The sequence below is a fragment of the Vipera berus genome (assembly GCF_964194415.1).
Source record: "Vipera berus genome assembly, chromosome: 1".
NCBI classification, from domain to species: Eukaryota; Metazoa; Chordata; class Lepidosauria; order Squamata; family Viperidae; genus Vipera; species Vipera berus.
Window position 1 is genome coordinate 193941878 of NC_138202.1, and position 288358 is coordinate 194230235.

The window sequence follows — 288358 nt, forward strand, 5'->3', positions numbered from 1 at the left end:
CAATCTTCTGATCAACAAGCTCAGCGTCCTAACCCACTGAGCCACTGCGTCCCTTAAAAGTAAATAGATAAAAGAATACAATTATTACTAACTCTGCAAGTGGTTAGTTCGAAGGGCTAAGCAAATCGCTCTTCCTTCAGGAATCAGAGTCAGAAACAGGGAAGGGCAGATGAAACAGGATAGATAAACAACCAGGCTAACATATTTCATTGCACCAAATGAAACAGTACAATGGCACCTTTCTACATAGACTCCAGAGCCTAAATCTGAAGTATGATCTTTCTTGGGAGAGAAATATACAATATTAAAAAGCCTAACAATTTCAGGTCACCCCCAAAGCAAGAGCTGCCTGGTAATTAGAAAGAGATAAAGGGAGTAGCCTTGCCTCTTTGGGGCTATAGTTTTGACCCACTTATGGTCAGCATATGACCGAAAGCCTTTCCTAGGAGGCCTATCAGTCCTTGGCTCCTGATTCTGTCTGGCTTTTACTTGTAGGAAGTTCTGTAAAAGAAGAAGAAAGGCAAATTCTCCTGCAGACTCTAATGGACACCTTGAGTCGCCATGTTTGAATAGGCAGCAATATACATTTTCTAAATAAATAAATAAATAGCTTTAGATCTTCACCAAGATTAATCAATGTTTTACTTTTTGGACTCCCAAAACTATGGAATCTATTTTTTCCCCACTTAACATCAGAATGAATCTATGGGGCTAAGTAGTCCAAGATCATTTCAAGGTTATGTCCTTACCACTGCAACATATAGTGTTGAAACAAACTCAGAGAGGGCTATTCCAAGCATTGAGAACAAATATATCACACAAGGACAAATCACATCTCTGTCTAAACATTTGCAGCGGGGTAGGAAATCAAAGTGGTAAAGCAGAGGAGTAATAACTGCAGTTCAGTGAATTATTCCATCAACTTTATTAATCTATAGGATATTGTTTTTCAACCACGCTGGCTGGGGAATTCTGGAAGCTGACATCCATAGTATCTCAAGTTGCCAAGACAAGGCTGACAAACACTGCTATAGGATTTAGGTTGAACTCATTCTGGTTATTAGTAGAGCAGGGAACAATGTAAATGAAAAGAGAAAATTTTGCAAAAAAGTTTTAAAAAGTGAGTAATATAAGATAGCAAGACCAATGGAAAACAACCTTAACTCCTACTTTTTCTTATTAAAAATAAACACACAAAAACAAATTAGAGGGGACAGATTGAAGAAGTTACTAACACCAAAGTTAAATTCTCATCTATAAATAGGGGGTGATTATATAATGAATAAGCCTGATCTGGTGACAGTAACCCAATCATCTCTAGACTATAAAGTGACACATCTGTCCATTCCTGGCATGTAATATACAATGGGAGACTGATAGATGCAGCTGTTTCTTACTCCTTCTAAATGGGTGATCGTTTAAGTACTAAGCAATTGTGACCAAACATTTCCTATATTCTTTTATTGTTCGTCAGTTGGAAAACTTTCTGGTTGTTTGATAAATACTTATATCTACTAAGTATTAATTATTCACTTACTGTAATTTTATCTTGCCTTTCAAACAATCATTGTCAATCAAATGACTTACACCAATTAAAAGAGGCCCTGCTCTAGTGTAACCATAGGGGCAGGTAAAAATAAAAATAAAAATGGTGGCTGTGACACACATAAAAAGGGAGAAAGGCCTTGATATCATAGCAGTAGTCATCACCTTTTAACCCCCTCCCCATGATACCTGCTTGGCTCTTAAGATCATAATAAAAAAATTGCAAGGTATACAACATATGAAAAAAGGAGTTTAAAAGAGTCAATTGTTTTTAAAGTGACTGCACAAGTGAAACTTCTGGATCCATTGGATGGAAATGTGGCTTATTTGATCTGTGCTCATTAAGACCCTACATTGATCTCTAAATTCTCTTTAAAGCCAGATATATAGAGCTTGCCCCAGATGCTCTTTAAGAAATGTAGAATGTTAAACCGCAATCCAACAATTCAAAAGATTTACCCTCATACCACCACTTTTGACTGCTGAAGGTCAATGTAGATGTGGGATTTGCCTTTAACACCTCTCTATAAATATGACATTTTTTACTGTACGTGCTAGATTTCTAACCACCTGGAGAAGCATTTAATTGGACAGTGATATAACACGGTATAATTCTGAAACTTTAGGTAGTCTTTCAAGGTGATGTATGGCTGCTAGATAATCTGCAATATTATTCCTGGCTCCTAACATCTCCAGTTTGTACCCAGTTTGGTTTTCCTGAAACTCTATAGATTACTTGTTGCAGATAATGGTAAGTGATGCCAATATAGTCTCTGAGATCCATATACAAGGTATGCATTTTATTTGTTTGTTTGATTGGTAGCATAGCTCTTCTTGAAAATCTGCTAAGAAATATTTTTTTCAAGCAATCCTGTCTTCTGCCATTTTGGGCACCTGGCTTAACAACAGCTGATTTTTAGTATTTAATACATTTAGTATACTGCTACTCAGTATATGAAAACAGCAAGGGAGGGATTCCTGGTGTTAGTCTGAGTGGCCTTTCTGCCCTGCGAGAATTATGGTAGAGTGTACATTGCTTGGATCTTCCTGGCATGCTGGCAGTGAAAAGCTGTTCTGGTTCTATTTCTGTTCCACTGTTCTTAAATGCCAAAGTACAGCAAAGTACAGCAAAGATAGCTAGGAAACCGAAGAACCTTCCAGCTGTTCCTCAAATAAATACCTTCTGATATAAATTCATGCTCCATACAATTTGGTAGCACTGATAAAGGGTTATGTTGCGTCTCAGCTCCCAAGAACTGTTGAAAAACACCAATGTAATGACAGATTGCAATATGCAGCTCCAATAGAAAAAAACCTTAAGCCAAATATGGGGTGAACCAATAGCCAAATAAATAGAAGCCATTTTCAGTGTCAGGTAAAAAGTAATTTATAGTTCTGGTCTGGCACTAGGAATAAAACTGCAATGTTTAGATGGGTTTAGATTAATCAGTTATAAGCCTTTTAATTAACTCAAAATTGGTCTTGATTAATAAAATATCCCTTCAATTACTTTCTATATAAATTATAAATTACATTAAAATATTTTATGTTTCCTTTAAAATGTTTATTGGAACATAGTATGGGCATAAAATATATCCTGAATGTAATTTTAAAAGTAAAGGTTGCTTTTGGTTTTCAAAAACTGTGATATTCCTACATAAATTTATGCAGGCTTGATCAACCAACTAGTGGTCATATAATTCCCAAACTAAAATTAATGTAATAGGATGAGGTGTAATAAGCTCTAAACTATAAGTAGTCCTGCACTGTACCTCCTAGCTGTGTTATTTAGGAGTCTGACCAACATTCTATTTCTGAAATGCAAGATAGCTTAGATCAGGCGTGTCAAACTGCCGGCCTGTGGGCCGGATGCATCATAGTGAAACTGCGCCTACCCCATTGCTGGCAATGGCAAAAAAGTCACAATATATCGCAACACGTCATGTGACATTGTGAGTTTGACACCCCTGGCTTAGATGAAATAAAATCATGCCTATATTTTAAGACATAAACAAAAGATGTTCCTTTTCTGAATATTGGGGACAAAATGAAATGCACCATTTAATATACACTCATTTAGAAGTTAGCCCTATAATAATGAACTTAGCCAGATTTAACTTCTGAATAAATATGCAAAGCATGATTGCTAGTATTTTTAGTATTTTCCAAGCATCTTTGCTTAGTGAAGCCATATCACCCCTCAACTAATGGAAGTGCTGTTAGGGAATGTATGGGAGTGCAATCTCACAAACTACACAATAATATATACCAATAATGGTAGCCTCCATTTGCTGTCTTAACAATGTGACATCTGCCCCTGGTTTTTCATTTTCTACTTAGGTAAGAGCTAGTCTTTCCTAATAGTCCCATATTAATACATTATGTACAAGAATAAGACATAATGAAGGCATTATATGTAAAATCAATAAATAACAATTAGAGCTTAAATGACACCATTCTTGACAATACCTCATAAATCAACTGGAGTCTTCCTCTTGTTTCTTGTAATGCTGATGGACCCATAATTCCACCATCCATGTTTACAGAAGGGTATGCCAAGGGAATTTTTATGCAGACAATCAGACCAAAAGAGATATCTACCTTACAGGCTTATGACTGATTTTGTTTAGGGTTTTTAACAATATGAAAAACTACTACTACTACTTCTATTTTCTTCTTCTTCTTCTTCTTCTTCTTCTTCTTCTTCTTCTTCTTCTTCTTCTTCTTCTTCTTCTTCTTCTTCTTCTTCTTCTTCTTCTTCTTCTTCTTCTTCTTCTTCTTCTCCCCCTCCCTCCCTCCCTTCCCTAAAAAAATCTGTATTTGCGTAAATAATCATTTTCTATTGCTTTGAATAAAAGATAACTATTTCTCTTTCTTTATCCATATAGAAATTTGCTCCTGGCAACAGTTTTTCAAGTCCTTTTTTACCCCATTGTAAAGCTGCTTAATGTAAGTTTCAGCTTTTCCACACTCTTATTTATTCCAAAAAGGAATGCCTTGGAAAGGCCTGCATGATCTTTTTTGTACTAGATGCACTTCCCCGCCTCTTAGCTTGGCCTCCCACCTGTCTACGTCCTTTATGGATCATAGCCACATCCACACCTCCTGTCCACCTCAATCATTAGCAGTGACAGCAGCACAGAGAGCTGTTGAATTACACCTCTTCAGCTGTCCAATCTTTTTATTTGGTTTCACATAAGATATTATTTGGATATGCAGACATAAGATGCTCTCAGAAAGAAGAATTTTCCTTGCTATATAATTCAGTAGGATTTTTTTTTATTTTGATCACTTCTAGCAAAAATTCACTGAAAAAGGGAATGAACTTGCGTAAGGAAAATCAGGCAAGAAAGTAAGTGACAATTTAGACATGGCCAAAAGCAGAATTTGAACTTGATGAAGTCTACAAAATGAGAACTTGAAACCTCTCCCCTCCCCACAAATGTATCTGCTTATAAATTGAATTAATGCAAGGAGCTTTAGTAAACTCATTCAACTGCTTCTTCTGATCTGAGAATTTCCTTGAATGCTTATTGGGCAAATTCAGTACATTTAAAATTGGGAGTGGGGAGGCAAATATTTGTGGCTAGAGAAAACTTAGGTTATCAAGAATACACACACACACCCACCCAAAAACTTAAGCTTGTTCCCTAATCTTTTTTTTTTACCTTTTTTACCTTAGAATTTCATTTTAGGATTCAATAATACATCTGACAAGAATATATCATAATTGAAAAGTACTTTTCAAACATTTGTATAAATAGGCATTTCATTTATCAGGCATTTTTGTTATATTCTTTTAAGGTTTATTTTATTAACATTATCTGTATTTTGCTTCTTTGCTTCATTTCTAAATTTTGTTATATACCTTGAATACTTTTCACACCACAAATGAGGGTATAAATAAAAACAGGTAATAGTGAGTAAGAGTAATGATAGTAACAACAACAACAATATATTGGTTGATGAAAAGAAAAACCTTATTTTTACACAAATGAAACAAAGAATTGGAGTTTCTGGAAATGTACATAGTCAAATATGATATTATGTGAGGATGCATATTGGCCAAATCTTGGGGTAAAATCAGCATTAAATTCTTACTTAATAGACTCAATACTATTTCTTCTACTACTACATTTTCCAGTTTCACAAACAAATAAATATTAAAGAAAATTAAAGAAATTTAAGAAATTTTCCAGAAAATGTATAAAACTTTTTCCAATTACTTTGGCATATGAATATGTACACACACATGCATATTTCAATTTCTTAGATATATGTTTTAGGAGAGAACTGCTTTCAAAAGTTTCTAGTAGAATATTTCTACTAAAAAGAAATGTCTCTAAAGTGAGATTTGACTTTCTCTGTTGTAGGAAATATTGATGATCCATTCTGCTTCATATAGCTCAGTTGTCTTGCCATATAAATTTTCCTCTTCCAAGAGGAGGAAAGCTTCACTGCCTGAAGCTATCTTTCTCTGAAGAATGAGCAATCCAAAAATCAGTGCTGAACTACTTCATAAAAGCCACAGTCATCATTCTTCATAGCAAACAGGTGGGCTTCCAGTATGTCATGGGTCAGCACCAGAATGGCAGAAGAAAAGGGTTTACAAGTAGACAGAAGAGGAAAGGGAGGTTGAACCTGTGAATCTACAAACAGGTTAAAATGTGATGTTTCTCAGAAAGGAAACATGCCTGCATAGAAAATGTATTTACAAATCCCATGTAGTTTCACTCATTATACTGAGTCATTCCTTGTTTAAACATGATTTGCTTATTAAACCCAAACTGGTGCAGTTTACACAGTGTGCTAAGCCAAAAACAAACAAGCCAATACATTATGATTTATGTAGTACATGTGATCCCAATCTGTGTGCAACCAATATTTATCCTACCTAATTATTCATTCCTTTTACACAAGGAAGAAACAACTTGACTTTTTTTGTATAGGATACCCATGTTATATAGACTGCTCAAAAAATAAAGGGAACACAAGATAAGACATCCTACTATTAAATACATTGTACATTGTGTTGTTTAAGTGTTCCCTTTATTGTTTTGAGCAGTATATTTTATGTCCAGCCTTAGTGAAAAACTGGAAAGAAATCAGAGCTGTTTAAGCTTCAGATTCCATCTGATCCTCAAAATAAAACAAAACCAACCCCCCCCTGCTACCAAGATGAATCCAGGTTGAAAGAATTACCTGGTGATATCACTTTGCCCAGAGGATGCTGCGGGGGGGGGGCTCTTTTCATGTCCCTGTTATTTTCCCACCAAAGTGGTACCAATTTATCTACTTTCGCATGCTTTCGAACTGCTAGGTTGGCAGGAACTGGGGCAGGTAAGGGGAGCTCATTCCGTCATGTGGCTCATGCTCACAGATTTTGAACTGCTGAACTGTCAACCTCTGAAAGATCTTCTGACTCAGTATCTGAACTACATAGCCATTGTGGTCCCTCAAAAAATAAAACCTGCCTTGGCAATATCCTCAAAAACATTAAATTTTTGTGCCACTTTCTATTGCCCAATCAAAGGCAAATTATTTTCCAGCAAAATTTCAAATTTTATGTAGATATGAGGAAGACCATCTACAAATAACAACAGATTGCCAATTTCTAATGCACATGAGAGAGACCCGCGCTGTGCCTGGGAAGACGGTAACGGAGAACCATTGTTAACTTAGTAACAAGAGCCTTGGTGGAGCACTGGGCTGATGCCTCCTTAAGTAACACCAGCTGCCTGCAATTAGTGCAGGTTCGCATCCCACCAGGCTCAAGGTTGACTCAGCCTTCCATCCTTCCGAGGTAGGTAAAATGAGGACCCAGATTGTTGGGGGCAATTAAGCTGACTTTGTAATAATGCCACTTGGGGTGTGTGTGAAAGTCCTAATAAGCAGGCATATACATAGAATGAAGGCTACTGCTAAGCTTGTAAGCCGCCCTGAGTCTTCGGAGAAGGGCGGGATATAAATGGAATTAAAATAAATAAAAATAAAATAAAAAAATAAACATGATTATAAAGTGAATCTGGCTTCCCCATTGATTTTGTGTTCAGAAGTTTGCAAAAAGTGATCACATGACTCTGGGACACTGCAACCATCATAAATACATGCCAGTTGCCAAGCATCCAAATTTTGATCACCTGACCATGGAAATGGTGCAATAGTTATAAGAATGAAAAATGTTCATAAGTCACTTTTTTCAGTGCTGATGTAACTTTGAATGGTCAGTAAATGGTATACAGTAGGAAATGTCTTTTCTTTTGTATTGGTTCCCCTAAACACGGCCTTAATTATTGTTAATTATCTCTCTAATCAGTTTTCATGAAGTGATAGGGGGATTGAAATTTCTATTACACTGGTAATATATTTGTACTTTCTATAGTTAAGAAGCATTACTTAATTTCAAGTTCACAGGCAGGATCAGATTCAGACATTTGATACCTTATTATACATGACTCTTTATAAAATGCAGAAAAAAGTAAGTTAAAAACAAGGAATAATTCCCACAAAATACGGCTTTAATGCAGAATTCATCTTCTTGAAAATCTGCTTTCATTTTAATAAAAAACAAGTTAACAAATTTTGGATATACAACAAGAGCTCTAAAACTATGTGAATCCAGAAACCAGTAAAAGAAGATCTGAAGGGGAAGAGGGTCATTTTCCAGTTAGTCATAGAAGGGTTTTCTCTGTGTTCCAGACTACAGTATACTTTGGAATATTCATAGAACATAGAATAATATAGCTGGAAGGGGCCTTGGAGGTCTTCTTGTCCAACTTCCTGCTCGAGCAGGAAACCCTATACCATTTCAGACAAATGGCTGTCCAGTCTCTTTTTGAAAGCCTCCAGTGAGGAGCACCTATGACAGGGGTGTCAAACTCAATTTCATTGAGGGCCGCATCAGCATTGCGGTTGCCCTCAGGGGGCCGAGTGGGTGTGGCCAGGGTGGGCGTGGCCTACTGGGTGGGCGTGGCTAGAGTGCGTATGGCCTACTGGGTGGGCGTGGTCAGCTCTACATCGTTCGCATCAAGGGTGCCTATGGGGGCCCGGGCAGGAGTGGGACAGATCTGAGGGTCTCTGGCAGAAGGAGGGTCTCTGGGCCAGGGCCAAGGCAGTGGGGGCCGTTCCCTCACTGTTTCCAGGATCCGGCCCCCGGGCCATGTGTTTGACATGTCTGACCTATGACTTCTGAAGGCAAGCTATTCCATTGATTGATTGCTATCATGTCTCTCCTAGTCCTTCTTATCATTAGACTAGACATACCCTATTCCTGTAACTGTTCTTTATATGTTTTAGCCTCCAGACCCCTAATCATCCTTGCTGCTCTTCTTTGCACTCTTTCCAGAGTTTCAGCATCTTTCTTATATTGTGTTGATGGGAACTGGATGCAGCATTCCAAGTGTGGTCTTACTAAGGCTTTGTAAAGCGGTACTAGAACTTCACGTTATCTTGATTCTATCCTTCTATTAACGCAGTGTAGGATTGTATTGGCTTTTTTGGCTGCTGTTGCACACTCTTGCCTCATATTTAAGTGACTGTCTACCAGGGCTCCAAGATTCCTCTCACAATTACTGGCATTGAGCCAAGTTTCACCTAGTCTGTACCTATAGAGTTGGTTTTTCTTGCCTAAGTATAAAGCAGACATGTCAAACACAAGGCCCAGGGGCTGGATCCGACCCACGAAGTGGTTTCATGTGGCCCACGAAGCCATCCTGGAAAAAGTGAGGGAACGGCCCCTGCTGCCTTGGCCCTGGCCTAGAGACCCTCCTTCTGCCAGAGACCCTCAGATCTGTCCCACTCCTGCCCAGGCCCCCATAGGCAACCTTGATGCCAATGATGTAGAGCTGGCCATGCTCTCCCAGCAGGCCATACACACTCCAGCCATGCCCACCCAGTAGGCCGTGCCCACCCTGGCCATACCCACCCAGCCCCCCGAGGGCAGCCACAATGCTGATGTGGCCCTCAATGAAATTGAATTTGACACCCCTGGTATAAAGCCTTACTTTTATCTATATTGAATTTCATTTTGTTAGACAAGGCCCAGTGTTCAAGTCTGTCAAGATTTTTTTGGATCTTGAGCTTGTCTTTTGGGTTGTTGGCTATTCCTTCCAGCTTGGTGTCATCTGCAAATTTGATGAGTTCCCCTTCTATCATTTATGAAGATATTAAAGAGTACTGAGCCTAAAACAGGACCTTGGGAAACCCACTGCTTACTTCCTTCCATGTGGATGTAGTTCCATTGAGGACTTCACATTGAGAACAATTCTTCAGCCAATTACAAATCTATCTGGTGATGGTGATGCCTATCCTCCTAAAACATTTAATATGCCCACTGTTGTATCTTTCAAATCTTGCTGAAAACATATATCCTAACCAGATTTTCCTATATGAATATTGGAAAAATGATTTCACTTTATTGTGGCTTTCCTCCATGTATTTTATTTTATGTTATTGAAAATCTCCTTGAGATGCAATCATATGGAAGCAGCTGAGAAATGCATTACATATATTAACAGCTAGCAATGGGAAAGTGATACCTCAATATCATGAGCCTTCATAGTTTAATTGCAGATAAGCTTAAAATGCATAAATGTGCTTGATTTGTTTAATCTGTAAAGATTGGAAAATGCAGCTTTCCCAAGGCAATTTCTGGATTCTTTTAGCCCAGAACCTGTTTTTTAACCTAAACAGGTTCAAGGGCAGGAGTGTATTAGAGCAATTGTGGTCTTCTACACCTGCTTGCACAGTTGTGAGGGTGGGGAAGCAGTTGCTGGTTAAGACAAATTCTGAGAGTTCTTTGGCCATGGGAGGCCCAGTGCAGCTGCTCTCTTTCTTGAACATTTTTGGACTGAATTTTGTATATATGATTTGGAACTTTGAAAATGTTCTAGTAAGAACGCAAATATTTTACACATCTTTTATTAATGTAATATTCATCACTCTAATTTCATTGCTTACGCTCTGCAGTGAAGACAACCTCAAGTGAGGGAGTGATACCAGCTACAATGTAAAGACTGTGACTGAAGAAAGTAATGTGATCAAGGATTAAAAAGAAGCAGGTTGACTTATTTTATTTACATTTTATTTAAATAACCAGACTGGCTGGAAAGAAATGGAAGATATGAAGACATAATTCAGTGTCATACCTAGTTAATATTCAATTGCAATTTATTCTAGAATTGCATATTAATCTGTTAACTAATTGGATATTAATGACTATCTTTATACTTTTGTTTTTTTCTTTAAATACTTAAATAATGTGAGTGAAGAATAATGCAAACAACTAAAAAAGTAATAATAGAATAGAATAGAATATTTATTGGCCAAGTGTGATTAGGCATACAAGGAATTTGTCTCTGGTGCAAAAGCTCTCAATGTACATGCGAAACAACGAGGTAATAATAATCATAATATCAAAGTAATAATGATCATAATAATGGTACCAATAAGAGAAGGTGGTGGAACAGATGAGAAGGATAAAAGTTATACAGCCATACTACATTTATTTAGACATAAATAAAATAGTTTGTAACTAATTTTTGAGAGAAAGCTTCCAGGTATTTAAAAATACAAGCATTTTAAGAAGCAGACCAACAGATGTGAAAGGTCTGCACTTTTTTTTCTGTGTGCCTGAAGACATTGGCAAGAGTGAGCAGCACCTGTTTTCTTGAAGTTTATACAGCTGCTCTTCAGACTGTAAGCAGAATGGGCAAATGTACAAAATTTCAGAAATCTTGTACCATTAGGGAAAAAAGGTCAGAGGTGGAAAATATTTTCACTGACAGACAGGTGTAAATGAAAAGGACAATAATACTTGTAGTGTTTTACGATCTATCTGGATGATAGTGTAGGCACTATTGCCTGGAAACAATTAAAAATAGTATCATAAGCAAGTCACAAGGTTTTGTTTTTCATTATGGTATTATTTAAAACATCCTAATATGGAGTTATGTCATCAAAATCTAAAAATACCTGTAGGGTGCTTGGGGGAGGGGTTAATAAGCTCACCTTTAATATTATATTCCCTTTGACATAACAGATTTATTAAAAAAAACCTTGCTAGCTGCCCTTCTTCAAATTATATTATATTGGGACAGACAAAACGTTTTCCTTTCTGTCGCACTAGTAGCTGCAAACGTCTGGAGAGCAGGAATACTTGAGTAGCAGATGAATTTTAAATTGTGCAGTTGAGAAGTATCTCTTCTTCCAAATTTCCGTTTCCCCTTTTCTTGACAGAGTTCACTTTTCTTCTCCTGGTTCCTATTATTAAATGCCAGTTAGTCTTCATGTGGTATCCCATGGCTCGTGGTGCTTAGATCCCATTACTGTGATATATTTCTATGCGTCATATTTTGAAAGTCACTCCTAGAATCCTTCAAAACAGTTCTGACTCGCCTGCGTCTCAAATGTGCAGCTTGGGAGAAGCGTGGACTGAGAGTGAGAACAGCATATAGAAACATTCTTTCCAAGTCATTATCTTGCCATCAACTTGCACACCTGTTCAGCGGAGAAGAGGGTTGCTTTACATGGAAAGGAAACAGGCACAGACAAGGGTGCATGTGCGGATTTAAAAGTCTTTATGCATTGCAAAATTCTAACTAGGGAGAAAGCACAGCACATGCTGGCCAACACCTCACTTCTTGCACACACACACACACACACACACTTGTAGATTGTGAGCAAGAAGCAAGATCTTAAAAAGAGGTCCCTTTTCATGTTTCCTTGAATATGAATAACACTTCTCCACCCCTCAGCTCCCATCAAAGACTGAGCCAAAAAGGAAGGCTCAGGACCACAAGGAGAATTCTGCTTGCTTTCAACTCCTCTCAGCTTCTCTTGCTTAATTCACAAAGACTGAAACTGACAGGCTGGGGGGGAGGTGAGGAGGGACAGTGTCACATAGACTGTTCTATTTGTGTTCTGATTCCCAGATCTCTAGTTATTTCAGGGAATGTATGACAAGCATGTGTGCGTGTGTTTGTGTAAGCATGTATGACTTTTGTACAGGCATGTGAATGGGAGAAACAATATCTGATATTATGTATGGATGAGAGGGATATGAACTGTTCAGTTAAAAAAAGGGAGATTAATGATTTGGACATATCATTTACAACCAGTGCTTGCAATTATGGCTGTTGCAGCATCCCCACTGGCATGCAATTGTGATCTGAGCTCTGGGCAACTTGTTTGCATGAATGACGGGTTGCTAAGCCCTCTGAAATCAAGGGATCACCATTTGCAACCTTCCCTATTGGCTTGCACAGAAAGTCAACAGGGAAGCCAGCAGGAAAGGTTGAAAGCCACTTTCTTTTCCCTGCCCTGGACTATACAGACTTACAACCATTTGTTTAGTGATCACAGTTACAAAGGCACTGAAACAGGTGACTTATGATCATTTTTCATACTTGCAGCCATTTCAACATCCCTGAGGATGTAGGATCAAAATTCGGATGCTTGGCACACACAGCTCCGGCTCCTGTCAAAAGCCCTTTACGGGGGGATGGGGGGGTGGGGAGGGGTGGAACCGCTTTAGGGAGCTTCCGAGGTGCAGATCATGTGAGCAGTGTCAGCTGACGGATGCCATTCCTGCGGGTTTTGAGAGGGCACTTGTTCGGAGCTGGCATGTCTTCTGCCATCTTGTCCTCCTCCACCTCAGATGACACAAAGGCTTCCTCCAGAGCCAGAGTGACCAAGGTGGTGGTGGTGCTGCTGCTTTGGGTGCACGCCCAGTCCCTTGAAGATATTCGCTCCAGGAGTCAGTCCTGGTCCCTAGTGGCCAACATGGGGGTGAGGACAGGCAGCGGCAGCAGGGCAAGCCCCATGAACCAAGGCAGAGAAGAGGGTCTGCTTTCAGGGCCATGGAAGTGTTTCCGGGTCGACCTTCGATGCCCCCGATTTCCCCGGGCAGCTTCCTTTCACCTAGCCAGAGCTTTACTCACGCTGGCAGCTTAGAAGAAGCCGGTTCTTCCCTCCCAAAAAAGGTGCCGGAACGCCATTCCCAGTGGTGGGATTCAAATATGTGAACAACCAGTTCTCTGTCTGGATGCCACTTCCGGAAGTCCATTCTGGGTCTGGGCAACAGAAAATTAGCTACTGGTTCTGCGGAACTGGTGGGAACTAGCTGAATCCCACCACTGGCCATTCTGTGCATTCTATGACAAAAAAGCACTGCAAATAACATCACAGGGGGCTCTCAGTAAAAAAACTGAAATGGCTAAAAATTTCCCTAGGTTTTTTTTAAGAACAGTATAAGAATGTTTCCCAGACTCACACAAAAAAGTAATCAAGTAGGCAACAAGTTTAAGGGTTAGACAATTCACTGTGATAAAGAACTTTTTCTTTGAGCTATATGAATTTGATAATTTGTGGTCTTAATTTTAATCATAAATGGTATTTCCAGCTATTATTTAACAAATATTTATGAAGGCTAATAAATGTATCCTAATTCAGTACTACTTCCTCATTTATATAATGCAGTTGTTCTATATATTTAATTTTATAATAAAGGAAGGAGATTCCAAGTCTGTACTTTGCCCTGGTGCTAAAATTAGTTGCTTACAAAAATCTAATTTTCTAAGTTGGTTGTACAGAAGCGTTCTTTGTGCAGAATATACACTGGTTCCATTTCTCAATTGTGGCTCAGCACCGCCACCCAGTGCCCAGAAAGCTCTAAATCCTCCCTAGTTAAGCTTGAAATCTTGTTTGGAGCAGGAATTGAACATTTTGGTGTTTTTTTCTAAAACAGCATATCTCTGCATGCACACACATTTTATGAGTTCTCTGGAAACTGTTTATATGCTTTTATTTGGATTAGAGCTGTAAGGGCTTTTAATGAAATACAGTGATAAAAGGTAAAGGTAAAGGTTCCCCCGCACATGCGTGCTAGTCGTTTCCAACTCTAGGGGCCGGTGCTCATCTCTGTTTCAAAGCCAAAGAGCCAGCGCTTGTCCGAGGACGTCTCCGTGGTCATGTGGCCAGCATGGCATGGAACACTGTTACCTTCCCACCGTAGTGGTCCCTATTTTTCTACTTGCATTTTTACGTGCTTTCAAACTGCTAGGTTGGCAGAAGCTGGGATGAGTAACAGGCGCTCGACCTGCCAAACTGCTGACCTTCTGATCGACAAGCTCAGCATCCTAACCCACTGAGCCACAGTGATATCATCCTATAATTGGGACTCATGGAGCAACATTTTAGTGCCAGGGGCTTCACAGTCATTCCCTGAAGCCTTCTGGAAAATCTGGGTTTTTACCAGCTTCTGGGAGCCCATGAGAATGGGGCCATTTTTGCCTTTGGGGGGGGAAGCCTATTCCATAGAGAAAAGCTACCAAAGGAAATGCCCCTACTGCCACATCTCCTGGGAGATGGGAATCATTAGTAGGCACTTTTTAGTTGTCCAGGTCAGATAAGCAAAAGGGTGAATTCTTGGGTACCAGGTTTCAAGGCTTAAAGGTTGCCACCAAAATCTTGAATTGCAGTTGGAAGCACACTGATTGCCAATGCAGCTCTCACCACACTGGTGTAGTATAGCAGTACCACGATTGATCAATAAGCATTTGCGCAGCTGCATTATGAACCAGCTAAAGTCTCTGAATGGTCATAAAGGACAGCCCCATGTAGACAAAATTTCAGAGCCTAGATGAGAGATAACAAGCATCTTAGCCCATCCTGTTTTAAGATTGTAACGAGTGTATCCAATAGAGCTGGCCAAAGAATCTCTTGGCCATGGTGTCGGACATGCCCCAATTAGGTCTCTAGGGAAAGAAAGACTCTCAACTCCCTTTGGTTGAAGTGATAGGTTCTTTTACTAGAGGTTACTGGCTGCAGTAAAAGCAGGCTAGAACTAAGGTTCCTGCACAAAACGTTACAAACTCCATCCTGGCCCTCCCCCCTTGACCAGTTCGTCTTTAGCCAATAGAGAGCCACACAAAGGTGTTTTGAGAATCACAGTCCACATTCCATTCTCAGGCTTCGTGATCTCAAAGGCTGGCACAGGCTGATTCTGTGCATCTCTGGTCTCCATCAAGATGTCAGTCACCTCCTGATTCCCCATCTCTGCCCCATACATGTTTTTTGCCCATTTGTTCCCTGCCCCCACCCCCCACCTCCTAGCTTTTGATGGCAGTATACCTGCAAGGCACCAAGCAGAGATGGCAGAACTGACATATGGCTTTCATCTGCTCATCTAGCAGGATCTGTGAGTCCAAGAGGACATTCCCCCCCAAGATTGAAAATATGCTGGTCCTGGGAGAGGACAATTCTGCTGGGAATCATAGTTGGTACAGTCATAGAGTCAGTGGGCTTTGGAACTGACAACAATTCTGTCTTGGGTTAAGTTACTGGCCATCAGTATGCACTCACAGTACTGGAATTGATAGAAATATGTAATATCCTCCAATTTTTCAGTACATCTAATCTAACAACACAAGCATACAGTAGCGCTTTTAGATTTCATGCATTTAAAAGTGGCTTCATTCTAGTTAACATTTCTGAATAATGAAAAAAAACCTATACCTTTTTTTTTTAAAAAAGTATGAGGTCACCATGCCTGAGTGAAGCGTGTCCCATTAAGAGGTTTTTCTATCAATCTGTTTAATATATAAAGTCTGTTAATGTTCATGTATGGGAAACAAAAAAAGTATTAAAATGTAATAGTTTTTTTAAAAAACCTAAATCATCAAATAAGATGCTCATTGCTTTACCAGAAATATTTTAAGCTACTTATCACTCTGATGATTAAAAAAATACTTGGAGCAAGTTTGTTTAATAGAATACCTAGCTTCTGTTAATAATTAAACTTGGCCTGAGGGAAAATGGGTGTTCTCCCCCTTTTATTTTTCCTATCACAAGCATTCAGAATGGTAACAGAAAAACTTTTCAAAAGAAAGTAATATTTGGGTGGCTTCCCCCCACCCACTTTCATTCAGTACCAGAAAGGAGAATGGAACAAAATGAAATTTTAAGAATTTAAAGGATCTGTACTGAACAACTAATTCTGAATTTTCATTTACCACAATCAGAATGTTGGATGAGAAAAGAGGAAAAAAACAATGCTATAATGGTAGGTTTCAAAATTTATTAATTTTGAAATAAGTATTTTGATAATGTTTGTTTTACTGTAGATTAATGATTTTTTTGGGGGGGGGAGAAACTCCAGGATATATTTGACCAAAATTGCATGTCTAGATGTGCTTTCTCATTCTTAATGCTGTTCACCTACTGACCTAGAGATTTTCTAACCAGGATACCAGCTGTATACACCACTGTTTGTTGCTTAGCACAAAGGTTTTGAGTTATTCTTTTCTGAAGTTGGGAAATCTCGTAATATTGTAAATTGATCTAAAGAAATAAATTGTTATATATGAAACATTTCATATAGTTAGGGAATGAACTGAAAGTAATGGAACTCTCCCTCTCACTTCAAATTTGTGTATTGCCATACAGAATGGTTTTTAGTCCTGTTTTCAATGATAGTGAAATTAAACAAATCCATTAAATCTACAAATGCTTTGTTAAAATCAACCAAGCAGCTGGTACTAGAAGGATAGTAATAAATAAGCCACTTTATTAATTCTTTGGGAGGGAATTTCATTATGGGATACATAACACCTAGTTTTTGAAGGTAGAAGATTAATAGATGGAGGTTAATACAATCTTAAGAATTTAGTTAGTAGGGGTCCAAGCTGTTAATGCCTTTATAAATAAGCACCACTAGTTCAAATAGAAACAGAAAATCTGCCTGAGATTATTTTCTTATGGAAGAGAGATGCTTTAAATCGTATTCACAACTTCTCTGCATTCAGAGACACTGTGTATACCTCCTAAGATAAAAACAACTATATGTTGACTAATGACATAGAATAGTGGGATGTTGCCTTAGAGAAAAGTTTTGTGTTTGTGGCATATTGGCCAAAATATTACACAAGTGACCACTATTATCCTTAATATCACTGTGGAATGCTGCACATGCCATAGGTGTGTTTGGTAACCCAGTTAGATCTTAATTTTAAAAAATGCTCTGTGAAAACCTCAGTTGACCAAATGAGACATAGAACAAAATGAGTGGATTATTTGGTGATGCCAAAATGAAGACTTTTTTGGTAAGTGTTCATTTTAAAAAAGCTTTCTTGATTTTAAATATGCGGTTTAAACTTTCTTCAAATGTACTCATGACAAAGGAATAAGAATAAATCTAAGAACCTGATTCATTTGATTTTTTTTTATGGGGAAAGTTTGAGAAAAGTAGGGAGGGATACAAGTGTAATGAGAAATGTTGAGCATTGGACGGACAGTTCTTTGGCATTGTCAAAACTGGAATTTAGGAAAAATGTATATGGAAGGAAAAGGAAGAAATGAAACAAACAATAATGAATTTGCAGTACAGGAGAAGAAGGCATGAGATGTGTAGGAAACAGCATTTGAGAAAGATATTAGAAAATGTCCAAATAAAATTAATAGAAAATGGGGAAAAAAGAAACTTAAGGAAACGGTTTGTTGTTTATTCTATTCATGAATGAATTTGTGGATCTTAGTAAAGGTTGAAATGCGATTGTGCATTTGATTTTGTATAGAAGGCTGTATGGATCACTGTGAATCCAAATGATTTTCAGTAAGTCTTAGATTTTATGATACCTTCAGTTGAAAAGTGACGTACTGAAGACCAAGATAGTTGTGTTGACAGAAGAAATGGAATGAAAGATTGCAAGTTATATATCAGTATCAAAAGGGAAAAAAAGACATTTTTTGCATTTTGTTGGATTTTTTTTCCTACTAAAGACAGAAAAATGAATGGAAACTTATTAGATATGGAAATTTTGGTAGAAAAGGAAATAGTAATATGTTGTAAAGAATGATTTCTTTTAATCAAAAAAGCAAAAAAAAGATGCTATATGTGTATACTTTGTCTACTTTATTATATGAGTATGCCAGGAGAATATAAAAATATGCTGTATGCAGTGCAAGTAGACATTCGGTCAAGAATGAATTTATTTTATTTTTTTTATTTATTTTAATTCCATTTATATCCCGCCCTTCTCCGAAGACTCAGGGCGGCTTACAAGCTTAGCAGTAGAGTGAGTAGAATGAGTGCTGAATGATAGTGGACATTCAGTGACCACTAAGAAAGAAAGTAGTATGGTTGTATTTATGGAATAAATGAGCTGTATTTGGATAGAACGTATAAGGAGCAGGTGAAAAATATTAAAGAACAAAAGGCAACAAATGAAGGTGTCTATAATATGGTAGAAGTAAAGGTAATTTGCAAGGATAGAACAATAGGGAGATGCCTAGTGAAACTGTTGGCGCAAGCCCGATTTAGCTATGCTTCCTTTTTTTTCTTATCTCACCCTATAATTTAGTTGGCTTATATTTTTTATTCCTTTTCTGTGCTTTGTATAAAGTTGCTTATCCCAAAAGGGAATAGCATGATGGGAAGCAGAATGTTTCTGTATCTTCTCAGATCTATCTTTTACGCCTTTGATTCAAAGACATGAGAAGAAATTTCTCTTTGACAGTTTTTTTCCTCTCCTGGTTTTATATAACTATTCTGATCTGGTGTTAAATGTCTACTGGGCATCTATCTCTGTGCTGCAAAGGGATCTAATGTGAATAAAGGAATGTAGAGTATGTTTCTCTTGCAGGGAAAAAATGGGAAAACTGCTAAGCTTTGATCATTTATGATGTCGCAATCTCAACAGGAAGTCTCAAATTGAAAGCATAGGAGGAGGATAAAGATGGATTTTTTAATGTCATTCTTTTTCAAGACTTTGCTTCTTTTTGTTGCAGGTAAGTTCTATGAAACCACTTTATGGAGCAACATCATTATATAACATATTCATTATACAGAAGTATGTCTGCCTATTTGATCCTGTCAAGAAAGGGAAAATCTCATATGATTCCTTTCGTTTGAATATTAATATCAAACAAGGCACATACAAGAGAAATGAATGGTAATTGCAGCCATCTCTGGCTCCACCATGCTCTTACCACACTATTGTGGGTCCCAGTGCACCTCCCTCCTGCTGTTGGCAGCCATCCAAGGTCCTGTTGCTGTTGTGTTACCTCACAGCAGCCACTTACCTACCCTCCCCAATCAAAGCGAGAAAATCTTTGCTTGAGGACCTACAAACCTCACTTAACCAAAGCAATGGGGACGGCTCAGATTGCCATCACATGGCATTACATGTTCTAACTGTACCACTTCGTGGCAAAAATTCTAGTTCCAATTACTGACATTAAGCAAGGACTACCTATTTATCAGAAAAGTGGCTGTCTCTGCCGTTATATAACAGATGATGTTTTCTTTCTTCTTAGTTACCTTGGCAAAGTTAATCATGGAACCTAAAACTGGCAGCCTTGGTGGTGGAACCTGGATCACAATAAACTTTAATGGTACTTTGAATACCTATTCCAACTGCTGGGTATTTTTTTGATTTAAGATAAGCAGTTCCTTTACATGGTTTAGGATGACATTATTTTAGAATTGTCCTAGGGACCGTGTGGGACTTCAGATATTGCTGAGTTACAGTTTGTCTGTTCCACAGTCTGATTCTTCTGAGCAAAAGGGAATAGCAAAATACCTCTTTTAGGATGATCTTTGCCAAACACACTTTGGAATTCTTTGATTTCAAATTCCAGGGGTAGCATATGACTAGGAAAGCTGGAGTCTGAGCATGAGTGAGAAAAAGAAGGTAGACTCTTTCAAATTATGGATATGATTTTACTAAAACATCATGGGTTGCAAAAAACCCAAAATAGAAAAAAAACAATGTTTCCTTAAGGCAGGGGTAGGCAACCTTGGCTCTTTTATGACTCATGGACTTCAACTCCTAGAATTCTTGTGCCAGCATGGCTGGCTCAGGAATTCTGTGAGTTGAAGTCCACGAGTCATAAAAGAGCCAAGGTTGCCTACCCCTGCCTTAAGGTAATGATTAGCAAGGAAAAGTTGGGTATATTATATGAGCAGAGGATAGACTTAGAAAGCAATGACTATACTTAGCAAGGTTGAGGATAGTAAACACAGAAGAAGAAAACCACAAGAGGTAGATGGGTGGAACCAAGGGCAAGCCTTAGAAACACTACAGTTTTTTTTTACTAGAAACAGATTGCCATATCAAGCAATGATCCTGCCATCAATAGAAGTTGAGCTCAGATTGATGGAATTTCAAATCTCCTGAATCTCAGGCAGCATTCCTTAAAAGCTAAATGCTGAAATCAGACAATGTTGAAAATATTAAAGAAATTTGTGGCTGAGCATAAAAACAAAACTACAGACCTTTTGTTCTCAGGCTGCATAACCTTTCTGTTTTCAGAAAGCTATTCCTAGGGTGTAAATAGAAATATTGGTCCTGAGAAACAGCAAGCCACATGCTCTATAATTATGCAAACAAAAGAAAACAAGGGACCACTTGGCAATCAGCTAATAAATTGCCATAAAGTTACACAATGAGGAAAGAGCTAAAAGAAAAGGTAATCTATTTCATATGTTAATATAATTTTCTTTATTATAGGTTTGAAAACATCTGTGATATACTAGTAATATCTGAATCTGGTACATTTTATGAAAAGGAATATCAATACTTATTATTTTTATGCCACCCATGTCCCTTATAAAGTGTACTTTTTATCCTATACAATCTTCTTTACTTCAAAAATATTTCAGGTTCGAAATAAGATGTGAACGTGCCCTACGATAAATAGTAATAATACTGTTTGAGGTTTTGTTTATTTGTTTGTTGCTTACCATTAGGCCTCTCTCATTTGGTTAACTGGTCACAGCCTGAAGTGGCATTATTGAATCCAGAGCTGCGTCCAGTGCTGTGTGACGTTATGCCTGTCAGTTTCTTCATGTCCACAGTAAAATGCCAAACAAGGTAAAAATTATTTTCTGTATGATAATTACTAGATGTAGAGTAAAATATTACTGACCTGTGACCATATGGTTGATATGTCTTATAGACTACTCAAAACTTTGAGTTTCCTTTAAACTTAGTGGGCATCCAAACACATTTAAAAATGTACCAGAAACATATTGGAAATTACTTATTGTAGAACTGTGTCTTAGTCAGCAGAGAGCTGATGTTGAACATCAAGACAGATAAACTTCAATCAGACTGGTTTATGAGATATACGTTCAATGTATTATGCAAATGCACCAATTTAACTGGAAGGAATAGTATTGTGATGCAGTGAAAGGTATTGCTTTTATTAATTTGGTTTGTCACACACTCAGCCAGATGTTGGCATTTTTATCCACCAATCAAATCCTCTCTAAGGACCTGGGATAGGCAGATGTTGATGTTTTGTGGAGTTAGAGATACCATCACAGCATATAAGCTGTTCTGAGAAAATCTGCCTTTTGCCATTGACTAGTGATGATGATTTTGTCAGTGCCAATGGTGTTCAAGTGGTGCTCCAGTTGTTTCAGAATTGCACCCAAGGCATCTATTACTATTGGCACTACCTTTGCTTTCTTTTGCCACCATTGTTCTATTTCTGTTGTTATATTTTGTTATCTTCTCCAGTTCTTTCTCTTCTCTTCTGCTCTCTCTGAATACTGCCATGTCCACTATGCAGAATTTTTTGTCTTTCTTATCGACAATTGTTAAGTCTGTGGTGTTATGTGGCGGGTTCGTGTCTGTTTGAATTCTAAAGGCCCAGAGCATTTTAGCTTCTTCATTTTTTATTACTTTGTCTATTTTGTGGTCCCACCAGTTCTTGTTTGCAGGCAAGTGGTATTTCTTGCAGATCTTCCAATGTATCACTGTTGCTGCTTTGTCACACTGTTGTTTGTAATCAATCTCAATGATCATCTTGCAGCAGTGTTATTATTGTTGTAGTTGGTTGCATAGTCAGCTAGATGTTTAGATTAATTGTTATTTTTATTTTGTCATGCCAGCAGCAAAATGAGTTGTGTTATACATTTAGCAGTTTTCAATTTTTTTTTCCAATTCACTAGTCATACTAAATAAGTAGGTCCTATTGTAATGAGAATTAACTGATAAATTTGTTTTTAAAGCTTAATGTAAGTCTCGTAAGTCATCATTATTTTAAAGTAAAGGTAAAACAATTGTCCTGTTTTGTATAATATTTCAAGGTGAGGCAATCCAGTGGCTTTGTTATTTGGATGTTAGGGAAGCTGTAGTACAAGACTTTTGGAGACGGGTGTACAAAGTCAACACTGGTTGTAGAATAAAAAGTCATATTGTTGAGTAGTTTCTATAGATCCTCAGGCCTGGTGATTTATTTCTGTTAAGAAATTGATGAATAACAATAAAATAGTTTTAGTCTGTATTCTGACCTAAGAGCCAAGGAGGAAGTTAGCATTTAAAAAAACTTCAAATAATGATTAACAAGTCTAACACATACCTAAATAGTGACAGAAAAATATTTAACCCTAAAGATTAGGTTTTGGGATAATTATTACTAACTTAAACTATTGGCCTAGTGCACTTTGCTGGTGATTTGTAACTGTATTCCATATAAAGTTTGGTTTTTTTCCACTCCGTCCTTACTGTAACAATAAACCAAAACCAACCAACCAACCAAAATAAATAAATAAATAAAATCACATCACCCAGTTTTGTTTGGTTTTGTTTTGTGCAGCTTTTTCTCCTGAAATGCAGCAAGTGTGGTTTGTTGTTGTTGTTTTTTTCTGAGGAAAAGCTTATCCTGCTTAAAACTGTACGGTGCAACTCTTCTAAGCACAAGCTGTCTTCAACTGTCGCAGTGATGAAGTTGTTTAAGCTTACGTAAGCCTTGGTTCTCAGCTGGCATGCAGTAAAAATAATACAATTGTTCCTTTTTTTTTACAGTCAGTTTTAGGGCTGTTCAATTAGATTAACAGATAAGACTCTACCTGGCTAAGTTATTAAGAAGAAGCTGCCATATCTTCTTGATTCTTCTTCCTCACATCCAGTTCTACTCTTAGTGTCCTTTCCCACCTGCTATTCTGTATCCTGAAGTTTCTTCTCTGTCATTTCCTCCTCTACTACAGAATGTTGAGGGTGAAAACATTTTGTAGGCAAAATCAGCCAGAGGAAACTACAGCCTCCTCATGTCTAGCTTTAGTAGTAATGCAAAATGAGAAGCTCATTGTCTCTCTTATTAACATTGAGTTTTCCTCTGTTTCCACTATTTTGCTCAAAGATCTTCTCCACGGGAAGGACTTTACCATCTCTTGCTGAGTTTGAATGGACAGAGTATCAGCAACCTAGATGAATTATATGAAGAGAACTGTACATTCCAGGTACATCATAAAGTAGCTTAAGTAGTGAGACTCCAGTGAATAGACCCAGTGACAGAAGAGCTGCTAATGCAATGTTGGATGCTACTATTATTTTTATTCCAAGAAGAATTGAAATAGGCAAGATTAATTTTGCTATATGATCTCATGGAATATCATTTTGCTAAGTTAAGTTGTACCTCTTTTCCTATGCTTGGGGCAGAGTTCTGAAAGAGAAACCATCTTGGGTTTTCTATCACTGTAACTGGATAATGGAACTGTATCAACATATGTGTGGTTTAAATGATAAACAAAAGCAAAATGCAAATGCAAAACATTCTATAAATTAGAACTTTTAGCATCCTCTAAAAATACAACCTAATTTTGATTGTGCATGACAAAGCCAACTTTTAATAGTTTGCATATTAAAGGTAAGATCCTGTTCTCCAGTTCAGCTGGCTTACAAAAATTGTGACAACTCTTGGAGAAATGCAGATAAACATAAACCAAGTAAATAAAACATAAATTGCTGCTTTTTGTTTTGGGAACCTGGGACCTATGGACATGAAAAAAAATATTCTTTCTCTAATAGTTGTGGTGATGCAGACAGCATCTGGCTATGATCAATTTCTATAAAGTGTTCAATTTGGTTGATTTTTTTTCCTGATAGTATCAAACATGTCCAAAAAGTGTTTTGCGAGACTGATATCCATTTTCTGATAATCAGTACGATGAGAGGAGTATTCTTACCTCCTTCTTATCCAGACATACATGTTCTGTAAAGGATGATGGCCCTCATGGAAGTTCACCAAAATTTATATAGGCTCCCCAGAAATCAAGCTTAAGAAAATTTGAGTCTGAAAAGTCTCCAAATGGGGATTTTATTTATTTTATTTTTTATTTTAATTCCATTTATATCCCGCCCTTCTCCGAAGACTCAGGGCGGCTTACAAGCTTAGCAGTAGCCTTCATTCTATGTATATGCCTGCTTATTAGGGCTTTCACACACCCCCCCCAAGCGGCATTATTACAAAGTCAGCTTAATTGCCCCCAACAATCTGGGTCCTCATTTTACCTACCTCGGAAGGATGGAAGGCTGAGTCAACCTTGAGCCTGGTGGGATTGTGTTGGTATATTCTTTAATATACTATATTCATTGCCCAATCTTGAAAACTATGTTATGTAGCTAAGAGTGGGTGGACCCATATAATTTCTCCAAAGTTAAGTGCATTACATTTGATTTACTATTATTTGATTTACTATTATTATTATTTATTTTCATCTTGCTGCTTTTTAAAATCAGGACTATTTTTTTGCATATTTTGGCATTTTTCTCTAACATAAAGATATTATTTATGAGCAAAAATACATAACCATTCAGAAAAGTGGACAGTATCATGCTAGATGGCACTGCAAGTTTGCCTGTAAGTTTGCAAGTGCTTAGTGACAGAACAAATAAGCTTGTAAGCTTGTAAGCCGCCCTGAGTCTTCGGAGAAGGGCGGGATATAAATGGAATTAAAATAAATAAAATAAATAAATAAATAAATAATGAACAGAAAGTATCAATATTCCCAATATTTTGCTGCAGAGAGCTAAGAGCCCATTGCTTTGTTACCGTAAATTAATTTTATTGAAATGAAGGTGCTCAATTTAGTGGCCAGGAGCCCATTGAAACTGAATGAAGCATTCGAATGATCAGATGTATAATATATTCTTGTCTTAATAGTTCTCTATTGCAGAGACACCTGTGGTGTTTCAAGTGAACCCCCCATATGGAGTCCCAGGTAAAGAAATGACTTTAAAACTGAAATACTAATATAAACACCATCCTAATAAGCTATTGGCAAGCAACGACCCTTGACTTCAGGTCTTCAGCCTGTGAAGAAAGGTGAGGGGAACTCACCAGGAGTTATGCAGGAGTTGCTAAATTGTCAAAAGCTCCGAGTGTTGCTTTTAGGCCAGGCTCTAAAAGACAAAATAAGCATCTAATATTGCTGGAAAAGTAGGAGTGAAGATCAGGAGGTGGAAGACCTTGCTGGAACCTGTGTATCCATAGTTTTCCTGAAAGATGCAGGTACATTTTACACTCTACAATGATTTAATTATATTCCTTCATAATGATATCTCACAAAATGTTTTGTGAGAGAATACAGTGGAGGTTTTAAAGCAAGCAAAAGAAATGGCCGGCTATCCAAAGACATTTTAATTCATTTTAATGAATTCAAAAGTAACTAATTTACATTCTGATTTAAATTCAAGAGGAGAAATTTACAAATCTTTCAAACTGGCAGTATCTAGGAAAACTGATCTTGGAAAAAACCCATCTCAGTTGGCATTTGGATGAGAATTCCCCCCACAAAGAGGAAAGTTCACAAAGCATCCCAGAAGGTAGCAGTGACAACTCACACCTTTACTATTGACATGAAATCTACATGGATATGTCCATGAAGCCACAAAGAGAACAGCATGTATAAGCAACTTGTGTGCAATAATTATATGATTGTGTAAGTTAGAATATAATAAGAATAGGATAACAGAGTTGGAAGGGACCTTGGAGGTCTTCTAGTCCAACCGCCTGCTCAAGCAGGAAACCCTATACCAAGTTACTAACATACAGGTGGTCCTTGACTTACAAGCAACCATTTAGCAACTATTCAGAGGCACTGAAAAAACATGACTTATGATTGGTCTTTGCACTTATGACCATCACAGGATCCCCATGGTCATATAATCAAAATATGGCTGCTTGGCAACTTGCATGTTGGTTGCAACATCCCAGGGTCATGTGATCATCTTTTGTGATCTTCCCAAGCAAAATCAATGGGAGAAGCCAGATTCACTTCATGACCACATGATTCCCTTAACAATTGCAATGCTTTCCTTAGCCATGGCAAAAATGATTGTGAAATTGGGTGTGATTCAGTTCACAACCACCTTGCTTAGCAATGGAAATTCTGGTCCCAACTGTGGTTGTAAGTTAAGTAAGTAAGTAAGCCTGTACATCACCAACGTCTGATACAAGAAATATAAATTGTGGCATTTGCATGAGGACATCAACACATGTGTGCCATTGTTTGCCTTTCTTATCTTGGCTCTGTGGACACTTGAGCACCAGGACTCAGGAACCTCTGGAAGAATTCTGCACATAGTATGAATATACCACAATAAATGTAGTCTTAAAACAACTGGAGGTAAATATACAAACTTCAAAACAGCACCCACCCATCAAACTATCTTGAACAACACAATTTTTATCAGCTCTTAAAAGATACTTTACTTAGGGGCAAATCTAATCTCCAGTGGAAGGCTTTCCAGAATTAACTTGCAGATGTAGGGAAAGACCAACAGGTTTCCCCAGAAAGTGTGTGTCATGTGTGCCACTTTCAGCTGAAGAAAGCAGTGCTGTATCTGATAGCATGTATGTAAGATTTAAAGGTGAAAGAAGCATATCATAACCCAATAAAGGGGGAATGTCAAATAGGAGGAATGGGATACTTCAAAGTTCATTTATGTCAACTGTATATATGAATGAGACTTTTTTAAAAAAACACAATGAAAACATGTTTTATTCTGAGTTGTATTTCTTACAAAGGACATTTTTATTGGTTTGAATTTGTGCCACACAAATCAATGCATTACTCCCCTTTCTCATTTTTCATATAGATATAATAATAATAATAATAATAATAATAATAATAATAATAATAATAATAATAATAATAATAATGATGATGATGATGATGATGATGATGATGATGATGATGATGATGATGATGATGATGATGTTGGAAGGGACCTTGGAGGTCTTCTAGTCCAACCCCCTGTTTTGAAGCAACACATTCTAATTTCTACTTTTTATTTTCCCAATAGGAAATGTAATACAAATTTATGGTCGGATTCTGGCCCAAGATTATGAAACTTATAATTTCAGCGTGGACTTTATTGATGGGTAAACCTGTGTTAAATGTTTCTCTGAGTTACAATGTACAGTAGTATTTTCCTATATTTTGGAAATGCAATTAATAAGGATATTGAAGTGATATAAATGGATATATATTGTTCCGCCATCTGTGTTCCTATATATTTGAAGCTGAATAGAGCAGATGTGGCCTCTTGACGGCGACATGTGGCTGTGCAAAAAGGATTCAGGAAGAATATTTTGCTAATCTGTTTAGATCACACAATTGCCTGAATGGGATTCAAACAAATGGCTGATAAGCAAGTGATTTCACTGTTTGCTGACTGACATAATGTTTTGGACATAATATTCAATTTGTTCCTAGAGTGCTGGTGGAAGATAGTAAATGAAGGGCATTTCACTTTCTTGTAAGCTTCTTGTTATATTTTGTGAAGCAATAAGGGGAGAGAGATGTGCCCGAATTTAAGACAAAAGGAAAGACGTAATTAACTTCTAATAGAAAAAAAACATCTATAGCTCAGGATTTAACTGTGGAGCCCTTGGTGCTCTCTGGGCTTGGCTGTATGGTTGCAGTCATTTCATTTCCCAACTAGTAGCATCATCAGTCTTGGTGAGTATGGGGTTAGCTCCCTGTTTACATCATGTGGCTTGCCATGCCAGTGTTGGTGGAGGTGTGGTTTTCCCATTGATAGTACCTTCATTAGGGTATTTTTAGAGGGGAGAGGAGAAGAAGGAAAATATATGAGAATATGTTATTTCCCAACCCCCCCTGGCTTGACTAACTATGCCTCTTCACCATTAGGCCTGTAATCCTTGAGGCAGAAAATGATGGGTGGATAACTATTTGTTCTCTTGCCAGTGAGCAGACACGTAGCACGTAAGTTATAAATCATCATTTCTTTTACACTATATTCTTTAAAGTTTAGAAGTTTACCAGGCAGGTCTTATATTGGTGCAGGCTGTTTGGATCAATATAAATGAGTTTTAGAAGTGCCTTAAAGGCTTCAGGTTGCATTCATTCACTTGAAAATAAGTCCCCTGGCATTTACTGAGGCCATCTTCTGTACTGACCTGGATTGCTAAGTATTAATGAAAGTTAATTTCTAGATTTAAGATGGTGATGGAAACAATCTCAAGTTGTGAAATCGCTTCTGACAATTACAGTATTGGTCAGCGAGATGTCATCGTGTGGGGATTCAGAGACAATGAGACCTATGGTTGAGTCTGTTTTCAAACCTCTCCTGCTGTTAATTCATGAAAAGACCTTTGTTTGGAACCAGGAAATCAATGAAGCTATCTATCTATCTATCTATCTATCTATCTATCTATCTATCTATCTATCTATCTATCTATCTATCTATCTATCTATCTATCTATCTATCTATCTATCTATCTATCTATCTATCTATCTATCTAACATTTATATGGCTGCCCACTGACTGTCAGTGACTGTTTACTAAAAATAGAAAACTAAATATATAACTATAAAAACAATAGCCCTCCCCTGCCCTCCCTGGTGACAGCAATTACTCAGACAAGCCACTTCATGGCCTCCATCCTACTCTGAGTTCCCCCAGGTCCATTGGCAAAACCAGGGATTCAGGGCCTTGCAAAAGAGTGTGTGTGTGTATGGGGAGAAGCAGTCTAATCTCTGCAGGGATGATGTTCCAGAGGGAGGGAGCCACCATAGAGAAGGCCTTCTGGGTCCCCCAGATGAACCTCCTTAGAAGAAGGGACTCACAACATTCACTGCCTCCCTGATTTGAATATAATTGGGGAGAGATTATCCTTCAGATAACCTGGTCCCAAGCTATATAAGGCTTTAAAGGTGACAACCAGCTCCTTAAATTTTACCCAGAAACAAATTGGTAGCCAATGCAGGTCCTGCAGGAGGGGTAACACATATGCACACCTGGGCCTGCACAAAACCCTGCAAGCTGCTGCATTTTGAATCAATTGGAGCTTCTGGATATTTTCCAAGAGCCTCATTGCAATAGTCAAGACAGAAGGTGTAAACATCAGGCTTGCAAGGCAATCTGAAATTACTAGTAATTTTCAGCAGTCACATAACATACCGAACTGCATAGCGAGGCCTCCAGGATCTCCATGGATTGTCTTCGGGCTGGGGAGGAGACGATGTAAGCGAAAGAGAAAGGAGCGAAAGCAAAAATGTGGCTGCAGGGCTGGAATTCTGACTCGACTTCGAAGGCAGCCTTTTAGACCAACATTGCCGAGTCTTTTTCTGAGCAATGCCAGATCCCTCGTCCATAAAATTGACAAATTACAGCTGCAGTTAGCTGGCTTCTCCATGAATGTTGTGTGATAGTTGTCACGGAGACCTGGCTACATTCAGAGATACCGAATGAAGCTGTGGAGTTGATAAGCCGAGTTTTCACCGCTCTGACAGAGATAAACGCTCCGGGAAGGGTAAAGGAGGAGGACTGTGTGTGTATATACACTGTGAATGGTGTGTTAACAGCAGATTGGTATAGACGTAATGCTCCCCAGATGTGGAACTGATGACTGTTATATGTAGGCCTTTCTATCTGCCTAGAGAAATTACTGTGGTAATTATTATAGCTGTTTATGTTCCACCTGATGCCAATGTCAACATGGCACTTTCTAAGCTGTATGACGTCATCACCAGGCAGCAGCAAACTCACCCAGAGGGTGCTTTTGTCGTGGCTGGGGACTTCAATCAAGCTTGTCTGAAGACAGTTCTCCCTAAGTTTGTACAGTATGTGCAAGTTTCCACCAGAGGGAAGAACACTTTGGACTATGTGTATTCCAATCTGAAACAGGCATACAGAGCTTTCCCTCTTCCCCACCTGGGTACATCTGACCATCTTTCACTCCTGTTGTGCCCAAAGTATGTTCCTCTCAGGAAAAGGACTCAGGCAGTCACAAAAAGGGTCAGAACCTGGCCAGTGGGTGCTCTCAGTCAGTTGCAGGACTGCTTTGAAACCACTGACTGGAGTGTATTTGAAGAACAAGATCTAAATTCATATACAATGCCATACTCTCTTATATTAGAACATGCACTGATAGTGTAACAACGGATAAGTGCATTAGAGTTTACGGGAACTGTAAACCCTGGATGACTGCAGAGATACGAACACTCCTGAGAGCCCGGGATTCTGCCTTTAAGGCAGGGGACAGGGATGCATACAGAGAGGCCAGGGCAAATCTCAGAAGAGGCATTAGGATGGCAAAACAACAATACAAACAAAAGGTGGAGAACCACTTAGCGAATAACGATCTGAGGCAAGTATGGCAGGGACTGCAGCACTTAACCAACTATAAGGGCAGCACAAGGAGCATGGCGAACACCAATGCCTCGTTGGCTGAGGAGCTGAATATCTTCTTCACCCACTACGAGGTGAAAAGACCAGACCCCGTAGTCTTTGCTGGCCGGCCTTCTGACTCTCAGCCACTCACCCTGTGTGAACACCAAGTGAGAGCTGTATTGAAGGCTATGAATCCCAGCAAAGCCGCAGGCCCAGATGGGGTGCTGGGGATAGTGGTCAGGAACTGTGCCGATCAATTAGCAGGGGTCCTGACAAGGATTTTTAACATCTCCTTGCAAATGGCATGTGTACCATCGTGCTTGAAAGCAGCTACCATTGTCCCAGTCCCCAAGAAAACTGCAGTTGAGTGCCTGAATGACTACAGACCTATTGCATTAACGTCTGTAGTCATGAAATGCTTTGAAAGATTGGTTCTCCAACATCTTAGGACATGCCTCCCACTGGACTTTGATAAACACCAATTTGCCTACAGGGGAAATAGGTCAACAGACGATGCCATAGCTACTGCTTTACACTCTGTAGCAAGTCATCTCGAGAGACCTGGAAGTTATGTCAGGATGCTTTTTGTTGACTACAGCTCGGCTTTCAACACAATTTTGCCGAGCATTCTCATCGAGAAGCTGACTGACTTGAAATTCCCCCCCGCCATCTGCAATTGGATTCAAGACTTTCTTAGGGATCGGTTACAAACAGTGAAGGTCGGGTCTGCTTTATCCACTCCCCTGAAGCTTTGCACCGGCACGCCACAGGGCTGTGTGCTTAGCCCCTACCTGTACTCTTTATACACTTATGATTGTGTATCATCTGACCCATCCACTGCGATAATCAAGTTCGCAGATGATACAATTGTGGTGGGTCTTATTACAGGTGGGGATGAGACAGCATATAGGGTGGAGGTACAAAAACTATCCATATGGTGTAGTAACAACAACTTGCACCTAAACATTGGCAAGACGAAAGAGATGGTGTTAGACTTCCGGAGAAAAAAGGAGGAACCTGCCCCACTTTACATCGGGGAGGACTGTGTAGAGATAGTTTCCTCCTTTAAATTTCTGGGAGTCTACCTCTGTGAAGATCTGACCTGGAAAGTTAACACAAACCATGTGGCTAGAAAGGCCCAACAGAGGCTTCACTTTCTTAGGGTCTTGCGGAAGAACAGGGTAGAACAACGGCTAATGACACCCTTTTACTGGTCTACTATAGAGAGCGTCCTCTCTTATGGTATTGTGGTTTGGTATGCTGGTCTGACAGCCGCGGACAGGAAAGTATTACAGAGGGTAGTGAGCACAGCACAAGACATTGTGGGCTGTCCCCTGACACCACTGGATGACATCGCCAGGGCTCGTTGCCTTGGAAGAGTGAGGAAAATTCTCAGGGATGACTCGCACCCTGGACGGTATCTCTTTACTCTCCTACCATCCTATATAGGAATATAGCCAGCCGTACCAACAGGCTGAAAAATAGCTTTTATCCGTGGGCTGTTAGGCTTTTAAATGGGACATAATCTCTGTGAATTTATGCAGAATTGACTTGGGAGGCCGGTGTGTGGTGTAGTTGGTTCACATGGTGTGGTAGGATGGAGGGTTTGTTATCACTGTGTGTTGGGGGGAGAGAGCACGGGGGGAGGCTCAGCTAATCTCAATGTACACATGTTGTACTTTGACAATAAAGGTTTATTATTATTATTAAATCCAATCATTTTTCATTTCAGTTGTTAAAATGTTTTTTTGAAAACAAGTCACAATTTATACATCCAGAAAGCACAATGTGGACAAGCTCTTTACAGTCTCAGCTGGGCTCTAACAAGCTTTTGAAGGTCCCACCTACTGCCCTTTGTATCTTTTCCTAATAAAATTTTCAACTCCCAGGGATCTCAAGTGATTCAGATTTCCACTTAGACATCTAAATTATTTCAGATGAGATCTCTGAGTGGGAGAAGTGAAGGCAGGCAAAGCCCATCCCAAAAATTTGTTGAGCTGGGCTTTCCCTCATTTCCCAGAATCATTACCATTGAATGCTCTGTGGGAAGATTTGAGAAATGTTGTTATTTTTTTAAAATACCTATTATTATTATAATATGATTGATTGCATAGTTAGCCATGTTTAGAATGGATTTGTCATTTTTATCCACCTAGTGATGCCTTTCCAAGGATCTCGGATAGGCAGATGTTGTTGGATAGTGTTATAAGTACTGTCACAAGATGAAAGCTATTCCAAATAAAATTGCCTTTTGCAATTGACTGATGGTGATTTTGTCAATGTCAACAGTTGTTCAAGTGGTGCTCCAGTTGTTTTGGGATTGCACCCAAGGCATTTTTGACTATTGGTACTACCTTTGCTTTCTTTTGCCACAGCCATTCTTCTATTTTCAGGTCTTTGTATTTGGTGATTTTCTCCAGTTCTTTCTCTTTTATTCTGCTGTCTCTAGGTCAGACATGTCAAACACAAGGCCTGGGGGCCGGATGTGGCCCGTGAAGTGGTTTCATGTGGCCCACAAAGCCATCCTGGAAACAGTGAGGGAACGGCCCCCACTGCCTTGGCCCTGGCCCAGAGACCCTCCTTCTGCCAGAGACCCTCAGATCTGTCCCACTCCTGCCCAGGCCCCCAATAGGCACCCTTGATGCGAACGATGTAGAGCTGGCCACGCCCACCCAGTAGGTCATACGCACTCTAGCCACAACCACCAAGTAGGCCACGCCCACCCTGGCCATACCCACCCGGCCCCTTGAGGGCAACCGCAATGCTGATGCGGCCCTCAATGAAATTGAGTTTGACACCCCTGCTCTAGGTAATGCCATGTCCGCTATCCAGACTTCTTTTGTCTTATTATTAATAATTAGGTGTGAGGTGTTAGGTACCTGTCTGTTTGAATTCTAAAGTCCCAGGGCATTTTAATTTGTTCCTTTTCTCTTACTTTGTCTAAGCTTGGTGTATTATGTGGAAAGGTTTTTGTTTAAATTCATTATCCAGAACTTTTTGATTTTGTTATCAACAGCTGTTCACTTAACTTTGCTTACCGGTAACTTTTCTGGGCAAGTGAAAAACAACAAATGAAAGAAGATAACGTCAAATCATGAACTTGGAAGTGGTTACTAAGAAAAATTACTCTGCAAGAAAAAGAAACAGTCTGGGCCAAATATAGACTAGCTACTCCCTCCAGGCAATGATGAGAAAGCAACAATTCTTGGGCTCTGCCTGATATTGGGAAGTAGATGGGAACAGATAGCATGGATGAATGGAATCAGAAAAAAAATGTCCTTGGAATGGGAAACCTAGAGATAGGTTAAGATGGCAAACAGTTGTCCCTGTAGTCACCAGAAGGTGATCCTTACTAACATAATTAATTAACTAATTATCCCCCTTGCCTTTTTCACATATGCAATATCAGAATGGTTTGATACAAATCTATGGTACAATCACATGCTGAGTATTGCGATCAGTTCTAGTCTATGCTGTATCTCATGAATTACATTATAGATTCTGAACTGGCAAGAAAAATGTTCAAGGAGCTGAAGCTATTTTCTTATAAAGAATGGATACCTTATGTTCATCTAAGCATGGATATACAGTCCTGAATGCATCCATTCTCTCTTTTAGCAAAGAAAAAATATCATTACATTTATGGTTTGTGTAATGTATTGGCCATTTTTCTGTGTAAAATCACTTGTTAATGTCTGACCTACTTTTGTCTGTGTTATGTAACGGTTGCTGTACTGAGCCAAACTTGCTGTCTCCAGGCTGATAATGAGCTTTGGGGTGGGAAACTGCTACTTTAAACCTATTGGTCACCGCCTAGAGGCCAACAGTATAAATAGCTGTGCAGCAGCTATTAGCTTGCTTCTGTTCTGGGTTAATAAACTTGTTTGCTGTTTCAACACCTTGTCTTGCTTAATGCCTAAAGAACCAAAAATATAACACTAGCGATGAAGGTGGGATGTGCTGCTTTATTGTAAGAGTCTGAAGTCACTAGGGGGTGAGGCCAGCACAGAGCCTGGCAGGAACTACGATCCCCCCATCAGTCTGCCAAGCAAGTCATGGTGGAGACCACCCCGCCCTAAGGATCTGTCCTAGGGCTTACAGAGAAGCCAGCAGCACAAGGCAACACAAGCAACAAGAAATGCAAGCAACTGACCGTGGCAAAAGTGGGGAAACTTGAAGAGTTCGATGTCACACACTCAGAGAGATGGGCATCCTACATTTCCCGCATCGAGAATTACCTCCACGCCAACCAGGTCAGCGAAGATGGGCTGAAGGCCATGACCCTTCTCTGCATGTGCAGCCCAGCCACCTTCAACATTGCAGAGAACCTGGTCACACCAACACTGCTTGAGTCCGTAACCTACGCAGACTTGAAGAAGAAGCTTCGAGACCACTTTGATCCTAAATTAGCCGTCATAACATGGAGGCACGCTTTTGAGCAGCGGGAGCAACAGCCCAGCGAGATGGCCACCAAATTTATCATCGCTCTTTGTCAAGCATCCTGACTCTGCAATTTTGTGGATATGAGGAGAGACTAAGAGACTGCTTAGTCTGTGGACTCTGGAACCGAGAACTCCAACAAAAACTGTTCACCAAGGACACTCTCTCACTACAAGAAGCCTTGAAGAAGGTCATGACGGATGAAGCTGCCGGAGGGGCCGTTAAAGCACTGCGGCCCTCCAAAAGCACTTCAAGCACCAAAGCCGTCCACCATGAGGACGCCAAATGGATGAAAGACACCAATTCTGACCACGAGGTCAACAAGCTACAGAGGCACGAGGAGAAGGGACTGCAGCCAGCTGACAAGGCAGTTCCATTCCTTAGATGTATGGGCTGCAGAGGCCACCATCAATGCACAGAATGCCATTTCCGAACAGCAATGTGCCAGGCGTGTGGCAAACCAGGCCACATTGCCGCCATCTGCCAAGGTCACCAGAAGGACCATCAGCAGGAAGACACATTCAGGAGAGGTACCGGGACCCCGGGCAACACTGATTAGGGTTCTGCTCCTGCTGAAGGAGCATGCTCTGCACTGGTGCCCACTGCCGACTTAAACAGAAGCTTCGACTTCAGGTCAAGCTTCAGGGAGTTCCATGCAAAATAGAACTGGACACAGGCTCAGCCATGTCTATCATCTCCATAAGAACCTTCCAGCACATATGCAACCAAAGCAACAGATGGGTCAAACTTCGACCATCTAACATTTTGCTCACAGACTTCCAAAAGTCCCGCATGCTGGTCAATGGCGAAGCCACACTTTTGGTGAATTTCAAGGGGTTTGCAGGCCCACTAGATGTTGTAGTGGTGGAAGGCCAATGCACGAGCCTTATAGGGCTCAATTGGTTTGATGCATTGGGCATCCAAGTAACTGGCATTCACCGAACACAGATGGCAAACTGGTCTTCAGTCTGCCAAGAGTTCGTGGATGTTTTCAATTCAAGCCTAGGAGAGTACAAGGGTCCTCCAATAGCCTTCAAGCTTGATCCCCTGGTAACGCCAATACGGGTCAAGCCTCGTCAAGTGCCTTTTGCTTTAAAACCCAAAATTGACACAAAGCTGGACAAGCTGGTCAGTCAGGGGTTTTTGCAGCCTGTAGACAATGGGGAGTGGGAGACCCCCATAATAATGCCACTTAAGGCCATCGGAGAAGTACGCATATGTGGTGACTATAAGTGCACCATTAACCGGGCACTTCAACAGCACGCGTACCCAGTGCCAGTTGTCAGCCATATTTTGCATCATTGCAAGGTGGCCTCATGTTCACCAAATTAGATTTGGCACAGGCCTACCAACAGCTCCTGATGGATGAAGCCATGGCAGCCTCCCAAACCATTGTTACCCATCAAGGTCAAGCGCCTACAGTTTGGGGTGAGTGTAGCCCTATGGATTTTCCAGGGAGTCATGGAGCACACGCTCAAGGGCATTCCGGGGGTCTGCTCCTATTTCGATGATGTACTCATTGCCGGGGAGTCTACAGAAGTTCTGGCTGAATGGCTTAGCGCTGTCCTTCAGTGGTTCTGTACAGTGGGACTTAAATTAAAAAAAGAAAAGTGCAAGATTGGGGTACAGTCAACTGAGTTCCTTGGGTTCTGCATTGATGCTGACGGCATTCATCCTGCAGATTCAAAGCTGAAAGCGATTCAGCAGGCACCAAGCCCTAGGTCCAAAGGGGAGCTTCAAGCCTTCTTGGGCCTTCTTAATTTTTACAATGCAATCCTCCCACATAAGGCCGCAGTGGCAGAGCTGTTACACCGGCTCTTAGACAAAAACGCTCAGAGGCAGTGGACCAATGTCCACAAAAGAAGTTTCCAGGCAGTCAAATCACTGTTATCCTCGAACTCGGTGCTCACTCATTTTAATGAAAAACTGCCAGTTTGCATCATGTGTGATGCATCCCCATATGGGGTTGGGGCTGTGTTGAGCCATTTGTTGACTGATGAGAAACAGTCTCCCATCACTTATTATTTGAGGACCCTGTCATCTGCAGAGCGCAATTACGCACAGATTGACACATTGGCCATTGTGGTCGGGGTTAAAAAGTCCCATGACTATTTGTATGGCCACCATTTCATGGTCTTTACAGATCACAAGCCACTCCTAGGGTTGTTCACTACAAACAGGCAGACACCTCAGATTCTGTCTCCTAGAATGCTGAGGTGGTCTATATTCCTTTCGGCCTACAGCTACAGGCTGTTTCACAAACTGGGCAAAGAAATGGGCCATGCAGACAGCCTTAGCAGATTGCCCCTGCCACACGTGGAGCCAGATCTGGCTCCGGCTGCATGTATCCTAGCCATACAGGATTTGCCAGAGTCATGACTCCATGCTGGAGACATACTGTAGCTGCTGAGACAGCAGCAGACAGAACACTGAGCTGCATGCTTACTTGGGTTCACACTGGATGGGTAGACAAATGTCCAGGGCCAGAATTTCAAAGTTTCTTCATGAGGAAAGATGAGCTTTCAGCTCATAAAGGGTGCATTCTGTGGGGAAGTAAAGTCATAGTTCCCAGCTCATTAAGGCCCAGAGTTCTTGAGTCTCTGCATGAAGGCCATCCGGGAATAGTTTGGATGAAGGCACTGGTGAGGAGCTACCTCTGGTGGCCAGGGATAGATAAAGCTATTAAGGCCCAAGTACATGGTTGCTTCACATGGCAATAATCCAGGCCGGAGATGCCACAGGCCCCTATCCACCAATGGGAGGACACTTACACACTGTGGTCAAGAATCCACATCGACTTTGCCAGGCCCTTTCAGGAACAGCTGTTTTTAATAGTGGTCAACAGCCACTCTAAATGGTTAGAGGTTGTTCCAACTTCCACTATGACTACTGCTAGGACCATCTAGGTGCTGTGCAAAATATTTGCAACACATGGACTCCCTGATGTCTTAGTCTCAGACAATGGGGCTCAGTTCAACGCTTCAGAATTCCAGGCCTTTCTCAGGGCAAATCTCATAAGGCACGCCACGAATGGGCAAACGGAACTCATGGTCCACACAACCAAGGAATCCCTGAAAAGAATTGTCACATGGGATTGGCACCACAAACTAGCCGATTTTCTACTCTGCCAGCACACAACACCCTGCACTGCCATGGGCAAGAGCCCTGCCTAGCTTTGTTGGGGCAGGCGTTTGATCACCAAACTGGACAGGCTGCACCCCAACAGAGTTGCTTCAGACAATGCATGGCCAAAGATGCCAAAAAGTTTTCAAGTGGATGACCGGGTTTGGACCCAGAATTATGGGCAAGGGGTGGCAGCAAAGGTTGTTAAGGTGTCAGGACCACTTTCCTACAAGGTGGTCCTGGAAGATGGGCAAGTCATTCGCCGGCACATTGATCAGCTGTGTCAGTGGCTAGCAGATCAGTCACTGGCTCAGGACTTCCAAGAGGGCAGCACACGGAATCTGTATGTCAGCAGTCCAATAGAGAAGTTTCTACACATTGAGAGAACTCTTGCACATAGTGATGGGGAAATGGCTGTAGAAGAATCCCCTCCTGACTCACAGACTGTATCCCCTGATCTGGACAGACAAATGGCACTGAGTAGCAGCCCTGCTGACTTCGCTGCACAATTGGACTTTGGTTTGGCCCAACCGGGACTGGCCAGCCAAAGGGACTCAAGTCACTCCAACTCCACTGAACCTCAGAGCCCTGTTCTACCCAGCCTGGCAGGCAAGCAGGTAGACCGACAGATCCTTGGAACCCCTAGATGTTTTGAACGGTCAAGAAAGCCACCTAATTATCTGAAAGATTACGTCAGACAATTCAAAGTTTGTGCTATCTAGGGGGAAGGGGTGTAATGTATTGGCCATTTTTCTGTGTAAAATCACTTGTTAATGTCTGACCTACTTTTGTCTGTGTTATGTAACGGTTGCTGTACTGAGCCAGACTTGCTGTCTCCAGGCTGATAATGAGGTTTGGGTTGGGAAACTGCTACTTTAAACCTATTGGTCACCACCTAGAGTCCAACTGTATAAATAGCTGCACAGCAGCTATTAGCTTGCTTCTGTTCTGAGTTAATAAACTTGTTTGCTGTTTCAACACCTCGTCTCGCTTAATGCCTAAAGAACCGAAAATATAACAGTTTGCAAATTACAATAGTTCATGTAGTATGTCCTAATCTAGTATCAAAAACTTTTAAAGCATTTAACATTATTTCAATTATTTTGTGTTCAATGAACTCCTGTATGCGATATCCTGCAATTGATGTATCATTACCTTTTTAGAAGTCTTTGTAAGGAAGAAACTTGATCTCTCTTAGTTTGAACAAGACATTTTAATGTTTTCAGTAATATTTTTTTTTGCTTTGTTTACAGTTATCCTATTCATTTAGATAATGGCCTGGGAACTGTAGCATGTCGAGTGGAAGGCAACTATATTGGTTAGTAAAAATGAGAAAATAATATACTACTTTGTTTTTATTCAGTATTATAAAAATGTATGTGTTGGTCTTCTTCTGCAAGGAATCAACTAGTTTTCCTTTCTGACCCTTCCTGTTATCTTTATTTCCAGTGGACATTCCTAGCCAGTGTGATAAACCATAAGTAGCTAGTATAAAACAGTAAATGAAAGCCTTGTGAAAGGCGACCAGAAATATCATTTTCCTAGGGAAAAAAAGGTCAAAGTGAAAGTTGTGCTCAGAATTCTGAAAATAGTTTATTATACTGATGAAAAACGAACCCCCCCTCTACAATACAGCATTCATAAATTTACATTCAGCATCTTACGCTGAAAATGTGCTTTCTTTTCTTGCAGGGTCACACAATGTTAGCTTTTCAGTGTATAACAAGGGAAAGTAAGTAAAAAAAAGTTCCTTCATTTGCTTAATGTTATAATTTTAACAATTTCTTCCATTGTTTGACAAATTGGAGATAGTAAAGAGGCTCTCTGGAGGTGTGGGGTTAGGTCACTGTTGCTGATTAGATGTTTGGCAACAGGCAACATGGGGTATCAATGACAGAGAGACGAATGTCAAAAAATTATCTGCTCCAAGTATCACATATGTTAGGCATGCCCTGCATTCATGAAACCTTCTTATCTCCATCTGGTTTCAAGCAAGAGACAGTAATGTTTACACATCAGTGAAATGAACAGTGTAGAAATAACTTCATTTAAAAATAAGTAATAACTTAAGAGCAAGCGCAATCTCTCTTGTAGACCTGCAGTTGTTAAATTTTTGAAGTCCAGCAGAAGAGATCATTTTTATAACTTTCAAGATAAGCTACCAACTTGAAATACATGGACATAAGATAACACTTCAGCCAGATTTTTTTTGCAAGTATTTAAGTAGATTTAGCACATACATTGGCAAAAGGTAATAAATTTATTTATGTATTTAGTATCCCGCAGTCTTCTGCCTTTTTTTATTTTGGAGAAGAGAAGAGAAGATTTAAATGCTCATCTGCTCAGTAATATTTTTCCCAGGCTCTGAGCTTTTCTGATGAGTAGCAACCTTACCTTTTCTTCTTTAATTTTTAAATCAGTGCTTGCTACCACAGGTAGTCCTCAACTAACAACCATTCATTTAGTGGCCACTCAAAGTTACAATGGCACTGAAAAAAGTGACTTATGACTGTTTTTCACACTTATGACCGTTGCAGCATCCCCATGGACATGTGATCAAAATTTGGACTCTTGGATACTCTTGGTTTCTCTTCAGATCGTATAAAATTTGGACTCTTGGCAACTGGCATATATTTATGACAGTTGCATTGTGATCCCCTTCTGACAAACAAAATCAATGAGGAAGCCAGATTCACTTAATAACCATGTTGCTAAATTAACTGCAATGATTCTTTTAACAACTGTGGCAAGGAAGGTTGCAAAATGAGGCAAAACTCATAACTGTCTTGCTTAGCAATGGACATTTTGGGCTCAAATATGGTGATAAGGCATGAATTGCTTGTATATGGGTATAGTAGCTTAATTTTTGAATTCTTTATTTCCAGAGTCGGAGGGACAGAGATGAGGGGGGGCAGGGTGTGGTGAGCAGAAGCCAAACCAAATAGGTGGTTGAATTGGAATTACTTTTTTTATTTTTGCTAATGTTAACACAGTTGGGCTAGGTATTTTATTTTTTTAAATCAAATTTTAGTATTATATTTAATTTTCTTTAGTTCAGATCCATATTCAAAAATTAAATGTTTTCTCTTTACATATCTACTACTTACCAAGCTTCCAAGAGTGCAAGATGTTGGGAAATTGTTACTGAGAAAAAAAAATATCTACTTGGAAGCCTGAGTACTTAAAATAAAGTATGCAAATAAACTCAGATTTTTTTTCTTTTTTAAAAAATGAGACAAATACGGAACGTGCTGGAAAAATTACAATTGATGATTATTATGTTGTAAGAAACACTTATTCTACAATGACAGCTTTTTTTGAGGCTCAGGAGTTGGATTGCACCAATTTATATTACTCAAATGAATCATGTGAGGTAGTGATTATGTTAATAGCAACTTCAGAACTGACATGGAATTTGAGCACTATTACAGTGAAGAATAGTTCAGTTCTTTGACAGTAAAGAGAATTGATGTCATTGTTCTGCTGAAATTTATTTATTTCTTTACTTATTTATTTATTTAATATTCTCCCTTTGTTATTGTTCTAAACAACTCAAGGTAGCGAGCATATCTACATAGTATTATTTTCTCCTCCTATTTTCCCCACAACAAAAGTGATTGACCCAAAGAATGACTGACCCAAAGTCACTCAGCCATTTTTCATGTCTAAGGCAGGACTCAAACTCATGGATCCCTGGTTTCTAGTCTGGTGCCTTAACCACTAGACCAAAAAGGCTATCTTTTAACTTTGATGGTTCCACTAAGAACACTCCTGAAAGAGCACTTCATAATTGTTATCCTGAAATTTCACAAACTATCAACATATAATTGGTGCTGGTGATTTTTAACTTCAACAAAGATTCTCTGTTAGATATACTCCAAAAACACCCTCCTTTTACTTTACAAAGTGGACATAGTGGACTTTAAGATATTCAGCATTTTTAAAATCTACAGTTTTAAAGTATATCTAGAATATGCTTTTTTATCAAGTACACCAAAGCTGTTTTAGACCTCATTACTTTTTGATTTCTTCTGCTTTGCTGTGGACTCCTCAGTAGCCCAGTTGCAATCTCAGACTATCTTCAACAATGAAATGTGATATCAGAAATTCAGGCCAATAATTGTCAGTTATAAACTGAGACAGAATCTATCAATTTCCAGTTCTATGATTTCTGTGCTCAGTTTTATAAATCAGAGGCATCAGTAATTAAACAGAAATTATTAATTTCTTGGCAAACAATTGAAATGGAAGAGATGTGTTGTGTAGCTGGTTCTTTGCAGGCAATATGCGACACGGAAGGTTCCAAACAGTAACATGCTTTATTGAAGTCAAGTAGAACAGAACTGAAACAGTGGTTGCTGCGCAGCTATTTATATGGTTGGCTGCTAGGCAGTGGCCAATAGATTTGAAGGAAGCCATTCCCGCCCCAAATCTACCAATGATAGTCCTGGAGACAACAAGTCTGGCTTAGTCGGTAGCCATTACACATACACACCATTGAGCAACCGTTAATGCAGCATTTAAACAGACACGTGAATCAGTACAAGCAAAAACCCCAATACATTACAAGATGTATCAGAAAAATAAAAAAAAAATAACCTGCCAGCTACACTGATCTTACAAGAAATTGTATAGACAATACATACCACAAAACTGGGGAAAGGTCCTTGACCTGACAGACTTCCAGTTGAATGGTATGGGAATGTTTTGTTTTCTGAATTCTTGTTTTAGTTAAACATCTGTAAAAGGAAAAGAAAAGAAGCACAAGAGGAAAAAATGAACAGCTAAGAGATTTACAAGAACCATACTACTGAATAGGTTGGGTAATTTTGATTTCAGTCTCTTAGTCTCTAACTAAACATCCAATATGTCTAAATAGGCTAGATATATTTTTAATGTTTGCTAAAAAGTTCAATTAATCCTTTATTTAAACCTTGATTTTCTCAGTGTTTCATCATAATGTTACAGTTTCTCCCTCATTTTATAATCTACAGATGTCAATTTAATTTCTCCTCACTTAAGTATTTCTGAATATATTGTTTTTCTTTGATGTTGCAGGTCAATAGTACACAAAGATGCTTGGCTTATAAGTGCTAAACAGGAACTTTTCTTGTACCAGACATTCTCAGGTGCTGTGCTCTATCTTTGTGTAACATTTGCAGTGCTTCATTTTGAAAGATCGTGGAAGGAATGTGAAAGCAAGTTTAAGCCATAACTGTTATATATTTCAGTGCTTGTATTCATTACTAATTACTAGAAACATTGCATAATCAAAATTGTTCTTGTTGGAATGTCAGCCATAACTAGCCATTGTATGTTTTATTTATTTATTTATTTATTTATTTATTTATTTATTTATTTATTTATTTATTTATTCATTCATTCATTCATTCATTCATTTATCAAAGTTATTGGCTGCCCATCTTACTATGGGGTAACTCTGGGTGGCTTACAGTTACATATACAGTTAAAACATAAAAAATAAAATAAAATAAGACATTAAAACCAAGGATACATGGGAGGGCAGGGGTGGAGTGGGATCTGTTATTACTTAATCAACCACCTCCATTACACTGTTCCCCTACTGGGGCCCCAACTGATTGGTAGAGCCAATTAGTCTTTAGGCCCTTACAAAAGGGGTTGAGGGTTATATGTTCAACCCTTTACTGGTATTTGAAATCCCAGGCCTTGCACCAGTGGTAGGATTCAAATATGTGAACAACCGCTTCTCTGTGTGGATGCCACTTCTGGAAGTCCATTCTGGGCCTGGGCAATGGAAAATTAGCTACCGGTTCTGCTGAAGTGGTGCGAAAAAGCTGAATGACACCACTGCCTTGCACACTGATGACTATTATATGGTATCTTTAGCAGCTTGAAGAAAGAGAAGTCTGTAGATCCAATGAATGATGCACGTTCCTTTCATGTGTTTGCTCTCTCAGATTAGAGAGTTCACGACCGGATAAATTAAAACCCCTATCTGCAAGATAGTTTTAACCATACTGCATTACAGTCATCAAAGCACAAGTGTGGGAGTTCAGTCCCAGTAAAGAGTTGGACATACATTGAATAATATCTAATATATAGGGATTGCCTATACCTGACAAGTTCCAGCAAGAATGAAACCGGTCCTATAGGACCTTCTAGTGATAGGTAGTGAATATAACCAATGTAATGGAAGATTATATACCACCACCACCCACCTTAGAGGGAAAGTTTGGGCCTTCTAATTTGAGGTGCAGACAAATTAAGATCTATTCTTTTTTAGCCTGAGAGTGTAAAGAAGAAAGAAATATATACCACCTGTAGTATTATTTTGTTATTTTTCAATATAATCCCAGATATATGAGATGTAGTTGTGATTACCTAGGACCCAGTATGTTTCCTAGTAGCATTTTTGGGTTTTTTGGAACTATTAAATTGATTTCTAGCTTACTGAACTTTCTTTGAGTGAATTTATGTGAGAGGGCAAGCTGCCTAGAAAATGATCAGCACCTGTGTAACTGTCGTCCTGTCTCTTTAAGGCCTCTCCCCAGCCAGCACAGCAATGTTGGCTATAAAAACTGTGCTGAGTGACCATTGGGGGTTCGGTGTGTATGTGTGTGTGTGAGAGAAAAAGATGTATGTTCATGTGTGGAGGTAAAGCAGCCTAAACCAGCAAGAAAGAGATACTTTTGCCAGTAACAGAACTCACCAGGAATAGTGTTGGAGTTGAAGGAACAGTAGTAGGAAGTGTGGGAGCAGTGGAGAAGAGTGGAGTAGTGGGGAAGAGTGGAGTAGTGGTGAGCAGTAAATACTAGCCTGTGAATTTGCATGTGCATCTGTGTTGCCTAGGAACTTGAGTTGTGTTGGCTGTCTTATGTTTTAGAACCCACTGAGTTGGGTATACTTAAAAGAACCTATGACAAACTGGTGGCAAAAGTGGGATATCCAAAAGATAGGATATCCAGGAAAAAAAGGAGAGATATCCAACACAGGGTGGTAATCACACAAGTGAAGGTGGCTTAAACTCAAGGAGGTCATTAAATATGCCATGAAAAAAGCGGCTGCAAAAGAGGCTGCAAAAGGGAGGGAGTTTGGTTCTTATACAGTTCAGACCTTGCCAAAATTGGCCAATATCCTGGCTGCAGAAACCGGACTTTTTACCAGAGCCTAGAACAATCAAGCAATCATGGAAAAGGCAGAAATGATAGATTCTTCCTTAGAAGAGGCCACTACTTTGGTAGAGACAGGTATCCACCCTAAACCTGTGGTTAAACCAAAGAAGAAGGTAGACAAGTCAGAAATGCGGTTAGCCCCAGATACTCTGGCCAAGATTGTTACAGATATGTTAAAACAACAGCAAGAGGAGAAGCTTCAATTATTATTTTTTTAAAAAAGAGATTGAAGAGTGGCTTTGGAGGTGGACAGAAAAGAAAGAATGGAAAAGGCATGAAAGAGGGATGATAAGGGTTTGGGGGGGGGGTGATAGACCTAATTAAAGGGATAGTCACCAGAAGGGGCACATTCAGCTTTTAGGTTTTTAGAATGTGTAGAGAGTGGAGATAGTCCCAAAGGTATAAAAATTCTCAAGCTGTCCAAATAAGAAAGCATAGAACCCATTTTGTCGTGAAAGTATCTCTATTGTTTCACCTCTCATTCATATTCAGTGAAGAAGAATCACTATTCCATTATTTTTAAATGGATTTTTTTTAAAAAAATGTTACCAGTTGGACATAGATACAGACATGCATGACCCTCCAAAAGTCCTTGAGCCAACAGGAAACTAATCTGTCCCAATATTGGTTGGCCCCCAATAATGTCCACCAATCACTTTCCTTAATGTGAGCTGGTCTGAGGAGGAACAGGAGGGAGAGTTGCAACCAAGACAGTGGTTGGTTGTCTTGAGTCCAAGGCAGGAATATAATTTGAGAAAGCATCTTGGACCTGACTCTTCTTAGTTCTTATGAAGATAAAGGGAGGGGAGGGGGACTTACGCAGACTACGATTACATTTTTATTTTTTTTCCTCAGACATTTCTTCAGTGTCTCCTGCTGCAGGCAGCCTAGGTGGTGGAACTGATCTCACCATCACAGGGGACTTCTTTGATACACCTATGAAAGTCACAGCTGCAGGTAAAAATGATAAAATCAAATTTCATGGTATAAGCCTCAGAAAATGGAAACATGATAAAAACCGCACACAATGATTTGGAATGTGTAATGAGTTTGATGGAAGAATGTGAATGCTCTGAGATTTTTCATTTTTGTGATCTTCTTTCTTCTCCACAGGTACTCCCTGCCAAATTAAACACATTTCTCCACAAAAGATAAGCTGTACAACTGGAGCATTAGACAATAATAGAACATTCAGTGAAATTAAACCAGGTATCTTCAACTTATGGCCCATCCAAGTGATCAAATGAGAAATGAGGTGGGGCTCAGATCTTAGATTCAGGTTGTTATGGACTGATTTATAGATCACTGGTTAATTTGCACATTTATAAACTTACTAATGGTTCTGTTCATTTATTGATGACTGCAACTTTGTTTTCCAACTTATCAGGAAACAGAGGCCTTATTTTTGAAGTTTGGTATAGTTCAGACAGTAATCTCACTGAAGTGATTCCAGGATACAACTGGCAGATTGTTCCTAATGCCAGTTCCCCATGCAATTTTCTGCCTGAGAAACAGAAACTGTTCAGGTAATAAGTGCTCTTTATTAAGTTGTCTTCATACTAACAGTTGCAATAATATAATGCTGACTATCCTGCAATTTATAAATTTATTTCTGCTTTATACAACTGCCACGAAAGATTATAGGAATGGTAATGAGAGAGTTTAGAATACTCAAAGATTTTCCCCATCAGTTCTAAGCAACAACTCAGATTTTCTTTCTTTTTTAAATATATTTTATTGATTTTTTAAAATATAAGCATCTTGATATTTGGTAAACAGCATGTTGTCTGGGTTTATATTGACAAAGTAATCACTATCGGTTAATTTCTATATTCCAAAATCCACATTATAACTTTGCTTGATTTTCTCTTCTTCCAATAATATTCTCTTTGCAACCTAAATTAATACAATTCTTATTAATTTGATAGGTAACAATTAAATATAAAGATTTTTCTAAAATTTCTACCAATAATAATCTCATCAATATCATGCTTCTTTTCTATCTGGTCATCTTGGTTGCCTCCTCACAAATCTTGTTTACAATTCTTATTTAAATTTATTTTCCCTACAATGTTCAAAACATTTCTACTGGTTGAAATTTTTCCAGAATTAATTACCTTAAAGTATTTAAATCTATTTTCATATCTTAAAAAAGAAGTATGAAAAAGACACAAAAGAAAGACATAGAAAAAGAAAAGATGTGAGAGAGAAAAAGAAAAAGAGAAAAAGAAGAGAAAAAAGAGAAAAGAGGGGAAAAAAGAAAATAATATACCACTTAAAATACGTATCCCTCTTGAATTAGTATACACTTATTTCCAAATTCTTTCTGTTCTTTTTACCTATAATTAAACCTATGTTTAATCTTTAAATGTTCCATTTAATAAATTCATCGTCTAAACTTTTAACTCTATTCAAAACATTTTTTCCATTTTTAGTTATCCATTGGACTTTTCTTAAAATCAATTACATTTAAATATCTAAAACATTTCCTTTATGTTAATCATCCCACACATTTTTTCATATTGAAAAAGAAAAGAAAAAAAGAAAAAAAGATACTGTCTTACTTAGAGAGTTCATCCCCCTTAAACTAAAATCTTTCAATTTCTTCAGCCATATTCAAACAAGTGTTTAATTTTTAAACATTCCCTTTGATATGCCCCATCTAATTCCTCAATTCTCACTTTGTTGTTGTTAGTTGCGAAGTCGTGTCCGACCCATTGTGACCCTATGGACAACGTTCCTCCAGGCCTTCCTGTCCTCTACCATCTTCTGGAGTCCATTTAGGCTCACACCTACTACTTCAGTGACTCCATCCAGCCACCTCATTCTCTGTCGTCCCTTTCTTCTCTTGCCCTCAACTTTTCCCAGCATTAGGCTCTTCTCCAGTGAGTCCTTCCTTCTTATAAGGTGGCCAAAGTATTTGAGCTTCAACTTCAGGATCTGGCCTTCTAAAGAGCAGTCAGGGTTGATCTCCTCTAGGACTGACCGGTTTGATCACTTTGCAGTCTAAGGGACTCGCAGGAGTCTTTTCCAGCACCATAGTTCAAAGGCCTCAATTCTTTGGCCTTTCTTATGGTCCAACTTTCACAGCCATACATTGCAACTGGGAAGACCATAGCCTTGACTTTAGCCCTCTTCTTTTGCCAAGCACCTCTCCTAATCAATATATTCCATTGCATCAAAGAGTCTTTCCATAATCTTGTAAATGTTGTGGGTATAGTAGACAAATCAAACATCATGTCTTTGTAAAAAGATTTTGCCCCTTCATATTCATTGAAGATTTCTCTCATCATCCCTTGTCTCCCTATTTCTTGTGATAGTCCCAACAGCTCAGTAATCCATTTTGTCAAATCTTTTTTCCTTATCCTCAAATTTACTTTGTGATCTTAGAGTTATCTTAGAGTTCAATGATTCTTGTAAGTCCTTCTCCACTTGAGTCTCCACTAGCTTATGTTCAGTTGTCTACTTTACATGATCTCTCTAATTTTTTGTTTTCTGATCATTTGATTATTGTGACATTAAATTGAGAATGAATTCATTTAAATTTTCAAATTCATTTTTAATTTCCTCATGGTTTGAAGTTAATATCATTTGCATTTGTTGTAACAGAACAAACATTTCCTCCTGGTAAGTATTTATTTATTCTTGGTATGTTCTTTCTGCAGATCTCTGATGTTCCATAATGACCAAAAGTCCTTTCTCTGCCAATCACTTTGAAGTCACAATTTAAAAAATATTTATAATCCAGGAAGGTCATTTTTTTTCTAAATTTTGTAGTTCTCACTTTATTTATTTAATTAGTTTTCTATACCGCCCTATTCCCGAAGGACTCAGGGCGGTTTACAGGGCAGCATATAAAAGACAATATAAAAAGATAATATAAAATTAAAATGAATTAAATTAATTAAAGCCCAACAATTAAAACAATATTAAAAAGCTAAAATCCCTTCAGTCCAGGCCTGATAGATCGAAAAGCCAGGTTTTCAGGTCCTGGCGAAATGAACGCAGATCGGGGGCGGTCCGGAGTTCCACAGGTAAATCATTCCAAAGGGCAGGCGCACCCGCAGAAAATGCCCTCCCTCTGGGGATCACCCGCCGGCACTCCCTAACCGGCGGCACCCTAAGGAGGCCCTCTCTATGGGAGCACACAGGACGATGGGAAGTTGATGCTGGCAGCAGGTGCTCCCTAAGATAATTCGGACCCATGCCATGTAGGGCTTTATAGGTCATCACCAGCACCTTGAATCTCACCCGGAGGGCAACTGGAAGCCAATGCAGCTCGCAGAGAAGAGGTGTTACACGGGAGTATCGGGAGACTCCCATCACAACTTGCGTGGCTGCATTCTGCACCAGCTGAAGCCTCCGAGTGGTCCTCTAGGGCAGCCCCATGTAGATATTGTTACAGTAGTCTAACCGGGAGATGACTGTGCGTAGGGCATCTCGGTCCAGATAGGGCCACAACTGGCGCACCAGGCGAACCTGGGCAAAAGCCACCCTGGTCACGGCTCCTATGTGGTCTTCTAAACTGAGTTGTGAATCCAGGAGGACACCCAAGTTGCAGGCCCTATCAACGGGGGGTAACACCTCACCCCCCCATAGTTAACGATGGACAAAACTGGTTCTCCTGAGATGCCGGTATGCACAGCCACTCAGTCTTGGCAGGATTGAGTCAAAGCCTGTTCCTCCCCATCCAAACCCGGACCGCCTCCAGGCAACGGGACATCACGTCGAGGGCATCACCGGGTTTGTTCAGGGTGGAAAGAAAAAGCTGGGTATCATCAGCATACTGATGATACCCCACCCCAAAACCACGAATGATCTCACCCAATGGCTTCATATAGATGTTGAACAAGAGGGGAGAGAGAACCGACCCCTGAGGAACTCCACAAACGAGAGGCCTCGGGGAGGATCTCTGCCCTCCCGTCAACACCGACTGCAAACGGCCCAGAAGGTAGGAGGAGAACCACTGTAAAACAGTGCCCCCCACTCCCAACCCTCTGAGATGCCGCAGTAGGATACCATGGTCGATGGTATCAAAAGCCGCTGAGAGATCTAATAGGACTAGGACAGAGGAACAACCCCTGTCCCGAACCCGCCAGAGATCATTCACCAGTGCGACCAATGCCATCTCCGTGCTGTACCCGGGCCTAAAGCCCGATTGGTATGGGTCTAGATAATCAATTTCCTCCAGGAACAAAGGGAGCTGATGCGCCATCACGCTCTCAACAACCTTCGCTAAAAAGCGAAGGTTGGAGACCGGACGATAGTTATTCAAAATAGCCGGGTCCAGAGCAGGCTTCTTGAGAAGGGGCCTCACCACCGCCTCTTTCAAGGCAGTAGGGAAGGTACCCTCTCTAAAAGAAGCAGTTATTACTGCCTGGAACCAGCCTTGTGTCTCCTCCCGAGCTGCATACACCAGCCAGGAGGGGCACGGGTCCAATAAACACGTGGTGGAACTCAGTCTCCTCATGGTCCTGTCCACCTTATCTGGGGTAACAGGATTGAACTCACTCCAAATGACATTCTCAAGACTGCTCGATTCCTCCCCATTAGTCTCTGCCCAGTCAGAGTCCAGACCGGCCCGAATCTGAGCGATTTTGTCTGCAAGATGGTGACTAAACTCCTCGGCCTGCCCCTGCAAGGGCTCCTCCCTCACCTCCCGATTAAGGAGGGAGCGAGTCACCCTAAACAGGGTGGCCGGGCAATTATCGGTGGACGTGATGAGGGCAGCAAAGTAGTTAGACTTTGCCGTCTTCATCACTGTGAGGTAAGTCCTCGTAGCAGCTCTCAGCCGCAATCGGTCAGATTCAGAACAGCTGGATCTCCAACAGCTCTCCAAACCCTGTCTCCGATGCTTCATCTCCCGGAGCTCCACAGAAAACCATGGAGCCCAACGGGATCTGCGCCGGATCAGGGGTCGCAAGGGTACAACACGGTCGAGCGCCTCGGTGGCCGCCCTTTCCCAGGCCTCCACCAAGGCATCGACCAGGCTGTGAGTGAGGGAGATAGGTATAGACCCAAGTGCCGTCTGGAACCGTTCCGGATCCATTAGGCGCCTGGGGCAGAACCACCTGGTCGGTTCCGCAGCCCAGCAACGAGGGGTGGCAAAACGGAAGACCAGCCGCAGGAGGTGATGATCGGACCATGACAGGGGGACAATAGTTGGCGAGCCCCCTCCCAGATCATCAAACCACTGTCCAGATAGAAAAACTAGGTCGAGAGTGTGGCCCCCCTCATGAGTCGGACCCTGAATTATTTGGGTCAGGTCCATGGCTATCATGGAAGCCATGAACTCCCGAGCTAATTCTGACGATCCCCCCAGGGAAGGAAGGTTAAAATCCCCCAAAACTATAAGTTTGGGAAACTCAACCACCAACCCTAAAAGGGTGTCGAGAAGCTCGGGCAGGGCCATTGCTACAGTGCTGGGCACCAGGTATGTCAGCAACAAGCCCAACTGAGCCCCAGGGCCGCACCTCGGGAGGAGCAACTCACTCCCGCCCATCTGTACAACAGTAGTTTCCCACGGACATAAGGTCTCTCGTATAACCACCACCACACCACCGCCCCTACCCTAAGCCCGCAGCCGGTGAAGCACACAGAAACCCAGAGGGCAAAGCTCAGTCAGAGGGACACCTCCCTCTGAGCCCAACCAGGTTTCGGTAATGCATGCCAGATCCGCATGTTCCTCCTCGATCAAGTCACAGATGAGGGGAGCTTTGTTCACAATGGATTTGGCATTAAAATTTACCAACCTGAGCTCAGGGGCCTGATCCCCCTCACCCCCGGATAAATGGGTACGAGCCGGAGGGTCAGAGCACACCACCGCTTGAAGATAGCGGGGGCGTGATCCCAGATGTTGATATGGCCCTCCGTGTAACTGCCTGCTGCCATTCCCAATCATTGTGGGGATTGAAAACCCCACCCCACTGCTGGGAAAACTGGAGGTCTCCAACCCCAACCCCATCTCGCCGGGAACCGTCTCAGGCCTGGACTGACAACCGGTTGATAAAATACACCCCATATCCCTCCCAACCCTACCATTCCCCTCCATCCCTAACCCCTTAAAACAACCGGCTAAAAAACATACCAGGGGCCTCTTGATACGTTTCCACCAATGGCCCCTGTCAATGCCCAACCACCTCTCAGGGTCCCAACAATTGGGCCCGTCCTTAAGGGAAGCAAGGGATAGAGCAGCAGGTCGTACCCAGGAGGGAGGAGCCCTCCTGAGGGCATACAAGTCCGCGCTAGAATAATACAACAGAACCATATACTAACAATGTCCGCTAGGGCAGTTATGAACAGGCAGATGGTCAGTTAGTGTTATAATGATGTTAAGAATATTAAGTCCGGAGAGTGTCTCAGATCCACCAATCCGGCCCCGCTCTCACCCGAGCCGGTGAGAGCGGTCCAGCTGCTCTTTGTTTAATCATCACCTTGAAGGTCACGACAACAGGCTTCTCTTTCTAGGCTGTATAATTAGGGCAGTATTTTCATCCACCACTAGATGTCAGCACCACTCCATCTTTCAATTCCCCCCCCCCAATAAACTTAATTCACTGCTTCCGTTTAGAGGAGGGTGGAACAAAGGATTTTTACTTCTGGGTTTTGTTTTTTTCTCAGGAAATCAGTCAGGTAGAAGAGAGAAAATCAATATTCTTACCCAGTTCAGCCATGCTGTTTACAATCAAACTTAGTTTAGTGCTTTTTGGCTTCGGCTGCATGTAGCTTGGGCTAGATTCTTGAATGACGCTAGCCTTTCTTCTGTCGGTTTTTGGAGAGCTTTCCCCAGACATCTGAATTGACCACTGTCTCCCCAGGGCTTCCCTCCTTCCTTGCCACCTCTTTGAGCTTTGGGTCTATTTAGGGTCCTCAAACAGAGAGAAATCAACCATAAGGATCAGATTGTCTCGATCCCTTGGTTGGTGCGCTAGCTGCGCAGAACCGGAAGCCGCAACAACTCAGATTTTCTAGGTGATCATGAGAATGATGAATTATTATTAAGCCAATTTAAGTCAACCTTTCCTGGAATATTCCAAAAAGATACTTGTTACTTGTCACAATGTAGGAGGAAGGAAGGTAACCAAAGAACACTTATGTGCACTTTCCATATGATGTTAGAACAATGACCTTTTAGGAGTCTTTGTTGCACTGAGAGCTTTCAAAGGTACAATTCTGGGAGAAGGTAGAGAAGCTTTAACAAGTAACAGACATTCATTTATCTCTGATTCTGAAAAGCTACACAACCCTAGTATGTACAACATTTCAAGCTAATCTCCATTTTAACCACTGCTTTATTTATTTAATAATTTTTAAATTGCATTTTAATTGGTCTGGAAAGCTGTCTGCCTAAAACAAAAAAAGTTTTAGATTTATTGATTGGTTATATGCTATCAAGTCATTTCTGACTCCTAGAAATCACATAGATAGATGTTTTTAAAGGAGAAAAATGCAAACGTAGACTACTATATATATTTATGTATAAAACCATTCATGGATAAGGTGAAAATATAGCAAAATAGCATGAAAAAAATTGCCACCTGCAGATAAGCCAATCCACATTTTTCATGGTACTTTGATTAAAAATTCAAGGATTGCCTTGTCCATGAATAAATAAGGCAAATAAAGTATTACTGGATATATTCTTTAATAAGCTCATCTGCAGATAAGCCAAACCCAATTTTGGGGTATATTTTGGCACATATAATTCTCAGTTTATTCAGGAGTATACGCATTAAATAAAAATCAGTTGAAGGATTAGTATAATAGTTGAAATTAAGAAGCAGTAATTTTGGGATTAAATATTCAATGCATAGATATAAATGATAAAATCAGCATATATTAATTAACAAAACTAACATAATTAAGACTATTTTCCAGAGTAAAAATTACAGAGTCAACCTTCCATCCTTCCCTTAAAATGTGATCTATTTTTCCCTATTACCTGATTATGATCAAGATCAGGAAATGCACCACTATTTTGTTTTGAAAATACTGCACACTAGTGTTCCTATACACTGAACGTTTGAACAGAATACAAAAGCTAAATGTCGCAGCTTCTTTCCATAAGTATTCATTGTTTTTGGTATGGATTAACTGTACATTTCCTCAGGTACACAGATATGTTCAACCAAGAGATTAATACTAATAATGCAACAGCAATAGCACTTAGACTAATATACAACTTCACAGTACTTTACAGCCCTCTCTAAGTAGTTTACAGAGCCAGCATATTGCCCCAAGCAATCTGGGTCCCCATTTTACTGAACTCGGAAGGATGGAAGGCTGAGTCAACCTTGAGCCGGTGAGACTCCAACAGTCAACAGTCAACAGAATTAACCTGCAATACTGCATTCTAACTACTGTGCCACAATGGCTCATAAATAAAGAAGATTTATTTGGCACCATGGGACATTTCCTGACATTTCTAATATTCTGGGTTGAAATAGTGAACACACCTTTATGAGCCTTTTAAAAAGCAAGGTCTTTTAATTTAAAATAAGGATTTTTATATGGTAACTAATTCAAATCATGTCTCTTAGATTCAACAGAAGAATTTTGTTTGTGATGAGGTAGCTTAATATCTTTGTTTTGCTATCCAGTGCACGACTACGAGGGTTTTTTATGGCACCAGAGACAAATAATTATACATTTTGGATTCAAGCAGATGGCAAAGCTTCTTTGTACCTAAGCCTCTCAGACGATCCAACAAAAAAGGTATGACATATGACAAGTTACTGTTATTAAAAAACAACATGCTAAAAGTGTGCCCTTGATTAACTGTCCATAAAATTTCACTTTTGGGAATCTGAACTTTGGCCTTACCAAAAGCCAAAAATTTGCTTGAAATGAAAGGAATATATATTCTCTTTTAATTAACCGTGGACCTTTCCACACATAACTACATAAAATGAATTGGATAACTTCAGGAGATATGGAAAACAAATCTGGAATAAAAACTGAGCAGTTTACCTGAGTTCTCAGACAGATCTATAATTTATGTGTAAGATGGGTAAAGTAGGGGGAAAAAGCAATTTTTTGATAGATCTGAATCTAAGGAGAACAGCAACCAAGCTATATTTATTTATTTTTATAGTATATTGCCATTTCTTAAGATGAGGTTTCCCTTTTATGGAATGGAACTTTTGGCAGGCTTGGGTTCTCTCTGTTAAATATAAATCAGTTGGAATTATGTTACCAATACTATATTATACTGGATGCAGATCACAACTGTTTGCACAACTGTTTGCAGCGATTTTCATTCACACATCAAATAATCATCTACAATTGACTATTGTCACTCCATTCCCATTCCAGTCCTGGGCCAGTGAATCAAGTGATTCAAAGGTATCCAGATGAAAGGTTAATATATAGTTAGTCCATGTATGATAAGCCATACGCTAAATAAATAAATCGAGTTTTCAGCCTATCTCAACTCACATGGTGTTTTAGTGCCTGGGGACTGAGACTGAATCTAATTAACATTAGAACTAATTAACCTTAATAGGCAGATATTTATCAGTGGCTGGTTGCTGATTTGTAAATAGCAATAGCACTGAGACTTATATACTGCTTCACAGTGCTTTACATCCCTTTCTAAGTGGTTTCCAGAGTCAGTATATTGCCCCCAACAATATGGGTTCTCATTTTACCAACCTCAAAAGGATGGAAGGCTGAGTCAACCTTGAACCCATCAGGATCGAACTCCTGGCAGTCAGCAGAATTAGCCTGCAATACTACATTCTATAAGGGACGCGGTGGCTCAGTGGGTTAGGACGCTGAGCTTGTCGATCAGAAGGTCGGCAGTTTGGCGGGTCGAATCCCGAGTGCCGCGTAACAGAGTGAGTGCCTGTTACTCGTCCCAGCTTCTGCCAACCTAGCAGTTCGAAAGCACGTCAAAATGCAAGTAGAAAAATAGGGACCACTCCGGTGGGAAGGTAACAGCGTTCCGTGCACCTTTGGCGTCTAGTCATGCCGGCCACATGACCACGGAGATGTCCTCGGACAAGCGCTGGCTCTTCGGCTTTGAAACAGAGATGAGCACCGGCCCCTAGAGTCGGAAACGACTAGCACGCGTGTGCAGGGGAACCTTTACCTTTACCTTACTACATTCTAAGCACTGCACCACCATACAGCACGGTAGGAGAAGGAATAATCACTTCTCCATTGTATTTTTTCCCATTTTGTCCCAAGCGTGATTGATGGAATTCCACAACACATATTTCAAAAGATCCAGCTTTATTACTCTTTTAGGATGTTCCTTGGAGAGGAAAACACACCTTCAGTATGTCAATCCTTTCTTTACCAAATTATGGCAAGTCTTTAGTTTTGTGCTTTTTCATTAAATCAACTTCCTTGTTGTTAAGGAAATAAATGTTCTCAAGTGGCGTAGGTTTACTTTACTTTTGTTTCCAGTGGATCGTCTTGCAATTGTCCAAATGCCTTTTTCAGTCATCAATCAAGCTAATTTGTTGATAAAGCAAATTCATTTTTATTCCAGATTGGTAGGAGTGAAGGTGGTCTCATCAAAGCTCAGTTATAAGGTCTCTTGGATCTTTTAAGGCAGGCTGGCATGTTATTTTCCTCTTACTTCTCCCTTGCCTTTCCAGAGGCCTGCAGGGTGTTATTCAGAGAAGAGTGAGGGATGTTCCTCTAGATTAACGGCTTTTGCAAACAGGGGCGGCTGAATGCCTGCCCCGTTTTTTGGGTATTATTGTTTGCTGGCTTGATTGATTATCAAGGGAGGGGTCCTCTTGGGGCTCGGTCTTTGTGTTACCAGGAGTTGTGAAGCGGACAGTGTGTTTCTTTGTTGGTCTTTCTTCTGATGATGGTTTTGGCATGGAAGGGTTGACCATACTATAGAAAACCTCCTCATCAGAATAACGTGTTCTTCTCTTGGGTTTTTTCTCAAGAGCAGAACGCTTGGCACGTTTTTTGTTAGCTCTTTGCTTCTTCAGTCTAGCTTTCAGAAAAGCTGAACGGGTACGGTTATAATGCTTCTTCTTTCTTGGTCTACCTACCTTCAAGGGCTTCCTATGATAGATATTGCCCCTGTAGGAAGTCATTGAATGCTTGGCCTTTTGGGCTGAGAGCACATTGTCCCTGATTCTTCGGTCCAGGTATCGGGACACAGGCATACGCCTCTTTCGATAGCCGCTCCTTGTATATCTCATTATGTGTCTGGTTCGTGCTTTCCTACCTCGCCTAGAGTTATGTTTCCTTCGTCTGCTCAGGAACCTTCGGTATCTCTTTTGGCGCATCCTCCTCTTCCTCCGTAAGTAGGCCTTCCTGCCTCTTTGGAAAGCAGCCATGACTTTGCTGGTTGTTACCCCTCCCGTTCAGCTTGCTTGCCCCTTTACAAATGATAGTGATCTCATTGTAACTGTGCCCTTATATAATGGCAGCCATTCAAATGAGGGATTGTCTCTAAGTGCTCTGATTGGTTGGGTGGAACAATAGATCAGGAAGATGCCTAATAATGCTTGACTGTGAGATACGCATATGAAATCATGAGAGGGGGTCTCACTGCCTGGTTCAATGTTGTAAGGGGAAATATTCCAAATGATACATACAGTATCTTCAGAACTCAGATGTGCTGCAAAGTATCAGAACCATTTTTTGACCCAAAACAGAATATGTTGCCAGTTTGGCTAACATCCTATCAACTTTTCATGCTATTTTTTTTAGTTCCAAAATGTGTAATTGAGACTGTACAGTATTCTTTCCCTGCTTTAAGAAAGTATATACAGCAACCAGTTGTACTTTGCAGGATCTTTTAGGGCATATATAAATGTGTAGTGGTAGCATATCATGGGATCTTAAAGGAATTTTCAGTCCTATTCTTCTAGCATTTTTTCACAATATCAACTACATGCTTGAAATCTTTCCATTTCCCCAGCTGCTCTGCTTCTGGGGATGATCACCAGCACTGCAAAAAATATTAGACGTAGCAAATCATTACTTTCTATGTCTTATTTAGTTTTCCTAAATGTAATCCCAAATTTCCTTCCTTCCTTCCTTCCTTCCTTCCTCTTTCTTTCTTTCCTTCCTCCTTTCTTTCCTTCCTTCTTTCTTTCTTTCTTTCTTTCTTTCTTTCTTTCTTTCTTTCTTTCTTTCTTTCTTTCTTTCTTTCTTTCTTTCTTTCTTTCTTTCTCACTTCAGCTGTCTTATTTCCCATGTCTTTTAGCTCCATAATTCCGTTTAAAAGGAACTTTTGTTGTATTTCACTTATACTTATAACTTGCTTTTGTATATAAACATTGCTACACTAGCAACTTTATTTTACATCACTTTCCTTATTTTTCTTAATGTTTCCTGGAATCTGTTTGCTTGTTAATGCATTTATGTTTCATACTGATAAATTTCTCCAGCCTTGAGGGACTGAGGGTGGCATATAACATCATCATCAATAACAATCATCTTCCCAAATTACAATAAACAATAATGTGAAAACCAGCACACAATCACAAAAAGAAAAGATACATTTCAAATAAAGCCAAGATTGATGTCACAGTTACCTGGAACCCAAAGGACATTGAAATAAAACTGTTTTATTCTGTTACCAGAATAGCAGTAAGACTGGAGAAATAAGGTTGGAATATAGAGAAGGCTAGTTTGCTAACTCATACCCTGCAGCCCTCAAAAATGTCCTTTTTCACAATGTGCAATGTTTTCATTTAGTCATCCACAAGAATGATTATTTACTTTGTTATTTATCACTAATGTAGACCATGTTAGCAAAACTGTATACACTGTATTTGCATAGTTAGGCTTTCAACTTCAATATCTATCACTGCAGACTTGCTTATATTGAAATGAATTTGTTATTTTAATATTCACCCCCAATTTGGAAAAAAAAGAATTCCCCCCCCCTCTTTTTAATCACGTAGGAATATCTACAAGGGAGTCAAAAAGAGTCAAGCTGTGTCTGTATAATTGAAACAACTTTTCTGCCATCATCCTGTTTGATGTTATCAGCAAATGTGGCTGGTGAACACCCCAACTCTATGTCACTGACAAATAGATTAACAATTTTTACCCCAATATATATCCTTGACGGCCCATTTATTTTTCTTGTCAGTTTTTTTAACCAGTTGGGGAAAATTTCTTATTCCATGATTGCTGAGTCTTTTCTGAAGATTTAGTTTTTGAAAATCCAAGAAAGTTGGATTTTAAAGCATATCACCTCTAGCTCACAAGTGGTAAATATATAACTTAGTATGGCAGAATCCATACTGATCCTTCTTCAAAAATTTATCGAGATATAAACTTAACTGGTTTGTAATTTCCCCATTCTTTTTTTTTTAAATTGTGAATTCCTTTCCTACAGAGGCTAATTTTATCGACTGACTTACAATTAAAAACAAACCATTGATTTACACAGCTAAACTTAATCGGGAGGCTTGAATTTGGCTGGTATCTGTCAAATACTGAGCAATTAAAGATTTGTACAGAAAAGATCTATCTGTAATTGGGAAAAGTCATTTTATTTTCCTTTGCTTTTTGAATCAACTTTTCTTAGCCTGGAATCTTATGCCAGTGCATTTTATTAGACTGGTGTTATTGTTTATTCATGATAAATAGGCTCATGCCTGTTTTGTGTTCTGTAAGTTGTTACAGAAAAGTTGAATGATGATGTTATGAGAAATAAATCTGGCATGCAAGTAACATTGCAATTTTAATTAGTATATTTTCTAAACTGCTTCAATCAATCAATCTTTATTATGGTCATGGACCAGCAGCACAAATAAAAGCATTAACCAGTAATAATAGTCAAAAATAACAATAAAAGAAAATAATATATTATGATTTGTGGTGGATTAACAGTGGACAGTTAAAAATTGTCTAATTTTACATACAGCATAGCATAATTTGCCAATATTCAGAGAAAATACTTCATACTGATCCATTAACAGTAGTTGCACATAAAAAAGATCAGTATTTCCCAGATATCCCGGATATTTTATTAGGTACTAAACCGTTTGTTATATAAGAAATACAAGATGAAAAATGTCCCTTTTAATATTTGTGTCCCAATCTGAATACATTTTCTTGTCTTTTGAGGAATGAAATTGTTTTTGTATACACTATTTCCTGGCAGCTCATTGTTCAGTATGAAAAAATGTGTGAAATAGATATTACAATAATTTTAGGATTATGGCCCTATTCGATTACAGCTTAAACCCATATGGTCCCTGTATACATCTTTGTTGAATATACAAACAACAGATTTATTTGGATAATGCAAAAGCATTCATTTGAAATCATAACAAAGCTAGTAGTTAACATTAAATGCTTAAAGCAGAAAGTTAAAAAATATATTAATCTTTTATATCCCATGCATTTCCAGAACAATGTAGATCCCTTGTTTTTTTTCTAAATGCAGACTTTGTTTTCATTACATTGTAACAGGCAAAGATACTGGGAAAGGGAAGAGAAATCCAGTGATATTGGTTTTAAGACTTTTAACAAATTAAACATGATCTCTTATAGCAATAGCACTTAGACTTATATACTGCTTCACAGTGCTTTTACAGAGCAGTTTACAGAGTCAGCATATTGCCCCCAACTATTTGGGTCCTCATTTTACCAACCTCAGTGAGATAGAAAGCCCCTTCAGGATTGAACTGTAGACTGTAGGTACAGTTAGCCTGCAGTACTGTGTTCTAATCACTGCACCACCTTATCACTTATTCTGACAGGAGAGTCTCCATTAATTAACTATTTTTTTTAAAAAAAGATTCTAAATTGCACAGTTCCAATTCTTCAATGGATGATGAAATAGAGACTTTTTCTACAGAATGGATAACTTTCACAGATACTAAAGATTCAGATTAGCAAGTGCCTCTTTCTCATAAAACAATTGTGGCTATACTTAAATCATCAAGAAGTTTGGATTTTCCTTAGGTTTATTTTTAGGGTTCAGGAGAGATCTATTATCTTGCTGTTTTTTTAAGACTCAAAATCATTACATCTTTTGTACTAATTCAATGAAACAATATTCTCTCTTATTCTCATACTAATTAGTTTTCTTTCATGTAATTATTCTCCAGCAATAATTTCTGCAGTTTAATTTCTGAGTGAACTGAATTATTTTATGTTCAGAGCTAAACCTTTTGATGCTTACTATTTATTCACCGCAACTTAACTTCCTGTTTCCTTAGACAGAATAGTGACTTCATGCATTTGAATTATTCAATTTAAGAATGCTTCTTCAGAAGCCTGTTGGTTTCTAAATGTGCCAAAGCCTTGCCACCAGATCTTTTTGGTGCCTCTTAAGAAAGGTGGTATGAAAAGCAATCAAGGTAGAGTTTCCAAAACCAAAATCTGTGATAGTCAATCGGGAAAAGTAGAAATTGCTACTTCAGATATGAAGCAAATAGTAGCTACTGGCCAGCTTCAAGTCTATTGTAATCCATTTGACACAGTGTCTAATAATAAATTATCTTTGTAAATGTGGAATAATCTCTGAGCTTGGTTGCTTGCTTGTAAGCTTTTCATTACCCAACTAGGTGAATGTTCCTGTTATTTGTGTTTGACACTAGGATCTATCATTTGGAAAAATCATTTTATTTTCCCTTGCTTTTTGAATCAAATATTCTAGATTATGCCCACCCCTAACTTAATGTGTTTGGTTTCATTCAGACTGAATCTAAATCCAGAGAACTTTGACAATAGCTATGTGCATTTTTTTCTTTTAAAAAGTTTCTGTGATCAGTTTAGAAGATTTGTATTTGACTTTCTTTGTAATCAGTAATCTTTTTTTGCATTTTTTCTTTGTCATCATCTCTCAGTCTTTTCCATTTGCACCCATTTTCACTACCATCTAAAGCAGAGGTGGGGAACTATGGCCCTTTTATGATTTCTGGACTTCAACTCCCAGAATTCCTGAGCCAACTATGGGAATTGAAGTCCACAAGTCATAAAGGCGCCATAGTTCCCCACCTCTGCTTCAGATGGTAGTGAAAATGGTTGGTTCAGGAATTCTGAGAGTTGAAGTCCAAAAGTCATAAAAGGGCATAGTTCCCCATCCCTGATCTAAAGGAATGGTACCTCATTCTGAATCAGCCTACTGTATGACCTCTTCAGTTTGGAATGCTCTGATGAAGAACTGGTACTATAAAAGGTAGACAAATGCACACCTCCTCTAACCGTTTTACTACTTTCATTATTTTGGTCAACAGGTAGAAGTTGTATCAATTTCTACTGGCATTGCTGATTGGTCAGCATTTTGGAAGGAAGATTGGTTTCATCCTAGGAAGCCCAAATCAGAGAAATATGAACTAATTGCTGGTACGATGTACTATTTGGAAGCTGTGCATAATGGGATATCCCCAAACAATGGAATGAGCGTGGGGGTTCAGTTGCACCATACCTGGCTGAACCCAGATGTGGTTAATACTTATTGTAGAGAGAGATACAGAATACAAGCCAACGCTATCCAGCTTCCAGAGATACAGGTAAATTCCAGAATATAATCTGAATTTGAAATTTTTTACTTTTTCTGCACAGCTTTCCCTATAACATTTGTCAATTGAATTGATTAAAAAAACCCCAAACTAATGTTACTTGAATTTTATTTACTAGTTGTGCTTCTTGATTTCCAAGTTGTTTCTTATGCGTCAGGTGAAATGTGCAGCCTTACTGACACAATGAATTGAATTCCCACTGTTTCAATGAGTTGCATACAGTTGTAGCTTTTGTGGATGATTGCTATAAAATGTGATGTATATGTATGTATTTGTCATTTTCTTTTTTTATTGAAACTTTTTTTTTAAAAGTCAGATCCTTTATTGTAATTATAACGTTAAATCAGGTTTAGATATCAGGTTTTCATAAATGGCAGTAAAAAGACTTATATTATCTCAGTGTATTTATAAACTCTAGGCCATTACAGGTTCTACCATAACATAGGTGCCACCAGATTTCATTTTTTTTCCTGCTTGTATTCTGCACATATATTCTACATGAGACTGTTGGTCAGTCTGAGTCATGTTCATTTTTTTATCCAATTTACCAGCTGGATGTTGGATCATTTTTAGCAAACGAGAAATAGGCTTTTCCCTTTTTATCCTTGTGAAGGGATGCAAGGCAGCCCAATTTATGGTTAGCTGACCACACAGAGTAAAGGTTTTGTTTTGTTTGTTTGTTTATTTATCAAACCTATATGCCACCCATCTGGTCTAGAGGCAATTCTTGGCAGCTTATAATAATTCTTGAATAGAATAGAGCTGGAAGGGACCTTGGAGGTCTTCTAGTCCAGCCCCCTAGGATTATTAGAAAATAGTAAACAACATTTTGCAGAATGACTTCATGAATTTCTTAATTGCCTCCTTCCTAAATGAAACTATTTGCAGAAATTTCACTGCTTTGAAACTATAGATTAACCTGGGACTCAGGGTTGAATTTGAATTATCAAATTCCAAACTCTTCTAAGCTACTTATTACATTCATTCATTCATTCATTATTTATTTATAATGAGACTTGTATGCCGCCCTATTTCCCGAAGGACTCAGGGCGGCTAACAACAATAAAATACAAATGAATACAAATATTAAAAAAGAATTAAATTATGTCAAAGTCCCACTAAAACCAATAAAAACATTTAAAATCATAATTAAAAACCACATTATCATCAGTCCAGTCCATTATTTATTTTATTTATTTTAATTCCATTTATATCCCGCCCTTCTCCGAAGACTCAGGGCGGCTTACAAGCTTAGCAGTAGCCTTATGTGGTTAAGGAGAGAAGAAAGACTCTCAAGTTGTTAAAAAGTACTATTTTTATTTTTATTCAGAAGAAATAAATATACTTTGTAACCTACTCTTAATCTTTCTGCTTTGATAGATGCTGATATTGTCTGGCAGAGGATGGTTCAGTCTTGCTTGGGACAATGTGACCAGCAATCCCATGTCAACAAATGTTACTGCTGATCAAGTACATTCTCAATGATTCTCCTGGATATAAAATAATTATTAATAATTACAATATGTAGAATTGGGATGGTGATTGGTATAACAGTAGCTTCAACATCTATTGAACTTTATAAGCAGAGGTTATAAGGAAAAATTAGGAAAATATCCCAACATAAAAGTTGATCATAGTGACAAATGGGTGTGAAATCTAAAATGACATTTTATGGTTAGTTAAGGTATCCCAGAAGCATGACATTTAAGGAGTAAGGAACCACAGTTTCTTACCTTGAAAAGTGGATTTGAAATGTCATTTACTCAAAGACTAAATTCTGACATGGAATGATAATTCAAGTTAAATTAGTAAATCCTCTTGATCATTGTAAATGATTTCAAAATTTTTAATGTTATTTAAAACTGTGTGCATATCTTTGTACATATATATAAAATCTGCTTCAGGTACAAGAATAATTTCTCTCTTTTTGTTATAATGCAACTAGACTTATAGTAGGGAAAAGCATTTGTTGTTTGGCTTTAGACATGTCTTAAATTTGGGTCCTGGATGGTTTTGGAACTCTGCACTTTTTTTTTTTTTAGAAAACTCAAAATAATTTTATTTTTCAGATGCAGCATGAACTGGAGGAACTTCTTTCAGTAAAATGTGAAATAGAGCCATCATCTGCTAATATTTTTTTGCAAACAGGATTTGAACGAAGTAAGCTTATCATTTTCAATTTGAAAGACTTTATTTCAGCAAAAAAAAGAATAGCTACTGTAAAAGAAAGATAAGGAACATCTGCAAACTTTCTCCAAAAACTAAATATATGAGCACATGCATGTGTGTGAACACACACACACACACACACACACACAGACACAAATATTGGTCAGAAGTGAAATCAAGAAAGAGTACATTATATTATTGAATGAAAAGGTATTTTATTTGTTTATTTCATTTATTTAAAAATGAATAAAATGTGCTATCTGTTTAAGGGTAGTTTACAAAAAAAGATCTATATTAGAGTAGATTAAATGCAATGTGGCTACTTAGGTTTCCTTACTACTTGCACAATGTCTCTTCTCTCCTTGTTTTTCTTGTGGTCTTGAATGTTGCAAAACTAGCACGTGGCTTCCTATTTATCATCTAGATATGCATCCTACACTTGGGTTGCATAATGTGTACTATGCTTTATGGGTAATATTCTAATTGATATGCCTAACTTGAACCTTCTTTTACTAAATTTGTTATGTGAGAGTCTTTCCATGATACAACTGAATTTCTACATTAATGCTCTTTTTTAGATCTGAGACTGCCACTCATAGCACTGTGCTATTAAAATTAGTCTTGCACTCAGGTTTGTCTAGGACTTATTTTGCATAGAATTTTTCCTTACTTTTCCCACATCTGCAATAGATACTGAGAATCTAGTCAATGGTGGAGTCCTTGTCAGTTGGACAGAACCCTTTTGTGGAAGATTCAGCATTTTCAGGCCAAAAAGTCTTATCAAAACATCTCAATTAATTCCTCCTTATGATGTCACTACATACACACATGTGAGTAATATTTTCTTAAGTGGTTTAAAGCAATGAAAGGACTAAATAATGAACAACAGGATGACTTTGATGATGGGCACAATCAATACCAGGAACAGGAAATGTCATTTTGTCTCAAGGCTAATTGAATCTCTGCAAGCATGGTGAGGGACATAAGATGGGCAAGTGTAATACACTTGTGTATGCGGGATGCGGTGGCTCAGTGGGTTAGGACACTGAGCTTGTTGATCAGAAGGTCGGCAGTTTGGCGGGTTGAATCCTGAGTGCTGCGTAACAGTGTGAACGCCTGTTACTCGTCCCAGCTTCTGCCAACCTAGCAATTTGAAAGCACGTAAAAATGCAAGTAGAAAAATAGGGACCACTACGGTGGGAAGGTAACAGCGCTCCGTGCACCTTTGGCGTCTAGTCATGCTGGCCACATGACCACGGAGACGTCCTTGGACAAAGCTCTTCGGCTTTGAAACGGAGATGAGCACTGGCCCCTAGAGTCGGAAACGACTAGCACGCATGTGCGGGGGAAACTTTACCTTTACCTTTTATGCGGGACAGATGTTGTAGGATACTATGTTGTTCAAAAGAAACCTGAGTATAGAAATGTGTTGTTTTGTATTATTGACAGCCATGTTGGAAACAAGTCATTTAAGGGGGAATTTTGTTCTTTCCCTTCTTCACAGTTGTGCTTTGCATACAAAGGCTACATGAGCAATACCCTCTACATTGCAATGTCTTATTCCAATACCTTTCTAGATATGGTGAAGAAACATGTGACCTGCCAATGGAATCTGAAATCCAGTCCAGAAAGGTCTATCTATAAACATTCATTTTATACATTTTCCACAGTCCTTTTCTTTTAACATAATTAGCTGCAAAATGTATGCTTCTGACATATAGGCAATGGGACAATTACTTAACCAATGGGAATCAAACCACTTCTTTTGATGCTTTTGTTTTCCAGATATTTCTGGGATACAGCTCTAAGTATCCTTCCCCATTTGATCATGCTGACTCAGGCAGCTTAAAATTACGTTTCAGCAATATCTAGAAAACTGCTAACCATGACCCTCTGGTTTCATTCCACTGAGTATATGACTTTGATTTGGCAGAGTCATGCTTTAGGGCAGGGGGTTTCAAACTTTTTCAGGTCATGGAACCTGTTCAAAAAAGAAACAAAAGCAATTCCAGAATTCTGATCAAGAGGCAGAGCTCTGATGAAAGAGAATTGGCTTGCCTTTGAGTGAACTTGTGTTTGTTTGGCTTTAGTTTCTCATGGATGCCATCAAGTTCTCATGGAAACGTATGATTCCACAGAACACGGTTTGAAAGCTGATTTAGGAAATCCACAGGAATATTGCTAGGAAACTTTTCTGTCATTAAAAATTGTAAATTTCCTTTTAAGTAGACATCTAACATAAATTCAGGTGATGAATACAAAAATATATTTCTCTTTCAGCTGGAAATTCATATGCATCAACCTTTGGAGAGACTGTCTGTATAGTTCTGAATTCCTTAATGATCTTCCCAAAAATTCTTCAGTGTTTTTGCACCAGGTTGATGTAGAAGCTCCTGCTGCTGCAACAGAGATACTTGGATGGTTTTTCATTGACGAGATCATTGTTTCAGATCAAGATGTATTTGGTAATCTGATATTTTGCTTTTTTCCTTTCCTTTCCTTTGTTTTTGATAAATTATAGAGTAAAATATGAGTGGATTTGGAGGGGCAAGAGAAATATTTTTAAGAAATAAATGTTTGATAGAATTACAGTTATTGATAATTATTGGACATTTGGGAAACATTTCTGCTGTAGATTCTGGATCCATTTAGTGGGAAGGACAACCTGGAAAGATGGGAAGGGAGAAAAGAGCTGGAACAAGCAAAGTTGGTACATAAATCTTATACAGATATCATCATTATCCCAATCTGAGACAACCATTACTTAGGAAACCTAGGTTTTAAACTCAGGGCTACACGCACACATATGAGTAAATTCTTAGATACTGCAGGATCTGTTCTTTGTTGTTTCTAGGACTAGTCCGTGGTGGGATTCAGCCAGTTTGCACCAGTTTGGCAGAACCAGTAGTTAATTTTTTGTTGCCCAGGCCCAGAATGCACTTCCAGAAGCGGCATCCACACAGAGAACTAGTTGTTCACATATTTGAATCCCACCACTGGGACTAGTTCATATGGGCAGTAAAGGCTTCTTATTTATCTGAGCATTTTCCTTAACTTCACAAGTAGAACAAGTTAGAATTCCTAGATGACATTTATTTCAGTGGTAGAGAGAAGTTTTAATATAAATTACAATGCAATTACTTTTATTTTAAGAATCTATGCTGTATGCCTATTGAGTTTGTCAAGTGATAAGTCTTGTCTTTTATAGAAATATTATGCCAAAACTGTTTTCTTTCCAGTTTTTCAGAAGGAACCCAGGTCAACTCGCCCACATGGGAACCTCATAGAATCTGTCTTGGTTGATGGCACCCCACCTATATTTAATATATCTTTTTTTGTAGCAAATTATCACAAGAACCTCCCTCTTCTCTCACTCAGGTAGGAATAAAGGTTCATACATACTAATGCTCCTTCCTTCCTTCCTTCCTTCCTTCCTTCCTTCCTTCCTTCCTTCCTTCCTTCCTTCCTTCCTTCCTTCCTTCCTTCCTTCCTCTGAAGAATCAGAGAAAGCCAGCTAGGACTATCAAAATAGTAGAGGTGTGTAAGGTAGGCCAACTATTTGGTAAATATCTTTATCTCAGGGACTTTCAGAGCAAGTCAACAAACCCAGTTAGGACTCCTTGAGTCCTATTCAGAAAGGTGTTCCAGTGTTATTTTTGCTATTCCCTTTGTTGATCCTTATCCGGCCACAGGAAGGATGATGCCAAATGATTGGATTTTTATTTTCTATCTTGAGGACAAGTTAAAGAAAGGGATTGGTGAAGTACTCTGGATTTGTTCCTCTTCCCTCCTATTACATTATATTAGCTGATGGAAAGACATTAACCAATTTACTCTTGTTCATTGGGCTGGGACTGGGAAGAGGAGGCAAGTGTTGATAGATGGTTACATTGGCACCTCAATATAAGGTGTGTTGGAATAACAGGGAAAACCCTAACACTGGAATAGCTAAGGATGACTTAAGGCTGCCTTGGGGATAATCTGGGATCAGATTAAGGCGATATTATAAAAACAGCAGAAAATGAAGATTGCTGGGGCATATTTGTACTGTGATTAGATAGATATAAAGAATGGCACTTAAGTGAATTGCACACCTAGGAAAGGCTTTAAATAGCATTCCATATGGATTGAAAAAAATCTAGACATTCCCCAGATTGCAGCCAAGAGACAGTTGAAACTCATCCAGATTGATGCAGCCCAGGCAAGAAACGTCTAACAGAAATAAGGATACAGCAAAGATTATTTATTTATTTTATTTATTTATTTAATAATATTTCTATACCGCCCTTCTCCCGCAGGACTCAGGGCGGTGAACAGGGCAAGAATAAAAATACAAATTACAAAAGTTAAAACTAAATTAAATAAATGCCCACTATCATTAGCTATTGGCTGGATGGAATTAAATTGGGCAGTTGGTGGGGGAGAGATAATTGGGTATACAAGATTAAGAAGAAATGTTGAATCTTGCATAAGTGTGTGGGAGAGAGAAAAAGAGAGAGCAAACTTCTTGAAACTATTTTTTTCAAGCAGAAATCTTGCATGAAATTTAAATACTAGACTAAAACAATCTTAGAAAGACATTTGAAACAAATATATACTTATATAGTAATCAACACCACAGTATTAGCCTAACTTTACACTATTTGTTAATAAAATATATGGATTATTTTTTTTCCAAAAGGACACTTTAGATTTGAAAAATACTGAGATTGATGTGTTAATTTTAATTCGACCCTTGGGATTAGTTTTGAAAATGAATGTAGGTTTAGATAAGAGAAACAAGGCTAGTAATCTGCACAAGAGTTTTGCAGAATCACTGGATGATATTTACTCTGTAGGTGGCAGACTTGTGGTGCTTTTGTTTACACTTTATACCTGCACATAAACTAATTGAGCATGCTGGGTGAAATATTCCCTTGGGCTTAGTTTATAAGTGTATCCAGAATACTAAGGAAATTGACCTTATTCACTATGGTTGATTGACTATGATTGCAAAGGTGCAATCAAACACAGCCCACAAATTAGATTTTTGTATTCCTAGAAGTCTTCCTAGAAGTCTTCCTAGAAGTTTAACTATCCACATTATATTTTAATCAGCACTTGTCATACACTCCTCAATTGTCTCTCCAAATCTAAACTTTGAAGCATACTTCTGTAAAAGCTTTGAATTTCGATGTCTTATGTCTTTTCCTACTGCCATCTAGTGGTTGCTGAGATTTTCACAGCTCATCCATGGGTCCCTTAATTCCTGTGAGGAATTAAGCATTGTTAATATATAATTTGCTTATTGGCTTTAATACTTTTTTCAGCTTTTGTATTTAATCACTGGTATTTTCTTGAGATAGTAGGAATATAAATATTTTTTAAAAAATTTATTCTTCTTATGATGTATTTCTAATTGCATAGGAATTGTATTAATGAGACTTTATGTTAGATTTGTAATCTTTTTTGGAATGAGGTTTGAAAATTATTTTTGCATACTAGATATGGAAAGCAATTTGAATTGTCAATAATAAAATTTGAGTTATGTGTAATTAAATAATAATAAAAGTTTCTTTCAACATATTAATAACAAGAAAAAAGTGAAGGAAACTGTAGGTCCACTAAAGAGAGAAAATGGCAAGGAAATGATAAGCAATAGGGAGAAAGCAGAGCTGCTTAACTCATTCTTTGCATCAGTCTTCACACAAAAAGAAATTATAGCACAACATACAAAAAAAAACCTGCAAAAGACAAACTAGAAACAAAAATTAAAATAAGCAAGCATGTGGTAAGAGAACACCTATCCGACCTTAACAAATATAAATCACTGGGGCTTGACAGATTACATCCCAGAGTTGTGAAGAAGCTGGCAGATGTTATCTCAGAACCACTGCACCACATCTTTAAAAAATCCTGGAGCACAGGGAAAGTACCTGAGGATTGGAAAAAGGTTGATGTGGTCCTCATCTTCAAGAAAGGAGAAAAAAAACGGACCCAGGAAACTACAGACCAATCAGTCTAACATCAATACCTGGGAAGATCCTGGAAAAGATAATAAAAAATCAGATCTGTGAACAACGAGAAGCAAACAAAGTTATAACTGGTAGCCAACATGGGTTTCTTAAAAACAGATCATGCCAAACTTATTTCATTCTTTGATAAAGTGACCAAATTAGTAGACCAGTGAAATGCTGTGGATATAATATACTTAGATTTCAGTAAGGTATTAGACAAAGTAGACCACAATGTACTGCTTGGTAAGCTAGAAAAAGGTGGAATAGACAACATCATCACCAGATGGACCTGTAGCTGAGTGACAACCCATACTCAGTGAGTAGTCCTCAGTGGTACTATATCCACATGAAGAGAAGTAAGCAGTGGGGTACCACAAGGCTCCATCTTAGGCCCAGTACTCTTCAATATCTTCATAAAAGACTTAGATGAGGGAATAGAAGGGGAACTCATCAAATTTGCAGATGACACTAAACTGGCAGGAATAGCCAACACCCCAGAAGACAAGCTCAGGATTCAAAAAGATCTTGACAAACTGGAACAATGGACCCTATCTAACAAAAATGAGTTTTAATGTGGAGAAAGGCAAAGTTTTACATTTAGGTAGGAAAAATCAGAGATATAACTACAGATTAGGTAACTCACAGTAACTGTGAGAGGGACCTTGGAGTCCTAGTGGACAATCACTTGACTATGAGCCAGCAATGTGCAGCAGCAGTCAAAATAGCTAATAGAATCCTGGGTTGCATAAACAGAGGCATAGAATCAAGATCATGCGAAGTATTAGTACCGCTTTATAAAACCCTAATAAGACCACACCTGGAATACCATGACCAATTTTGGTCACCATACTACAAAAAAGATGTTGAGACCTTGGAAAAAGTTCAGAGAAGAGCAACTAAGATGATCAAAGGCCTGGAGACTAAAACATATGAAGAACGGCTGCAGGACTTGGGTTTGGCTACTCTAAAGAAAAAAAGAAATAGGGGTGACATGATAGCAGTATTCCAGTATTTGAGAGGCTGCCACAAAGAAGAGGGGGTCAAATTATTCTCCAGAGCACCAGAGGGCAGGATAGGAAACAATGGTTGGAAACTGATCAAAGAGAGAAGCAACCTGGAATTAAGGAGAAACTTCCTGACAGTGAGGACAATCAACCAGTGGAACAGCTTGCCTTCAGAAATTGTGGGCACTCCATCACTGGAGATTTTTAAGAAGAGGCTAGACAGTTACTTGTCTGAGATGGTATAGTTTCTCCTGCTTGAGCAGGGGGCTGGACTTGAAGACCTCCAAGGTCCCTTCCAGCTCTATTCTATTCTATTCTATTCTATTCTATTCTATTCTATTCTATTCTATTCTATTCTATTCTATTCTATTCTATTCTATTCTATTCTATTCTATTCTATTCTATTCTATTCTATTCTATTCTATTCTATTCTATTCTATTCTATTCTATTCTATTCTATTCTATTCTAAAACCTATTATTTATATAAGAATCTTTATTCAGTTTTTCCTCAGTTTTCTTTATTTTATTCAAAATTCTTAATAAAAGATGTCTGATAGTTTTGTAATAAATACCTTTGCCATTCCAGAAGATTTCCTTGATGCATAGTCAAGGATTAGGCACCATGTCTCCAAATGTCACTTGCTGGGAAACACGAGAAAGAAGCAACTATATAGCAAAGGTCCCCAACATTTTGGGCACCAGGGACTGGTTCCATGGAGAAAGGTTTTTTTGTGGACTGGAGATTGCGTGGTTTTGTGTGCTGCCTGCATCCCACGGATGGGGCTTTGCTTGTTTGTGTGGACTGGTTGCTGGCATTTCGTGCCCTGGTAGCGGTCCATATATATTCTACAGTTCCATTTGAAGTAGCCCTGTTCTGAGACAGGAATGATATTGCAAAACTTGATTTCAATTTTTTTTCATATAGAGGAGGTATGCCTTTGAAGGGACCCGAAGGGACTGATCAATTGTTGATGTCTGTGAATGAGACAGGAATAAATTTGACAGTCCAAAGGATACAAGGTGCAAGCCTACCTCTTGGAGGAACTTTTCAAATCCATCTGCCTAATGTAGTGATTCCAGGTAAACTTGAGCTTTGGCATCTTCTCCCACAAACTAAAGGATTAGCCAAGATATACCATATCACCCACCCTGAAAATTAGGGTTTGATTTTTAATTAAACAAAATAATGGTAATTTAATAAAAGGCAAAATAATGCTAATATAAGAAAAGACAAAAATAATGCAACTGTCAGATCTGATGCCATGTAAATATTAATAAAAATACGGTGTGAAGTAATAATCATGGTGGACAAATTAAAGAATATAAAAAGGAAAAAATATCTGGAAATGTAAATTAAAGTTGAAAAGTCCATTTCATGAAAGCCTGTATTTGCACCACTATGTCAAGAGTACTTAAAAATAAACTGTATGTGCTACAAATTAGATGTAGATTTATCTCTTAAATGGTGTATAATAGTTTTTGGGCTATTTTTCATGGACAAAAAGCCCAGAATTCTTGGTTCCTTGATAAATTTCAGATACTAAAGCTATGATCAAAAATAAAAAAAAAATAGCCAAGGGAAAAAAACATTATAGATAAACAGTGATTGTTCTAAAGCAGGTGTGCCTAAACTGTGGCTCACGGGATTGCATGAAGCCCTGGACAGCTAATAATACAGACTCACAAGATCGTAAACTTTTGACATTATTATGTGGTTTTATATTATAACCCCATATATTTTATATGTGGCCCAAGACAATTCCTCTTCACTTAGTGCAGCCCAGGAAAGCCAAAAGGTTGAATACCCATGTTCTAAGTATTGTTGATTAAAATGTGTAATCATAGAACAAATATAGCACTAACAGAACATTAATAATAATATGGTTGATAGCCTATAGTCCTAATGGGGCAATCTGCTAGTGTGTATATGATTTAAGGTAGGATTGGCCAACTGAAAAATCACTAAACTCATTTTTTCTTATCCTGTGAAATCTTATTATCAATATTTGACAGTGAATCACAACCTTGCTAACGGATTTACTGATGATTTTCAAAGCAAACCTTAGAGTCTGCAGTGTCAGACTTTTAATTATTTTAAGCACGTTAAGCCAGACAAAACCAAAACTTTGAATCTAGCCTTACCATCAACATTTTTCCAATGCTTGTGGTAAGGGGCCATGATTACTTCTTGAAATTTACAATTAGTCATGATAATTAGAATTGGTCATGAAACCCATGATGACATCACATATTACATATATCATTTCTTGGTGAAAATGACCCCAAATACTATAGGTCATTCATGTTATTTCCATCATATTAGATATCACTGTTCAGCCTGGAGATTAAGACCAGACTTTAATCTGCATCTTTACTTATTTTATTATTTTTCCATTTTCTTCCAGGTATCCCAGTGTCCATCTCTGCCAATCACCTCCGCAGCCTTCTGCAAAATTACAGTGATAATTTTACAGCTCAGTACATAAACACCAGTGACTTTTTTGTATCTAAGATTTCACAAAGCTCTTATCAAAGTATATGGACACTGACATGGACTTCAATGATCGGTGATTTGCCCAATTTCATCAGGGTAAGACCAGTTGTTTAACCTATTTTATTCAGAATGTTGTATGTTAACATTTGTTAATTCACAATTTCTTCTCACAGATACGGTCTATCCCTGAGTCTTTCTTGCTTTCCTTGGCGGTTTATTTATCATTGTTCTCAATCCTTTCAATTTGGCTATTTTCTTTGTCTGGAACTGCCCAATGAGCTCTAACATATTTAGAGTTCTGATCCTTCACTCAGAGCCATTCAATTATTTGGTGCAGTTCTTTCTGACCTCTCTGCTTGACAGGAACATCAGTATGGTAGGCACATGAGGAAAAGAAATGACCACCTTTCTGCATCCAACAGACTTCCAGTTTTTAGGAAAAATGTGATGATATTGAAACATGGATATACTGTACAGTATCTGTACTACATGTAGCTATGTCCTCCAATTTTTTTTGAAGATCATCTTTCCCATCTGATTGTTACTTGATATTTATTCTTTAGATGTATTTCCAACATTTTCTTCAGGAGTTCATGGTGATACTTACAACTCTTCCATCTTATCTTCACATCAATCAATCTATAACACAGATTGAGATATGACAGACTTAGAAATATTCATGGATGAGTTGGCGTCAAACCATTTACTCTAATGAAAGCAGTGATACACTGTCATGTCATTGTTTGCTTCTTTTGTACCTGCACTGTGACAACACATCAATGTTCAAAAGGAGGATAGCATATTGTGTGATGTACAGCACTGCCATTTTTTAAAAAAAATAATATCAGACAGAGCTAAGGATATACATGGACTGACTACAAATCATCCAATGAGCTTCCATGACTGAAAGTGGAATTGAATTGTATTCCCTTACCTAGTCTTAATCTTAAACCTTAACCATTATACTAAATTACTGCCTACTTTACATCAAGATACTATGTGTTGGCTTCCAGTTGGCACGTGCGGTGCTTTCAGATGTGCAGGGGAGAGCTCCCTCCCTGCCGTCCGATCCTTCTTCATTGGAGGACCCTGAAAAGGGTTGAAAGTCGCCCTGGAGGGGTGACCACCACAAGGAGACCCTCCTGTGATTGTAGAAGGGTGGCAGCTCTCCGCTTGAATCTGGAGCAGCTCCTTTTGGCCCAAAGAAGAAGAGACCGGCCATCAACATGGCCGATTACTAATATGCTCCCTGCTGAAAGCCAAAAGCACCATCTAGCATAACGAAGCAATCTGGAGGACCTGGGTGAGACCTTTCCTTTTCTATCCCCCCTAACTGCCTGCCTGTGGGCCTTTTCTGAAAATTTTCTTGCCCCTCTTTTTGAGAAAACAGCTTTTGTATACCTGGGGGATCAACATTTTAAGCCTTAAAGCATTAAAGGAAAAAAACCCCTAGCTGATTAAACAAAGAAACTAAATAATCTCATTCCTACTTATTAAAAAGCTCCCATTTTTGTGGGGATCTACTACCCTATTTTCTGTTTAAGATGTGAACTAAGGAAAAAAGAATGGACTAATTATACAAAAGCTTTATATTAATTTGGAAAAAAAAGAACTTTACAACTTATTCTATATGCTACTGATGACATCCTGTGGCTAAACCTGGAATTGCAAGTAAACCTTTTGCTTATTTTGGGACCTGAGAGCTGTCCTTGATATTATCTTTAAAGACAAGTGTGGGAACACCTGGCACTAAAAACAACTTTTAGAAACATTGAAGGTGGAAAATTACTGACTCTTATTAAAATAGCTTCCATGGAAGACTTAGCTGTAAACACTAACGAAATGGATTATTATATCCCACCACTTAACTACAAATTGATATTGGACACAATCTTGGCTGTAACTGAACAAATTAAAGCCAAACTGCATGATAAACCTGACAACTCAAAGCCACCAAACCAAACTTTGACCTAAATGATGAACTGACAACCCAAAAACAAATAGAAGTGGAAATCAATACTAAAATAGGAGACTTCAAAGAGCAACAAACACAGCCTACAGAGAACTTCAAAGTCCAAACTCCAACTTTAACTACAAAACTTACAATTCAAAAAGCAACAATACCCCAAGAAAGCAACATTAAGAGTGAAGATATCAAAGGCCTCCAAATACAGTATGTTGAGGATTCAGCTAACCAAATGATAACAACATTAGCTACTACTTACTACCTAACCCAGATGGAAATGGAACAAGAAAAAGATCAGACTGAATTAATGACAATCATATCACATCAAACATCAAAAACTGAGCTATTAAAGCAATACTTCAAGGATTATAAAGGGGACACTAACTTGGCAAAACTGTCATTTGGATAGTCTCTGTGGATTCAAATAAGAGGTGGAGGAAGAAAGGGAGACACATTGGAGAACTTAAAGGCATTAAGATGGAAGCCTGATTGCCACAAAAAGAAGGCAAGAGTTAGATTTAAAGACTTAGATTTCTCTCTTTTTTTGGGATTTGTAAAGACTGAACTTAAAAAAATTATTTTGATGGACTAAGGGGAATCTTAAAAAATAATAATAAACTGATTTCATATTTAGGTTCTAGATTTTTAAAGGAAAACAAAATTAAGCTTTTAGAATAAAACTTTGAATTGTACAATAGAATTTAGAATATTATAATAGAAGATAGTATTTTATTAAGTGTTGAATGCTTAAGACAAATTTTTTTAATAATTTGTGATGTTTTAAGATGAAAATTAGATTTTACTGTTAAATCATAAGAATGATTTGTAATGAACAATGTAAGTTTTGTAGACAAGAGAATTACTCTTTATTGAAATAGGGAATTGTAGGTTACACAAAACGTAAGCTCTTTTTTGTATATTATAGGCTACCTTAAAGTATTTTTATTGCAATTAGGTAAAACTTAAAAACAGGATTTTGATATGCATTACTCTAACTATATTGAAAACTTTGTTAATTGACTAGCTCATAACTAGAAATGTATTAACTTAATTACTTTGACTATGTGAAAATTAAGGGAATCAGAGAGGAAATTTTTATTGATGCAACCTGAACTACCTACAAACAACTTGTTATTTGTTACTTTTGACTACCCAACCACCATATTGCTTCACAAATATATGTATATACCCCAACCCCTACCCTTAACTTTTCAGCTACCCTATTCCAAATCCCCATTTCCTTACCTTCCTTTTTAACCTTATAAAACTAATATTTTTTTTTCAAAAAAGGTACTATGTGTCCAAGCTCACAGCAATTAAAATATAAAATACAAAGTAAAAATCAAGTTATATTCAGTTATGTAATTCAGTCAGGTTTTGTGGCTTATTATTAATAGATATTTAGACAATACACATGTCCACATCTTTTCCTTCCTTCCTTCCTTCCTTCCTTCCTTCCTTCCTTCCTTCCTTCCTTCCTTCCTTCCTTCCTTCCTTCCTTCCTTCCTTCCTTCCTTCCTAGAACAGCAATCAGGATATTTTTAGCAATATAATGTGTCAAGCATGATCAAGCAGATTCACATGTAAAACATGTATAGCAATAGCTATATTATTGCTCAAGTCTGTGTAAAGGAATCTTTTCAGGTTGGCAGTTTTGCACATGAGTAAGATAGTTAAGGTTCAGCAGAACATTCAGGGATGGGGATGAGGGTTGCACTTTGCCTTATGCCCATGTAGGAATTCCAGACTTAGTCCCCATTTGATTCCACCTCCTGGCTTGGCCAATCTCTCTCCTGTAACAAGTAACTTTTCATGAATGTACTACAAAACTCCAGGAATTGTTTTTGCCATGGGGAAATTCACATTGTAAGATATATTAATCTTCAGTGAGGTTGTTCTTCTGTCTTGCTGTATTTAACCATAAGGAAAAGTACCAAGTAGGTGGGAAATAAGCATATGGATGAATAATTATGATATTTTCATCTGAAATATAATCTGTTTGGGAATATGTTGCAAATAATTATTTTCCATATACAGTGCAATGTACTATAATGCATTAGGTAATTAAGTGTTTTATAATTAATACTAGTAATATTTTACTAGCAATATATTTTGGAATGATGTATAGTGATGCCTCTCAATCCCTACATAGTGGTTGCCAAACCTGGGAATTCTGGCAGTTGCAGTACCAGCATAAATAGAGGGCACTTGGTTGGAGTAGATTGGTATGGCATAAGATGTTAAATGAAATATTTATATACAGCAAATTCTACAATATTGTCTTAGCAGGTGGCAGCACCTGGGCTCAGAAACTAAGTAGGGTCAAGTCTGGGTAGTACTTGGATAGGAGACCTCCACAGCATTCTAGATATATAAACTAGGCTGGGATATCAAAATCTCAGTGGCAAACCATAGTCATACTACTGCATGTTTGTGTCCATGAAATCACTAAGAACTGAGCTTCATATGAGGTTACCTTTGCTTTTCTCTGGCAAAGTATTGTTTGTAAATTAAGTATGGAAGATAGTAGCAGCTGTAAAATAGCTGTAAAATTACTATTATATCCAAAGAATATAATAAGGAGAAGACAACAACAATGTAGCTAGATTTGGAGATAGTTGTGTGGAATCACAAAGTAGGTAGGCTTGGAAAATCTAAGTGAAGACTGCCTCTAGTTCACTTTGAAACCTGGCATCTTCATGAATATGACTATATTATCCCAGCAACAATGAGGGACATGGTTTCTCCTGTGATAGGAGAGGAAATTTAAAAAGAGAAAATATTTACTGTGCACTACTCTTCTTTCCTGGTATTTTTATTATATACTTCCCTGATATTTGGACTTTTTGGGAGGAGGAGTGATTGAATTTATTGTGAAAGATTAAAAAAACATCGTAGATACACTATCCAATGAAAAAGTAAGGAATTAACACATAGGTGCCATATGCTTATACTAATAAATTTATTGTAAGTCATTTAGTCTGCAATAGCAAATAGACAGACTCAGATACCAGGTGATTCCTGTATGAAAAGAAATTATAAATATTAAAAATAAACATTCTAAGAAATTATAAACATTATTGTGTTACTGAAATAAGAAAATGTGAAGCAATTTTATTTAATACTTTCTTCCAAGGTCTCTGATGAAAACCTCACTGGTCTTATTCCAGCAATAATAAGTTACGTAGTAATTGATGGTGGCGTTTTCATTGATCCCATATTTGGAGATATGCTTGCTACCCCCAATAACTTTACACAGGTATGAAACTGACATATCTTCTTGAAAGCAATTTATGTGTACATGTATGCAGGAAGGATTAAGAAAAACATTTTCCTACCTGTTTCATTATAAGAATATAATGTAATGAAGAAAAGGAGACAGCAAATAAGCCTTGGTGGAGCAGTGGGCTAATGCCTCCTTAAGTAACACCAGCTGCCTGCAATCAGTGCAGGTTCGCGTCCCACCAGGCTCAAGGTTGACTCAGCCTTCCATCCTTCCGAGGTAGGTAAAATGAGGACCCAGATTGTTGGGGGCAATTAAGCCCGCTTGGGGGTTGTGTGAAAGCCCTAATAAGCAGGCATATACATAGAATGAAGGCTACTGCTAAGTTTGTAAGCCGCCCTGAGTCTTCGGAGAAGGGCAGGATATAAATGGAATTAAAAAAAATAACAGATTCCCACATTCAGGCAGTTGCAAATTCCCACAAATCCCAAATGCTTGAGGAAGAAGAAAAAGAAGTAGTTTATATTTTTATCTTACTGTTCTTCCTGAAATAATCCATGTGAAGTACAAACAGGAACGAAATAGATACTAAACAATGACAGTACATCAATTTAAATAAAAGTTTGATTATTATGCTATTCTCCAGTGGTCATTTGTCTGTAGAACGCTATCTCAACTGGGTGCTCTCCAGATGATGTAGAGGTCAAGTGCCAGAAATCTGAGCAATTGCCATCTGCTGGAAGGAGCTCCAATGAGATGAAAGATTGATTTCGATCTTTAGATGAGACCTGTTTATTGGCGCAACTTAATGGATTGAACATTTTCATTTTCTTTTTGCTGTCACTGTGATAATTTGTGATCTATTTTAAAAACAGTTATTATAGCAATGCTGTGGTTAATTTACCTCAGTGTTTGAATTTTATGTTTCCTCCACCTGGATTCTTCTCTTTTTGATCCAACTAATTTTGCGAGAAAGTCAACAAAATCTCACCTAAACTTGGAGAAACTAGTTTGGTCAAAAAAGGGCTACATAAGTCCTTAAATTGGTAGTGGTAACCAACAGAAATCATTTGGCCCTCTATTGGAAAGGAAATTACCTGATTATTTATATGGTTTATTTGAAAAATGGTGGTAGTGGGTGGTAATGAAATCTTAAAAGAATGTATGTACTAAGAGGTTAGCCAAAATTAGTTTCTTTCTATGCCAGTTCAAGTTAGATTTTTTTTCTATCCATCTCTATCAAACTCTTTAGAGGTAAGATAAAGTTTGCAAGTCCAGGACCCCACTCCACGAAAAAGGAAAAAAAAAGATCTTTAGCCCAAATGTTATAGATTTGACCCCAATTGCCTCTGTCTTCCTTTTATTCAAAGGTCTATCAGGCCTTCAGGGAAACCTCTCTGAATTATACCCTTCTCCCCTTTATGCTCTAGTTCCAATCTAGGTCAGGTTGTATATAATAAAGCTTGCAACAGAAACAGCTACAATCCTAGAACCTGTTTAATGCAAGCCCTGGTTCGAAATGTTCACAAGATAAAACAAGCCTGTGAGGGCTGCTACATTAAAAGAAGGCCCATGGGCTTGTGACATATTTGGAAGACTCAGAAGGCCCTTGAAAACATTTGACTGGTTCATTTCAGACAGGCCACCCCTTAGTCTTGTCAAAATCTTGCTTTCCTACATCACTTTGGGATTCTCTACTAGATTTTGCTCATGGTTGTGTTCTATATGGAATACTTTTCTTTTTTTACTAAAATATTTTTTTTAGTTCAGAGTCAAAACTTTTTACTTGCATTACAAATTTTAAAATCATTGTTTGGGTTTTAATTATTCTTAATATTCTGAGCTGTTCAGTGGGTCTCAGTTGTTTTAGTCATTATTTTATTAATACTATTTTCTGTCAATTCAGGTTGTAGTTACAGTGAATGACATTCCAGCAAATTGTTCTGGCTCATGCACTTTTCAGTATCTCATGGAAATGACCCCTTTAGTCAATAGCATTGACTATTCAACAGGTAATGGTTCTTCATATGGATATACTAATATTATCATAAAGGTTTATAAGAATTTTCCTGGTTTCAGGGGGAAAGTAAAGAAGTAGCACAACAGATTTCTAACTTTTCCATGCAACTAATGACTAAATGATAAAGTCTGAACCTTGCTGGTCTTTAGGAAATTAATACATCCAGTCACTTGCCAAGCCACTAGTTGAGAAACATGACCAAAGATGACCTCAATGAATGGGAACAAAAAGCTTTTTCATGGGGCTCAACAAACTCTCACAAATCTTGGGGTTTTTTTGGGGAGCTTGCCTGTCCACTATGATTCTAAGCAGATGATGGCTCATTGAAATATAAAAATATAAAATTATATAATATAATATGTAGCAATGTAAAACAAGGTAAAATATAAAACAACATAGCAGTAGACTATTTCGGGGTCAATACAAATATTTAAGTTAGCAAAGTTTGATAAGAACCACAGCAGATTCATCAACTAAAGGCCATCTTAAAAATGAAGGTCTTTACCAAACTGGATTTGCTGGAAGCAAGGAAGTGAAAAGGCTTTCCTGAAAAGGTGGTTATAGTGACTTGGGCTCAGCCATGAAGTGACCCTGCCACTAGTTCTGGTTGTACAGACATCAGTAGATGTTAAGAACGAAGGAAGAGTCAAGAGGGCAGTTAAACTATGCCAGCCCGATTCTAGGCATTTGCAGAGAATACCTTAATCAGTTACAAATAAAACACTAGAATCTTGTCACATCTCACATATTAAAACATTTATTACTATGATAGCTTTTGTGGATTACAGTCCATTTAATCAGCTATGAAACTTTATGGCTACTAGTCCTATGCCAGAGACCAGAACTGAGTTAGGTCATTAATAACCTAACAAACTTCCCTTGGATCTGCAATCAATCAATCAATCAATCAATCAATCAATCAATCAATCAATCAATAAATAAATACAGATACTATTTCGGATCAGGGAAATGACCTGCAAAACGACCTTTCTCCCAAGATGTTTTTGGGGAATAAGGTTATGACCAACCAAGGAAGACATTAAAACACTAAAACTAATACAAATATAATATCTATATGTATTATATATTATATTGAAGGAATATGCAATAAATTAATATGTTGTTTTCTTTGAATTTTCAGATGATACTGAACACATAATAGTTCACATTATAGGATCTGGCCTCACTGCAGACCATCAATCATTGCTCATAGAAGCAAACAACCTAACTTGCAAAATCCTAAGTTCAAACCATACTAATGTCCTTTGTCAGATGAATGTATTACCAGTTGGATTGTATAAAGTGACATTATTGGTAAGACCCTTTGGATTTGCAGTCAATGCCAGTGGAGAAAATAGTATCTTCCTAAATATTACACCTAGATTGACTTCTGTTGAACCTTCAACAGCTTCAGAGATAGGTATGTCTGAATCATGCTTAGTATTTGTGTGTGTGTATATATGTATATGTATATGTGTATACATACTATATTTTTAAAAAAATATTTCATTCCTTTCTTCCTTGTACATTTTTAGGAGGACTTACAGTGATTCTATCAGGTTCAGGCTTAGATGGGATAAACACAGTACTCTTTGGTTCTCAATCTTGTCCTATCAATTTCAATGCCAGCAACGCAGTGAAAATGGAATGCAGGCTTCCTCCTTGGGTAAATAACACCCTCAATTATATTGCAAGGCAATAACAATTCAGACTCATTTGTGGTGATTTGATGACTATAAAATCATGTGGGTGTGTGAGAGAGAAAATGTGTGTTTTATTTACCTTTTTGAAATTATTATTTTTCCTTATGAGAATATAAAATTAGTTACATGTAGGTTTATGTGTTCCTGTTCATTGTTGCACATGGTACTGTAATTAGAGATAAAAATAAAGGGTTTAATGGCACAGCTAATACCTGCCTCATTATAAATAAAATTGCCTGATATAACTCATTGATCACTAACCTGAAAAAAATTAGGGTATGTTTAATTAACTGTAATTGGAACAGACAAAGCTGCATAGAGTTCCCTTCATATTATATTGAATATTATTCTACAAGGGTGTAGTATAGAATACAAACTGCTAATGTCGGGATACAAACATTGTGAGAATTGAATATGTGAAATTGTTCAGCATGTTGTCACATATTTCCTTCAGCATTTCCTTCAGTACTATTTTAATTAGTCCATGGCTGTAATGAAATTTCAACTCTTATTTGGAAGCTCCAAATTCTCTCTTATGCAGCTATGGACAAGCATACAGACTAACTGAACTTCCACTGAGGGCTTTATAATGTTCCAAAACCTGTTCTGAACCTCTGTGATCTCATGCTATGAGTGTTGAGCAGCAGTGTTGAGCTGATTTATTTTTAATTTAGCTGCCATTTATTTATTCAATCAATTTATATATCTCCCCATCTCAAAAATGACTCTGGGTGGCAGAACACAATAAAAAAACCCACAAATATTTATACAAAAATTAGATTATACAGCAGCTGAGAAAACAAATCATCACCCACATAGCCAAAAAGACAGATCCTTCATGCATCTGGAGCTTGGCCCAACCACAGGAGCAGGTCTTTAGGCCTTATAAAAGGCCAACAAGGCTGTGTCAATCTGATCTTTGGAGGAAGCATAAGGGTGGGCACTGTGACAGAAAAGGCTTATATTCTGGGCCTTGCTGCACTGAATACCTTAGCCAATAGCATAACTTTCCCATCTTGCCAGACCAGAATGGTTAAATAGAAACAACTGGGAAGAAATAGTCCCATGAGTAATGAGGCTCCAAGGCATGCAAGGCTTTAAAAGTGCCAACTAGAACCTTGAATTGAACCTGAAAGCACACTGGCAACCAACACAGTTCATAAAGTAGTGACTTCGTATGCACCAAATAATCAACTACCCCATGCTACTGCATTCTACAACAGCTGAAAATTTCCAAATGTCCTTCAAGGGAAGTTCCATGTTGAATGCATTGTAGTATTCCAGATGACAGTTCAGAAGGGCGTGAGTGACTATGAGCAGAGGCCCTACTCCAAGGTCAATTTGATCAGATGGGCAACCCTACAAGTTTAATAAATCAATGAACAAACAAATGGATTTGTTTACTCAGAAGAATGCAAAGGCCCTCTGAGCCATGGTTGCTACCTGCTCTTCACGCTGGATTTACAAGTCCAGGAGGACCTCCAGGTTGAGTACTAGGTGTGTCTGAATGGATGGGAGGAGCCAATGAGAGGGTGCTATTCTTCGAACACTCCCAGGGCATAAGCAGATCCCTTTGAACCCCTGAGGAACTATTGGTGAAAGAACAGGCACCAAGCCTTCCCCAGACTGCAGCAACTGAAAGGAGATGGAAGAAAGAGAAGAGATGACTCCCCGAGCTACTTCTTCCCCATCACTGCAGCAGACTTAAGCCTTAGGACAAGGGTCTTCAAACTTGGCCCTTTTGTGACTTGTGGACTTCAACTCCCAGAATTCCTCAGCCAGGCACGCTGGCTGAGGAATTCTGGGAGTTGAAGTCCATGAGTCATAAAAAGGTCAAGTTTGAAGACCCCTGCCTTAGGAGAACAGAGCAGGCGAAGCCATCAGGGCTCTTTTTATGTGGTCTGGTCCTCCTTCTCTTGCTTTCCAAATAATGAAAAGCAGAAATGGAAGAAGGCGGGGTGAGATCTACTCCTGCTGAGGCAAAAGGTTAGTTGGGGGTAGCAGTGGAGAACAAGATGGTACAGCAGAACTAGTGGCTTCTCACTCCCTCTCTGGCCCAGCCCCTATTCCTTGAAGGCACAGAGCAAGGAATAGGAAAAAGGGAGCCCAACATCCCCTCTGCCAGTGTCCTCCCAGCTAGCACCTGGGCTGCCGTTAGTGCAGAGGTGTTAACCTTGGCAACTTTAAGACCGGTGGGCATGTATCTTCAAGAATTCCCTAACCAGCCAAACGTAAAGTCTTAAAGGTTGCCAAGGTTGGACACTCCTGCTCTAGTGTTTGCTTGTGCCTACTCTTTCCTATTGGGCAGGTGGTAGTAAGACCTGACTCGCTATTCTTGTTTCTTATGACCTGAAAGAAGGAGAGCTAAGGTTGGCCACAAACTGTTTTTGAGAGTAGAATGTTGGCAGTGCCAGAATGCCTTGGATAGCAGTTCTAAGAAGCAGAAACCGGTGGAAGATTGATTTCAAAACCTTAGAGTAAGATCTAGAAGATTTTTTAAAAAAAATTCTGGGCTTTCACCACATAATCTTGGTGCTCAGTTTACTTCATGGACAACAGACATGTTATCAATCTATTGTCATTCATTTTTTTCCCCTAGAGAGGAGGAGAGGCCACTGTTCATCTAACCCTAATCAGTGAACGGGAATCCACTGTCTTTGCCAATGCTTTTACATATGACTCTTATCTAAATCCATGCATTGTGTCAATGAACAGAAATAAAAGTGGCATAACAGGTAAAAGGGAAAGAAAGAAAAGTTTTGTGCTCTTTCCTTCTATTCTTATTTGATTTTTCCCCCAATATTTATATCTTTCAGTGTATCGTTTGAAAGTGTTTTGCATATTTAGGCAATAAAGTAGTTAAAATGTAGTGGTTCGGAATAAAAAAAAGATCACAACTATTCTATTCACTAGGCATCATGTTGGGTGGGCAAGATAATTTTGATAGAAAAAAGTGCTACCCTAAGGATTCTCTTATTAATATCTCAAAAGCACCCTTTCCAGGGTTTTCCTTTCAACCAGACCTAGGAAAAAAAAGAGTGCTTGTCTAGTACATTCCCAGCTGTTAGTCATGCTTCCAATTGGCAGATTTGCTTAGGCCAGGGATAGGCAACCTTGGCTCTTTTATGACTCGTGGACTTCAACTCCCAGAATTCCTGAGCCAGCATAGCTGGCTCAGAAATCCTAGGAGTTGAAGTCCACGAGTCATAAAAGAGCCAAGGTTGCCTACCCCTGGCTTAGGCACATCCCTGAATGAAAAAGTTTGAGACGTCCAGGAGGCTATCTAATATCCAATTATACCTGTCAAGACTGCAAGTGCAAACAGGAGTGATGGCTATCAATGTAAAGAAAATCTCGTATTATCCTTGAATACTATCTGAGTGCAGTGTATAACTTGCATATGGGTAGAATGAAAGAACTGAGACATAACAGCCACTGAGATTTGTTGCAGGATTTTTATCAAGAGCACGATGCATTTGACTGCCAGGTGTTGAGGCTAAATTGTCAGGTAGTTTTTGCCTCAATGTCCTTCTTTGCCTCAATGTCATTCCCCTTGTCTTACAGAACTGCATTTTGGGAGATAAAAAGCAGAACCAAATGGGTTTCCCTGAAGACAGTTTTAGGTCAGGCAAAGTTTTAAAATGTGAACAAATTGTCAACCTTTCAATGTGGAAATAAAACAAGATATGGACATCTGGGTTTGTGGAAGAAGGTTGTTATGAGATAGCGGGTCACTAGCTATAACAAAAAAATATTGACTACTTTTTTTTTCTTCATTGCAGGAGGTCAGCTGCTTGTGATAGGTATTTCTTCATTTTCCAATTATACTCCGTTTGATGTGAAGGTCAAAATTGGGGACACTGCAGTTCAAATTCAAACAGTAGCAGATCATGGAATCAGTTTATTGCTGCCTTCTCTTGCAGAAGGATTGCACAGACTTTCAATATTCCTTCATCATCTCCCACTCAACACGAGTGGGTAAGAGGCTTTGATTTTTCATGGATAAAATTTGCACCATAATAACATTTTAAGAGAAATAATGAGATAAGTAAGAATGGAACCAGATGCCTATCTGTCAGCATGTGTTGACAAGATGGATCTGTGATTATCTTATGCAACACCAAAAGCTCTATAAATAATGTTCTCTTGATTAGATTATTATGAAATGTTCAATATTGTATTTGCAGTTTCATTTATCTGCCCTTCTGAAAACTGCACAGTAGGATATTGCTCTCCTTTAAAAAAAAATGGAGAAGTAAATGTATCCCTATGCCATCCGTATGGTAAACTTGCAAGATTCGTTTTTTTCACCATGCACATGTATACATCCGAACTAGACTGTGTTGTTTCTCTGTGTCATATATGTGGGTATATGCATAATTCTGTATTTATTTTTGTCATATTGATGTAGTGTATATTGGAGGTGTATCAGAGCGGTATGCCAAAAAAATCATTTTAATGTATGCTGATTAGTGTACATTCAAAATGACAATAAAGTTATTATTCTATCCTATCCTATCCTATCCTATCCTATCCTATCCTATCCTATCCTATCCTATCCTATCCTATCCTATCCTATCCCATCCCATCCCATCCCATCCCATCCCATCCCATCCCATCCCATCCCATCCCATCCCATCCCATCCCATCCCATCCCATCCCATCCCATTCCATTCCATTCTATTCTATTCTATTCTATTCTATTCTATTCTATTCTATTCTATTCTATTCTATTCTATTCTATTCTTCTTTGAAAACAGTGCACCTAAGATCTTCTGATAGGCTAACTTGAGAAGCTGGAAGGAAAATAGATTTCTTCCAGTCAGCTGGGGATCACATGCAATTGAGCTGAGGGGTAGGTAGGACTTTTGGTGTACGTTCAAGAACATATGCATTCTGTACCTACAGCATCATGACCAAACCCAAACTGAATTCTTGCAAATTACATCTGCTATTTCCATTGAGGCAAATGACATTTGAGTTAATTAAGGATGGAATTAAAACTTTTTGCAGTTGGTGGAAAAAAAACAAAAAACAAAATCATGTTCACCTGACAGTAAGAAGTTTATTTATTTTTCCAGATTGGAGCCATTAATCCAGTATGTTACAGAGATCTTCAGAATAGAACCATGTTGTGGCTCCTTCCTAGGTAAATAATATCATTGCTTTTACGTATTTAAGAAAAGACTTGGAATGACTGAGAAGAGACTCTGTAAAATATGAATACATGTTGAGCAGATCACATTTAATGGATGATGCCTTCGGTCTATTTTATGAGAGAGATCAGATGGTCCAATACCTACATTTGTATCCAGTCTCTTTTTCCCCAAACCCTGAATGTAATATATCACCTTTGCACTGAAAAATCTTAAGCCAAACCATTTGGTTTCTATTTTATAATTATTTTTTTAGAATATGGTTTTCTATCCTCAACTCCCATTTTCCAGTTTTGCTTCCAATTCTTCCTCTTTCCCCCCCTTTCTGATATTACCATTAGTGAGTTCATGGGGACTAATTATTTTAGCAAAACTAATAGGGATGGAGAATGGAGTTAAATCTTATGTCCAGAAAACAAAATAGTTTTTCTGGATTTCCCTAAAGAGTAAATCGGCTTCCATCTCTCTTAGGTGCAAGGAAAGCAAAGAGATGCATCCTACGCCTAATGTCAGGATAGAGGAAAGAAATACTTTCCAAGGCTGTGTAATTTCTACCCTTAACCTTTTCCACTCAGAGCAGTAATGCATAGGCTGGGCCTAGTAGCTTATTTGGTATAAGTGCTGATTCCATCCCCCCCAGCCCCCCTCAGTTGGTTGTGGGCAGGTTGCCTATGGGTTACTAGAGAGAATTTGGGTTACCCAGCAAATAAATAAGGCACCAAAGGGTGAAGGACCTGAGACCCAATCTACTTCACATTACCATATAGTTAGTGAAAATGGTTGAACATGATTTTATTCTTTATAGCAATAGCCCTTAGACTTATATACCACTTCACAGTGCTTTACAGCCCTCTCTAAGCAGTTTACGGAGTCAGCATATTGCCCCCAACAATCTGGGTTTTCATTTTACTGACCTCAGAAGGATGGAAGCCTGAGTCAAACTTGAGCCATTCAGGATTGAACTCCTGGCAGTGGGCAGACTCAGACTACAATAATGCATTCTAACCACTGCACCACCACGGCTCTTTATATTAAGGTTTTGTTTATAACATACTTATATATCAGTGTATTGACAAAGTCTCAGAACAATAAACCATAAATATAGAATTTAAAATACAGAAACACCAATAAAACATAAATAAAGAATTTAAAATACTGGAAAAAACAAAACCCTGAAACAATTAACATCCCAAGCTTCTGTGTTGCCTTATTGGACATCTTATTCTGTATTAAACATTAATATAATAGAAATATAATTTTTCAAATTATATTAATTTTGAAAAAAAGTTAATATTCACTGACATTTTTATCTGTTTCCTAGGTGGAACATTGCTCACCATTTCTGGAATAGGTTTTGGCTACAGCCCAGCCTTGGTCTTAGTCCTGATTGATTTTCAACCCTGTACTATAATCAGTCTAACTGAAGATAAAATTCTATGTCGGACTCCACCACCCACTCACCCATCTAATGCCATTCTCAAAACTCTTTTGGCAGATATAGAGGTGTACATAGGCAACCGGTCATCGGTAGACCCATTTCAAATGAAAATCTTCAAGAATTACACTTTTCTTTACAACATGTCTTTAACTCCAAAGATCCTAAACATTGAAATAGAATTATTGAACAATAGTCTGCGCTTAGGCATAGAAGGAATCAATGTAACAAATTCAGTGGCTATCCTGGCCCAGGTGGAATGTCAACTTGAAGTAAAGAAGTTCAACCACTCTATCACTTGGTCTCAGTGTTCTTTACCTCTCAGTGTTCTAGAACCGGGGCACTATGTTATGAGTGTTCTCCAGAAGCAAATGGGCTTTGCCAACATACCAGCTGAGATGCAACATTTTACAGTATACCCACAGATAAAGACTATCTTTCCATCTCGTGGCTCAGTCTGTGGTGGGCAGCTGCTCACAATATCTGGCCATTTTCTCAAATCTTGGACAAATTCTACTTGGGTAAATCTGACGGGCAACTTGTCTTGTGAGGTCCAAAGCTCAAGTGAAGACAGTATAATCTGTGCACTTTTTTCAAGCAATCCCCTTTTGGATGATCAGCAGTTTCCTGATGTACACCAAGCTCTTAATATCACAGTGAAAGTCAATGGAATGTATGGCCGTTGCCTAGGCGACTGCTCGTTCCATCTTCTTGCAAACAACACTCTTATTATTGATGCTGTCACTGTGAGGTTTGCTGGGATCTTAATTTACTTGTTAATCAGAATTCAGAAATTAGTTTGGGCAGTGGATGAAATCCTTATAGAGGTAGATGGACATCTCCCTTGCAATATAACTTCTTTGAACAAAACCAGTATTGAATGTCAGATGCACAGCCTTGATGCAAAAGAACATAGCATTTCAGTATTGAGTAGAGGCTGGGGTGCAGCCTGCTTGAGACAGAAAGACTCAAATATTTTCAGAGTTACTCCTGAGGTGCTCCATCTTTATCCTCAGAATTTCAGTGTCAATGGCAGAGGCCTCCTCACCTTAGAAGGTGCAGCACTTCAAGGCAGGAGCAGCACTTCAGTTCTCATAGGAAATCAGAAGTGTCTCCTCACCAAAGTCACATATTGGGCCCTTAAGTGCCTTGTGCCTTCAGGCAAAGGGACTGCAATCGTGCGACTCGACATAGACAATATGTCATATCCTGCTGGGGAAATAAGCTACAGTAAAGAATTCACCCCAGTTTTCCTCTCCCTTCTGCCTTCCACAGGCCAGTTTCTGACAATAATGGTTTCAAAAGTTAGGCAAATGGAAGACGTGTATGTTTTCATTGGAGGCTCTTCCTGTACCAATGTTACTAGCAATGGTACCAGTTTGCAATGTGTGCTTCCTCAGCTTCCCACTGGAGAACATAATGTGACTGGTGGAATTGTGCAGAGAGGTTGGGCTTCCTCAAGTTTGGTATTTACTTCAGTCCTGACAGTTATCACAGTGGAAAAAAGCCATGGTAAGTATGTGGATGGTTCTGGGGAGCAGAAGTCTGTAATCTCATTGAGTTGATCTGAGAAGCAAACCTGGGGAGTTAGAGCAGCAAACTTAAAATTTCAGAATTATATTTGACTGGAGTCTTGTTTTTGTGAAATAACTTGCTATTTCTTCTGCATTAGAATTTTTCCTCAAAGTGATAAACATATGGTTTTTCTTGCAAGTCATAGATTGTTTTCTTTTAACACATACAGCATGCTTATATTTTCTTATGATGATCTGTTATCCTGCCACAAAACACAACAAACATTTTTGTTTGATGTTCAGAAAACACTTGTGATGTCACATTTTTAATAGCAGAAATGCTTCACCATCTTAGTTCCAAAATCCCATTAGTAGCTTTGAGACAAAGGCCAAGTATCATAGCTGACCTTCACCACCTTATGTTGACTTTCTTTAGTTATTCTACATTTGGAGGCATGCTTCATAAAAGTAGATGGCCAGCAAAACCATGTGTTAATTGTCAAGTGAAGGGTATTACAAAGTGTTAACAGATCACATTAAAAGATAGCAGTGGGATTCTAACAGTTTATTAATAATTGCCTTGTATACTAGAGTTTAAATTTGTTGCTATCCATCTTAGAGTTTATGTATTGTGTTGTCTGGAGTGATAAAACAGGGATGGGTAATCAGAGATTCTCAGGACACTATAAGCTCCTCTCCTTTTTTTGCTCCCAAAATCTCTCAAAATCCTACTTCTATAGAATGATTTTTGGTAGCCTACTTAATTTGTATACAAATTAAAATTGAAAGTAGACATGCTAAGCCTCTCTTTTGGGTGAGTTTTGGAAAGGCTCAAATACATTTCCAAAAGCAACCCCTACCAAGAAAATAGATTTTCTCCTGCTCCACTCCAAGACCACAATAAAAGAAAATAAATAGAAAAGAACAAATGAATATTGCTTATACTTTGTGTAAGGTTTTACTCTTCATACTTCTATGCTGTCTTGTTTGTATACTTATATTACATTCCTTAAAGATTCATGAAAGGAACAAGGAGACTCATTGTCTTTATATATTATTGACTGTCTTCCAGAACATAGTATTGCATTTCTAAAATGTTATGGGAAGGTGAGGATGACAAATTTCAGCAATTTGTGAAATGCTTTGCACATTATTTCTTTTTCAAGGCAATCTTGATGGAGGAGAAATATATATACATGGAAATGGATTTTCTCCAGGAAATACCTCAGTTTCCATTTGTGGTTCTCCTTGTGAAATGCTGAATGTGACCACCACAACTGATCTGAGCTGCTTAACGGGGCCCTTGAACGGTCAGTGGAATGACTGAGATGTGTTAATTGGTAGAGAAAGAAAATATGTTGACTGCGCTGCCAACTGCTTTTCACTGCTATGGGTACAAAAGATTAATGTGAATCTCTTGCTGCCATTTTAAATATAATAAAAGAAACAAGTAAGAAATTAGGGATTGTCCTTCAATATGAACCTGAAAAAATGTGGCATATATCCATGAAAATCTTATAGGGGATAATTTAGAATAAACTGACCTTGATTTCTATTACATCACATGTTCATATATTGACTCTTAAGCCTGTTTCATCCTCTTTCTGTGCAATTTGTTTCTTGGAAAGAAAACTCTAACATGCAAATGTTTTTAATGATTTTTAAAAGAGTTCACAGGTTTTTTTTAAAGTGCACGAGGAAGTCAGAACTTCTCTTCTCTTCTCTTCTCTTCTCTTCTCTTCTCTTCTCTTCTCTTCTCTTCTCTTCTCTTCTCTTCTCTTCTCTTCTCTTCTCTTCTCTTCTCTTCTCTTCACTGTAAAATCTAGAAAATGTGACACCGAACACACTGGATGAAAAATGCCCTAGAACTAGCCATGAGTTGTTACTCTTTTCTGTTCTGCCAATATTATGATAAGGCAACTACTTGTTTTTCTAAAGCAACCATAATCTGTCTTTACAAATATCTTCTTCCTGAGATGTTAAAATCAGCAGCCAAAGCTGTAAAATTGTAGGTTTGTTGTACATTGTTATGTTTCTTTACCATTATATGTAAAGTTGCTTTGTTATTTTTCTGTTGACAAGTCAGAGTAATAAACGTACTCTGATGAGAGAAGCAAACTAGAGTAACTGATTCTCATACAATGCTAAAGAAACCAGGGAGACCTCCATTGGCTAGAGAGAGAGTCATTAGGCATAATCAATTAGCTGACTATATTTGTTCCTAAAAAAAGAAACAGAAGGGGAGAGAATATTTCAAGCGCTAGTAGGAAATAATTTATTGTACAGAAGCCTGCTGTCTTTTAGAAACTTCTTTTGTAAAGGGTGCTACAAAACCAGTTTGACCTTGTAAAAACATCCACATCTAAAATGAGATAAGGTAAGGTCAACATTCAGCACAATTTGGTTTTATAATAAACAATAAATTAATATTTTATAAGTTTATTTTATCTCTAAAAATACTGAAATAATAAATATGTCAAATAATCTGGAGTCAATAATAAGAACAATCTTTTGCACAAATGGAAAATATCCACTTTCAGAGAAGAAAAGGTATGTTAGTGTAAATTTAAGTTTTCAAAACATTTCCTTTGCCTGTCTTTGCTTACCAATTTTCCTTTATTGGTTTACATTCTCTTATAAAACAAGTGAACTCACAATTTTTTAATACATTTCAGAATTAGTGTGGCAACATTCCCACAATGTTTTGATATTTTACATATCTTTTTGTGGTAAATAATTTAGGAAACATCCACTTTAAACTATATAAAATACATTTTCTAAGCATCAGAGTAAAATTAGTTCAGCTAAGTTATGAAATATACAAAAACTATTGCATTGAATTTCCCAATATTCATTCATAAGAAATGTAGTTAATTGTTAGTTCTTGCAATATTTTAAACTGCCATTAGATGTCAGTAAATGAACATTGATTACTATTACTGATATTATACAGAGAGTTTTCATTATTTTTATTATATGTGTTGTGCAGTTGCTTCAAACCACATACTGATTACTTTTGCTAGTAGAAGAAGACAGAACTTGAGAAATACGGTAGCCTGCAAATAAAAGTTTGAGTAACAGAAGAAATATCTAAGGTTTTTAGTTTACAATAAACCAGCTGAGCTAAATCAAAGGCAGGCTGAGAGAATAGTCAACATTGGTTATGTTACGAACCCAAGGAAGAATGTCAAGAATAGGCAAAATCCTTACATCACTTTTTCCCCCACAGTAAAGGCTAGAGTGAGAAAATCAAAATATTGTTAATGAACAGAAAATATTCTGAGGCCTAGGAGTAGGTCTGAGTTCTGCATTTCTCTGAGAAGATACATGATGATGATGGCTCCATGCACTGAAAAAAGATACTTGTTCATACAATAAACAATACTGCATGTTGTAAGAAACGGCTCATCCTGTCTCTGATTTGTGTCAGTTTGGCATCTGTTTATTGCACTGTAATACCGGAATATTTAATAGGCAAAGACAATTGCTGACATAATCTCATCTTCCTCTTGCTGCTTTTCTCAAATAGCAAAAAAGCATTTTGTCTAGGCTTCAGACTAGCAAATAGTCTGAAGAGACAGGAAGAGCTCATCTGCTATTCTACGGCTAGTTTTATTCCTCAGAATATGAAGCCTTGCTGATCTTCTCCCTTGCTGCCTTCTTCCTGAAGTGCATCAGAGATGATAACAGGATGGTTATTAACGTCATTAAAGTAGGATATGGAAGCCTTGTTTAAATAGGGGAAAAAAAGTTAAAACACAAAGTTTGTGAAGTTTGTGAAGAATGAAGAATTTTAAGGACATAATAAGAGATAAAAAAGAGGTTTCTGAAATCTATTGTTAGAAAGATTAAAATGGAAGAAATTTTAGGAGATCAAGAGATCAAGAGAAAGAGAAAGAAAGAAACACTTAGCAAGGATAGGAGGTGATAGAAAAGCTTGAATGGGTACTTTGCATCACCTTCATTGCAGAAAAAATGGGTAAATCTGAGTTGATAGTTTCAAAAGGGGAAGCTGAGAAGCTGAGAAAAGGACTGATGATAAAAAATGGAAGTCATCATTCCAATAGATATTGCTAAAAATCCTAGAAAAATCAGGAAAGAATTTTTAATAAAGACAACGTCCACCTTGCAGTTCAGATATTCAGAATAAATTTCTGGAATCAAGATTCCTTCAGTTCTATATATCCCTTTTATGGTTGGTTCCAGATTTTTTTTTTTCTGTAGAAGTCTGAAAGATTCAAAAACAAAGGTGCTGAAATCTCCATTGTCTTTTCATTTTTCCACTGTGTGACACAGAAAAGAACAGAAGTAAAATCTTTAGTTCCAGATTGACCTTTTCAATTGGCAGATTTAGTAACTGATTTAAGATGCTGCTACTGTCCTTTAAGAATTTTACAGAGGTTGTGAGGTTTTTTTTTCTCTTTTCCACAGTCAACATTTGTTAGGGTATGATATAAAATGACATTCAGTTAGTTCCTCCTTTTAACTTACAGTGCAACTATGGGTGTATGTATGCACACACAAATACATGTAACTTGCACTGAGTTGAGTGGAATTTATTTGTAAGTTTCCTTCATTTATAAGGCAATATTCTTGGGAGCTTTATAGTTATCTTATTTCCATAATATTTTTATTTATATTTAAATACACACTTCCACAGCCATGCAGAGTAGTGGGGAAAGAAAGATCTAAACCAGGGGTCCCCAACCCCTGGTCCATGGACCACCACCGGGCCACGGCATGCCAGAAACTGGGCTGTGCAAACAAGTGAAGCCCCATCCGTGGGATGCAGGCAGTACATGGAACCACACCCCCTCCGGTTCATGGAAAAACCTTTCTTCACGGAACCGGAAACAATTTTTCCTGCATTACATATAGGCAAATCTTTGGATTAACTCTGAAAATGTTTATATTAATTGTAGATTGTTGGATTTTTTTTTTAAAAAAAGCACCTTACAAACTTTAGTCTGAACTTCACTTTTTATTTTATTTTATTTTTATCACTTTATACAAGTTCCCATGGACACAGCTACATTCTTAAGGTGATGGAGAGGGGGGAAAGCTATTTTTATAAAAGTGATATTTGGGGGGTAGGAAAGAAACACACATAAAAACATATACATGCAGTATTTACATACAGTATATATAATATATTTCCATGGTGGTTTATAATGACAGAGTATAATGAAACATTAACTTTGACTGATATAGTGGTATTCACAGTGCTTTTTTGTAAAAGAAAAAGGTGCCAGAACTCACACATGTCATACAACCTGCCTTGCCTGCCCTACAAGGTTCCATCCAAAAAAGGTGCCGGAACTCTGTTCTGAGCATTCTATGACAAAAAAAGCCCTGGGTATTCATAACAAAATCATAGGTTTTAATATTAATATCATAAGTTAACTGACAGCAGTGTTTACTTAGATCACCTCTATATTGATATTAGCATAACTCCGAACATCTCCATATTCCAGTGATCCCAAAGTGTCATCCCTGTTGGGCCCTGAGCCATGTATTTTCAGCTCAGCTGCAGGACAATAAAAAATGCTGCATGCCTTGTTTTTATAGCTAAAACCTTTGTGGGTGGACCATTTTCTACATTAATGGAGCTCCTCTCTCTGAACTTGTTCCCACTCACCTATGAAGATAATACCAAGACTATAATTCATTCTTCTGTGGACAAAATATGATGCTGTAATGACTTCCCTTTTTAAAGTGATTTTTAAACCAAACAAAAAAATAAACAAACAAAAGAAGCAAATACAGAATATAGTATGGTACAAGTAGCTTGCTTATGTGGAGAAATCACCCTTTCGAACCCTGTAGAATTGTCTATTACCTATGAAAGTAGTGTTGAGAATTAGAGGAGTAAAATTAGTGTCAGAGCCAGATTAAGGCCAATGGATACCCCAAGCGCAGTCCAATAATAGTGCTCCTCAACCTTTCCATTGCTAAACTGAAAAGATATCAAGATTCAATAATTGCTGGAGTCCTCCAGAAAATGGTGTGCCAAGTGGCAGGATTAACTTTTTTCCTGCTGACAAACAGCTGACTTTGCTGCCGAAGCCAGCTCTTTGAGTATATTAAAATGAAAGCAACTGTATATTAAGGATTAACATTATACATTATATACTTTTTACAATGCCCACAAAAAGAGATGCAAAGGAAAGGTGAGAGCCTCATCAACTTAATGTCAAAGTCTTCTTGGAAGCCTTTGGGAAAAAATGCTTTTCAACTGACAAGCTCTGAATGAAGATTTAAATAAAAGATTTGATGATTTAACAACAGTCATAAATCAACCTAAGGATGATACCCAGGTACAGGTAAATCAGACTTGCAATTGGGTGGATTGGAAGTAAATTTGTTGCTGAGAGAATTAAAAGCGAAGGAGCTTTGCTTGAGAATTGCAGGCTCTTTGGAGAAGGCTGAAAGGGGCATGAACTTAAAAGGCTTAGAGAGAGGCAGCATGGATCAGTGATGAATTGAACTCTCTTAAGAAAACTGATGGAGATTGTGAAATATAGATTTATTATATTCAATCAAAACACAACTGTTAAGAGATGTTGTGGTTCAACTTGCACAAAAAACTTCTGAACAACAAATGCTGCAGAGATATTCACAACAAAGAACCATGATTTTGGAGAATCAAATGCAATTATTGGGAAAGATCCCAATTATAATTTTAAGGAAAAACTTTATTATTAAGAATCAATCAAAGACATTTGATTCTGGACAGATGAGAGAAAATGACTTCAGTGGTTTATGGTAGATTAGAAGTCATTGGGGACTTTCTGTGTGTGAAATACAATAATGGATTGTTAACAAAGGCATTTAAATTTAGTTTTGTTGTTGGATTTACCTGTTAACTGTTTTTTTTTTAAAAACCTGTAAATAGATGGTAGGTCAAATTACCTGGGCAAATAGAGCTGTAGAAGTTTATAAATTGTAAACCTTTTTCTTTTTTTTCCAACGGTATTTTTTTTAAAAAAATATACTGTATATATCAGTATTCAACTGGGGGGGGACAGTATATCTGTATATTTTAATGCATATTTTGTCTTTGTTGTTATTTCCCTTTTTTATGTTGAACTTCCAAAGTGTATTAACTTTGGAAATACAATAAACATTTTATCAAGTCTCAATAACTGCTGAAAACTAAGGGTGGTAGTGAAAGAGTTAAGGGCATGATAACCCAGGGGCAAAAAAATGTGGTGGCCTTCTTGTGCCTTTCAGGAACATCATAGCATGAAATTCATGCCACTGCTGTTGCAAATAATCAACAAGGGAATTGGGGAAAGGAGACTTCCTTCTATATTTCTCTAATTCTTGATGTCCTCTCATTCCCCAACCCCCATTTTTCAGCTTCTCTAGCGGTTCTCTGTGCTCTGACCTATTCTGCAGAAGAGAATGGCGAAGACTGCAAAGCAGCTGGTGCAGCAGTGATCCAGTGTGACATCCAAATCAAAGCAAATGCTGATGTTGTTACAGCGGCCACCCCATTCCTATTCTTTTGTGACGATTTGGCTTATTCCTCTTTAAGATCTAACAAGACCTCTATCAACTCATCCCATGTCCATTATTTTGGCCTCCTTCTCAGGTTAGAAATAGCTTTTTTTTTAACTCTAGCTGGAATCTTACACATTTCTTTCAAAATATATAGTGCCCAGTCCAAAGCAGAATCTATGGAATGCTGCAGCAGGAAAAAGATTAGGGATTATGACATACAGATATATAAATCAATTATGTTGATTTACTACATAAAAATGCAATATCAGTAATTCTATGAAGCATTGATCTAGCTAATGCTGGCAAACAGATTCATTACAGATTTTAAGGCAGTTAGACAACCAGTGGCCCTTCAAATGTTGGACTTCAACTCTCAAGATACTCCATCACTGCTAGGGCTCATGGCAACAAATCACTGTGCCATCTGAATAACTAGGGGTCAGTTCCTTAATTGTATATACGGTACATTGGCCTGACGTTTAAGGAAGTGGCTACATTACTGAAGGTTATCACCATTCAGCTTGCAATTGTGTAACACTCCTCTATTTTGAATGGCAATCTGATATACAATAATTAAGGTGTACCTGACATCTCCTGTGTAGTAAGTTCTAATCTGTGCTGTCTGCCATGCTGAAATCTTGTTACTGATACTTTTTGTTTTGCAATTTTTCTACAATTTCCAAAATTGTCCACACACACTCCACCCCTTGCCCCCAATGAATTTGTTTATAAGCATATCTAACTTGATTGGGATTAACTTGTTAGTGAAAAAAGAAAAAAGGATGGGTTGCATTAGGTAGCAAAGGATGTCTTGTCTTAATATCTGTAATAATTTGGGTAGTCAGGATACAGGCCAGATTTTTAGTACATTTCCTGCTAATTCCTGGGGTGTTAAGATTTTAAAAAGAGTAGCCAAGAAGTGAGAATGTAACAGTCCTGTGGCCAGCTTGCAGAGTGATTTAATAAACAGTTTTATTAGCTCCTCTGATGACTGAGACAATAATTATTGCTGAAGGCAATCATGCAACTATTCTCTCTCTCTCTCCTTTTTTTTTTTGATACAAACATGGCTTGTGGGGATGGGGATTCATCTTTTCATAGTGACATCTTAAGTCACAGGAGTAAAAAGAAGTTGGCAAGTCTAATGAGGAAATGTGCTGCTGGGTTTCAGTGATGATAGGAAAGGCCAAACTTTCAGCACCGAAATTCTAACTGCCTTTCACACAGTCTTAAGGATTAGTAAACTTGAAATTTGTTAAGGCATTTGGAACGCATGCTAATCATTGTTCAGTATATGGACGTAGATATTAGAATCTTAAACGCTCACCACCCTAGCAGGCAGCTGTCAACAAGCAGAGCTAATTAAGAATGACCCTTTATTTGTTTTCCCCCTGATAATTTTGAGTATCTCTCACTCCATCTACCACTTCCTAATGTGAACAGAGACTGTACAGAAAGGGGCCCCACTAAACTAACTGGCACATATATCGAATCTGCTTAGCCTGGGCTGTTAAGTAAGTTTAATTAATTTACTAAGTTAATGTTCCAGTGCTAGCATGAAAGCATCATTGCTATCAGCTGGGTAGCAGGAATTAGAACCCTAAATGAGCTCATTTTTTCACAGTTGGAATTAGGGACCAGTTAGCCAGTTATATGGTTTTCCAATTTCTGCACTTGCCCTAAGGGAGTTGCAAGTTATTCATTCCCCAGGATTAAGTGTGAGTAAGAAAAAAGAGCTACTTGGGATTTACTTCCATCTTTGACTCAAGCAGTGTCTATTCTCTTTCGTTTTCTGCCCTAGAAGTGAATGTGTATGTGTGTCATTTTGAGAGGATGGCAGAATAGTATCTCTAAGAAATGTTTCCTATGTGTATTTTTTTGTTGGAAAGGTTTGCAGATAAAGGTGTATGTGTGTGTGTGGGGGGGAAGCAAAACAAATAAACAATAAAAGAATGGAAACAAAATTACAGAAATTTGCAAAGTTTGACAAATGGTGGTCTGGAGTTGCCACAAGCTAATGGCTTGCGATGATTAATAAGAGTAAAAATAATTGCATTTCATTAAGATTGATGACACCCCATTTAACCTCCCTTCTCGTTTCAGCCCTAAAGTGGAAAGAGATGAAGTTCTCATCTATAATAGCTCCTGTAACATTACCATGGAAACTGAGGCAGAGATGGAGTGTGAGGGACCTAATCAGCCAATTACCGCCAAGATTACTGAGATATGGAAAAACTGGGGCCAGAACACTCAGGTATAATCAAATCTTTTTTATAGACTGATTCAAACAGCTTAAAATTAAATTTGTGATATTGTGTACATTTAAGTGAAAAAAAAAAACCTTAGGCCAGGCAGAGGCAATATATAATTTTAAATGCTTTCCAACTGAATAGCAGATCTAATGCACAGCAAAGGAACTAATTCTTAACTATGGTTAACCATGCTTTAATAAATATGAATGAGACCTGCTGTATTTAATTGCTTTCTGTTGTCTCTTTATTTTTGCAATCTCCTTTCTTATAAATGATGCTACTTCCTGCCTCTGTAGCTGAAATCAGAGATCTCAATCACAGTTTTTTTTCCCCTGAGTTATTATGGTATCTACTCATGCTCTTGAGGCAATGGGCTATTAGCTAGTTGAAACAGGAAGATGATAAGCTTTATTGGAATATGGACTAGCACTTGGATAATACTTGCATATTGCCAGGATGTTGTTTTTTTAAAAACAAATCATGTTGCCTCTTTGGTCCTTATGGAAGAATTAAAATAATTAAAATAACTATTTCTGATTTGTGTGTCATTATTTTGAATAACATGGAGTTCATCAATTGATGTGTCATTCCTACATACCATTAATATCTGTAAGAAATATAAATATTGCTCATACTTCTCTGTCTTTCCTCCCTTTGGTCCATATTTGGACTGCTGTAGGAAGTCTATGTGTACACATATACGTATTGTGTAACATACAAGTATTTTTTTTAAAAAAAGATCCACTTTTGTCCAAAAAAAACCTGTGGTAGTTTCAGTGCCATTCTGACAAGTTCAGTGCAAAAGACAAGAATTCATGCAGATGGTATATTTATGTCTATTGGATGTATTTAAATTATAGACGCGGTGGCTCAGTGGGTTAGGACGCTGAGCTTGTCAATCTGAAGGTCGGCAGTTTGGCAGGTCGAATCCCGAGTGCTGCGTAACAGAGTGAGCACCTGTTACTCGTCCCAGCTTCTGCCAACCTAGCAGTTCGAAAGCACGTAAAAATGCAAGTAGAAAAATAGGGACCACTACAGTGGGAAAGTAACAGCGTTCCGTGCGCCTTTGGCGTCATGCCAGCTACATGACCATGGAGATGTCCTCGGACAAGCGCTGGCTCTTTGGCTTTGAAATGGAGATGAGCACTGGCCCCTAGAGTCGGAAACAACTAGCACGCATGTGCGGGGGAACCTTTACCTTTTACCTTTAAGTATAATTAATGCCCAATGAAGTCCTTCTTTTTTCTCAATTCAGCCTGTGTATACGCTACTTATGCTTTCCTCAATTGGGAGACATGTAATCTTCCAAGAGTCATTGCATTGCAGTGCGTAACAAATTGAATAAGTAAATAAAGGTAAACAGAAACATTTTTAGTGTAAATGTGGGTAGATGGGGAAAATGACAAGAAAATCTGCTTGCATAGTTTTCCGTTTGAGTACTTTTTTTCCCCCTCATGAAGGCAGCTCATGAACTTAGTCTTTTCATTACAGAATCCACTGCAGTTTAGCAGTAATTCCTTTTACCTTTTATCTTCTGGAAACGAAAGCTAGAAAATGGTTTCAGGGTTTGGAGATGAGAAAATATTCTGAGGATGATCCTTTAAAATTCAAACATTATTTAAATAAATGAATTTGGGGAAATGATAGGGAGAATAAAACTTTAACTTGGCATAGGGACTGTAAGTCGGTCCTTTTTACATAGAGCCTGTGGGAGACATTTAATCAGCATCAGTCATACCAAGAATGAATGAATGAATATAGAATTTGATTTCTGTACGTTTTCCTGGCTATAGGTAGGTCTTGATCTGGCCATGTGCTACTTATTGTCATTCCTCTCTCTAATTAATATCGTGAGAAGGGAAACCTGGGACAGCCAAGCATCAATTTTTTGATAGTTTTGATCTCTCATCTTAGCATTACTATAAATTTTCCCGATGTTCTGGAAACGAATTTAGAATGAGAGACAAGGCAGATGGGATGGACTTTTTAGTGGCGCAGGGGATGTCAACTTTTCTTCACAAACTTACTTAATGAAGTAAGAAGGGTCCATTTAGTACATAGACCATCAAGTCCAAACTCTGCCAGATGTCCTTCCATTGCTTGATCACACTCAATGAATGGGAGCTCACTGCCTTTCTGAGGGATTAGCTCCAGTGTTCTACTTTGAGTGGCTTTACTCTTAAAAGTCCCCCCACCCAGTGGTATCCAACTGGTTTCCACTATCCCATCTTTTGGATTAAGGTCTGAAATGAGGGAGGTTCTGAGATAACCACCTAGCAGCTTTTGTCCAAGTAAACAATCAAGATGTCTATTTGCTATTGTATCTGAGAAGCCACACCACGCTTGAGGGCAAGAGTGCAATCAAGAGCTCCATTTCTATTTACCACAAAAGAGTCTGGGCAGCATTAAATAGATGGGACTGTTCTTACCAGTACTTATTTGTGTTGAGCTGTTGATGTGAATGATCTAGGAAAGAAATATTTCTGAAGAAGATAATTAAACTGTAAGGTTGTGTAGCTGTCTTCACAACTATATATTACAGGAATGCTTGTTTTCTTAGTGATGCAAATGGTTGCCAAGTCTGTCACCTTACATAGCTGTGGGCCTGGAAATGCTGACCATTTCACAGTGAGAAATGCAGTCAGGGACTATTCATGTGAATCATGTGAATATAAAGATAGGTTTATATTTCTAACAGAATGGTTTGGGAATGAGGCAATAAAATGGAGTATATCACTTCAGACTACAGTTTAGTTGTTAAAATCATGAGTTACAGTGTATATCATTAAGAGAAATGTTATCTGTGTAATTGGAAATAATGATTTGGGTTCTCTGTAAATTTTGATAATCTAACAGGAGTAGGAATACATAGCTTTGTATCCTAGGAAGAAGCATGTAGATGATAATTGCATAGACAATTTACTATAATCATTGCAATATTTTCATTCTCAGGTTGCAATGAGTTCCACATACAATGCATATATATGAAGAAAGTATAGCTTGAAGTTGTAAATCTGGGATTTAAATTTCCTGCCAATTACCTTTAAAGGATGAGCACCATCAATTTCATTCTGAGGAAGAATCTATTCTGTCTCTGCCATCAGTGATTATCTTTATTCTACTTCCCTTATAGATTTTCATTATCTGTGGACATTTTGTATTTTGTATATTTGCTGTTGATCATGTTGATCAAATTACACAGCAAATATATGTGCGTGAATAGTATGTGTTTTAGTTCATCTTCTTTTGGAGAAGAAAACTCTGTATTCAGTTCATTTTGCCATTTTCTTGTTACACCACATGGACCCATTCTGTTCTAAAAGAAATTATGAATTGCAGAATCTTGAGTGTACCAATTGAAGCCTAAGTAGCATGTATGTGTTGAGGGAGGAGCAGATAGGTCAGATAAGTGGTTTCAATTTTACTTGACAGCCTCTTGCTAAGATTTATGACACTGTACAGTATATACATTCTTCTACATAAAGGCTTTAATCATGTCGTGCAAACTGGCCTTCCCTTCCCAGTGGAAATAATGGTGCCAGTCAGGAAAATGCATTGATGGCCTCTTGTACATTGGGTTACAGTAATGGTGCTATTAGCAAGAGGTACAAAATGTCAGGGAAGTAATGGAACCTCACCTTTTCCCTTATGCATGGACCTCTGTAAGAAATTTAGACAGTTCTGCATGCATTGATTCTAAAAATGTGTTATCAGTTGGCATCTAACTTTGATGGCATTAGCAAAATAAATTTATTTTGACACATACTTGAGAGTTCTGGGAAACTCTGATATTGAGAAAATGACATGTCAATGTTTCACTATACTTCCTTTACAAAAAAGCAACTGATCTTTTATTTCACCCAAGTAGCAATTCATTAAACTGCATTCAAAAGATCTTTCTTTCCTTCTTCTGCTTCAAATTATGTGTTATAACTGTTTATATAATTCTTGAGAATTGTAAGCCCACTTAATTTTACTTTTTTTTGATAAAAGTATATGAAGTGGAATTTTATATGCTTACTAATGAATATGTATATAATATATAGCATTAAGCATGCAAAGCTACAAACCTACAGTATTATAATCAATATACCTTTTTCAGAATTGGGAACAGACTTACGGCAAGTTCTCAAAATTGTCCTTATATTCCTGGACATTATTTTGCTTTAGTGACATTTTCCAGATTCTGCTACCTGATTTATTTTGATCAAGCAAAATCCAACTTTGCAAGGTAGATGCTGCTTGCAGAACAAATGGACAGGTAGCTACGTAGCAGTGTCCAACTTTGCTCTGAAGTGTTAACTTCCATATGGATGAGTCTTAGAAGGAATGGATAGATTGGCAGCACACCAAGTAGCCATTTGATTTCTTTGATTTGCACTGTGGATTAGATGAGTGAAACAGTTCGATGAAATAATACTAGCAAATGCTGGCCTGTGGATTTGGAGAAAGATGAAAGGGAACCTTGCTGGAAACTCAGTAATGAATTAGATTGGATGGAGCAGAGTTGGCTATAGTAAGACTGTTTCTATTTGCAAAGGCTTCTGATAGACCCAGTTGCAGAAATTATATTGTAATGTCAGAAATTGATTAAGAAAGCAATGTAGGGGTGGGGGGTTGGATTCTGTTGGCTATACCATCACATGATGACCAAAGGATGAGGGCAGCAATGCATTATCACTCATATGTTGAATATTTTGCATGCCTTTCATACATATTTCCAAACCAGAAAAATCTAACTAGTGGGAAAATTTGGCCATAATAATATATACATAAGAAATGATAACAAAATTTAAGAGAAGAACTTACAGTATTTCCTGAGCATTTGTTCCAAAGGCCTTTCCTGTTACTGCCATACAAATTCTTTTGACTCATCCTTGATGAGAACTGGTTTATTAGAATCCATTTAATATTGATTTTGACTTTGGGACTTGGCTTTCTCAGATCTAACCGATTTCCAGAATCCAATCCTTAATGTGTCAACCTTTTCCTCCACTTCTCTCCAAGTGTTCCCAGCAATGTTTTCTTCTTTGTTATTTGGCAAATGACCTTTTGCTAGGATGGCAGGAGCAGGAGGAAGCACCAGTGAGCAAGTTGCACTTCTAGGCATGAACTAGTAAGGACTGAAGTGGGAATCTGATTGCTTTCTCTGCAGTAGCTGCCATACATCTTACTCTGGGGAAGATAAAATCTAAAAGCACAAGCATTTATTTTCTCTCTTCCTGTATAAGACTTAAAGCTATTCTTCCTGCTGTTTCTTAATTTTTTTCCTCACAAGTTCACTTTTTATAAGATGAACTTATTGAGCATTAAATAAGTTTGAATTGTGTTATTGCCTCTTTGCCTACTTTTTCCAAAATATATCAGCATTTTTGAGTTGTAAGATTTAAGCATCAAAAAAGTGAAGTCACCTCTTTGTTTAAAGGTTTAGTCTCATGTATCTAATATCGTACTCACCTACCCATCCCCACTCACTCATCTCCAAACCAATATTAATTTCTTAATATTTCTTCATTTCTTATAGTCTTACTCTAAATATGGTTGCTTATGCTTTAAACTCTGTATCTCTTTCTCCCGCCATTACATACTGAGGGACTTTTTGCTGGCCATTTTGTAGTCATGGACATTTAAGGGCCGTAGCCAGTGTTTTGATGAGTTTTATTATTTTATTTATTTATTAGTTCAATGTAATTACAATGTAATTCAGTGTAATGGCTACCTATCTCAAATGAACAGCTAACTGTTTTGCTTTAAACTCTGTATCTTTTTCTCCTGCCATTACATACTGAGGGACTTTTTGCTGGCCATTTTGTAGTCATGGACATTTAAGGGCCGTAGCCAGTGTTTTGATGAGTTTTATCATTTTATTTATTTATTAGTTCAATGTAATTACAGTGTAATTCAGTGTAATGGCTACCTATCTCAAATGAACAGCTAACAGTGTTCAAAAATATAAATAACAGAAAGGCAAAAATAAAACAAATAAAAAAAAACATCAAAGAGCAGTCATGGTAAAAATAGATTTGTCAAAAACAATTAACATAACCAATTTATGGGCTCAACCCAACCTTTTGCCCCTCAGACCCAGTGGCAGAACCAAGTGTTTAAGGACTTACAGAAGCCTGACAGGTCAGGACCAATCTGATTTCCAGGGGCATTATGTTCTAAAGCTTGGGGTACACAACAGAAAAAGCTCTCTTCCTGGAATTCTTCCTTGTTATAGTGTTTCCCTGGGCATTTCTTTTGCTTTCTTGCATGTTTGTGAGAAACGTCTTTCCTCACATTATCTCCTTTAACACAAGTCCTGCCTCCTTCCCCTTCCCCTTCCATACCACTGTGGTTTTGGTGCTAAAGTAAAGTAAAGCAACAGAAGCAGGTTGCTCTTCCATTCCTACTGTCCTCAGCAGACAAACTTTGTAAGAAGGAAGAAGTGGAAGGAAACAGTCTTCCTATATTATAATTTAAAGGTATTTTTAAGGGAAAACAAGGTTTGCAGCACCGAGAGCCAGGAGTTGAAAATCAAAGGGAGCACACTTTACTTAGGCTAGGCAGACACTGAAACTGTGTTCACTGAAACACTTCATGGTTTGAATGGGGAATGAACAATTTTGGGTGAGATACTTCTTTAACCATTGTTGGAATGACCACAAGGTTTTGTATCTATAAGCCCAGCAGCAAATTTATTTTATTTTTTTTATTTTTATTTTTATTATATTTATATACCGCCCTTTCCCGAAGGACTCAGGGCGGTTTACAGGGTGATTAAAACAAAAAATACAAAAGTTAAAAACAGATTAAAAAAAAATTATATCCGTCCCTGAACAAATAAAACCCCAGTTAAAATTAAAATTAAAATTCTCAGCCTGGGCCAGAGAGCTCGAAGAGCCAGGTCTTCAGGTCCTGGCGGAATGAACGGAGGTCGGGGGCAGTCCTCAGCTCCACTGGCAGCTGGTTCCAAAGGGCAGGCGCACCCACTGAGAAGGCCCTATCCCTGGGTGTTGTCCGCCGGCAGTCTCTTACCGGCGGTACCCTGAGAAGACCCTCCCTGTGGGAGCGCACTGGACGAAGGGAGCTTGATGCTGGCAGCAGGTGTTCCCTCAGATAACCCGGACCCAAGCCATTTAGGGCTTTATAGGTCATCACCAGCACCTTGAATCTCACACAGAGGGCAACCGGGAGCCAATGCAGCTCGCGGAGTAGAGGTGTTACATGGGAGTATCGGGAAACCCCCATCACAACTCGCGCGGCCACATTCTGCACCAGCTGAAGCCTCCGAGTGGTCCTCAAGGGCAGCCCCATGTAGAGAGCGTTGCAGTAGTCTAAACGGGAGGTCACAAGCACATGGGTGACTGTGCGTAGGGCATCTTGGTCCAGATAGGGTCGCAACTGGTGCACCAGGCGAACCTGGGCAAAAGCCCAGAGCCACGACCAGCTCCTGGAGGGGAGGAGGTGCCAGGCACTGCAGACAATCAGAACTGGGATGGCCTTCAGATTGGAACAAAGCGTTGCAGACTCTTCACTCTGAAGAGCGTAGGAGGCTCTGGATGAAAAACAAGGATGCAGGATGAGTTTTCAATGGGCAGTGAGTGGGAGCAGAAGGATATTGTCCTTTCCTGTGTTCTGAGAATGATCTTGATCTTTGCTGGTGATGGGCCAATTAGAAAATGCAGATCTGCCCATTATCAATGTTCTAGAGTCCAAAGCATTTGGTTGTTTTCTGTCAAAAAGTGATTTATTGTGTGGTTAGCATTTAGTCCAATTCAAATTCCTATAAGCAAAAATATATTTTTTTACCAATTTCTGGTAGTTTTCTCCCAGTAAAATTAGGCGAGCATCCCTTTGAAAAATACAGTTAAAACCCTAGGAAGGAAATAAAGCACCTAGGCCACACTCCATCCAACAACCAGATAAGCAGGAAACAGCATCAGATAAACAGCCAAAAAAAAGTACCCTAATCAAGAACCACTTCCCCCCCCCCCCCACCATCTCCAAAAAACAAAAAAAACAAAACCCCTGACAGGCAAGCTGCTATATATAAACAGTTCTCCCCTGCAGTTATAATGTTACTTAGTCTGGTAATGAAACATCTACAAGAGGACCACCACACTTCTTTGGAATATTCTGTAAGGTCTCAGTCCCTTACTTGAACTTGAGATACCATATCAATCTAACCAGATAACCCAAGCGGAGACTTCTTGATCAAGCAGCACTTTATTTGATCAAATTAAGCAGTTGGGTGGCCAACGATCTGGAACGCTGGCAGAGTTACGTCCAGAAGTGCCACGCCTTAGAAAGTTGGTAGCATTGCTTTATAAACTTTGTTAGCCAATGAAAATCAGACAACAGAGCCATTACATCATAAGGAAGACATCAATCATTGCTGTACACTCCCTTATTCCCTCCTTCAGTTTATCCCATCCATGTACATGTTTCCCACACTTGCATAAAGTTTCTCTGGTGCAAAAGCTGATTACAAAAAGCAAGAAAGCAACAGTTAGACTAAACAATTTCCCTTTGTTCCAGAAGCCTTCAATTCTATTCTCACTACACCTTATATTTCAGTTTTTACATTCATAACAGGGACCTAGCATTCTGTAGCCACTGAGTTTGCTTAATTGTCACTAACCTCGGTTCTTTTCTTCTGTAAAGTTCCTCCTCCACACCAATTCTTTAAATCTTAGAGTTCCCCTGAGAATGCCAATATATGCTTGTTTTTTCAGGAGACCAATTTTAGCTACTTATTTCATCATTGTAATTCAGCACCTGAGTTTGTCATTAATGTAGGATCATGATTAATGTATGCATAATTAAATTGTGTGTAAAAGCACAAGCCACTGAGGATTCCTTTTTAAATCCCTTACATGTTCATTGTACCATGTAATTAACATGAGGAACCTATGTTTCTGTACATAATGCAGTTTAAACTACAAAAATACTGATTACCTGTCCCATAAGTCCTAATTAGCTTGTGACTAGATGCTACCGTAAGTACTATCATTACACAGCAAATTAATTGAAAAGTTATATTGCTCAGTTTGTATCTTCCATATCTAGTAACATATCAACTACCAAGTTACCATAATGTATTGTATAAAATATGTTGACCATATATGAGAGTTATATTCTCTTCTACCCTTAAGGGATGTTTAGGTCAGACTTAAATAACTGCGGACTATTATAGTTAATTATTATTCCAGCTGGAATAATAATATAAAATGATTTAATAGAAATACTGGACTTCTATTTTAATCTGGGTTCACTGAGTCAAGGAATTTTTCTGGGCAGATTCAAGGTACATGCAATGTAGATACAGGGCATGCTACTGTATACAAGCAAGGAACAAAGCTACATTCACCAGCAATGGTGATGTTGCCTCGTTGGGTAATGAAACACTTGCAAGTAAACAAACAAGCTCAGAGAGCACCAAGGGCCCATTTTAACCCTGACCTACGTAAATTCTCTTCTTTTGGAGCAATGTGCATGAAGCCAGTGGAGGTTTTCTCTTTCTCTTTTTTAAATGATCAAGCTATAGACAGCTGTAATGTAGTGTTGAAAATCTTCTGACATTATTTTAGTTTAAAAGTAGCCTAGTTTATTTTCAGTGGACTCAACTGCTTTGAATGAAAATAAAGGTGGCAAAACCTAGTTACAGAAACTTCGGAGTAAAGAATGGCCCATGTCCTCTTTATCCAGGTATCTATTATTATTAATGGCATTAGTCAGCACTATCTGGGATTAAAATAGAATTATCTATACATAAATAAATTATCAGTATTTGCATAAATTAAGAAAAAAATAAAGAATCACTGAAGGCAAAAAAAAACAGTAAGAGGAATTGCTGAGTTACTGTTGGGCATGTGAGGCTGGGGAGAGAAATGGAAAAGCAGAACAGACAGGAAATAGCTTGGCTATCTTAGAAAAGAGCATTGACTGATCAGTTGGAACTCACAATTTCATCACTTTAAGTGCCAATAATGCTAATAATCACAATATCATCAACAACCATAGGATATTTTATTCTACTTTTCATGCTGAAGATGCAATGCAAACTTTGTTAATTGAGTTAGCAGTCCATATGTTTTCCATTAATTCTAGGGATATAAGAAAGTAACCCATAGGAGAACATACTTCCCTTAATACCTGTTTTACAAACCACTGTGATGCTCCAAGTCTTTTATTCCATACCATTGCCACTGATTGCATGCAGGCAGGTGAGTATTGTGTGACGAATGTGTCGGAATTCAAGATATCAAAGCCATCCACTTTCAGGAAACATGTTAATACACTTATTTAGTGTTTGTTTAGCTTAGCTCAGGGGTCTTCAAACTCAGCCCTTTTATGACTTGTGGACTTCAATTCCCAGAATTCCTCAGCCAGCGTGCCTTGCTGAGGAATTCTGGGAGTTGAGGTCCACAAATCATGAAAGGGCCAAATTTGAAGACCCCTGGCTTAGCTGTAGTTTAGCTGGTTGCTGCTAATTACTTTATGCTGAGACAGATTTCTGCCTTATTTCTATGTGTGTTACACCTGGCAGGTTGTTATTTACTTCCATCACCTCAATATTTCTGTAGCAGAGAGAATGTAACTATACAGATCCATCATACCTTCCCCCTGCGCCCCCCCTCCCCCGTGATTATCTTGTAGATTTTTCTTAAATCTTGCTGTCCAATTTCTCTATCTTCTCGGTAACTTGATTTAAAAATTAAATACAAATGACACTTGAGTGCCCCCCTCCCTAAGAACGTTAAGGTCCATGCAACTTGTCTGCAGCAAGAACAAAAGTCCGAGGTTAAGGGCAAATATTGTTAGCATTTCCAAGAGATGTGGCTTCTGCAAGGTTGTTAAACTGTGGAAGGAAAGCTAACATGGCTGCCTCAGTATCCACAGGCAATGTGAAGAGATAAATGGTTGACCCTGGCCTGTGTCAGGTTAGGATTGATGCCACTATCAGCTCCAGTGCCTTTCCAATGATTTTTTTTAAAAAACCCTCTCTGATAGAGTGTGTTATCTAGTTACTGCCATGAGGGCAATAGCCTGCGGTGAGTTTGGGTAGGGAAAGGAAAGGGAAGAGAAGTGAAGATGGGGGAAGAAGGTTAGTTTAAGAGAACAATCTTTGTCAGATTAAATGGGAAAAGAGCCTTGCTTTAAAAAAGGAACTTAGGAAATAAATTACGAAAAAAATGAAAGTAGTTCCTAGGTGTAAGGACAGAGTACCCAAACATGCTACTCCTCTCTTCCCTCATACAGTAGAAGATGCACAGGGTTAGGCCTTGGGCAAAACTGAGAAATCCAGCACTGTTAACAAGTTGTAAAACATTGCATGAGAGAGAAAGATAATGCCGTCTTTGTTTAAAGTCTGTGACATTTAAATTATCTCAATATTTCTCACAAAATTCTAAAACATGCTCAGATTCAGAATGTATATATTCTTTGTTTTATAAAAACATAGGAGCTTGACTGATCTTGAGCTTATCTCATTTCTTGGGGCCTTAAACTTCATTCCTTACCAGATGAAAAGTCCAAACTTTCTACCAACCTTTCCATTCCTTAATTCATGCCTCCCTTTATTCCTGAATAACTGCTTCCGCATAGTCCATAATCATCCATAGTTTGCTGAAGTGTTATATAGCATGTGAGTGAGTAAAATGAAACTTTCCCACCAACATATGCCATAGTCTCTACTGATACTTTATGAAATTTTTTGTGTGTATTTAAAAGTGAATTATATACTTTATGTTTGGACTGGTGCATATTTTAAATGATTGCTGCTTTGTCCCTTTTGAATCTGTAATGTGTAAAGAGGGTGCCACTCCTGAAAAAAGAAGTCAAATATAAAATTGCAGCAAGAAGCAAAATTGATTTACGTTACTGGTCTCCTTAATCTATTGAAAGTACATGTAGTCTTGACTTACAACCACAGTTGGGAGTGGAATTTCAGCTGTAAGTTGTAAATCGAGGTACTCACGTGATCAGACTGTTTTATGGCCATTTTTTACAGTGTTGTTAAGCAAATCATATGGTCATAAGTGCAAATCGTGGAGAAATTAAAAAATATTGCAGATTGTGGTCATATGTCCACAGGGCGCTGTAACTAGTCACAAATGTAAACCGGCTCTCAAACTGCTGAAATGCAGTCATGTAACCACATGGGAGGATAGCACAACATTTTGCAATGGCCAGAAGTGGTTTCTAGGCTGTAAAGCACCCTTTCTGAGATCATTGTAACTCTAAAATTAAACTACCTATAAACATTGCTACCCTTATAGCAAGTACTTTTCAATGGTGGGGCTTTTTTCAATTTCTATTCAGAACACTAATATGTACTTTCTGTTGCTTGCAGTTTAAATGTGTCAGACATAGAGAAGCTCTATTTCTAGAGGAACAATTAGGAAATTTTGGGGGGAAGCAGCAGGGTAGCCTCAATATTAGCTATCATATCCAAGATTGTTTCCCTGGGGACTCAGTTCTTTATTGTTGTTAGAGAGTTACCCTCTTTATAACAAAAAGTCCTTTTATGCACATTAATCCCTCGTTTTTCTCTCTCTTTCCACTCTCAAAACTTGACCTTCTAAATAGCTTATGTAAGTTGTACTTGTTTTGATGGACTCGTTTTAATTTTCTGTATTGATGCTTCCAGACTGAACTGCATTAGGCACTTTATGCCTGCTTTTAAACCTGTGTACCTTTTAAGAAAAGATGTTGTAGCTAGGCCACCATGTTCTATAGTAACAATACTATGCATATAGATAGACTAAAGAAAACATACTGTTTTTGTGTTAGGAGTGAACAGATATGGTGCTAGAAATGGAATGATCAATGCTGACAGATCAGGCACTCATTTTTTTGTGTGTATGCATGTGTGTCTGTTTTGCATTGGTGGAAAATGAGAAATGATAGAGTGCAATATTATTTTACTTGATATTGTCAACCTATTCCACTTGTTTATGGTTCCATGGTATAACATTGTTATCTGATTAAATAGCTTTTAATAGATCGGCAGAATTCTTTATTAGTGAAGAGCTTACACATGTATATCTAATCGTTGACTGTTCATATTATATTTAAGCCTACCTGCCCAGTATAACAAAGAAAAAACCCAAAACCCTATTTTAAAGATTAGAATATTAACATTTTTGTTTAAAAAGCTTATGTAAACATTCATAGACTCTCTGTTAACCTCGGTTACATTAAAGCTAATTAAAGGAGAGGATAGACTTTTGACCACCACTTTTTGATTATTCGCCTTTCATGAGCTGTAATATTTATTGATGAGCATATAAAATATTAGAAAAACCATCGTATGACAAAGTATGAAGAATGATTGTGTATAGTAATTGCAAATAGAGTCTTGTATACTCTTTCTTATAAGGTTTGAGTTTATATAGGTCTCTGGCTTACCACAGTCTTCCTAAAGAAGCATTCCTCTTCTATGTATATAGATTATTGCAACATGTATAGGACTCCCTTTGAAGGTCTCTTTGAAGCTGTACTTGGTGCAAAATGCAGCAGCCTGCCTGTTGACTTATGGGAGCTGCTATACATTAAAAGAGTCTTCCATGGACTCTGCATTTGTTACTAGTAGGTTCTGAGTACAGTTCAAAGTGTTGGTTTTGATCTATATGGCTTAGAACTAGGTATGCATCTAGCCATTCAGTAGACCCATCCTTGGGAGAATGTTGAAGATTGTCCCTCAGCTGGAAGAGAAAACAGTGCTTTTTATTTGTGTTACTGACCCTCTAGAACTTTCTTTATGGTGACTGAGAGAGAGCCCTCCCTCCTGACTTTCAATCCTACAAACTGAACTGGCTTTTAAGGGTTAACATCTGTGTCATTTGGGGTGTCTAGTACTTATGATTATGAGTTTTACCTTTTCACTAAGAAATTGTATGTATTGTTAGAAGATTGCTGTGATTTTTAAAGTTTAAACCACTATCATTGGTTTGGGGGCATGAAGTAGTATAAATATAGAACGAATAAATAGTGCTCGTTCTATATTTATGCATGTCCTTGTACTTGCTTGCCAACAGGACAGTCTGATTATGTTGTTGGAATTGACCTACCTTGGAATCAATCCAGTCTAAAAAAACCTCCAAAAATGTGCACTTCTTCCTTTGGTTCTTTTTAATGTCAGTTTCTGCCCAAATCACACTCTCTCACATATATTGTCTTTCTTTTACTTTTAAAAAGTATAAGCAAACCATCCAACCTAGGACTTAGGAGAAAGTTCCTATCAGCATGAACAATTAATCAGTGGAAAAGGCTTGCCTTCAGAAGTTGTGGCTGCTCTATCACTGGAGGTTTTTAAGAAGAAATTGCTTGAGCAGGAGGCTGGAATAGAAGACCTCCAAGGTCCCTTCCAACTCAGTTATTCTGTTAATTTCATGGCCATGTAACACTAGGTAAAAAATTAATAAGACTTGGTGATTAATATCTGGTCATTAGCATATCTCGATACTCCCATGTTACACCTCTCCTGCGTGAGCTGCATTGGCTTCCGGTTGCCCTCCGGGTCCAATTTAAGGTGCTGGTAATTACCTTTAAAGCCCTACATGGCTTAGGCTCGGGGTACTTGCGAGACCACCTGCTGCCAATGTCAACCTCCCATCGCCTAGTTCGCTCCCACAGAGTTGGCCTCCTCAGGATTCCATTGGCCAGGCAATGCCGGCTGGCGACCCCCAGGGGGAGAGCCTTCTCTGTGGGCATGCCGACCCTCTGGAATGAACTGCCTCCGGAGCTGCAGACGGCCCCTGACCTTCGATCCTTCCAACGTGACCTGAAGACATGGTTGTTCCAACAAGCGGGCCTGGACTGACCATGGTTTTTAATTTGGTTTTTATTGTGTAAATTGTCCCGTATTTCTTATATTCATTGTTTAATTCTTTTTTAATTTTTGTATTTTATGTCTCTTAATTTTTATTGTTGTGAGCCGCCCTGAGTCCTTAGGGAGAAGGGCGGCATATAAATTTAATAATAAATAAATAAATAAATAAATATTATAGCAGCTCTGCAGGTGCAATTTTCTCTGTTCCAATATGCCTATTTTAAAGAATCCTAAGTCTTTTACAGCAAAGCAAAATCATAAAAAAGAAACTTGATTGTGGCTATGAGTCTGCCATTACCTTCATGCAATGAAGAACCTCAAGTTCTAATGTTGCTTTCTAATTTCTAAGCAAATCCCATAAATCAGAGCTAGTAATATTTTGGAATAAATGTGAACAGGGATGTGTTGTATAGTTGTTCAGCAACAGCATTCACAGAGGGATATGTCCTGAACAGACTTAGCCTAGGCTGGGTTGCTTTCAATGGTAAAAGCTTGAGGAGATTGACAAGGCATATTTTTAATTTCTTCAGGTACCCTGGGAAAAATGAATATATTGTTATTTTTCAGGAGAACTTGATAATTGCTGAGTTGGTCTTATTCATCATACCTTCAAAATGATTTGGAAAAAGTGCAATGTGATCCTGAGAAAAGTAGGAGTGTTTTAATGAACTGAATAATTTAATTGCATACTGTATTTGATGTGATTCTTAAAGCAGAGGCATCTCTTTTCAAGTTCCCTTGGAAGCCAAAAATATAGCAAAAACATGATGTGATCTGTATAAGGTACAAAACAGTGTGTGTTAGTCAACCATTGATTCTATCTTCAATGGTAGCATCTCAAAAAGATTAATAGTCTTTCTCATGGTTCTAATAGGTGAGACCAATTAAGGCAGAACTCCGAGGTTTTCCTCAAAGAACATGTTTATTGGTTACAGCACGGTAAAAAGTGAAACCAAGTCTGAAATTCCCTCCAAAGAATTACATTATTACAATGTTAAATGTCCTACCCCTGATAGAATAGCGTGGCGGGCTTTCTGACAGAATATTCAAACCCCCCCAATCTAACTGGTAGAAATGACCTTGGTTCCCACGGGACAGAGAATTGTTTAGACTAACAGAAAATCTCCACTTCCCCCTCTCATTCTTGTGGCAACCTAGAATGAGCAAGATGGCTTCAGCCAGGTTCATTTTAGAGTTGACAGCCTTCACATTTTTCTAAGAATATTGCAGAAATTTTGGAACTTTCCCAGTGAGATTATTGATAATTAAGGACAGTTTTCCCTAATTTAAAGCTTACACACTACAATATTATCTGTTTGAAATTTGCATATTGGGATACTGATATTCATACATTTGCAAGACATGACCTTGAGTTGTAGGAGTTCTGTATGTATTTTAGAACCTTCTTATACAATGAGTTGAGATTTGGTTGCCCGTAGGGTTGATAATAATATCTATAATTTCAGTGAATTGCTCGGGTGAGCCAAGGAGTAGGAAATCTTGGAGAAGGGTAAAAGAAGGAATGTCTACCTATAGTTGGCCGCGTGAAAAAACCAGGAAGCTCATATAACATAATTGTATTATAATACATATTATTAGATTCAAAGAGAACAATAGGAAATTTGGGAGAAATATTTCCTAAGATCTGAACCAATAAACTTTGTGTTCCTGGCAAGAATAACATGCATGGCAGAGAAGGAAACTGAGAAATGTAAAATAGTGAGACAGAAAACTATAGATGCTGCAAACAATAATGATTTGAACTAACCAGCAATGTCCGGTTTTTTTATGGATCCCTAGTTCAATACTTAAATAATAAATGTGACTATAAATATAAGTAAATAAAACATAATAAATAAAATGATTCAATCATAATACAATTCAATAGCTTACTGTGCATTTTATTGGAGAAGTGATTTTAGGCTGGGTCTTTGTGACTGGGGATGGCTGTCTGTTCCAAGGGAAAATGGTGATAAAACCACCCCTCCCAGCCTGTATATGGTACATACACAAACACACAGCATCACCCTTGTCTTCTCTGTTGCTCTCATGTGAAAGTGCCACTCGATCAACCCAATATTCCATTTCATTCTGTTTCCTTAATTAATTACCAGTAGGGTGATGTGCCTTACCTTCTGGGTCTGGAAATTGCAGTGATTACTCCCATGCTGAGAGACAATCCTCCCCCCCTTTCCCATCCAGGATTTATGCTTTCCTTTTGCTTCTGTCCATGTGCAAATTAGCCTTTTCAGCCCATGAACTGGCTTACGTTATGGGTGGTGACCTGAAATTGCCCACTTTCCTCCCCTCCTCTCAACTCATCAGCAAGCGAAACTCTTTCCAGTTGGCTTTTGAATCTTCTGGCTGTATTTGTGGCTGCCCCTGTCTGAGTAATTAATGATAGTGCTGTTGTTTATGAGCTTGAGTTGCTAACACTCTTGGCTGGAAATGCGTTTCTACCTTTGGGGCTCTGCTAGTTTCCTGTTTCCAGTCCCACTTCACTGGTCCAGGTCAATATTTTCTGTGTAAATAGATTTATCCAATAATGGCTAGTGGGAGAGTGTGTCATTCATCAGTCCAGTAGCAAACATACCAGGCCAACTTCTAGAAGAGCCCAGGAGGCTGCACTAGCACTGCTTGGAAAAGAATTTCTCTTTTACCCTTATTAAATGTACAATACTGTATATGCCGAACATCTTTAAACTGTAACACAGCACTGGTGAAGTATTGAAGGCACTGATATCTAAGTCCTAAACAAAAGTTTGCTTAACTTCAGAGAAGCACTAGGGAACTACCAGAGGACTGGAAAAGAGCTGATGTAGTTCCCATCTTCAAAAAAGGGGAAAAAATGGATCCAGGAAACTACAGACCTATTAGCCTGACTTCAATGCCTGGGAAGATTCTGGAAAGGATAATCAAGCAATGAATCAGCGAACACCTAGAGGAAAAAAAAAGTCATTACCAAAAGCCAAAATGAGTTTGTCAAAAACAGATCGTGCCAGACAAATCTTATTGCATTCTTTGACCAAGTGACAAAATTAGTGGACCAGAGGAATGCTGTGGATATAATTTACTTGGTCTTCAGTAAGGCATTTGATAAAGTAGATCACAACCTACTATCTGCCCAATCAGATAGGAGCAAAATCATGATATTACCATGTCCCTGGCTCTCAGTCCTTTAGAAAAATGTGGGTTAGACAGCATCACCACCAGATAGATTTGTAGCTGGCTGACCGGCCATACTCAGCGTGTGGTCCTCAATGGAACCGCATCTACATGGAGGGAAGTGTGTAGTGGGGTGACCCAGGGCTCTGTTCTGGGCCCAGTGCTCTTCAACATCTTCAACGATTTGGACGAGGGGATAGATGGGGAACTCATCAAATTTGCAGATGACACCAAGCTGGCAGGAATAGCCAAGACTCCAGAAGACAGGCTTAAGATACAGAAGCATCTGGACAGACTTGAAGATTGGTCGTTATCTAACAAAATTAAATTCAGTTTAGGCAAGAAAAATCAAATGCACAGGTATAGTATAGGTCAGACATGTCAAACACAAGGCCCGGGGGCCAGATCCGGCCCGCGAAGTGCTTTCATGTGGCCCGCGAAGCCATCCTGGAAAGAGTGAGGGAACGGCCCCCACTGCCTTGGCCCTGGCCCAGAGACCCTCCTTCTGCCGGAGACCCTCAGATCTGTCCCACTCCTGCCCAGGCCCCCATAGGCACCCTTGATGCGAACGATGTAGAGCTGGCCATGCCCACCCAGTAGGCCATATGCACTCTAGCCATGGCCACCCAGTAGGTCGCGCCTACCCAGGCAACACCCACCCGGCCCCCTGAGGGCAACCGCAATGGTGATGCGGCCCTCAATGAAATTGAGTTTGACACCCCTGGTGGTACCTCAATAATAGTAACTGTGAGAGGGATCTCGGAGTCCTAGTGGACAATCACTTAAATATGAGCCAGCAGTGTGCTGCAGCTGACAAAAAAGCCAACACAGTGCTAGGCTGCATTAACAGAGGGATAGAATCAAAATCACGTGAAGTGTTAATACCACTTTACAATGCCTTGGTAAGGCCACACTTGGAATACTGCATCCAGTTTTGGTCACCATGATGTAAAAAAAAGATGTTGGGACTCTAGAAAGAGTGCAGAGAAGAGCAACAAAGATGATCAGGGGACTGGAGGCTAAAACATATAAGGAACGGTTGCTGGAATTGGGTATGTCTAGTTTAATGAAGAGAAGGACTAGGGGTGACATGATAGCAGTGTTCCAATATCTCAGGGGCTACCACAAAGAAGAGGGAGTCAAGCTATTCTCCAAAGCACCTGAAAGCAGGACAAGAAGCAACGGATGGAAACTAGTCAAGGAGAGAAGCAACCTAGAACTAAGGAGAAACTTCCTGACAGTTAGAACAATTAACCAGTGGAACAACCTGCCTCCAGAGGTGGTGAATGCTCCAACACTGGAGGTTTTTAAGAAGAGACTGGACAGCCATTTGCCTGAAATGGTATAAGGTTTCCTGCCTGAGCAGGGGGTTGGACTAGATGACCTCCAAGGTCCCTTCCAACATTATTATTATTATTATTATTATTATTATTATTATTATTATTATTATTATTATTATTATTATTATTATGTCCTGTTTTTAAGATTTTACCCATTTTTATTTATTTATTTATTTATTTATTTATTTAATTAAATTTTTATACCGCCCTTCTCCCGAAGGACTCAGGGCGGTGAACAGGGCATATCTTAAAACTACAAAAGTACAAAAGTTAAAAAAGAATTAAATTATTGCCCACAATAAAAACAATAATATATATATATAAATATTAAAACCCTAAGTGATTCCCCATCAGGCCAGGCCAGCTTGTTCAAATAAATGGGTCTTTAACCCGCGCCGGAAGGAGCGGAGATCCGGTGCCATCCGGAGCTCAACCGGCAGCTGGTTCCACAAAGCCGGAGCGCCCACAGAGAAGGCCCTCCCCCTGGGGGCCACCAGCCGACATTCTCTGACTGGAGGCACCCTGAGGAGGCCCTCTCTGTGGGAACGCACGGGGCGGAGGGGAGTTGACGCCGGCAGCAGGTGGTCCCCGAGGTATTCCGGACCCATGCCATGTAAGGACTTAAACACCATCACTAAGACCTTGAACCTCACCCGGAAGACAACTGGTAACCAATGCAGCTCGCGGAGCAAAGGTGTAACATGGGAGTACCTATCTCTCAGGGGCTGCCATAAAGAGGAGGGAGTCAAGCTATTCTCCAAAGCACCCGAAGGCAGGACAAGAAGCAATGGATGGAAACCAATCAAGGAGAGAAGCAACCCAGAACTAAGGAGAAATTTCCTGACAGTTAGAACAATTAATCAGTGGAACAACCTGCCTCCAGAAGGTGTGAATGCTCCAACAGTGGAAGTTTTTAAGAAGAAACTGGACAGCCATTTGTCTGAAATGGTATAGGGTTTCCTGCCTGAGCAGGGGGTTGGACTAGATGACCTCCCAGGTCCCTTCCAACTTTATTATTATTATTGTTATTATCATCATCATCATCATCATCATCATCATCATCATCATTTTGTTATACACTTGAGTGCCTGAACTGGGACTTAAATATGAGTTGATCGAAATATACAAATTCCCATGATTTGTAAGTTAAGTCTTCTTTAATCTGGATCTTTCTAGATATTTTGACCTGTAATAGTAATCTATTCTAGCCATTATATCTGTCAGTCATGGATGGTAAGATTTGTAGGCCAAAGTCTTTGGGATCACTCAGGAGGGGTAGACTGGATTAACCCATTAACAGCAACACAACCATTACTACTTATTCTTCCCCAGATAGTTGGGAGAAATGTAGGCTGCTAGATGTGTTCTGTGTTCAAGTGGCAAGTTCTCCAGCAGTAGGTTAGCGCAGATAAGGATGGCGGGAGATGAATTAAGATATTTGACATTATAGTAAAGGTGCCATACAGTACCATCTGCATGTCATCATAAAAATGATATTCAGAGAACACTGTAAATCATTATTATGCAATGTTCTGAGAGCAGCTATGCCTTAGTGATCAGCAATGAAATTCTACCCTGCTGATAAAGCTAATATTCTTTTCCTCACCATTCTACTAAAGAGCTCAAATTGGAATACTATTTATCACTATTTTTGAGAATGCCTTTCCATATGATATCTTCATACCAACATGAATAAATATAATTTTAAACAATACCTACAATAGAAAATGGTGTCACTAGAAAGCTCCAAGGCCCTTAAATACAGACTGAATCTTGGTTCAGTGTTTGTAAACTAAAGATGAATACCTAAGAACACCTTGAGATCATCACACTGTTGAAATTTGCCAGCAAAATGTTTAATTTTCAACTGCATTTTCACATCCTGAGTTTTACTGAAGATTAAACATTTGCGCCTCATTTGCACCTCTACAAGTTGTTGCAAACCAACTCCTATCAAACAATGCCATTGTTGGGATGTGTGTGCTACAATCTTCAGAGGACAAAATGTTGTTTTAAAGTGCCCTTTAGACCAAAACACTTGTCTTGATCTAGTGTATGGTATTTGAAGGTGCATTCCTTCCATATACAGTAATTATGCTAAGCTTAATAATCCATAGTACTGTATCAGTAGTATGTTTTACAGTTTTCTAGATGTGTAAAGCTAGCATTGATCTCTGCAATATGCATAGCACTGGGATGAGTGAAAGAGGCTTTAACTTGTGATTTGGTGAGACTTCCTATGCCAGAGTTCCCCCAACCTTTCTGGCTTTGTAGACTGGCGGTGGGGAGGGGGGGATGGTTCCATGACAGTGGCTGGCAAGTGTGTGTGCCTGAAGCTCCGTTTGTGCGAGTGGCGGGCATGTGTACCTGCCGCTCAGACAAATGGAGCGCCTGTGCTCGCCAGCTGCTTGTGTAAGTGGGGATGCATGTGTGCTCCACCTGCTTCTTCAAGTGGCTCAGTTCTGAACAGCTCATGGCCCGGTAGTGGTCCAGAGCAGCGGTTGGGAACCCCTGTCCTATGCCACTAGAGATTCATGCTAGTTTCTTTTTTTTTTGAAAAGTTTTACAATACATTTTTAAATACAACCCCCCTCCCCCTCCCCTCTCCCCAACCCTCCCCTCCCCACCCCCCTCCCCGACTTCCCAGAGCAAAATACAGGGTATAAAAATACAAACAAACATAATCTAAAATATGCAAACAACTATAAAATATTAAGTTCTATCGCACTTTAACTCTTAATAAAATGACTACAAGCTAGTTATACATTATATCCACTACTTATTCAAATGCTAAATGAAACTTTTTAGTCCCATATTTATTCTGGATATAATCAATCCATCTTCTCCACTCCACAATGTATCTCTGTTGCGATTATGTCTATACTTTTTCCAGACTCGCAACAAAGCATACCTTAAAATATGTATCTTAAACACATTATCCACCTTCTTATCATACAATAAATATGCATGCCATCCAAATAACAAGTCATGACACTCAAGATTTAATAATCTCGCTTGTGTTAAATTAAACCAGTCACTTATCGCTGACAAAGCAGCAGCCTCATAATATAATTTGAAATTAGGCATTTTAAGACCACCTCTTTCATGCGTATCTTGCATTATCTAAAATTTAACTCGTGGCTTTTTCCCTGCATGTGTGCTCCACCTGATTCTTCAAGTGGCTCAGTTCTGAACAGCTCATGGCCCGGTAGTGGTCCAGAGCAGCGGTTGGGGACCCCTGTCCTATGCCACTAGAGATTCATGCTAGTTTCCTCTTGGTGTTGCTTGTTGTGGATGGCACAAAAGAGAAAGACAGGGCAAAACCAAATGCAGACAGTCCTCAACTTACAACAGTTCATTTAGTGACTGTTCAAAGTTACAACATCATTGAAAAAAGTGACTTATCACTATTTTTCACATAACTGTTGAGCATCCCCATGGTCACGGGATCAAAATTTAAGACAGTTGGCAATGGACTCACATTTATGATGATTGCAGTGTCCTGGGATCCTGTGATTGCCTTTTGTGACCTTCTGACAAGCAAAGTCGATGGGGAAGCCGGATTCACTTAGCAGTCATTAACTAATAAATGCCATGATTCATTTAACAACTGTGTCTAGAAAGGTCACAAAATGGGGCGAAACTCACTTAACAAATGTCTCACTTATTAGCATAAATTTTGGGCTCGATTGTGGTCATAAGTCGAGGACTGCCTGTATAGCATAAATTGTTCCTGCCAATGTTAAATCAAAGCTTGAGACAATTATGCAAAGTGGCTACTTGGCCATTTCTGATGCATTTTGGGACAATTATCCATCAGCCTTGTTATTTATTTTTTTTTATTTTTATTTTAATTCCATTTATATCCCGCCCTTCTCCGAAGATTCAGGGCGGCTTACAAGCTTAGTAGTAGCCTTCATTCTATGTATATGCCTGCTTATTAGGGCTTTCACACACACCCCAAGCGGCATTATTACAAAGTCAGCTTATTGCCCCCAACAATCTGGGTCCTCATTTTACCTACCTCGGAAGGATGGAAGGCTGAGTCAACCTTGAGCCTGGTGGGACTCGAACCTGCACTAATTGCAGGCAGCTGGTGTTACTTAAGGAGGCATTAGCCCACTGCTCCACCAAGGCTCTGTTATGCAACCTTTTTGAACCAGAGCACTGAGTGATGCAAACATATTTTTGTCTGTAGTGCCTACCCTATACCCATAGGTATACACATTGAAGAAGATGTAAATATTACATTGTCTTTTAAAATTATTCCTCTGTTCACTTTGCTAATTGCTTTTTAATTAGGGACTGGATTTTCAGAAAACATTTCCCTAAGAGCTAAAAATAATCAGCATTTGTTTGTGTAAATAATGTTGTGTCCTCAAGGAGATAATGATTTCTATTTTTGCAAGAATACGGTGGCTACTGCTACACAGATAATCAGAGCAGATGGTTGTTAATACATTCCTTGAAAAAAAGGCAACTTGTGAACAAAAATGTACTTCCTCCCTTCCATCATTTCTGAATGTCTGGTTCTGCTTCCCTTCAGGTGGCTAAGGAGAAGGCTAAGGGAAAGCAAACCTTTCTGGTGTATTAATCTGAGAAGCTGTCAAGAGTTCACAGCCTGAAAAGTACGCACAACGTCTTCCATCATTGAAATTAAGTGTTCTGAAAGGTGGTGCTGGAGTTCTAGCTCTGTGGCATGGGGAAATATACACACTGTATTCCATCACTTAAAATGTTAACCTTGTCCCTCATTGGTGACTGTGAACAGGAACACTTTCTCCATGCTTGCTAGTTAAATGGCAATCTGTCAGTGTGGGTGTATTGTGGGGGGGGGAGTATGAAGGCGAGGGCAAGACTCTATTGTGTTATGTCAGCCTCTTTGATTTGATTTTAATGTTCCAAAGTCTCACATCTTTGCTCTTGTAGGACTAGGTGGGGAGTGTTAATACATTACTTACAGATTTCCTATTGCCTTGACCACTCTGACCCTCCTTCTATACACCATAACTAATAATAGGAAGTCTCTTCCTGGCACAGCAAATACATAAATAAAATTAAGAGAGTTTTGTTTTTGCCCCCCTCCCTTAGCAGACTCTTTGTCCGGTGGCTGGTGAAATACAGTCCAGCTACTGTGGTATGGATTTGAGCTGAACCAGTTTTTGTATTATTTGGTTGACTCTAGGTATATCGTTCTACAAAATTTCTAGATTATATTGATTTCAGGTATTGGCTGTGAATTAGATTGCCGCTTGTATATATGCTTGTATAGCTTTTAAACACTCCTAGATAACTTAGTGCACTTTTAATCTTAAATCTAAGGAACAAGAGAGACATTTAATGTGTATGTATTTATTCTGATGTAGATGAATATCTTGGAAGAGAAACGTTGTATGGCTAATATATCTAAGGAGAAAGAGATTCAAGCCCTAATTAACTTTCTTTCTAACCAGGCCTCTATGACTGTAATTTTATGAATAGTGAGGCATTACTACTACTATACATTGACTCTGTAAATCACTTGAGAGGGCGGTAAAGACTATTCCATCTTTAACGGTGGGGGGTGAGGTGTTACCCCCCGTTGATAGGGCTCACAACTTGGGCATCCTCCTGGATTCACAGCTCAATTTTGAAGATCATATAGGAGCCGTGACCAGGGGGGCTTTTGCCCAGGTTCGCCTGGTGCACCAGTTGCGACCCTACCTGGACCGAGATGCTCTACGCACAGTCACTCATGCACTCGTGACCTCCCGTTTAGACTACTGCAACGCTCTCTACATGGGGCTGCCCTTGAGGACCACTCGGAGGCTTCAGCTGGTGCAGAATGCGGCCGCGCGAGTTGTGATGGGGGTTGCCCGACACTCCCATGTAACACCTCTACTCCGCGAGCTGCATTGGCTTCTGGTTGCCCTCCGGGTGAGATTCAAGGTGCTGGTGATGACCTATAAAGCCCTTAATGTCTTGGGTCCGGGATATCTGAGGGAATACCTGCTGCTGGCATCAAGTTCCCTTCGTCCAGTGCGCTCCCACAGGGAGGGCCTTCTCAGGGTGCCGGCGGTTAAAGATTGCCGGCGGGTAACACCCAGGGGGAGGGCCTTCTCTGTGGGTGCGCCTGCCCTCTGGAGCCAGCTGCCCATGGAGCTCAGGACCGCCCCCGACCTTCGTTCATTTCTCCGGGACCTGAAGACCTGGCTCTTCGAGCTCTCCGGCCCAGGCTGAGAGTTTTTAATTGGGGTTTTATATTTTTTCAGGGATTAAATTTAATTCTTTTTAATTTTTGTATCAATGTTTTAATTACCTTGTAAACCACCCTGAGTCCTTCGGGAAAGGGCGGTATATAAATCCAATAAAATAAATAAATAATAAATAAATAAAGTACTATGAAGCGGTACATAAGTCTAAGTGCTATTGTTATTACTATTCAAATTTCTAACTACCCATTGGCCTAAAAAGATAGGAAATGTTCACAATACAAAAAGATGCCTTGTCTGCCAAGGGCTTTATATGAGAAACTACTATGTAGTGCAGGGGTGTTAAACTGCTGGCCTGCAGGCTGGATGCATCATAGCAAAACCATGCCCACCCCATTGCCACCAATGGCAAAAAAGTCATGATACGTCGCAACACTTTTTGTGACATTGCGAGTTTGACACCCCTGATGTAGTGGAAACTCTACTATTACATGTTGGAAGATAAATAGTTACTAGTGAAGTGAAAGGGTTGTGTTACAACTGATAACAATGAAAGAAATAAGGGAATAGGAAAAGGTGCTGCTGGAAAAGCATGGCTACTTTTGAAGATTACAGTAGTTACTGCTTGGGAGGGACTGTTTGTCTTTAAATACCATAGTTTGCCACTCCTCAGGAAGATAATGTCTGATGCCAACAGACATCTGTCCTATCTCTAACCTCCCTTTTTTGAGGAGTGGTTATTGAGAAAATGGTGGAGCTGCACTTGAAGGAGATTCTAGAGGACTGGGATTGCCTGGACCTGTTTGACAGTCTGGGCATGAGATGGACCTCAATGAATCAATCAGAATAGAGCTGGAAGGGACCTTGGAGATCTTCTAGTCCAGGGGTCGGCAACCGGAAAAAGGAAAAGAGCCACTCAGAACCGGTTCCATCACACAAACAAAAAAGTGGGAGCCGCAAAAAGTGCGCGCGCATGCATCCACTCACGCACATGCGCAAAAAACATTTTGCGCATGCGCAAAATGGGAGGCACCTGCGCGGCGACGGGTCTCCCCTTTGGAGAGGTGCGCGCTGTCCCGTCCGGAGAACTGCCGCGTTCGTCAAACATTGACGAATGCGGCAGCTGTGCAAACGGGATGGTGGCGGTTTGGAGAGTGCGCGCGCACCTCTCCCAAGCCGCCGCTGTCCGGAGACCTGCCGCGCTTGTCAAACATGGACGAATGCGGCAGCTGTGCAAACGGGATGGCGGCGGTTTGGAGAGTGCGCGTGCACCTCTCCCAAGCCGCCGCCGTCCGGAGACCTGCCGCGTTCGTCAAACATGGATGAACGCGGCAGCTGTGCAAACGGGATGGTGGCGGTTTGGCGAGTGCGCGCGCACCTCTCCCAAGCCGCTGCCATCCGTCGGCAGGTCTCCGGATGGCGGCGGCTTGGGAGACGTGCACGCACACTCGCCAAACCGCCGCCATCCCGTTTGAACAGATGCCGTGTTCGTCAATGTTTGACAAACGCGGCAGGTCTCCGGATGGGATGGCGGCAGTTTGGCGAGTGCGCACGCACTCTCCAAACCGCCGCCATCCCGTTTGCACAGCTGCCGTGTTCATCAATGTTTGACGAACGCGGCAGGTCTCCGGACGGGACGGCGGCGGCTTGGAGAGGTGCGCACGCACCTCCGCCCTTCAGAAAGGTGCGCGCGCACCTCTCGGAACGGGCGGTGCCACTCTCCATTTGGAGAGGTGCACGCGCACCGGGCGGCTGGGAGCCGCAGGTTGCCGACCCGTGTTCTAGTCCAACCCTTTGCTTAATCAGGAGACTCTATACCATTTCAGACAAGTGACTGTCCAGTCTTTTCTTAAAAACCTCCAGTGAGGAAGCACCCACAACATCTGAATGCAAGTTGTTCCACTGGTTAATTGAACTCACTGTTAGGAAGTTTCTTCTTAATTCCAGGTTGCTTCTCTCCTTGATTAGTTTCAGTCATTGTTTCTTGTCCTGCCCTCTGGTGCTTTAGAAAATATGTTGGCCCTCTCCTCTTTGATACTGGAATATTGCTATCATGTCCCCTCTAGTTCTTCTTTTCTCTAGACTAACCAAACCCAAATCCTGCAACTGTTCTTCACATGTTTTAGTCTCTAGGCCAGGGGTGTCAAACTCAATTTCATTGAGGGCCGCATCAGCATTTCGGTTGCCCTCAAGGGGCCAGGTGGGTATGGCCAGGGTGGGCGTGCCTAGAGTGCGTATGGCCTACGCATCAAGGGTGCCTATGGGGGCCTGGGTAGGAGTGGGACATATTTGAGGGTCTCTGGCAGAAGGAGGGTCTCTGGGCCATGGCCAAGGCAGTGGGGGCCGTTCCCTCACTGTTTCCAGGATGCCTTCGTGGGCCACATGAAACCACTTCGTGGGCCGGATCCGGCCCCCGGGCCTTGTGTTTGACATGTCTTCTCTAGGCTTTTAATCATCTTAGTTGGTCGTTTTTACACTTTTCCCAAAATTTCAATATCCTTTTTGTAATGTGCTGACCAAAACGGGAAGCAATATTCCACGTGTGGCCTTTCTAAGATATTATAAAGTGGTACTAATACTTCATTTGATATGCCCCCGCTTATACAATGAATGGTTGTATTAGCTTTTTGGGCTGTTGCCGCACACTGATGGTTCATATTTAAGTTATCATCCACTAGGACTCCAAGATCCCTCTCACAGTTACTGTTTTTGAGCCAGGTTTTGCCTAATCTGTACTTGTACCTTTGGTTTTTCCTACCTGTGAAAAACTTTGCTTTTTTCCACATTAAATTTCACTTTGTTGGATAGAGCCTGTTGTTCAAGTCTGTCAAGATCTTTTTGGATCCTGAACTTATCTTCTGGGATGTTGACTATTCCTGCCAGCTTAGTATCATCTGCAAACTTGATGAGTTCTCCTTCTCGTCCCTCATCTAAATCATTTATGAAGATATTGAAGAGTCATGGGCCTAAGATGAAACCTTGTGGTACCCCACTGCTTACTTCCCTCTATGTAAATGTAGTACCATTAAGGATGACTCATTGAGTATGGTCTGTCAGACAGTACAAATCCATCTGGTGGTGATGCTGTCTATCCCACATTTTTCTAAAGGACTGAGAGCCAGGGACATGGTAATATCATGATTTTGCTCCTATCTGATTGGGCAGGTCCTAATGGGGGTGAGTTGAGTTGTGGTGGAGAGACACTCATTATGGAATGCATCAGAGTTCAACCCTTTTCCCCATCTAGTTTAACATTTACACAGAATCACAGAAATAAATCATATGTTGATTTGGAATGAGGTATCATCAATATGCAGGTGATACTAAGTTATCCAACTCTATCTTAAGCCCATTGGGAGATGCATGGAAGTCATCATCTGATGTGTAGAGTCTTTCAGACCTGGATGGGATAAAACCCAAGCAAGACCAATTGGCTGTTGATTCAGGGACTGGCTGATTTTTGATGGGGTCATCTAAAAAGAGCAGATTCACAGATTCTGCTCAACTCACAGCTGCTACTCAAAGAGCAACTGGTGAACTCTGGCAAGTAATGTTTTGCACAGCTTCCTTTTGGGTAAGGCCTTACCCAGAGCAGGATGCATTTAGAATGATCACTGATGACAGTAGTCCTTGTCATCTCTAGATTAGATTACTGTAACTCATTCAATATGGGACTGCCCTTGAAGACTACCTGGAAACTTCAGCTGATCTAGAATGTAGGAATATTCATGCTCATTGGTCAGTCGTGATATTGCTGGATTACACTTCTGCTGCAGGAGCTAAACTGGTTATCAATAGGTGTCCAAGTATTGGGGAATGCGTGCTAAGAGGCAAAGCAGAAGGGGGCCTCTGTTTCTGCTTTCCCCCTTAAAAAAAAACAATCACTTTCTCTGTAAGGCAATGACTTCCATCTTCACGGCCTTCTAGAAGTAGGTAAAAACATAGCTCTTTCATAAGGCCTTTGGTGGTTAATTTCAACCACCACAGCCATAATCTATAAATGTTTATTTATTTGTTTATTTATTAATCAAAATTGTATGGCTGCCCATCTCACAAAAAAACAACTCTGGGTGGTGTACCACAATCAGAAAAAATAACACATATACAGTGCAACAATCATTGTAAAAATGTAAGAATCAATATTAAAAGCTAAACATTGTTATTATTAAAAGCAAAAATATGTTGTTGTTAGTTCCAAAGTCATGTCCAACCCATTGTGACCCCATGGACAACTTCCATCTCCCTTGATTCAAATATTACGTGTAGGAATGAAGGGAGATACAGTTGAGGATTTAAAGGCGCTGCTATGGAAGCCTGTTTGGCACAAAAAGAAAGCCAGAGTTAGACTTTAAAAAATGATTTTGTTTTTGTCTTTCTTTTATCTATAATGGAAGAGCCTAAAATTTTACTTAATGGGTCAAGGGGAGACTTTAAAATATATTATTTGATTTAATATTTAGGATTTAGACTTATAAGAGAAATTAAAATTATCTAGTAGAATATAGTTCTGAATTATAATATGGAAGTTGGATTGAGATAATAAAGGATATTTTATTAGTAAGTGATGAGGTACTAGGATGATAAACAGATTATATTTGTGAAATATATTTGTGAAATAAAATAAGAATGTATTTAATTATGCAATATGTGCGTCTTAGATATGATAATTATTATGTAATGAAACAGGGGAAATTTGGGCTACCCGAAACTTAAATACTATGGATCTTAAAGGCTAAATTGGAGCACTGTAATTGAAAATGGGTAAAATCTTAAAAACAGGACAACAACATCATCATCATCATCATCATCATCATCATCATCATCATCATCATCATCATCAAGTTGGAAGGGACCTTGGAGGTCATCTAGTCCAACCCCCTGCTCAGGCAGGAAACCCTATACCATTTCAGGCAAATGGCTGTCCAGTCTCTTCTTAAAAACCTCCAGTGTTGGAGCATTCACCACTTCTGGAGGCAGGTTGTTCCACTGGTTAATTGTTCTAACTGTCAGGAAGTTTCTCCTTAGTTCTAGGTTGCTTCTCTCCTTGACTAGTTTCCATCCGTTGCTTCTTGTCCTGCTTTCAGGTGCTTTGGAGAATAGCTTGACTCTCTCTTCTTTGTGGCAGCCCCTGAGATATTGGAACACTGCTATCATGTCACCCCTCACCCTCCTCTTCATTAAACTACACATACCCAATTCCAGCAACCGTTCCCTATATGTTTTAGCCTCCAGCCCCCTAATCATCTTTGTTGCTCTTCTCTGTACTCTGTACTCTGTACATGATAACTATAACTAAAAATAGACTGATAAATACTTTAACTGATATTGTTATAACTAGTAATGTATTAACTTGATTGTGATATAGTAACTATGGGAAACAGAGAGGGAATTTTTAGATGATTTAACCTGAGATAGGCACAAATGATTTTGTTACTGGACTATTGTTTACCCAATCACTACGTTGCTTTCTAAACACTTTGATATTTTGATGTAAAATTGGAAAATTAATAAAACTTGTTTTAAAAAAAGAAAGAAAAAATAACACATATACAGTGCAACAATCATTGTAAAAATGTAAGAATCAATATTAAAAGTTAAACATTGTTATTATTAAAAGCAAAAATATGTTGTTGTTGTTAGTTACAAAGTCATGTCCAACCCATCGCGACCCCATCGACAACGTTCCTCCAGGCCTTCCTGTCCTCTACCATCTTCTGGAGTCCATTTAGGCTCACGCCTACTGCTTCAGTGACTCCATCCAGCCACCTCATTCTCTGTCGTCCCCTTCTTCTCTTGCCCTCAACCTTCTCCAGTGATTCCTTCCTTCTCATTAGGTGGCCAAAGTAAAAATATGTAAACCCCAGCAAAGAGAGAAGGAGTATATCTATCTCAGTAGTGGAACCATCTAGAACTATCACTGGTTCCTTGGGACTTTAAGAACATCAAGAGGGTGGAATTAATCTAATTTTGGGTGAAAGAATGTTCCATAAGAGTGCACCATGGTAGAAAAAATCTGCTACCTGGGTCCCACCAAATGTACATCTCTAGATGGTGGTACCTGTGGCATATCAGATCTAATGGGGCAAGCTGAGGTAACTGAGGAGGTGTGATCCTTCAGATAACCTTGTTTCATGCCATGAAGGACTTTAAAGATTAAAAACCAGGACCTTGAACTGGATCCAGAGGCAAACTGACAACCAGTGCAGCTCGCAGAGATGTGACATGAGCAACTCTTTCTGTTTTTGGGACTTTGGTACTCAGTTCATTCCCTTCATTTTAATAAACTCCAGAAGCCCTGTTCTAGTAATAAATACTCTTAAGTGATTAACTATTGGAAAAACAATCTTCTCACAAAAAGCTACTAAAACTAATGTTGGCTTTAAGTGCTTTTGGACATCAAAAATACATTTGTGTGTTTTTTCATATGCTCTGCACATTCTCTCTCTCTCTCTCATAGATGCATGACTTCCTTTATGATATCATCTGAATGTCTCACATATATCTTTTTCTATTCAATTGTACATTTTGCCCAGTTGTGCTGAGAGCAGGTAGGGACTTCATAGCAGCTCATGCACCCAAAGCCAACTGCTGGCTTACTGGAGATTAATATTAATGCCTGCATTATCTAATTCTGCAATTCTGCTTCTTGTTTGATGAAACAGGGGAAGCAGCAGGGAAAAAAATGATTTTCTTTAAAGCAGGAACAAGAGTCCTGAAATAGTCCTGTACTGACATCATTTCTCCCTCATATCAATGTTATGATTATGTTTCCGTGTAGCAAAGTTAACTACTAAAACTCTTTTCCATTGAACTGTTTTCATAATGTATATGATTTGGTTCAAATCTTACCTATTTGGTCCTGAATGTTTTGCACTGATATGCATTGATTGAACTCATGTGCTTGCCAATTAATTAAAATTAATTAAAAAAAATAAAAAAATACTTTCTTTAGGTAATTGTTTTATTTTGTACATGCTAGTTTGATTTCAATCTAAGAAATAAAATCTGCAGCAAAATGTCTGTGGCTCGGTTAGCATTAAAAATTATCCTAATTAAATGAAACCTTGAAGGAAGAATGAAATGCAAGAGAGAATATTTGACTTCACAGAATAATATATGAATGGAAAAATCTATTTTATAGTGTGGGCAGATATTTATGTTATATATATCAGTATAACAAAATTATTAGGACATTTCCTTACTAACTAAAGAAAGACAACCTCAAACTTTCTTCCGTCTTTCCTTCTTTCTGTCCACAAAACATTTTTTGTTCTATTATCTATAAACAGCAGAATTATTTCTTATAAGTGAGCACTCGTGGTCAAGGTCTCAAACGCACACAGATAAAAAGTAGAAAAAATATATTTATTCATTGAATTCACTAATCCATTATACTATATTTCATGAACTTGCTTTTTAATATTTGCTTATTTATTGTCTTTTTAGCCAAGAACGATGTTCAGTCTGGCTAATGAGATCAAAAGCAAACAGGGAGACAACTAGAAATCCAAGACACATAAAATATATTAATAAAATAGAGTAGCTCTTTACTTCTTATATTTCATAGACCTACCTAAGGAACGCTCAGTATTAATTTGGCTTTCTGCTTTTTAAAGGAGGGCAGTGTATGGAACACAGTTACTGCATATTTTTAAAGAAGTAGTTGTTCATTATGTCACATAAATGATTTGATTTGGATTAAAAATAAGATGTTTTAAATCAAGATTCTTGAAAAGCTGGTAGCTGGGTGATTCCAGAAATTTTCAGGACACACATATTATCTTAAGACTATATCAGTCTGACTTCAGATTTGAGATTTGTTGGAATAGATAATCTTTGGGCTCTTTTATGTGGCTACATCAGTGTGCATTCCTGACCTCTGAACTCTGTTCTACCTCAACAGTGAGGATGGTGATTGCTGTTTTTCTTTATAGCTTTAATGTGAGACAACTGACATGGATTCACCTGGCTCAGTTAGTTAGCATTGCAAATCCAGGGGTACTGACAATAGCTCACGACTTACTGGCCACAAGGGGTCAGTATGCAAAAGGGCATCTTTGCAGAAAAATAAGAAGCATGTGTCTGGAGGAGTTGGAAGGATCTAAATTTGCATACAAATCATATATATTACAAATAGATTTTAGTAGATAAACCAGCTCTAATTTTAAAATTAAGTTAAATTAAGTTACTAAGCTATGGCATATGAAGGAAAAAACTTAAAAAAGCAAGCAGATAGTAATTTTGTGATAAATTGCGTACAAGATATAATCTGCATAACTCTGAAAAGTAACAGGCAAGAAACTATTTGTAAGGTCAGGAGGAGGAAAAAATGAAAGTGCTTCATTTGCAACGGCTCAATTCAACTGCAAACCATTTGTCCTAGGAAAATGGTTCAAGAATGCAAGACTGCATTCTAAAGACAATGGCTCATCAGTCAGAGCTGTATAGGAAATGGCCAAGGAGCAGTCAATAGCAGAGCAGCACAGTCACCAAGTCATGTGTGTTTCTTTTGTTTTTTGCAACTTCTTTCTTTTTAATGTTCTCATAAAGGCTTTGCTGGAATCCTATACTGTCCTTATGTCGATGTCTTTATTAAGATTATTTTTTTTAAAAAAAATAATTTCTTGTTACAGTCCTCCATGATTGATTCCTTTTGTAACAAAGTTTCATTTAGCCTCCATCTATAAGTGCTAACTCTTCTCTTATATGTTAAAGTCACTGGGTTATGATCTGAAAAAGTCTTTGGCAATATCTCCATTTTAGTATTGCACCTAACCTGCATTTTAGAAATCCAAAAGATTTCTATTTGAGAAAGCTCTGTGTCTTTCAGGAAAAAAGTGCATTTGTTACAGTCACCATCATCTCCTGCTGAAATAGATTCTTATTCCAAGTTATTATAACTCAGTGTTTGATCCTTTTTTTCTTCTACATGTTTACTGTAAGCAAATTTTATCTTTTCAAATAATGAAATACCTTATTTCTTTTTTGAGCAGCACTCTCCCCATAGCAGTTTTCCAGTATCTGAGGGGCTGCCACAAGGCAGAGGGGGGCAAGTTGTTCACCAAAGCAGCAGAGGGAAGGATGAGAAACAATGGTTGGAAACTGATCAAAGAGAGAAGCAACCTGGAATTAAGGAGAAACTTCCTGACAGTGAGGACAATCAACCAGTGGAACAGCTTACCTTCAGAAATCATGGGCGCTCCATCACTGGAGATTTTTAAGAAGAGACTAGACAGTCACTTGTCTGAGATGGTATAGTTCCTCCTGCTTGAGCAGGGGGCTGGACGAGAAGACCACCAAGGTCCCTTCCAGTTCTATTCTATTCTATTCTATTCTATTCTATTCTATTCTATTCTATTCTATTCTATTCTATTCTATTCTATTCTATTCTATTCTATTCTATTCTATTCTATTCTATTCTATTCTATTCTATTCTATTCTATTCTATTCTATTCTAATGTTCCACATTAGATCTTTAAAATCCATATTTACGTTGCAAACTTAGAAAAGTCTATACCTGCAGCACCCAATGTGGTAATTTCTTCCACAGTCTCTTCCTCTGTTTCCTGTGTAGCTCCTTTCTTTTGATCCCCTTCCATCTCTCCCAATTCTTCCTTAAGTCTTTCAAGGAAATCTCTCACATTTTGGACTAAGTTAAATTGAAATCTCTGCTAGGTAAAGGTAAAGGTAAAGGTTCCCCCGCACGCACGTGCTAGTCGTTTCCGACTCTAGGGGCCGGTGCTCATCTCCGTTTCAAAGCCGAAGAGCCAGCGCTTGTCCGAGGACGTCTCCGTGGTCATGTGGCCAGCATGACTAGACGCCAAAGGCGCACGGAACGCTGTTATCTTCCCACCGTAGTGGTCCCTATTTTTCTACTAGCATTTTTACGTGCTTTCGAACTGCTAGGTTGGCAGAAGCTGGGACGAGTAACAGGCGCTTACTCTGTTACGCGGCACTCGGGATTCGACCCGCCAAACTGCCGACCTTCTGATCGACAAGCTCAGCGTCCTAACCCACTGAGCCACCGCGTCCCTGAAATCTCTGCTAGTTAAGTTAAAACCAGTCATTCCAATTTATCCCAATGAAATGGTATCTTTTTCTGTTTTGAGTTGACAGTCAAGAAGGTGAATTCCTTTCTCTTATGGAATATTCTGATAAGCATTTCTTAAAGTAAAATTACATCTGAATTATTAATACTTAACTTAATATTAAAATGTTGTTCTAGAACTTGGTCTCTTATCTTCTTCCTGACAAAGTGCATAAAATTCTTACTATGCTTCTTACCTTTGTATATCTTACACTAATTATGTATACTTTGTCTGCAGCTGTATCTCATTTCCAAAAATTGGTAAGGATTCAACAACACACTCCCTAATATTTTTACCAGATTTCTTCAAACTTGGGCAGATTTTTTCCTGTCTTAATTCCAGCAGAGCCATGTTATCTAAATCTTTTCCAAATTTATTTATTATTTGCCTTATTTTCCAAATTTCCTAGTTTCTTCCCCTTTAATTTATTTAATCTTTCCACTTTTTAAATTATATAATTTTCAAACTTTTATACATCTTTTCTTCCATATTGCAAATCTTTCCTCTGTTTCTTCAAGTGTCACCAAATCTCTCTTGACAGACTTCGTCATTGATGCTATAATATTCTTTTGCAATTCCTAATTCTTATTTTTAATTTATAATGAAAAAGGGGGAAGTAAAAAGTAAATTATGACATTTTTCCCCTTCTTTCTTTGTACCCTTATCTCTTTGGTCCCATTTAGCATTCCTGTTGTGATTCAGGGTCAGCCTGTGGGTTCGGCAGTTGGGTTGGACGACTCAGAGGAGGAGGGGGGTGTTGAAGACCTTGCTGAGGGGGTTGACGATCTTGCTGATGATAGCCCTCAGGCAGGCCCCTCCCACTTGGTCACCATGGAGACCCAGCTGTGTGAGCCTGACAGTGTGGATGAAGATGACCCACAGCTGGCCCTGTTCAGGGACGCCCGACGCAGGAGGCAGTCAAGTAGGAGTAAACAGAGGAAGGCAGTGGGGCTTCTCGGAAGGAGGCAAAGAGAAGCCACGCCCTGAACTCTTTATAAAGGGAATGTGTGGGGAGGGCTGGTTTGCTGAAAGCAACCGCTCAGATAGTGTTTCAAAGCTCCTGTATCTTGGTTCGTGTCTTGTTTGTTTTTGTAGTAAATAATTTGGCAGACGTCATTCCAGCCTCTTGCCATTTGTAAAGGGGTTGCCTTTTCTGCGGGGCTGGTAGCAGGCTGGTACAGAACAATTCCATAGTTCTACAGTCACACAATCCTGCATAACTTATTCATATCTCTGTTTAATAAAATCAGCCAATCATCTCTTTTAGAAAATTTAAACAGTAGTTCATTCCCACGGAGGTATGTCTTATTTATTTAATTAATTCAAAAATAGTTTATAATAAACAATATTCCCAATTCAACTGCTCACTTAATCTCTTTTAAACTTTTATACTTCAAATCTGTTGTAAGTTTTTTTTCCCCTATTAGTTGCTTTTAAGTCCTTACAGTTATTTCTTTAGTTTTTATTTTAATCTTGCTCTGGGCAAAAGAAAAACTCATAGGTCATTTAGTTGCTTTATTGCTTCAAAGATCTTTATAACATTTAGAGTATTTGTAATCCAAAGTGGACTAGTAAGTGGAGCTTTGGGCAAACCAAGTGCCCTTAATGCATGCTCTACATGAGGCTCTAAGCTTGAGAGACTTTGAGAGACTTTGCTGGCCAGAACCTTGTAGCTGCTCATCTCCACCATAATGCTATCTCTCCTTTTTATTTGCTACAAATCCTCACTGGAAATACCCAAATGAACATTTTCAGGCAAAAATAATAGACTTAGATCAACATCTAAAATGAAATTCTCAGGTGTTACGTTGACTCCTTTTAACTTGCTCAGTAATGTAGTTTTGCTTAAAGTAGCATCTCGTGTCACACATTCTTGTGATAAGCATCCTTTACAAAGTTATATTTCATTAACAGGATAAAGCTTATAAAATGTTTGTGTCCACTGTATAGCAGTCATTTTTTTTAGTGAAAAAATCTCTTTCAAGTTATTTCAAAATTTCATGAAATCACATCTGACGAAAGCTTTGAAAAGGGATAAGCCATCTGTCTGAACATATAAGTCAACAACAAAGAGATATTTGGGAGTTTTCCAGTATCTCTTGGCACTTAAGAGGTCTGCAATCATGTCCTCCTTTTCACATAAGAGTCAACTGTCAAACTCTGCAAGGCTGGCAAGCGCAAAATACAAAAACCAGTTGGATTTCTGGAAAGACCTTTATTGCTGGTAGGGTAATAGAATTTTGTAACAAATTATCCTGGACAATGTATACCTAGACTAATTTAGGCAGAGTTATTCTGAGTCTCTTTCTCATAGTCTCCCCCTCCTACCAAATCTTCTTAACAGCTCTGCTTGTCCTTTTACAGCAGACATGTCAAACAAGATCCAGCCCGCGAAGTGGTTTCATGTGGCCCGCGAAGCCATCCTGGAAACAGTGAGGGAACGGCCCCCACTGCCTTGGCCCTGGCCCAGAGACCCTCCTTCTGCCAGAGACCCTCAGATCTGTCCCACTCCTGCCCAGGCCCCCATAGGCACCCTTGATGCGAACGATGTACAGCTGGCCACACCCACCCAGTAGGCCATACGCACTCTAGCCATGCCCACCCAGTAGGCCACGCCCACCCAGGCCATACCCACCCAGCCCTCTGAGGGCAACCACAATGGTGATGCGGCCCTCAATGAAATTGAGTTTGACACCCCTGTTTTACAGTAAAGTCTTGCTACCTCTTTGTGTTCAAAAGTCTGTTAAGTCAGTCATGGTCAGAGTTCTCTTCTTTTTCTCTGCATTTACACAAGCCCTTAGTCAACACAGCCACTTTCTTCGGGTACTCTTGACTGACACACAGATATTCTCAGAGTAGTATTATAACCATGAAACTTTCTGTCTTCAGGAAGAAAATCTTTCCATTCTCCACCCAAGTTGTTTCATTTCTCTGTTTCAGTTTCTTGTGGCCAACCAAAACTAGGAAAAGACAAGGTAGATTAGCCCTCAAAGTAGTAATGTTTGGGGGGATATTTCTTAAAAAAGATGTTACAGAGCACATGGAGGCACAAACAACTGCACTTGTCTGCTTCCAAGCAACCAGATCTTTCCCTGGGATTGCATGGCTTTGAATCCAAAGCACTGCAGAGTTTCCCTCAGGCTATGGATGAAATATATAACAGACCGATGAAGTTTTAGACTTCCTCCCTATCTACCTTCTGTAATATGCAAGCATGCTGCATGCACATGTGCATCTTTCTTTCCTCTGCTTAGTTTTCTTTTCATTCTTAGTTTCATCTTTCCCACCAAATAAAATTGTGTTGGCATTTGTGATGCTACCTGTGTGAAGCTCGATTTTTCTTCAGTTGTGCTTTCTGGCTTTTCCCATTTTAATAGGATTTTAAATGGTGTGATGTTAAGAAGGTCGATGCCTCTATAATGGAAATCTGCAGATACTACATTAATAATAGAAATGATGGACATGTGCCTGTCCTCATAATTTTGTCTGTGCTTGGAGATCTCCACTGGAGGTCCTGTTCCAATGCCATGACTGGATGGGTGGCTATTTGATAGCAGTTTATTTTAGCTGTATTTATGCAACTATGGAGCGCCTTCCTTAGAAAAGTCTTCCTAGTTCCTATTTGGTTGATTTTTATTTATTATTCAGTTTGGTTAGCCACCCATCCCAAGCTAGTCATTTTTAAAATTTTCTCACACCCAGTAAATTGTTATATATTTGGTTGACCAGACGTTTTTTAAGATTGTTTATTGGAAATTATTTCATCTCCATTTAAACCATTTACATCCTTGTTTGTGTTTAGACTTCATTCTTGTAAATTGCCTTTGAGGTTGCTCCTGATTTGTTTGTTCAATTGGAGGTTATTGAATTTGACGAACATAAGGTCATATTTTGCCACAAGTTGATTCATAAGCTAAAAAAACCAAAATGAGGTACTCAAATCCAAGCAGACGTGTAATTTAAGGATTACATGATCTGTCCATGTGTTATTTTTTTCACCACAAAATTTGTGTTGCTAATGGATTTGATTTCTGTTTCATTTTAGAACACCCTTCAAATTCAATTTTGTGGACGATGGTCAAAAAACGTGACCTGGTTAAATGGACATCCACCACAAGATGGCGATAATGTCATAGTAGAAAGAGGACATATTTTACTATTGGATACTAACACAAGCATTCTTAATATGCTTCATGTCAAAGGTTTGACTTTTTTTTATCAATCTTTTTTTCAGGTGAAGAAATTTCATTGTTAAGAGAAACCTGAAGGAGAACACTAATACATACTAAATATATAAAGCACTGGGAAAATGCTTTCTTGCTAAACTTTACTAAATTATATTTATTTGCCATTCCTACCTGTCTGTATACACTCAGATCCAGCCACAGGCAAAGTAACAAATTCAGCAGTACCAAAAGTAGGAAAAAAGTATCCTGCCTCCTTGGAATTATTCAATACTTTCTTATTAACATCTTTGCACACTTACATACAAAGATGTATTATTACTGCTATAGTAATAACAATAACATTATTGTACAACAACAACAACAACAACAACAACAACAACAACAACAATAATAATAATAATAATAATAATAATAATAATAATAATAATAATAATAATAATAATAATAATAATAAGTTGGAAGGGACCTTGGAGGTCATCTAGTCCAACCCCCTGCTCAGGCAGGAAACCCTATACCATTTCAGGCAAATGGCTGTCCAGTCTCTTCTTAAAAACTTCCAGTGTTGGAGCATTCACACCTTCTGGAGGCAGGTTGTTCCACTGGTTAATTGTTCTAACTGTCAGGAAGTTTCTCCTTAGTTCTAAGCTGCTTCTCTCCTTGACTAGTTTCCATCCATTGCTTCTTGTCCTGCTTTCAGGTGCTTTGGAGAATAGCTTGACTCCCTCTTCTTTGTGGCAGACCCTGAGATATTGGAACACTGCTATCATGTCACCCCTCACCCTTCTCTTCGTTAAACTACACATACCCAATTCCAGCAACCGTTCCCTATATGTTTTAGCCTCCAGTGCCCCAATCATCTTTGTTGCTCTTCTCTGTACTCTTTCTAGAGTCTCGACATCTTTTTTACATCGTGGTGACCAAAACTGGATGCAGTATTCCAGGTGTGGCCTTACCAAGGCATTGTAAAGTGGCATTAACACTTCATGTGATCTTGATTCTATCCCTCTGTTAGTACAGCCTAGCACTATGTTGGCTTTTTTGGCAGCTGCAGCACATTGCTGGCTCATATTGAAGTGATTGTCTACTAGGACTCTGAGATCCCTCTCACAGTTACTACTATTGAGCAAGGTACCACCTATGCTATACCTGTGCATTTGATTTTTCCTGCTTAAATGTAGAACCTTACTTTTTTCACCATTGAATTTCATTTTGTTAGATAGCGTCCAGTGTTTGAGTCTGTCCAGATCCTCCTGTATTTTAAGCCTATCTTCTGGAGTATTGGCTATTCCTGCCAGCTTGGTGTCATCTGCAAATTTGATGAGTTCCCCATCTATCCCCTCATCCAAATCGTTGATGAAGATGTTGAAGAGCACTGGGCCCAGAACAGAGCCCTGGGGCATCCCACTACACACTTCCTTCCATGTAGATGCGGTTCCATTGAGGACCACATGCAGAGTATGGCCTTTCAGCCAGCTACAAATCCATCTGGTGGAGATGCTATCTAACCCACATTTTTCTATCTTATCAAGTAGTAGGTTGTGATCTACTTTATCAAATGCCTTACTGAAGTCCAAGTAAATTATATCTACAGCATTCCTCTGGTCCACTAATTTTGTCACTTGGTCAAAGAATGCAATAAGATTTGTCTGGCATGATCTGTTTTTGACAAGCCCATGTTGACTTTTAGTGATGACTTTGTTTGCATCAGGGTGTTCGCTGATTTGTTGTTTGGTTATCTTTTCTAAAATTTTCCCAGGTATTGAGGTCAGGCTGATAGGTCTGTAGTTTCTTGGATCTATTTTTTCCCCCTTTTTTGAAGATGGGAACTACATCAGCTCTCTTCCAGTCCTCTGGTAGTTCCCCAGTGCTCCAGGATCTTTGAAAAATATAGTTCAGTGGTTCTGAGTTCACGTCTGCCAGTTCCTTGAGAACTTTGGGGTGTAATCCATCTGGTCCTGGTGATTTGAACTCGTCTAGGCTGGACAGGTGCTCACTTACCATGGAACTGATTAGTGACAATGTTGCTGATGCATTGTGATGACTGCTCTGACTTTTATCATATCAAATTACCAGGTTTTTGGATCCTAAGATAAATAGAAGGGAAGTAAAAGAGAAATTCTGATATTTCTCCTTCCTCAGATCTCCAAAAGCCACACTAGAGTCTTGCTGTCCCCTCCTGGTGTAGGAGGAAAGATGGAATGAGCTGGAAGAAGGAAGGACAACACTTTCTAGTTTGTGAACTTGTAAACTTAAACTAATTTATGTTCCAGTTTAAGCCAATGTGCTGAATACAGTAGAATCCATAAAATTGGAGAGGACCTTGCAGATCATGAAGAGTGTTTTTCTGCTTTGTGTAGGAAATCCAGTGTAAGATCATTCCACATTGTAGGCTATGTATTACTGCCAACACCCATTATCTGACTGCTTTGTTTTTACAAATAACCTTTTAATATTCAACCCTGCTCTGTTGTTTTATTAAACTCATTTAACAGCAGCAAATCCCCTTTTCTGTATTTCTGTATTTGAAAATTGTTCCTGCATTTCAAGAGGACTAGCTAGTGTCTGCTGATATCATCTTAGGCACATTAGTAACATTATCTGGATAATAATTGCTATATCAGTAAAACATTAAAATACATTAATACATTGTTTGCAGTGGGGCATGTGCCTCCTTTCGTTAAGAATTTCCAAGTGTGTCTTGATAAGATTTTTGTATAATGGAGGAAATCTCTAAGTGCTTTGCACTGTTAACTTTAGGAATGCATAACGGCTCATGAGAGAGATAATATTTTTTTATTGGCTTTCTGAAAAATATGTAAAACACATTTTTCAGACGGTATTATTTGGATGATATAGCCATGTGAACTCAGGAAAGCTTGCCTTATCAACTCATTAAAAATAGCCTTTTGAACACAAAAAGGCCTTAGGAATACAGGAATAGTAACATTCCTGAAACAGTCTTAGTTTCAGGCTGAATAAATTAAAGAATCTACTTCATATGCTCTTTTTAATTCCATAATGGAGACACCCGTATTGTATTCTGAAGCAACTATATTAGCAAACTTACAATGGAGCTTCCTTTAAGAAGCAAAGGTATTCAAGATTGCTTTAAATTACGATGTTGGACTTTTCATCTAACCTGCTTCTACTTAAAATATGGCTGTAGTACCTCCCACTTGGCAATAGTTATTATCTAAACAAATAACAAAGGGAGCTGGGAGTAGTGATGGTGGAGATGCAGGGAAGGGGAGAGGAGACAAAGGAAGATGTACTAGCAACTGGGCCAGAGATATTCAAATGAGCCACAATCTGAGCTAGCTCACAAATTGTCCTATAAAACATTATCATAATGCAGTTCAAAATGAGCCTCGCCACTGGCAGTGTGTCAAGTAGCAGGCTGTGCACCAAATGGGGCATTGCTGAAGTCACAACATCCACCCTTGCCCCATACTGAGAGATTTAACTTTTATAAACAAAAGTGGGGTGTCAATCCATGAGAATGGAAGCTGTGCTACAGGCAGGCTGACTCTAACCTAGCAGAAAGGCTACACAGTGTCTTGCTAGTTCATTTACTTTTATGGAAAAGCAGTGCTGTTCATTGCCTCAGAAGGGTTTCACTTGAGCTTGAAAGAATAATAAAACCTTTTAGCCTACCTTTTTTTTTAAAAAAAAGTGGCAGATAATAACACCACAGCAGATCAAAACATTGTATAATACATAGAGAAATGCATGTAGAAAAAACTGCTATCTTATTACCACTGATGCCTTAGCTCATCATGGAGAAACTGTGATAGGCCAGAATTTGGCAGGACTTTGTGCATGTAAGTTGCTTCCCTCTCTTTTATTTTAGATAGGGATATTTTAATAAATGAAACTGGAAAATTATCATTGAAATGAGCTCTTTTGTCTTCATCTGCTGCTGCTTGGAAATAAACTGCTGTTCTGGACAGAACTCTTCCTTCCTCTCTTTAGTTGACAAACTATATCAATATTATTATATATAGCTGTATTATATTTATATTTTTCAGGATACCCGGCATGAAAAAAAGTCCTATAAACTATAAAAATGCTCATGTAAACTTTGATCTGAAAAGCTGAACGCTTTCAAGATTGGATTTTGTTGAGATATTACTATCACTTTTTAAATGGCCATGGCATGCTTCCAAATGCAGAATGTGTGATGGTCATAAAATGGACCTAGCGCTTGTGACTGTGGCTTCCATTTGCTCCATTGTCTTTTTGTCACTTTAAGTCCCCACGCTTCCACTTCAAAATGCGAGTAGATCTAGTAGCTCCATTAATCAAGGAAGTGATCAACCGCCATGGTGTTTGGTCTTATTCGACTTTCTGTCTCACTGAAGCCTGTAAAAAAAAGTCCACACGGGTAAAAATAGGTTTCCACAGCAGCTGTTACCATTGCTGCTGATCCTGCCATCCATAAATGCCTGTATGCAATGGTCATGACCTCTCTTGCACTCTGGCATTTGCTCTCTTTGGCAAGCCTAGCCGCAACTGAGGAAGTGCAGTAAAGACAATGCGGCTTCCGTTTGGTTCACGTGGAGCCATTTTACTCCAAATAAAGATGCCGTATTCAAGCTTCTGATTAAATCACCATTGCTTGGCACTGGCCCTCTCAGGGAAAGGTCCAAGCAGCTTGCAGGAGAGCACATGCCATCAGAACAGATGGGCATACATGCAGATGGCCAAGCAGCATCGGCATCAGTTTGGGGAGTTTATTTCTGACTGAGAATGCTGAAGCAGCTGCCTCTATGCAACTCTGAGTGGGAAGAAGGCTTTGATCCAGAAAAGTGCTTTCATACGCTGCTTGACTTTAAGCACACATTGAGTTTCATTAATCCTAATGAGAGAACACTTGCATGTTAAAAATGCAGCACCCATTTAAATGCCTTGATGAATTGGGAACTGGAATTGATACTGTTATTGCATTATGAATGTGTGATTGATTTTTTTTGACTGATTGTAATGCAAGACTTTCTAGGGACTGCCTTCAACAAGTGTATGATGTTAGACTGGCTGGTGGTATGTTGGTATTACTAGTGAGAAATGTGTGATGCTTTCATAGTCAGCTTGGCAGACAAATGTTCATCGTGTTCTTTTTACTTGGGGCTCTGTCTGCTGCTTTCTTGTAGATGTTTCACTGCCAAACTAAGTAACATCATCAGTGAGAGAAGGGAATGGGGGGGGGGTTTGCTCTCATTTCATATTCCAGTGGTTTGCCCTGTCAGTGTTTCTGGGAGTCGTCTTGGTGGATCCTTGATTGTTTTTACTTTCTCTGAAATTCCCCATAACTAGATTTATAAAATCCTATAAATAAGAATGGATAGGAATGACATGCTGAATATTTCACAGGAAGTTCAGTTGTCTAAACTATATTGTTAGGCTTCTCTTTCAATTCCTACCTCTTTTCAATTATTCCAAACTGTTTGTATTCGGGTACTATTTCTATGGATATCTGATGGAAGTCCTTACTCTTAAGATCCATAGATCTTCTATAAGCATTTAATGCAGAAGAACCTTTTCTTGGACTACATTCGGGCTTAGACAGACACTGCCTCATTTCTTCATCTTGCACTATACAATGGATTTTTAAAAGCAAATTTCTAAAAGTGGTTTTCCCCCCCTTCTTGTTAAAGAAAGACTAATTTGGCTAAACTTTCAGTAGAACCAAAAGGGCATTGTGGTTGCCTGTTAATATATTTTGTGTATATTTTGTGGCTATTATGAGCAGCATTAATATGGGCTTTGTCGGTGATGCCAAAATGACATGAAACAAAGATTAAATGGAAGGAGGGAGAATTAAATGCCCTGTCCCATTACCTCTGCCTTTCCAGGGATAATAATACATTTCCTGGTAGTGCTTCATTGATGCTGCATGGATTCTAGGCAGCAGAAACTTCATCTTGGTCTATTCCCCTACCATCAAATGATCAAATGCTGTTACAATCCAAGGTAAATCTTCTCTGTTACTAGAGATGACACCTATGTTTGATATCTTCTGGGAAGTTCTAGAGAATGTTTCTTTTAATCTCCTTCCTTGAAAGAAGAAAAATGATGGAAAATATGTCTCTTCTTACTGTACCAAAGTGGCATACTTGAAGTTTAAATTATATATTTAGTTTGGTTGGAAGACCATCATAATTACTGTAAGTAGAGTTCATTTTTATTTTTCAAGATTACCCGACGGCTATGTAGGATATTCCTTGCTTTCTTGGGTAGCCATAACAAACAGTAAGAAAGGTTGGAGCCAAATACTTTGATTAATCAGCATTTATTATTTTCTGCTCATGGGAAACAGATCAAGCGCTATGAAAACAAGAAAGCAGGTGGCATGTATGTATGTTTATCCTTGTAGAGTAAAAGCTGCATATTTATTATAAATTAATAAAGTGCAGAAAGGGATGAGTTCAGAAGGCTGGCAGTTGAGACACATTGTATGTCATTTACCTGTTTAGATGGAAATGCCTGTAAACTCTGAAAAATGTTACAATTAGCTTAACAGACTGGAATGTAATCTTTACCTATCATAGCAATTCTTTCTGTCTTACTTTACGGATATCTTTATCACTCAGGCTTTAGCTTCCTCTTCAGTAATGTCTGGATTTTTCAAAAATGACAGTGAGAAAAAAAAGTGCCCACTGGGGAAAGAAGAAATTAGATTTTTAATATCACTTGAAAAGAATATTTATGATTGTACTTTATCACATGCATTGACATTGCCTGTGTCAGCTGTTGTCAGAGGTCTTCCATCCCTAAGTACGTGTTAAAAAAAATGTGTGTTCACAAGTATGGCTAGGAAGAAATTTGAAGATCTTTCCACTGGAGTGTGACACTGACACAGAGAAGTGCTACTTTGAGACACCAATTTAGGGAAAGTTTGCTTAATTCTCATTGTGGATCAATTTACTCAGCATGGATCTTATGTTCTTAAGCAAATAAAAATATTTTTGTGTGCTTGCAAATGATAGGAAAACAATCATTAACTTTCTGAAAGGGGAAATACCTTATTTAACATGTTGGTTTCCCCGAATATAGATTGCCACTGCGATTCAGAACCCAACAAAATAGAAAACAGAGTTGGAGCAGAAACTGGAACAGAGAAAGTCATCTGTATTTGTCAGACTATCATGTCATGTCAGGGAAAACAACTACGAGGCCAAAGAATAGAAAAAGAGTAAAAATGAATTACTTTTTCAGAGAAGTAAATCACAAAAAGGATCAAATCAGGGATGCTCAGGGAAACCTGAAAGACTTGGTGTATATGGATTATCTATAGGAGTTCAAATTTAAAACGTAGGTGCTGTGAAATTTCTGAAGCTTGGGTAAATACAATACAGGAGACAATGCCTTAAAGTTTAAAGTAATGAATAAAATTATTTTTAACTCCAAATTATCAATTCTTTGATCATATGATCTTATATTAGAAGGAGAAAGTAAGCTAAAGTCAAAGAGAGAGAAAAACGAGAATCAGAACATTTTGCTATTTTCTTACTAACATTTTTTCTTCTTCTAATGTTACATTGAGAACATGTTCTCCAGTTTTAGGAAACCAGCTCTACTTTCTTCACTGTGAATGATGTTGCATCTTATAACTGTTTACAGTTACTGTTATTGTCACTCACTTTAGGTGGCAAGCTGGCATTTATTGGCCCTGGACCCCTAGAACTTCACGCTCATTCTATCCTTGTGTCCGACGGAGGAGAACTTCAGATTGGGTCTCCCAGGAAGCCATTTTGTGACATGGCCCGTATCCATCTCCATGGAAGCACCTACTCCGAAGGGTTTTTCCCATATGGAGTGAAATTTCTGGCTGTGAGAAATGGAACCCTTTCCATGCATGGTGAGTTATATAGAAAAGATTTTGCTATCAAACCAATATGCCTTTTGATAATCTTCATAGTTGTGGTGAATATGGGTCAGGTTTAATGGAAAAATAATGAGATATTTAGAAGTGCTTAACTTTCACAATTCATACTGCTAAGTTTTAGATAGATAGATAGATAGATAGATAGATAGATAGATAGATAGATAGATAGATAGATAACCTTTATTGTCATATTTTTGTACTGTGGGCACAACAGCACACATTAAAAATGAAATTTAGTTGCTTGCTCTCAAAGTGTATGCATACATAACACGCATTTAAACATACTATATACAACATATGTATAGACCTACACCCTTACATATAAGTAACATATAACTATTAATCACTGTCCATCTTGAATACATAACAGAAGGAGGAAGCTTTAGGGTTAGGGTTAGGGTCTCTGCACCACCTTCCTGTTTGAAGCAGTGATGGTGCCAAACCAGACTGTGATGCTATATGACAGGATGCTCTTGATCATCCCCTTGTAGAAAGTGATAAGGATAGAGCAGGGGTGTCAAACTCAATTTCATTGAAGGCCGCATCAGCATTGCGGTTGCCTTCAGGGGGCCGGGTGGGTATGGTCAGGGTGGGCGTGGCCTACTGGGTGGGCGTGGCTAGAGTGCTTATGGCCTACTGGTTGGGTGTGGCCAGCTCTACATCGTTTGCATCAAGGGTGCCTATGGGGGCCTGGGCAGGAGTGGGAGAGATCTGAGGGTCTCTGGCAGAAGGAGGGTCTCTGGGCCAGGGACAAGGCAGTGGGGACCATTCCCTCACTGTTTCCAGGATGGCTTCGAGGGCCACATGAAACCACTTCACGGGCCGGATCCGGCCCCCAGGCCTTGTGTTTGACATGTCTGGGATAGAGGAAGGAAGTTGAGCTTTTCTCATGCGACACAAAAAACACAGGTGCTGCTGTGCCCGCTTCACCAGTGTCTCGCTGTTGAGCGACCAAGCCAGCCTACTTGTTAACTGCACACCCAGGAATTTGATGCTGGTAACCATCTCCACAGGTGAATCATTAATGCACAGAGGAGTGTGGCTGTGCCTGCCTTTTCTGAAATCGACAATGATCTCTTTGGTTTTTCCAGTATTTAAAAGTAGGCTGTTTTCCTTACACCAGTTCACCAAACCCTCAACCTTCTTATGGTAAGCACCCTCATTGTCATCATGAATAAGGCCCACTAGTGTTGTATCATCTGCGAACTTCACAATATATTTTGTGGCAAACCTAGCACAACAGTCATGGGTCAACAGGGTGAACAGCAGCGGACTTAGGACGCAGCCCTGAGGAGAACCTGTGCTCAAGAAAATGGTGTTAGAAATATCTGTTCTAGCTTGCACATACTGGGGCCTGTTAGTAAGAAAATCAAGAATCCAGTTGCACAAAGGAGTGTTTAAGCCTAAAAGGCCCAGAGCAGAGCAAGAAACAAGTGGCCCTCCAGATATTGCTGAAATTCAAGGCCCATCAAGTTAAACTGTCATGATTAAGGGAAAAGGAGACTGCTGAAAGATGCTGCAGTAGAAACAAAATCCCAGAAATTTTGTTGCAAAGTTTCAATGTATAGTTGACATGAAACTGTGGCGCAATTTCAGAAATGGGTCCGTCAACCTCCATTTAGGTTTACAATATCAGTTGTATCTACCACATCTCCACTTGGCCATTCTGGCCATCAGCCTATGCTCCATCTGAGCTGTACTATAACCTGTTGTCAGAAACATATGCAGAATCTTGCTCTTTTCCTTATTTAGAGCAGCAACCTTACAGTATGGGTACAGATTTCCTTTTGTAACTCCCTGCTGCTGTTCTGTCTAACCAACAATGAAGTATATTGGAAACATACTTTGTAGTGGATTTGAATCCAGTGTATTAATAAAAGTGCTAACATTCCAAGTTAATAATGAAAGTTTGACTGGATGGAACCATCCATAGCAATAGTAGCTTTGAGTATAGGACAAGAGAGAAAACAGGGATCTGTCAAGGAATCTAGTCATTTTATTTTGCTGCCACTGTTTGCTTTTACTTTTTTTTTAAAGTGTTGCCAGTTCTAGACAACCTATGGATAAATAATAATAAAAAAATCCACTGGGTGTGTCTTTGCAAGATCACTGTTATGTGTGTTAGGGAATCTCCATGAATGAATGTGTGTTTTTGTGGATTTATTCTGGATGTCCAAAAGTGCCACTTCCTTACCAGAAATTCCTTTATTTAAATATAGGAGGTAGGAGATGTGCCTCTTAGCATGGAGTGAACATTTTTTTAAAAAATATATATGTTTATTTAGGATTTATTTAATCTTGGAGGGAATGTTTGTGTTCAAATGGCAGACGATTTGGATTGCTTACTCTCCCAAGTAACATCAGACAAAAACACCCTGAATCCAGCATACCTGAACTTATGGTTAATTTTGGGGTAAAATCAGTTTATTCAACTAATGCTACATTAGCTGTTACTTACATATTTCTGTGGTTGTGATGCCTTCTTCTGTTAGTGAATTCACAAGGTAAATTCCAAATAAGGACAGATATGGGGCAAAAATGGAGCCATAGAAAAGCAGTGTTTAAGAAAAAGCAAAAATAATAAGTGGGTGTGAGAGAAGGCCTAACAGATCTTAGGTATATAAGAGAGGAGGGCAGTTGTGGGAAGAAATGGAGCCTTTAAAAGACATTTTTGAGTCCAGGGGAGGGGTGAAGAGCTAGAAAGTGACTCAGAGTAAGCCTACCTTAATTATATTATATACAAGTTGTTTGGGATTATTTTGCTAAGTTTTCAAGACTCTGCTACATTAAAGGTAAAGGTTCCCCCGCACATATGTGCTAGTCATTTCCAACTCTAGGGGCCGGTACTCATCTCCGTTTCAAAGCCGAAGAGCCAGCGCTTGTCCGAGGACGTCTCCGTGGTCATGTGGCCGGCATGACTAGATGCCAAAGGCGCACGGAACGCTGTTACCTTCCCACCGTAGTGGTCCCTATTTTTCTACTTGCATTTTTACGTGCTTCGAACTGCTAGGTTGGCAGAAGCTGGGACGAGTAACAGGCGCTTACTCTGTTATGCGGCACTCGGGATTCGACCTGCCAAACTGCCGACCTTCTGATTGACAGGCTCAGCATCCTAACCCACTGAGCCACCGCGTCCCTTTTCTGCTACATTAATGTACCCATAATAAAATCTTACCAGAAATCCAAGAGATTCTTGTTTCTTAAATCTGCTATCCCTCAAGGGCTTGAGAGTAGACTATGTTTCACCCAGACTTTCTCACCTGAACAACAGCAGCAGCAACACCAACCACAAAGCCTATTCAGGCATAGACAGTTGAGGGCTATTTGGAAAAGCAAAGACACACATGGAGTGACATTATGGCTGTGGGCTAGGTATTCAGAGCCACCACAATAAATTAGTTGAGTTCTCTACTGTAGTTTGCTGAGAGAGAGAGAGAGAGAGAGAGAGAGAGAGAGAGAGAGAGAGAGAGAGAGAGAGAGAGAGAGAGAGAGAGAGAGAGAGACCTATTATACAGTGAGTGAGAATATATGAGGAACCACTTTATCCCGATGGGACTAACCTGCCCCACTCATTTCAGTGGAAAGGGCCTACTTCAGATCCTGTTAGCCAAAGAATTTCAGCTGGCAGGGTCCAGGAGAAGAGCTGCTGTGGCCCCTGCCCTCTGAAATATTTTTCCATCAGAGGATGAGATCCATACCCACACTCTTGGCCTTCCGGAAGAGCTAAAAACTTGGCTCTGCTGCTTGGCCTGGGCTCCCAATAGGGCCCTGCTACAGTGGGTGTGGCTAACAGGATAGAGAAGATTCTCACACACAGACGCACACACCCACACACTCCGACTGCCCATCATCTTGGTTCTTAACTTTTAATCTTTTTATTCTAGTTTTAATTGTGTTTAGCACTTTTAAACTTCTTATTATACTGTAAGCTGCCCAGAGTTGCTGTATTAGTGAGATGAGTGGCATAGAAATTTAATATCTAAATAAATAAGAGAGATAGGAGGATGGCAAAAAGAAAAGTGGTTGTTTGACTCTTACCCTGTAAACCGTGCAGGTTCTTGAGAGAACAAAGCTGCCTATGTCTGTCCTGGATATTCTTGTTCGCTAGCAAGAATTGTGAATTTTAAATTCCAGCATACACGGAATGTTTTGATGTTAGGTGAAGGTTGCATGCTAATTGGAATAAAAAGGAACTGGCTTCTTCAAACACTATATGGTTTATAATAAGCACTCTTGGTTGGACTTTAGTACTGGGGATTGTATAATGTGAAACTGACATTTTTCTTCTTGCACTATATGCCTGGTATTTCAAAAGGAGAGAATGAACAACTTCTTACTTTCCTATTTTTCCCTTCTACTATGTCTCTATGAAATGCTCAGGTTCAAATCTCTAATCCAGTCCCAACAATGAGTTGTCTAGCCCTAATACCAAGCAGCAAGGGAGGGGCATAGGAATGGGACAGAAATAAGGTGGGTTTTCTTACTTCTTCCTGACAGCCCTTCCTCAGCCATGAATTTATAGCTTTGGCTGGTCTGGAACAGTCAAAGAGAACATTTCTTTTATGGGGTAGATTGCAGTATTTGACCCTTGTTCCACCTGGGTCTGTTTTTGTTCATTCCCCCTCCCCCCTTTTATAGACAGTGCTTTCTTAGACAGAAATCCTTGGTAGAGAGAGACAAGCATTTGTCTAGAATTGAGTTGTTTGCATAATGAACATATTTTCCTGTGCTGTCTTACTTTAAAAAAGCAGATATACTTTGTTTTCCGAATAGTTCTATCCATTGGTTGCAATGTCTGCAGCTGAGGCTAGAAAAAGGGAAATCAAAACAGCTCAGTTAGGAAGCTGAAGAACAGAGAGTAGTGTGGCCCTGAGACATTAATGGAAATGTTTCTTGGCTTCAATACTTTGGCAATGATGCCGCAAAGCTTGGGCTTGCTGTAGAGTTATATCCAGTCTGAGCTCAATTCCACTGCATGAGTACAATTACATTTCAGTCAAAGGATATAAGCTGCCATTTAGTGTGAACATAGTGGACCCTCCTCCCCACCACACACATACTCTTGAAATAGAGAACGCTTATTTTGTGCCTTCATGCTTCTTACATCAAACCCAAACACATTTGGGTGCCAATTTAGGATCAACTTGGCTTATAGAATAAAACAAACTGAAGTGTTTGACATTTTTTTTGTATTTCTTAGTTGTAGCTAAGCACACACTGAAATCATTAAACAAACAAGCTTTTGAATCATTTTTAGCTGTCTCTGAGTAGACAGAATGGAGTATAATTCCCACTTATTTCCCTTTCAAATAGTAAATTTTGCAGGAACAGTTCCATAGTGATGGCTGAATCTGATTGTTTAATAACAACGTGTCAGCTTCTCTATTTGATATGTTAATATGACTCTGGATTTTCCCAGAATTCTCTCTGGAGTGGCAGTTTGGCACTCGGGTGGTCAGAGTAGATTGAGAATTTTCACAGTTGCCTTTGGCTTCGCCCAGCTCCCCTGCCAGTCAGAGCACAACACCCATAAACTGCATGCCAATCAACGTCACTGTTAAAGGGGCTCTCAGTCAGCTAGGGTAACTTGAATTTTTGACAATGTAATTATGGCCCTTGCGTCCACAATAGAAGCCTGAACAGGATGGAAGGTTTTTTATTGATTGTTTAGAAGGGAAATTTATCAATGTCTCTGGCACTGTTCATATGTATTCCCTAAAAAAACACCTCTCCTGGCAAGTTTCCAAAGAGAAAACTAGTTCAGTGGCCTTGTCCATAGTTTTGTCCTTTCTGTCAAAATTGATCCTGACTGCTTGGGTCTCTGAAAGAACTTGCACAGTTTTGACCCATGTGGGTTTTAGTGAATAGCATCAGCATAAATGATGTTGCATTATTGCACATACAGTAAATCTATCCTGTTTTGTTACTGGGAAGTCAGTAACGGATGACAAGCCAGAGAGTTGAATTTTCAAAATGGCATGGGGACTTAAAGGTAAAGTTTACTCATGAAGCTTGATACCTTGATATTACTCTGTCTACTGATCACAGTTTATTCATATTCAATCTGTTCTATGCCCTCTATTCCTTTCTTTCTAGTCATTAATCAGTTCATCATCCTTGAGAACTCAAATCATGGAGAGTAAGTAAATGCTGCTACATTGCACTTTTGAGTTGAATCTTCTGTGCTTCTTCATGTATCTCCTGATTTTAATGGTTCATTGTTTTGTGTACTTGTACAATTTAACTATTTGTGGCAATATACAGTAGATCTGTATCATGCCCAATACTTTTTAGCAGATCAATGTGTGCTAGAGGCCTATACTTTTCCAGCTTCCACACTGATTAAAAACATTATTAAAAACATTTGTAGAATGCTCTATATCTTCATTTAATAATAAACAAAACTTGTCACAGAATTTGAATCATATATTCTAAGCACAACAGGGTGTCTTGAAGATGATTTGAAATTTCAAATAGGTGAATCTTAATCAGGAGGTGAGAGAGGAGCCCTTGCAGGGGCGGGCCGAGGAGTTTAGTCATCATCTGATGGACAAAATTGCTCAGATCCGGGCCGGTTTGGACTCTAACTGGGCAGAGTCTGATATGGAGGAATCGGACTGTCTTGAGCATATTATCTGGACTGAGTTCGATCCTGTTTCCCCTGATGATGTGGACAGGATTATGGGGAGGCTGAGTTCCACCACCTGTTTATTGGACCCGTGTCCCTCTTGGCTAATTTATGCGGCTCGGGAGGAGACACGAAGCTGGTTCCAGGCAGTAATATCTTCCTCTTTGAGTGAGGGTGTCTTCCCCACCGCTTTGAAGGAGGCAGTGGTGAGGCCCCTTCTCAAGAAGCCTGCCCTGGACCCAGCAATTTTAAACAACTATCGTCCTGTCTCCAACCTTCGCTTTCTGGCGAAGGTTGTTGAGAGTGTGGTGGCGCACCAGCTTCCTCTGTTCCTGGAGGAAACTGATTATCTGGACCCGTCCCAATTGGGTTTCAGGCCCGGGTACAGCACGGAGACGGCATTGGTCACGCTGGTGAATGATCTCTGGCGGGCTCGGGACAGGGGTTGTTCCTCTGTCCTAGTTCTATTAGATCTCTCAGCGGCTTTTGATACCATCGACCATGGTATCCTATTGCGGCGTCTCAGGGGGTTGGGAGTGGGAGGCACTGTCTTGCAGTGGTTCTCCTCCTATCTCCTGGGCCGCTCGCAATCAGTGTTGATGGGAGGGCAGAGGTCTGCCCCGAGGCCTCTCGTTTGTGGAGTTCCTCAGGGGTCAGTTCTCTCTCCCCTCCTGTTCAACATCTATATGAAGCCGCTGGGTGAGATCATTCGTGGTTTCAGGGTGGGGTATCATCAGTACGCTGATGATACCCAACTTTTATTCTCCACCCCGAACCAACCCAGTGATGCCCTCATCGTGATGTCTCGTTGCCTGGAGGTGGTCCAGGTCTGGATGGGGAGAAACAGGCTTCATCTCAATCTGGCCAACACTGAGTGGCTGTGCATACCGGCATCTCGGACTAACCAGTCCATTCCATCTTTAATGATGGGGGGTGAGGTGTTACCCCCCGTTGATAGGGCTCGCAACTTGGGCATCCTCCTGGATTCGCGGCTCAGTTTTGAAGACCATATAGGAGCCATGACCAGGGGGGCCTTTGCCCTGGTTCACCTGGTGCGCTAGTTGCGGCCCTACCTGGACCGAGATTTATTTATTTATTTATTGATTTATTGATGGGATTTATATCCTGCCCTATCTCCCGAAGGACTCAGGGCGGCTAACAACAAAACATAATAAGTACATAAATCAAGATAAAATGAAATTGAGAACATCAGTGCAATAAAAAATTAGAGAATTTAAAAAATGAATTAAAAATACTAAATATAAATTAATTAAAATGCCTGTCAGTCTAGGTCAGCCTGGTGGAGATGCCCTGCACACAGTCACTCATGCGCTCGTGACCTCCCGATTGGACTACTGCAACGGTCTCTACATGGGGCTGCCCTTGAGGACCACTCAGAGGCTTCAGCTGGTGCAGAATGCAGCCGCGCGGGTTGTGATGGGGGTTTCCCGATACTCCCATGTAACACCTCTACTCCGCGAGCTGCATTGGCTTCCGGTTGCCCTCCGGGTGAGATTCAAGGTGCTGGTGATGACCTATAAAGCCCTAAATGGCTTGGGTCCGGGATATTTGAGGGAACACCTGCTGCCGGCATCAAGCTCCCTTCGTCCTGTGCGCTCCCACAGGGAGGGTCTTCTCAGGGTACTGCCGGTAAAAGATTGCCGGCGGACAATACCCAGGGGGAGGGCCTTCTCTGTGGGTGCACCGGCCCTTTGGAACCAGCTACCTGTAGAGCTTAGGACTTCCCCTGACCTTCGCTCATTCCGCCGGGACCTGAAGACCTGGCTCTTCGAGCTTTCGGGCCTGGACTGAGAATATTAACTGGGGTTTTAATTGTATTTTAATTGTTATTGGGGTTTTTAGTTTCAAGGTTAGTTTAATCATTTTAATTGTTTTAATTTATGTAATTTTTTGGACTGTTTTAAAAAACCTTGTGAACCGCCCTGAGTCCTACGGGAGAAGGGCGGTATATAAGTTTAATAAAATAAAATAAATAAATAAATAAATAAATAAATAAATAAATAAATAAATAAATAAATAAATAAATCTTCTTGAAACTCTTGGTGGGTTAAAAATCCTTTTAGATGAGCAACTCATCAAAAATTGATCTTGAAGATAAATGGGGGCTACATATGAAATTGAGCTAGTTTATACTATTTGATGCTGTGTTTGTTATTACAAACATTGGAAAATTAAAATGCATCTTTTACTGGATTGCATTGATTCTTAAAACTGTAGAAACTGTCTCTGTCTTACAAAACTGAAAGGATACCAAAGGTTTGAAAAAATCTATAGTGAAAGATAAATTTACTTGAATCTGATCACAATTTATTAAGTACAATAAGTATGCCAGAAATACTAAATGTAAAGTTATGTTCATTTTTTCCCCTTTGGGTACCACACTCTACCATTTTTTCCTTTTTCTTTCTTACTTCAATTTCTCTCTATTTCTTTTATAGTTTTTGATTGCTCATTCATGCTAAGAAACAGAAAAAAAATCAGATTATCAAGGTTATTACTGAAAAGAGTTGCTGATGTGATATAAGCTTACCACTATTACTATTATGCATTCACTACACTACTACAGTTGTAATGTGTGTTATAGTATTCATTGTATAACCGCAGAAACTTGTTTTTGTCAATTTTTAGGCCTCATGTTAATATTTCACATTCTGGGTATTGTTGATATAAACAGTTTTTTGCTATAGAGAAGTTGTTCTCCCAATCATTGGGCAGTCGATAATTTAGAAAATGAATTAAATAATTGTGGAATTATACTGAACAACCATTTTTTTAATATTTGGGAATATTTCTGGCTGTAGACCTTTTGGTAAAAACATAATTATAAATTTAATTTATAATTAACCTTTCTTTTGTTAGAAATTATATATATATATAGGTAAGGTAAAGGTAAAGGTTGTTTATGCTGTGGGGGTGTTTTTCTATCTCAATGGCTTCTCTGATTATTCTGTTGTTAAAATGTTCAATTTTGGCGATAGTTTTGGTTTTTTTAAAATCAATTTCATGTCCCGTGGCTTCAAAGTGTTGGACCAGGGATGAAGTTTGTTCTCCCTTTCTGAGTGAGTTTTTGTGCTCTTCAATGCGTGCACTTATTCTTCTGTTGGTCTGTCCGATGTATGTGGTGGTGCAGGTGGTGCATGGGATTTCGTATACTCCTTGGTTTTCTAAGCCAATTATGTCCTTGGGGTTTCTTAGGATGGTGGATATTTTTCTGTCTGTGTAGAATGCTGTTTTGATGTTGTGTTTTTGGAGGACCTTGCTGATTCTGTCTGTGGTCCCTTTTAAGTATGGGAGGAGGGCTTTGCCATTTTTTTGTTCTCTGTCTTGGGTTTTTGTGGGTGTCTCTCTTCGGATTAAGTTGGTAATCGTGTTTCTTTGGAATCCATTGGCTGTTAGTACATTAGTGAGAGTGTGTAGTTCGGTTTTTAGGTGTTGTTCGTCAGCTAGGTGTTTTGTTCTGGAGATGAGTGTCTTGGCTACGGAGTTGATCTGTGCTGGGTGGTGGTGTGAGAGTGCGTTCAGATAGCGGTTTGTGTGTGTTTTTTTATGGTAGATAGTGTGTCCTAGGGAGCCGTTGGATTTCTTGTAGACTAAGACATCAAGGAAGGGAAGTTGATTGTTAGCTTCTGTTTCCATGGTGAATTGTATTTTGGGGTGTAATCTATCAACTATATATATATATATATATATATATATATATATATATATATATATATATATATATATATATATATATATATATATATATATATATATATATATATATATATATATATATATATATATATATATATATTTGATAGATTATTTTTTCCGCACCCTATAGTGCTACCATATTTGTTAATTACTCATGAATAAACTGTAGTAATTATTTTGCTTCCAAGATATTTTAGATCATGGTGGGACCATAGTCTTGAAAACTGTCAGAACAAACATCTCTCCCTCAAGTCCTTTTAACCCCTCAGTTCTTTACAGATGCTCATCTTCATTTCCAATGCCAAATTTTGCTGGAATGAGCACCAATTTGTAGTTTTGGCAGAAATCCAGTTTATTTTAAAGAGGTGGAATTACATGGAGGCTTCTTCAGAGCAATTTGAGAATAAAATGGTAGGGAAGGTTTCTGCAAATACATTATCTTTGGTTAATCCACCAAAGTGAATTAATCTGTGACAATTCAGAAAGTTGATAGCATGTCATTTTCACTCTGGACTATTTTTACAATGAATAAATATTAAGTGTCAGTATTCTAGTATGTGGTATAGATACATTCTTTAATGCTTGTATTTTGAGGAATAGTACTTCTGCACAATATCCCAGGTCTGGAGCAACTCTTTACTCCATCAGTGTATGGTACAAGCTGAATATTATTGTTGGCTCTTCACAAACGCCCCCCAATAAAAAGTCTTTTTTCTTGTTAGCCTAAGAAAATGAGATCCTTTTTCTTTTACCTTGCCTTCAGTGATGGAGAATTTAAGTGAGTGTATCCAATTTCTTTGGATGAGTTTTCTCTAATTGGAGGGATACTTTGTTGTTTCCTTGCATTTAGCCGAGTTTTGATCAATTGTGGAGAAGCCCAGAAATCTTTACAGGTTTATTTCTTTGACGTACACAAAAGTTACTTTGCAGAGTGCAGAGAAGCACACCTCCCTTCCACTACTCACAGAGCTCACCTTGCACCATTTGAACATTTCTGTGTATTTGTTTATTTTTAGAAAATACTCTCTTTCTCTGAAAAGTTGCAAAAAATGCCAATTAAGATAATGGAAAAAAATTCAAAGAAATGCTGAAAAATGAATGGATTATACTGTATTTGGAGGGAGATATTGGAAATGTATTGCCTTTTTTTATAATGAAGGTAGGAGAGAATCTAATTAAGGAATGATCAAAGCACTTGGAGAAGGAGCAGTAAGATTAGTGAATGGCAAATTTGAGGTAGAGAAAGTGATCACTTATTGGCTTATGTTCTCTGCCATCTCCAATTGACTAGCATAAGCTAAGCAAAATTTGGCTCAAAATTCTCTCTGTGAGCCCAGAGTCTCAAACCTACAAACAACATAGTGCAACAAGAGTTTTGCAGCTGTAATAGTTAAGAACAATCTGGTGAAAGTTGATATAAGTTAATGTTGGTTGCAAATACTTTGCTGAACCAAAGTATCTTGGTATGGCAGAGTTCTTATGCTATAAGGTCTAGACTCCTAATAGTTTTTTTTAATATAATGCTAATTTTATGAAGAAATTGTGTTTGAATAGTGCTGATTTATTGCATTTTTCCAATTGAAATTTTAGATTGCAATCTTTATTTCCTTTTAAACTCTATAAAATAGAAGGAACAGTTATGATTGCTGAGTTGCCTGAGTGATGAGTGGTGGCTGTGTTGGAGGCAGGGGAAGGGACACTGGATCAATGTGCTTCTCTTATGTTAAATCAAAATATTTAGATGAAATCAGTAGCCTCGCAAATATATCCAACATTTACAGAATATGTGAAATAAGGGTAAGAATATTTATTCTGAAGAAATTCAGGGCCAGGCCAAGACATTTTACTGCCTGAGGTAAAATAACAAATTGTGACCTTCTTCTCAAGTCACAGTATATAATATCTTTAACTGAATAATTAATTTTGGCACTTATGAGAAACTCCCACAAGTATCTTTCTTTAGCAGAAATATATATATACATATTATAGTAAATGATAAACAATGTGCTTCCTTTTCATGACATCTAGAATCATTTGTCCAACTCAGCTATCTCTATGTGCCTAATAGAAGGGTTGGTTGGCCCTGCAGCAATTTAAAACAGGATCAACAGAATTAGTATAACAAGATTGTTATAAGGATAACATGATGAGTGTAAAATGCCTTTTATTCCAGAGCAGTGCTAAAGTAAGGATTGTTATTATAAAGGGTCCTTCCACTCATTATATTCTATTTAGCTGATACATGTTTAGCTTTTTGGACATCATATATGCTTATTTTAGCTCACTTCTTCGGCCTTAGTTCACTTAACTTGTCAGGCAGCCTTATTTTATAATGGAATATCATCTTACTCTGCTGCTGGAGAGAAATTATAAGATTTGTCCCTTCTTGGAGGAATCTTTCGTTTCAGGCATTCCTAGAAACTGTAATAATGTTGGCATGGGAAGGGGCTGTGCTAAAAATCCCTCCAAGGTACCTTAAGCTTGTGAAATTAGTCTCAAGAGACATATCTTTAGCTGATCTTGAAATAGCAATTTATTTCACTTGGAAAATAATAGCAAGAGCTCTCTAAGTAGTTTACAGAATCAGCATATTGCCCCCAACAATCTGGGCCCTCATTTTACCAACCTCAGAAGGATGGAAGGCTAAGTCAATCTTGAGCCCTGTCAGGATCAAATTCTAGGCTGTGGGCAGACTTAGCTTGCAATACTTGTGGCACCAGGTATAAACGTCATTGTTATTCTAATAACTTAGCTGAAATGCTCTTTTCAGTATTAGTTGATTTGCTTTAGATATGTTAATGGTTACCATCAATGCTTTTTTTCTAAAAAAATAAGGTGTTGGAACTCAGAGGTGTTGTCACTGGGAGCGATGCCGGTGTCTTGCTACGGCGTCGTGCCCGTCCTTTGCACACCTGCCCCTGCAGTTCGGAGCCACATGCCATGGGGATTCCCCTCCCCACAGCTGCCGTGGGGATTCCTCTCCCACATTGCCACGCCGCGGCCCATACTGAGCCCCCACCCAGAGCTTTCTCCAAACCCCGACCCAGAACTGTGTTCTTCATGGCAGTGGTCTCCGGCGCCAAACAGCTGATGGCCTCTGGCACTGGCACTCATTCACTTACTGCCCCGTCGCTTCCAAATGCAGTAAGTGAGGGAGCAAGCAAGTGGCATTTGGAAGTGTTTGGAAGCGATGGGGCAGTAAGTGAGTGAGTGAACGAGAAAATGGTGTTTGGAAGCAACGGGGCAGTAAGTGAGCAAGCGAGCAAGAGGCCTTTGAAAGAGACGAAGTAAGTGGGGGAGAGACTAAACGAGGTGCCTTTAAAAGAGATGGAGGAGTGAGTGAGAGCGACTGGAGGCTTTTGTGAGCAAAGTGTGAGTGAGGGGGGGGTTGCGAGCAAAGGGTGAGAGAAAAAGGGAAAAGTGAGGGGGAGAAGGGAAAAAGAAAAGGCACTGACTTCTGACTTCCTCTGTTACAGGAGTAGAAGGAAACATTAACATTGAACCTCAACTTTTTGCTTTTCTATAATATTATAAACTAGCTATTTCTATCACAATAAATGAATCTAACCAATGAAACCCAAAATACCACCCCCTTTTTTAGTCATCAAGTTTTTGACACCTTGTTAAGCACTGGTGGTGCTTGAATATTGTCATGTTCTAAAAGTGGTACAATTTCTGAAAAGGTTGAAAAGCCCTGATGTAAATGCAGCCTAAATTGTTTATTGCCATCCTATTTTCAAATAATATCTTACTTACCTAGTTGAGATGGTGTAGTTAGGCAGCAGGGAGGGGTGCAAAGTTCCTGCCTTCGCTGCAGACAACTTGCCTGTACAACATTTGCCGACTGGGTCTTTTGGTGTGCTCAGCAGCAATTCCTATTGGCTTTCGAAAGCCAATAGGCCAGGCATAGGCAACCTTGGCTCTTTTATGACTCGGGGACTTCAACTTCCAGAAGATGTTACATAACATAACATCAACTGGAAGATTTTAAACTGTCCTTCTGTTTCTTTCCTTCCCAAAAATTGTGTTAATGGGTCCTCTCTAAGCTCTGCTGATCAGCTTGTCCTGGATTGTTTTGCCGCAGAATGGAACGGTTTGCAAGTTGCATTTGAGACAGCCCATCTCATTTTAGATATATCACATATAATTATTATTATTAATTTTAATTATTATTATTATTAATTTTATTTGTATACCGCCCTTCTCCCGAAGGACTCAGGGCGGTGAACAGGGCAATACATGTTAAAAAGACAGAATACAAAAAATTGAAGATTGTAATTAGTTGCGTGTGCACGTTCAGCAAGTGTGATGTATTTGTGCTGGCATTTCTAGGCCTCTTTCCAACCACATCCAAAAAAATTTGTAACAAACATTGGAATTCTCAAGGCCATGTTTGGTATTTCCCAGCAATCTGTTACTAGAAGGAAAAAACAATCCCTGCTGTGTTACTGATCTCAGCGAAGCATTTGCATGTATGCAGGTATCCTTACAGTGCCATAGTTATGGATGAGAAATATTGGTTGCAAACTTGGCATTTCTGGGTGTAATACAGATATTTTGGACTTATTTCTGTTTCTTTGCTTGTTTGATATTTTTAAAAAGGCATATGCTACTGACTATGCTTATACACATATGTATAAGTCTATACATAAGAGAGCCTTGGTGGAGCAGTGGGCTAATGCCACTGCTAACGCCATCTCGGGATTGGCGGTCGAATTTCCAAAACTTATGGTACTGGGAGACTTTAATCTACCTTCCCTGGGCAGTGCATCAGAAGTGGCCCGAGAGTTCATGGCCTCCATGACGGCCATGGACCTGACACAAATTACTCAGGACCCAACTCACGAGGGAGGAAACATGCCTGATCTTATTTTTGTCTCTGGGCAGTGGCTAAATGGACTGGGTGGGGTTACCCCAACATCACAACCCCTTTCATGGACAGACCATTACCTCCTGCGGTTGGGCCTCCGTCACGTCACCCCCCGCCATCAGGAGGCGGAACCGACCAGGTGGTTCCGCCCCAGGCGCCTGATGGACCCAGATAAATTCCAGATGGCGCTTGGACCGATTCCCACCTCCCTCTCCCACAACCCGGTCGAGTCCTTAGTTAATGCCTGGCAGCAGGCTGCTTCGGAGGCACTCGACCGCGTTGTCCCTTTGCGGCCACTGACCCGGCGCAAGTCCCGACTCGCTCCTTGGTTCTCCAAGGACCTGCGGGAGATGAAGCGCCAGAGAAGAGGCCTAGAGAGCATTTGGAGAACCAGCCGGTCTGAGTCTGACCGATCACAGTTAAGATCCTTTTCTAGATCTTATCTCGTGGCAATGAGGGTGGCAAAGCGTGCCTACTTCACCACCCTCATTGCGTCCGCAGATAATCGCCCGGCCGCCCTATTTAGAGTGGTCCGCTCCCTTATAAGTCAAGAGACGGGAGAGGACCCCCTACATGGACGGGCTGAGGAATTTAGTAAATATCTGGTGGACAAAATTGCTCAGATTCGGGCTGGTCTGGACTCTGACTGGGCAGTATCTAACGAGAGGAAAGCGATGAAGTTGGCCGAATACATTTGGGAAGAGTTCGATCCTGTGACTCCGGATGAAGTGGACAAGATCATGGGGAAACTAAGTGCCGCCACATGTTTGTTGGACCCGTGTCCCTCCTGGCTAGTCTATGCAGCTCGGGAGGCTACACGAGGCTGGCTCCTAGCAGTTATCAATGCCTCATTGAGTGAAGGGTACTTCCCTGCTGCCTTGAAAGAGGCGGTGGTAAGGCCCCTCCTCAAGAAGCCGGCACTGGACCCAGCTGTTTTAAACAACTTCCGTCCTGTCTCCAACCTTCGCTTCCTTGCGAAGGTCATTGAGAGCGTGGTGGCACGACAGCTCCCTTTGAACCTGGAGGAAGCTGAATATCTAGATCCGTACCAATCGGGTTTCAGACCCGGGCACAGCACGGAGACGGCATTGGTCGCGCTGGTGAATGATCTCTGGCGGGCCCGAGATAGAGGTTATTCCTCTGTCCTGGTCCTATTAGATCTATCAGCAGCTTTTGATACCATCGACCATGGTATCTTACTGCGTCGTCTTGAGGGGCTGGGAGTGGGAGGCACCGTTTTGCGGTGGTTCTCCTCCTACCTCTCGGACCGTTCGCAGACGGTGTTGGCAGGAGGGCAGAGGTCAAGCCCTAGGCCTCTTAAGTGTGGAGTGCCTCAGGGTTCGGTGCTCTCGCCCCTCCTGTTCAACATCTATATGAAGCCGCTGGGAGAGATCATCCGTAGCTTCGGGGTGAAATATCATCAATATGCTGATGATACCCAGCTATTCATCTCCACCCCGAATCAACCCAGTGATGCCCTCGATGTGATGTCCCGTTGCCTGGAAGCGGTACAGATTTGGATGGGAGAAAACAGGCTTCGACTTAACCCGGCCAAGACTGAGTGGCTGTACATACCATCATCTCGTTTAGTCCAAAATGTTCCATCTCTGACTATTGGAGGAGAGATGTTACCTCCCATTGATAGAGCACGCAATCTGGGCGTCCTCCTAGATTCACGACTCAGTTTTGAAGATCATATTGGAGCCGTGGCTAGGGGGGCATTTGCACAGATTCGTCTTATATACCAGTTGCGCCCCTTTTTGGACCGAGATGCCCTACGTACAGTCACCCACGCACTCGTTACCTCCCGTATTGATTACTGTAATGCTCTCTACATGGGGCTGCCCTTGAAGACCACCCGGAGGCTTCAGCTGGTGCAGAATGCAGCTGCACGGGTTGTGATGGGAGCTCCCCGATACTCCCATATTACACCACTCCTGCATGAGCTGCATTGGCTACCAGTTGCCCTCCGGGTGAGATTTAAGGTGCTGGTACTTACCTTTAAAGCCCTACATGGCTTAGGTCCGGGATACTTGCAGGACCATCTGCTGCCGGGAACAAATCCCCATCGTCCAGTACGCTCGCACAGAGAAGGCCTCCTCAGGGTACCGTCAGCTAGGCAATGTCGACTGGCGACCCCCAGGGGGAGGGCCTTCTCTGTGGGAGCGCCAGCCCTATGGAATCAGCTCCCCCCTGAGCTTCGGATGGCCCAAAACCTCCAATCCTTTCGCCGCGGCCTCAAAACACTCTTGTTCCACCAGGCCGACCTAGACTGACAGGCATTTTATTTAATTTATATTTAGTATTTTTAATTTATCTCTTAAATTCTCTAATTTAATTTATTGCACAGATGTTCTCAATTTTATTTCTATCTTGATCTCTGTACTTATTATATGTTTTGCTGTTAGCCGCCCTGAGTCCTTCGGGAGATAGGGCGGGATATAAATCCCATCAATAAATAAATAAATAAATAATAATGCCTCCTTAAGTAACACCAGCTGCCTGCAATTAGTGAAGGTTCGCATCCCACCAGGCTCAAGGTTGACTCAGCCTTCCATCTTTCCGAGGTAGGTAAAATGAGGACCCAGTTTGTTGGGGGCAATAAGCTGACTTTGTAATAATGCCGCTGGGGGGGGGCGAAAGCCCTAATAAGCAGGCATATACATAGAATGAAGGCTATTCCTAAGCACATTGATTGTGCTTAGATTGTAAGCCACCCTGAGTCTTCGGAGAAGGGCGGGATATAAATGGGATTAAAAATTTAAAAAATAAAAATAAAAATAAACATCTTTTGCTAGGATACATGACCACTACTTGTCCAGAATGTGAAAAGTGAAAGATTGTGACTAAACAAAATTTTAATGTACAGATAATACCACCAGAAATTATTTTAGCCTTTTTAATAAATGTTGTTATTGATGTTAAGCTCACCATGGAAAACATCATATATTGTTATGTATATACTAGGTTAATTATTTAAAGACTGAAGTGCAACATAGATTCTAAATAATCTATTTTTCAAAACACACAACAGTCCAAACAGTAAAAGTAAAGTCCAAATTAAGAATATTTTATTCTTAAGAATTGTTTAATTTAAAGTGGTTTAGTTGTAATAGATGGTTATAGATTCAAAATAGTTTTCAAGAGTATTTACAAAAGATACTATTTTTTTTCTAGCATCAGCTAAATTAGACATATTACATTGAGAAAAATGTTTCTCATTTCTTTCCTGTTACCTTTATTGATTTCATTGCAGAGATGTTAACATAGGAAATAGATTATTTTGTTATCCAATTTTACCTTCCAAAAGACAGAAGCAGATGAAAAATGTGAGGTTCTTTTTGGCTTTTTTGAATTAGCTGTTTTAGATTCTAAAAGTTTAGTTCCTAAAGAAGTAACTTTGCAAATAATTTTAATCTCCTCCTCTAGTGCAGGGTAGGCAACCTTGGCTCTTTTATGACTCAAGGACTTCAAGTCCCAGAATTCCTGAGCCAGCATTGCTCAGCTTGGAAACCTCTCTCTTTCCCCTCAGTGTGGCTGGCTCAGGATTTCTGGGAGTTGAAGTCCACGAGTCATAAAAAAGAGCCAACATTGGCTATCCCTGCAATAGGCTTTTGAAAGCCAATAGAGGGAGCTTTTTTTTTGTAAAGAAAAAAAAGGTGATGGAACATCGTTCTGAGCATTCTATGAGGAAAAAAGCCCTGGTTACCATTATCTTGCCATCCTCACACTTGAATGTCCATCCCAATTCAATATATATGTTGCCCTGTCACCTAAGTCTTTGACTTAAGCAATGAATCTATATGCTCACTCTGTTGCTTTTGTAAGCTGCTCAGATTCACTTCAATTGAAGTGGAATAGACCTCATTTAGTGACTTCCTCATTTTGTGTCTCATCACAGTTATGATGGTGTACATTTACAACCAATCCTTACACTTATGAGTTTTGCAGTTCTGAAAAAAGATCATAAGCAAAACTGCAGTTTCATTCAAAGGCCATTTGACTTAATAACTGAATTGTCAGTCTCAGTTGTGGACACTAAACAAGGATTACCTGTATTGCTTTTGTAAGCTGCTCAGATTCACTTCAATTGAAGTGGAATAGAGGAACTTTGCTCTACTTTTTCTCACTGAAGTGGTTTCCCTGAAGAAAGTGACTTGAATTCATACTTCTAGGGCATTGTATATTAAAACCTGAATTTCAAGAAGTTGTGAAAATACTATATATAATCATCTCCTTAAAGAAAGCTTCATTTTAATGGGAAGTATTGGGCTTTTTTCTGATTAAGAATGATTAAATTTATGATTAACCATTTCTATCTATATTAATGGAATACATCCCCCTCCCTAAATTAATTGCTTTGTTACTGAGTACAAATAATATATTGTAGAATACTAATAATGGTTAAGTACTGTGGTTTCTGGTTCAATAGAAACTGGAAGCTATTAATAGTGTGATTATTTTTTTTTGGAAATACGATTTTCAAAGAAAAGTGTATATCTTTGAGTTTAATACTTAAGTCTCCACTATAGTATTATTTATTCTTATTTATGAGTACTAAAAGGAAAAGAAAAGAGAACCCCTTGGAAAAGGTAAATACAGCATTTAATTTCTAACTTCTTTTTCTGTACACTAATTGGTGGTGTTTACAAACATTTAAGCCACCTTAAAAACATAGTATAAATATTTGTATTTGCCTTTCTGCATGTTGTACATATGGGAATAATTCCTGCTGAAATTTAGTTACGCTTCTGTTGTGCATATATGCTATTCATTTTGCCACTGGAAGTATTGTCAAGAACAATCTTTATATTCCCTGCGTGCTGCTGAGAATAGCACATCGCTAGGGCCAACATCACAGGAGACATTATTTTCTTCTCTGAGCTGAAAAAAAGAAAAGAAAAATATTTTTAATTGTATATTCTATGTTTTGGAGACAACACAGAAAAATAATTGGTTGGCCAAACTTTTTTAGTGATGAATTCAAACCTGATACCATTGTGATGGTCCTTGTATTAGGATTGACTTAACATTTTTTTCAGAGAATTATATTGGGTTGGAGATGTTTTATAGGGCTTACTTTGTGTTCCTTAGTTTGTGTCCTTCCTTTGATTTGCTGACTATAGTTGTTTTTTTTCTTTGATAAAAAAGTATTGTCAGAGTTGTAACATCTGTTCTTCCCTGGGACCGTATAGAACAGGGGTGTCAAACTCAATTTCATTGAGGGCCGCATCAGCATTGCGGTTGCCCTCAGGGGGCCAGGTGGGTATGGCCAGGGTGGGCGTGGCCTACTGGGTGGGCATGGCTAGAGTGCGTATGGCCAACTGGGTGGGCGTGGCCAGGTCTACATCAAGGGTGCCTATGGGGGCCTGGGCAGGAGTGGGACAGATCTGAGGGTCTCTGGCAGAAGGAGAGTCTCTGGGCCAGGGCCAAGGCAGTGGGGCCGTTCCCTCACTGTTTCCAGGATGGCTTCATGGGCCTCATGAAACCACTTCGCAGGCCGGATCTGGCCCCCCAGCCCTTGTGTTTGACATGTCTGGTATAGAACATCAATTTTTCAACTCATTTACATAATAAAAATGTTTAGTATTTTTAGTATTTTATAGGTAATTTTAGTATTACCTATAAATACTAGCAAAATGACAGTATTATATTAAAAACATAAAAATAAGAAAAAGGTGCATTCTTAATCCATACATTGCTCTCATTATGTTCTTAAACACTACAGATTTGGTTGGGGCTGGGCTTATATTCATTAAAAATGGCATCCTTTTTTTCCTCATATGTGAATCCTATTTAATATTTCAGGCTGTGTACCAAAAATACCAGTGACATATTTGAAATCAGCAGCATACCCCAATGAAACAAAGTTGGATTTAATAGATTTTGTGGATTGGAAACCTGGAGATGAAGTGGTTGTATGTGGAGGAAGTTTTGAAGATGCTCAAAAGAAAAAGGAAATTCTTACCATTAAGGAAATAAAGGGTACAGAACTCTACATTACGTCTCCACTAAGGTAATCATGCCTGAGTTGGCAGTGTTGCACTGACAAGGCTCATGTGATGTTAATTTGAAGTTTATACAACTGTGGATCTGCACTGGTACAATTGCATTTCACATATATAGGCGACTGCATATGTGTGCGGATTAAGTACTCATTGCCGAAAGAGGAATCTGGTGCCAGAAGATGTATTAAGGCTAGGTTCTGCCTTCAACTCAGCTTATTTCTGGCCTTTAAAAATTGATGGAATCGTTGACACAATTTGGTAAAACTAACAGGATTTACTCTTATGTATCCTATAGGTATTCTTATGCTGTTACTGAAAAGCAAGTTCTCAAAGAACATCTTACTTTTAGAGCTGTTGTGGCATTGCTCAGTAGGAATCTAGTCATCCAAGGAAATGTCACAAGTGAAAAAAATTCCCATCTGCAACTCTGTAAAGCAACAGCTGTTTCAGGAGGTGAGTGAGGAAGAAGTGCACACCTATGCACAACAGAAGTAAATAAGTGAGTGGAGCATTGTAGTTTTTAAATATCCCGGGTGTTTTATCATTATTTCAGAGGCCTTCCCACTTTACTTCATGTACAGGCTCCAAAAACTTTCTTCTTTTCAGTATATGATGATAAAATATTAAGCAGACTGAACTGAGGCATTTTCTGTTTGCTTCAAATGGGAAGTGTTGGAGCAATTAAGTGTAGTAGGCACTTTCAGAATATAATTTTGTACTTTAGATTAATGCATTAATTGGATTCACACACACACACACACACACCCTTCTTCCCCAGTTTTAGAGGGAAAGTATTTTGAAAAAGCATTGTGAGATATTGTAAGAAATAAGCATCAATATGCAGAAAAATGGATAATTATTTAAATAAGAGTGCATTTCAAAGACAGGGAAAGAGAATCTTAATATATATGAACACTGGATTTGCTGTGTTTATAATGTACTCTTTAATCAAGAAGACAATTGTAGGAATAATTTATGTTTATGTAAATTTTTGAGACACATGCTGAGTTCATTAAACAGTTTATTGGATTCTTGTCACCAAAATACTTTTTGTAGTAGAAGAGATATGATTTTCTTCCCATATTTAACATTTTATGAGTGAGTAACAGTAAAACCGACACAAGAAATTGTCTAAAAACAGTGCCTTAAGGCACAGTCCCCAACCGTTTTGGCACCAGGGACTAGTTTTGTGGAAGACAATTTTGACATGGACCGCGGTCGTGGTAGTTTCAGTTTTGCCTGCTAGCCTGCCACTCACCTCCAAATGTGTGGCCTAGGGGTTGGAGACCACTGCCTTAAAGGTTTTCATAAAATGACTGCCATTTCTGTTAAGTATTACTTCAAGTCTGATGACTTCATATTTCCTCTGTGATTTGCTGAAATTCTCATCTCAACTGATTTGCTGAATTCTTCATCTCAACTAAGAATATTCTCAGTTCTAGCTCTCAGTAATGTCTATCTCCCTTCCTGCTTTTCAGATAACCCCAACTGCCTCTATAAGAGAACTGAGAGAAAACCTGGGTCTCAGGACATGGGGGGTATTGTCATTGTGGAATCCTATTATGATAAAGAAAGTCTGCTACATTTGGCAGGTGTACAATTCCATCATGTAGGACAAGCATTCCAGAGGCATTTTGGTGCACTGACCCTGGTTGGAAATGCTCAAATGACTAGTAAGACATTTTAATTTTTAGAGGTGATGGTGGTTGTTACATTAAATGTTTTCTTAACAGTTTTTAAAATTTATTTTGCATGTGGGTGCAATCAAAACACCACTGATGAAAGCAAACAAGGATGCTACTTCTAGAAACGCTCCTGATACATGTATATTACTTGCCCATTCAGATGTTTATTTCAATTCTATACAATTCTAACGGAGGTGACATTGCTTTTTCCCCTCAAATTCTAGCAGCTAATAATTATTTTCCTCTGTTTTTAGCACCAGAATGCTGATGACATCAAATTCTCAATATCTTTTTAAAGTTCAGTTTTAGGTGAGGTGAGACCAATTAATCAACTGTATCTAGGCTTAGTAGTAAGCTGGATATAAACAGCCTATTAAAATTTCATCCAGGTACAAATAAGTTAATGATTTAGCTAAAAAAGGAACCCAAGATTTAGCAAGAATTGGATTAGATTGTATTGCCTATAGTCCACTAGGACACTTTCCAATCTAGTGCACCAGATGATTTCCCAAGTTATGTCAAAATATAAATACCACAACCAACTCAGTCAATATGCCACTTGTAGTACATCTAGGGAAAATATATTTTTGACTGCAATTATACACAGTGCAGTGATATCTATATCAGATTACTGCAGTGCTGTTAAATGGGAGTCCTATAAAGTCAGTTTAAAAATTCAGTTTATTCAGAACAAATAAATATTTTTTACCCTGATACTGTCCTTTCATCTAAGGAGCCTGAGACAGTACATATGGATGTAATGTCTCAGTTTATATTTGCAAGAACTTAGTGAGGGAGGTTAATTGAGATACTTTATCACAAAGTCACTTGGTGAGTTTCAGGGTTATATACAGTAAGAGTTATCAAATTATCCTATTTAAACTATCTAACTATCATACCATTAAAAGAGTTTCCTTGGCTATCAGTTTGTTTACAGCCGCTGCTCACACGCTTAGACATTGGGCTACTTGCTCTGGATTCTACCCATCTGTTAAGGCCTTCTGAAAGCTTCCTCCACTTCTGATAGGACTTTCTTAATGATGGCAATTTGTCTGTTAAACTCCATGTGCAAACTCACTCAGTGCTTCTACTAGTCTTTGGAAATTAAACCTTTCAGCTTTTCATCCATTTGATGCAATCCATTGAAATGATTCTGCTGCTATTTGAAACAACTATTGGTACATTCTAATTTTGATATTGCATCACTTTTCAGTTTTGCTGGTCTGTATTCAAGTCTTTTTCTTTTTCGCTTTTTTAGAATCTTACATGCGACATTGTGTTGTATTGGATTCTTTTGCTCAGGGAGTTCACCTATCAGGGATATCAGATTTCAAGATTGAAAATAACACTTTTTACAACATTATGGGCCATGGAATTAAAATAGGTAAGTGAACTAAAAAGGTTACAGCGTTTGCAGAAATTTTCAGTCCACAAAGATTATTTTAGAAACTCTTTGCTCAGGATTCCCCAACACCTTTGCTTTACAATCCTGTTTCCGGAGATTTTATTTTCAAATGAAAAATAATCATTCAGATGAAAACAGAAAATGACATTTCAATCAATTAAAAAAGAGAGAGAGAGAACTGAAGAGTAGAAGTCATTAGTAAAGCAGGTTTCCAAGCTTTTGTGAGGCTTCAGTGGATGTCTGGGTGTTTTCACGCAAACAGGTGTTTAAAGCACTTTTGTGAAGCACTCAGTAATGTTGAAATATGGAAGCATCACACGTCAGCAGCCTGCTAATCAAAAAGGAGTACTGTGGTATCACAGATATGTTTTGGCACAATATATCACAGAGCAGAAGTCCCTCCATCAAATGAATAACTAAATGAAAAGGCACATTTGACACAGCCTGAAAACTGAGCCCAACGCTGAATGGGACAACTCTTGGTGCTCCTCTCTTTTTCTTTTTTCTTTTTTCTAGTTCAGTTGAGGTGAGATGAAGCTATATTTGTGCTGTCTCCATGTCTTATACACATAGAGACACAGAGAGGGATTCTAAGAATGGTAATGTTTGGGTGCTTCACCCTGTACCATCTCAGGGAGGGGAGCAGTAATATTAAGGTACCTTTACATTGCAGCTTCTTCCATTTATCCTCCAGCCCCTTTGAAGTTGGTTTTAATTATGTTCACTCCTGCCAACCTCAAAATGCTGAGAAAATGCAGAGATCACCACAAAGTAATCAGTGCTCCACCTCTGTGATGGGAGAGCGCAAAATGGCATTCAGTCAGCATCTATATGCTACCATAGCTTCTATAGCAACTCCTACCACCCACTCCATATAAAAAGAAAGACATTGCTCTTCCCACCCACTTTTTTCTGTTTGGATCAGATATAGGTGTATTCTTAAGTTTTTCAGGCAGTTCTGATTTAGGATGGCAGCCTATCAAGACAGGAAGCATGGCTAGATGGACTAATTCTAATTTATTGTAGGGTTAGTTAATAGAATCTTGCAACTCTGATAGTATATTTCTCCCTTTACAGCCCAAGAAAACATTTCTTTTGTGGGCTAAGCTGCCTCTTATCCAACCATTCCCCTAGCTATGTCTCTTCCCCCTAGTTCATGCCCACGTTCATTCTCGCATACCATTACATAGGATGAGCTACAAAGCCATCAAGTTACCTTTCCTCCCCCTGTATTCAATAGCTCTGGAAAGGTGTGATAATGAAAAGATAGCAAGTATTATTGATTTGCAACAAGTACTTCCTCAGTACTGTAATTGCAAATTGTTGTGGTAGAGAAAGGGGGAGATAAAAGCTAAACAATCCCTACAGAAATAGACTGAAGTAGTAACAGGACATTGAAGCTGCAAGAGAAGCTATGAATCAAGAAGCTAAAGTTCTAATGGATGGAAAAACTATACACATTGACAAGAATACCAGCTTGGCTCTGGAAGCAAAAGTTCTTAGAACTAGCTAGTGATTTGTGACTATATAGATCTGGACCTGGTTCTGAAACAACATGAAGTCTTCATGGTGCAAATCCCCAGGATTCAGAGATTGGTAGAATTGTCTTCGAATCAAAGTCATGCTCTCACTTAGTTATTATGACTGTAGTTTGTGAGAGCTATCCAGAACTTTACCTCCTCAATAATGCTTTAGCTTTTTTGTGGATTTCACCCCCTTTTTGTACAAGACAAAAGAAATATCTTATGGAAACTTTAATAACTCATATTGATAAGGAATATAACTCATTCTTAACCTTTTTTATGAAATTTGGCAGGCTTCATCTTATGATGGTGTAGCATATCTGCCAACTTCGTCTCACTGTGGTAAAAAACCAAAAGGTTTACACATGCTGTTTAGCATTATATTTTCCCGTGATAGATGTTGGGATTTTTTTTTTCTAGTTACTCTAATCCCAGCAAAAGCAAGTCCTGGCCACAACATTCTCCTTTGTTACTGCCACGCAGTTGCTTTTATCTTGTACTCAGTTCATGAAAAAAATAAATTTAAGTTGTCCTTGGCCATCTTTACCCAAAAGTAATGTTTGCTGGCTTATTCTGACATTGTTCAATGACAACTTCAAAGACATGTTAGGCATTGTCACATTAAGTGGACCCTGCCATAGCATGGGAATAATGCTAGTAGAAAAAAAAGAAAAAGAAGGCATTGCCACATTACCTTGGAGGTACGATAAGATGATCACAGTGACTGGAAAGAGAGGCAGTATAGGAAGGATTGGGTTCAGCAATCCTTCCTATCTTTATTTTGTATTTTAACTTTGGGGGTGGGGGTGGGAAAGTGCAACTTATTCCAAAGAAGTTATGTGCAAGACTTACTTCAACGTCTTTAACAGGATGAGTTCATAGGACTAAGGATTAAGCTCCAACCCTTAGCTTTTTGCTGGTCTTGTCCCTCACATGTAAATAGCAGAAGCTATCAGTTTATATTTGAAAAGGATCTTAACATTTTTATTAGATTTTGATTCTGCCTTTATTACTTTATAAGTAAATGAAGGCAACAAACATAGTTAATATTCCTTCCTCCTCCTGGTTCACCCATAGTACTAACCCTGTGGGGGTGAGAAGGGGCTGAGAGTCAGGGACTGCTCTAAAGTCACCCAGCATATCTAAGGTGGGACTAGAACTATAGATTCCTGGTTTTTATGCCAGCATCTTAACCACTACATTAAATCAGTATTGTTCTGTACCAGCCTGCTACCGGCCCTGCAGAAAAGGCAGGGACAACCCCTTTTACAAGAAGGCAAGAGGCTGGAATTACGCCTGCCAAATTTATTGCTACAAAAACAAATAGAACAAGACACGAACCAAGAAACAGGAGCTTTTCAAGCGGTTGCCTTCAGCAAACCAGCCCTCCCACGCATTCCCCCTTAAATACAGTTCAGGGCGTGGCTTCTCTCTGCCTCCTTCTGAGGAGCCCCATTGCCTTCCTCTGTTTACCCCTGATTGACTGCCTCCTGCGTCGGGCATCCTTGAACAGGGCCAGCTGTGGGTCATCTTCATCCACGCTGTCAGGCTCACACAGCTGGGTCTGCGTCGTGACCAAATGAGAGGGGCCTGGCTGAGGGCTCTCATCAAGCTGTCCAATCCCCTCAGCAAGCTCTTCAACACCCCCCTCCTCCTCCTCTGAGTCATCCGACCCAACTGCCGAACCCACAGGCTGACCCTGAATCACAACAAGTATATCATACATTCAGTAAATTCAATTTGTATGACATATCATACATAGCAATATACATTCTATATTTTTTACAATATTGATATAATTTTTAATATAGTATGATCAATTTTGTTTACCTTCCTTCCTCTCACTCTAAACTGTTCACAAAAACAGAGCAACATAAAAGAGCAACGTATAACAAATTAACCAAAACAACTGCAAAATAATCACAAGATGGCAATCCAGTAGTAAAGCAAACATAAACATATGGCAGCCATCAGCTTTTTGGACAAAGGGCTGATCCAGATGGCTGCATTAAATTTTTATCCACTAGTCTTTGAGCTAGAAGAAAAATATGTTGGTGTAATCCACGGTGCCCATGGCTAATCCCTAATTCTGCAACAAGAACTGGACTGATAAAAGGTGCTGTTCTTGTTAACCTATTGAGAGAACATTAAAGAAAAAAGATTAATAGAGATTCTGATTTCATTTACTCTCCCATTTTTCCTGCTGGTGGGAAATCAGCCATCAATCATTTTTCCATGCATCTATTTATTTATTTGGGTTTTTCTTACCTCACAATTCTAAAGGTCTGGTGGTGCATTTTTGAAAAATAAACATAACACTAAAAGCACAAATTCCAAATTAGTGTCCTCATTGAAATCGACTAATGCTAAGGACTCCCTGAAACAATATAGATTTAATTTATTCATGAAATGCTGACAAATTGGAGGCTGCACCTCTTTCAGTGGAAGAGAGCACCACAAAGTAAGGGCAACCTTAGAGAAGATCCTATATGAGAAAAGCAGCTTTGGAGAAGTATAGGCAAGAAAGGCAGGTTTAGCCAGCTGCCTAGCTGTCCATCAAATAGTTTGCAAAAGTGGGGCAATGCATGGGATGGAGAACCTCTGATGTGTTGTAATGAATACAAGCTAATCGCCTGTCCAAAAGTAAACTGAGGTGAAATCAGCACCCAACCTCCTAACTTTCTCTAAGGGCCTGAGGACTTGGCTTAGCCAGTTGGCCTGGCCCCCCAATGTGGGTACATGACACTGGAGGTGGCTGACAGTTTAAGACATGCCTTCACCTCCTCCATGCACATCCTGCTCCCTTCCTTCCCATCTTTTTAATTGTAAATTATTATTATGCATTTTTATTATTCAGTGTTTTATAACTATGTAATGTTTGTAAGCCTCTAGGCAAGATAAAAAGCAAATAAGTCTAATAAACCAACCAACCAACCAACCAACCAGCAAACAAACCCATCTCACAGGTCACAGGAGGTGATGACAATGAGTGAATTCCATCCTCAGCTGTGCTTCAAGAGAAGAGCAGTGTAGTGAGTGACCAAGGAATCCAATTCTGACCTAACAGTGGCTGTCCTACCAGAGGTAGCCAGTGGAGAGCTATGGAAAACACACTATTGTGATTGGCTGATGTGAAGTAACAACATCATAACCATCGTATCCTCACCAAATACTGCCCAAACCATAATGAAGTAGCCAAAGGCACTGTTCCTGCACTGACGTTAAAAAACTAATAAAATGTATAGCTTGAAAAACTTGAAATGCTTCAATGATGACAGAACTAGCAATGCAGAGCTGATTTTCCTAGTTTTAACCAACACTTTGTGCAGCAGAGGACTTGTAGTACAAAAAGAACACTACACCTGCTTAAAATACAACAACAAACAGGTCTGTGTTTATCATGAAGACAGGTAGAATCTGATGAGCATTTTCAAATGCATTGGTTAGGCATTATGCAAAGTGATGCTTCTGCAGAAGCCAGTTGCCTGGTCTCTCCTGGAGCTCAAGTCACAAATACCATGAAGAACAGTTCCCAGCAACCAGAGGAGAAGGAATGTCCCTGCAGGTCCCTAGATGGGCTATAAAGACATGGGATAATAAACCACAACTAAACCAGCAATTACATTCCATTTAGTGAATATAATTTTCAATCACCAACACATCCAGTTTACTGGCTCTAGATTTTATCCCTAATAAAAACTATATCCAGGCAACTGGGAAATTCCTGCTTTAAAACTGGAACAGCCAAAGATAACTGTAAGCTGTTTCAAGTATGAACTGGGGATAAGATGAAAGATATGGCAAAAAAAAATGTTACCAGGGCATATTCATGCTTTGGTTAGGGGGACAAGAGGAAAACCCCCAAGTGTAAGTGAAGTTGTGTAATCAAGCTTCTTGAGTAGGAACACTTTAGCCTGGAGAATAGAGAAGCCAGCTAAGCCAGCAGTATCCAGTTAAAGAAAGACAGATTTGAGTTTAATTTACTATGTTCCCATTCCTATGGGATCTGTTGTTCTTCTGCTTTCAACAGTTATCAAAGATAAGCACTGCTGCTGGCTGCTTATAACGACACTTTCATAAATATATAGAATATGATGATTTTGATACAACAGTAATGCCCCAGTAGATCAAAATCATCTAAAAAAGAATTTTGATCAGGACAAAAATGTTTGTACACTATAACCAGAACTAGGCCAGCAGCAATTAAGTGAAGAGCAGCACACACCAAGCAACAGAACAAAGGCTTATTAAAGGATGCCAAACAGGGTATTGATGTTTGTAAATGCACCACAAAGCTCATCATCAACAAAGCATGCACAATGTACTTTAACATAAACTAAATCAATTAACCAGATCAACACCATGTTAGTAGTCGTTGCATTTATACAGTCTCAGCAGGTTTAGGAACACATGTGTGTAAAGCACAATAGTACATGCATAGACATATACACCCCTCTTTGCTTTAACAGAATGCAGAATAAAGTGCTCCGTATATTGGTCCAAGTCATCAGTTATGATCTCTAACTACAACTCACTCACCCACATTTACTTCCACTTCCCTGCAGCAAAGTTGTTTTTTTTTAAAGCAGCAATTATTTATCAAGCACATTGGCAGCTATGCAGCTGCTATTGGGACTTGAGTTTATCTGCTGCTGTCCTCAGAACAGTCCATTCCTCCATCACTTCATTAAGCCTAAATCAGTAGCATCTGGGGCCATGAATAATAGGGTGGGTGCAAAAAAGGTAGATAGATAGATAGATAGATAGATAGATAGATAGATAGATAGATAGATAGATAGATAGATAGGCAGGCAGGCAGGCAGGCAGGCAGACAAGTGGTCGGCTGTGCAATAATTTATTAATTTGCAATTGTATTTTTAGGAGCATGGTATGGCAATAATAAAATAAGACATAATACAATTATTGGACTAGTGGGCACTGATGGCCTTTCCAATACTGAAGTTCTGTCCCCAGCTGGAATATATATCCAGTCTCCTGATAATTTGATAGAGGTAAGATATAAAGACAACACTATTGTACATATGGGAAAGCAAAAAAACAAATGACATTGTGATACATTTTCTTGAAGTTTCCTTACCCCAACAGTTAGATTTGTAGATTAAATTAATGCTCATTCTTCTATTTCTTGCATTTCTTTCTATTTCTATTCTTCAGTTCAGAAGTGAACTGAAGAAGCTTCTTGGATGAGAAGTGAAAGATTTTCAAGAAAAAGAAACCAGTTGCCTTTGGAAAAGCACCTTTTGGTTTCTCCACAAACTTGATTAAATAGTGTGCAAGTGGGGCTGCATATCTTTCAGTTTTCAAGAAATCACCCATTGGAAAAGAAAGCAGGAAACAAATAGAAACAAAGCAAGTAGAAAAAACCCCGAATGCTTAGTTTTCAACATTGCATTAAACAAATATGTATAGTGCAGGGGTAGGCAACCTTGGCTCTTTTATGACTCGTGGACTTCAACTCCCAGAATTCCTGAGCCAGCATGGCTCAGCTTGGAAACCTTTCCCTTTGCCTTCAGCATGGCTGGCTCAGGAATTCTGGGAGTTGAAGTCCACGAGTCATAAAAGAGCCAAGGTTGCCTACCCCTGCACTATAGTGCCAACATTATGAATAAAATGTAACTTGGTTGTATTCCAATTTTATCAGAAATTCACGTGGAAAGGCATTTCTGGAAAAATTTAGCTACGACAAAATCCATAAAATAAAGTTCCTAAGGAATGTATTTCCACATAAAATTTCCTACTTGCCTAAAAGCACTGCTGTCAAGCTACTCCTCCTCTACATAAATATACAGGCTTCCCTCCCCTCCCCGGGTTAAAAATAATTTCTGGACTGAGTCACTGGTATTCTAGGTAAATATCCAGTGACATAATATGAGTTGACAATGGAAGCTCTACATTAACTGTGCTATGGGCAGTGTGATATACAAAGCTATATTTCTGTAACAAGGTGCCTCGACTTGTGCTTTAGGCATTACTCTTATCTCTTTGTTTTGCCACCCAAAGAAAAATGTCATGCACCACGACAGTGAGAAAACTGGATAGGTTGCAAACCTGGAAATAGGTTCTGGGGCCTTTCTTTCTTAGGCTACTGATTCTACTGATTCTCTTTGATCTAGGTCACAATTAGTATTCTCAAAGCCATTCATCCAGTAACCTCTGGCAAGTAAGTTAGTGGTTGCGCTTGCAATCCCTTTGGGAAAATAACCACTTGGCAAGTATTTAAAATGACATCAATGAACACCTTTTGGGCACAGCACATCTGGACCAGATTTCCATTGCTTTTTTTTTAGTGCTGATTGTCTAGCTAGGCAATATTCCCATTTAATTGCCTTCTCTCTTAGAGCCCCCTAATTTTGAATCTTGGTTTGGTAATGAAAAAGTTTTATTTCAGATAGATACACTAGGGAAAAAGGAATGCTGCTGTTATTTAGATATTGTAGGCTGATAGATGCTTACCCAATTATGGAATTTTTTAATGTATTTTAATTAATTAATTAATATAGTATTTTGATTTTTCTTATTGCTTTTCTTGTGGTATATATTCAGATAAGTCTAGGGCAGAATCCATTTGGTTTGTATTTTAAGATGAACTGACTTTAATTCTCATTCCTGATCTATAATGTGAATCAGAACTCAATTGTTCTTCCCACTCCAAAACAAAACAAAACAAAACAAAGCAAAACCATACAAAAGTGTGTATAGAAAGAAAAATAGCAGTACTGATTAAGAGATTAGGGAAATTCTATGTTCAAGTTCCCATCTGACCATAATGCTGAGTTGGGGTCAGCCTTATATATCCCAGGGTAGTTCTGTTGCTAAAAAGTGAGGGAAGAAAGCTACTTTGAACACCTGAAGAAAATAGAAGAAACTTCAGCAGAGGAAAAACTATTCAAAGTGTTGCAGCAACAGAATGGAACAAAAGTTTTTTTGAAAGTGATCTAAGTTGTGATTAAAAAAAGACTGAATCTGAAATCCAGGATTTGATATCAGTGTTTGCAATAGTTGGAGAAAAGGCACGTTTGTATGTGCCCTGTCAACTTTTAGAGACATCTATTATCCTTACCTCAATGGATTTCAAAAATAATTTGATAGAGATATCAAAGTGCTGCTAGTGATGATAAATTCTCCTGACTTATAGGCACAGATCCTTTTGGTATTTTTGGTGTTTTACGATCTTTATTGAGTTGGTTCAGATGTCCTAATAACTCCTATTTCCCTCTGCAGAGTAACATGGTGTGTGGCACTGGACATGGTTACTTTTTTCACCTTCCTCCTTCAAGATCGGGAGAACCAGTGGTGTCTTTCAGTAATAATGTAGCACATTCCTGCTCTAGGTATTTTTTTCCCTTTCTGTCTATTTTATTTTGTCATCTCACACATGCCATCAGATATACAACATGCACATACATATACAGCAAACCTGCAGTAATTAATTGGGGCAAATGTGTTTAATGCTTTCTCTGATGTTAAATAGGGTTTCCCTCCAGCAGGATGAAAACATATTGATATGCTATGGTTCATTTCTTATAGACTATGTAAACAATTCATTTCATTTTTAGTTACATATACGGTGGCTCAGTGGGTTAGGACGCTGAGCTTGTCGATCAGAAGGTCGGCAGTTTGGCGGGTCGAATCCCGAGTGCCGCATAGCAGAGTGAGCACCTGTTACTCGTCCCAGCTTCTGCCAACCTAGCAGTTTGAAAGCACGTAAAAATGCAAGTAGAAAAATAGGGACCACTCCGGTGGGAAGGTAACAGCATTCCGTGTGCCTTTGGTGTCTGGTCATGCCGGCCACATGACCACGGAACACATCCTCGGACAAGCACTGGCTCTTCGGCTTTGAAACGGAGATGAGCACCGGCCCCTAGAGTCGGAAACGACTAGCACACATGTGCGGGGGAACCTTTACCTTTACCTTTATATGTGTGTGTGTGTGTGTGTGTGTGTGTGTGTGTGTGTGTGTGTGTGTGTTTTAAATGCTTGTTAACTATTTAGATTACCTTGCTAGGCCCCAAACATGGGACAAATCTTTATTTCCTGTTTCAGCCTAACCAAAGGCCATCGACAGGCAGTAGTCACAACAGTGACAGCTCATATTTGTGTAATTTTTTTTTTACATTGCTAACAAAGAATTAAAGGGAGACTGATATGCATTTCAAACTTATTTGTTTTCATCAGTCAGCCATACCATATATATAATGTTGCTGCATTCTGATCCTTTTTTTGACAAAATATTACATTTGCAATGTAATTATTGGTAAAGAGTAAAGAGTTCCTTCCATCTTTCCATCCTTCATGAAGTTGTCTCAGTTCATTAACCAATGTCATGCATAATTGCCATGAATTATTATTTATTTTTCTCCTAGTCTATATTAATTTGATTATCCACATATCAGTTTGGTGTTATGGTTAAGATCTCAGGCTAGAAACCAGGAAACTTTGAGCCCTGGTCCCACCTTAGACTTGAAGCCAGCCAGGTGACCTCGAGCCAGTCACTTTCTCTCAGTGGCAATGGTAAACCACTTATGAAAATCCTTGCCAAGAAGACTTCAGGGATTCATCCAGGCAGTTGTTAGGAGTCCAAAACTCACTTCAAGGTACACACTCACTCACTCACTCACTCACTCACTCACTCAGACACACACACACACTTAGCATATTTTTGCAGAAATTCTCACCATGAACAAGTTGAAAACAGAAGCTATAATAATCTCAAGAACTATATGACGGAATCATTTTAATTTTGGCACGGACTGAGTAGAGCAGGATTTTAAGTCTTCATGAGATTGAATGTGTTTAGTGGTTGGAAGTGGATTGCAAGTATTGCATTTCTTGTGTTAATTAAGTAGATACTTTCAATAACTTTCTAAAATACACATCACAAATGTATTTATTTATGTTATGTCCCACTTTTCTTCCAGAACTCAAGGTGGTATACACAGTGCTATTTTCCTTCACTTTCAATGGTCTTAATCCAACACCTTAAGCAATAGTTGAAATTTTCATTTTAAAATCAAGCTTCCTATTCAGTTTCTTGCTTGTCTCTTTTCTTGAAGTACGTTGATCAAGTTGCTTACTCTAGAAATGTTGAATCATTTTTTTTCTGCCCTAATAGATTGGATACTACATATCAGGTGAATCATATCTGGAAACTGAGGGATTCCAAATTACAAGTAAAACACCAGCCCGGCAGACCTTTGACAGTTGACAGCTGTCAAATGGCTGCCAGAAGCATCTGCGCATGCGCGCCGCCCCGCCGGCCGCCATTCCCGATGACAGCTGTCAAAAGGGCTGCCAGGACCAAACACGCACGCGCCGGATTTGACAGTTCCCGGAACTGTCAAATCCGCAGTCCACAATCTGGTCCTCCGAACTGAGCTAAGCGCTCAGCTGAGAGGAATTCCCCGACAGCCGCCGAGCTGTCAGAATGCCGCTCGTCGATTGGCTGTTCTCCGAGCAGCGGGAAAAATACTGTTACCTGATTGGTTATGATGTTTGACAGTTCTCTATATAAGCCTGGATTGTTTGACAATCAGCTGCCAGGAGCTGAACCGAATAAATTTTTGAACCCCTGCCTATGGTCTCGCTCTTGTCTTTGTAAAGACAATTCATCAGGCATGTCAAACTTGCAACGTCATGTGATGTTGTAATATATACATATTGTGACTTTTTCCCCATTGCCAGCAATGGGGTGGGCGCGGTTTCAGTGTGATGCATCCGGCCCACGGGCTGGCAGTTTGACATGCCTGCTACATATGATCAGATGCTGCTGTTTAACTATCTACCCTGAAAGTACTTTCAATAAAGAAAGTCAGAGCCACCTGATTGTGCCTTTTCTGTTTATTGCTTATTCAATTCCATCAACTGCCACCTGTGAATACATACCATGGACTTCGTTTGTTATGCTAGAATTGCTAAATTACTCAATGAGTGCTAATGGTGGTTTAGTGTTTAAGATATCGATCTGGGAGCAGCTAGATTCTAGTCCACCATGGAAGCTCTCTCAACCCACCTTAACTTACAGGGTTGTTGTAGTGAAAAATTGGAAGAGCAAGCAGTATGCCTAATATCTTGAGTTCTGCTACAAATGATGGGCTAGAAATCAAATAAACCAGATAAATTATGCATATAATTAAAACAAGTACATCATCTGATAGAAATAGCCTAGATTATTTTTGCTGTTTATGATATCATCACTTACTTTGTTATAAATAGGTATGGACTCCTAATACATCCAGCATATCACCCTCAAAAGAGAAACAATACAGAACCTGTTATATTCCAAAACTTTAGTGCCTGGCAGTGCAAAGGTGGAGTCCAGGTACCATGCATTCTTTCTTCCTTGCCCTTCCCATGCATAATTCTTAAATGATCTCATTTTTAAAATTAAAGTATAATTAATTCTGTTGGCTACAATAATAATTAATAATATTTTGTTAGATAATGCCCCTATTTGAAAGGAAATTCCCCTGGAGTCACTTACATCAGGGGCCCCCAACTCCTGGTCTGTGGACCAGTACTGGGCCGTGACATGCCAGCAACCGGGCTGTGCAAGCAAGCAAAGCCCCATCCACGATCCGTGGATAAACCTCTCTCCATGGAACCAGTCCCTGGTGCCCAAAAGTTTGGGGACCTCTGATTTACATGACTGTTACTGTTATCTTAGACTAGAGTGAAGTAATTGAAAATTCAATCTTCCTATTTAGAAGAAGAAATTTTAAATAGGCAGCTTAGAAACAACAGAAAAAGATAAAAGGAAAGCTAGAAAGAAGGGGAAAGTGGTAAAATTGTATATTAGCGACATCATATAGCTGTATTTGAAATAATGCTGGAAGTTATTTTTATGATATTAAATGTGTGCAAATAATTCCTTTTTGTTTTCATTTTCTATATCCCAGAGTGTATTATGCTTAGAAGTAAAAACATGATACTGAAGCATAGAAAACATAATACTGATAGTGAATGTCTTTGCAGCAAAACTTGTGGAAATCAGTCTTTATTTTTTGTCATCTGCTAACATGCAAAACTAAGTCAATAAAATTGGCATTAGTTTAGATGATTTCTTAAAAAGTCAATTTATCTTATGAAGTAGGAGCACAGATTTGTCTTTTTTGATTTACTATTTTCTTTTAAACTGATGAGAGACTTTGTAGCTAGCATTATACCATATTAAAACAATGCTAATACATTTCTTAAAATATTATTCTATCAGATTATTAGCACCAGCAACCTTCAACTTTGGAACTTCCACATCTCTTCTTGCAAAGATTTTGGTATCAACATTGTGGAAAGTCTTGGGAACACTTCTGTTGTTAACAGTGTGTTAATTGGCCACTTCCATGAAAAGGTATGAGGTTACAATTTTTTCGAAGAATCAGAGTTAAAGAGCCAAGAACACAGAATTAAAACCACAGCTTTTCTGGATACTAATTCAGGAACTGAATTTCCTTTCATAAACCAACCTCACAGAGTTATGATTTGAGAAAGTCTTAGTAGCTAAATTCTTTGAAATCCAAATCATGTCTATTCTTGAGAAGGATCTGTGTGTATCAGAAAAATAAGTATACTCTCTTGGTGAGGGTGAAGTTTTGTTCTCCAAGCTTGTGTGTTGGTTTCTGAACATTTCATTACCAGGCTAGGTCAGCGGTGTTTAGTGGATGTTAATGTCAATGTTCTTCTGTTTTTTAAGGGCTTCAGATATGGCTGTGTCAAGTGAGGGTCTGTGATGGGTCAGGTGTGAAAATAAGTGCTTTGTTTTGCAATCTCTCTTTTATCTGGAGAGATTTCAGTGTCCAGCATTGGCCCTCTGAGCTCTATCTTTGAGTGGCTGTTTCCACTCCTTCAAGGACATCTAGTTCATCATAGCCTCACTAGAAGCTCTACTTTAAAGGAAATTTTAAAAAAAAAAACAAGTGGTATTTCCTCAAAATGATGAAAAAGCAGTACAATTTTTTTTGCACTTTTGCCTCCTCCATTTGTCACCCCCTCTTCCATTTTCATTGACCTATGCTGCCTTGGCAATGATATGGCAAAAAGCCCAGGATATGGAAATCTAGAGGCAAGCATATTTCTCTTGGAATTATAAGATTCCACATGTCAAGATTTCTTCAAACTAATTTTGTATATACTCCAGGAATTTCACCATGCCAAAGTATCTTACTTTAGGCAAGGGAGATAAGATTATTTGTGCATAGGTGAAGGTTGGAACTTAAAATGAGTTTAATGGATTCAAAAATTGAATCTTGAAATACTTGTTAGTGTTAGGAATAAGAGAGACTAAATATTGATTGCTGTAAGTGTGAGGAACAAAGAGAGAATCAGATATAAGATAAGATAACCTTTATTGTCATATTTTTTACTGTGGGCACACTGGCACACATTAAAAAATAAATTCTGTTGCTTGCTTTCAAAAGTGTACACATACATAACACACATATAAACATGCTATATACAACATATGTATATACCAACACCCTTACATATAAATACTAATCACTGTCCATCTTGAAAGAGGAATAGAAGATAGGTAGAAGATTAGAATGCAGATAACTTTTATAGCACTGAAAAAATATTTTCTTTGGTTTTGCTGTCTTGGGATACTGAGCTCTTGAGTGCTCCCATATTACTTGTTAAAAGATTTTGAGGCGCTCAGCTGTGCCTTGTTTCTTACAGCACCCCAGGGGGCTGATTATCTTTGATTATCTCATGATAAAGAATCTTCTTGTCATAATTTACATATTAATTTATGTAATTCTAGCCTTTAATAATGATGTCTCTTTAACATCAATTAAAACTTTATGACATTAATTTAACAAGAAAGCTAAACCTTCCATTCAGCCAACACTTTTATGTTTAAATTATGCTTTTAGCCAGTTATTATTTATTTCTTTTAAAGTCCTACTTTCTGCATTGGTTCAGTACCCATTGCAAATTAAAAGGAAAAATAGGTGGAATTTAAATGTGAGTCATGTGTGTACTTCTGCTAAATAGCTTTTAGTAATTTAAAAGTAATTGTAATTTCTAAAGATCTATTTTTTAAAAAATATATATAACTTTTGATTTTTGCACATCTTTTATATTTTGACCATCACAAAAATAAGCTGTGGCTAAACATGGAGAGTTTTAAAAACACAAAACATATATCATGGATAAACAGAGCCAGGCTCTTGATCGGGAGGTGCTTTACACAGTTGCTAACACTCTGATCACCACAGCTTGACTACTGCAATGTGATGTACATGGGGCCGTCCTTGAAGAACACCTAGAAGCTTCAACTGGTCAAGAATAAAGCAGAATGAGCAGTGATGGGCATGCTTTGGAATGTCCATAGATCACTTTTGCTCTGAGAGCTGTGCTGGTTGTCAGTTTGCTTCTGGCTGTGATTCAAGTATTGGCTGTTACCTATAAAACCCTTCATGTTATAGGGTCTGGTTACTTAGGCAACTGCTTATTTCTCACAATATCTATTCATTTTGTCTGACAGGATTCTCACACTCTGGTTTCCTTCAATTAAACAGTGCCATCTATCAGAACCCTAGAATCCTACTTTCTTTGTAGCAATGTCTGCCCTCTGGAGTGAGATTTTCCCTGAAATCAGGATGTCCCTCACTTTGTTATTATTTAGAAGAGCTATAAAGTCTTGACTCTTCTCCCAGGCCTTTACCAAAGGTGAATGAAAGCTGCATCATTTTTTTTCTAATCTTATCCATTTTTTGTCATTTTGCTTTTACTTCTTGTTTTTGTTTCTGATTGTAACTCTATTGGTGAGCCACACAGAATTATTGGGAGTTGATTGGGTATAGATTTAATGATAAATAAATAACCCAAACAAACAAATAAAAAAGGCTTAGCAGGAAAGAGTGAATAGGGCCACGTGATATGAGTTTGTGGTGAAACAAAAGAAATGATGGTGAGTTTGAGGGAAGTAAGAGAATGGGAATGTAACAGACACAGGGGATGGAGAAGAATAACTGAGATTATGAACAGCATATAAATTTGATAAATGAATATAAATTTGATAAATGAACGAATGAATGAATAACTAATGAGATTATTAGAACATCCTTAGAGGATCTCCAAGTTATTATTAAATTTAGATTACAATGACAAGTATTTATTTATGCAGTCTCCAGAGCAAATTTGGGCTTGGTGCTACTGGATCAATGAAATCTTCACCCTTCTACCCATGTCTCAATTTCTGTATTAAAAGGCAGGATCTAAAAGTATCTATACTCAGCCTGATGAATCAAGATAGTTGTCTTAAACTAGTTTAAGCATAAACAGTATTATCATACAAATTCATACTAATGCACATCTTAATTTTATACAACTGTTCTTTTCAAACATAATGCCAATTTCTACATTCTTGTACCAGGATGAAAGCTGTATGTTGACAGGGCTGAAAACTCCTCAAAAGCACGAACTGTTGATTTCACGAACAACCTTTATGAACTTTGACAGTCACAACTGCATTGCAATTACTACCTGTTCTGGCTGTTACCAAGGTCAGGGTAAGTTAGATTTTCAGTACTGAATATGATTGCGATGAGAAGAACTGAGTGTGAAGAGCACTAAAGAGAGTTTTCTACAAATATTTAAGCTCAAATCAGTTCACAGAAAATAAGCAATTAATTTACATATATACACATCCCATGCACCTTTTTCAAACAGGACAGTTACATCTACTAGAATATGGTGATAGAAGCCACCATGGAGTTGGTGTCATGTGAGGACAAAGCACGCAGACTCCGTTTCCTCCTGTTACCTTTCATATGTGGAAGGTGAAGGTCTACAATGAAGAGCCTCCTTTATCAATGAGTGCTCTTCACATGAATGAAGTCTGGAGTTCTATCATATGGAGAGCCATAATGGATAGAGGAAGCCCACACTGCATAAATTGACCTTCTATACTCAGAGAGCAACAAGATGAAGTTGAGCTAATAGATTGGCTAAATAAAAATAGAAATTCTAGGTGTAATACTTTGGATAAGAGCTTTTAAACCCCAAAAGGCTTATTGTACAATAAACCTATGTAGATTTTGCTTTGCTTTAAAACCAAGCACGCACATCTCTACCAACCTGATTCATTTTAATAAAGAAAAGGATACAGGCTTATTTTGTATTTCCCAAAGAATAGCAATAGCAATAGCATAGCAATAACATTTAGGTTTATATACCACCCCATAGCACTTTACACCACTCTTTGGGTGGTTTACAATGTTGAAGCATTATTTCCATATTGCCCCCAACAATCTGGGTCTTCATTTCACTGACTTTGGACGGATGGGAGGCTGGGTTAACCCTGAAACCCATCAGGATTGAACTCTAGACTGTAGGAAGAATTTGCCTTAATACTACATTTTTAACCACTGCACCACCAGAATCTCAAATGACAAACCCAACAATAATAACAACAAGAGAAAAGTTCTTTATTGTTCAGCCATAAAAACTATTGGTATAAGGTTTCCTGCCTGAGAAGAGGGGTTGGACTAGAAGGCCTCCAAGGACCCTTCCAACTCTGTTATTCTGGTATTCTGTTAAAAAGAAACAGAAAATCAGCTCATATATTCTTATCATCTTTACAATTTATTCCAATCATATCTACACACACACTTCTCATTTCCACTATTTTAGGCTAAAAGGACTCCATTTTATTTTCAATACCTGTGCTCTGACTGCATATAAAATATATTGTTCTAAGACGTCAGTCCCAGAGTCATTTGTCATATATGTATAAACACACACATACATATACTGTACATACATATATACATGCATACATTTTCAAACAAACATACATAAAATAAAAATGAACAATCACCAAAGAGAAAGAAAAAAAATTACACATTGAATAACACATAAAGAAAGAAAATAACAACAAATTTATAATTTCAACTTGATCAATCTGATTTTGTAGGTCTTTAAAGAGGAAAACTAAATTCACCCAGATTGTCAAAGAACTTTTTCAAAAGGCAGAGATAGTATTACATTTTCTGATTAACAGAATATACTATTTTCTCAAAAAATTGCTAAATTGCATATTTCTGAAATCCAATCCATTATATCTGGAATTATAATATTTTGCAGTCTCCTGTTGAGTCCCACCTTTGTGTTCGAAGAAAACTGAATGTAACTGCAGCATGGTTTAGGAACCCATCATGTCCCATTAAAAGGCTCTCTTCTTAGTTGGCTTCCATTCTGGCTAAACAAAGCTTAGGAGAGATGCTTTGCTTCAACAAGGTTCTGAGAGAAGCACCTCTTTGAAGAGTTTTTTTTTTATTGAAAAGTTTTACAGTACATTTTATCTTTAACAATCCCCCCCTCCCCCCACCCCTACCTAACCCTCCCTGTCCCTCCCCCCCATTTCCCCCTCCCCCCCCCCCCGACTTCCCAGAGCTAAGTACAAGGTATAAAAACAAAGAACCATCATAAACATCCATATGCTAACAACAATAAACTATTAAATCTATCGCTCTCTTGCTCATATAAGATAACTACAAGCAATATTAATATTACATATAAAAAGAAAAAGAAAAGAAAAAAGAAAGGAAGACCTATTCAAATGCTAAATGAAACTTTTTAGTCCCATATTTGTTCTGGATATAATCAATCCATTTTTTCCACTCCATAATATAACATTCTTGCAAATGATCTTTCAAGTAAGCCGAGATCTTTGCCATTTCCGCCAGGTCAGAAACCTTTAGAGTCCATTCTTCTATAGTCGGCAGTTCCTCCTTCTTCCAATATTGACCTATTAAAAGTCTTGCTGCTGTAATTAAGTTCAGCATCAACTTAGTGTCCACAACGGTAGCATCTGTAATTATACCCAACAAAAACAATTGCAGACAAAACTTTATCCTTTGCTTAAAGATCTTCTGCATATTCCACCAAATTTTTATCCAAAAAGCCTTAACCTTTTTGCAGGTCCACCATATATGAAAATACGTTGCATCTTCGCCACCACACCTCCAACATTTTGGCTGATAGTTCGGATACATACTTGCAAGCTTTTTAGGATCCAAATGCCATCTATAAAACATTTTATAAAAGTTCTCTCTTAGGTTTTGAGCTTGCGTAAACTTTACGTTCCTCACCCAGATCTTTTCCCACGTGTCCATTGTAATAACTTCTTGAATATTCTGGGCCCATTTTATCATACAATCTTTAACAAGTTCTGTTTCTGAGTCAATTTCTATCAATGCAAGATATATCCGTTTGATATGTGCTGGACCCTGATTCCTAATTTGCTTTATCAAATTTTCATCAGTCATTGCAAAACCAATTTTCTGATCTTCTTTCCACCTGGCCCGTAACTGAGTATATTGAAACCAAGTTTGAACAATCTTCTCATCTCGCAAAAGGTTGTACGGCTTCCTCTTTGAAGAGTTTTTGTGAAGCAATGTGATCCTTCACTTCTAAAGAAGAAAAACGCGGCTTTCAGGTTGATTTTGAGACATGCTCAGAAGAGTCTTCTGGCCAGGAGAAGGACCAGAAGCACAAAGGGCCTGGGTGGGGTGTGGGGGGTGAATGGTGCTAGGAACACAAAACTCTTTGTCAAGGTACTGTTCAGTTGCCTCATATAAGCCTAGTTTTCACTGTTCATGCTCATGGCAATTCTTACTCTTTCCAAGAGAATTTTATTTAAATAATAATAAAATTAACTTAGAACTGGGATGGGAAAAAAGACTTCTTCTTGGAAACAAATATCAAAGCTAAGGTAGTAATATTAATAATAGCAACCATGCACTAGGAGAACATATACTGTTTTTAAAAGCTATATGGAGCAGGAATAACCCAGGCATGAAATTAGTGACACTAGATTCAAATAAAATACCTGCTTATAAGGCCTGCCATTGGGACCTGAAGGAACATTACTGTATCTTCTCAAATCCTAGCAGTTTTCCTCTTGCTTTAACAACGTCTTGGCTAAAATATGCATTCTAAAAGCTGCCTGTTCACATATTTTAGCTAATGCAAATGTGTGAAAGCAGTCAATAGTTAGAAACATTGTGCAAAAGACTGTGGAAATGCATCACTAATGTTAGATTTGTTTGATGGTTCTATAGGATTCTGTTTGGTTTGTTTACTTTAAAGAAGTACAATTCCTTATTCACATTTGAATTTTAGCTTTTTGCATTTCATATCCATTAAAATCAAACAGCATAATCATAAGCAATATCTACAATGGTGTGTCTCTTCTTTACCCCTGGGCACAGAAGCTGACTGGGTGATTTGAGGCCAGTCACACTCTCTGAGACATAGCAAGAAGAGAACGTTGCCAATAAAACTGCTGTTGACTTGATCAACAACAACATCCTATTCTAAATTTTTGAATTCTCAGTTTTCATTGGATGGGAGTTTATATCTTCCCTTAATTGTTCTATAATATAATATGTTGCTCTTCTTTTTCTTTTCCAGGAGGCTTTCCTGTCAGAGCAGATCAAGTGCTCTTCCTCAATGCCCCAAACTGGCTATCATTTCCATTCCCTCACTGCACCATCCTCAAAGATCTAGACGGGTCTCTGACAGGACAACCAGGAAGTCAGATCCTTCCTTCTCTGGATATACTTCCAGATTCCTGTAGGAGAATTGCCAATGCCAGTCAAGCTGTCAGCGCCAGTTGTTGTTTTGCAAATGTTACTTTTCATCGTATGTCTCTTGGCCTGTAAGTTTTTGCTTTCTTTTCTCACTTGTAATTGTACAAGATTTAGGAAGTCACACTTTAGGAAGATAATAGATTGCAAAAATAAGTTTCTGGGGTGATGTTGACTTAGGCAGTTCTGACAAAACAATGTGTTAAAAACTTCCAATACTATAAAAGTCATTTATTGTGATGAATAAAATAAATGAATGAATGGGACAGGCACATTTACCAATTGCATACCATATAATTGCAGGAAAAATGTATTATTTTAAATAAAAATACATTGCGTTAAGAATATAGATCTACTGATGTTAGCTGCTTTAAAGCAGAGGTGAAGATTCTAAGCCAGGTCCTAAAATCAGAAATTTCTAGTAAATAGACCCTCAAAAGTGAAGCCCACACCTTTTACATAAATTTTAAAAATTGGCTAAATACATAGACATCCTTGAACAAACTATTGGATTGAATTTTTATTTTTTCTGGGATAACATGCAGTCATGCTTTCAGTATTTGCACAAAACCTCAGAACAAGTATGCCCTGACCACATCTATTTTCTGCCTTGCCTCCATCACCTTATGTTCAACTCATCCCAAGTGTGTAAATGAGATAAGCTTACGTTCTTCTTAATGGACAAATGTTAAACTACACCTTCTCCTCTTATTCTATAATAGTCCATGCATAGCCTCAATGTGTGAAAATCTGAGGGGAATTCAGGTGACTGTAGTGTTTGGGAACAGAGATAAAAGAGACAGAGCAGAGATTGGCAATGGGACTATTGTTTCATGACGGTATTGTTTCATGACAGTATCATCTCAAGGATGAGAGAAGTACTTCAAATCATCAGTGGGGAAAGGCCTTAAGCAAAATGCAACTTGGACACTCGTGGGTGTCTACTATACTATTACATTTCTATTTCTGAAAGAATACATTACAATATTGATGCATGTACCATCGGCCTCATTCTAAGCCAATTTTATTGTTGCTTTATTTTCTTGAGTTATATCATTGTAGCAGATTATTTCACGAAGGTAACAAACAGAAAGCATTTAGAGCTAAATGCAGTGTTTGCCATAATACAAAGGGTGGAAGGGAGGGTGGAACCCCCTTAGGATAAGTAAGCTAATGGTAAACATAAACAGGAGACTTAATATTTATTCTACTCATAGTTGTTGATTGGTTTAGCAAACCCTCTGTGAGCCATTTATGTTCAACAGTTCTGCACACTACACTTGAGCTAAATTACATAACAGCTTAAAGAACCATGATGGTAAATTGTAACGCAGACTGTAAAGTTCTATCTACTAGTTATGCCAGATTTCTGCAGCAAATTGCTTCTTAATTGAAACTTCTCTGGATATAAAAATGCAGCACTGCCAATCAGTCATCCAGGTTTTTCTCTTCTTTTTAACCCTCTTGAAAGGCTCCTGGCAGTTTGAGCCAAGGGTTAATTTCACATTACCACTGTGGTTACCTCCTCCTGGTTTCTTCTTCAGAAAGACAAGAACAGATCTTAGAGAGCTGCCTCCTCCTTTGGTAATGAAACACTTTCCTATTAATGATCCATGCAGGCTCCCTCAGCTCCTCCGAATTAAAAATGCTCATGCCCTCCTCTGCTCCATTAACATTAAAGAGAGGTAGATTGGTGGCTATTTAGGGCACAGTGAAAATCACTGGCTATTTAGAGCAAATTAAAATGGTGCTAATTATGGTGGTAGGAATGCTCAATTATGTTAGCAATATAGTAGTTCTATTTGGGGGCTAGCTTGACAGTATAAAGTGAAAACATTGTTTGGAAAGACAATATAATAGTCAGCTCATGATTAACCTGGACATTTTGGGGAACCAAAACTATTTGTTGCCTTTCAAGTGTCTTATTCTGCCTATCCATGTTATCCTCTTCTTTAGGAATAACAGGGATGGAAGTGAAATTATTTTATTCTGATTTCAATGCATTTATCCACTTTGGACCTCTCAGAATTAAATATGTTGTTTATAAAAAATTGGCAAGCTATTTGAAAATATAGGGGCATGTTATTATTATGTTATTATGTGCTGCAAATGCATTCAGCAAGAGGAGTCGTATAAATATATATATTAGAAATAACATCCATACAAAAATATATTCTGTGGTTTCTTTTTATGCAGAAAGACGCAAAACATTGGAGGGAAATTGAGAAAAAGAGTAAAACTGGGAATGATGGATTTATCTTTATTTCCAACAGCAAGGAGCTTGTAGTTCCCCAAATAAAAAAAGTTGAATACCAAGGAGTTTGCCTGGTTTCCTTGATTAAGGATTCACTTAAGGAAATCCGAGTTGTCTACTTGAAAATTTTTTATGGGATTTAGATTTGGGGAAGTGGGATATGTTGCCATTCTATGCCATCTGAGATTGCTGATCTATGCCTAAATATTGTGTTTGGAAGAGCAACAGTGATCTAACAAGCTGCATCAACATAGTATCAAAGTGAATATTATTTAGAAAACTTTTGATTTTTTTTCCAGAAAGTTCCCAATCTTGTCATCTAATTTAACAGTAACTAATAGTCACAATAAGGTGATCACTGTCAATTATGTGTCTGACACTTTATCAAATGCCAATGGCTGGATGAGTCTTCTTTTGGATCAAGAAATTTATACTTTGTCATTCAGCAGTCCTCTGCTTCAAAGAAATTTGCAGGTAATGAAGGTTTGTTTAATCCATGAAATGTTATAGTCTCATATAGTTATAGGAAATAGAGAAAAGAATTCTGAAGCTAAAATAACATACAATTTCATTTTAATCTAATGGAAGGATTAGGTACAGAGGATAGGATACATAGTGTCTGTATGTGATATGGGTCATTCACAGGTCAGAATGAATATTTTATAATTGGAAAGATAGCATAGAACACACTGGGCAACTCTGCATTATACGTGGCTTTTATTGGCAAGGCCATGCTTTTGAAATGATTACTCATTTCTCAGTAGCAAATAGATAGCCAAATCCAAAGATAAATTCACAAATTGGGGGAGGGGCAGAGGTGAAACTTTGGCATTTATGAGTCTGCTGAAAAATTGCTGTCTCTTCTTCCTTCTCTCTCACACAATCATTAATCTTCTTTGTTGCAGTCCAGATATAATTCAGAAAGGGAATATAAATGTTTGCATGTTTCTTGTGTTCTACTCCATAGTATATAGCTACATTTGATAATTTTGCTGTTGGCAATTACCTATTACTGGAGCATGAAGGGTTGGCAGTCCACAGTCAAGTTACAGTGCTTTGTGGAAGAAGGCAAGGGTTGCTACTCCAGGCTAATCCTTCCCATAGACATCACAAAGGTTGCGACTGGTTTTTCAACAAGAAAACTAAAAAGTTAACTTATTTAGGTAAGATCTTGATGTTTAAGGTTGTAGTTGATAATAATGCTCATTGAGAAGGACACAGATGCTGGAATTGGTGATGGACATCACACATTAAGCACAGTGATTGAGTTGTTTACGCCTTTGTAAAGCAACTTGGAATTCCAACACTTCCTCTGAAAATTGCTTTCGGGATGTTAAGCGTGCCACCTGCTATAGGAAGGTGAAATTTTCTCCAGAATTAAAATTTCTTTGTGCTATTCCAGAAAGCCTAAGTTCTTGGAGAAACAGGGAACACATAACAATAAGCAGTTTTATACATGGGAACTTGTTTGCGTGACTGAATCCTGGAGTTATTTGTGCCAATTTTAACCAGGGTAGTAAATATTAGTTGAAAAAGGCCATGACATGACTAAAATTGGACTAGTGATATGAAGCTCCTTCAAATGAACAGCATCACATAATAAAAGCGCCTTGTTCTAACTCAAGTGAAGCCTGAAGTGGGCTTTAATCTCTTCCCTTGTGCACAAAAAAGAAAAATATTTTGTTGCATAGTTCTTTACTTTAAAGAACTCTGGAGTCTTAACTGCAAAAATAATAGAAGTTATTGCAAATAAGCAGAGACTCTACAACTATTTCACCTAAGCTACATTTTTGGTCTCTTTCCATTTATCAATAACAGTGTATTATTGTTTGAACCATGAAGTGCTTTCTCTGCTGAAAGAAAAATTGGACTGTGTGAGCTCAGCTCTGTTTAATGGCCTAAGATCTTTCCAAGAAAAGACCATCTGTATTTTGATCTTTTGACTATCCTTTCAAATAAAACCAGAAAATTTCTTTATTTTTAAATTGCAGTGATAGTCTGAAAAAAATTAGTCAGCTAATTAATCCCATTTACAAGCTTTGTAGGATTCTTCAGCTGTCAGTCACTTCCAGGCCTAAGGCTTCTAGTTTAGTGCTTATTCTCCTGTTCATGTGACTCAGTCTCCATGGCTACAGGTTGCATCTGCTGACACCCATGCACTATTTACTGCTTAATTAAGAATTTCATGCTCAGCCCTTATCTGCGGCAGAGAACAAGAACACGTTGTTAAGAAATTCCAAATATAGGCCACTGCATAAGGGAAGCCTTTATTGTAGGTCTGACTCTGTGGAGCCTCTTTAACTACCCTCTTGGCAACTGAGCTGCCACCTTTCAATCAAAAATCATTAAATGGGGGCAAAGATAATGAGCATGTCTCATATCAAAAGAAGGATGTTTGCTTGGGCTGAAGAGGAAAAGCTGTAAAAGCCTACCAGCCCTCGCCACTTCAAAGGAGGAGAGGTTGCTCCGTCAGCAGGACCCAGAAAGCATCATTTGTTTCTGTTTGACTTATGTAAAAGGTCTGGCATGTTAGAGTCCCGTCTTGCAGCCGTGGGTCTCTCCCCACCCTCCCACCCCTTGATGCTCGTGTGTCAGCAGTTAGGCAGCTGGGCCCTAACCATATCCGCCAGAGTATCTAATCACTTGACTCTGTCTCAACAATGGGCACTTGTAGGGGGTGGTCAGGAGGAGGTCTGTGCAACAATAGGAACACAATTATTGCAGCTGCTAGGGAGGGTGATAATTCTTCTTAGGGAAACCAAAGGGACCTTGTTGAGGTGGCAGAGAGGGGAAACCTGAGTCTATTCTTAATAACCAGACTTTTGGAAGTACTTTGCTTTGCCAGTGGGGCTCCGGCAGCTGCTCTTGTCCTAACCTTCTCTAATAATTGTACATTCTGTCCGAGGTCAATTTACTTATGACCTCCTTCTTTTGTGCCAGTTAAAAGCCTTTTAGGGTGAATTGTTGAAAAGTGGCAGGAGTGCATTAAACCCTAAATTTAATGTCAATAAATACAGATCAGATGCCAGATAATTCACAGGCAGGCTCCGAAATTCACACAGCGTTTGCTTCAAATCTCGCAGTTAAAAAAAAGTCCTTGTTATTCTGAAAGCTGAGCATCTGAAGGAAGGCATTGTGGAGACACAGCAGGAACTGTTCATCGTTAACTTAGAGGCTTTATAGTTTTCTGTCCTTAGTTGCTCTAGGAAGTATTACACATATTTTCAGGTCTGAAGAGCAAGTTTGCAGGATAAAAAGAAATGCCAAAAATTGATATACAGAATAATGTGGCCAATCTCTTTCATTGTGTACTGAAATGACTTTGTGAATTTCCCTTGGTCATTCAGAAAATGTTCTACCGAGTTACAGATAACTCAGGAAAAATATAATAAACTCTTATCCCGTAACAGTTAACTTAAGCATATTTATTGACATACGTAATTTCAAAGGGATTCTACAAAGCTGTCCATAGGATTGATTGCTTACATCCCATAGACTGGCAGAAGATATATGTGCCGGGGTCAAAAGAGTTGATGTGTCAAATTCTGAAACAAAGACAATGAAGAAGAATGAAAATCATCAGAAAACTTGAAATTAAGCTTTATAAGGAGAGCTTGGAGTGATATGGTACATTTGGGCTTGAGAAAGAAAAATGACTAAGAGGAGCTGTGACTACACTGTTCAAGCAGTGTAGCATCTAAAAGGTGCTACAAGAAGTAGAAGCAGGCTATTATCCTAGATTGCAGATCATAAAACCATGCTTTTAATTTGCAGATACGTTTGAAAATCCAGGATTTTTAAAAAAATTATATCCCATTTTTCCTTTAGGAGCTCAAGGCATTATGTGCAACAACACCCCCCCCCCCCGTACCTGAGGAGGTAGGCTGGACTAAAGAGAGTGACTAGCTTGGAAACCTTGAGTCTTCAAGTTTGACTTAAAACTGGATCTGGGGCTCCCTGGTGCCGATCCAATAGATTCACTGCTACGTATTCCTTAATCCTTCCTAATAGCAAGAGCAGTTCAATAGTGAAATTAATTATGAAAGCTGTGCAAATCATTTGGAGAGGGTGCCCCTTCAAACATCCTAGTTGACTTTAGGTGTCAATCCTGGTAGAAGTGTTTCTGTGCTTGCAATGTCAGAAAATCAAGAAAAGACTTCGAAGATGTCTTTTGGACATTCTGTATAGCACCATACTGCAATTTTCAGAAACAATAAAGTTCTCTTTTATTAACAGCAAGTTATATTTCAGATTATTGCTAACTGAAATTGTGCAATTAAGAAAGAACTTTGTGGAAAATTCAAGTCTGCAAAAGTAAAACGTAAAACTTAGGTGATTAAGGGAGGGGGGGGACTCCAAAATGGCACAACCTTAAGATGTTCACTGACTAAAAAGTATAGATTGTCTGAAAAGAGAAAAACGAAAAAAGGCAGGAGCAGAATTGAATGTAATATATTGAAAAAGAGCACATTCTGTCTAGCTAAACACTTAAACCAGTGGTGGAATTCAAATACCTGAACAACCAGTTCTCTTATTGGATGCAGGCCTGGGCCTCTGAGGCCTAGAACGGACTTCCGGAAGTGGCATCTACGCACATCTGGTGGGCCGTTCCTGGCTTGGGAGGCCTCCTCCAGGCCTCCAAGGCCTAGACCTGACTTCCAGAAGCAGTGTGCTTTCAGCCGGTTCTCCAAACTCAGCAAAATTTAACTACTGGTTCTACTGAACAGGCGCAAACCAGCTGAATTCCACCTGTGACTTAAACCTTCTTTTGTGTATTTTATATAGCGTCCTTCAACCACATGTTGAATCACTTTAACAATAAAACATGATAAAAAGAACTTTAGTAATGGAGGAAAAATTTTGCCTGGTTTCACAAGGAGAACATTGTCAGTGCGAGATGCCTGGGAAAACTTAACCCATCCTTTCCCAGGGATTACCTATAACAAACAGCTCTTTCTTAGCATTTTTTCCTCCTTAGCTGAGCATCTGACTCTTTTCAGTATTTTGTATAAGATGTATTTAAACTGCATGGATTCATACAATGCGCATCATATTATGAATATTTCAAAATATGATATTGCTCACAATTGAAGAAACTTTGTTTTATGTGATTAGAACAATTTTCAGCCTTTATACATCATTCTTATGTCTTACAAACTTTCTAAATTCAGTTACAGGGAAAGGCTTAATCCAAGTGACATTTAAAGTTGAAGACATATTCCCCTTATCAGAACCAGGTATGTAAATTCAGTTTTAAAAATGTGGTAGTGTTTTATCAGCACTATTCACTCTAACCCATAGGATGCATTTCTGGTTACTTAAATAAAGTTCTGTGTTTCTGGTCAATGTTTTCTCTGTGCAGAAAACATATATAAGAGCCACGTCTAGTGTCTGCTATCAATAGACATGACTGTATCACACTTATCCTATGCCCATTTTTGAAAATATTTATTATTTTATTTTATTTTATTTTATTTAATCAATTATCTGGTAAATGAAAGCACTAGTTCTGGACACCCTACATTTGCTCTTCCTTCCCAGCAACTGGATAGTGTCTTTCTGTCTTTCTTTCTTTCTTTCTTTCTTTCTTTCTTTCTTTCTTTCTTTCTTTCTTTCTTTCTTTCTTTCTTTCTTTCTTCCTTCCTTCCTTCCTTCCTTTCTTTCTTTCTTTCTTTTCTTCCTTCCTTCCTTCCCTCCTTCCTTCCTTCCTTCCTTCCTTCCTTCCTTCCTTCCTTCCTTCCTTCCTTCCTTCCTTCCTTCCTTCCTTCCATCCAACTGCCATTGGACTTCTGGGTGATGAATAGGAAGCCAAGGAGAAAGAGAGAAAGAGAGAGATATATTAAAATGAACAGAAAGATTATAAAAATGTGTTTTAGAAAGTTCAGAAGAGGATATTGCAATTAAGCAATTAATTTGTTAATTGAAATATAAGCTTCATTTACCTCTAGTCTAAATATTTTGTTCTTTAAGATAATCTCTCTTATTTACTTGGGTTTTTTTGTTGATAAAAAGGGTTAGAAAGGTAGTAATGGGGAAACCTATATCTATAATTTTGATTTCACCATATCTTACTTAATGTCTGGCATCCATTTAATCTACCTTGAACAACAATCCTATCACACAGGTAGAAATTTCAGATAACCTCTATTCAGAAGTGTATATCCACTTGGAAACAAATCATTAAAATACTACTAGCCATTTTGAGAAGGATAAACATTCTTTCCAAACATCTTAGTGACGTTTGCCAAATCCTTACTGAGGTAGGTAGGTAGATAGGTAGGTAGGTAAGTAGACAGTCAAGCAGGCAGGCAGACAGACATGCAAAAATAAATTCTTTCTTTTTTCCTAGATCCAGTTCCTTCTTTTTCTCCTCCTATTTTCAGATGGTCCCTTGCTGAATCCTGGAATGATGTGACAAAGGGCTGGGGTGGCTACAATAAAAGTATACCATCAGCTGATGAAGATGTTATCATTTTACCAAGTAATTGTATTTTGTTAATATACTATATTTTAATAATAAACACTAGAGCTTGGTACACAAACGATACAGATAACCAATCTAACATATAAATAAATACATTTTTAAATATAGTTAATTTTCTGATTGCTTTATTGCTTTATTCTGCAAGTTATCAATTCTATGCACATTTTCATATCTTCTGACATCACATAAATGAAAGGAGGTTGCTTGTGCCTACATACGTACATGTTCTCAGAGGAAATATTGCCTCTTTTGTAATAATTGGCAACCATATACTGTCATGTGAAAACAGTAGAATTTTCTCTTGAAATTGCAATTTTTTCAAACAAGCCTCAGACTTTTCAAAATTGAAAAGCATTTTAGATGTCAGATGACAAATGTTAGACTGATGATTTTTTTCCCACAGTGAATTTTCAAAAGAATCATTTTTTCCCCATCCACTTTTGTTGTGAATATGTAGCATCAATTCAGAAATAGCATTTAGCCTCTGAGGACAAACTCTTACTTTCAAGGAGTACAACTACCATTTGTATACATTGACTTGAAATTGGTGGAGGATTTTCCCTGTCTTTAGCCTGCTGTACATAACATGGAATTCTGGGAATTGGACTTGGATTAGTCTACGATGCTCACAGTTTCCCATTTGAAACTATGGTTAAGTCTGTCAATGTGTGGTGAGATTAAGGAGTTTTCGTTGTGTCTTCTGACTGCTAGTTGATATTCATAGATGTGCTGTTAGTTTCTGCCTGTTTTGCCTACACAGTGACTGTTACATTCCTTAACACAGTATACATTACAGTTTTTTTAAAGATGTATTGGAGGGCTTTTGTATTGGTGTGTGTGGTTTTAATAGTTTGTTGGTCATTTCTGAGATATCCTCATTACAGAAGAAATGATGGTAAATTAGAAATACAAGTCTATCAGAAAACAATCCACACTAACCAAGTGCTCCATTACTAAAGTAGCAACCCAACAACAACAGTGTTGCTCCTACAACAACAAAGAATATTCTTTAGACAAGTACAAACAGACTCAGAAACAACTATCTAAGACTAAAACCCTCTAAAACATCTTAAGCAAATAAATAAATAAATAAATAAATAAACAAATTATGTTCCTCTCAAAACAGAAATCATCTACAGCGCACTATGTAAGAATTTATTAAAAGTAATAAAATAATGTAGAAATTGTTGATAGTGAGAATGTTCCATTTTCAGACGTGTGGCAAAATGTGTATTTAAAGATTAAAGCCTACCTTTTTTCTGAAATTTAGGTTTTTTTTCTGCAATTTTTAAAGATATTTAATGTTCTGTGCTTTATCACAGTCTTATCTTAATGGCTTCTTCTGTTTCCATCATTAACTTTTTACCTATCTGCTTCTTTTAAAACAGGTGAAAATAGAGATTATATGTAATTCCATGTTCATTAGTTTTTAATTCCATTTCTAACAAAATTTAAAACATTTTGAAATAAATTTAAGCAGTAAACAAAATTTCATTGCTTGTGTAAAGTATGCTTTTTTATTTTATACACCAAGCATATATTTGTAGACAAAGCAACTAATTGATTTTATAAAGTAACATAATTATATTTCTGGGAATTATTCATTTACAGAATGAATAGAATGCTTGGTGAATGATTCCTTTCATCCTTTGGTCATGCCCACTACCTTTGTCTCAACTAAGTAGGAATAATCCTAGTTCCTTTAAATTAAATTTGTGCTGCAGTGTCTCTAAGCTTCAACATGTCACTGTAGGTAACTATACATTCCCCCCTTTTATTTATTTATTTATTTATTTATTTATTTATTTATTTATTTATTTGTTTTTATAAACCGCCCTTCTCCCGAGGGACTCGGGGCGGTGTACAGAATAAGGTAGGCATACAGAATGAACAATAGTGAAAAAAACAATAGTAAAATACAAACTGGGACCCCAATTAGAGCTATCAGGCCAGGCCGGACTGCTGGAACAGGTAAGTTTTTAATTCGCGTCGGAAGGTGCGGAGGTCGGGGGCCATCCGGATTTCGGTTGGTAAGCTGTTCCAGAGGGCTGGCGCACCCACTGAGAATGCCACATTATTTTAATGTGGCTCAGTGGTTAAGATGCTGAGCTTGTTGGCTGGAAAGCTGGCAGCCCAGGTTTGAGACTTGAGCTCCACATGATGGGGTGAGCTCCCGTCATTGCCCCAGCTCCTGCCAACCAAGCAGTTGGAAAGCATGCAAATGTGAGCAGATAAATAAGTACCACTTTGGTGGGAAGGTAACAGAGCTCCGTGATGTCATGCTGGTTTTGAAACAGAAATGGAGATGAGCACCACCCCCTGTAGTTGACAACGACCAGTGGAGTAAAATCCACAGCGACTCATATAATTCATGATATATTGTATTGTGAATTATATGAGTTTCCAAGCAGTAATGTTTATGTAATCTGATTAAAATTACTAACATTCTATTATTTAGAAAGCTTAAACTATTGAAAAGAAAAAAAACTACTAAAAATTCTATCAGTATTAATTACAATTTAGGATATCAATGTTACAAGCCTAAGATTAACTTTTCATCCAAAGTTGACTGTAACAAAGAAAAAAGAACTACTACAATTCACATCAAAATTTTAGTGATAAGGTAATAGCTTCAGTCTTTACTAATTACTTAACATTAAGATTTTACTGTATTATTACTTTCTGTACTAAATAACTCAACATCTTTCTAAAATCATGTTTTAATTTGGATTTTGGTGCATACTGTTGGAGCAGTTTTGGTGTATATCATCATAGCAACTGTGAAGAGGGCTTCACCTATCAAATATAAACTGGGGTAGTTTTATATTTAAGAGCAATTTTGGACAAGTAGCTGATTGCTCATAGCTTCAAAATATCTTTAAAAAGTCCATTCATATCTGTCATATGAATGATGTTACTATTGGCGCTATTGGCTGAGTGCCATCTGCACTCAGGGACAGGAAAGTACAGTAGATTAACATGCATTTGAGACTTTCTTTGGGGACATTTGTAATTATTTTCATAACACTGAGTGAAATCAAGGACAAATAAAGGCAGCTTTTATTCTAGCAACTGTCAAAGCTTTCCATGTTGTTTTCACATTTTGTGGGGCTTAATATAATAAATTCCTGACACAATATATGAAGAAGGAATGAAGAGCTTGCCATAGTATGTTACATCAGATGGCATATTTATGATGTCATGTAGCCTCTGTTTTTTAGTGGTGGAATCTTCTGTCTCTCTCATTTGGCTTTGAACTTTTTCTCTTTGAAGAAGAAGACGTTCAAGTTTTGCATCTCATGTAATGTTGCTTCTGTTGTGCCTGTGTAGCATTTGGTGATGCATTTATGACATTTTATAAAGTATGAATGCTGATCAAAGAGATTCTGTGTTACTACTTGAGTCATTAGAAAGCTTGTTTTATGTCAGAGCATTAAGATTTTGCTGCATTATTTCTGACTTTTTGTGTACAGAAATTAACAAATGATATGAGAATGATATCATTTTAAAATAAATACTAGTATTTTCTGAATACTGTTGCATATGGGTGGGGGCGATATTGAATTAAATCTAACAAAAGCTGATCTGAGGATTTTGTGACCTTGGAAATATCGGGTTTGGTCACATTCTTGAGGATTTCCTTACTCAATGGACATATATAACCAGAGGAATATCAGAGCCTTAAGTGTTTTCCATTTCTTAATTCTACAAAGGAGCCTTCTGTTGTTCTGGAGTATATATATTTCTCTGTTACACATTATGCCAGAACATTATATATAAAATTATCTGCCCAAATTAATGAACTGTAGCATGAAAGCTCCTTCATCAGAAGTTATGGACCATAATCACTATGCTGGTCCAATGTGAGTTGGTAAATATATTATTTTTGACTTCCCATCCCAGCTTCCAGACTAGAACCTGGTCTACTCATTAATCCAGCACACCATTGTCTGTCTGTTTGTTTGTCTTTCTACCTGTCTATCTGTTTGTCTAACTAGTTAGCTAAGCTATCTCTTTAAAACATTCTGCAAAACGATATAACTAGAGAAATAAGGAAATGTTACAAATTAGAATGCATGTATTTTAAGGTTTTACTCAGAGAATAGAAATTCTTTGTTCTCTAGGACAAAGAATTAGGAATGAAGTCAGTGTCTTTTAAAAATGTTTGTCTAACAGTTGGCCATCTTAACAATATTTGTCAAAGCGTGCATTTTGTTAGAAGCACATTCTTTGCAATTATTTTACAATCTATGCTCTTTCCTCCCACCTATTCTTCTGTGATGGCTTTCCCTTCCTTTACATCTGTGTTCTGTTGACTTTCCTTTTAATTTTTACTATGAAGAATTTTCCAAAACACTTGCTGTATAAATCCATGAGTTTGAATCAAATAGCCACAAATTTATTATAAGAATGTACAACACAGGCTACTTAGCATTAACATTTTACTATATCATTACAACATTCCTGTCAGGCTAATTTCAGTAATATAGCATGGGGCAGAGGGTATTCTAGAGAATACAAATTGGAAATGGAAGTTACACACAAAAACAGACACAGACACACAAACACACACCATTAGTTTGGTCTGCCATATTTCATTATTTTTCCCTATTAGAAAATAAAATATACAGATGTATTTAGACATATCTTGGTTAGCAAATTTTGTACCTGCAAAATAAAACTCATAAGATTTCTTGTGCATTCTACTTGGGTATTGGGGAAATATAAATCTTACCCCCAAAAGATATTAGGCAAAAATCTTATGAAAAATGTACACAGACGTGCATTCAATTGAACAACAGCTTAGAAATAGCTGTAGAATTTAATCAAATGAATATAACATTGGAAAAAGAGAAAACTGCCTAAAAAAGTAGCCGACAAATTCTCCTATCCCTGAATTTTTGCCTTGATGTTAAATGGTCTTTCTCTCTCTTTTTCTCTCTCATTTTTCTCAGCAGATACAGGATGACTTTACTAAAAAGAAACTAAACACCTTCAAAGATTTAAAACTTGTTAATACAGTGACAGTAGATAGCTCAGATAAAGGTCCCAACAATGACCTTGCTGTCATTCAAACTGCATATATGAATACAGGACAATTGAGCCCCCATTCATAATCTACATGACCTCTGCTTCTTTTGTTTATTTATAGCACAAGGATTGAAAAGAAGCCTTCTATTCAGTTTGGAACCATCTGTTTTCCAGTGTTTGTTTGACTAGTAACTTGATCTGATAATAATGTGGTGTCTGAGTTACAAAACAGATTGAGTTGTTGTGTAACATTTTTATCCCTGGAGTTCAGTGGCAGGCAGTGTGGAAGAAACACAGACGGTTCATCTACCAAAGCATGAAGATAATCCTTTTGCTTTGTGTGTTTTTTTTAAAGGAGTTGATTTTATTAAGCAAGGCCTTCACTGAATTTCTTTACAGACTCAAGAGTTGGGAGTAGGCAGAATTTTCGATATGCTTATTTAAAGATTAATTGAATTATATTTGTTTTGGGAGTTTTTTTAGTCTTAGTTGCAATAGGAATAACAACAGCAACTAGATATATATTATGATGCATGTAGTTTCTGATTGCTGGATGAGATGTATTTTTTTTTTGCTAAAGCCATTTCATCATCCATAGAGATGACAGAAAAAATATTTATAGGTTGCTAGCATCACCATCTGCTATAATGCAGCCATTTGTTTTGTCTTTTAAAATGTACTTGAGATTGTACACAAATTCTGGATTATAAATGTAAACTGTACTTGTCATGAGATTGGAGATAGGTCTGAATGGAAAGATAGTTGACCTTCGCACCCTCTGCCAGGATGTACATGCATGTTGACTTTAGCGTGGTATGAGAAGGTAGAGTTAATGCTTTTCCCCTTTGTTTCTTTTCTTTGTTGCTACTAGCAGGAAAAGATAAATTCTTTTTAGAAAAGCCTTTGAAATAATGATCTTTTGAATGTGTGGGTGTTGGTGGTATTCCAAGTCTTGAACCATAAAAAATTATCTCCTGGTCTATGGTGTAAATATTGGTGTGTGTTTCCTCTTCACCTTTCTGACTGTTAACAGATATTTATTGAGATCTCCATACATACTCTCCATATACTTTCCTAGCTTTTCCCGGTGACTGTTACATCTTTAAAACCGATTGGAGAAGAAAAACCTTGCAAACCCAGAGCCTCAGAGCTCCACTCCGTCTTCAGGCAGTGAATAGTGGCAATGAATTGATGACTGCCTTTCACTCCCTGGAATAGATGTTTCACTGCGGTTTTGTCAGGTCAGAACTGCAGGCAACTGCACCAGCATAGACTCAGGGAATCAGAGCCAAAGAATAAAGCCACCAGACAGAGCTGGGAAAAGTCCTCAAAGCCTGTCAGCGCTGAGAAGCCCCTATGGACACGGCCAGTCTAGAGTCTGAGAATTAGAGCCAGGCTAAAAATGTCACCCTTTGATTTTCCATCTATTTCAGGAGCTAAGATATCAGATGAAAAGGTCAACTGAAGGACTCTATCCATACTTTTTCAGGAGGAGGGTGGAATTTATAAATAACTGGTGAGGGATGGCTATCCCATCCCTTCAGCAGCAGACTGCTGGGCCTTTCCACATGAAATAAGACAACTGACGTCTGGTTGCTTTAGCTTTCCCTCGTTGCTTTTACTATTCATGTAGAATTCTCATCTAGTTTCCTCAGCTGTAACACAGATTTTTTTTTTTACTTTATACAGAGGAATACAGGGAGATTTTTCAGATTCCATGCCTTGTTTCTACATAAAGAAATACACTGGTTATCTCCTGTATTCCTGGGAGCAGGGATCATGTTTGCAACGTCCCATTATTTCATCCCATTAGAAAGACAATGTCATCTTGATACCTGGGATTGTCTCCAACACGTAGTAATTAATTATCTTCGTATGATTTTTGCCTTTATCAGAATTACAGCATCACCTTTTTTCCCTCCTGATTAAATACATAATTAAATATCTTGCCACGTAATTTTTAAAATTATAAAAAATACTTTACTTATACTCATTTTGGAGAAGAATTCTAATAAATTCTGCTATCCCAGAATTTGCAGCTAAAATATTTTTTGATCCAATTTACCTTGTAGAGCAGGGGTCCCCAACCCCCAAGCTGCAGCCCATTACCAGGCCTTGAGCCTTTCAGAACCAGGCTGTGGAAAGGGAGCATACACTTCCCCATACACAGGGTGCCTCCGGTCAGAGAATGCCGGCTGGTGGCCCCCAGGGGGAGGGCCTTCTCTGTGGGTGCCCCGGCTTTATGGAACCAACTGCCGGTCGAGCTCCGTATGGCACCGGATCTTCAGTCCTTCCAGCGCGGGTTAAAGACCCATCTATTCGAACAAGCTGGCCTGGCCTGATGGGGGAATGTTAGGGTTTTAATGTTTTTATATTTTGATTGTTTTAATTGGGCAATAATTTAATCCTTTTTTAACTTTTGTATTTCTATTTATATGCCCTGTTCACCGCCCTGAGTCCTTCGGGAGAAGGGCGGTATAAAAATTCAATAAAACTAAACTAAACTAAAACTTGGGTGAGCAGAGGGCAAGTGCGTTCACATTCCATTTGCATGGTAAGCATGCACACCCAATGGTAATGCAAATGGAACTGCATGAATGCTTGCCGGTGTGGAACCATCCCCTCTGGTCCACAAAGTTGAAAAGGTTGGGAAACTCTGTTGTAGAGAATTTCTACAAAAAGTTTGCCCCTCTGGATTAATTGGTTTGGCACATACATACACTCATGTCCAATCCCTGAAAAGCAGACTGAAAGATCCCATTGATTCACCACTTTTCCTCATCTTAAGTATATATTATGTATTATTTTAAGACCATGATCACTATTTAAACAGTAGTGCTACTGAGAAAGGAACATTTTTAAAACAAAGCTTCCAAAAATCAGTAAATGGAGCTTCAGTGTTACAGTTGGGGACTGAAAAGGTTAAACACTAGTAGAACATAGCTTTCTTCTGGATGGTATTGATAAACACTGTTTTTAAATCTCTGCTCCTCTTCTCTGCCTTGGTTGGTTTCATGTATCTATACTGCGGGTCAAAAGTCTTCTGACTCTTCCCTACAAGATAAGTAAAAAGATAGCAACAAAATGCTTCTGTTTTAAATCTCAATTTTCATTGGAATGTTCTTGTCAAAAACTTGCTCTTTCTGCCAAACACTGCCTGCCACAACCAAACTTGGAGATGGCCATTGTTTTATCTACTTATTTTTACAAGGCTTATATATTGATCAAATCCAAACCTCTGAATAGGTTTTCTCTGAATAGCTTACATTTCCCACTTGAATAAATAAGATTTTAAAGAGTCTAAAGCAAATAAAAATTTAATGCAAAGCATAGTACCAGAGATAAATAAAAGTCCATTATAATCCATTTTATAGGAGGAAGGATCTCACAAAATTTCAGTGCTGAAGCCAGTTGAAAAGCCAGGTTTTCGTATTTAAGATAAAGATAAATAAAAAATACTTACCCATGAGTGCTGAGGGAAAGGACATTGTGCTGAAAATGCTTCTCTTTTCATTAGAGTAAATGGCTGGGTTCTTTAATAAGGGATGACTATTTTCACATCATTGCTTGGTATCACCAAGGTTGGCCTTTTGTTGTAATAAAAGTTATTCTTTTTGTTTTATGTTAGATCTAAACTAATGCTAAATCTCAGATTTGTTTTAAACATATAGTTTAACAGCTATTCTTAATCAATTTTATACTGTTATATTTTATGAACTATATCTTGTCACTTTGACAGCTCACTAAAAACACTCCGTTTTACTTATATCTCTGTCATTTTCTGCTGAGGTAAAGATTTCTTTTTGTGCTCCCTTCTGTCCTCTGCAACCTGAATATTTCCTTTGGAAATGATTTTTGGGACTGTTCAGGGAGGGTAATCCATTCTTCTTATGGATGCCATTGCATTGACAGATGGCTAGTATTGGATGCAACCCAAAACATTCAGAACACCAGGCCTTTATAATACAGAGATTTAATTAGAGTTACCATATGTCTAGTAATTTCTAGAAGAGTCCAGTTTAAATTCTGAATGCCCTATCTGAGAAAAGGGAAAAAGTTAGGGATTGCCTGTTTGTTTTTAAGAGGCTGTTGCTCTTTCCATGTTTGGATACCACTTCTTCATTCTCCCCACTCCTTTTCCCCCCCAATATGCCTGTTCTTTGAAGTCACTCTCTGCTTCTTTCCCTTTTATTTCTTCCTAGCTTAGCCTGTCTCCCTGCTCCTGTGTCATACCATCATTCTCCTCCTCCATTTGTTCTTGCTCAGTTGCTGTCATGTCTAACTCTTTGTGATCCCATGAACCTTAGCACGCCAGATCTCTAACCGTCTCTTGGAGTTTACCCAAATTCATGTTCATTGCATTGATGGCATTATCTAATCATTTCATCTTCTGCCATCCCCTTCTCCTTTTGCCTTCAGTCTTTCCCAACAACAGGGTCTTCTCCTCCTCCATAGCCCTGTCCATCTTGTAGTTTTCCATCCTGCTTACTTGCCTTCCAGTTGCCAACCTTAGCCCCCGGCCCAGAAATGAGCTTCCTCTCTTCCCATTTCCTTCTCGATGTTCCCAAAGGAAGCATTAATTTGTGCCTGATTGCTGTATGGGTACATGGAGGAATATATGTTGTTTATACCAATAGATTATTATTTGGCTGGGGAGATCCACTGTCAGTTCCCATTTGATTTGCGGCCAGTTGTTCTCTCTCTCTGCCCAAGCTATTTCAGTGTTGTTCTTTTGGGGATAAAATGAGGAGAGAAGCAAATGTAAACTGCCTTGAGTTTTCAAGGCAGTATAAAGTATAAATGCAAAAAAGAAATATATATCTACTATATTAAGTAAGTGTATTGTTTATTAGAAGGTTTGAATATTTTAAACTATCTTATTAATTCTCTGTACTGTATAAACTTTTCCCCCATTCAGATCTAATTTGATGGGGAGCAGAATATTCACTTACATGATTCATAATTTAAGTAATAGTCCTAGTCTTATTGTTTGATTTAGCATCTTATAAAAGGATGCAAAAAGGAGGCTACTTTTTTTTAAAAAGCAATATATTAAACCAAGTAATGCTCTGCATTATTTCCTTCTTTCTAAGACAGAACTATCTTGGTGGATATGAATCTTCCACCCCTACGAGGTCTTTATATCCAGGGCACATTGGAATTCTCATTAAACACCAGCCATCTTCTGAGCGTGGCCTGTATTGTGATTGCTGCTGGTGGTGTCTTGAAAGTGGGTAAGTGAAAAATAATAATAGCCGGAAGATACGCTGCATGTCGCATCTTTTATTTTTTATTTTTTTTTAAAAAAGTGAACCAACAAGTCTAATTAGCCTCAGGCATGAGAAAGCTGCACTAAGGGCAAATGATGAAATTTAGAAAGTAGAATAACATCATAAATTGATTCTCATGCTATCTAACATTTATTAACCTCTTGCAATATGTTGGGCATACTGTAGTACAAAAGGGGTCTGTTCTAGTCGAAGTGGAATCTATTCCTGATAAATGCTCATTGGAATGCAATCAAAGGCTGTTTCACACTGAGCAGAAAACCTGATATTTTTTCCCCCTAGCAGATAAGGGATGCAATAGAGCCTATATTGAGTTAGGCCCAGAAAATCCTTTCTCAACACCTTGAATTGGTCTTGATAGTTCAGCGCAGGATTTTAAACCCTGCTGTGACATGAACTGATTTAGCCACCTTCCTTAACAATCAGGCAGCTGCTGGACCATCTTCAGGAATAGCTCTGCATCAAGTGTATTGTAGTAATCCATTCATAAAACTATTAAGGCATGGAGCAGTAAAGCTCCTGATGTGGAACTTCAAATATTTTATGATTAGTAGTCCCTACCCCATCACAATCCTTTTGTGATTAGCTAAGGCCACACATCAGTTACTTTGCAGTGACTCTTGCAACTCTTTATTAACATTCCAAATGTGCTCTTTACTTAAAAGGGAGTCATATCCTTTTTTATTCTGAAATTGAACTGACTTTGATTTGCATAATACTAATACTGACCTAAATTATCCTTAACATTTAAATATACAATAAGTTGTCATTCTTCAACATTTGCATTAGTGATCTGGATAAGACATGGAATGGAAGCTCATCAAATAAAATTCAAATTTACCTTCATAGTGTAAAGAAGCAGGTTGAAAATAAAAAATGTATAGTTAGCAAAAGGAGATATAAAGTTGTAATGGAATGTGGGAATGATCTTGTGGGACAGGAGGGAAAGCCGCACCTAGACAATGAACCAAATTTGAGTCCAAAGGAGGAGAGGTGATGAAACAAACATCTCAGAAAGGATCATCTCGATTTGTGGAAAATAAAAGTGAGGAATGACAGGGGTACTTTCAGACTTGCAAGATTCTGTTAATGTAATCTTACAGCCAAGATAGAGCTAATACTCCTGGTTGTTCTTCTTGTCTGGACTTCTTTGCAAGGCCAACATCAATCTTTCAAGTCTGAAAGTACCCTGCCATCCTTCACTTTTGCTCTCCCCCAAACTAAGGAAAGTCCTTGCTGAGACACTTTTGCTACCTCTCCTCCTTTGGACTCAAATTAATTTTGTTTATCAGACTGTTGTCTAGCTCTTCCTCCTGACCTTCAAGGTAATTTCCAAATACCATTACAAAAGTGCAGCAGAGATACAAACAAAGGAAATACCACCCGAAAAGTATAGTTTCGAAAGATTCAAAGAAAGTGAACAAGTTCATAGAAGAGTAGTGAAGATGATCAGAGGACTAGAAAGTAAGAAGTCTACAGAGGCAGGGAAAGATGTTTGGCCTTGAGGATCAAAAAAATGAAGAGGTGGGAGGGACATAACACCACTCTTCAAATAACTGGGAAGATATCACATAGAGGATCAAGCCCCGTTCTCTCTCTTTCTAGAATGAACAGGTTATAATAGATAAGACTGGAATTACAGAAATTACAGATTCTGATTTGATGTTTTTTTTAAAAAAAAGTCTTCTAAACAAGAAGAACAGTTTGACAGTGGCATCATCAGGCCAGAAGCTTGGTGAGCTCTTCTTAATTGGATGTGTTCAAGCAGAGACTGGACAACCATCTGTCTAGGATGCTTAATTTGGATTCCTGCACAGGGGTTGACTTCAGTGGCCTAAATGGTCCCTTCTAATTTTACTGTATAAGAATTAAAGCAGGCTTAGTAACTAGTAAAATGGGGTCATTCCTTTCCTTTGATTCAGAGATAATTTTGATAATTTTGCCATCCCCACGTCCCCAGTTTTAATAAAAAGCCTTGGAGAATTTCACAGATAAGATCCAGGAGTAGATGGAGACAACACTCACTTCATAAAATGTGTAAATCTGCTTGGGTCCAGAAGAGATTTATAACAGGGGCTGTGTTTCCCAGTGGATTAACACAGAAGAAAGCAAGCCGTACATCAGTGGAATCGGTGCAGAATTTTAGGACTGAATGACTTGAAAATTATAATTCAGATTATCTCAGGGTGGATGTAAGGACCTGCCTCAGCTAAGCCACCCAAGAAAGCAGAACTCTTGAAACAAGCATTGTCTCAAAAGGAAACTTTTATTAGGGGCTAGTGACAGCAGGGAATCAAGGCGAGATCTGAGAGAAAAACCTGTGAAGCGGTATATTAAAAGTAGCATTCAATACTCCTCCCCACAGAGGATAGATGGAGAGGAATAATATAGATTCAGAGAGAGATCATCTTACAGGTTCAACTCTTTGTTTTGTTCTGGAGTTACAGTATTCATGAATGAACTAGTCTTTTGATGAGTACTACTCTTCAAAAAGTGTTTTCTGCTTTCAGCCAACAACAACCAGAGGACAGCTGCTAGTTGTATAAAATCTCTGTGCCTCAGTACCCATTTTACTGGAGATGTCCCAATAGTGCTTGGGATCAGGGAATAGCTCTTTAGTCATTCTCCCTTTGGTCCCTAGTTAGCTTCATTGATTGCCAGTTGGCTGTTATCTCTCTGAAGAGCTGGATACCGCAGTGCAGTGGTTTATCAGAATTGTGCATTACTGCTAGACTGCAAGTGTTTTACCTCTGATACAATGGAGTCCATGGTTGACATAAGGCAATGGGTATATTGGTATTACTCTCCCCCATCTCCCATTGACTCTAGGATGATGGAACATGTTAGAATCTGGAAGACAGCATTTGTCTGGAAGAAAAGATAAATCCTAAATTAAAAACATTCCTTATGACTCAGTTCCCTGTGTATGTGTGTACAAATGTATATATACACATATATACATACTGCACATGCATACATATTTACACATTTATTTCAGAGATTAGAACAAACCTACCAGAAAACAGCAGACTCATTGAAACTCATTTTTTTTTCAAACCTGGCAACTTTAAGATATGTGAACTTCTACTCCATAGAATTCTGGGACTTGAAGTCCACACAACTTCAAGTTGCCAAGTTTGAGAAATGCTACATCAAGCAAACACTTAGGAAAAGATATATTGAAGGTACTGTTTAACAGTTTGAGGGTCTGATGATGATGGCAAAAGCAATGAATTTAGCTACTATTCTGATGACCTATCAGCTAATGCAAGAATTGCTTATGGAAGATGTTATTAATCTGGCTCCCCATATTGTTTAGCACGGGCACGAGCAAAGTGGAGAGACTGTGAGAGAGAGCAAGAGAGATTATTTTTCCTCAGGTGAAGAAGTTTTTCATATGCAGGAACATTGCTGATTCTTCCTGTAAAAAGTGAAGATGTGAACATGTTGTAAAAGGCAAGAGTGGTATCTCTTTTGTAGGCTGGGAAGATAATTTTTGATAGCAGCAAATTAAAAGGGTTATACAAATAACAAAACAGGAGAATGAGCTGGATAATTTTCCTATAGTAAGTTTATAAAAGAGGCTTGTTAAAGTCCTGAAGAATTTTGTGAGGTCAACTGTTTTCAAAGCTGACCCAACCTTCTCAAAGCCAAATGAAATAATTTGAAATTGGTCATTTGTGCCTGTGGATTTATTGATTCTGTGGTCCATTTGTTTGTTTTCCTGTCTATACGTGTTTATTCTCAGGAGTCTTCCATAACACCCAAAATTCAAAGCCATCATTGTCTTAAGGGGAGAGTATAAAAGCCGTGACCAGGGGGGCTTTTGCCCAGGTTCGCCTGGTGCGCCAGTTGTGACCCTATCTGGACCGAGATGCCCTACGCACAGTCACTCATGCGCTCGTGACCTCCCGTTTGGACTACTGCAACGCTCTCTACATGGGGCTGCCCTTGAGGACCACTCGGAGGCTTCAACTGGTGCAGAATGCGGCCGCGCGAGTTGTGATGGGGGTCTCCCGATACTCCCATGTAACACCTCTACTCCACAAGCTGCATTGGCTTCCGGTTGCCCTCCGGGTGAAATTCAAGGTGCTGGTGATGACCTATAAAGCCCTACATGGCTTGGGTCCGGGATATCTGAGGGAACACCTGCTACCGGCATCAAGTTCCCTTCGTCCAGTGTGCTCCCACAGGGAGGGTCTTCTCAGGGTGCCACCGGTAAGAGATTGCCGGCGGGTAACACCCAGGGATAGGGCCTTCTCAGTGGGGGTGCCTGCCCTTTGGAACCAGCTGCCAGTGGAGCTGAGGACTGTCCCCAACCTCCGTTCATTCCGCCGGGGCCTGAAGACCTGGCTCTTCGAGCTCTCTGGCCCAGGCTGAGGATTAATTTATTTTAATTGGGGTTTTATTTATACAGGGATAAATTTAATCTTTTTTAAACTTGGTTTTTAACTTTTGTATTTTTGGTTTTTAATTACCCTGTAAACCGCCCTGAGTCCTCCGGGAAAGGGCGGTATATAAATGTAATAAAATAAAATAAATAATAAATAAATATATAGTCTTGTCTCATGTCAAGAAAACAAATGAATAGAACATCAAATTAATCAACCAAGAGTTTTCACTCGAGATGCAAATCAGCAAGCTCAAATTATCATAATTCGGGCATATTATGTGATGACCCAGCAGTCTGGAAAAGACTCTAATACTGGGAAAGGTAGAAAGAAGGAGAAAGATCAGCAAGCAGCTTTGTGGATGGACTCAGTTACGAGTGCACCATTGGAAGAGTTGAAGGAGCAGCTTAGGAAGAGATCATCGTAGAGAAAATCTATCAACACGGTCACCAAGAGTCAACAAGAATTTTATGGCATGAAGTAATCAATTGGCATAAAATTTCAGTTTAATATCATTATCACTTTTTAAAACAATATATTATTAAAGCAATGTCACAATCTATGTATCTGCAAATTGAGGTGCTGGTGATTCTGAAATCATGGAAAACTGGACTTTAGGAGCAGACTTATTTGACAGTTTCTTGTTTATAAAAGATATGTTGATGTCACTATTAGGATGGAGCTATGCTCTGGACCCGGCTGAATTTTGAATCCTGAAACACTGAATAATTGGAACAAATTGTTATGTAATGAATTGTTTTGACTCAAAATATTCCATGAAATTCCATTTCTCAAGCCATTATTCTAGTGCTGCAGATGCTGGTTCTTGAACAACTATATATATAAAAAAATCAGTGCTGCTATAATACATTTTAAGATATTTGGCAGCTACCTTAAACAAAAAAAAAATCACTATTTTTGTACCATGATTCCCAAAGCTTTCTTTAGCAAGATTTGTTGTGCTAATTGGGATAGGGTTATATTTTCTATTTAAAGCCCATATATCATTGAGTAGGGGAGAAAAACTGACATATTTTCTTTCTAGCCAATCTTCCTATGATCTGGTGAGGAGACAAAAACAGATGTTTTTGTTGACATGGAGAAGACTACAGCTGGCAGTTTAAATAAGGGTATCCTCCATCTTTTTTTTAAAAAAAATAAATCTCATAAAATACAATGGTAGGAGAAGGAGGAAGAGCGGGACTGGATTTTGTAATTGATAAATGAGCTTTATGATTAGATCAGTATCTGTTTCCTCGGCTTAAGTGCTTTGGATTGGTAGTGAGATGATGGGAAAAGATCCTCTTAATTCTTGATTGGGGAATATAAGACCAGATCAAGGAAAGCCGTTCAGTCATGCATTCAGTTCTTTTATCAGATAGAAAACATTAAGGTTTACTGGGAGTCTGGAAATATTATGGCCTGGCTAGTCAAGTGACAAAAAGCATTGTCCTACTCCACTTCTCTAGGAAAGCAGCATAGGACCTGTCCTGTTATGAAGAGGAGGTGACCCAACAGAGATTATGGGCAGAAAGCTGAAGAGGTCTGGCTGCCCTTAGAGTCTAGCTTTGGCTATGGTCTTTGGTTAAAAAAATAAATAAAATAAAAGATGAAGACATATCCCTAAAAGTGACAAGAGTTTATTGAATGCTGCAGAGATAATATAGTTCTGCTCTTTAGTATTATGATGATGATTATTATTCTGGGACTGATCAAACCAGCTCCAGAGCAGCTTGGAGTAAATCAAGCTATTTCCAGATGCCTGAATTGGCCTCCAGATTGAACAGGGTGGTCCTTCTAAGTCTCTTTGTGTGAATCATTTGCCTGATTTTGAATCAGGATTAGTTGTATCTATAACAAGATTAATTTCATAGACACTTCATTAAATGGGCTGCTAAGATGAATTCTTAGGGATGCATATTGCACTTTCTCTTTTCCTCACCAAAGGCATGTTTTCTGAATATTAAATTATTGTGGCACGATGGCTAATTCTACACAGATTTCTTTGTTTAATTCTACATCTGCTGCAGTTTGGGGTCGTATAATCGATTTAATCTCTAATTTTAAAGGAGTGCTGAACTCTCTGACTGGACTCTGCTTACATTTCTCTAGGGCAGAAATTGCCCTACTTTTTCCTTCAAGTGTCTTCTTCATGCTAGACTATTTTCTTCTGAGTCTGTAAACTACCCTGGGTGAAATAAATAGGTTCACAGTTGGAATACAGCTCACTTTGCATTCTAAAAGATAACCGTTATTTCCAGCCTCTCTTGTTTTTTGCCTTTTTATTGTCTTCCTGTATTTCCAATGTCATCAGAAAAATTCACTTAGGTTTCAAATGTTATGTCTCTGAAAGAGATGTGGTTCTTCCAAAATGTTACTTGAACACTAATGCAAAGATATATGAAAAAAATGCCAAATATTTTTGAGATTAACTATCCTTTTCTCTAGTAAACTAGTTCTGCTTCACACTTACCCTACTGAAAAGAAAAGAATTTCTAAAACAAATTTGGGGAAACTGAAATTATTAAGCAAAACAAATGTCTGTGCCAGAGCAGCCAGAGTAATCAAGAAAGAATTGTTATCTGCTCTGAAAGAAAATATTTTTTTTTTAAAGGAAGATTATCCTCTTTGAAGAGAAAGAGTTTCAACCCATTGTCTTTGCTTTCTACTGGACAAGAAGGATACTCTGTTGTATGGAATATTAACTTTTCTACAGCTTTTCTTCCTTCTCCAACTCTGTTTATCTTTTTGCTGGCAATCTGGATTATTCTGGTTAAAGAAAAAGAGGATTGCCTTTCCCCTACTTCAGCTACTGTTATGAGCAAGCAGTGCCAATGTTTGTCATATAACTGAGGTCACATGACAATTGTTACCGCTCTCTTGGATGAAGATGATAAAGTTGACCTTGTGGGATGTAACTATGGTAAAAGTTTATAGCATAAATTAAAAAAAAAAACCAGAGTGAAATCTGGTGAGTTATGCAAGTGCCAGAGTTTATCTGATTTAGAATGTGACAAAAGCTATGTGACAAAATCCCATAAAATAAGAGCTGGAAAAAAATTGTGTCCCTGCTATGAAAAAAAATTGGTTTCTGAGATTCTGAATGAACTTTGTGTAGAATAAATTCTATCCTGCAGTAGAATAAATGCTTGGTATTATTGTAAAACCCAGTGCTTTTTAACTCTAGTATGTAAAAAAAAGCATGACCTTTTTTGCTTCACTGAAATTTCTTTTGGTAAATTAGTTCACTGTTGAGATATTATTCATGCTGTTACATGCTCAAATATTTTCACTGGGGATCCATTGATTTAAGTTGATTTTAACAGTAAGATGAGCACTGAAAACCACATGTACTTAGGCAGGCCTTTGACAATTAATTGCTTGCTGGAAATAGAATGAACATGCATATCTGTTAGTATTATTGCTGTATTTGGTACTTCTTGCTATGCGTTTTGTAACATTTGAGTACTGCAATATTAATATTTATTTTATTTGTCTTTTATTTTATTTGGCTGTTACTTACATGTATGTATACTTTTATGTAAGTCATCTTGGATAAAGGTTTAGTATTTAAAAAGGGAGAAACAGATGCATTGTACAAATTAATTAATTTTCATCAATTTCCCCTTAGGCACCCTGCAGCATCCATTAGAAGAAAGGAGAAAGGTACACATTCTCCTTCGGGCATCTGAGACAGTAAACTGTGATCGATTGAACGGTTTGAATGTTGGTCCAGGAACCATTGGTATGGATAGCATCTTTTGAATTCCTCAATGGGGCCCTGGAAAAACCTTGATCAAAAATGTCCTCAAAGATTGCCTGTTTTGTTAAATAGTGACTGCATTTTGATTGCTAAAAGTCAAGAATGGATAACCTGAAGCAACATGAAAACATTGAAGCATTTTTCCAGCAGCCAATAACATATTTCTGCCCCTTGTAATCTACTGGTGCTTCTGTGCTGAATGTGGGACATGGGGCATATCTCACAACAACCTGCCCATCAGTTGTTTGGTAGATTGTTAGTAGCTGATGGAGGAGTAGGGTGTTTAAGGCATACAGAGCATTCTGTCCTCAGATGAACTTACACAACAAATTGAATGCATTAAGAAACAGTAATTCCATACAATCAAGATGGGGGAAAAGGACAGGCAGGTTGTGTATTTGTATGTGTTGGGAGAAGTCTATGTGTGTATTTAGGAAGAGACTTTAGACCACTGTGGAAGCATGGAAGGCAGATTAATTTACATTCCTATAAGAGATTTCTTCTCCATAAACATGCAGGAAAAGGAGTGAAACAGAATTATAATAGGCATTCTGATCATGCTCCTGGCTTGAAATTAGGTACTTCTGATTACTTCTGACTACTTCTGACTACTTCTGTTACCATTCTTCAGACTTTATATCCAGTTATGTCAGAAATTTGGGATGGAGGAATTGTGTGTGTGTGTGTATGTATGTGTGTGTGGTCTGGATATGTTTTCCTTAAGAAATACAAACAGAAAGCACAACAAAGGGGACTTGCTAGGCAATGCTAGGTAGAGATTTGGAGGACATTTGTGCAATCCACAGAAAGGGATTAGGAATTGTGGGATAAGTTGATGAATTTAGTAATCAATTAGGTACAGAAATTAGGTACTTCTGATTAGAAAACTTTGTGGATATGCATATCCATAAGATCCAGTCCCACCCTGCACTATTTGCTACCCTCAGCATCAAAAGGTTTGCTTATCAATATACCAAAGTGATAGACCACTAAACAGGCTTTCATTTCAAATAGGAAATAAGTCCCCCCCCCAATAATCTTTTCATTTTTCCCTTTATTATATTTCTAGATAGGTTATCTTTTTCAAGCTATTTAATCCCACAAGAAAGCTGTCATTTTCCTATTCCAATACTGGTATGACCTTGCTGAGCATATGGATTATACAGTCACCCAGAAAGCCAGTTCACCTTTTTGCTAGAGTTGGAATCTTCCTAATATAATCTTTAAGGAAAGTGCCTTGGAAACTTTATGAAGTGCCCAAACAATCTGCATTGGCACAGCTGAGATGTCCTCCCTAGTATGTTGAAGATCTTGCAAAGCTTAGCAAATTCTGAATCATGGCTACTTTCTTCTCCTCTTTTCAAGGTGTTTTTGGGAAGCTGCAGATGCACAGTGTTTATACCAAGAAGTCATGGACACATCTTGGAAATGATGTTGCACCTGGAAATAAAAGGTAGATGTTAAATGGTAGGACCTTTCTGGCAACATTTCAAAATGATTCTGAATTAAACTTATTAGTATGCCACTGCATTAAAAATAACTTTTGATGGCACACACATAAAAATACAATATAAAATAAAACCCATATAAAAATGAAAACTACAGCAGCCTTACAGAATTGAAAGAGAATATAAGATAGCAACAAGAATTCAAATCAGGAAAAGGGTCTCTGAAAAAGCTCTCTGAAAACATATTTAGGAGCTTGCAGAAAACGAGCACAGAAGGAGGCAGCTTGATCTCCCTAGGGAGGTAAAAACAAACAAGCAATTTCTCCTTGCTACAACCCCACTAATTATTTGAAAATGTGGGATGTGCAGAGGTTTCTCCTGCTTGATTAAAGAGAAAGTGTCTGCTTGTCAAGAAAAGAATTTGATGGGTCAAAATCAGCACCTTAAATTGGACATGGAAACCAATGCAATGATCCACAAAACTATTGGTATGCACTCCCAAAATCAGGAACCTCAAAGTACACAGACTGCTGTATTTTAAACCAACCACAGTTTTTAAATATTCTTTAAGGACATCCTTAAATAGAGGGCATTTCAGTAGTCTAGATGGCTGACGATAAGAACATGAGTTATTGTTGCTCATACCTCCAACACCTCCAAGTCCTCTGATACCAAAGGAGGCCAGAACTGGCATACTCACCAGTTGGGCATGTGCCTCTTTGATCACATTTCTACCTACTGATCCATCAGGAAATAGAAGGACGCCCACGTCAGAGACATGCTTCCTGATGGGTAGTTTTTACCCACTAACTCTTGGTAGTGACAAAAGACCTTGGCACATTTGTAGAAATGTCAGCTTTTCAGGATTCCATTTCAATGTCTTTTTTCCTATCCAAAGTGACAGGATCCAGGCACTAGGAAACAGAGTCAACAGCATCTCCTCTATAGCCCAGAATGGCAAGATACAGTTAGATGTCATTAGCTGATGAGACTACACCTGAAACCATTGAATGAACCTTCCCAGGGGCTTTATATACTGTAGATATTGAAAAGCAGGGGAGAGAAAACTGATCTCTGTGGCGTCCCATATGTCAAAGCCCACCAAGTCAACCTTTCCTTCCCCACCAATGCAGAATGGAAGGAGCTGAACCACTGTAAAACAATGGCTTCAGCTCCTCAGCCTTCCAGAACTTTGTTCATTATCTTGCTGATACTGTGAGGGCAGATTTGTTCACCTGTTTTCCTTAATTATAGTTCAGTTTCCTTAATGATTCCAGGAGAAAAATGAGTGCTACACTATTCTTCTAATTATATCTTCATCTCACATTCTTCCTACCACTTACAGACTTGTCTTCATCAGCGAATGTAAGCGTTTTAGTAAGCGTTTTCTATTTTTCTTCATAGTATGTTTGTATGCTTTAAAGGAAGTAATATTTCATGGAAACTTCACAATATATTTTTTTCTGAGATTTACAGGATTATGGTGCAAGATCATTTGGACTGGCGTCAGGGTGACAGTATTGTTGTCAGTTCCTCTTCATATGAAGCCCATCAAGCTGAAATAATCACTTTAGACAACGTTAACAATCGTAGCATTAGAATACGTGAACGGCTTCTCCATAGACATCTTGGTACGCAATTTGTCTCCTTTGCTTAGACTGTATCATGAATTATGTTTTGTACATTAAAGGCTACCCAACATTCATTATTTCTCCTCAATAAACTTGTCATTATTCGATAGTATTTTCTTCCTAGGGTGCCTTAACATTTTCATTGCTTTAATTAAGTAACAAAAAGGGAATTACAAGTTATCCGTAAGGTAGTTAACCTTATGAAGACAATCAGCTGAAATAGAGATTTATGTCTGGAAGGGCAAGAATTGGACTCCTGATCCAGCTACTACAAATTGACTAAGTTCACATGCTGAGGCTATGAATGCACAGTCTTCTACCCAAAATTTTGCACGGAAGACTACAGTACGTGCATCTGGGGTCTAAATATAGCCAATCCTCAGTGAATTATAGTAGCAGCTAGTTTAACCGAGCCATCACTGAAGTGATATAAAATTTGTTCCCATTATGTTCTTTTGGCACAATAGTTGGATAATTGAGGAAGATATTATAAGTCATGGGCAGAGATACATTAGGTTTCTCTAGAGAAACTAGAATCAACATATATTGGACCAGCAAGTATGATCTCATTCCCATTTTGTATCTTTGCCTCTCAGCTTAGTTTAAGGGCTGGTATTGCTTCTTAAGACATTTAAGTGGGCAATCAGCACTTATACAATGAATGAATTGTATAAATGTCTCAATTATTTCTGTATTTACCTGCTGTCTCATACTACTAGAATTAGAAATACTTGCAAAATTTTAGGTAGGTGCAATAAACTCTGACCTTATATTTAACCTCTTTTAAATCTGAGATGCCATGGAAATGATTTAGGCTTGTACAATATTTGATCACAAAACAGCTAAGGTACTATACTCCTCACTTTTGAGATATGTTATTCTCTATATCAGTGATTATTATATGAAATAAGGGGAAAATAATGTTAAAAGTGATAATAAAGTAAATGACTTTTTCCAAATATCTGAATCTGCAATAAATTGTGAAGTCCTACTGTATATAGCCTGGATATATGAACTGTTTTCAGAAGGGAAGAATTAGTAGAGATCCCATGTTTGGTTTATTATTCCACTTCTATTGTTTTCTGTCATTTTGATCTTTGTAGGGTATTCCCATAGATTAGAAGATGGTCAATGGATTCTCCTGGCTGCAGAGGTTGGGCTTCTGACAAGAAACATTCAGATTAAATCTGACAGGGATTGCATAGGAAGACTTCTGGTGAGACCTTGGGACTATGCAAATCAAGATGCAGGTACTTAAGTATTTATAATTATTTTACATGTTGTTCTCAATCCATATAGCTTAGAAAAACATGGACAAGTCCTTGCAGTTTTCTTGACAAGGTTTTTCAGAAATAGTTTGGCATTGCCTCCTTCCATCAACTGACCCCAAAACCCCTTATGAATGTGGGAGTTATAAATGATTTTTTTTATTTTATTAAGAGTGTGATAACATAGTAATAATTAGTGAGGAAAGTAAATGTAACTGAGTTTAAAATGTGCTATTTGAAGTGAAAAACTATTATTCTCTATAGCAAATGTTATGTAGGCATTAATGAAAATAAAACCTGGATCATTAAGTAACCCCTTAGTTACTTACTGTATTTGCTTTCTTTTTAAAAAAAAAAATGGAATAGTATTATCTTAAGGATTTATGAATTAAGAATGTCTAAAGTGGCATCAATAGAATATCTTTTACCATTGTTTCTATTTTTCAAGGCATGGAAGGTTATCTTGTTCCCCCTCCCCCCTCACAAAAAAACCCCCAATAAAGTCCTGATTCTTAAACACGTCCTTCTCCCATCTTGCAGGTGTGCTTCAACTTTCAAATGTTGAAATTTTGAACTTTGGATCTTCACAGTCTCCATCAGTTGATATTACAAATTCATCCAAGTCTTTCATAATTTCCTCCAGCATTCACCACAGCTGTGGAGTTGGTATTCAAGCCATTACAAGTAGTGGGCTCTTCCTACGTGATAATGTGATATTCAAGACAATTGGACATGGTATACATTTAGAAGGCCAAAATCATACACTCATCAGAAATCTGGTTGTCTTAAGCAAGCAACCAGGGACCTCGAGCTTCTGGGTGGCTGGCATCAAAACAAATACAGTAGAAGGTGCTATGCTACATTATAATAGCGTGGCTGGTTCAGAACGGATAGCCTTTCATATAAAAGGTCAAGAATGTTTCTTAGTGGAGGACCTTTACAGTGGCAATGTAGCTCATTCAAGCCTTCATGGGGTTCATTTATATAAAGGAGATGGCTTTCCAAACTGCACTAAAATCACAGGCTTTTTGTCTTACAAAAACTATGACTATGGGATAATCTTTCATCTTGCAGGAAGTGTAGTAGTTGAGAAGGTGATATTGGTAGACAATGTTGTGGGACTCTTGCCAGTACTTTATGGACCATCTGCTAAGCTGTACCGTCACCAGAAAAAGCAGCACCTGAAACTAAGAAACTCTGTCTTTATGGCAACTAGCACTTCCTTTGATTGCATCAAGGACAGAATCCAGCCTCTTTCAGCCAATGAGACAATTAGAGATCGAGCTCCACGCAATCCCTGGAGGGGCCGAATTGGCATGTTGTGGCCATCTTTTACCTCAGACTGTAAGTGGTGGCCTGATGCTCCATGGCATAAAATAAGGAACTATTCAATAGTTCTGGCAGTCACAACTCTACAAGGTTAGTACTTTAAGAGCATCTGTGGTCTAATAAATACTGAAATAATGAATACACTAATAAATCCCAGCACTACAAATGGTGCTTGGTGGTTAAAATGTCATTTAAAGAATTCTTAGGAACCTCAAATATTTTATAAAAAAACCTTTAGACAAGCATCTGTTATGGTGCTACAGCTTGTAGCTGACCAAAGCCCAGGCCTATGAATATTTTCAAAAGGAATGGACTGATTTCAATGCAGCTGATCCTGATTTTGTATGCTATTGTATCTAAATCCAAATTTAATGCAGTCTTAGGTTGACTCAGCCTTCCATCCTTCCGAGGTAGGTAAAATGAGGACCCAGATTGTTGGGGGCAATAAGCTGACTTTGTAATAATGCCTCTTGGGGGGGGGGGCGAAAGCCCTAATAAGCAGGCATATACATAGAATGAAGGCTATTGCTAAGCACATTGATTTGTGCTTTAGATTGTAAGCCACCCTGAGTCTTCGGAGAAGGGCGGGATATAAATGGGATTAAAAAAAATACACGTCTTTATGTCATTTTTTTCTGTTTCAGGATACATATATATACTTCTTCTAAAATAATCAGCACATTATTAAGCCTTTTTCAATGACACCAACAAAAAAAGAAAGAGTAGTTGTAGTAGGGAGACCAAGAACTTGTCACATAAAATATACAATTATGTAATAACAATGCTTCTCACTGTAAAATGGTTATAGAAGAAAAGACTCATTTAAATGGAAAAAAGATCCAAATAAATCTATCTATATGCTTCTGATGAAAGTCTGTGTGTGTGTATGTCTGTGTGTTTGTGTGTTTGTGTGTTTGTGTGTTTGTGTATCTAGTCTCATGGGAAGCATGAGAATCCATATTGTATATTCACTGAGTTTGTACATATTAGATTAATCTAATCTAACATGAATAAGTGGGGATGTGGTTTTGCATACTCTTCCCAAGACATATTAATATGATTAATAAAAGCCCTGATGGCACAGTGGTTAGTATGCAGTATTGCAAGCTAATTCAGCCATCTGCCAATAGTTCGATTCTGAATGGGTCAAGGTGAATTCAGCTTTCCATCCTTCTGAGGTTGATAAAATGACCCAGATTGTTGGGGTCAATATGCTATGTAAACCTCTTAAAGAGCACTGTAAAGCACTGTGAAGTGGTATATAAGTGTAAGTGCTATTGCTATTAATATGAAATATTGTTAAGAGAGCCAGTTTTGTCTAGTTAAGACACTAGGCTAGAAACGAGGAGACTGTGAAAGCTGGCTGTGTGACTCTTGGCCAGTCACTCTTCCCATCCCATGACATCAAGCTTGGGTGTCAAGATCAATCAATACCTGCCCCAATCAGTGGATCAGCACTTGACTGAACCAAAAAAATGGACCCTGCACGAGGAAAAACATTAAGAAGAAAAAAAGTAAAAGAAAGAAATGTTAATTTTAAATCATTCACTTTAAAGTTACCTGCTTGTTTAATCATGGCAAACTGACTTATTTGGCTTGCTTAAATTATCCATAATTGTAACTAAATATAATTAATTATAGGCCAGATTGACATTGCTTGCTGTAGTTAACTATAATTCCTCTCTTGGCTATATAGGAAAGGTGGGAAGGAAAGGAAAAATTCATGGCCTGATGCCATTCATTTTTCCTTGTTTATATCTTGTCAAAATAGGGATAGAAATGGGCTCCCTTTAGAACTTTGGAATTACAAGTCTTCAAATTATTTGACATTTGCTATGGCGGTTGGAGCTGATGATATCTGGTATTTAGAACAAAAGGAGGACACTAGGTTGGTTATTCTTGAACTAAACTATGTTTAGCATGATAACTATATGCAACTGTGAATTTCTCCTGTTCTACTGAGAAATAGAAGGGAAACGGACACAACTGTTTATTTTGTAAAGATTTCCTCCTGAAAACAAAAATGAAGACATTTTGAATAATTTTAAACAGAACATAGAAGCATTAATTCAGTAAGCCCAGAGACATAAATTTCTCCCTGGAATCAATGAGATCTTTAAATGAATCCTAAAATAGTAATCCTTTATTTAAAAGGGGGAAAAAAGGTTTACAAACCTATGTGAACATAAACAAATTTTACCTTCTATGTCAATGCAAGAACATTCGATGTTAGCAGCATTGACATTGTACTTCTAAACTTTTTTTAAAAAGTGTCAAAAAAGTGGGGGGAAAGCGCTATCAACAATTAAAGCAGCAACATTATACCACAGACCATACACACTGATGCAGCTACTTCAAGATTTAGTTTAGCCTGAGATATTTATTTATTTGTATCCCATCTTTATCAATTTTACAGTACAAGTAACTCAGGCAAGAGAATATATCCAACATACCTTCCTCCTCCTATTTTCCCCAGAACAACAACACTGTAAGGTGGGCTGGGCTGAGAAAGAGAGAGAGAGAGAGAGAGAGAGAGAGAGAGAGAGAGAGAGAGAGAGAGAGAGAGAGAGAGAGAGAGAGAGAGAGAGAGAGAGAGAGAGAGAGAGAGAGAGAGAGAGAGAGAGAGAGAGAGAGAGAGAGACTAGCCCAGATGGTCTTCATTGCTAAGGCAGGACTAGAACTCCCAGTCTCCCACTTTCTAGACTGGTGCCTAGAGCAAATTGGCTCTCTGTATAAATTAGTCGAGTGCTGCCATTTTCCTACAGAGTTTTTATTTTCCCTTTATCAGATATAACCTTTGATGGTTTTAGAAAGAGTTGCTATACTGAGGACCAAGACATCTGCATCATGACAAATCCAGGACATGGAGGCATCTTGCATCTGATCACATCTGAGCAGACCAGAATGCTCCATATCAGTGAAAAAAATATGTTCTACTTTCATCCACTGCAAACGAGGTATACTTATAATCATTTATAAGTAATTCATTTTGGATCATTCTTGCTGAGATTTCCACAATAATTATGTTTGATATATTTATAATCTGTAGTACTATTGCTGATCTGTTTTTCTTAGAGTCACTTTCTCCTATTTCTTGTTTCATCTTATTTCAGCTCCAGTTAATCATTTCAAAAGATTCTAAAATGGCATTCCACTCAAATGTCACTTGCCTCAATGGAAATGGCAGATGTAATTTGCAAGACATTCAGTTTTGGGTTTGGTCATGATGCTGTAGGTACAGAATGCATATGTTCTTGAATGTACACCAAAAGTCCTACCTTCCCCTCTGCTCAATTGCATGTGATCCCCAGATGACTAGAAGAAATCTATTTGCCTTCCAGCTTCTCAAGCTAGCCTACCAGAAGATCTTAGGTGCACTATTTACAAAGAATAGAATAGAATAGAATAGAATAGAATAGAATAGAATAGAATAGAATAGAATAGAATAGAATAGAATAGAATAGAATAGAATAGAATAGAATAGAATAGAATAGAATAGAATTAGTCAAGTGTGATTAAACACAAGGAATTTGTCTCTGGTGCATAAGGTCTCAGTGTACATATAAACAGCAAGTAATGAATTAAACAGTTTTCCAACAAAATACATCATTGCATTGTGTCTGTCACTTGAGCAAAAAATGAATGCTGAAGAATGTGTGTATCTGGATACATACACTGATTCAGGAAGAAGCTTGGTGCACTGAAGATGTTTCCCATTCTAGCTCTCATCAATACTATGCTCTATGTTCAGGCAAAGCATCTGCAATATCACCTGTAAAACATTAAAGGAGCACACATGCATCGCCATCTTTTTAAAGAGAGTCTATCTTTTATTATCACTATTACAAGACACTGAGCTTGTCAGCTGGAAAGCTGACAATCCGGGTTCGAGACCTGAGTGTCACGCAACAGGGTGAACTCCCATTACTTGTCCCAACTTCTGCCCACTACCAGGTCGAAAGCATGCAAATGCAAGTAGATAAATTCTGTGTGTTCTGTGTGCCACTGTGTATAGTCATGCTATCCACATCACCATGGAAGTGTCCTTGGACAACGCTGGCTCCCTCGGCTAAGAAACGGAGATGAGCACTGCCTCCTAGAGTTGGACATCTGGACAGGGGAAACCTTTACCTTTAACACTATTGTGCTGTCTCCTATTTAACTGACATGTGTATCAGTAATTGATATGTTCCCCGGGCTGAGTTCAGGATAATTTCTCCCAAGTCTCATATTTCTTTCTTTCTTGTCAGAGTAAATGAACCCAGCTCATCTGGTAATGCAATATATGGGAGCTCAAGGAAAGCTCTTTTCAAAGATTTGGATGGAAGTGCCCTAGGGTTGGATTCACCTGTATCGGTTTTCCAAAAATCAGAATTGGATTGGGAACAAGCATGCCAGGATGCTGGTAAGTTGTCAATCATGGATAGACAACAATACTGAAGAATTTTACATGCAAGAGAGAGCAACTTAGAAGGAATCCAGTGCTACTGTGGCCATTTGAAGACAATTATTCCTGGATAGTAAAGACTTGGTGTCTTTATTCCAGAAAGATGGCAGTATGACAATAAAGAATTTAGAGTCTTTGTCTCAGGGGTACAGTTTCCAATTGTATATGTCTCTCCTAGTTCCAGGGCAAGTAACTTAATTCAACATAACCTTTATATGTATTAACGGCAGCCTGGTCCACATTTATTCTTCAATAGAGCAAGGTAATTTTATTCACTTTTCACAAGCGTTTTGAAATCCCTTAATGAGAGATGCTTTCTAAACAATTGACCTAATAAGATTTTGTGTGAATCCCATAGAGAATGGTAGGCCCGCCGGCATCAAGTCCTGCTCAGACTTTTTAGAGTAAACTGCCTTTTCAAAAGAGCTATTTTGTTATACAGCCATGTGCTGAAAGTGCATGCAGTGAGGCTCGGTTCCCATCCTGATTAAGACTGTGCTGCGACTCCAGATAAACTCTTTAATTACAATTAGTATCTCTGGAGCCTGCTGTTCATGATGGTGGCCATTTTGCAGAAAAGTTACTTCAGCTGGATAGGAGCTTAATGCAGGGGACTGTAATTAATCTCATTTTCCATCTTGCCCTGGAAAGCGATTAAGCACAAAGAGAACTTTAATCTTTAAACCAAATGTTTAATCTTTAAATAAAACATCTAATGTCTTCCAGGGTAAAAGACATTTCTCTAAGGATCTGTCTTAGAGGCTGCTTAGAGGGCTGATTAATTCACTGTCTTGCACAGACATGATCTTCCCCCCTGGTTTAGTTGACCTGATTATGAATCACAAGTCAAAAAGTCAAACACCAGGTTCCATCATCTTTAAAGGCAGATTTATTGCTCTTTATGTTCATGCACATATCAGGTCATAAGCTTCTAGATTTGTCATCAGAAAACAACCATCTTTGCCATTTTAAGAATTTCCAGAAGTTTTCTAGAAAAGGACATATATGGAAGTCATTGAGAAAAGGCCCTTAGAAGGATTTGACATTGAGCTAATAATCAGTGTCACAAAAACTTTTTTAACAAAAAAGGAAGAAGAAGAAATTGACCATCCACCTCTATATTAAATGTACTTATACTGTACATCTTGGGATTCTCTTTTTTTTATTCGCTTCTTATTTTCAAGTCCAAACCATGGACAAGAATCATATCTCCCTAATTTTAATCACCCATCATTTATAGAAGTCCTTTATAATGTATCCTTTATCTGCTACACTACTTTGTGGTGAATCCCAAAGCATTCATTCATGGAAGTTCAATTCTGAAAACAAATGAGATGCTTTATCACCATATTTTTATTTTCTGGGTATATCAGTTAACTTTTTATATTATGGTTTATTTTTATGTATCGAGCTTTGATTGGGCAAATAGATTTTTATGACGTATATTATAGGATAACTCTTTGGTAAAATGTTGAGATAATGGAAAATAACACCATGCAAGGAAATTTCCGTTCCTGATAACTACTGATCTATACTCCCTGAGTATACGTAGATACAGAAAGCATATTCTGTATCTACATAAAACAATTGCAGAGCATAAACAAGATGACACTGATGGAGATACTGAAGATAAGTACATTTACCAGAACAATGAGGGGAAAAGCAAATCTTAAATCCTAAACAGGCAGAAAGTATGGCAAAGAGGCTCTTAATAATCACATGAATATAAGAAGGGGAGGAGGTATAGCAGACTGGTAACATTTATTTCATTGTAGCCCTTCTCAATAACAGTATTCTTAGTTTCCCTGTGAAGTTGATTCCTAGTGTGGTCTCCATAGTGGGGCTAAGACATTGGTGGGATTCAAATACTTGAACAACCAGTTCTCTGCACGAATGCAGGCCTGGGCATCCAAGACCTAGAATGGACTTCCGGAAGCAGTGTGCATTCAGCTGGTTCTCCAGCTCAACAAAATTTAGCCACCAGTTCTACCGAACGGGTGTGAACCAGCTGAATCCCACCACTGGGCTAAGAGCAACTGAGGTTTTTACTGTTTTCCTGCTATCATGACTGTTTTTATGCACCTTGAGAAGTGTTAGAACAGGAAAGAGATATTAACCAGATTTTCTCCCCCTACTGTCATAATCCACCAACTAACCAACCACGTAATTAAATCAACATAATATAATGTAAAAAAAATCAGAATAGTTTTGAGGAGCAACATCCTCTAATACACAAAAGAGAAGTGAATTTATGAACAAGGGGGCCTACTGAGCAGTTAAAAACATTTTCCAGAATGCTACTGCATTATCACGGAAAAGGCTGTTAAACAACTCCCCCACCACACATACAAGTAGCCCTTGAGTTACGACCACAATTGAGCCCCCAAATCTGCACTGCCAAGCAAAACAATTGTTCAGTGAGTTTTGCTCAATTTTTTGACCTTACTTGCCATAGTTGTTGAGTGAATCACTGCAGTTAGTAGCACAATTGTTAAATGAATCTGGCTTCCCCACTGACTTTGCTTGTCAGAAGGTCGCAAAAGGTGATCACATGACACACACACACACCCCGGGCACTACAATTTCATCAATACTTGCCAGTTGCCAAGCACCCGAATTTTGATCATGTGACCATGGGGATGCTGCAACACCCACAAGTATGAAAAATGCTCATAAGTCACTTTTTTCAGGGCCGTTGTAACTTCAAATGGTTACTAAACGAATGGTGGTAAGCTGAGGAATGCCTGTATATAACCCTCCAAGGGCGTTTTTATGCACTCCATGGATATTTAAAACTATATCTGTCCACTCAGAATGGACCTAAAAGAACAGGTTAGGGAAAGATTGTCATGGAGAAAATCTATCTGTGTGGTTGCTATGAGTTGAAAAATCACTTAATGGCACATAATAAATTCAAAATAAGAATTTTAAAACATTGGAAGAAAAAGCAACATAAAAAGCATGCCCTTAATTTGTCACAGGGGTCACTAATTTTCAGCCCGCTTCTGAGTGGTACCCTGGTTCCTTGGACTGTGAGATAATTGAGAGGTGAGAGGCATGTTTGAAAAATGAAGGGAATGGATTTAGCAGAAATAATTCCTCCCTGAAAAGTTATGACACGTGAATGGAAATAATACTTACATTCCAGACATCTGTTCTGAGAGAAACTGAATTTATAAGGTTGCGTCAGAAATGAGTTTTAAATATGGTGAAAAATAGAATTCAGAGGAATTTATGATTAATATATTTGACTGATGTTGTTCAAAGAACGGTACAGTAATTGTTTATACATAGAGAGATGGACGACAGGACAGCTAGACTTTATAGTTCCCAGATGAAAATTAAGTAAGTAATAAGGTTGGCCTTCTCAAGAGTGAATAAGCCTCACACTTTACAGGATTTGCATGTGAACTTGAAGAATGGCATTGCCCTAAATTTCCCTGGCATATCCATAAGTAAGACAAACTGCTGAGTGTCAGTGCGCAGTACTTGACACAGAAGAAGTGCTGTGTTTTGCAACAATTAATTTTGCAGAGGAAGCAGCCTGTTTAAAGACGCCTGCAGCACTCACTAAAAGTTGTGTTGTTTTTCAAGGCCACCAGATACACAGTTGGCTAGGCTGCCTAATAAACAAAACAACAATGCAAAACCCTTTGCCTGGTGGGGCTTGCTAGAGAAGGTAAAATGAATAATGCTTACCTGCCAGGGGTGGGTGAAGATAATAATTGTTTAGCCTGCAGCAGATCTCTGTAAGGGTTAAAAATGACAGAGATATTAGGTGAAAACTGTAAGATTGTTTGGTTTGAAGCTTTCAGCAATACCCAGACTGTTATTTACCGGACTTGGTCGATTTACTTCTTAATGCAATAATGACCTGTGAAATGAAACGTGAGCTAGACAATTGTTCCTCATTGTTTCCAGTAAAACATTCTTTCATACCCCATTAAACCACCATTAATTCCATATGAAAGAGAAGCCAGCACAAATACACTGAACCTGGTTTTCCTTTTTCTCTGTCATGAGAGTCCCTCTTTTTGCTTTGTTCCTCTAACCCCGTCATGTTTGCTGTAGGACAAATTGTGTGTTTGTAGATTAAGTTTTAAACAATATACAATAAAGCCATATAAATATTGATTTAAGGCTGTTGTTGTTTCAGTCAAGGTCTGCCATATTCATCCTATGTGCTGTGTCTGAAGTCAGGGGAGTGCAGTTACTGGGAATGGAGGGGATAAATGCAAGACAGGGACTCGCAACAGGAAGAGCTCATTTCATGCCTTTATTGCTTTTGAAAGTCTTAAGGATGGGCAGAAAGGCTTGCTGTTAATTTAATATGAACCTCCCTGTTGCACATAATTCTTTGGCCTGCTGTGCTGCAGTGTCCACATCTATTGCAATTTGAGGTGAATTCTTGAATTGGTTACCCAGAGAGAGGTAAAATCAGTCTTCAAGGTTGTGCTTGTATGTTGTAAGCCTCCCAAAAAGGAGAAATGAAGTGGATTATTATTATTTAACAATGAGAACAGGACAGAAGAGAAGTAAACATATATTCACAATTCATGTAATTATAAGTAAAACTTCTAAGAGGGCATCACAGTGGCTTCATAACTGGATATCCAATTCAGCTATCCAGGTGATCACCTCTGACGTTGCTTCGTGCAGATCTTCTAGGGAACCAAAGAATGCATGTCATGGACAATCTTGCACAATATGTCTAATAATAATAATTAAATGTAAGGAACCATGGGAAGGAGAACAAGGAATCCATGGGAATGGGACAAAGTAAAAAGAATGGATGAAACCATGGGGGCAGAAAACATAGTTGCCTATAATGAAAAACCTGAATCCTGGGAGAAGAGAGAAATTTCTGTGTAGTGGGGTATTTGGAGGTTGAGAGTGGGTGTTATATTCTGTCTAATATGACAGAGAAATCTGACAGAATGCAAGCCTTGCTTTCTGTGAAACGGGCCTTCTAGCTGTGAGAAATGGGAAAGTGAAAACAAGATTAGTTTGGGGAGCACAGTTGCTTCAGCAGTTTCCCTACTGGTCCTCTATGTCCTGATCAAATTATTAAAACACTTAGTTCCCCTCTTACTTGCTGTGATCTTCATAGCTGTTGGGGTATGACACCATGTATTGGTGCCTGTTTTTCTTTCTTCCTTTATTTATTATGGTCTTAGACTGGCATATGCACGTAAAATCCATCAAAATTCATAAATACAAAAGTAGCAAAGGATCCATGAGACAACAAATATGATCAGTTGCTTAATTAAATAAACAATCAAATAAACATTTGAATGCTTTTGTGAAGTTTCAAGGAGAAAGCTTAAATGAATAAAGGAGGTAACAAGCTTTGCCTGTGTTTTAATTCTCTTATCTTTTAGGTTTTTATGTGGTAGCCTCTTAATTTGTGAATTGCCAAGAATACTGTGATTGCGGTGGAGTACAAGTTAGGTAAATAAATGTTGTCCTGTTCATTAAAGCAATCCTTTTGGTAAAGGGAATGCAATTTTGTAACACTATCATTTTCATATATGGATTTTTTTTTCCTACTTGGGGTCTGCCTGTACAGGTCCCTGCAGGGGTTTTTTTGCAAGGTTTTTCAGAAGTAGCTTGCCATTGCCTCCTTCCTAGAGCTGAGAGAAAATGACTGGCCCAAGGTCACCTATTTTATTTTTATTTTTTATTTTAATTCCATTTATATCCCGCCCTTCTCCCAAGACTCAGGGCGGCTTACAAGCTTAGCAGTAGTAGCCTTCATTCTATGTAAATGCCTGCTTATTAGGGCTTTCACACACCCCCTAAGCGGCATTATTACAAAGTCAGCTTAATTGCCCCCAACAATCTGGGTCCTCATTTTACCTACCTCGGAAGGATGGAAGGCTGAGTCAACCTTGAGTCTGGTGGGATGTGAACCTGCACTAATTGCAGGCAGCTGGTGTTACTTAAGGAGGCATTAGCCCACTGCTCCACCAAGGCTCTATTAAGTTGGCTTTGTGCCTAAAATAGATTAAAACTCACAGTTTCCAGCTTTCTAGCTTGATGCCTTAACCCAGGGGTAGGCAACCTCGGCTCTTTTATGACTCATGGACTTCAACTCCCAGAATTCCTGAGAATTCTGGGAGTTGAAATCCATGAGTCATAAAAGAGCCGAGATTGCCTACCCCTGCCTTAACCTGTTCACCAACTGACTTTCATATGGGGATAATCAAATTAATAAAGATTTATGAGAGAAATAACTGGTAGCATTATATAATAATTCAAGAAAATTAGGCATGACATTTGCTAATGAACTGAGACAATTACATAAAGGATGGAGGGAACCATCTTCTTCTCCCCTCTTTAACTAGGAGCAGTCTTCAGTCAGATGTTCTGCTTGTGCTTTTCCTAGTCAAGCCCTCCTTTCTTTCTCTAGTTTTTCCCTCTGGCTCAAAACAGTCAGTCAGAATGACAAAAATAGGGATCAGAAAGAGCCTTCTAAAGGGGTTGTGCCTCAGTTTAACTGTGTAGCAATCCAGAGCATCCCATCTTTGGAGCACAGGCCACAGCTACAAATTACCAGAAGCAGACAAAGAAAATACTGGCATGAAAATAGTTGTAGAACAGGGGTGTCAAACTAGCAGCCTGTGGGCCAGATGCGTCATGTGCAGGACATGCCCACCTAGGCTCCACAAAGACAAAAAACATCATGATACATCATGATATGTCGCATTACACAATTGAGTTTGAGACCTCTGTGTTGTAGAAGGTACATTTAGAATGTTCTGGCACACATTTTACGGCTTCACTTTTTAAATTTTTCCCATTTTCATTAACATTAATCTGATGTGACTGGAATAGCAGACCAACTGTGAAATATATTAGGAATTCCAGGGATCACTCTCAAAGTCTAATCTCTTTTTATTTTTCCCTTTTCTTTCTATTTTTTGTGTATTTTTGCATATCAGTTTTACTGCTAATCACAGGATCTTTCTGAGTGGTAGGAACCTCTGTATGGAGCACCAAAAACTTACAATTTATTTGATAAAATTTTAAGTTAAATTTTAAAAATGCATAACAAAAAACATAAATTAGCTTCTCACCTTGCTAAGATAGTTGTTTTCACAGCATGCAAGACTACAGGAAGTCCTCAACTTATAACTGGCCCCCAGGACTACTTATAACCTGAATATGAAGTTCCAATGGTCAGCCCCACGTGGTCATGTGATTCTATGGGATCTTGGCAACCAGCCCACATTTACAACTATTTGCAGTGTCCCCACAGTCACATGACTGGAATTTATAATGTGCTTTTTTCTCCCCTGGAAATCAGTATTTACTTCCAGGTTTGGCAAAAACACCCATCACAGGCATTGATTTGCTTAACTATCTCTTTGTTCACTTAACAATCATGGTGATTTACTGCAAAAAGGGTCATAAAATTGGGCATGGTCAACCAATTTTAACAAGCAACTTGATTTACATCCATAATTCCAGACTCAATTACTGTCAAAAGTAAAGAACTACCTGTATATTCAAAGAAGCATCTGTGCTACATGTGAATACAGTGGACAGAATAAGCTTTGATTTCAGCAAAACATTAATGATATACTCTATGACATTCTGATTAGCCTGCTAATTAAATATGGACTGGTTGCTATAATAAGTGGGATTTGTTCATCAATATCTGTTTGTTAAAGTAGAATGTGAGTAGTGCATAAGGTGGTGCCCTATTTTCTTGAACATTTATATTAATGATTGTATGAAAAGAAAGAGACAATGTCTATTAGGTTTCCATGTGACTCAAGATTGAGTACAATAGCTAGAAGCAGCTGGCTTCCACATTGTTTGCATGATGCTAGCAAAAGAAGTTGATGCTTTAAGCAGCAGTGTGCAAGTGCTACATCCCCAGCTGCTAAAAAAACACCCACCTTTTTGAAACTGACTCTAAGCATTGCCAGATTGAAAATTGATTTGATTAGACTCCTCAAATAGTTGAAAAGTGTTATATTGGTCTGTTTTCTATCCTTCCCCAAGGATAGAACACAGAATAATTAACATAAATTTACAGGATGGCAAAAAACAAACAAACCCCAAACCCTCCAACAATTTGTTAGTGAAAATGTATTACCAAAGTGAGCTCCATTTTATTAGATGTGTTTAAGGAGATGTTGAGTACTCATTGATTTAAATCTCCATGCTAAGTTACTTTTGATGGCCTCAGCAATTTCCTTCCAATTCTTTGCTTTTATTATTCTATCTCCTTTCAGCCTTCTACCTTCCACATTCACACAAGCTCTGATATTATACCAATCTACTTCCTTTTCTTAACTGCAGAAAGTAAACTCTCTCCATTTATAAAATGATACATTAGACAGGATTACCATGTCTATCATGCTGGTTATGACCACAAGGGTTGTTCTCTTAAGTCTCTCCACAACAGACATTGGTTGCACCAGTAACCAAGTCATTCCTAAGTCTTATGCTATGACATTGCACACGTTCACTGCATATTTGGGATCCTGTGTGATGTAAGTCGGGATTTTGTAGAATTTCCAGCAGACGGGTAGGAAAATGAAGTAAATGAAACTTTTTGGAGGGTTACATTAGTCTTTCCAAAAGGAATATGGAGACACTGGCTAAAGCCTGAAAAAATATACTCAAAATAGAACCAACAGTTTGCATCTGTGAATGGGATCTCATTTTCTGTTTCTGTTAATCACTACTGACCACAGTGAGCTGGAGGCTAGAAAATAAAGTGCAAGGATAAAGAAAGGGGAACTGATTTTATTGTTCTTGTCATGAGATTTTAAAGAAACATGGCATGGAAAAAATGTCAGCAAAAATCATGACCCAAATCTCTTTATAAAAGAAATGAGTTCATAAAAGGTACAAAGAACTTGGAATTGCCTGCAGGCTGTTACATATAGAGGGTGAGTTTCCTAGTAATTAAAATTCACATAAGTCCAGAAGTAAGCAAGTATACTGTATATTTGAAGCTTGGGAAAAGAAGCACTCAGGGAGCAGTTTCCTTTGAAGAGCATTTCTTAACAGCTTCTCCTTTCTATGAAGGTATGAAATTTGCATAGAAATGGCTTTTATATATGTTTTAATAATGAATCAATCCAATTTGGGGCCTATGCAATTTCTTAATTGTGTTTCTATCAGCCCTCTGTTCCAGAATTGTGCATTAAATCTATTTTGCTTTATGGTTAATTGGACCAAATGTACCTTCAGCTGCTATTATGGTGCAAATCGTCCATCTTCTTCCATTTTTAGAATCAAGTCTCCTGCTTACGTGTAGATAGGAACATGTTTTCAGTGATATGCACAAACGCTTAAAAATGTATTTTAAATGATGTCACAAAAATGTACGTCATTTTTCCTTTTTACTGCCCCAACAAAATCGCATTGGGATCCAGTTTTGTTGAAAAGTCTGAAAACATGAAGCAGTGTAGAAAAAGTCTACAGTGATGTATCCACACGAGAGGAACTATCCATAAACATATTTCATATTTCTCACAGAAACATACAGACTGGGAGTTTGTGAAGATCTAAATTAGCTGGGAGAACCTAGGGACCTTGGAATCTTTGCTGTGGAAAGATTCACTGAAAAGTAAACTAATTCTACCATAATTCTATGCTTCACATAGAGACGGACACAGGGAAGCCTGGCGTCTATTTGTACCTGCCCAGGTGGATGGCATCCAATCAGTTCAAACCTGGGCTTCCTGCCAGTGCAGGTGACAATGGGTGTAGATCCTGGCTTCCCACCAGGCTGACCATGCCTGGGGCTGTCAACAGCTTAACTCATTAGGCTTATCCTGAGTGAGCAGTTATCGCCCGGAGCTGTCCAACCCCTCTGCTGATCTGCACCATCAGCTTCCTGCTGTGCTGTCCTTTGTGTATGCTGGGAGGCATACACTGCATTGTGGAAAATGCCAAATATACCCAATGAAGTACATTCTAGTCTATTGTACAAATTTATGCCATGATTCATTTGGCTTGGGGAGCACTGACAATCTTTTCAAAGCACCCGTCTGATTAAGCATCAATTGGTTAGCAGGAAATAGTCAACATCTAAGTGCTCCTGTTGATTTTAATTTTTGCCAATCCTCTAGCCATCCGCAGAACAAAATATGGTCAGGACTGAAGGAGAGAGGCACAGTCAGACAATTCCATCCTGACCTTGATATTGTAACCCTTAGCTTAAAAAACTACAATTTGGTGTGGCAGAAGACCCCTGCTGATGAAAGTCATGCCCTTGACTATAACCAAGACAACCTATGAAAACTGAAATTGCCCTGGTAGTTGTTGGTAATAAAAAAGATTTAAAAATCTGAAATAAAGTTTTCCATCAAATAAAGTGTGCACGTGCAGTCATCTATGTATCTATGTGCCACTTAGTGCCAGATACGACCTTAATGGAAAATATTTTTTTCCATCTTTGCTATATAAAAACTTTTGCCTTATGCTATACATTGTTTTAATTAAAATTATATTATATTATCAATATAATATATCAATAGTCTCAATTACTGCATCCAGGAGAGCATTTTTAATTGTTAGAGGTGAAGGAAGAGAAACTAAATTGAAATAATATATTGACCTATTTTTTTCTATAAGAAAAAAAGGAGCATATATTTTAATTATTTATGAAAAATTAACTAAAAAAGATAGGGATTTTGATAATGTACTCAAATAAATTCTTTTCTTTTAGTATCCTACAGTTGAACTTCAAGTGATAAAACTGATTAGTGATAGGAACACAAATGAAAGGATTTTCTTTCCAGGCAGCGAATAATGAATTTATGCAATATAGACTGCACAGTTTTATTCCTGAAAAACAGTACTATTAGCCAGGGAAAAAAAACACTATTATCCAGAGAAGATAAATTGTTGTTGAAAGGCAATATAATGTAATTGCTGAATATTAGGAGCAAACCAGGTCTTCCTTCCTTCCTTCCTTCCTTCCTTCCTTCCTTCCTTCCTTCCTTCCTTCCTTCCTTTTGGACTAACTTGATTTACATCCAGGCCTAATATAGCTGGACTGTTTTCATGAGTTTCAGCTTTTCTATGCCTTTTAGCAACTGTCTAGTAGACAGAGATCAATGGGTGAATCTTTGGCAAGTATTTCCCAAGGAGTCTGACATTCTGGTAGGATCATCAACCTTTGTGAAAAATGCACTTCCATAAATCCTAGGATGTTGCTGCACATGGTTTTGACATTATTCAGGTGAAAAGATCCATCATGGGAGCTACAAATTCTAAGTAGCCTGGTGGTCTGGTCAGATGGTAGCATCTATATAAACTATAGGATTATTGTTGTTTCCCCAAGACATTGTTGTGATGCTGCTAGGTAGAGACGATGAACAAGTAATGGGTTCAGTGTTTCTCAAAGGAGATACTTAATACCACAACACCGCCTTCTGAACTTTGACAGATAGGCAACAACTATGACAAATGTGCCATGTTTAGAGATAGAAGGACTGTAAACACTAGGTTCTATTGCTTTAATATAAAAGAAAGGAAGGAAGGTAAAAAGAAGACAACAATTTTAAAAGAACACATACAGAAAAACAAGGATTCTTATTTGCAGTTGAGAGTTGTATTTTGAGAAGGTTACACTTCTTATAGAATCTTTTACAATAAGATTTTGAACTTAATTATAAAGAACAAATACTTTTACATGGGAAATAGATCTCTTTTGTTTTTTGCAAGACATAATAGATAAATAAGTTTATGATTTTAACAACTGGAAACTAGAAGAGGCAAAGGATTCTAGAGGGGGGAAATGGAGAAGCCTACATGTGTTAATTAACTGGGACCTTCAAAATGATGCAAAACATTATAGCTCTGAAAATATAAGGGAGACTTTGGAAAAATGGAGTCAGAAATTAGTATCCCCAATATCAACATTATCAGTCGTGATGTCTGCCTCTGAGGATTCTGTCAACGCTGCTAACATCGAATGTTATTGCTTGACAAGATGAAGAAGTAGCTATTTCATATGTTAAACTTGTGTATTGCTTTAAGAAATTTAGGCTGGGAGGGGGGACGAGTAGGATTGCACCTTTCAAGTCCATCTCTAACTAGAGAAGATAAGACCTTGGCGGGTTTTCTAATTGAAGGGAAACTGATTCTTTAAATTAATTAGAGATTATGATTAATAACAAAATTAGAAAGGTGGAGAATTGTGTTTTAATATATTGTGCAAGGGGCGGAGATTTCAGATTCCAGCTTCCTTCGAGCAAGCATTTGCCGGTGTATTAGGCTAATAAAGGACTTTTAAGGTAAACAATGCCTCAGAGTCACTTGAAAAGCCCATACGTAGGAAACTTGACAGATACATTATGTCCAAAATACGTTATTGAAGAAATGACAGATGTGCAATCAAGGTATTAAAAGTGGATTTACAAATCACAGGCCAAAAGAATGACTTGAAAAAGGATGTCTCACTAAATATATAAAATAAACTGGGTGATGTTTTCAAAATCAAAAGGGAAATACAAATGATAAACCAAAAAAGCAATCTGAATAATTTTTACTTACTGGATTTGCAAAATAAATGAATTCTAGCAGATGACATTTGGACTTCATATCCCTGTGTTTTGGTAGCCACTTTCTCCACTTCCTTCTCTGTTACATCCTTCTGCATATAACAGTAAGTATTGTGGCAGAGAATACAGTGATAGAAGCGTTAAAGACAATAAAGTATGGCATAGATGAAAAATCAATCAGAACTGTGAAACACCCAGCTATTTTTAAAATATAAACTATAAGTGAATAAAACTAGTAGCTTAAAAAGTAGCTTCTTTTTCAAAAAGGTCTCGGACATATAACACCAGGATTCTGAGAGAAGGAAGGAAGCTTTGTATGCAGAGTTCCCTTCTATATCTTTATTTGGAAACTTATTTTCTCTGTTGACTTCCAAATATTACCATTTAATGAGATACACATTTCCTTCATGTATTTTGAACATATTCCAATACCAGCAAATACCAGAATTTCAAAGGTTATGATAGGAAAGGTTCTTTATTAGTTTGTTTTCTTTTCATTCTCTCTGTTTTGACTATGTCCTTTTTTATTATAAATCCTTATATTTCCAATCAAGGAGTCTGACTAATCTGAAACGCTTCCAACTGAGGTAGATAGCTATTCTTTACAAATTGTCCCCAAATTAACTCAGTGAAGCCAGCTGTTCTGAAAACAGGAAATTGAGGAAGCCAGGTTGATCAAGAATATGGGATATTTCAGATAAAATATGTTTTTAAAAAGCTTATTATACTGCAGGTTCTTATTGTACATAAAGTAGAAAAATATATCCAAAAGGGAAAAAAAAATGAAGTAGTTGAGAAAGGTAGTGATAATCTAAATATGGTAGAATCAAAGTTCAGTCAGCTGGTTCTCTAGAGTGAAAAACATTATCTTTATTTGAATTGTTATTTTTTAGGAATAGACAATTAGAACATTTTTTACCTTAATTTTAAAGAATTGAGGACTATTGAATCAAACACAAAGATGGGAAGTTTAAAGGACTTTTATAGGAGCATACCAATACCAAGAATTGAGAATATATTCTATCAGCAAGCAACCTTTTTGGGAAACCTGAGATACTAAGGGAGAGGCAAAGTTTATTAATTTTTATTTATTAATTTTATTTGTATACCGCCCTTCTCCCGAAGGACTCAGTTAAATCAAGTTATAGAATGGAGTAAATAAAATGTTAAAATTGCCATCAAGAGATCAGATCTTGGGGGGAAAGGATCAAGTACAGCTTGAGCCTATGCTTTCAGTGGGAATTAGCAATTGGGTAAACATCTTTTTTCCAATTATTTCTTCTGCTTATATTCTTAACTAAATTCTCTTCCTATTTTGGATATTTCATTTTTTTGTTTTATCTTCTTTGGAGATAAGTTCTGCGTCTGACAGGTTAATTGGCCAACATTGAATAAAATCATCAATTAAGCAATAAAACTGTGAAAATAATTAAGGTGATCTAATTTATTTTAAAGTCTGTTCTGTTCTTGCATTGTTTTTGTCTTAAATAACTTTTGTTATGATAACGTTATTTAAAATTAATCCCCACTGACAAAAGAGGGCAAACTTTGTACATTAATTTGAGCAGTAATTATAGCTTATGATGATATAATTATTAGTGTGAAAACAGTAGAGTTTGATATTATAAACTGATTTTTCAGGATGTTTCTTGTCAGGACTATTTCATAAGTAGAAAAAGAGAGCTGGGGAAAATCAGCACAGTGGACTGTTTCAAATATTCCTTCCTTCCCTACATATCTAGTTCCTTACAAATATGTGCTACATTTATATTAAAGAAGGACTTAAAAAAAGTTTAATAATCTTTGTAAATTATCATTCCAGTGAATGAGATCAGTTCTAAATCTTAAGAACAAGTGTACAAATCCCAGGTAAATAGAAAGTTTCATCTTTTTAGATCAGCCTCATGGTATGATGATAGTTAAAGAGAAAGAAAAGAACATTGCAAGATGTAAGTCCAAAGATGCAGTTACAGTTGTGTCAATTGGGTAACGTTAGTGACACTCTGAACTTCAGTCTGTGTTTGCTATCAAGATCAATTACTTGATGTTGTTGTTTTTAATGCTTCTGTCATTTACGATTTCTCAGGACATATGTTCAACATTGCACCTTCGTGGCCTTGGCAGTGTGCCTTTTCTGTTGCAACCCCTGCCCTATGCAACACCTTCCCCCCTGGGACCCGACAGAGGCCCCCCCACACACACCCTTTTAACTTCTTCCCCCAAGCATTGGGCTAGGGTAAAATGAAAATATTGTGTGTTGCATCAGGAAAGTGTGTTTGTGATGCAAGGTTCTTCTGTCTTTGGTTTTATTTTCTGTATTTGATTTTTTTGTTTTATGGCTGTATATATTGTTTTTATTTGTTGTAAGTCACCACTGTGATGTGTCTATGCCTAAAAAGTTCAGACTCCTGCAAGCGCTAGTATTCCCTATGACACTTTATGGAGGTGAAAGTTTGACTTTTAAAAAACCAGGATAGGAAGAATGCTGATGCCTTTAACTTTAGTGTTTGAGGAGACTTGGACAGCCAAGAAAACAAACGGATGGGTCGTCAAACAAATCAACCCAGAATTCTCATTTGAGGCACACATGATCAGTCTCAAATGATCCTATTTGGATACATTATGCTCTCTGGAAAAGGCTCTAATGCTGGGAAAGAAGAAAGGAAAGGAAAGAGGATGACTAGCAGCAAGGTGGGTTACAGGGGCAATGGGTGCATGGTTGGGGAACTCAGAGGGCTATCTTAAGGATACATTGTCATGGAGAATATCTATCTATGTAGTCACTAGGACAGGGGTAGGCAACCTCGGCTCTTTTATGACTCATGGACTTCAACTCCCAGCTATGCTGACTGAGGAATTCTGGGAGTTGAAGTCCATGAGTCATAAAAGAGCCGAGGTTGCCTACCCCTGCACTAGGAGTAAAAAAAATGACTTTATGGCACATAATCAGTGAATAATGGGCCCATCTGGCAATAGCCATGGCATATGGAAAAAAATCACAGTTTGAATGTATGAAAAGTGAATAGCAAAGATTAATGACTGAAATGAAAGATAATAAAATAATTATGTTAGTCTGCAACCAAAAGAATGGAGAATTTTGTTATAGATCTAAATGAAGGAGACCTAATCTTATAGACAGGCATTAATAAACCTATGCGGGTGTAGTTTTAGATTTAATTATTAGGTTTAATTTAATTAATTATGAGTGAAAGATCTTAAATATCTATTGGAAACTATCAAAAAAAATTGTTACCTATATTGTGGACATGGATAAATGCAGGAATCGATAGGCTGGAAATAGTTTCATATTACAAAGGAAAATAGTGAAGAGAGGGAGGTTCTGAATGTGAGGTAGATTATTTCTTGGTAATTCTAAGAATGGATCTTGAGAAAAATAAACATGATAGAAAAAAGAAAAAAGTGAAACAAAGTCAAACAATTACAAGAGAAACTTTGAGTACCAGATGAAAAGTATTTGTAGATATGTTAATCTTCCCATTGAGTAAATTAAATTGCATTAATATATAAATAATTATATAAAATTAATTGTACTATATTAATTAATAATATATTGAATATATTATCAATATATCTAATATAATATATTTAATTAATATATATTACATAATATATAATATATATTATATTATATACTGTATATATTATATAATATAGTTAATGTGTAGAAGTGACTTGGAACAGAGTGAAAACAATTATGTTACAAAGTGCCCCCAAAATATGTGGAGTTCCACTAACTGGAAGTATATAAAAGATTGCTTGGTGAATTGATAAAATAGTAAAAGCAGTGAATGAGGAAAATGCATATACTGCAAAAGAATGAATATGAGAAAAAATATAAGTATATGGAGAGGAAAAAACAACTGCAAAGAATAGTTTGTTGTCACTATGAGTTGTGGGGGGGGGAACGAAGGGAGGCTCAGCCAATCCCAATGTATACATGGTTGTACTTTGACAATAAAGGTTCGTTCATTTATTGAAGAATAAGAAACAGTTAAGATTAAAAGACTCAAAAAATGATAGGGTGATTTTGTTGATTTTTGTTTTTTAAAAAAGTTTACAAAGTGGGTGAAGGGGGCTAAATGGCTCCAGAAGAACAAATGGTATTAAAAATAAAAATGAAAACGTGCTTTGTGATGACCCTGAAGTGGGGGACTCTTGGAAGGATATTTTAAAGATTTGTATGGGAACAATAGAAGTTTTATCAAAATGAAAGTTCAATATATTAGAAGAAACATGAAGCTGGTATAAAGACATTGGAAAAGGGATCGTTAAGAAGTATGTATGGCAGACATGTCAAACACAAGGCCCGGGGGCCAGATCCGGCCCGTGAAGTGGTTTCATGCGGCCCGCGAAGCCATCCTGGAAACAGTGAGGGAACGCCCCCCACTGCCTTGGCCCCGGCCCAGAGACCCTCCTTCTGCCAGAGACCCTCAGATCTGTCCCACTCCTGCCCAGGCCCCCATAGGCACCCTTGATGCGAACGATGTAGAGCTGGCCACACCCACCCAGTAGGCCATACGCACTCTAGCCACGCCCACCCAGTAGGCCACACCCACCCTGGCCATACCCACCCGGCCCCCTGAGGGCAACCACAATGCTGATGTGGCCCTCAATGAAATTGAGTTTGACACCCCTGATGTATGGCAAAAAATTAGATAAAGAATGAGTTGAAGCTGAATTACTTGTGAATTCAGTACAAATGTGCATAACCCGTAGGAAAAATAACTGTTGATATTTGGTCTTACATCACAAATGAATGAAGATCAAATTACAGAACAAATGTATAAAATATGTGACTGGGCAAAAAAGGGGAAGACAGAACATGGATGGAGTTGATGAGATCTTCACAGTAAGATGTTTAAAAAACAAAACACATGAAGCAGTGGGTTGAAATGATGGAAACAAAGATGGTTTGTTAAGAATAGAAAGATATAAAGAGTTATAGTGAGTGGTGTTGGTATAAATGAGTCTAGGTACATTTCCCTTTCTTTTTCTTATATCACATCCTTAACTTCTTTGGCTTACTATTTTGCTTTTTTTCTGCACTCTGCATAATGTGCCTTACCCCAAGAGGGAATATTGTGATGGATGTATATGTATATATGCAGAAAAGGACATAAAAGAACAATCTTCTTCCTGGAGTAACCCCCCCCCCTCCAAACAACAACAACAACAACAACTACTACTACTAAATAAATAGGAAAAATCTAATAAGTAAATTTAGAGAAGGGGTTAAAATAATTGGGTGTCAGTCCACTTGTGTGTAATATTCCTCAATGCTTATTTAGCAGTCACTAAATACTATCCTATTCCCTCAAAACACTTGAAAAAGTGGTTGGAAATATAAAATAAAATATTGGCTAATCCTGTATGCAATTGCCCAGTGATTTATGTATGTTTAAATATTCAAAGATGAAAAAGACAATACTGAGTAAATTATATTACTGCTTACTCTGAGTTATCCTCATTCTGAGCTTTGTAAATGGAACTATTCCAGGGAAAGTTGGGCTCTATTAATTTTAATGCAATTAGGATTTATTACGAACGGTATAAAGTGAGTATTCAGCTGTTCAGCTAAGTACACCTCCAATCTTGTTCATATTTCAGGAGTTTAATTGTGGGCAAGATACAGATCACTGGATCAACTAAGTGGCAGTAATAGCAATAGCACTTGGACATATATACTGCTCCATAGTGCTTTACAGAAATTAGGATCAAACTCTAGGCTGTGGGCAGAATTTGCCTGCAATACTGCATTCTAACCACTGCACTAACAGGGCTCCTAATGTAGCCAAAGCATTTCATCCTTCTGTTTGCTGTGTGAGTTTAACATACCCATAAAATATATCTGAATTAAATAATTGTGTTTGCTAACTAAAAATTTCGTCCATTCTGGCTGGAAGCCCTGACTTTGCCACAGACTATACATAAATCCCTATGTATTCACCTGGTTTTTAAGTTCTAAGTTGCCCCATATATTTCTCTGCCAAGCTCCTCATGTTATCATCTGCATGGAAGGCAGGTACAACATGGTTCTTTTCATGTTATGGATAGCTGTACAATTGACTTTGTGTGACTTGTGTAACTAGATGAAAATTGGGTTCAGATGGGCTGTTTTTTTTAAAAAGACCCTAAAATTTGCAAACATCTTCATAAACAAGATGGGGAGAATACAAGTGACAGAATCTATCCCTTTTACTCATTGCTCTAAATTATTCTTTTCTCCCTATACCAACCATTTTTAAAAAGAACAGTTGTTAAGCTATCCTAGACCTAGTAAAATTCTAAATTTTAATGCTCAGATCTTTTCTGGAGATTAATTCAACTGTTTAGTACATTTTTAAAAAGAATATAACTTATATTAATTATATTCATTTACATACCACATGCTCTAGACAAGCAAGTTAGTTCAAAATGGGATTTTAATTCTAAAGTTCCTCTCTCTACCTAATTTAGCTAATTACTTCAAAGCATAGAACTGCGCTTAATTGTCAAGGAATATTTCTCAAGTCGTTTCAATTAACTTGAAACCAGGTTTTTGTTTGTTTCAGCTAAATGTTAGGAATGAAGATAAAGATTCATTTGGATAAGAAGTAGGAAAAAAAATAAATGCTTAAATCTCTTCAAAATGTTCTGGTTTACCCGAATTACAAGTAACAAGAAGTACAGAACAAGGTATCTACCTGGGGAGTTAATCTGTAATCCCTTATTTCTTTTCTCTAGAGCAATATTAATTAATACCATCAAACAACATCTGCCTATCCCAGATGCTTGGGAAGGACTTGATAGGTAGATAAAACTGCCAAATCCAGTCTAAACGTCTGGCTGCCTGTTTGACCAAACATAATAATGTACATTTATTGTGGACACCCAGTATACTGATGATATTCAGCTGAACATCTCAACCCCCGGCTGTACTGGTGAAGCTTACAAAGTATTGACCCAATGTCTGGAAGCTGTTCAGAGCTGGATGGCAAGGATTAGACTTGGTAAAACCGAGTGGCTATGCCTGTTTGGCCCCCAGAACTGGGAAAGTTTTCATTGTTGGTCCCATGTGGGACTGTGAAATTAGGAGATCCTCTTAGAGTCACAGCTACTGCTTGAAAAGCAAGTTGTGTAGCAGTTGCACACTTTCCTTTTATGCGTGGCTGTTTATGTATGCCTGTATGAATGTACATACTACTGATCTCACTATTGAGCAACTCTGGAAGGCTTACATCAGCATCTTTTTCTGTCAATGCTGATTGTAAAAGTATCTTTCTATAAGAAAAGTGTCCAGAATCTTTTCCAAGTCATCAGTCAAATACGTTTTAATAGGCTCACACACACAAATCCCTGTGGGTAAGAATTTGTATCTCACTTAATATTTTATTAATTAGAGTAAGTTATTCAGTATCTTTGCTAATATTGATTTATAGATAAAAAAAGAGGGAGGATAAAAAAATCTAACAGCAACAATAGTAATAAATGCTTTTGCTTCTTTTTCCCCCCGCAGCCTTTAGGATTATTCTGTTATTTCAATGACTAGTTGGATTATTTTACTGCTAGTTTATTGTATCAAATTGGCTTCCAGGACCCAATTTCAAATGCTGGTGGTTGCTACCTGTAAAACAGTGGAGTCAGACATTACAAGTGTGCAGATTTCCTGACATATGTATCAGTTTCCATCTTCAGCATCCAGGAACTTGTTCTGCACCCCGCTATCTGTGATGGTGGGCTGGGGATTGTTGGAGAGCTTTTTATTTTTCTTCCATAAAGTTCTTAAAGAGAGATTGGATTAGCTCTTGCCCTTTTAAACTTTGGATGCAATGCCAAGATTTTGAAAAATCCGATTTAAAGTTTTGCCTCTTTGTCTGATTGCATTCTGATTTTATTTTTCTGTCAGTTTTACTGCTTTATTTATTTCTTTAATAGATTTGTGTGTCCGCCCAATTGACACCCAACCCAGGGCAGCTAATAATCAATAAAATAAACACCACAATCAATCAATAAAATAAACAGCATAATTAAAAACAATTTAAAATGTTTTGACTTTGAATGTAGTGTATTTTTCTTTTTACGTTTCATTATGAACCACTTGGGAGCCTTTTTTATGAGGTTGAAGAGCTGACTAATGAAAAAAAAGGAATGTTTAAATAAGTGGTGGTTTGAGGGGGTGGGGAAACACACACACACAGGAAGCGTCTTATCCCGAATTAGCCTATTGCTGCACCTACTGTTGACATGGACTGGCAGCGGCTCCCTCAGGGCTTTTGCAGCCCTGCTTTGAGAAGCTGGAGGTTGATTTTGGGACAGTCTTCATCCCAAGAAGCAGCTTGAATTGGTCATTAATTTTTCAACACGCTGTGCTCAAATGCTATTCTACTTCCTGGCCGGTTGTATTTTCTCCATAAAGGGGGAAAAAAAAGGTTGGACTCTGTAACTCAGAGACCTATTAACTGGGAGAACATGGAAACTGTGAAGGCAGCATCTCCAGAATAGAAAGGATTCCAGAGCCCCTTAAAACCACAAGGTGTTACTGATATGAATGGGGAAGAAGGCTTCCAGGGAAAATCTTCCACACGTGCTGTAATTTCTTTTCTCATTTCTGACCTCCCCATTCAGCTTACTGGAGAAAATTCATGAAATAACAATATACAGTGGAAGAAAGCATTAAACCTCTTTTTCCTTTTACATGAAGATGAACTTGTTTAGTCTTCTTTAGTCTGTTATCTCTTCATCCTTCCCTTCATCCTTTTTTCCTGTTTTCCTTCTTCTCATCAATACTTGATAAATATTGAAATTGCCCCAAAACTTGCTTCTCTCTCTCTCTCTCTCTCTCTCTCTCTCTCTCTCTCTCTCTCTCTCTCTCTCTCTCTCTCTGTCTGTCTCTCATGTTTTCACCTCTTTAGTAACTATAGTCCTGCCATCTCTCATCATTACGTCAAACAATGATTACAATATGTGAAGTGATCTCTCCCTCTTTCTCTTTCTCTCATTTTTTTTCTCTCTCTCCCTCTCTCTCACACACATCTATTTGTCTTCTATCTATCTAATATTTCAATAAGTACATTTGGTATTTCCCCACTATTAGGACAACAATAAGGGATTGATATACAAAACTTTTCCTGCATCCGAAATGAGGATATTTACCTTTTGGGAAGCTAGATAACCATTCTGCTGTCCAATGCATCCTAGAGCAAAACTGAGACTGCATATTTTACCTATTTAGATTTATTTTTGTTTTTACTGTTGCCTGAAACACAATTAATTATTTGATGGATGTTAGAAAACGTAGACGTGAACGTGAAGATCCAGTATAGTTTTATTTATGTACTTAAAATATTTATATCTTGTCCCTTAATCAGAATGATTCATGATGTAGCTAACAACTATAACAATATAAAATAGCCACAATAAATCAGGAAAAAAGCAGCAACCAGTCACTTGGTGAAGGTCAGGGAGGCAGAGCCAGGGCAGTGGAGAGAGGAAGAGAGGCCTGAGGCAAGGCGCTGCCTATGAAAAGCCCCCTTCCTCAAGCAGAGGCTTTGAACAATATTCTCAGGCAAGAGCTGGCCATGGTACCATGGTACCCAAAGGCCCCGTGGTACTTATGACACCACCAGATGGTGCTAGGCATTTCTTTTTCTTTAAATAGCCTTGGTGGAGCAGTGGGCTAATGCCTCCTTAAGTAACACCAGCTGCCTGCAATTAGTGCAGGTTCGCATCCCACCAGGCTCAAGGTTGACTCAGCCTTCCATCCTTCCGAGGTAGGTAAAATGAGGACCCAGATTGTTGGGGGCAATTAAGCTGACTTTGTAATAATGCCGCTTGGGGTGTGTGTGAAAGCCCTAATAAGCAGGCATATACATAGAATGAAGGCTACTGCTAAGCTTGTAAGCCGCCCTGAGTCTTCGGAGAAGGGCGGGATATAAATGGAATAAAAATAAATAAATAAAAATAAAATAAATAGCTAGAGGTGGGTGAGAGAAATGTTACAAGATCCTTGTGCTCTTGCATGAGATTTCACAGATGTTGCAAGACAGATAAATAGACATACAGATCACACATCAACATGCAGGACACTAGATCTGAAAAGGAAGCAGTGTTTCAGATCACTTCCACAGAACAGCTGGGTCTTCTGCTCGGATTTTACATGTTTAAAGCAGTCCTGAGAAAAATGTTCTAGGTGGAGAAGGAATAGGTTGTGTGCATTCTGCAATGTTGTACAAAATAGCACAATTATACCCATTATTTTGAAAAGATACTGTAATGGATACATTTGATAAAACTAGAAAGAGCTTCAGGAATCTTGACAACAGCCTTTTAAAACTGGAAACTTAAGGATTCATTATGTGGTGTTTCTAAAGCTCTGTCAAGGAATACTGACTGATAGTTTTACCACTGAATAGTCTAGCTGCCTTTGTACCTCAAGTATGTCTATATATATTTATATAAAAAAGCTCTTTGTTTCAAATGAATACTCAAGGAAACATAGCAAGTCATTCAGAAATGGTGTGATAATCCAGGTCAGATATTTATAGTTTTAGATTTATTCAGCGTGGGCTGCAAAAATCCAGATAACCACTAGATGGCAGCAAAATGTATTCTTTGCAGCATTTATCTTACGATCATCTGGCCAAGTTCTTTTTTGACTTGGGAAGTTCATAATTATAAGCAGATATTTTTAGGGAGCTTTATAAAGCCCCTCATCCAAAAATAAATACACTGGAAAGGAGGAATAAATGAAAAATCAAGAAATTATACATATATACATAATGTCAACCACACGCACAGCAGATCATGAAATCAATAGATTTCAGCCATTTTTTTACATGGCTGAGGAAAAAAGGCATTCAGAATGCACGCTTCTTTCCACCTCATCCTTCTCGGTGCTTCTTTTCCAATGCAGTATTTTATATATTTAAATCTGAGCAAGCTAGGCAAAAGAGACATGTCAGGAAAAAAAAACCAATTAGTCATCCACTATTTTCTTCTTTATGAAACAGCAGTAAGCAATGAATCAGAATTTTGATCACAACTCAAATGGCGATTCTAATTGCCCTTACCATTTTCTCTACAAGTATGGAATAATTTTCCTTTCTTTTTGCCTCCCTGTCCTATCTTTCTAATCTTTCACCTGCTGGAGGCAAGATATTTTCTGAGAACTAAATATTGTATCTCTCTACAGGCAGCTTCACAACCCTGGATGAGGGTTATATGCTCAGTTCAGGGCCATGTTTTAGTGTAATTTGAATGAATCCTGAGTGGCAGGTTGGCTGCTTGCCTGAGGGTGGGGACATCTGCCTTATAACATTATGAGAAAGAATGAAAGGTAGCAGCTCACTCCATTATCAACCTTCTGGAAAGGGACTTGAGACATCTGATTTCTGCCTTGTTAGCCAGTATGCATTTAAAGGCCACTGGATAGCAAATGTGGTTGTGTGGGAAGTCCATATTTATGTATTTATATCAACTTATACAGCCATTTGTCTCAAATATATGACTCTGGGCAGCTCACAGCAATTAAAGACAATGTGAAAACAATGGCCCCCAAAGTATAAAAACAATATTAAACATGTAAAAAGAGACAGTAATGCAATCATAGCCAAGATTTTAGTTTCACAATGATCAACACAGCCCCTGTACTGGCTCTAACACAGGTCCCCATGCTTAATTATTATTATTATTATTATTATTATTATTATTATTATTATTATTATTATTATTATTATTATTATTATTATTATTATTATTTATTGCATTTATATACCGCCCTTTCCCTGAGGACTCAGGGCGGTTTACAGGGAGTTAAAAAACAACTATACAAAAGTTAAAACCCAATTTAAAAAATATTAAATCAACCCTGTACTATTAAAAAACCCCAATTAGAATGAATATCTCCTCAGCCTGGGCCCGAGAGCTCAAAGAGCCAGGTCTTCAGGCCCCGGCGGAATGATCGGAGGTCGGGAGCAGTCCTCAGCTCCACCGAGGCAAAACCAAGCTTTAAGGCCTTGCTGAAAACAGAAGGGTTGGGGCTAATCTGATCTAATGCTATTAAAATGAAATATAACCTGCTTGGTAGATGGGGGTTTGGCCAAAAGCCCTGTATAAAGTGTCCATCAAAAGTGTCCATTTTCTGTAGGAAAGATGAGAGGTGGGAACGTGAATTAGGACCATGGCACATTACATTTAAATACATCTTTACACATTTGAGTGAATGCTTATTTAAGCAGCAGGTTCTAGCTCTTGTAGGAAAAACCTATAGGATCAGGTTTAGGTAGGAATGTGGCTCCCCCCCCCCATGATGGTATATACATAATTCACATTGATCAAAACTGTGAATTGTCTCAGAAGGAGAGAACCTCTTGGAGCCAAGAACAACTCCTCTCCTGGATGAAATAGAGACAGAGCAGGAACAGAAGGTTGTGGGACTGTGGTTTCTCAAGAAAAGCCTCTACACAGCTGCCTCATTACCCTGACATGGACTGAGAGTCATAAGCAAGTTAAGTGAAAGAACTAGGTTCATACTGATATTAATTGCAAATGTTTAAGAACGTCCTTATTTTCTTTACAGCTTTATTTATTTATTAAATGTATATGTTGCCCATCTCACCAGTAAAACGACTCTGGGCGATTTGCAAAATGGTAAAAAATTAAATATAAAAACAGTTAACATTAATCCATCTTAAATTATGCAATATTTTAAGTTCAATATTGATTTAAGTTTCAATGGGATAGCCAAAGCATTTTTATGAATTTTTGATGGCATCTTAGAGACATAGACCTGACTTCTATGTACTGAAACTGGATGGCCCATGACTCTGTATAAGGCATTAATTTTCCTTGTTTACATGGAGAATTAATGTTAATTTCAACAAAGAACAGCAAATCACTAAGCTAAGGGATGCAGTGCTATGACACCAGCGCTTAGAAATTAAATTGATTTGGTAGACCACCAACTGTTCTGTGAGGAGAATTCTAAATATTGATTGCACTTTTATTTACAATTCTTTGTACTGATGCGTAGCTGATTCAGATGACTGTTATTGTGAAAGGCAGGGTATAAGTAATAGTAATTAATGAATTATACATAAAATAACAATCAACAGGATTCAAAAGAAAAATGTGTACCCATCAACATTTCATTGGAGTTTAGTGCCAGTTATCTTAGACTTGAAGTCTATTTGTACAAGGCAGGGGTAGGCAACCTTGGCTCTTTTATGACTCATGGACTTCAACTCCCAGAATTCTGGGAGTTGAAGTCCACGAGTCCTAAAAGAGCCAAGGCTGCCTACCCCTGGTACAAGGCATTGAAAAGTATCTTTAATTCATTTTATGATTTTTGTAAGGCAGTGTAATACCAAAGTGCTAGATGTTGTTGTATTACAAGTTCCATCATTTCTGAAGCATCGGCCAAACTGTTGGATGCTAATGGGAGTGTTAGAGTTCAGGAATATCTAAAGATCCCTCAGCTCCTGTCACCTTCTAGTACTGGCAAGTGTATTTATAAACTGAAGATAAACCTGTTCAAGAGTGAACTCGGTGTTTTGTTTTGTTTTTTACTTTCCTGTAAGAATGTGTCAGATATTAGAATAAAAGATTTCCCCTATTGGCATCATTCTTTATTAACTTTTATCTTTCATTTGAAGACAAGAAATACACCACATTGCTGCCCACATTGTGCTATTGATTTCTAAAATTTATCCAATGGTACCTCGTAATTCTGTAACAGCTGTACTGTTTAGTCATAATATTCAAGAGAAGAAGAAAATTAACATTTAAAATTTCATTATAAAACAGTTTCTGACGGTAGAGATCCAGGTCGCTTTTCTTGCACATGGTACCAATTATATCATTAGTCGTATTGTTTTGCAAGTACTCCGATTCAAAGCTTTTGAAGGTATTTTCTTAGAAAATATGGAACCTTTCCAGTGGACAAAATGCTGGCCCTTTCTTTACCAATTCCACTCCTTCCTTCTAACTTAACTAGATCTCACTGGAGGCAGGAAAAACTTTTCATCCTGTCCTGAATCAAGATTCAAACCTATCTTAAGGAGTGCTCTTTCTTTTGAGAAAGAAGTGTTTAGCTGTCTCTGCTTTCCGGCTTGATTTTTGGCGGGAATGGTATTGGAGAGGCTATTGGTGAGATGGTGACAAATTCAAATGTAAAAGAATATACACCTAGCTTAGAGTAGCTGTTTCCAATTCACATTGTAGCTTTTGAACAAAAAAAAAGTACACTGATACATGATATACATTGTTTACATATTGCCGGAAAAATCCTACCACGCTTACGGTGTTTTCCTAGAGCAGGGGTAGGCAACTTCGGCTCTTTTATGACTCAGGGACTTCAACTCCCAGAATTCCTGAGTCAGCTGACTCAGGAATTCTGGGAGTTGAAGTCCCTGAGTCATAAAAGAGCTGAGGTTGCCTACCCGTGTCCTAGAGCAAGCTTAATGTGTAGTGCTATCTCCGGAATCTGGATCAGTCAGAATTGAAGTTCAGGTGATTCAATTCCTATGGCAGAAGTCACCAGAAACTCCAGCCTGCTTTCAAACCAGGTTTAGTGCATCAAAGAAGAAGTGTCTTGGTTCTGTCAGGAAATCAACCCCATGCTGGGCCTATTTGGAAGATCTGGACCTAGGAAAACAGCACAGCCAGAGCCAGCTGTACATTGTGATATCTGTTGTGCTCTACAGAAATAGAGTATTGGAAGCTTGACTCATGTTTGCCAAGTGAGGCATGTTTTAAAAGACTTCACTTGAATGTTCAGACAGCTCCTGATACACAATATGGTGAAAGGAATCCTACATGCAGAGCAAGCTGCTCTGCGTTGAGCTGAACACCCAGGGACTGAGGATAGGGGCAAAATTTCTCTTCATCAGAGAAATTACTGTGCATTAAATGTTAGTGTAACCGACTACAATTTGGGATGGGTTGTTGGTGATCCCAAATGTTGAAAATTAGCAGAATCTTGAGTTTGTCTTTCTGCCCCTAAAAATGTATGTGTTTATTTAGCACCAATCTATTACACTTCTGACACACCAATCCCATATTTTTGCAGCCTGGGCATTCCTTCTATGATTTCCTCCCTTCCCATTTTCAGATTTGGGGGTTCCCACGGAATTATGAGGTTCAGCTATTAGCAGTTTGCTAGTAAAAAGCACTCGTGATTGTCACTATTATTGAAAGTATCGCATTACAAAGAACTGAGGTGTCAGGAAAAGGTATGCTAAGGGCCACTACTTCTCTGGGAGTTTTTGATTACCTAATACTTGATGCTTGACTCCCAGCTTAATTTGGGAACAAAGTAACAGTGAGACAGAGAACAGAAAGTGCAGGCATTGGCATTGGTAATTCAACATTTCAGTTTTGTTTGCTAGGATTCAACATGCTGCTATAGATGAACAAACCAAGGTAGTTGGCATTGTATAAAATATTGTTCATTTATTTTTTGTTAAATTACAAATAAGCAAGCCAAATTCCTTAGGGTTTTAGTTCCGATCTTCTATGGAAAGTACTTCTTTAATAAGTGACATATTTCAGAGGGTTTTATTTTTATTTTTTTTAAAAAGGGATTCTCTTCCTTCTGTGACAGATTTTGCTTGCTGCTGTTAAATGCTGATAAAAATATACTACTGTAATGCTGTATCTAGAAATATTAAATTGTTCTTTTGAAAGATTATTTTCTCACATAGATGCCCATATAAGATGCCCATATGTCAACACTTTCTTTAAACCATTGTTCAACTTCAGCTGGAAGAAATGTTGAAAACATATAGACACAATTTGTTAGGCAATTCTGCCGTTGTGTCAGAATTTCAAGGTTTTCCTTTTCACTGTTTCCATGTGTTTATCTTTCTCTACCTGCAATTGTTGTAGGCTAATTTTTGGCACTTGTAACAAATTCTGATTCTCAAAATCCTTTGTTTAGAGCTAGTAAAAGAAGTGTTGCCTTTATTTTCTATTGAACCAAAATGGTTATTACTTGTTTGCAGAAAATAAGTTATATAAATTTGCCCCAATATAACATTAGATCATATGCTATTTTCTCCTTTCAAAGAAAATGAACAGAATGCCAAATGGTTTCAGTACACAAACTGCTCCAGGGTATGAAACTTGACTGCATTGCTTCTGGTTTTTACTTGCGAACAAGCATCTTTGTCTGGAAAAACAAAGTGTACATTCTTAAGTAAAATAACAAAATACAATTCATGGAGCCTTTTTTAGATTGCCCGCAAAATTTAGCTGTGCACATGACTAATTTGTAAAACAACTTCTTGGAAATCACTAGAGGTGTGTGTGTGTGTGTGTGTCTGTGTCTGTGTGTATGACAGTCATCCTTTTTTTTTTGCTGCCACTATTGCCAATAAAATTAATTAAGTCTTAGACCAGATCCCTCAACTTGATTATGCCCAAATGTGTAGGACCTCAACATTCATAAGCACCAATTGTTTGTGTCTATCAGCTTGTACCAGTCTACTTGCCTCTCTTGAGAGCTTTATTAAAAACATTTAACAATAGAATTAAGCCTGTGTGACATTAAGCATTTTGATAGTTTATAATGTTCTGCAAAAAACATTGTTCCATTATTAGTTAGTATAGTTGACAGTAAATAACAGTTAACCACGTGGATTTTTTTTTCTTTTTGGATGGCTGGGAATTCACATGCACCTCTCCCTCACTGCTCTGTAATAAAAATATCAAAATACTAAATTTAAGGGCAAGAGAGAGAGAATCTATTAGTATGAAGAGTGTCAGAGTTCACTGGATATTGCCACCCAAACCTGGATTCACATCTCAGATGTCAAAAAGTTGCCAATTGCCTATCCAATGGAGACAAAAATAACTACTGAGGACCCGGAGAAGCAAAAGTCAAATTCTATAATCAAGAAGATATTGTGACATTTTTGAAAGTTAATTCCTGCAGGCAATTCCAAATTGATTATTCTACTAGTGTACATTACATGTGGAATATCAATTATGAAACATGGCATATTATTAATACAATTGTTTGGTATGTTATTAAGGAATCAGGTTTTCTATGTGCAAACACCTTGCAATGTTCTGTCCAACTAATGCATGAATTACAATTGTATCAGTGGTAAAGGAGATCATGTTTTTTTCCCCTCTATTGCCTTCAACTAGGCAATGTAATGGCAAAAATGCAATCTGATCATTACTTGTGCCAAGCCTGTTCAAGCTGCTATAGGGAAAAAAGCTGTGCTTCAATTTTCATTTCATTGCAGAGGAAACTGTTTTATTCTGGTAGAGATTGAAAAGCAGCACTAAAAGATCATTGTGGGAAGGATGCAGGAATAGCAAACAAGCAATGATTAGAGATCTTAGCTGCACATTTCCAGCTTAAAATATATCATTAGGGATTAAATCTTACACCGAGATAAGTAATTAGTAGGTTTAAAACCAACATAAATGAAAGTTCTTCAGCCCCACACAAGTTCTTTTCCAAAATCATAATGAATATTAAGAATTTCTTTGAATTTCTTTAGGAATATTGTATAATTGTCAAACTACTGAAACTGTGCATAGTTAAAACATACCACTTGTGGAAATAGCAGCTTCTTCAAAAGTTGGAATTTCTTCAGGATGTATGAATCATCAGGGGGAAAGAGATGTAGAGGAATCCAGTAGAAATGGCAGCCCCATGTAATTCTACTCATCAGTTCCTGACTCTAAAGCCCATGGCATTTAATGCATTTATTTATCTGTTAGATTTATATCTTAATTTACATCTTTTCCCTCAGGACCATAAGGCAGCATACAGTGCTCCTTCCTCCCAGTTTTCCTCATAACACCAATCCTGTGAGGTCAGCTGGGTTGAGAAAGAGTGACTGGCTCAAAGTTACTAAGTGAGCTGGAGTCTCCCCAGAAGCAGCCCAATCACTGTACCACGCTGGTTCTCCTCTCCTCTTTGGGTTGGTGACTTGCAAGCTAGGATCTGACCCTGTTAATCTTTCATAGAACTGCCAATTCCCCCAGGAATTTTGGGCCACAAGGTTAGTTGAGCAATTCTGGTGAAGTGTTTTTTTGTTTTGTTTTGGGGGCTGTTCTTCTAATCAATACGTCATGCATGATATGTTGTGGTGATACTTTTAATTTTTGCCTGCTTCCCAGAATCACTGCTAGGAGATGGGCAGATCTAGAAATCATAAATACATCTTGTGGGAAGTGAGCAGTGGAAGAAAAGGATTCTTCTTTTCTCCCCAGCCTTTTGGACAAATAATAACCAACCCAAGCAAGAATTGTCGGCAGTAGGGTGAAAGATAGAAAAAGGTTGCAGAATAGTAATAGATTTACTTTCCTAATACATTGATACTCATGAAGATGCACTCCTTTCAAAACTCAAAATAATGCTATGTTAAAGTTGTATTTTCTGAGATAAGCAAGACATAGGGGGAAATATGGGAGCTCACTTGTTTGATAACCATATATGTGTGAATGCAGTAAAAGTAAGGAGACCAGAAATAATGATTTTCTCCACCACCATAGTTTTAGAAGCATTGTGAAATAGCCCTACATTTGATTAATGACATGAATGGGGTGATGCTCTGACAAAAAAGGAACCCAATACTTTTTGTTGTTGTTGTTGCACAGAAAAGTTATAAGAAAACACAGAACTTTTGAGATACAAACTAATAATACTGATTTCAATATCTACCTATCTATCTATCTATGAGGGTTTTTTTTGTCACAGAACGCCCAGAACGGAGTTCCAGCACCTTTTTCGGATGGCACCTTGTAGGGTAGGCAAGGCGGTTTGTATGACATGTGTGAGTTCCAGCACCTTTTTCTTTTACAGAAAAGTACTCTATCATCTATCTATCTATCTATCTATCTATCTATCTATCTATCTATCTATCTATCTATCTATCTATCTATCTATCTATCTATCTATCTATCTATCATGAAGGGATTCTATTGGCACAGTGGACTCTTCATTAGGAATATTCATGGTTTGCATTCAATTTTGTTCATTTATTTGTTGTTGGCCAAACTGCATCTTAGATAGTTGTATTAGAAAGTGGTCCTGATGTTGTAAGCACTGGTTTGAGACTGTCCTCCTTATACTTTGAATTCATGTTAAGAAAATATAAGTGTTAATACCATTATAAAGGTAGTCTATATTGTGTAATAACTATAAACTTAAGTTCTTTTATGAATATCTGGGGTCAGATCCAGGAATAGTGGTCTTGGATCATTTGTGATTGATTACTGGTTTACATTTTGTGGTTAAGCTTGTGGGTATTTCACATTTCACATGCTTTTGTTCTTTCTTATTCATGGTGCACAAATCTATTTTAACAGAGAGTGATTCTCAAATAACTAAACATAACATTTCTATTCTGGAACAATCATTTGATTTCCAGACTTTATTTTTGTAAAGGAACAGGATCATTTATTAGTGATGAGCGAACTCCCTCTAGCAAAATAAATAAATAAATAAAATCTTACTGATTTTCTTTTCTTTTCCTTTTAAGGAAAAAAAACCCTTTTTCTTTTAAACGTGCTGAGGAAACTATGGCATTTTCTCAATTACTTCACATCTAGTCACAAGAAATGCATGCAGAACAGGCAGCATGTCTGATAGCACATCTGCACACTCTGTGGCTATTTTCACCTTCCTAAGAAAAGATACCTTGTCTTTGAGAAGAATGAGATGAGTAAGCAACAATTGCTACAGGCAGAAGCTCTTTTCTGGCTCTCTTAAGTAAAGATCACCCTCATGAACATTCCTGCATGATTTTCCCCAGCGGAGTTTGGAATGCTAAGAGAGAGAACATTCTCCCGCCTTGAGCATTGCTTTTAATGGCTATACTGCCCTCACTTCTCAAAGGTGCTTATTTGAGAAAAGTTTCTGATGTAATTGGCAGGAGTGGCGGGGTGGGGTGATGAATCCCGTTTTACATTGGATCTGTTTAGGAAGGGGTTGAGTTTGACTTAAAGCTTTCAACCTGGGGAAATGGGTATTCTGGAAACCTTCAGCTGTGAATTTGTTTCCCTTTCTACAGTTTATCTCTTAGAAAGAGATGGCAAGAAGGTACATTTAGAAATGAGAGCCTCAGAATTTTCTCGCTTTTTTTTTTTAAAAAAGGAAACCAAACAAAACCTGGTAACAATTCTCTTGCAAGTTTATTTGACTAATCCTTTCATTGCTTGTCAAAGAGCATACTTTTGTTTTGTAGTAACAAACAAGCTCCTTCCTCTTCCATGTGACTAGCAAATCTGCAGTGGTGGTGAGTACACACGCTCTTGCTAACTGTTATGATGTTTGCTGTCAAATTCATTTATTTATGCAACTGCTGTGGAAGGGCCCCAGGCGCATAAGCAGCCATGCAAGATTTCAGAGTCCTGGTGTGGGGTCATGAAAGGGAAAGAAAGGAAGAGATGGGGGGGGGAGACCACTGGTTATGAGAAAGGAACTGACACAGGAAATAGTCACATATGGCACAGATTTATTGTGTCCAGGACTTCCCATTCAAATCCCATTATAGCTACTGCTTAGAAGGCTGGGAGCAGCTTGGAGCACAACCCGCATTTGTTTTTAGACCTGGCATCCAATGAAATCAAAGCTCCATCCTCAAAACAGAAGTGATGTGTTTATCATGCCATGGCAAAGGAGCCAGGGCTTGGTAGTGCATTTGGAAGGAATGCAGTTTTGCATTCTGTTGTGGAAAGCAACCAATCAGAACAGGCCAAAGGGCTGGAGGCAGCTCTGTGTGTCTTTGAGTATGTCGAAATAATCTGGTGAGCTTTAGGTTAAATTAAAGCAGAAATAACTGGAGAGGATAATATAGAACATTAAAACTCTGTGACACAGAAAAGATAAAGACTTTGGGTATTTTCAGCTCAAGATGTGGAAGAAAGTTGATTATGAGAAAACAGTGAAGGACTAATTGTATTGGAAGATGCTTTAATCAGGCTGCAGATTTATCGAAATGCATTCCTACCAGAAACCTTTCTTTGACTTATTAAAAGACAGAGAGGGAATGCTTTTTGAATTACTGTATCTCCACCTGTCAGGTATGAACAACCAGATCCACACAATGAAGAGTTCAATTAGTTACTTTATTGCTCATGCCTATTTCACAGGAATCTTCCCAGACTGGCAATCTGCACCTGGGCCAGACTAGATACAGTTGGACCCTGCATTCCTGTGCCAACTAAAGATTCCAGACTAATTCCCCACTTGACTCCTCCCCCTAGCTTGGCCATTCTCCCCTCTGACATTGCCTATTCATACTAAATGGCCATGCATTGTCTTTTCTGCCCCCACTAATGCACTTGCACTGCATTCATTTAACATTTACAGCTATAGTTTTACAATAAACTCGCCACATTATTTGCCTCATAAACATTTAAGTTTCTAGGCTTCTTGGTGTCTGAATACTAGTGCTGCTCCATAGAGCATCAGCAGTTACAAGAATGTGATGCTAGAGTCAGTGGAGAACTTAAATCCAACCTTCTTGGCTTTCCAATCAATAAAACTAAAACTGCTGTAGAGTGTCGCCTTTTCATTGGTTCTTCCTTTTATCAAGGCAAACACCTATCTTTCAAAAGAAAAAAAATGACGAAAACATTATATTTCAATTTCGAAACAAGAGTAGCCAACCAACACATATTAAGGACTACATGGCTTTATACAGGTAGTTATTTTTTCAGATGTTAATTGGAAAAATTGTATGTTTTACAATTAGCTGCCTTGACTATTCTCTAGGCATGGATGGGGCATGGATGGGGTTTTACAAATTGAATCTGTACACATTTATTAATGTAACTGGTGTAATTACATTATTTCAGACTACAAGTGATGTCTTCTGCAGTAAGGGGACTCCTACTTAATTGACAATATGTTAAACCATCTCTGTTGTGTTTGGGGAACTCTCTTCTCATTCTTCTTACTGGGCTTATGGAGTTTCTAGTGCCAAGAAAGCACTTGATAGAAGTTGGATGAAATTGTAGATAACTCTGCAGATGGATTCTTGTTCCGGCTCACAATTCTTAGGAGAACTTTGTTTTTCTGAATATTCATTATTCTGACTCAAGTGTCTGTATACCGATTTGATTTTCTTGTTATGAGCCATTCACCCAGTATTTAAGTACTTAATCCCAAAGCAATCAAACTATTTTATGCACTAAGCCTACAACCATGAGAAACAAATGTATAAAATATAAAAATAAGGATAAAGATAACAAATCAAATAAGGATAAAGATCCAAATCAAAATAAGAAATAAGAGAGAAGGAAAAAAAATAATATGATGTCATATATAAACTTTTTAAAAAGCTCTCTGAAATAATTCAGTTTTTAACATTTTTCTAAAAAATGGAGATAGGGAGAGAGCTATACAGATCTCCATTAGGAAGTTGTTCCAAAGTAGTGTTGGATGCCACAAAAAAGGTTCAGTCTCTTAAACATCTCAGAAATGTAGGACCATAAATAGTTTCGGAAATAATGATATCACTTTATTCCACTTTGGTCAGACCCCATTCAAGAGTCCTGGATATCACATTTCATTAAGGATTTAAAGAAACTGGAATTGTCTCAGAAAAGAGTAATAAGAATGAGAATTTGAAACCTTGAGTAAAAGTCAATCTTCAATTCAGATTCAAAGTGGAGTATCCTCTTGGGTTGTTGGGTTTTTTTTTAATTATTAAATATGTTCTTCACACAATGGTAGAATCAAGAAACACCTATTAATTTTTTGTCATGGCAGAGTTTAATAAAATATGCAAGTATAAAAGATATAGGCCAATGACAGTTTCAGAAACTGAGGTTTTATGGATCCTAAGCAGTTCCTGAATTCAGAAATTAGATGTAACACATTACAAAGGATACAAATGCATATATGCTGTATTGCAGACAGTATGTGTAAATACTCCCATAAAATATACATCAATTGCAGGTAAATGTAGTCATTCAAATGCTTGCAAATGCACATGATCTATAACATTAAAATGTTAAATGCTCCTGAGCCATAAGAGAAGAAAGAAGTGGGGTGGGAATGGGGACTCTAATAGATAATACTACAGGTAAGATCCAAAGAAGATCCTTCTATAGCAGGCATGTCAAACTGCCGGCCCATAGTCCGGATGTGTCATGCCGAAATCACGCCCACCCCATTGTCGGCAATGGGGAAAAAGTTGCAATACATTGCGTGACATCACATGACATCGCGAGTTTCACATGCCTGTTCTATAGTTAGACTACATTAGGATGAAATGGACTGATAGATTTTAAGATCAAGAATGAGATATGGGATAAACGTCTAGTATTACTTCCTATCCAGAAAAGATTGTGATGTAAAAACTTTGTTAAAGACCCTTATTGGAAGCTATCAAAATTAGTCACAAAATCCCACCTAATCTCATTTCCTTGTCTTTTATCATTTTCCATTATTGGCAATACTGGGAGAAGTTTAAATAAATAAAGGATGCCATGTGGATTTGAGAAGGGATTGAAACTTCAAGACCAGCTGATTTCTACCTGGACCACAGGTTCCCTCATTCAGATAAACTTTAAATATCAGTAATTCTTACTTTAATCCTCCCAACTTTAACCCTTCCTGAGATTTCTGTGATGCAACATCTTTCTCTGCACAATGACCTGGATTGTATGAATGGTGATATCATTAGTTCAGGGAGTCTTAGCAAGAAATACAATATAGAAATAAAATATGAACTGCTGAATTAAGGATGAATCCAATTTAGTGCTGTGGGTATAGTTGTGAGACTAACATGTAGTTAGAAAATTTATTTGGATTTATGGGACAAATATTTACCAGAATTCCTTGCTTTCTAATAATGAAAGGTCTTACTTACGTCTGGACAAATATCCTTAGAATGTATTAAAATCCAAAAATACTTCTGTTCAGACCTAAAGCAAAGTGATGTCATTCCTGGTGACTTCATGGATATGTCTACAGTATGTAGTTATCTTACTAATAATGTGAAAATGAGTTGCAATTGCTTTCTTCCTGTCTGGATGTAGGTCTTTATATATTAGGAAGATTTTTGCAACTTGGTCAGATTCTGGAATAGATTCTAGAAAATACTACTGAAAATGAATTTTTCACATGAAATTTATTGCTTGATAAATCATTTTCTATTCTCTTGTTTGAGAGAGAGTTAGTTCTTTCTACAAAATATTTAGACATTATTATAGTCTTTCATATTGATACATCAATTGCAGTATTTTCATATCTTAAATATCATATTCAAAATGTAATTATTCCCATTATCAATTTGCATTGTACTTGTTTTCAAAAACCCCTTGTAAGTATGGGTCAGACCGCATTCATGTAAAGTTTCTAAGCCACTTTCTTCCACGTTGAGAAGGAAGAGTTGGATTTTCCTTTATATAGAACTTAACAATAAAAATAAAGTCACATTTCCGTTCACTTGTACAAACTTGTTGTTGAATCCCAAATTCACTTAGCATTCAGGTACTGGACAGCCTATTGAAACAAACTCTAAGCACAGATAAATGATTAATTTTACCTTTTTCATTATATTTCAGGAAATAATGATTGACAGATACAGCCTGTGGGAAATTATTGCCATTTCACAGATGTTAAATTGAGATACAGAGAAATTGAGATTTGAATTAGGTTTTACATGTAAATGAAGAGTATATTTGCATGAACAATTGTGTGAATTGAAAACAAATTGTGACTTGAATTGGCACATAGTTTCTGGATTCCACTACCATTCAAACTCAGTAGCTACTGTTTTCCAAGCTACAGATCCACAGCAAGACCTTATTGTAATGTTTATGGACAGCAGGAAAATAAACATATAATTCTTTATATGGTTTACTATATCTGATGGCTTGCCCAGGGCAACCAAACTACAATGTGTACCTAGTGCCCCGTCAATTATGTTACTACTTTTATTTTTATTTTGTACCTGCTTTTATATTTGCATTAGAAATATGTGACTAGCAAATCTGGCCAAGTGAAAGTAATGCTGTATGACATTATTTTATGTTGATAAAATACCTTTTAGAGAAACTTGATGATATCTCTTTTTTTTAAGTCAAAAACGGTTATGTTGTCCTTTACAAGTATGTATTGTGAAATCTATCAAAAACTACAGGACAGAAGAAATTAGTTGCAGGAAATGTTTGTGCCAACCTGAAGGAGAATTCATTAATGTTAATGTATTTCATTCAGTTTTAAAGATAGAACTTTAAACAGGTGACAGAAGTGATTGCATGACAGCAAAGGTCTCCGTGCCTTTAAGTATCACATCTATTTTTAAGAAACATTTTAAAAACATTTTCCTTCTTCTCCATTTTCTAAATAAAGGACATGAGTTATGTGGGGTGCTTTTTTCTTAAGTAGAGGACCCCCATGGCATATTTTTCTTTCCAAATATGAAATGAGCTGGAAAATCCTCATTTCATGACAGGAAGGACAAATATTGATACATAGTTAATATTTGTCAGAAACCCTGCAAGCAACTGGAGTGTTTGGGAAAAAATAAATTAAATAAAATAGCAAATTTGATGTGAAGATGTGTTTTTTAAAAAAAAATTGCAAAGAGGAGAGTGCACTATCTTAAAAGAAAAAAGAAAAAGAAACGAAGCGAGCAGACTTATCGTTGCTTGTCTCTTCTGTGTCACTATGCAAATATCCTGCCATGAAGTTCAGGGTTTTGTGAGTGAATAAAAAAATACATGCTATTTTTTTAAAAAAATAAATCAATAAATCATATACATATATGTCTTCTGTCATGTACTCACATAGATTTAAAAATATTCACTTTTTTGATCTTACGCATTTACTTAGGATTAAAAATATCTCCCATCTCTTTGATCCCGGATGTTCACCTTCATTTTGTTTTTTCAACTTTTCATGGCACACATGTACACCAGTGGGTATGTGAATGCCAGTTTACCTTCCCTCTCTCCCCCTCCCTTTTTTTGCACATAGAAACATAACCAGTTTGAATTACTTTTAATCATTTAGAAAGAAGCTTCTGGAATTTATCAGTGTTGTTCTTCATCCCCAATGTAAATAGCTTGTGTCACCTCAATCCTCAGTGGTCAATCAGTATTTATTAAGGCCTGTCCACTCTGGCCTTTTTCTCCAAGGAGAGCCTCAGGCAAATTAGATGCTGCCCCTGACACCCTGTGTCACTTATCTATTTGTGTTGATGATGAGAGTCAGCTGCACACAGGCCTCCCTTTCCTCTTCCCTTCCAAGCCCCGCTTACGAGCACCCCTGCTTGGATTTTCATGAGGAAATAATCAGATTAGGCCTTCAGCGATGAGTTCATATGGAGTTCTCTTTTCTCCGATGTGCTACTAACTGAATAAATGTGTTTTGTGGCAAATTGTAAATGACATTATGATTACTAAGGCCAGCATGGGTTTCATTTGAAAAGTGATCAAAATTGCTGGTCGCAAAAATTGTGACTGGCAGATCAGGCCATTTAGAAGGAGGAGGGACTGGGGGCAATGCAAGAGAAAGGGACCTATCTGGATTCTAGCAACCTCCTTACAAAAGGAACAATGGAGATCCCATCCATTTTAAAGAGAGGCTGGCTCAGAAGTGGGACATGCAAGAGACAGGTCACATGGGTGGTGGTGGAGTGTGGATGTGAGTGGTTGGCTCAGTTGCTTTCTGGGATCAGGTAACAACAATTAACTTGAATAGTTCAAAAAGACTTCCAAGTTTTTTCAGTTCCTTTCTGACAAGAACCACTCAAACTAAAAGAGCCATCATTGGGGTGCTGGGGGGGGGGGAAATGTAATACCGGCTAATTGATTTTCACAGGTCCAGTCTTTTATAATTTGGTAAGTGCTGCCAGCTGTATTTTCTCTTTCTTGAGAGCTATTTTTTAATTTTATTTAGTTTTATACTGTGTACAGCTGCATGGAACACCATGCCTATGCAGAAATGTGGCAACATGTATTGCATAGGGCCGAGATCAAATGGATTTAAAGTGACAGACAAAACACTTCTTTACATAAAAATGCCTCTTCTCCCCAATCCAGGATATGGTAGAATATGAAACTGCAAAGCTGGAGAATTGGATGTAAACATGACATGGTCAAACTGGGTGCTGTTGGGGCAACAGCAGCAATTGATACAGCCTTGCCCCAGCATATTTGCTTCCAGTCCCCCAGCCGGTGTTCTACCATCAACAACATCAAGAATGCTTTTATTTAAGCATATTTTGTAAGGCTTGACACATTTCATCTTCCTACTCTATTTCCTCACCTCTATCTCTATGGAGGAAGCAATGCAAAAATTATGTTCCTACAGAATCTGAAATATTTTGGCCAGCAGCATTCTGGCCCTTTAGGTATTGCATTGCTAGCTGGGTATAAATTAGGAAACCTGAAAAAGGGAATCAGTCCTGGGAACCTTGTTGCCTCATTGACCTAAGGTCATACTGGGGGCTCAAGGGGTCTCTTCCACATCCAGATGAATGACCAGTGTATTGCAAGGAATGGTATAAAACTAACAAAATAATTTTAGCAGAAATCAATTGCCAAAGTGAGCAATGGATGTTGTGATCTTTAAATCCATATTTGCAAATACATTCCATATTTCAGATCTATTCAGTACACTTTCTCTGACTCAACTAATATATAATCAATTTTCTTTCATACATATCTGTGTGATTTTCTGAAGAGCAAAAAAATGGATCTTTATGCCCTTCACCTGGCATAAAGCCATACTACACTTCTCAAATGTTGCTAATTAGCATTTCTTAGTTCTATTTCAATCAGAAATCTTTGAAACACCATCATGGAATATATTTTTTGCATTTTACTCTGGCTATTTTTCTTTTTATGCAGGGGAACAATAACAGCCTTCTTTCAATCATCATATCTAATCTTACCACAAATGTTAAACAAGTTGCATGGCTAAGCAAATCACATTCATAAGTTAACATTTTTCCAGTTTATATTTTTTCTAATATTCTCACAGCACTTATGACTTTTTTTCAGCTTTTTAAAGTGTATTTTTCTCATCCTTTTTTGGCAATAATAAATCACTTTTGTCATCCATAGCCTCTTTCCTTTCATCAAGTGCAGCTTTCCTTACTTCCCATTTCTCTGTTTGGGTAAGGAAAGATCTCTGAAACAATGACCCAACAGGTCACAGGTTGTTCCACTGTTTTTCTTCCAATTCACCTCTGATTCTTCTATTTTCCTCATTCAATAGAATGAGGTATGTAACCATCACCAATTTATAGATTACTATTTTCATACTGTATATACTCATAGCAACACAGCAACTTAGCTGGTACCAATTCGTATTTCATGAAATACAGTTTAGTCCTTTCATTTGTAATTAAGCTGACAGCTTCACTGTCTTGTGTGTATTCAGCAATTCTTGATGTTGTAAGCCACCTGGAATCACCTGTGGATGAGTTGGATGGCCATACAAATTTATTTAATAAATAATTTCTGTTGCTTTCATTTCCTTTGTTAATGTATACTCTTTTATCATTTCCTCAACTTACATTCCAAGTCACAGTCTGAAAATGTCAATAACTTTTTTTTCCAAATATACAGGTATTGATTAACTTTCTATGTGCCCATCATGGTCAGTTTTGTCTTTCATATAATGTTTTTCATCAGCTAGAATACAGTACAATGAGATTGCCAGCACTGGTTGCATTTGGCCACATGTAGCATTTCCCACTAGTGAAAGGACAGCGCTACCCAGTTTTGGCATATTTGAAGCAGTGATGCTGTGAGCCCAACCAGATTCCATTTTTATGTCGTGCTATTTTATGCAAGGTACAATATCTAATCTACCTTTCAAATAGAGGCCACTTGAAAGGCAACATGTTGATGTCTTTATCTGATCATCTAGCAGATGTATGCAGCATATGGATGCACTCTTACTTAGCATAGTTTGAAGCAAAACATCTTTAAAACTATTCTTTATGAAGTACTTTATTTATTTAAAGTTATATACTGAAATGGAAGAATGAAGATTCTAGAGGGAGGCCTAAATTTAATTTCTTTCACAATAACAATCTCTAGCAAAGTTTCTTCTGGGAAATGTAGTGTGATTCTGCTGTGCGTTTTTTTTTCCTGAGAACCAATATGCTTTAAGCCACAATTTTCTGTTGAAACTGAAGCACACTAGCTCTTTGTAATGGTAACTTTTAAATATTTTAGAACTATCCTTAAGAATGTCTTCTTTTTCTCCCCAGGGATGAGGAAAATCAGTTTCTGCCCCTGCTCCAAACAGTTTGTTCACCAAACCATAGTTTAGTTACTACTACTTAGTTACTATTACTACTACTAATAATAATACCAGGGGGGGTGGCTTAAACTGCATAAATGAACAAATATGATTTGCATTTTTCAGTTTATATTGATCAGAACATAGTTATGCTTCAGGTGTCAACTCTACAAAGGAGCATGGCTGCAGTCATTTTTCCTACTCTTTTTCGATTGCCACATAGAACAGGTGGGGGGGATTGCCCAGGTGCTTCACTAGTCAAAATAATTTTTTGTCCCATGGGAACCAAGGTCATCAGCTGCTGCCAAGACTGCAGCCTGGGCATTGCAAAAAAAAGCCCACCAAGGAGATATATTGGGGGACGTAATTGCTTGCATAGTTCTAGGGGTGGGATTTTTTAACTTTGTACTGAGGAATTGTTACATGTGCCACCAAAACAATTTTGAAATTGTTTTCATTTCTCTGAATTTTGGGAGTCTTGGGTTCAACCAAACTATAGCATTCTGTGAATACAGGTTCTTTTTTGCATATGAAAAATGTGTATATTAGAATACAAGGTATATTTTAAGATAAAATGCAAGTATTGTGGAGAAAAAAATACAGTTTGGGTACCATGGTTTGTTTTAAAAATATTGATGGAGCAATAGGTGCAATAAATTCACATCAAATTGTCTCAGATTTGATGTTTTCCTCATTGGGAAACATTTCCTCCTTATCTTATTCATTGATAAGATATATTTGGCAAAGTCATGCAAATTTATTTTAGTCTGATCACATTGATAATATAGCTGACTGTATATATCACAAGTTAAAATAAATGTCAACTTTTTAAAAACAAAAATGCCTTTATGCTATTTTTCCCCATTAGAAATAGATAAATGAATATTTGTTGTTTTCCCTTTTCCCACCAATGTCTAGAATTTCTAACACATTTGATGGAAACTGAAATTGCGTACAATTGCTTTACAAACACTGTTGAGAAAAATGTTTGGTTCTAGAAGACTGATGACTAAAATTATAAGAGTTGTTAAATCTGTGCTGATAATTCTTTTTTTAAAACTATTATTTAACAGGTATTTACAGGGAAGAAGGAAAATGCATTCTCAAACCTTTATCCAATGTTTACTTCTGTAAGGAAACTGATCATGCAATGGTGATTTTGGAAAGTATGGACACCGATTTAGATCACAGGAAACTCTCTCCACCTTTATTGATAACTGGTAGCTTTGTGGATCCTTTCAGTGAAGCCACATCACAGGGATCTTTCTGCTCCAAAGAACTTCCTGTGATATTTTACTCTATACTGCCATCAAATAGTCTTTCAAAGATTTGCTTTGCTGGACCGGTTCCTTGGTCATTAAGACTCTACTTTAATGGTGGTCATGGCATTGTCAGAATACTTTTAGCTATCTTCTATGATGAACCAAGAAGTTTTCATGTTTTTGTGGAAGAGAACCCTGTCCGACCAGTCTTGTTTTTTTCCAGCCTTTTTTGGAAAAATGCCACAACAGGAACTAATTACTTCAATTTTCAGGAGAATCTTCTGTATGTTGCTGTTCACTGGGGTGAACCTATAGAAATACATACACACGGTGCTCTTCATATTGCTTTCACCATCTCAGAAAATACTGGAGAGAAAGCTCAGGCAATGCTTATTCAACAGTTGGCAAGTTTTCTACAAATTGGGGAGGATGAAATTAGAGCGGTCTCCAGTACTTCAGGAAATGAAGACACATTAAGGATTATTGCAGACAATAGCATGAAGAGGAACCATCAGTGCCCTCCAGAGGGTTTGTGCCTATTCAGTCATCATAGCACCAGCCAACAGAACACCCAGGGCAGTTTGCATCCGTCCCATGAAATGCGTGGCTTGAGAGTGCTGATCCTTGAAATCAGTGATCCATTACACTTCTTAAAACATAAGCTTGCTTTCTCATATTCAAGTGTCAGATTAAACAGTTTGGCCAGTACGCTTACTGATGCCCAACAAACTGGGACACTTCAGTGGATTCTCAGATTGCCAGTTGATTCCCTGGTGGTGATGGTTTCCTCAGCTTCAGTTCCAACCACAGAGAATTCTAGGTAAGACTGCTGATTGTTAAATACAGATATTTTTAATGTGTCAAAACTAATATTAAAAACAAGCATAGGATTGTTTCCTTCCTTAGCCGTAGGGCCACTGAACAGAAAAGGGGGTTGTTTCTCAGTTGCCATCCATAGTAATAGTGTGCAGCAGCCCTCAAATAGCTTCAGAGGAGAATTCATTTGTGAATGTAAGAATACATAGGACATTTTACGTTATGTTCTTGTGTTACAAATGTTGTTAGTTTGGGTTTGTTGCTTATGGTTATGTATTCATTTTAAGGTTCCATATTGTTACCCTCCCCAAGAGCCAGGAAAGAATGTGGAGTTCCTTCTGAGCATTGTTCCTCACTTATAGACAGAACCTTGCCGAGTATTTGCATAAGTGTAGATATACCTGGAAATCACTAGGGAGGAGAGCTGTCTTAACTCTCTTTCTTCCTACCAAACTCTCCATACTTTGCTTTCTCTTTACCCTTTGGAAGGCAACTCCTCCCTCTTGGGAATCCAGACTACATCCCACCACATCTACTTACACTTCAAATTAGCAACTGGCACAATGGAATAATATTAAAATGTATTACCCCAAATACTGAATGAAAAAGGGCAGTAATATTTAATAAAAGCATTAAAACAAAATCAAAAGCCCAGGTAAATGTAAAGAAATTTTATTAGCTACTCGGGCATTGTTCTGATGGAATGGGGTGGGGAGTTCCATAGATATTATTAGAAAGGCCCTTTCTGAGTTGCTACCTATTTTATTTCATTTATGTCAGATTATTTATTTATTTATTTATTTATTTATTTATTTATTTATTTATATGCCACCTTTATTATTTTTACATTTTTAAATTCATTTTTGCTTGGCCACCTCTTTGTAGTAGACTGGATAGGATTTTATTAAGATAATATAGCTAGGAAGCATTATAGTGATCGCTCACTTCATCACCCATTCTGTAGAAGTTCCCTACATTCAGACCCACATGGTCAACCATTATTATTGGTCAACTGTGCACTAGTGATACAGGTCCTGGGACAATGTTTTTGACACAGTAGTCTGATGAAGTGCAAAACAGCAATCTGCCCATTCTGATATTTGCTCAGAATTTCACACTTCAATAATAGGTAGGTTAAAGGTTCTGTACTGTGGAGATTGTTGTCTAGCATCATAAACATCAGTTCAGAGCAATATAATCAGTGCTTTTTTTGTGAAAGAAAAAGGTGCCGGAACTCACACATGTCATACAACCTGCCTTGCCTACCCTACAAGGTTCCATCCAAAAAAGGTACCGGAACTCTGTTCTGAGCGTTCTATGAGAAAAAAAGCCCTGAATATAATTATGACAAAAGAGTTAAGACAAAACTCTCCTTATGCAATGATACATTTCTTGATAAAACAGGACTAGTTCATAAGGAAGAAATTAATGTACATTGTAACTATGGTTGTGACATCTCTGTGGCAGCCATGATGGAGTTCAATTTGAGAAATAGTGATGATGGTTGCAACTTATTACCTTCTTTGTCTCAGAGTCTTGAGCAAAAGTAGTTTTCCTAAAAGTCCCACAAATATCACCCTTATCTGAAGATAAAATGGCTGGAGCAATTAACTGCAAAGCTGCTATGTTGTAGACAAACTCTGCTTAATCTTATTTGAACTGAATTGGGAATCACTGGATTATTTTTATGCACTACCCAATATTCCTTTATTTATAATACTTTTTAATCTATTCAACAACCATATTTTTTCTGATTAGATTACAGAATGGCTAAAAATATTAAATGTTAAAGTAAGAGAGTTATATTGTGGGATAATAAAATGCAATTAATAAATAGTAGAATAGGACTAGTTTGATATAATGATGAAAGGCACTGGAGTAGAAGTTGGGAAACCATGATTTCTAGTCTGGCTTTAGTCATAAAAGTCACCTGAGTAACTTTGGGCCAGTCACTTTCACTCATTCTTAGGAAAAATGTCATTTCTACAGTCACAAAATTGCATGATGCTGTTCCTCTGATTACCAGGGATCAGGGTTGACTCTATGGACCATATCAAAATATAGATAAGTCAGTTTGATCCAATGGTAGATGAAGGTCAGTTAGGTAACTTGGAGTGAATCTCTCCATCTCAGCCCAAGGAAGAGGCAATGACAACCATTTCTGAAAATCCTGCCCCTGACTCAACCATTAAAAAAAACACCCTTACACAGCATTGGAATTTAAAAGGACTTGAAATCAAACTGATTTGAAAACTATAACAATGCGTGTGAGAATGTCAATGTTTTCTTTTGTTACTGACACAACCATGGGCATGCTTCCCTGGTAATGGCTCAGCCAAGAAAGCTCTGCTCCTTGTAGCTTTTTGTCCAACTTCACTTGGTTGAGAGATCAAAAGGAAGACCTCCAAAGATGTCCATAGACTTGGGCAGAGGCAGCACTTTTCTTTGCAATATCATTCCCTAATAAGAATATGATTCGGATATATTTGGCACCAGTAACATTGTTAATATAAAAGGCCTTCTTTCTGTATTATTACATAACATATTCTGAGCCACAGGTATTTTTTATTTGGACCAGATTAACTGTGAACTCTTTTTAATTCCTTTGGGCCAAACATTCTTTTTCTAAATGGTGCCAGATTTTATGTGGAGAGCTTGTAAATGGAAATTAATTCTTCTTTTAAAATTCCTATATTTGTTTTTTTTACAATTTTGCTGGATTTCTTTATGCCTTATTCATTTAAAAATTACCATATTAATTTGTGGTTTAAGTCTCTTTTAAATTTTGGAACCAGAAATGCTGATATACACTTATCGGTAATAAAGCCATTATCAGACTGAATCTGCTTATTAATAGATACTTCCCCATTTCATAGCTATAAAATGATCAGTGTCAGCTATTAATTTATTAAACTTAATAGGAACTCAGACTCCAAAAGAGATTTTTTTCCTGAATTCTTCTTGTAGCTTTGCAAGACACCCTCACTTTCCAGAACTGAGATCAAAATTCAGGAAAGCAGCAATGCAGAAAAGAAGCAGGTCTGCCAACATTTTTTTTTAATTAACTAGGCCCTACTGGAATCTCCTCCTTGTGATCTGCTCATATTACATATGAAGTTCTAAGTTAAACTACCACATTCAAAATCCTCTCTTTGTGGAAGATTTCTTTTAGATGCATCGAGGCAATTGAGATAATAAAATCATTAACAATTTTTGCATGCTTATTTTGTCATTGTAATTCCATGTACCAAATTAATTCTACAATGGCCCAGAGTGGGTGCAGACTAAAAAAAAAGCATACCTCAGGGAAACATAAAATAAAATTACAGCTGAAAGAGGAATATATTCTGATATGAGAACTTTTCAATCATCTTTGATTCACTAGACTAAAAATCTATATCAAAAGTCAACATCTGTTAACATCAACATACATTAGACCTATGAGAAGAGGAACTGTATCTCTATATGCTAATTTAGATAAATTAGTGGAGCAACATGAAATTAAGACACAGTGGAGGGCGTCAGAGTCCACATGACATTTGCCATGACCTGCTGCCTAGCACGGCTCTTTAAAGAAAGCAATAGCTAATTGGCCGAAAGCACAGCAGGTGAAGGGTTAAATACTTTAGCTTTTGGGCAGTTGAAATTTTTTTTTTTATATCTTTGCTGGAGGACCTTGTTTCTGCAGGCCATAGTCACATTATCAGCTAGAAATTGGATAAGGACAGCACAATGACAAATCCAGGTTGCTTGCAATAAGGTGCTAATCCCTTTGCTTTAATATCGAAGCAGCATGTAATGATGTTTGGACATCACTCCAGTTTACTGACGACCCCACTGGGGCTTGCAATAGAAGCGTACAACCACCTAACAAGGCGTCAGCTGACTGCCGTCGTCAAAGCAACGGACATTGCAATCTAATCTTCCTTTCATCCCTTCCAGCTCCCAATAAGGCCCAGGTTATATAAGTGGCCCATCAATGCTTGGTAACTGGAATCAATTAATGTTAATTCGCACAATGCTATGATGTATTGTGATCACTTTCATTTCAGGGAAGGGGGAAAGAAATAGCTATAATTCACCTAAAATGAGGTTGTCCATGGTACTGAGGTATTAATTGGGTGTCCATATTAAATGGGAAAGGAGCAGAGCAGTGAAGGAAAAGTGGAAGGATGAGTGACTCTCTTGGCTGCTATTGACCTATCAGAAGAAGACAGTGCCCTTTTCCTTTGCTTTTATCTATTACAGTTTTCCCTATTGCGTGTCAAGTTGATGTATTATAAAAAATTCATTTGGTGACCTTTCACCCTCTTTGCAGATTAAACAATTTCGCCAAGATGGCATCATTAAGAGGGCCTTGCATTTAATGATGATTTCTCTAAAAGGCCACGGAGATTCGATTTTAAGCTAACAGATTTATTGCACTATTATAACATATCGTAAAAAATTCTACCACCTACGGTCTAGTTTTAGGTTAGGAAACTGTTAGGAGTTTATGCGGAGTTTAAAAGCAGTATTACCTTGGGATATGCTGCAGCAGCCAATTGGCACATTCTTTCCCATGGCAGAATCCTGTTTATGTTTAATAAGTTATTGTTCCTCAGGTGCTAAATTTAAGAGGCAAAGTAGAGACCTGCCTGGATTCACTTTTTAAGACTCCAAATTAGAAATTTAGGCCTGTAAAACTGTCAGAGTAAACCACAGTTTTGTTAATCTGTACAACCAGGGCTTTTTTTGTCATAGAATGCTCAGAATGGAGTTCCGGTACCTTTTTTGGATGGAACCTTATAGGGTAGGCAAGGTGGGTTGTATGAGATGTGTGAGTTCCGGCACCTTTTTCTTTTTCAAAAAAAGCACTGTGTACAACATACAATTTCAGTTAAACTTAATGCTTTGAGGGAGCAAAAAAAAGGGCCATCTGGTTACCATTAGCAACCACAGAATGGCTGGAAGGGACAGACCACTCTGGGGTGAGAGACAGAGGGAAGTGGAATTGTACCGTGGGAACAAACCCATTTGTTCTGAAGCTCATTTGTAAACACAAGTATTGTTCTTTCCATTATCACCCAGATCTTAGTGTTTCAGAATGAGAAGATAAGGATCTAATACCAAGAAGAAGATGTAAGGTTGGGGGGGGGACAGAAAAATGGTTTTAGCCAATACAAAACAGACTGACTGGCACTGTTTCCTTCTAAGAAAGACTCTGCTAATAGAACAAAAGAAAAGAGTCTAACCAAAAACTGGACAAATTGGCCAGGAATAAAGAATATTTCTTGCTCAGTGAATGTATCTAATAACCTATTTTTGCTAAGATTGCTTTCTTGGCTTTTTAAAACTGAGCCTTCAAGTATGATCTGAATCAATTACCAGAATCCAAAAGAAGATCTGCATCAAATAAGTCTACCCATATCATTTATCTCTGCCCAGAATCTCTACATAATATGGATTGTAATTTAATATGATTGCCTATGTACAAAGGAAAGTAGTATCTTTCATTCTTGATAGAACAGTTAATGTGTGTGTGTGTACACACACATACATACACATATGTTATACACACACACACATATACAATTAAAATCCAAATTAAAAAGATATGACAAGGGGAATATTAAAAACCAAATGCTTCATCCATACCCTCTTATGAATCCTACTAAAAATTTTAGGCTTCTACAGATAGGGAAGAGATTGCCTTCCAGTCCATTACTACTGAATACTACTGAATTTGGTCCTTGATCTTATTTGCCTAATCTCAATTTTTTTCCTTGGTTTCCCTAAAGCAATTGCCTTGAGAAAGATGGCAAATCCAGTTTCCTTCCATTCAGATTCCATCATACTGATTTTAATGAGAATTCTCAACATATGTAAAAGGATTAAATCTAAATATAGGATTAAAACAGTTTTTTAAAGAGGCAGAGAAACAAGACAAACAAGGTCATTGCAATACTTACAATGTAAAGGTAAAGGTTCCCCCGCACATGCGTGCTAGTCGTTTCCGACTCTAGGGGCCGGTGCTCATCTCCGTTTCAAAGCCGAAGAGCCAGCACTTGTTCGAGGACGTCTCCATGGTCATGTGGCTGGCATGACTAGAGGCCAAAGGCGCACGGAACGCTGTTACCTTCCCACCGTAGTGGTCCCTATTTTTCTACTTGCATTTTTACGTGCTTTCGAACTGCTAGGTTGGCAGAAGCTGGGACGAGTAACAGGCGCTCACTCTGTTACGTGGCACTCGGGATTCGACCCACCAAAAAAGCAAATTTGCAAGCGCAAGATGTATTCTGCCACCAGGGGCCACTATCATTTTCACAAGAGATGGAAGAAAAATTTGTATTTTCTGTTCAATTTATAAAGATTGGTAGTTATAGCAAAAAGGGCAACAATGCATGAAAGGGTTGGATTGAATATAAGGAACTGATCCTGCTTGCTTAGGCTAGAGGAAGTCTAAAGAGTTTGAAATTGGAAGGAATGTCTCATTCTTGCCTCATGCATTTGTCCTTGAAATCCTTACAGAAAATAATCCATCTATGTGCATTTTAAAATGGACTATTAAATCATATATTTTTAAATTTAATATACCACATTTATTTTTTATGAGCAAACCAGGTTTGATTTATGTTACTAAAATTAAAAATGTTATGCTAGATCAATAGTTTGATTTCAGTTAGTTTTTCCAAAATTTCTAGGATTCCCCCCCACACAGCATCTGTCTGTCTGACATCTGTGTATGTATCTCTCTATCTCTCCATCTCTGTATCATTTATATTCATTCTCTATAATGAATTCATAATAGTAGAAATTATGTTTGTATAAATAAAGGAAGAATATTTAGATAGATAAAGCCATTTGGTATTAAAATCCATAATCCTACTTGTCTGCCTTTGCAAAGACAATGGGATTTCCTTCCTTCAGATAGCAGCTCCAGGTGCTGAATGCCTACACTCAAATAACATGGATAATAACTACTCTCCGTATTCCCTAATGATTTATAGTAATCTATTCATATTCCTTGGCTTTCAAATGCTTTTTTAGGTGGAGACAGGAAATAAAATGATATATTGACACTCTTATTGAGGTCTGATAGAACTGATTCATATTGAAACTATTACTTTTCTTCAACAGAAAACTCTCTTTTAATATGACCCCTGCAATGGGAAAAATCTGTTAAATTACATAGCTCACTAAAATAGTTTATCGGCTTATTGTATGATAAATTTCAACAGTAGTTCTAGGAACTCCTATATATAATTCTCTCCTAATATTCTGCAACCCACTTTTCTATTCTGCTGTATTATTCCTAAATAGTTATATCAGAAAGTAATGGCTGTTTAAACTAGCCCTTTAAAAATGAGTTCAGTTTTATTTTGCCTCCATAGTGTAATTTGCAAGGGCAAAATCCTTGCAGAGAAAGAATGTGGTAAAAGCTTCAGAATGCAAAGGAATTCTGTTAAAGAAATTGAGTTAAACTAAAGGGAATTGGCTCTCAATAAATCCATTGTTTGTAGACATTTTAAAGCAAACACCAGGAGAACTGAATAAATAGCTTTTATACTTTTCACTTTCATTTTGAGGCAATATCAAACCCCAAGTTACCACTCTGTAGCAGTAGATTAGAAGCATATATAAAAAAGGATAATGACAAGAAGAATTGGAAAGGATGTAAGGCTGTGTGGGCCCTAAATGAAGCACATTTTTTATTCAAATGCAAAAGATATTCTCAATTACTCCTGGAATGTAAACTTAGTGGGGTACCTATATACACTGTACAGCTAAAAAAATAAAGAATCGCGGTATCGTTAAATAAATATAGTCAACCCAACTTCTGCATGAAATGCACATTATAAGAAGAATACTTTAGAAGTATACTCTGAGCTGAGTAATGGAAAAGGAAAAGTTTCTTCAGAGTTATATGCCACTTCTCTATCTTGCAAATTAAGTGGATTTGGTATATGGCATTCTTTTAGTTCTGAGACATGCTAACTAGGATGGACATGGTTCACATATTCTTTCTCTGGGTGTTTGGTGATAATTTCAGTTTTATAAGATAAGATAATCTTTATTGTCATTTTTTACTGTGGGCACAATGGCGCACATCAAAAATGAAATTTAGTTGCCTGCTCTCAAAGTGAGACACATACATGACACCCCCCAAAACATACTACATACAAAATATGTATAGACCCACACCCCTACATATACATAACAATAAAATATTAAATACTGTCCAACTTGAATATATAACGGAAGGAGGAAGCCTGAGAGTTCACAAGGTTAATGCTGTATGGAATGAAACTATGGTTGAATCTGGATGTTCTGCTATGGATACCACGAAGCCTCCTCCCAGAAGGTAACAAGGAAAACAGATTGTGAAGAGGATGAGTAGTGTCCCAGATAATCTTACGGACCCTGTTCAAACAACGCTTCTGTGCTATGTCCCGGATGGGAGGGAGGGAACTGCCAATGATCCTTTCGGCCATCCTCACCACTCTCTGCACCGCCTTCCTGTCTGAAGCAGTGATGCTTCCAAACCAGACTGTGATGCTGTATGACAAGATGCTCTCAATCGTTCCCCTGTAGAAGATGAGCTTTTCTCATGCGATGCAGAAAGTGCAGGCACTGCTGTGCCCGCTTCACCAGTTTCTCACTGTTGAGCAACCAAGCCAGCCTACTCGTTAGCTGCACACCCAGGAATTTGATGCTGGTAGCTATCTCCACAGGTGAATCATTAATGCACAGAGAAGTGTGGCTGTGCTTGCCTTTTCTGAAATCAACAACGATTTCTTTGGTTTTACCGGTATTTAAAACTAGGCTGTTTTCCTTACACCAGTTCACCAACCCCTCAACCTCCTTGCGATAAACTTCCACACTGTCATCATGAATAAGGCCCACTACTGTTGTATCATCTGTGAACTTTACAATATGGTTGATGGCAAACCTAGCACAACAGTCATGGGCCAACAGGGTGAACAGCAGCAGACTTAGGATGCAGCCCTGAGGAGAACCTGTGCTCAGGGAAATGGTATTAAAGGTATTTGTTCCAGCTCGCACATGTTGGAGCCTGTTGGTAAGAAAATCCAAAATCCAGTTGCACAAAGGGGTGTATAAGCCTAAAAGGCCCAGTTTGTCTACTAGATGCTGGGAAATGATTGTGTTAAAAGCCGAACTGAAGTCAACAAACAACAAACGCACATGAGTATTTATTTATTTGTAAGATTTATTGGCCATCCATCTTACCACGTAATTGTTTCTGAAATAATCAGCATTAATGATGGTTTTCTTTTCTTTTTAATGTATTTTTCCTTGATGAAGAAATGGAAGTAGGCCAACTTCATGGAGTTGCCTCTACGTGCGTCCTTACAGCATCTCTGTCTGGATTCAACCCTCCAATGGAGTGGTGGAAAGACCACTGCTGAGGCAACCACAAATTATTTTTCTGGACAAAAAGGTATAAAATTCCAAGACATACACTTCATACTTTAGGTTAGAAACTGATGCAGGATCTAGGGTCTCTAGATTTTTTTTTAAAAAAATCCCAACCTTCTTGGATATTGTTATAACTATGTTAAATTGGAATAGGATGTAATCAGAGGGGAAATAACAGAAAATTCAGATAAATTGGTCAACAGGTTCCACACAATTCCTTCATTTTTAGCCTTTTAGAAATAATCGTAGCTTGGGAATCTTGCATTTCTACTACTCTCCCCAATAGCTGCCATAATTTGTTGTAAGTTCCCATTTCAACAATTCCATCTTTATTAAGGATTGTCAGTCTTTTATTCATGACAAAACACACACACTCACACACACAGAGAGGGGGGGAAGGGAGAGAGGGAGAGAGAAACAGAGTATTTACATTACAAACTTCAATGTGATTTCCTTTTATTCTCTTTGCAATTGATAGCAAATTTTCTGCAAGACATTACATGAAGCTTAAAATTAGCAGAAGACTTGTTTAGCCTTCATAGAAGGCAGAAATCCCGGAAGACATGGGCAGTGAGGCTGCATTACTTAATATGAGATTATGCAGGTCTTCTGCAAGTGCTAGTTTAGAAAATTCTCTCTGTTCCTCATTTACAGACTGTACATTTTAAACAATATCACTAATATATGCTACTTATATTAAAAGAGGCCAGTGTCAACAATGACTCTGGCAAATATTTGCCTTCAATTTACAAGAATAACTAGAGGGCAGTGATAGCTATTTCATATTTTTGCTGCCTGAAGCCATAGCAGAATGAAACAGATCGTGAAACTCAGCCCAGGGTACTATCAAATTAGCTGCAGAGATGTTACTCGTGTAAAAGGAAAAAAGATAGTTTGATGCCTCCAATATTACTTGACCAGTTATGCTGAATGACATGGAATTGATACACTTCATTAAAATCACTTTTTTTTACTCAAAAACTGAAACAGAGAAGAAAGTAGTGGTACAGAAAGTGAAACTGAAACAGTCCTGATTTGTTTGTCCAATAATTCTTCTTCAATATTTATGGAATCATTTCCAAAGCAATGTGTTTCTATTTGTTTGTCCTTTCATAATACAATACTTTAATACTACTTTCATAAACACTTAACATATGAAGGATTGTTTTATAGATTTTTTTCCTATGTTCAGTTGATTAGCCCTGTAATATGATCCTTAGTAAAAGTATCAAAGATAAAATGACAAATAACAACAGATTCTTTCTTTCTTTCTTTCTTTCTTTCTTTCTTTCTTTCTTTCTTTCTTTCTTTCTTTCTTTCTTTCTTTCTTTCTTTCTTTCTTTCTTTCTTTCTTTCTTTCTTTCTTCCTTCCTTCCTTCCTTCCTTCCTTCCTTCCTTCCTTCCTTCCTTCCTTCCAGGGGCGGAGAATTGTGTCCTTAGGTTTCCCTTCCAAACCATGGTTTGTGACAGCTTACCTCAAAAACCACCCAGAAATTATGTTGAAAGGTTTGGAAATTTTTTAAAAACACCAATAGGTTTTTATTCATTCTCATTATAGACAATACATGAGTGCAAATTCTGACTTTTCTTTGTGAAAAAAGGTATTATGTAAAGGACAATGCATCACTGATATGAAATGAACAAAAGAATAGAAATATGAAGAAGCTTTAAAATAGCAGGAAACTCACCAAATACAAAATTATCAAGCAGCTACAATCGAGCACTGCAGATATAATACACACTTGTTGAACTAGAAATGCCTCCTTTATCAACATAACCTAAATGAGGAATGCCCTGTTGGGATGCTGAGGATTATCGTTGCTGAGCTTCAGATACCCAGATAACTACTGGATGGCAGCAGAGTTAGATTTTTCTGTATTCTTTGCTTTCATCTTGTGGTTACTTGGATTTATGGAGTCTAGATCTGAAAGCTTTAGGGGAGCCACCATTAAGAAAGTCTTTACAATGTTCTCTTACCTGTGAAAGCAACATTTCTTGCAAGAGGTCTTATATTATAAGATGATCAGATTCATGTGAGGGAAGATAACATGCAGTCAGATGTCATGCCACATAAAATGTTAAAGATAATAAGTGGCAACCTGAAGTGTACTCAGAAGTGGATTGCCAGTAAGTTCAGTCTTGCAAACTCAAGACCAAGAATCACCGCTCAAACTTTGGTGTGGTATGAAGAAGGTTCTTAAAACTAGCATGGACTCATAATAGATCCTTGCCACCCTACCACCCTTTACCTGTAGCTAATATTTTTAATTTTTTTTATTAATTTGTGTGCTTCCACAGTCACTAAAATAATTCCATGCAGCTTAGATTCAAGACATCACCTTTAGCCAGCTAGAGATCTCTGTAATAAATTGGCATACTTCATCAAAGATCAATAAATTACAAATTTTGTCTGAATCCCATGATTGCTGCTGATCCAAAGCACATGTCAATATTACAAATATAGTAGTAGACTCTAAGTGAAATGTTCTTTAGCCTCTTTCATCTTGGAATTTCCAGCAACAAACAGTTTGGCAGGATCCTTCTCTTGTATAGTTTGACAAGACAAGATAGGGACCTAGGAAGTATTTTTTTTCTGCCAAGGTTATATTGCAAATATAGAGTAGAACAGTGATCTCAATGATTTCAGGGACAGAAAGGGTTAGTGTTAAAGTCTGTCTCTCCTTTCTACTCAGGCTTCATTAAACCCTTAAGGAAAAAATAACTCATGATGAATGATTTGAAGTATTTTTGCCTCTTTCAAAATGGTGGTCACTAGATACTAAGTACAGCCATGAATGACACCACCACTGGTGCTTGCTGAGCTATTGAAAAAACAGAATTAAATAAGCATAGTCAGCAGCAACAGAGCTGCCTCCCACTGTGCACCAATTTGAAGTCCAAGTGGACTTTGCAGATGGGAGCCCTGATCATGCTAAATATACCTTTCCTTGGGTTGTATAGGCCAGATAGGTAGATATGTGGCTGACTGAGAATAGATAATAGAGAAAAGGAATTCAGTATGCAAATGTCTTTCAATTATCCGTTTAATGACCCCCAGTGCCCCCCTTGTGGTCTTTTAAGCAATGAATGTAATGGCCTTATTGCTGTGACTGACATTAACCTTGGCAGTTGCTCTGCTGGATTAAGCTGGCCTTGTGCCAAGGAAGCCAATGAGGTAATTGTAATTTACATGCTGGCTGATGACATCAATTGCACAGCTCGTTTCACTGGGTGGACATTTCTCTACTAGGAAAGGATGATAAACACCTGGAGCATTTTGCCCTGTACTGGTGTTGAATTTAGATACTAACAATTTGTCATAGCTTTCACAACCAACAAGACAATAAGATGCTTTATATGCAATCTCTGGAATAACTCAGCATCGTTATTTATTGTACAATATTTTTCCTTATTTTTCCCCCTGAATTAAGAAACTACTTTTTCTTCTTCAATCCAACTGAAAATATATTAGTCCATAAGAGAAGGAATAGACAGAAGAAAACTAATGGAAGAAGAAGTCTCAAATAAAGGATAGTCACTGAACAGGAGTGGTGGAGGGGGGGGAGGATTCTTTAAAGGAAACATACATCAAATTAATGGACAATAAACTCCAGGAATAACAGAAGAGTGCTGTGCAGATGTTCGCTCTGTAATCGTTTGCTGCATTTATTCCTTTGACAAATGCCCAAACCTATAACAATTATAGATTGTTGTAACTAGCATTTCAAGAAAATGATCTGCCACACATACACAGCCTGCTTCATCTGACAGCCGCCAAACTGCTTTTTCAAAGTAGTTTAGTTCCAAATTAGCTCTCTACAGCATTAAATACCAGCTTGCCAAGAGATTTTTGAGATGAATACCATATATATCCATAATATTCCGGGATTTGAAGCATATGTGCCAGAAAGCTGAGATCACCTCCTTTTGAAAGTATAGTATATTACTCTGGGGTTCATGTCAGAAATGGCAGTTTTAAAATCTTCCAGTGCTGTTGATGTTAGGATCCTTGGAAAAAATGGCATTTCTATG

At 38.2% G+C, this 288358-nt stretch overlaps 1 protein-coding gene across 1 annotated transcript; it reads left to right on the forward strand.

Moving 5' to 3' along the window:
- Window positions 1–36098: 36098 nt before the first annotated feature.
- PKHD1 (PKHD1 ciliary IPT domain containing fibrocystin/polyductin) lies at window positions 36099–232726 on the forward strand (the record flags this gene model as incomplete). Its single annotated transcript, XM_081342989.1, has 52 exons — window positions 36099–36580; window positions 39791–39855; window positions 40230–40269; window positions 43596–43666; window positions 46547–46648; window positions 46805–46900; window positions 47079–47217; window positions 55291–55405; window positions 62872–63147; window positions 64537–64626; window positions 65226–65316; window positions 67689–67790; window positions 68565–68703; window positions 73252–73406; window positions 74732–74916; window positions 79923–80045; window positions 81916–82021; window positions 83171–83449; window positions 83565–83695; window positions 86332–86467; window positions 87515–87710; window positions 88814–88881; window positions 90210–91835; window positions 93004–93147; window positions 99200–99434; window positions 101447–101597; window positions 141252–141402; window positions 149033–149245; window positions 170296–170503; window positions 170791–170948; window positions 171974–172168; window positions 173439–173564; window positions 179990–180120; window positions 181243–181289; window positions 185342–185447; window positions 186339–186473; window positions 189501–189636; window positions 193544–193790; window positions 196273–196447; window positions 196941–197136; window positions 201145–201210; window positions 201986–201995; window positions 202357–202454; window positions 212582–212722; window positions 220799–220912; window positions 222296–222383; window positions 223855–224009; window positions 225113–225259; window positions 225818–226621; window positions 229395–229563; window positions 230857–231011; window positions 232647–232726. 52 exons carry the CDS (start codon window positions 36099–36101, stop codon window positions 232724–232726), a joined length of 9594 nt encoding a protein of 3197 aa, XP_081199115.1.
- Between the last annotated feature and the right edge of the window lie 55632 nt (window positions 232727–288358).